Source organism: Podarcis erhardii (genome assembly GCF_964252035.2).
Source record: "Podarcis erhardii genome assembly, chromosome: 8".
In the NCBI taxonomy this organism is placed as follows: domain Eukaryota; kingdom Metazoa; phylum Chordata; class Lepidosauria; order Squamata; family Lacertidae; genus Podarcis; species Podarcis erhardii.
In genome coordinates this window covers 16458791-16702583 of record NC_138499.1, presented here as the reverse complement: position 1 = coordinate 16702583, position 243793 = coordinate 16458791, and the positions used below count along the sequence as shown (strand labels likewise).

The window sequence follows — 243793 nt, the reverse complement described above, 5'->3', positions numbered from 1 at the left end:
AAAAGGAGAGTCAAGACTCCACCCAGCACCAAAAGCAACAGGGGAATACCATAATTAATTCCTGAACTAGCAGGAATATAAACTGATTGCCTTCCCCACTTTCTCTCTCTCTCTCTGCTGCCTTCTCAGCTGGCTTCTCTGCAGAGATTAAATCTAGTCCCAACTCATTTCCTAAGGATTTAAAGTTGGATTTCAGTAGGAGCTGAGAAAAAGACACTCCTCAGGTGTTTTGTTTTGCTTTTTTTGCCTATGATTTCCTGTACTAATCAGTCCAGCTCTTTGTGGGAATCTAATCGTATTGCCTTTTTCTCTGAGTAAAATTTACCTATTACATATTGCTGGCATCCGTCTGTCTCTGGAGACGATGGAGGAATGCGCCTTTGGGGGGTGAAGTCAAACTGTTGGGAAGTTGCAGCACCTACTGTGGCTGTAGAGACCAATGCAGGAGAGACATGTTTTGTTGCAGCTGGTTTGCGAGTCGAAGCAGGTTGTGAGTCTGGTGGAACGTGGATGATCTAAGAGGCGAGACCTCTTGTTCTGAAATTTTCTGTGCAAAAACAAAAGTAACTTCCCCATAATGTCATATCATAAGTAATACTGGTCTTACCAACACCCTTCCTTTAGCAAAGTATTTGTTTTTCATTCTGTTATGAATAAAAAAATTGCTAATGGTTAACTTTGGTCTGTTTCCCATGGAATTCCATGGGACAACAGACAGAGAGCTCAGTCAGTAGAGCACGAGGCGCTTAATCTCAGTGCCATGGGTTCAAGGCCCCACGTTGGGCAGAAGATTCCTGCATTGCGTGGGGTTGGACTAGATGACCCTTGTGGTCCCTTCCAACTCCACAACTCTGTGATTCTGTGAACGACGTCAAAGCGAAGTATTCTGGCAGAACCATGACAACAACACAGAGTTGGTTCCAAAGCTATCTTCAGATACCTTGGTGTCAGGGCTAGGGCAATGTTGGAGACCGCCTCTCCATCCTGACCCTTCCACGGAGGAGGAAGAGGAAGACAGTATAGATTTACAACAGGGAGGGAGGTCACAGCTCAGAGGCAGATGAGGGGGAGAGTTGGGAAATAATGGGAGAGGAGGAGGAGGGGGCAGAAGCAGAGCGGCAGGTGGCTGACATGATGTTATTAGAAAGTATCCCAGATCTTCCATCTCCCAGAACTCAGCAAGCCTTAAAAGTAGGAGCGCAAAGAGATCAGAGACAGAGGGCATGTAGCAGCAGCCATAGAAGTGACGAATGAGGAAGTGGAAGAGACGGGGTGTGTGTGTGTGGAGATTCACTCGGGATAACGCCATTCTCCAAGAGGCTGGGTTCTATAGCCTCTCTCTGTAAATACTGAAATAAATCAGGACAGTAAGAAACCTTTCCTTATCTTTATACTTTCCTGGACAACCAGCCAGGAGCTGATGACAGCACCCTGAAACTTCCTTACCTCCCCACCCTCAAGTAAAAGCACCACAAAATAATGACAATTATGCCAGGGATAAGCATGTATACATTGTACTTGATCAGACCTTTATTTGGATCTCATGGTCATTTTGCAAATGAGGGCTTTTCTGCCCAGACCAAATCTCAGAATGAATTCCACCTTGCCCAAGACCTCGGAGGTAACATGAGCAACAGAAACATACTTTCCAATTGTCATTTTAGAGGACTGGAATGAGAACAGTTGATTGAAACCCAAAGGGCCCAGCTGAGGAGAAGAGTTTGAAGGTCCTTTTGGCTGGTCTGTGCCCCAAGGTGTCACTACGGACAGTCAGGCCAACAATGGTGACTGTGGAATGGAAGCAAGTATGGCAAAGACTTGTGGGTATACCCCTCAAACAGAAACAAAATGGCAGCCGTTATATTGGTTACCCAGTGCTTACCCTCATCTTTGGGTAATGGTAATACCTGAGAACACATTTAGTTTCTAGGCCTATATAACAATACATAACAGCTCACGTATTTTTTCGTTATTGGAAATCATCCTGGAATATATATTTTTTTTAATCACCACAAAACAGAAGAGGAAGCTTATGAGGAAGATGTAACTTCAAACTGTGCTTTTAAGTTCCCCTGGTGTTCCTCAGGAGGTTAATGAGATGGGTCAACAATGGCAGGCACAATTTCCTGAAAAACAGCTTAGCTGACACTGCCACTCAGTTATTGGCTGTGCTTCCTCAAATCACAAGGGCCCATGATGAGACCTAACAGGCCCAGCCAGTGCCCCGCATGGACTGAGAACATGCACCATTGTTGCAACACACAAGGATTTAATGGTAGGTGTCTTCAGCACGCAAGTCAACACGTAAAGAGTTCCTCAAGATACAAAATCGGAAAATCGCTGCAAGGAGATGACAGCTAGAGACCTATGGGTGGTATTCGATTAAATTTGGTCCATTCATTTAAATGGGACTACTCTGTGCAAAACCTAGCTAAATATCACCCGAAGTTCAGTGAGGGGCATGGCAGATGTTGACATGTTGGAAAGGGTCCAGAGAGGAGCTTCACTAAGGGGAAATCTTGCAAAGGATGTTCTCTGCACGTTGAGCCTGCAAATGCCTTTTCTCTCCTTTTTGTAATTATTTCATACAGGATTCAGAAACCAACCCATCTAACCCTGAGGGGAAAGGACGACAGATCAGGGTGGTCAATTAATTAAATTCCTGATGCTGGAGACAAACAATGAAGGAGGCCTTCACACCCTGAGCTTCTAGAGGTGACGGGCTGGTCAGAGTTAGAAACCAAATGCTGGACCAAAGATGGGTCTTTGGGTCTGATCTATCAGGACTCTTCTTCTTCTTCTGTTTTTACAGTAACACTTCATTGAGGGTCTACACATGGATTACCAAGGGAGTCTGATAATGCTCGAAGGCTGTACACGCAACGAACAGCTGCTGGTGGAAGAGGAAAGTGCTGAGAGAGTGCGCAAGGAAACTAGTTAGCTCCCCTCAGCACACACAGAAGTAGGTTCATCACTAGTCAATAATAATCTGAGGCACTGGTTGTAGACATGGTCCCACACAGGAGTTAGTATCAGCGACTGTATTGTATAACACAAAGGGCAACTGATTATTTTTATGGAAGAGCCAAGTTCAACCACATTGTCCCGGGGTGGTAGTCAACTGCCTTTTACTCAGACTAGACTCACTGAACTTAATGGACCCAGCGTTCATTCGTTTCAGTGGGTTGACCATGAGTAAAACTTAGTTGAAGGCCACCCGTGGCCTTCAACTACTTCCGCAAAACACACCTGTCCCTTTTCTAGGGAACTTTCATGTCATGTTTTTACACCTCTAAACCAGCAGCTGCTGTCAAGCTCAGCAGACAGGAACAATGCCACAGCACCAGAAAAGCAGTCGGAATTGGCTTGAAATACCAGAATGTGAACTTTCTGCATGGACATCACAAAGCATTGCAAACCACTCCCCCTCCACAACAATGCAGATGCTTGGGACATGATTTTTATTCAGAAAGACTCTTTCCTCCAGGTAGCAGAACACACTAAATCATATGTGTGGAAAATCGCAAACGAAGAAGCCTAATAACAGAAGTATGGTCAAGCTTCAAGGGCCAGATTGAGAAAACATTGGCAATTTGATACAAGTGCTTGACCAGGACAAAGTGAGATGCTTACTAAATCCATATGGGTTTTGATTTCTTCCTCAAAGCAGGTCAGCCATAGCAATTTAACACAACTGCCGTAAGGCTATGCTGAGATGGCCAGTCTTGATTTAGCAAATGCGTAGATGCTGAGTTTCTTGGGTTCTTTTGTGAAGGCTGCCCAGTCGACAAGTCATTGTTGCATCTGGGCTGCCAATGGCAAGTGATTACAAGTGTAAATCGCAAGTGATCACAAGAAGGAAAAGAGGTGAGGAGTTCAAGATCCATGTGTGCTCATAGAACAGCTGGTTTCTTAAGGTGCAACTTGTAGGATTGACAAGGTTCAACGTATGAATTACATGGAAGTTCATATATATTCAAAGTCACTCGGTAAGTGTAACAGTCTATCAGGTGGGAGAAAGAGAGATCAATTGCAGAGCTCCTATCTCTTGATTTAGGGTCTAGAAGGATCTAGACCTTCGGGTTTCCTATGGATGCTACCATTATCTTTCACTACTGAAAGTTTTGTTTCCAATAGGAAACGTGATGGAAAGCACTTTTATGGATGGAAATTAAGCCGCTCTGCTTTGGCAACGTAGAAAGCGAACGGTGCTGAGCTAAGTTCAGTGCAGATGCAACAGTCTCGAGCCAGCTACAGTTATGTTGAAAGTAAACAGTTTTGCTAGTAAGACAGCCTTTTATAACAGCAAGAGGCTTAAGCTGAAAAAGGGACAGCTCTGATTCAAAACAGAACATAGTTCAATTGATGGCTCCTTGACACTCTATTGAAGAATTCCAAAATATCTGTGGCCTTTGGGATTTTGGCTTACTCTACTGCAAGTGAGTTATCAGGCTAACCCAAGAGAGACCTGAGGACAATATGGCACATATGATGGGAGGAAGGTGTGAAGCCCAGGGACTGAGCTGGTCAAAGGAAGAAAATGTCACTGGACTGACCTGCTCAGGAAGACATTTGCGAAAGCTCTGCTTTACTGAAAGCTTCAGTCCTCCAAAGAGACTTGGAAGTGATTGGTGGTTAATTTTACCATCCTATAAATAACTGCAGTCTTCATTCCTAAACTTGCAACATCATAATCTGCAAAATTTCTCCATGTACCTAAAAACAAAAAGGGTAAGGTAGTCATTTCCCTGTCCCCCAAGTATTCTTACTCTTGACCATCGGCACAAATTGCTTCTAATGGTGAAGACAGACATAACGTTTAAACAGTGGTCTCAAGAACTTCCTCACCTACAAGTCAAGCCCTGGATCAAGCAATTAGTCCTGTTTCCAAAGAGTGTGGGGTTGTTGTTGTTGTTTTTTTTGGGGGGATATATTTTATTATAAAATAGCATATGTAAGTGTATTCATCTCTAGGTTCACTTTTTCCCATTTTTCTCCTGTTAAAAACTGGCGAGCATCCAGTTTCCAGGGAGAAAAAGCGGGTGGTCAGGTGGTGTTCATGGCGTTCCATGCACTAGCCAATCAGTACTCTGTACAGCTGGCTTTTGCTGCAGATGAATGCAGGTTTTTCAGAGGTCACCCTGGAAAACAATGCATATATTTTGAAATAAAAACCCCATAAGGATAAAGAGAAAGGAAAAGATGCTTTCACCCAGTGTGATGAGGATGCTTCGGGAATTGCCTCACTGTTTTTACAATGATACAGCTGTCTTCATCATCAAAAACAAGGGGTTCTTGCAACGAGAGAGCAATCTTTTTTTAATCTGAGATTATTTTCTTCCCCTCTATTATTGAACATGCATCAAAACAACAGAGTCTTACTTGTCATTTTTTTGGGGGGGGTGGTGGTGGTGGGAGGAATTAGTGCAGCAAAGAAATGTACGTGCTCTCATTCTACTACTTCTATAAGTAAAGTGTCAAAATAGCCTAACAACATCCAGACAAGTTACCAGACCAAACTTGCAGGAATCGGTGAAGGATGCAAATCATGAGCTAGACTTAAGGTACAATCCTAGTGAAAGGGAGATCCATGAAACTCATTTTTAACAGATGTGTCCTCAGAAAGTTTCCCACAGCACAACCAAATCCGTGAGAACATGTGTGTGGAGATCACGTATGGAATGCTGATACCACAGGATGGAATTTACCATTCAGCTGCATCACTAACACATACAGGATATGCCGACATTCCTATCAGGGAGCAAGGATAACTGTGAACATTTCCAGTGAGTTCGCAGAGATGGAACGTCCCGCCCAACCCATCCCATAAACATCATGCCGTCTGCATACATAATATAATCCAGTATTGTCATGCTAAAGAACCACCCCTCCCCCCCAAAAAACCTAAAACGGAATCCCCAAACCCAGAACTTTTAGTGAAGGTCAGAGAGTTCCCTGATGGGAACACGGAGTTTATGCACAGTGATGAGTATCAGAAGCAGGTTTTCCAGCATAAAGCGTCCACCGATGACAAGCCGGAGAAAGTCAGCACCGTTATTTCAATCCCCCGAGCAAACGAAGATTCTTCATGTTTTATCCCGCTGTCGAGACGGGTTGGGCTTTGGCTACTCCTCCAGTTCTCGAGAGCGGTCTTCTTTTGGCAGTGCCATCGCTTCATGCCGTATTTCTGTTTGATTTCTCGTGGAGAAAAAAGTTCATTTCGGAATCATCTGGCAGGGCGGCAGCTTCAGAGGCTGGCAACGGTTTACGAAGAGCTCTCTGCCGAGGCTGTTAAAAACAACAACAACAGACAGGCCGTAAGTAGATGCTTAGCTCAAAGACAGGCAATTACAACACATCGCGGCTGAAACAAAAGGTCAAGGCTACATTACACAAATCACACAACTGCTAAAGCAAAGCGTGCCCAGGCATATATTTGCTTTATTTTATATTCCTGCATTTGCATTCCACCTGCCTGGAATCCAAGGCAGGACACACGAGGCAGCCAGGAGGTCTCCCATCAACTCACTCACTGACCAGACCCAGACCTGCTGAGCATCAGCAAACTGGTGCCCTCTCATGAACCTTCAGATAATCACCTGGGACCATTTCCCCCCTGCATCCAACCCTTCCTACTGAGCACAATTCAAAGTGTTGGTGCTGACCTTTAAAGCCCTAAATGGCCTCGGTCCAGTATACCTGAAGGAGCACCTCCACCCCCATTGTTCTGCCCAGATACTGAGGTCCAGTGCCGAGGGCCTTCTGGCGGTTCCCTCACTGCGAGAAGCCAAGTTACAGGGAACCAGGCAGAGGGCCTTCTCGGTGGTGGCACCCGCCCTGTGGAACGCCCTCCCACCAGATGTCAAAGAGAAGAACAACTACCAGACTTTTAGAAGACATCTGAAGGCAGCCCTGTTTATACTTTGTTGAAAGCCAGATGGGCGGGGTATAAATAAATAATAATAATTATTATTATTATTATTACATTGTACCCCAAAGTTAGTTGATGGCCACATTTGGCTGGGGAGGAGCCACAACTCAGTCGTGGAGAATCTGCCTTGCATGCAGAAGGTCAATCGCAGGCATCCGCAGGTGAGACATTTAGCCAGTTCAATGGAAACCATACGACTTAAAAGTCAAAAAGTGCAACCAACTTTGATCAAGTCAAAAGTCAAAGTGCACTTAAGAGTCAAAAAAGTGCACCAGGCAAAAGCAAGCACTTGGAAAAAAACAACCAACCATCTTTGGGAACTCTCACCTGAAGCAATTATTAAAGCCATTATCAGTTGGTGACTCATAAAAGTTTTAATCTGCTAATTAGTGGACCAAATATGCACACTTAGCATTCCAGATGCTGGACTCCAACTCCCACCAGCCCCAGCCAGCCTAGCTGATGGCCAGCAATGATGGGGGTTGTAGTCCAGCGACATTTTGGAGGTCCAGTTTCCCTATTCCTGGGCCATGCAGTGCACATGCATAACTTAGCCACCTCCCTCAGGAACGTCCCACCACCAAAGCAACTGCTTTAGTCATATGCTAAGTATGCATATTTGGTCTACTAATTAGCAGATTAAAACTTACATGAGTCATCAACTGATAATTGCTTCAACAGGGTACTAGCCCAATCTTTTTTCTTTTTAGTTTTTATGAACTCTGCAGCCGGGATGCTTCTTCTCCAAAGAAGATCTGCTCTAGGCCTGTCGCCAGCACAACCTCTGCTTTCAAAGGGATTTGCTGTCCCTGCTGGGTTGGATAAGGATCTGCCTTTCTCCAGCCAGAAGGGAAATCCAGGATTGTTTGTGTGAGAGAATGAGTGTGTGAGAGAGAAGGTCAGTAGCAGAGCTTCTGCTCTGCGTACAGAATTTCCCAAGTTCACCCTCCGGCCACCTCATGAGAAGAGAAGACTCCCTGGAAAAGACCCTGATGTTGGGAAAGATTGAGGGCACAAGGAGAAGGGGACAACAGAGGATGAGATGGTTGGACAGTGTTCTCGAAGCTACAAACATGAGCCTGACCAAACTGTGGGAGGCAGTGGAAGACAGGAGTGCCTGGCGTGCTCTGGTCCATGGGGTCATGAAGAGTCGGACACAACTAAACGACTAAACAACAACAACATTTTGAGCATTTTATAGGTAACTCTGTTTTCTCTGTGGTTCCTTTTCTCGTGAAGTTCAGCCCAACTTTCCCCCCTTGTGTTTATATGGAAGCTTAAAAAGCTCAACTCACAAGTTGTGTACACTTGGATAAGAAGCGAAACTGCGAATTCACAGGATGAATTCTTGCAGGGTTGATCTTTAATGAAGGGCTAACGCTATCACAGCAAAATCTGGTGATAAATCCCTGATCAGGACACAATGGAGCATGGAGTATCCCAGCTCTTAAAGAGACACTGCTCAGGAAAAACTGATTTGGCCAAAGAATATCAAGCACCCCCTTCAGTATCAAGACTTTTCATGTCTTCTGGAAGGAGCTCTGTCTTAGAATAATCTGCAAAATGTGTGTAGAATTTTCAACAAAATATAAGGATCCCAAATGATGAGGAACAAGCAAGTTTAATGCTCATTCAGAGTGCCAATATTCTGAGTATTTGGCTTGTTACGTCTTGACGCTTATTCTTATTTTTACAAAGCTCAGCGAAGAGGCATGCTATCAACAAAGAGGCATGCTATTAATTGGCAGGCATTTTAGATGATGGCCGAAGAGAGGGAAGCTGCCAATTCGTAGTAGGACCTTAAACAGGGACCCTTCACTTTGATCCTGCAAACGTCCCCATGTCCTGCCAAAATAGAGCAAAGCCCCCAACGACTTGTAATTAGACACCTTGCATATAGGTGTTCTACATGTACTCGACTCCTGATAAGATCGCTTATAAATAAAATATACACCCGAAGAGCCATGGCTGGCAGCCAGCAAACAGATGCTCCGCAAGAGAATTACTGTTGGAAGCTAGCGTATTTTTGCCAAGAAGCTACGGATGAGACAGGGCAAAGGCAAGGATGGCTCCGGGTTCCAGTAATTTCCCGTGGGTCACATTAAGGTTAAGGCTGCATTTGATTCTGATTTTCACTGAACAGTGGAATGTCAGGAGGAGTTTACTGCTCTAAGCTTCCTGTATTGAGGTCACATTGCCAGCAAATAGAATTTCCAAGCCTGGCCCCCTGTGTACAAATCCGGACATTGCTGCATGTATTTTTTTATTTATTGCACAACGTTCTAACAAAGCAATCCACTGATAAGTGGCATCAACGGTACACCAGTTCAAAGGTGGTTTTGAACAGCTCAGCTACTTGATGGGAAAAGCAGTATGAAAACAAAACAACAAGAGCCTCTGGTTCATTCTGTCCTCCAGGCCGGATCAAGGATGGAGGGGTTTCGGGGGCAGCAATAATCAGGAACTGCGTAGGCAACGCTTTAAAATTCACACTCATGCACACGTCAAAGTCTCCGCCAAACTAACTGGGGGTTCTATTTTAAAAATCCAAATTCTGCCAACGTATAAATCATGCAAATGGATGAACTTTGCACATGCCTGCTTATTTTCTGTAATTTGATCTGCTCCCATTCGCCATGGAACTGGGCAAAGAGCAATGCCAGGCCTTGCCCCCTGACCTGCGGAGATCTTATCCAGCCTCCCTTCTGGATTCTGAAATTTCTTCAAGCGCTGGCCAGGCACTTTGAAGCATATCTCCACAATAATAAGGGGCCATAAAGCTGCTCTACATTGTTTTAAAAAGAAAGTCGAGGTCCTTAGGAACCTGAAATCGATGGCTAATGTCACATTTGAAGGGCTTTTCTGCACTTCCAAAGGACTGCAGCAACATTTTCACAGCCGGGCCTATAGCCAGGAAGTTTTGTACGGGAAGTGACATGGCTCAGTGTTGGAGCATCTCCTTTGCATGCAGAAGGTCACAGGTTTGATCCTTGTCATCTTTAGGAGGACTGGGAATGTCCTCTGCCTGAAACCCTGGACCAAAGATCTGATCACCTGAAATTATGCCTAACCTGTGGTTTTGCCCTGCGCAGGGTAAGGCCATTTCCCACACAATTTGATACCATTGGTCCATGTTTACTCCTGACAGGTCTCTCCAGTGTCTGGCTATGAGGCTTCTCACTGTTGAGAGTAGATGGGTTTTAAGCTCTGTATAATGTGAGTGGTCATTATGATCTTGGCAGGAGGGATGAAGGGGGGGGGGGTTCACCAGTCCACTGGTTTGAGGTGGATTTTGGGTGCTTCATTTGGCAGTTGTTGTCCTTGCAGGGTTGTCAATTTGTGGTGTGTGGGTTTAGGTGAGGTTTGTAGTGTGTTGTATATTTGGCAGGGCTGTTCTTTGAGCTCCTTTTTTGCCTTTTGTTTTCTGCTTGGCTCCGGAGGCCTCTGGGCCTCCGCTGGGATGTTGGTGGGGTGGTGGGGTTAAGGCCATGGGGGGGGGGGCCTGGGAGCTCTGCGCAACCTCTCTGGTTATTGCATTGGGCACCCACTGTTGTCGTCCGTCCCCCCCGATCATGGCAGTGTTGGCGGCACGGGGACCAGCAAAGCAGCACAGTTGGTGCTGGCAGTCCTCACCATTTTGCCTCGCCGGAAGTCCAGGACACTTTTTTGGGGGGGAATGAGTACGATATCAAATCTTCTTCTTCTTCTTCTTCTTCTTCTTCTTTAAAAAGAGATATCAATATGGATTTTTTTGTTTCTGAGGCCAGATGATCAAAACATACAGCATGCAATTCTGAGATGAAGCATTTTGGGGAGAATGGAAGTCCTGGCAGATGCTCTCAGCAGGTAGCCTTTGGTAAAGCCAATTAGTCAGAGGCTATTGCAGCTGCTCTATGAGACTCAACTGGATTGCAGAAAAAAAAAGGACTAATCCAAAATATATTCCAGTAAACGGCACGCATGCGTCCACAGGTAATTAGAGCAACACCAGACTCAAAATTCTCATCATCCCTGCTTTTAAAACAACAACAACAACAACAACAACAACCAAACAAACCCCACAGCCTTGTTCTAAGAGGTGTGTGTGTGTGTGTGTTTTACAGAGGGACAAACCTTTGGCAGTTTTACACAGATTAGGCAGAAAAGAGTGACAGAAGGAGCTCTGTGTTTCTTTGTGTGTTTGATTATGTTTTTATATATGTTGGAAGCTGCCCAGAGTGGCTGGGGCAACACAGTTAGGTGTGCAGGGTATAAAAATAAAAATAAAAATATAAGATGTCCCTATATTCATCGAAGAAATATTGGAGGGTATGGTATCGGGTAGTGTGGCAGCAGCTCTGCATATTCCTGGCCCTACACAGTTCCCATTAAAAAAGTCTTCCCCCTTTCCTCTAGGAGGAGGAATTCTTCACACACATCCCCACTGCAAGGAATAAGGAAGCCTAGCTTGCTGGGAGGTCTGCAGAGGCATCAAAGCAACTCTGGAGATCAAAGAGTGCAACTTTCAAGTAAACTGTACATTTGAATATGCACTAACATGGTGGTTCATGAACTTTGCTGAAGTCAAGGTTTGCTGCAGAGACGACTTGGTTCCTTCCTTCAGATTCTGGAAGTGGAAAAGATCTCAGGGGTACCTGTCCAAAGGCTCAGCGGCAAACCTCTGAAGTTGCAAGGTACACAACCCCTGTGCCGAAACATTTGTCAGCATTTTTAAAAAGGTGACACTGAGTGACAGTGTCTCTTTGAGAGGCTGAACATTAAATTCAGCTCTCAGTTCATTTGCCTTTTGGTGCTTATGAACCACCAGGAAAGAGGGAGACAGCCTTGCCTTGGTGGTTTATTATATTGATGGCTGGGTCTTCTGGGCGAGGTGTTTTAATTCCTTTGCAGCCTTTGGAAAAATTGCTGACTTTTGCCTCCACGTGCGTTAAAAGTCCTTTTCTGCTCAGCAAACACATTGCAGCAAATAGCATTTTCTGGCACGGAGAACGGGCCGTGCAATCTTTAAGGCAGAACATTACTTTATTACACATGTTAAGGCTTTTACTCCGTTTTAACTTTTATGAGCATGACAAAGAACGGAGAACCGGCGTATAAATGAAGGCTCCTTTTATCCCCAGTCAACTTCACACCATTCACAAAATGTCACTGAGATATTTACTTCCAATGTGCCCAATCCCTTTAAGCTGTTCTGGGACTATTACATTTGAGGGGGGGGGAATTGTGGAGGGAGGACCCCTGTGGTATCCCAATACCACTGACATTTCTTAACATATTAGTGGCTTGCTTGGGGGCATGAGAGCTTTCTGAAGCCAAACGAGACATGATGGAAGAAGCCCCTTTTATTTAAGGCTGGGTTTACCCATTCACACAAATCTTAGAACTGTAGAGTTGGAAGGGACCACAGAGGTCATCGAGTCCAACCCCCTGCAATGCAGGAATCTTTTTGCCAGTGTTCTGTATGTGACCCTTCTCTACCAGTTAACCTGGAAGCTGCAGTTAGTGCAGGATGCTGCAGCACAATTGCTGACAGGAGTGAGGCCTTGTCACCATATAACTCCTGCATGCAGAGATCTGCACGGGCTGCTGATTTTCTACTGGGCTGGCTTCGAGGTGTTGCTATTAGTACAGTGGAACCTCTACTCATGACCACAATTCGTTCCGGAGGCCCGTCCGGAAGCTGAAACGGGTCGCTGGGAGAGGCGCCGTTGTGCGCAGGCAGCAATTGCCCGCTTCTGCGCATGTGCGAACGGTGGCAAACCCACCAGTTACTTCCGGTTTGCCGCGGATGTTGGGCGAAATGGACGCGAGCGGAGGCGGATGTAAGAAGACTGTACAGTGTTACATCAGGTTACATACGCTTCAGGTTACAGACTCCGCTAACCCAGAAATAATACCTCTGGTTAAGAACTTTGCTTCAGGATGAGAACAGAAATTGCACGGCGGCGGTGCGGCAGCAGCGGGAGGCCCCACTAGCTAAAGTGGTGCTTCAGGTTAAGAACAGTTTCAGGTTAAGAACGGACCTCCGGAACGAATTAGGTACGTAACCAGAGGTACCACTGTACAGTGGTACCTTGGAAGTCGAACAAAACCCGTTCTGGAAGTCCGTCCGACTTCCAAAACCTTTGGAAACCAAAGCGCGGCTTTGGATTGGTGTCTGAGATCCAAGGTACGACTGTATTGTTGTGAGTTTGGGGCAGGGCAGCTGCATGCTCGAGCCCTCTTCTAATTCCTGGAATAGCCAGGCTAGCTTCCTGGTGAGCTAATGGCCCTCTAAGTATGGCCCATTAAGGTAACAAAGGAAGTGGCTCTGTGCCAGATGGAAAATGCAGACAGCAAAAAGACGCCATAGCCTCCACTGTCCTTCATTCCAAAGGAAGCATGCCCTGCAGAAGCTGACACGGCTCAGAGATTGGGGTGGCGTGCAACAGTACATAAAGCCCTGAACAACCTGACCAGTTTACCTATGAGATTGCCATACCCCACATGTGCTCACTTGACTGCTTCAGTTGGTGGATTTGACATTACTACATGTGCCACATATTACAGACCCTCCGAGTGTCCCTATTTCCCAGGGACAGTCCTTGATTTAGAGAAGCCGTTCCAGTTTCTAATTTGATCCCAGAATGTCCAGCTTTTCCTTAGGATGTCCCTGTTTTCATTGGAGAAATGCTGGAGGGTATGGAGTTGTGCAACTTGCGAGCCAAGGAGAAAAGTAACACTACAACCTTTAGAAGACATCTGAAGGCAGCCCTGTAAAGGGACCCCTGACCATTAGGTCCAGTTGTGGCTGACTCTGGGGTTGCGGCACTCATCTCGCTTTATTGACCGAGGGAGCCGGCGTACAGTTTCCAGGTCATGGGGCCAGCATGACTAAGCCGCTTCTGGCGAACCAGAGCAGCACACGGAAACGCCGTTTACCTTCCCGCCGGAGCGGTACCTATTTATCTACTTGCACTTTGACGTGCTTTCGAACTGCTAGGTTGGCAGAAGCAGGGACCGAGCAACAGGAGCTTACTCCGTCGCGGGGATTCGAACCGCCGACCTTCTGATCAGCAAGTCCTAGGCTCTGTGGTTTAACGCACAGCGCCACCCGCGTCCCTAGCCCTGTATAGGGAAGGGTTTTTTTTTTAAAAAAAAAAAACCCCACACAGTTTAATTATGTTTTTATATATGTTAGAAGCTGCCCAGCATGGCTGGGGCAACCCAGTAAGATGTGTGGGGTATAAATAGTAAAACTATCATTGTGGAATGGGACATCTCTATTTTTCAGAAGAGAAATGTTGGAAGGGTATGATATTACTCATTCCACCTTTGTAAGAATTTGATCGTTTAGTGTGGCAGCACTTTTGGAACTCGCTGCCTATTGAGATTCAGCAAACGCCTTCCCTGCACTCTTTTTGACACCTGCTAAAAACATTATTGTATAGGCAAGCCTACCAAGATGCTTAAAACGTTGGGTTATTTTTAAATCTGTTTTCTTTAATTTAACTTTTGTAAGTTTTAAAGTTTTTGAATTATGGTACTGGAGGAGACTCTTGAGAGTCCCATGGACTGCAAGAAGATCAAACCTATCCATTCTGAAGGAAATCAGCCCTGAGTGCTCACTGGAAGGACAGATCCTGAAGCTGAGGCTCCAATACTTTGGCCACCTCATGAGAAGAGAAGACTCCCTTGAAAAGACCCTGATACTGGGAAAGATTGAGGGTACAAGGAGAAGGGGACAACAGAGGACGAGATGGTTGGACAGTGTTCTCGAAGCTACAAACATGAGTTTGACCAAACAGCGGGAGGCAGTGGAAGACAGGAGTGCCTGGGGTGCTCTGGTCCATGGGGTCACGAAGAGTCAGACACGACTAAACAACAACAAAGTTTTAAAGTAGGCTTGTACATTTTTCTTTGATTTTATGGCTTTATCCTTTCGTAAACCGCTTTGAGGTTTGTTTGTTTTTAAAAAAAGTCGGTGTGGTTTGGGATACCCCCAGAAGGCAAGGAGTGTCAAATCCTCATTTCCCCAATTATAGAACAGCCCACACCCGTTGCTACAGCCCCACAGCCATCACCCCCTGGGTGATTTCCATCTTACTGGGCTCGTTTCCAGTATCAGAGCTCGGCTACGATTAAATATTTTCAATAAACACACAAGGCGTAACCGGCTGTACGTTTGAAAAAATAATGTATACTATCCATTGTATTGAATTGTAGATTTCAACAGAAGTAGCTCATAAAGTTCAACGAAAAAAGTAGACGACCCAGTGGATCAGTTCATTCTCTAATCAGTTTATGCATAAGGTCCATATATGTGAAAGCGTCTATTCCACTTGTCTGTTCAACAATCCACACGAAAGGTTGTTACAGTTCCACAGAATCCTTTCACAAGAGTCTAAGACAAGGATTTCCAGAATATTAGACTTGATTCGCCATCCTGGGCTTCATCAGTAGTACAAACTCTAGGCATAGCTGTCGACTTTTCCCTTTTCTTGCGAGGAACCCTATTCGGAATAAGGGAATTTCCCTTAAAAAAAGGGAAAAGTTGACAGCTATGACTCTAGGTAATACAAATAAATGCAATATCGCAATCTCACGCATTTTTACAGCAAAAATAATATAAAAACCATCAACAACCTTACATACCTTATATGATATCACAGGACAGTTGATCTTATAGCATAGTAGTAGCTGCTGTAAACAGCACCTTTTACAGAGTAGAGTTATATTGGATAAGCACAATATTGATTCGAGTGAAAGGTGTTGGCAATCAACAGATACAAAATTTCTTTCTTAAAGTGACCCATATGGCACAGCAGAGGTAAAACGGAGATTCCTCCGTTGGGGATCCCTAGCCCCACTTTCAGAGGTGTAAGGCATCAGGCAGCTGCTGGGAGTGGGGCAAGTCTGAGAAGCCGCCCACCGTGTTAAATTTACCACACTCCCCACAAGAAGGGCTTTTTTTAAAAAAAGAAGGAACTTACAGGAACTGAGTTCCGGCACCTCTCAGGTGGGCACCATTGCCATTCTAAGAGAACAAGGTCCATGATGAGTTCCAGCACCACTTCTTCTAGAAAAATAGGACTACCCCCAAGTGATGATGCATTGAGGCATATGGGAAAATTGGACATTAGGGGAAATTGGGTGGCTAGCAGAAACCTGCTGCTAATTGTTGCAGTCTGTTGCCCCACCACTGGACCAACCAAGCTATAACCCTGCTGTCCTCCCATCCCCATCCCCCGGGCATTCCCTGGGAAGTGGAAACAGAGAGATTGTTAAATCAATGCATACTACAGAAATCCCCTCAGATTCTCGCCTTTGCATCGGTTGTGACTGTAAGACTTTGGGTAGGAACTAAGAGCTTCCCAGGTGACTTAGAGAAAACTCTTGGCTGGTTCATGCAACTGTGTAAACTCAGTTTTTTATGGCCCTTCTTATCAGACCAGTAGGTTCCTGGGCCAATTTGTTGACCTGGCCTTAAGCGGTTGCTTATATGCACATGATACCCACATCCGCATGCTCTGCTTTCTTAATCACAGGCTACATGGATTTCCTTTCAAGCAAAGCATCTATATAAGCAGATGTGCTTCCTGAACTACATGCGTACCATAATAGGTGGATGATACTCTTAACTATCAATTTGCCATACCACAGAGAGGAGTGGCCCAGAGGTGTCTGTGGCCAAGCCAGCAATGGCCTCTTGTTGGTTGCTGCCCAACTATGCCAGCCTTCCTCCCTCCCCATCATTTTGCACTGTATTATGGGACATCTGTCTGTCTGTCACATTTTGTGCTGTGTTTCTGAGGTGCAAAAAAACGAAAAACAGCCTGCGCAGGCATTGGCATGCAAACTGCTGCAATGCGATTTGTTCCAACGAAATTTTATCTCGTTATTTTCTGAGGAGCTTTTTTATGTTGCAAAACTTGCTTCACTGTTAACAGAACTTTTTCACAGGAACTTCCCATTATACAAAACTTGCTTCTCCAATAAATAAGGCAGATTTCCCTTATTTAGCTGTTTCACATTCTTTGCTTCTGCAACCCCCCCCCCCACAATTATCAATTTTCCTCATTCATAAACCCAAAGACCCTAGCCTTGTAGCTGACCCAATGAGGTACACTAAAAATGCATGTAGTGCCGTATTTTTCGCTCTATAAGATGAACTTTTCCCCTCCTAAAAAGTAAGGGGAAGGGTCTCCGTTTCTCCTGCCGCTTCGCTGAAGGGGCACTGCGCAGAGAGGGAGAGAATATTTTTTTCTTGTTCTCCCCCTCTAAAACTAGGTGCGTCTTGTGGTCGGGTGCGTCTTATGGAGCGAAAAATACGGTACTCATACATAAAGCATCTGTCTCTGAGGTGTATAACTGTACAAAAATGAGTCACCCAAAGGGGAACTAAAAGTAGGAAATGCAGGGGTGGATATTTTTGCAGCCAGACTACCTCAACATTCATCTCTTGTGATTTTATCTCATCTTATTTATTTAAAATATTTGTAACCTATTTTTCATAACAAGGCACTCCGGGGGCATATACAATAATATGAATGAAAAGCTAGCCAACACAAGCATAAACATTAAAACCGCAAGCAGAGAGCAGCAGTAACAGGAATAATCAAAACCTGGCCAGGCAATCAACCTGCAGTAAAGATCTGATGGGAGAGATGGATTTTCCACGGGTGCCGAAAACTAATCAGCATCAATGCCAATCATATTTCAAGGCGGAGGGCATTTGGGCATCGCTGCAGGATAAGGCCTTTCCCTGGAGGCTGGATGCAGAACAACCCAGAGGGCATCAGCTGCAGAGCTCAGCAGGTTGACAGGGTGGTATGGGAGCAGAAGCTCCATCAAAGGTCCAAGTTGGGAGAACTACCTGAAAATGATTCACAGGTGGTATTTAACTCCTTGCTAAGATGTGTAAGACTGAATCAGGTAACTGTTGGGAGATGCAAAGAGGTGGAGGGAAAGTTCTTTCATATGTGGTGGACTTGTAAAAAGGTTAAAGAGTATTGGGAAATGATCCATAACGAATTGAAAAAAATGTTTAAAAGTACTCCCCCCCCCCAAGCCCAGAGTCCTTTCTGTTGGGGATAATTCAGACTGAAATTCCCCGGTGTCAAAAAAGGTTATTTATGTATGCTACTACTGCAGCCTGTGTTTTGTTAGCCCCAAAATGGAAAACAAGTGAGGTTCCAACCAAAGAAGAATGGCAACTTAAGATGATGGAATATGCACAACTCGCAGACTTAACACATAGAATAAGAGAAGAAGAAGAACATATGTTTAAAGAAGATTGGAAAATGGTTATTGACTATATGGGAAAAAATTGTGTACAGCTGAAAACGATGGCAGCATTAAGATAAATTCAACAGTGTAAACCAGTTTTGATGGATGCAATAATGGAATAATGAATGGTACAGTGGTACCTCGGGTTAAGTACTTAATTCGTTCCGGAGGTCCGTTCTTTACCTGAAACTGTTCTTAACCTGAAGCACCACTTTAGCTAATGGGGCCTCCTGCTGCCGCTGCGCCACCGGAGCATGATGTGTGTTCTCATCCTGAAGCAAAGTTCTTAACCTGAAGCACTATTTCTGGGTTAGCGGAGTCTGTAACCTGAAGCGTATGTAACCTGAAGCGTATGTAACCTGAAGCGTATGTAACCTGAGGTACCACTGTATAGTTTTTGTAAAATATGCAGGGATTTATGATATGTAAAATGAACCATGGAAAGAGAAGAAGGGAAGTCATTGATATCTTAAGGATGTAAACTGAGTATTTTAAATTGTAAAACAGAAAACTTAATAAAATTATATACAAAGGTCCCTAGTTGTTTAGGGCTTGGTATATGAGCTCCAAATGATGGCTCTAGCTGGCACTGTGTGTTGCTTATAGTCCTGAAACAGCTTTTTGCCAAGCGCTGCCCTCAATATGTTTTGGACCACAACTCCCATCAGCCCCTTCTGTAGTTGTAGTCCAAAGCATCTCGAGGGCACCATGTTGGTGAAGGCTGTTCTGTAGCAACACAGGAAAGACTAGACTACCACACCTCTTGTGCTTCACTCCGTTGCTGATGTGTGATCCTGTATAGAAAGCTCATGCCTCAAGGCTCTTTTATGCAGCGTGCCAGAATCATAAGCTATTTCATCTTTTCACATTTTGATTAATGTCAATGGGGATTCTTTGCTAGTTTTCTGGGTGAGAGTGAAGTTGACAAATACTGATGCTTACCCAAGGAACTCGAATCCTGACAGGTCTATATATATTTAAAGCTAACACCAGAAATTCAATCAATAAAGAGAGGAAAGTAGATTTAGGTGTTAGATCTAGTTGCTTGTACTCGTGTAGATTTGTGGGATTATTAGTTCTCGGTTTCTCAACCTTAAAACACGCATATGTTTAACAACATGTGTCTTTTGGAACATGCAGAGTTAATGCTGCAAATGAGCGGAAGAGCAGCTTAATTTTCAGATGATCTGAACATCTGAAGGACCCCCAGGCCTTTCAGGTTCAATACCTGCAAATGAGCGGCAAAACATCACATCTTCAGTTGCACAGCCTTGCAATATCATGCTCCTCTCCATCTTATGGGAAGGGGCATAGCTCAGCAGCAGAACATCTGCCTTGAATACAGAAGTTTCCAGATTCAATCCCCAGCAATAGGGCTGGGCGAGACCCCTCTGAAACCGAGCAAGATACAGCGATTCAGTATAATTCAGTATGTTCCTATGTTATGGCAGACCCTCTGCAGGCGAGGGGTGACATAACTGGGCTCCTGAGCCCCACCCCACAGGGGTGCCGCAGAAAGAATGTAGATGGGTCAAGGGAGCCGTGGACTCAGAAAAGGTTGAAAACCTCTGTCCTGTGCTAGGACTGTGCTGAAAATGTCTCCCTCTCATTTGGCTCAGAAGGTGAGTTAACATAGCTTCCAATTGGGAGGGGGTTCCTTCTCGCAGGAATGAGGAGCTGGTAAATTGGGGTGTGTGTTAATCTGGTTGGAGTCCATGGTAATGGGGCACCACTTTTAATTCTGATTGCTCCTCCCCAGTGGTGTGTGTGTGTGTGTGTGAGAGAGAGAGAGAGAGAGAGAGAGAGAGGAGACAGACAGACAGACAAACAGAGAAATTCCTACCATCTGACCCACATATTACCCCTGTGATAGGAATTTTATGGTCTTAGATATATGGTATTGTTCATAAGTGTACCAACCAAGCACGTACATAGATCAGCACAGGAAGACCAACCTAGAACCATTTTGATTCCTAAACTGAGCCAATGTTTTCTCTGCAAGGTCAAAGTGGGAAATCTCCCATTGTCTCTTTCCTCACAAATCCTGTCTTAAGTGTATGTCTGTGTATGTATAGGTTGTGAGCCTGTGACCTGGCCCAGGAACTAAGTATTTATCACTACAAAAGACTGGCCAGGCTCCCCAGGCAATCCAATCAAGTAACCTGCCAGACAGGAGATAAACAAGGACAGGAGAAAAGCAACATTCAAATTTTCTGTTTTAGACCGCCTTTTTTGTGATGTAGGTATGATGTATTCTGAGAGGTGGTCTTAGGTTACACCCTTTCTGTGATGTATGTATGATGTTTCTGTGGGTGGTCTTGATCTACAGGGTGGCAATTTCAAAAGTCTTTATAAGGCCTTGCACGCCATTTTTCTGGGTCCCTCCTCCTCTCCTGCGGGTGAGGGGAGCACCCTGTTGCAACAGATCAATAAAGATTAAGCTTACTAGCTGCTTTGCTTCTCAATATTCTCTGGTTGGCCTCTGTTATTCTCTCCTACCAATAGGAAACCTATGTAAGGACTCTATATGGGCTCTTGGATACCCCATAAGGGAAAAGGGCAATTTTTGTTTACAACACCCCATTTATGGATTTCATGTACCACCAATACCAGGCCCATTTACATCTGTTCTTGTGATGTATAAGGTGTTTGAAAATCCCCTATTTTTAATCCTAAACATGGGGTGATTTAAATTTACATTTTAACTTGAACTCGGAGTTCCTATTTTTTTGGCTAATCAACTTCCTGTGCAAAATAAATAAATAAATAATCATTCTTATTTATTTATTCCTTCAGCTTGAAGGCCATCCCCCCCTTTAAACCAAGAATTTAGACATATCGTTTGGAAGCGACATTAATGGGTGATGATGAGTGAGGAAGCATTTCCGAAACACTACTAAATAATTCTTTTCCAGGAAAGAAAGACAGAAAAAATACAGTTGTGGGTGGCTCATGCAGTAGAACCTGGCTAATTTATACTAATGACTGGAATGCTCGTTATTAATTATTGAACTCTGAATGAGTAACAGCAAACAAAGCAAGGGAAATGCATCACAAAAGACACTTTGTTCATGTATTTTGACAGCTGCAGTCTGAATTACAATGCAGGATCCACTAATAAGTGTCCTGTAGTCTCCTTTGCAGCAGCGGCAATTGAGCGAGATCAAAGCCATGCTACAATTGATATTCGCTTTTTGCTCAAAGGCAGGTAGGCGAGAATCACTGCTGTGGGAACAAGATGGTCTTATCCAGTTTGGATCCTTGATACACTGCTAAACCACTGGTACCACATCCTTTGAGCCTTGAAATATGACTCCTCAGTGGGCCTTCAATTGGCTAGGAACTCACACCAGATCTACAGGGTTAGGTATCTTTCTTATATTTCATCCATTTCCCTTTGTGAAAGAAGCCAGCATATTTAAAAGAGGGGTGCAGTCATTATTGCTATAGGAAATTAGAAATTACTAAAACAGTAGGATTTGGGTTATTTGGGATGGGAAGGGGAAATATAAGCTGCAGAGGAATTCCTGGGCTAGCCTATGCAAAAGGACCTGGCCAAGCTAGGGAAGCTGTACGCCGGCTCCCTCGGCCAATAAAGCGAGATGAGCGCTGCAACCCCAGAGTCAGCCACGACTGGACCTAATGGTCAGGGGTAGGCAAACTAAGGCACGGGGGCCGGATCCTGCCCAATCGCCTTCTAAATCCAGCCCACAGACGGTTCGGGAATCAGCGTGTTTTTACATGAGTAGAATGTGTCCTTTTATTTAAAATGCATCTCTGGGTTATTTATGGGGCCTGCCTGGTGTTTTTACATGAGTAGAATGTGTGCTTTTATTTAAAGTGCATCTCTGGGTTATTTGTGGGGCATAGGAATTCATTCATTTCCCTCCCAAAAATATATTCCGGCCCCCTACAAGGTCTGAGGGACAATGGACCGGCCCCCTGCTGAAAAAGTTTGCTGACCCCTGGTATAGAGAGCAGAGGAGCACATCCAGACCCAGTGACTTGCCATTAATTCTGGTCGCATCATTTCCCCACCTTCCTGCCTTGTTCTCATTTTATAGTCAACAGCAGCTGGAGTATTTGGTGGCATGTTTATTTCAGTTTGCTTGTGCCTGATGATAATTTTGTTACTAAGCTTGTGATCTTCTCTTTCAATTATTCTCTCTCCTCCCCCTCCTCCATATTCTTTCTGATGGTGAGCCCTGCAGGTGCAGCCTTGTTAATTTCATGTTCGCAAAGTGCCTAGGCATCCGAGGTGCTTTATAAAAACCCTAATGCAAAGCTGGTGCCGCGCCAGTCGGCCTGAAGGGTGCCTGGAGCTCTGCAATCAACGCAGGACAGCTGAGCTGTGTGATCAGCAGAATCGTGTGGTGAAGTTCTTGCTGGACTGGACCTTCCCTAAATCAGTGCCCCCTCTCTCTTTTCATGAAAGAAACCCCTTTCCCCGCAGCATAATGAATGCACCAGAGGGATGGATTAGCAGGCTTTAAAGGTAAAGGTAAAGGGACCCCTGACCATTAGGTCCAGTCGTGGCCGACTCTGGGGTTGTGGTGCTCATCTCGCTTTATTGGCCGAGGGAGCCGGCGTACAGCTTCCAGGTTGTGTGGCCAGCATGACTAAGCCGCTTCTGGCGAACCAGAGCAGCTCACGGAAACACCGTTTACCTTCCTGCCGGAGCGGTACCTATTTATCTACTTGCACTTTGACATGCTTCCGAACTGCTAGGTTGACAGGAGCAGGAACCGAGCAACGGGAGCTCACCCCGTCGCAGGGATTCGAACTGCCAACCTTCTGATCGGCAAGTCCTAGGCTCAGTGGTTTAACCCACAGCGCCACCACTCACATTATACAGAGCTTAAAATACGTGGTTTTTTTTTTTGGTTTTTTTCAAAGAACACTCATGGGACGTCTGTCTCCTCCACTGCAAAAAACCCCAGTCCATTGAAGACAAACATGGTCACAGAATACTAGCTGGCTGGTGGGTAGGTAGGTAGGTAGGTAGGTAGGGAGACAATCATTGGGGAGGAATGTTTTCCTGAAAGAAGGAGCACTCCACTCTGCAACATTTTGTTGCAGACTCAGTGTGTATTAAAGTCAAATCTAAAACTACTTGATTTTGCTTAATGGTAGCTACTGAGTCTTTTATATATTTTATGTGTTTAATGTGTCTGGATTACCAATGTTTTATGGATTTTTCTCCTCTTTTATGATTTTTATTGTGTAAATCATGCCAATAAAGGCCAAATGAGTATATTAAAACATTTCCCCGCATACTCTGTCCATTTTAAAAAATGCTCTTCATTTAGCTGGAAAGCAACATTATTTGTCATTCTTTCTATACTATCTGCATCAGGTAATCTTTTCACCTAATGTTAAATTCCCATATTTACAAATGCTAAAATACTTCCTCAAACTGTTTGGGATGTTTTCGGATTTCTAAATATGAAACCGTTAAGATTTTTTTTTTTTTAATTTCCCAAAAAGATGGAGACTCAAAAGCAGTAAAAAGACTTCTCTCTGAAGGAGGGAAGCGAGGTTTAACATAGGTGACCACTTATCTTCTTTTAGAAACTGGTTTGGACCATGCGTTCTTTATTTAACCCCTCCACTCCCAACTCTGGGCACAAGTACTAACAGAAGTTAGGCCAGTTCATAGCTCTAATCCTCTAATTGCTTTGCCTGAGTAAACCTCAGAGACACAGAAGCCTTTCCCTTTTCTGAGAAGCTCCTCTCTTTTCCTTGGTGCCTCTGCCAAAGCTAAGAAGAAAGGCACGCCTTGCCTCCAAGCAAATGTGGAACCTAACCCTTCCTTCGCATCCCAGAATCGTCTCCGAAAAGCCAAAACGAACAAAGCTCAAAGTGCCATGAGGGGGAGAAAAAGGAAAGGGGGTGGGAAAACAAAGCAAAATTTGGATTAAGTAATTCCTGGAACAGAACCACTTCTAGAATATTAAACACACACACACACAAATATATATATATACACAGGGTGTTGGCTCATTTTACAGCACATACGACCGACACTGGATTGAACATTATGTACCCGAAATCTTAAATAGTTGGCCCTCTCATGATGTTAAGCACTGCAGACTTGCCAGCGCATGCGGTTGCGATCTATTACGCTGTTTTGTGAAACTACAACCTGGAAAAGGAAGGAACGTTTTGGGAAATGTGCTTAGGAACATAGGAAGCTGTGTTATAGGTCAATCAGACCATTGGTCCATCTAGATCAATGTTGTCTACACTGACCATCAGCAACTGTCCAGGATTTCAGAGGAGGGCCATTCCCTGCTAGACACTGCACCTGAGAGCTCCTACATGGCCCTGCCACTGAACCATGGCCCTCTCCCATCGACTAATACTCTCCCCATACTCCTTAGAAACACTAGCATTCTTCCAAAGGGTTATCGGATGCCAGCAGCGTTTGTGCAGAGCGAAAGGGTGCGATTTGTGCGATGCATGTAAATTTGGATTTCTCTGCAGCTCAGGAGAAGGCGGTGAAATCACAGCCAGTCCAGGATGCCTTCCCAGAAGTTCTGAAAATACAATCGCACACAGGTCTGGCCCAAGATGGCTTGTTTGTTGAGATGGGAGCCGCAAATGATGCCCTCTTACCAAATCAAGTTCATAGTTCCAAAATAGGGTGAAATTATTTTGGTGTGTGAGGCAGAAAAATCCCCCAAGTGACTCCCTTTCCCCCTCGTTGGCAGTAAAATGAGACAAGAAAGAAATGAAATAACCAGAAATTTGCTGCCCTTTTAAGACACCCGACATCAGCTCACTTGTCTCATTCTTTCTAATGGTGCTGGCAAATGCAAAAAGGGGTTTTTCATGGCAGCCCAGAGATCTCTGGCATACCACTCCCTGGTGGAAACTGCAATTAATTCAGAATGGGGCAGCTAGACTGGTGACTGCGAGTGGCCGCTGGACCATATAACACCGGTCCTGAGAAATCTGCATTGGATCCTAGCACGTTTCCGAGCACAATTCAAAGTGTTGGTGCTGACCTTGAAAGCCCTAAACGGCCTTGGTCCTGTATACCTGAAGGAGCGTCTCCACCCCCATCATTCAGCCCGGACACCGAGGTCCAGCTCCAAGGGCCTTCTGGCGGTTCCCTCACTGCGAGAAGTGAGGTTACAGGGAACCAGGCAGAGGGCCTTCTCGGTAGTGGTGCCCGCCCTGTGGAAAGCCCTCCCATCAGATGTCAAGGATATAAACAACTATCCTACTTTTAAAAGACATATTGGCTTCTCACAATGATGGAATCGCTAGAAGGCCCTTGAGGTGGAACCTCAGTGTCCGGGTTGAACGATGGGGTGGAGACACTCCTTCAGGTATACTGGGCCGAGGCCGTTTAGGGCTTTCAAGGTCAGCACCAACACTTTGAATTGTGCTCGGAAACATACTGGGAGCCAATGTAGGTCTTTCAGGACCAGTGTTATATGGTCTCGGTGGCTGCTCCCAGTCACCAGTCTAGCTGCTGCATTCTGGATTAGTTGTAGTTTCCGGGTCACCTTCAAAGGTAGCCCCATGTAGAGTGCACTGCAGTAGTCCCAGCGGGAGATAACTAGAGCATGCACCACTCTGGCAAGACAGTCTGCGGGCAGGTAGGGTCTCAGTCTGCATACCAGATGGAGCTGGTAGACAGCTGCCCTGGACACAGAACTGACCTGTGCCTCCATGGACAGCTGTGAGTCCAAAAGGCCTATCTTGTTCAGCATCTTGTGGCCAACCAGATACCCATGGGAAGCCCACAGCACCGTTTTCCCCACTTGTGGTTCCCGGGATACTTCCTCTGACAGTGGAAGTAGAACATTTTATGGGAGCTGGGAAATGAGCATGTGTAGTCCCGAAGTGCAGAGTTTGTGCAATTACAGAAAACAAGAATATATGAAGGTCCTGCCTCCCAGGAAAAGGGTACACACAGTCCAGTATCCTAGTTCACACACTAACCAGATGCCTATTGGTTTATCAAATGCTTTATTTCCTTTAAAAATAATAATAATCCAATACAATTTCAGTAATGGATGAACTTCTGCCCCCACCTCCAGTTTTATTATGCTATGGATCCTGCAAGTCCATCCTGGTTAGAGTATGGATTGCAGCCTATGGGATGCTCACAAGCAGCACACAGAGTATTCTTCGTTCTCAGCCCACTCTTTCTTCATATCCCTGTAGGAAAACCTGGAATTGTGAAGTGCTGGGGCAAGATGGCTATTACAGTGACAAGGAGCTGGGAAGCAAGTGACTGGCTGAATTTGGGAACAAGGATGTTCTCAGCCCCAGTCCCAATCTCATATTCCTTCAGTCAAGAGTGAATTCAATCTCCCACCTGCAGGGAAGCATAAATGGTAAACTGCTAAGCTTAGGGGAAGAAAAAGTTCCATGTTCGAAACATGGTTTTCAAACTGTGGGTCATCTAAAATGTGTGATTTGTTCCAGGGGGAGAGAAAACATTTGCACTGTTCCTGAGAATTAGCTTCCTGTGGTCGCTTTTCTGTGTAGATTTCCAACTGGCATAAGCTTCGCCCAACTTTGTTCCTGACTGCATGCTCCAAAAAGCTGGAATATGTAAATACATGAACTGGGACACGTAAACCCCAAGAACTCCTATTACTGCCGTTCCACCCTCCTTCCCCAACTTCGTTTCACTAGTGGAGTCAGAAGGATTTAAACCAGCCTTTCTCAACCTGTGGGTCCCCAGATGTTGTTGAACTACAACTCCCATCACCCCTAGCTAGCAAGCTCAGAGCTCAGGGATGATGGGAGTTGTAGTCCAACAACATCTGGGGACACACAGGTTGAGAACCACTGAAAACAGAAAGCCTAATTGAACCTTATGTGCTCAGCAACCCTCTGACTGGGCAAGAGCAATGGGAACATCCTGCTAGTCATTTCCATGCTGTCTACCATGGGATACTACTGGTGTGCCAGGAAAGAACTGCTGATGTGGTGTGAAAAATGAAGGAAATCAATTTAAAGACTCTTGGATTCTCAAGCCACCCATCCACAAAGGAGGCTGCCTGTTGAATCTCTTTGGCTACAAAGGGCTGGCTCTGTTTATTTATTGATTGCCTTAATATCCCACCTTCTCCAAGGCATATATCTCCTCCTGTCATGGGCTGGATGCAGCAGAGGACTGGTGCAAGGCACCTGCTGGGGAACCCCCACAGGAAGAAGGCTTAGAGCCTGAGGACTGGTGGTGGAACGACGCTAAGTGGTTAGAGGGAGAAGAGGGAGCAGACTGGAACGTGTGCAGAGGAGGGCAACCAAAATGGTCCAAGGCCTGGAAACGATGCCTTATGAGGAACGGCTAAGGGAGCTGGGCATGTTTAGCCTGGAGAAGAGGAGGTTAAGGGGTGATATGATAGCCATGTTCAAATATATAAAAGGATGTCACATAGAGGAGGGAGAAAGGTTGTTTTCTGCTGCTCCAGAGAAGCGGACACGGAGCAATGGCTCCAAACTACAAGAAAGAAGATTCCACCTAAACATTAGGAAGAACTTCCTGACAGTAAGAGCTGTTCGACAGTGGAATTTGCTGCCAAGGAGTGTGGTGGAGTCTCCTTCTTTGGAGGTATTTAAGCAGAGGCTTGACAACCATATGTCAGGAGTGCTCTGATGGTGTTTCCTGCTTGGCAGGGGGTTGGACTCGATGGCCCTTGTGGTCTCTTCCAACTCTATGATTCTATGATTCTATGGAAGGAGGAGGAGGTGTTGGAAGCTGAAGAGGCAACAGGGTTTAGTGAGCAGGGAGAGGCTGTGGCAGAGAGCAGTCCACACTCAAGAGGCAGAAGAGGAAGGGAGCCAGAATACAAATTTAAGGCAGGATCAATGAGAGACAAGACAACAGAGCCTTAGGCTGCTGGGGAAGGAACCAGGGAGGAGCCTTAGAGAACGGTAGGAAGGTGGAGAGCTTCAATCCTCACAACTGCTTCACTGAAGAAAGACCTACTGGGAAGGCTTGCTGTGGCCCCTAGGACTGAGCTGTTTTTTGTTTCTTGAATAAAGAGTTTATTTCACTGACACTGGGTGCTTCATTGTTTTCTTGCAGACCTACGCTTGACCAGTTCCTGACACCTGCTCCCCATTTTATCCTCACACCAACTGCATAAGGTAGGTTAGGCTGAGAATAAGTGATTGTCTCAAGATCACCCACTGAGCTTCGTGGCTGAGTGGGGATTTGAGCCCTGGTCTCCCAGCACTCTAACCACTACACCACACTGTTTGCACCATGGACTTTCCACCTGCTACCAGCAGCATCCCAAAAGAAGCTCTCCTACAGCGAGGATGGGGAACATGTGGCACTCCAGCTATTGTTGGCCTACAACTCCCATCAGTGCCAGTCAGCATAGCCAGTGGTCAGGAATTCTGGGAGTTGGAGTCCAGCAACACCTGTACTGTCCCAAGTTTCCCACCAGCCCTGCCTGCTATTCAGCCGCGAAGTTCACTGAGCAATCCTGGGCCAACTGCTCTTTATCTTTTTCTAACCTGGTTCACCAGGTTGTGAGAATAAAATGAGAGGGATTATTTATGCCTCCACAAGCTCCTTGCAATTAAAATGTTCTGAAGGACTGCTGACTGCACAGCCCAGCCAGGCTAACAAGAAAAGAAAAGAAAATCTCCAGAGCAACAGGATTTTAGGCAGTGAAATAAAAGTGTGAGATGCACTGTACTCCAGCACTTTGTGTCATCAGACTTGGCATGCAGACCCAAATATGTTAGCAGGCTAGGCGATTAAGTCAGCTTTATAGACATGATGTCAAGTTGAATTTGGCTGCATTTAGAAGTATAGCCTCACACCTGGCACACTCCTTTAACCAGCCAGATTTGAAAGTGGCTGTAAATCCCCAGTACGGCTATGATTTAAGCCTAATGTCTAGTTAGCCTAAATGTTGATGTGACTCTTCCCTTTCATTCCTTATATGCTTTCGACTCAGATCATGGTGAATTCTTGAAGAGGGTGGGTGGCTGTGACAGATGGGACATTCTCCGGAAAAGCTATCCCAATTCTAAAATGTTAGGAGTGTTTCTAAAGAGATTTGCTATAACCCTGAAGTTGTGATCAACTTCCCAGCACAGGTAAGCCATGATAGCCATGTTCAAATATATAAAAGGATGTCACATAGAGGAGGGAGAAAGGTTGTTTTCTGCTGCTCCAGAGAAGCGGACACGGAGCAATGGATCCAAACTACAAGAAAGAAGATTCCACCTAAACATTAGGAAGAACTTCCTGACAGTAAGAGCTGTTTGACAGTGGAATTTGCTGCCAAGGAGTGTGGTGGAGTCTCCTTCTTTGGAGGTCTTTAAGCAGAGGCTTGACAACCATATGTCAGGAGTGCTCTGATGGTGTTTCCTGCTTGGCAGGGGGTTGGACTCGATGGCCCTTGTGGTCTCTTCCAACTCTATGATTCTATGATTCTATGGTAAGCAGTGGTGGCCCCTCTATATGTTGTTGGACTACAACACCCATCAACCCTCTGGGATGTGAAACACATAGCAGTCAAGTACAACATTCCTAGAGTGGACATGCTAGGGAATGCTTTGTACCAGCCAGGAGAAAACTTCCTGTTTCCTCCTGAGCTGGAACAAACTTCCTCTTTATGTGATTAGAGGTGAGAGTGGCCTAACCTGGACAGGGGAGCACACCTCCTTCTCGTGCTCCTCTTCTCCATTTTGTTTTTCTACGTGTGAGCAGAAGTGACTGTCTGTCCGCAGTCACTTAGGACTAACTCCTTATGGGATAGTTCCACATGTATATATACTTTTGTAACCTAAGTCTGCCTTCAGGGATCTAACTGTGAACTGAATGAATGTGAGTAAACTACTTTTATATTGACTTTAATAAGATTGCCGTGTCTATTCTTTTTAAGAGGGACAAGAAGGGATCTTACCAGGAATCTTATATGGAGAGGTTCAGACGAGCCTGCAACAAGCAAACCACTGTGTGTTTAAGGGAGAATGTTTAAACTCTGCTAAGACATAATGCAAGTTAGGAAGAATATCATTAAACAATATATCCTCTCCTGCCTCCCTGAACATTCCCACAAACCCTCGTTGCCATAGGCAGTGGTGGGGGATGATGGGAACTGCAATCCAGCAACACCTGGTTCTCCATCCCTACTATATAGCAGAGGTTTCTCTGAGCTGCCCCCCTGCCCCAAAGAGAGGTTCCTCCTCACAATGCCCCACAGGGGCCTGGGAAGCACACGCTCCCCAGCCAGCCCCAGAGGCACCATTGGCCTGGGGAGCTTGTAGCCAGGGCTCCTGCAACTAACAGCTGTGCAAGCCTTTGGGAGGCAGAGATGCAAGAGGGCATTAGAGGAGGGAGGGAAGGAAAGAAAGAGAGACAGAGACCAGTGTTGCCCATGGTATCCCTGACCATCATTCAAGGCAACCCAGGGTGTCACGTCACACTGGATGAAAACCGCTGCTATATAGTATGCATTTTGGATGGTTCCGTCTTCACCTGGGTCAGACATAGGGCTCATTTGCCCCCCAGGTGATGGCTGTCTGCTGGAACCCCCATCCTCCTCCAGGCGTTGCACGTGCATAAAAATTGGAGATTTTTTCTGCTCCCTAGATAATCACGAGTTTCCCTTCTTAAAACGCTGTAAAAAAAGTGAAATCCTCCAATGATGCAATGCTCTAGTTAAAATTACAAAGCACTAACTCTAAAATTAACTTGCTCTGGGATATCTTAAAATAGTAGATTGCTAGTTCTGAGCTTACGGGTGTTCTCAGTTAGCTGCCGCTGATGAAATATAAAAGTGGTTTATTACACATATAATTATATATAAAATCCCTGCCCAGTACTTTTCCTTCCTAGTTCTACGGTAAGAGTCTAAATGAATCCTGGTTGGCATAGACTACTATCAAAGGGCTATTGCATCATAAAACCTGCACTAAGCAGCAGTATCCCAAAGCCACACAACTCCATTTCCCTCTTCTTGTCTCTCTCCTTCTAGCCCTGACTCTACTTTGCCCTTTTAAAGCAATTTGCTTCCTGCAAGTACCTGCACATTCTTTGCACGCCCTTCAATCACTGATGTCTCCATGTAGAGCTGGGGAAGACTTTGGCCAGAAATCCAGGGAAGCTGCTGCCAGTCAGTGTTGACGATGCTGAGCAAGACTTACGAATGGTCTAATTCAGCGGTTCTCAACCTGTGGGTCCCCTGATGTTGTTGGACTACAACTCCCATCATCCCTGAGCTCTGGCCTTGCTAGCTAGGGGTGATGGGAGTTGTAGTTCAACAACATCTGGGGACCTACAGGTTGAGAAAGGCTGGACTCTAATTGGATATAAGGCAGCCTTCCTATGTATGTTTCCAGTCTATACGTACTTATTTTGGAGTCATCCCCACTGAACTCAACCATTTTACTTGGGCTTTTTACCTTCACTCAAGGGAAGGGGAAATAACCATGCCAATCCCAGGGCTGGCATAATCTCTCTCTCTCCCCCTTCCTATTCCAGAGAAATGTCCGGAGGGCAAGAGGGTTTGGAACCAGCAAACCCTATCTGCCCCAGAGATGCCCCCCAGAACAGTTGCTGCACTGGAAAAGCCCTCTGACTTCTCAGCCTAGATAGCTCAATTGGTTAGAGTATGGTGCTGATGATGCCAAGATTGTAGGTTCAATCCCCGTATGGGATAGCTGCATATTTCTCCATTGGGGGGGGGGGACTGGGCTACCAGACGATCCACTGGGTCTTTTCCAACCCTACTATGACTGTCCCTTTCTTTGAAAGAGGAGAGGAAAACCAGCAGCGTCCAACAGACTGCCTGCCTGCCCTTCCTGGAAGCTTAGGACCACTCCCTTAACCATCTTTTTGCAAGATTTATTAATTGACAGAAAGCATTTTTTCATTTACTGGGCAATTATTATTTTTAATAGGTTATTTTTTTAAAAAATATAAATGTAAGTACTTAGCAACAACTGCAGGAGGAATCCTAGAAGGGGCATTTCCTCCTCTTCCCTATTCTCACAATGGAGAGAATGGCTGTTCTAATTCGGCACCAGCTATGACATGCAATGTACCAGAGGGCGAGGCCTTTGAGTCATGGGGGAGGGAGGGAAAGTTCAAATGTTGCAAAATCAGTAATTTTTAAAGCATTAACTTGCAATTAAAAATACTTCAACAATCAACATGCCTGCAGCATCAGCATGGGAAAGATGTTTCCAGCTACCCAACACTTTCTTTGCAAGGTTTGCAAGTTGCTGCAGGAGAGATTCTATGAGCAATAGGATGGGAGGGCTGTTTCCAGGACCAAGGTGAAACTGTCAAAAGCCCTTGCTATTTTTGCTATTGCCAGGAGATGTGATGCTGTTAATGTGAATGTTGTTGTATTTATAGCACTGAAATGTTCTTTGCATGTTGTTAAAAGTAAAGGGACCCCTGACCATTAGGTCCAGTCATGGCCGACTCTGGGGTTGCAGCGCTCATCTTGCTTTATTGGCCGAGGGAGCCGGCGTACAGTTTCTGGGTCATGGGGCCAGCATGACTAAGCCGCTTCTGTTGAACCAGAGCAGCGCATGGAAACGCCGTTTACCTTCCCGCCGGAACGGTACCTATTTATCTACTTGCACTTTGACGTGCTTTCGAACTGCTAGGTTGGCAGGAGCAGGGACCGAGCAACGGGAGCTCACCCCGTTGCGGGGATTCGAACCGCCAACCTTCTGATCGGCAAGTCCTAGGCTCTGTGGTTTAACCCACAGTGCCACCCGCATTCCTTGCATGTTGTTACATTTGCTATTATGTTATTGGGTGTTGTTGTTTTTTTAATCTTATCTTGAAATTGTTCTTGTGGTGGATGATTTTGAGATGTATTTCAGTTTTCTTTGTTGTAAGCTGCTTTGAGCATGATTATTTTTGTGCAAAAGCAACATACAAATCAAAGTATGAATTATTGTATGATTTTTTGCTAATTGCAAAAACAACGACACACAGATAAGGTAGCTTTTGGAGACAACATAAACTTTTTAATCCCCTCCCATAAATTATTATAACTTTTAAGAATGTTAGGTAAGGTTTCTATAAATATGAATGATTCACTGAGCAATTCTTCTCCTTGGCTTTTATCCTAGAACACCAGGGCCAGCCTACATGTTATTTAAAAAAAGGAAATTAAAACAGAAATAAAGCAAAGGAACAGCAACTAATTTAAAAAAGTAGTAGTTTTAAAAGGCACTTCTGCTAAGGAACAGCAGGCTAATCAGCATCATGACTTTATGGAACGTTTGATAAGATTTGACAGCCATCAAATACATGGCCAATTGATTGGTCAGTTGACAAATATTTGCCCAGTAAATTGAAAGACATGCCCACCATAACACACCATCTAAAATCAAACTTTGCATGCTTCTTTTAGTCATATGCAAGTTTATGCTGCTTTAAGTAATTAAGGCTGCAGTTCTAGACCCACTTACCTATAAGTAAGCCTCATTACCTATAAGTAAGCAGAGACATCACCTTGCCAACAAAGGTCCATATAGTTAAAGCTCTGGTTTTCCCAGTAGTGATGTATGGAAGTGAGAGCTGGACCATAAAGAAGGCTGATCCCTGAAGAATGGATGCTTTTGAATTCTGGTGCTGGAGGAGACTCTTGAGAGTCCCATAGACTGCAAGAAGATCAAACCTATCCATTCTGAAGGAAATCAGCCCTGAGTGCTCACTGGAAGGACAGATCCCGAAGCTGAGGCTCCAATACTTTGGCCCCCTCATGAGAAGAGAAGACTCCCTGGAAAAGACCCTGATGTTGGGAAAGATGGAGGGCACAAGGAGAAGGGGACGACAGAGGACGAGATGGTTGGACAGTGTTCTCGAAGCTACCAGCATGAGTTTGACCAAACTGCGGGAGGCAGTGGAAGACAGGAGTGCCTGGCGTGCTCTGGTCCATGGGGTCACAAAGAGTCGGACACGACTAAACGACTAAACAACAACAGCCTACGCTTGCATCCTAGTGCATGATGTTGTAGAGAGAAGGCAGTTTGAGAGCAATTCCTATATGCAGATGTTGTGGGCAGGGACTGCTGCCTTGCTCAGATGCCTCTGTCTCCCTTGGCTTTGATTTGGGGCTGAGACCAGGTACCTTGGCTTCTTAGCATGTGTTCTTGAACTCTGTAACCCATATAAGCGCACTAAGTGGAAATGCTGTTCCAAATGACAAACGGCTGCACATGAATGATTCACTGCATGGAAGCTGAGAGTTCCCAGGAACTCGTGCAGTGAGTCACGGCCACCAAGTGTCAAGTTCCTTGCCTCGAGGTCCCAGAGTCTGCCTGGTGACTCACCAGTCACCCTTCCTGGTCTGAGGATGTGGCTCTCCCAATGCTCCCAGACTCTAAGGATGGCTCCCTTACAGCTTCTCCTCTCCACAGCCATGCAGGAAAATGTGACTAGGGGTGGGAAAATCTGTCCATTTCAGTTCTTAGAGTTTCCCCTTGTCCTAGTCTTAAATTCAGTTCTCCACATTCCCCCAACAATTCATATTAAGATAAAATAAAAATCCTCATGAAAATTCATTAGCATTTTAGTGCGAATTTCTCCTAATAAACATGTACGGTATTTGTATGCAGTTTTAACTAATATACCCAATTTACCCTGATATAATGGATTTGTGTATGTTATTTTTGGCAATATATTCATTTTGATGCACTCTTATATATGTGTTGTTGTACACGTTGCCTGCATTGCAAAATCCGGAGAAGTGTGAATTTTGAAGGATGGTTGTGCTTCAGTTTGCCTTCAAATGCAAAATGAATCGAAATCCTCCCCTATGGGACTGCAGAATCAGTTGTGGGCCCTTTAAGGAGACCCTACAGCTCTCCTCCAAAGGGAGCAATGGCCCTGTAAGAAGGCAATGAAGGGAACAACATTTTGGGGCCCACCTCAGGTGCCAAAATGCTTTGGGCTGACCCTGTACAATGGTACCTCCGGTTGCGGACGGGGTCCGTTCCAGAGCTCCGGTCGGATCCCAAGGTTTCCGTAACTGGAGGTTCCTGTTCTGCGCATGCGCGCGGAATGATAGAGTGCTTCTGCACATGTGCGCATGGGGTGAAACCCGGAAAAACACTTCCAGGTTTGCCGCATGTGTGTCCCTAAGGATACGTAACCAGAGGTGAACGCAAGAATAGGTACCACTGTACTACAATTTTCTTCCACTACTTGTTCTATTCCGTTGCATACTCCTTCCCAGCTGATGCCCCCCACTCCCTCTTCATTTCTTATACATTAACTGTAAGCTCAATTCCTGCTTGCTCTTCATCTCCCCTCAAGATGCTCGCCTCCTCCACAAAGCTTGCTTTCCCACAGACCAGATCTGCTAACTCAGGGGTAGCCGGTCTCTGAGACTTGGGCGTCCGGGTGAGTTCAGACCTCAAGTGGTCAAGGGGGGTGGTTTCTGCTCAGGCTTTCAGCTGAACATGCGAGGGCACAAACTGTGCAGGGGCTGCGAATGGCATCCCTCCGCTTATTTCATTTCATTTGTCGCCTCGTGTGAAAGCCTCTAGGTGACGATGCACAATAAACCATAAAACAATTAAATTTTCCAATTAAATTCAAAATGCGGTACATAATAGGGCCTTAAAAACAAAACAGAAACCCTTAACGAAAACGATTTCAGCATCTTTGCAAACCTCTAAGAACAGGGACCACCATGCAAGTAATACTAATCACCGCCAGAATTCCAGAGGGACTAAAATAACATGTCTAAAATATTAGAAAAATGGTAAGAAGACAGAGGGAATAAAGTCTTTGCCTGGGGCTTAAAAGACTTCAGAGTAGGTGAAAGGTGAGGGGTGTGTGTGTGTGTGTGTGTGTGTGTGTGTGTGTTTTAAGAGGAGGGGTATCTCCTATCAGCTCCAGCCAGTGTGGTGAATGGTGAAAAACGATGGGAGTTATGGTCCAAAGGATTCAGAAGGCAACAGGTTGAGGAAGACCGATTCACAGGACTGGTTTTCAACTGATGGGAGATGCAGCTGACTGGAGACTGCAGTGAAGCTGCCATATAAATATAGGTTGGAAAACTGAGAAGTGAAACCCCAGCTGGACTAAAGGTGGGTCAGTCCCACCTTTGAAACTGTTAAATACTATTGGTTTAAAGCAAGGATATGGCCTTGTCCGTCCTCATCAACAGAATCAATGGTAAGGGACGATGGCAGCTATAGCCCAGAATTTAAAGCCCTGCATTAAGGAAAGCATCCAGCAAACAGGACACCCCGCACAGAACAGGCTCTCTCTCTCTCTTGGTGCTGCCTCCTGTACTTTGGAGTGAGGGGCACTTAGGAGCAGGCCTTCTGAGGCTTATATGTCTTATATGTGCCCTTGAACTGTTACAACAACAGCCCTTGTTTACCTGGAGGGCGAGAGGTGTGAGCCTGGCCACAACTGCCATTACTGGAACCCAGCAGGTTGGTTGTGAGAGAAGGTAGTCCTCAGGTTCTGAAAGGTCCCCCCTCCCTCCTGCTCCAGGGTGAGATATCACTTTATACTGCAATGCACTCTATGTGGGGCTACCTTTGAAGGTGACCTGGAAACTACAACTACAACTAATCCAGAACGCGGCAGCTAGACTGGTGACTGGGAGCGGCCGCCGAGACCACATAACATTTGTCTTGAAAGACCTACATTGGCTCCCAGTACGTTTCCGAGCACAATTCAAATTGTTGGTGCTGACCTTGAAAGCCCTAAACGGCCTCGGTCCAGTACACCTGAAGGAGCGTCTCCACCCCCATTGTTCAGCCCAGACACTGAGGTCCAGCGCTGAGGGCCTTCTTCCCTCACTGCAAGAAGCCAAGTTACAGGGAACCAGGCAGAGGGCCTTCTCGGCAGTGGCACCCGCCCTGTGGAACGCCTTCCCACCAGATGTCAAAGAGAACAACAACTACCAGACTTTTAGAAGACATCTGAAGGCAGCCCTGTGTAGGGAAGCTTTTAATGTTTAAGAGACCACTGTATTTTAATATTTTGTTGGAAGCTGCCCAGAGTGGCTGGGGAAACCCAGCCAGATGGGCAGGGTATAAATAAACAGTAGGATCCAGCTTTGGCCCACAGACTCCTAGGCTACATTCCCCCATGGAATTCTGGGAATTCTGTTACAGATTCTGAGAGGAGGCCCCCTACTCCTCTGACAGGGCTGTTTAACTATGAACCCCATACTTCTCAACTGCCCTTATTTAATCGGGACACCCTGTTTTGGGGGCCCGTGTTCTGGCTCCTGGGAGATTTCAGCTCTGAAAGACACTCATTATTATTTTTTTGGGGGGTGTTTCATGCTCTCACATGGGTCATGTGACTCATGCAGGAGCAAGGTCCCCAAAAACGTGCACCCCAGTTTTCCTCTGCACCATGTCAGAGGGCACACAATCCCTTTTCACATGGACGTCAGAAATTGTAGTTGTGTAAGGCAAATAACCCTCAGCACCCTTAACAGAATTCAGTTTTCAGAATTATTTGTTTTCATATCATAGCATATCATAGGGTTTAAATGAATGGTGGGAATGTGGGCCCAATTGACCATCACCATGCCAACTCTCAAAGTGGTAGATTATGGATGCAAGAGCCTGTTGGGTATGCGTGTACATGAGGAACCTGCCACCCAGCTCTTCTTTAGGATCGGGCTTTAATTTCAGACTTCAAAGACTCCACCTCGCAATGGAAAAGAGGCCACTGTATAGAAAACACATCTTAGTATTCTGTACAGCTTCTCTCCACTTTTCAAGGGTGGAAGAAACTTTCCCAACAAGTCCTTACCATTATTAGTTATTAGCTGTTTCAATGTCAACTGTTCTTTTCTGCAACACCAATTAATTTGAGGTCCCTTCTCTTACACTTATTCTCAACGGCCTCTACATTTTTTCCAGTGTAATCCTTTATCGCTAAACTAGAAACATACTTAACGCTGTATAATTCAACTCCTTAAAGTGTCACATTGTACGTCCACGGTTGACACGTTTCCTCCTGGCTCCTGTATTCTGTCTCTCGGTGTCACAAGTCCACAGTGAACCGGTATCCAATTTAGCACCAAATTGAGGCCTGATAGTTATTTAATATTGTTCTTAAAAGAGATTTCAGCCGCTGAATCGTTACACATATATACTGAAGAGCTCTGAGCGCTTTCAAACCCTTCTGATAAGTGATCACAAATTCTATGGGCATGCTTATGCAAGGCTGTGTTTATCTTGCAATTCCACAGCACCACATGAAAACACAAATCATCATACAGTCATACCTCGGAAGTTGAACGGAATCTGTTCCAGAAGTCCGTTTGACTTCCAAAACATTCAGAAACCAAAGCGCGGCTTCTTATTGGCTGCGGGAAGCTCCTGCAGCCAATCGGAAGCCGTGGAAGGCCCATTGGACAATTGGCTTCCAAAAATAGTTCGCAAACTGGAAGACTCACTTCTGGGTTTGCAGCGTTCAGGAGCCAAAACATTCAATAACTACCGTATTTTTCGCCCTATAGGACGCACTTTTTCCCCTCCAAAAATGAAGGGGAAATCTGGGTGCGTCCTATGGGGCGAATGCAGGCTTTCGCTGAAGCTTGGAGAGCGAGAGGGGTCAGTGTGCACCCTGAAGCAGAGCGCCCCACCCGCCGGACAGACATCCACAGCGTGTTGGAGCCCTGTGGGAGTTCCCCGCAGGGCTCCCCACGCTGCGGATAGCAGTCTGCCGCCCGGCGCAAGGAGCACCCTGAAGCAGAGCGCCCCGCCTGCCAGACAGACATCGGCCAGCCCCACAAGCTCGGGGGACAGCAAGGAGGTGCAGCGCCGCCATCCCGCTGTTCCTCGACCTGGTTTGGTTTCCCCGACCTGGTTTGGGGGGGGGAAATAAAGGGGAAAAAATCCTTTATTTCTCCCCCAAAAAACTAGGTGCGTCCTACGGGACGGAGCATCCTACGGGACGAAAAATACAGTAAGCTTTTCGAAAAGCAAGGTACAACTGTTTTGGGTTTAGGATTCAGCTGCCTGAAAATTTAAGCTTTCATTTCAGAATTTTTAGAAAGCATTCCCCACTCACCCACAAGACATACTTGAATGTTTGTGGGCCACATCTGCTAAAATTCTGGAAGCAGCAGAGGTGGCTCAAGAGAATTTTCAATGACAGCAGTTGGGATTCAGTGGCATTCCGACAACTAGAATAAAATTGTGTGAACTGATCTTTAAAACCCTGTAGCATGAATTATGCAAATGCTCTATACTGGCATAACATGTACAGGTCACTGAATCCAGGCTTTCTAGATATATATTTTTTAAATCAACTACAGCAAATATGCAAGGCCCTAGATATATGGAATTGTCCATGCTTTGATTGATTTGATTACGCTACTTTCCACCACATCTTAAAAATCCCTAAAGCAGGGATGGGGAGCCTGATGTTATTGGACTCCATCTCCCAAAAGACCCAGCCAGCATGGCCAATGATCAGGGATCATATGAGTTGGAGTCCAACAAACATTTTTTTTGGGGGGGGGTATAGGTTCCCCATATCTGCGCTAAAGTATTTGAGGCATCTTAAGTTTAGGGGGAAATATGGTGGAGGTTGCAGCGCTACGCCCAATTACATGGGTGCAAACCATACTGAACTGAAATAAACTTGTGAAGGAATCACGCTGTTATGGAACCGGCTTATAAAATGATGTACAATTTGAGAAAAGCGGATGGAGATCGTTTGCTTTTTATGTTAGAACTCGGGGTCACCCAACAACAGATTCAGGGCAGTGAAAATAAGGTACGTAGCACAGAATTAATTTATGGTCTCCATTGCCTGAAGATGTGGTGATGGCTGCTCACTTAGATTAGATGGGGATGAGACAAATTCATGGAGGTCTATTAGGCAGTTACTATGTAAATGCACAGGTATCCAACCTAGACCCACCCACCCAGCTCTGCCAAATGTTGTTGAAATGCAGTTCCTGTCAGGGAACTGCCATCAGCTCAGAGGCGAGAGGTGGAAGGGCAGTTGTGTTATAGGGAACCTCCGAAAGTCTTGCGAAGCAGTTCCTCCTCTGGTGAGGAGGAAAGCCCCACTTCCAGTGGGGAGGAGGTGGTGGGACCAGGGGATGCTAGGGAGAGCCTCAACACTGACCCTGAGGAAGCCAGAGAGGAGGGAAGTACCCCTTTGCCAGCGCCCACTCTGTGCAGTAGGTTTCGGCATGGGGAGGGGAGGAGAAGGTTGTGGGTCAAGCGACTGTTATGCTGGGGAAGGTATAAGGACCACCCACCCCCAGATTCTGCTAGCGACTGAGCAGACATGGACTTGTGACGCTCTGCACTGTAAATAGTTTTGCACTAAGAATAAAGCCTGGAAAAGAAATGTCGGAGTCTTGCCTGTTTGCTCTCGAGCAACCACTCCAGCATCTGACAGTTCCCATCAACTCTGTCTATTGGCTGCACTGGGTCAAGTTGATGGGAGTTGGAGTCCAACAACATTTGGAGGGCACTCCGTTCTATACCCCAGGCTATCTCCAGGTCTGGAAGCAGCCTGCTGTTGTATATCAGTAACAAAGCAAAACCTTTGTGGTCTTCCCAGAAGTATCTTGCTAGCCACAGGGGAAAGCAGGATACTGGAGTAGACAGATCAGGGATGGAGACCCTGTGCTCCAGGTATTGCAGGACTCCGACTTGCATCAACCTGAACCAAGCACGGCCAATGTTCAGAGATGATGGGAACTGCAGTCCACTATATTCGAACCACAGAGACCTTTGTTGTGATGTGCTTACCGCATATGTGTCCTACACCTAACAACAGGAGCATTCCCCCATGTGCATAGCTGGGGGCATTTAGTCCTCCAAATAATGGCAATCAATCAATGCCTGCAGTAGGCCAGGCAAGGGTGTGGCTGCCTTGTTCTTCTGTGGCAACACCATTAGGCCCAGCAGGCAGATCTCGTTCATGCCAGCTCCCTCTTGCTCCCCTCTCTTGTTTGCTGTGGCAACTGCTGTGGCAAATGCTCCCCTGCAGTGATTGATGATTGTCTGCATCTTAGCGGGTAAGATTGCATCAGCAGCACTTGGAAAGTAAATGGCACTGTCAGACTCCATTCCAGGGAAGCGGGAGTACTTGGGCCAAGCGCATTAATGAAAGCAGGCAGAAACAGACAAGTACAGAGTACCAGCACAATACCTCACTCACAGCCGTCACTAAGCGCAGCGTGCCCGTACAACGCAGTAAGAGTCATTTCACTGTTAGTGATCGGCTTCCAGCGCTGGCTGTCAACAAGACCGACCATGGGAACTAACTGGAACAAGACATGACTATGGGAAGCCATTGGTTTGAGACCTGAATTCCAATAAGGAACCTGGAAAAGAGGAAACTGAGGGGAGATACATCAGCCATCTTCAAATATCTCAAGGATATGGAAGATGGAGCAAGCCTGTTTTCTCCTGCTCTGAAGGGTGGGACCTGAACCAATAGCTTCAAGTTACAAGTAAGGGGATTCTTACTGAACACCAGGAAGGACTTTCTGATAGTAAGAGCTGTTCGACAGTGGAACCATTCCCGTGCCAAGTGTCGATTCAGAGACGCCATCTGTAGGAAGTGTTCCAGAAGGGGCCACATCGCTAAGGTCTGCCGATCGGCTCCATCTGACACCCCCCCTTCACCGACTCGCAAGTCCAAGTCTTCACTCCAGTCTGCCAAGGAAAGCTGTTTCGCTCTCACCAACTGCCGCTGCCCGTCTGGAACTACGATTGGCCAAACCGACTCACCTACGCAATGCAAGCTGAACGCCACGGTGCTCATTGAAGGAGCTCCATGTGACATGGAGATCGACACCGGGTCTGCCCTGTCCATCGTGTCTTGGAGCACCATCAAAAGACTGGTACCCAGAGTGTCCAAAAGGCAACTCGATTCTCACCACGTACACCTGAGAGACTACGAGGGACACGACATTCCCGTGGTAGGCGTTGGCTGGTTCCGGATCGCCTTCAAGGATTTTTTGGGCCTGCTCCGGTTGGTGGTGGTCGAAGTTCAGCGGCCAAGCCTCCTAGGGCTAGACTGGTTTGATGCCCTCGGCCTGGAAGTCACTGGCATCAACTGCATCTCTAACGCAGAGACTGAGGGTCTGGTCAAAGACTTTGCCGAGGTTTTTGACGGTACCTTGGGGCAATATACAGGTACGCCCATCTCCTTTAGCCTTGAACCACAAGTCACCCCCATCAAGCTAAAGCCACGCCGGGTTCCCTTTGCTCTCAAGGCTAAGGTGGACGAACAACTGGACAAACTGATCACCCAAGGAGTTTTGGAACCGGTTGACCATGCCAAGTGGGAAACCCCCATTGTCACGCCTGTCAAGCCAGACGGGTCAGTGAGAATCTGCGCTGACTACAAGTGCACGATCAACAAGGCACTTCAGCAGCACGCTTATCCGGTTCCTGTTGTCCAACACCTGCTGCATTCCCTGGGTGAGGGTAAGGTCTTCGCTAAACTGGACCTTGCCCAAGTCTATCAACAACTGCCCGTTGATGATGCCACTGCTGAAGCCCAGATGATCGTCACCCACCGAGGGGCATTCCGTTGCCGCCGGTTGCAGTTCGGGGTGAGTGTGGCTCCTGGCATCTTCCAAAGCCTTATGGAGCGTCTCCTGCAAGGGCTTCCGGGCGTGGTATCATATTTTGATGATGTCTTGGTGTCCGCAGACTCACACCAGCAGTTATTTGAGCGCCTCCGTGCCGTGCTGACCAGGTTCCAAGAGGCCGGGCTCAAGGTAAAGAGGGAGAAGTGCCAGATCGCCGTTCCACAGGTAGAGTTCCTGGGCTATCTTATCGACGCCTCCGGCCTTCACCCGACCACATCCAAGATCCACGCTATCCAGCAGGCCCCCATCCCAAAGAACAAGACAGAGTTGCAGGCGTTCCTGGGGCTGCTGAACTTTTATAACATGTTCCTGCCCCACAAAGCCACGGTGGCTGAGCCTCTTCACCGACTCCTCAACACAAAGACGCCTTGGTCCTGGGGTCATCGGGAGACGGCGGCCTTCAAAGCGATCAAGGCTCTCCTTTCATCGGACCGTGTGCTGGTACAGTACAGTGAATCCAGGCCGCTGGTCCTTGCCTGCGACGCCTCACCTTTTGGCATTGGCGCTGTCCTTAGTCACCGTTTTCCAGACGGAACAGAAGCACCGCTCGCCTACTTTTCCAGGACGCTATCTCCGACGGAACGGAGTTACAGCCAGCTCGACAAGGAGGCACTGGCACTTGTGGCTGGAGTGAAGAGGTTCCATGAATACCTCTATGGCAGGACTTTTGACCTCATCACTGACCATAAGCCGCTCCTGGGCCTCCTCGCCAGTGATCGTCCAACTCCACCGGTCCTCTGGCCACCCATGCTGCGATGGACTGTTTTCCTGGCTGCCTACCACTACCGGCTCGTCCATCGCCCGGGGAAATCGATGGGCCATGCCGACGCCCTCAGCCGTTGCCCTCTTCCAGCGTTTGTGGAAGACCCGGCTCCAGCTTCATCGCTGCTCCTGATTGAGGATCTTCCGGCAGCGCCTGTAACGGCTGCCACTGTGGCCTCCGCATCTGCCCAGGATCGCAACATCAGCCGGGTGCTCAACTGGGTGTGGAGGGGGTGGTCACAAGGGCCTTTTGCATCGGAGTCCCAGCCCTTCGCAACCAGATAACATAAACTCTCGGCTCATCGCGGCTGTCTGCTGTGGGGAGACCGCGTCGTGATTCCCCAGGGACTCCGTCAGTGCGTCCTGGAGGCTCTGCACGTTGGCCACCCGGGAATTGTCAAAATGAAGGCGTTGGCTCGGTGTTACGTCTGGTGGCCTAACATGGACGATGCCATCACTGCCTGGGTGTCCGCCTGTCAAGTGTGCCAAGAGTCGAGGCCTGCACCACCGGCAGCTAAGGGACACACCTGGGAGACGCCAAAGACACCCTGGTCGAGGGTGCACATCGATCTGGCTGGCCCCTTTCACGGCCGGACCTTTATGGTAGTGGTGGGCGCCTATTCCAAATGGCTGGAGGTGGCCCTGATGCCCTCCACCACTACCGAGGCCGTCATCCGGGTGCTGCGAGGCCTGTTTGCGACGCATGGGTGTCCTGATGTCCTTGTCTCCGACAACGGACCGCAGTTCACGTCAGGCACTTTTGAGCGGTATCTTTTGGGACTGGGCATCCGCCATGCCCTAACGGCACCCTAACGGAACTCTGGGCTGCTGTTGCTACAATGTTGACAGCCGGCTGCCTATAAAAGCAGGCCGGCTGAGCTGTTTGCAGTTAGTTCTATTCCAGCTTACAAAATAAAGAGCTACTTGGAGAAATCGCTGTGTCGTCTGCTATGTCAACCCACAACTCAACAGTTTCCAACGACGTTGCTCCCGCAACCTGGGACCGGGCTGACTGGCCTTTATCTTCTCTGAGGCCAAGGGCTGTCCCGGCCCACAGGTGACCCACCTCTCCTGGCCTTAAGGCAAACACTCCTTCTGGGAGAACCCAGTTCCCTCCGCCTCTCTGCCCTGAGCCTCTGCAGCTCAGGAGAGGCTGCAGGGTTACAGGACCCAGGGGGAGACTCATCTGTAGGCACTGAGTCCTCAATCACCTCCGGAGCCAGAGTGGATTCATCTGGTGTCTGCTCCTGAGGATCCGGCACAGGTGCAGGCGCTTCAGATTCAAGTCCCTGCCCCGGCTCAGCCAGCCCTGGAGGCGGGGTCTCCTGTGCAGGCTGGGATTCCTCCGGTTCAGCCTCTGAATCAGATTCCCAGGCCATCACAGTTTGCTTCTTTGTAAAGGTAAGGCCATTTCCACCATATTCTAGCTCAGCAGAACACAGATTAATGTGTGGCGATCCCAGTTATTAAAATGCTAGTCTAAATGTTACAGAATACCAACCAGCAAGTCACTGCCTAGTACAGACCCATTCTTATCTAAATCTTCCCCTGTCACCTAATAAAAATGGCAATGGAATTGTTTCATTAAAAATATTAGGTTGTTGCTTTAAAAATGAAATCTTCAACATGACTGAAAACTTGCACAAGCAGGCAGTGGACCCAGAACATGGGAAATTCATCTCCAAACCCCAAGGCTATCCAGAATGGGGTTATTATAAGAACATAATACGAGGCCTGCTGGATCAGGCCGAAGGCCCACCTAGTCCACCATCTTGATCTCACAGTAGACAACCAGCATATGAGTGCAAGAGGGTCCAAAAATGCTGAGGTATCTGTCCAAAAGCAGAAGGATCTAGGGAAGCAACAAACAGGATGGATATGTGTTCAGCCTGTTCTGGAGAGGACTGCACTTTCCATAAAGGATCCTCTGGAGTAAGATTCAAAGTTTTGGGGCAATCCATCTTTGTCACCTGAGACATAAGTGGCTGCTGTGGCTTAGAGATTGGCTTTTACCAACTAAGGTTGGTGTGCTAGCTTCAGCCTTCCCCAAAAAAGCACACTTTGGCACCTGCTTTAATATATTTTCGATGCTAGGCAAAAACCATTTTATCTGGCCAGACCTTTACAATTTCACACAGTATTGTGATTTATAGTGTGATTGCTGGACTTGTTTTCCAACGTCCTGTTCCAAGGATGGGGAACCTTCAGCCCACTGGATGTTGCTGGGCAAGTCTCATCCGTCCATGTCTTTGGCCATGCTGATGGAGCCATGCAAGGACCAAGAGAATAATAGAATCATTGAACTGTAGACCTGGAAGGGGCCCCAAGGATCATCTAGTCCAACCCCCTGCAATGCAGGAATATGCTGTTGTCCTGTATGGGGATCGATTCTATGACCTTGACTTTGTCAGCACTACGCTCTAACCAACTGAACTATCCCCGGTCACAGGTTCTCCATTCCTGCTCTGCTCTATAATGCACCACAGCTTCATTTTTAAAAAATATATATTGATCACTTGATCAAGTGATCTGCTCTCAAGTTCTAACTGCCTTATCTGATGCTTCTTAATTTGCAACTGTACTGTATTTGCGATTTATTTTTATTTTGCACACTGCTCAGAGAACTCTTGTTACTGGAAGGCCGAGGCATGGAATAAATAAGCAAAGGATGGGAAATCTCTTTAAGCTCAAGAGGAAACAGGAAACACCTACTGGAATAGATATTAGCTGGAATTTACACCTCGTGCTGTAAAGACGGAAATATTCAAGTTTGTAACTGGACAGTCAGATGATCAGTTACAGCAACAGAGTTGATAGCAAATTAAAAATAAATGAAAAAAGCCAGACTTTTTCATACATTAAAAAAACCCCCTATTGGTCATTTAGCATGAATAATAGCTTGCATATGGTTGCTAAAAGTAATGGGACAATTGCCAAGCCAAGTGGAACAGGGGGAGAGAAAAGGTAGTAATTGAATAAGAAGAGTCAAGTGAGAAGCAATCTGCATCTTGGTTCGTTCTGAAATATAGCGTCTTCAGCCTACAGAAGAGAAACTCTACACATCATAAATAACAAATGGCAAAGTTTCCTTGGGCTAGCTAAATATCCAGCAGAGTGAATTTTCATTAAAGAGACACAAAAAATAAATGAAACCATCAGTTGTGACACGATCCCCTGAGGGAGAATGTACTTCAATCATAATCATCCATGTTTTATATCTCATTCTCTACTTATATCTTCTCAATAAAGCCAAGGATTCCAAGCTACGCTGGTGCAAACTGTAGCTACAAGTGGTGGGAATTGACTCACCGTCTGCAGAAATGACTGCATGGATCATTTACCTAACCTGCATCATGAAATGAGGCTTATTTACAAGTTTAGCTAACCTTTGGAATGTACTGCAACCCATTGGATAAAACCAAAAAAGGTGCTTCAACGGCTAGTACAGTGGTACCTCGGGTTACATACACTTCAGGTTACATACACTTCAGGTTACAGCCTCCGCTAACCCAGAAATAGTACCTCGGTTTAAGAACTTTGCTTCAGGATGAGAACAGAAATTGTGCTCCGGCAGCACGACAGGAGAAGGCCCCATTAGCTAAAGTGGTCCTTCAGGTTAAGAACAGTTTCAGGTTAAGAACTGACCTCTGGAACGAATCAAGTTCTTAACCTGAGGTACCACTGTAGCTGTGCCTCACCTGTTGTTCTACTTCAGGTGATGTTCCTAGTAGGCAGGTGAGGTATTTGGGATGGGCAAGTCTAGGTGGGACTCAGACTGGCGTTGGTTTAGGATGCTGCTTAAGCAACAATTAACTACAGGCTGAGTCTGGGTGGTTAGCTCCATTCTCCAAGTAGAAGCATAGAATTGTAGAGTTGGAAGGGACCTCAAGGGACATATAGTTCAACCCCCTGCAATGCAGGACTCTTTTGCCCAGCATGGGGCTCAAACCTGCAACCCTGAGGTTAACAGTCTCATGCTGTACCGACTGAGCTCTTATTTTTAAAGGGGCCTTGCTTGTTTCAACAGCTGTAGGCTCCTACTGCTTGGGGGAGATGATGGTTGCAACGGTCGTCTCTGCAAGCAGGAAGTCCAGACACACAGATTTTTCAGTAGGATCACCTTGCCAACAAAGGTCCGTATAGTTAAAGCTATGGTCTTCCCAGTAGTGATGTATGGAAGTGAGAGCTGGACCATAAAGAAGGTTGATCACCAAAGAATTGATGCTTTTGAATTGTGGTGCTGGAGGAGACTCTTGAGAGTCCCATGGACTGCAAGAAGATCCAACCTATCCATTCTTAAGGAAATCAGCCTTGAGCGCTCACTGGAAGGACAGATCCTGAAGCTGAGGGTCCAATACTTTGGCCACCTCATGAGAAGAGAGGACTCCCTGGAAAAGACCCTGATGTTGGGAAAGGTGGAGGGCACAAGGAGAAGGGGACGACAGAGGACGAGATGGTTGGACAGAGTTCTCGAAGCTACCAGCATGGGTTTGACCAAACTGCGGGAGGCAGTGGAAGACAGGAGTGCCTGGCGTGCTCTGGTCCATGGGGTCACGAAGAGTAGGACACGACTAAACAACAACAACACAATATTATTCTCTTAATTTGTTAGGTCAATCCATTAACAAACGTTTAACTAACTAAAAATATACCTGTGATAGAAGAGAATGTCTTTTTCTAAGTCGATGCCTGCTGTTAACACATGGATGCAAGATCTAAAAACAAAGAAAACAACACTCATTGCTTCAGAACATTTAGTTTTACTCAGATGCAAATGCAGCTGATGGACGAATGGACGGAAAACATATACGTTAAGCCGATTCATGATTGCTTTTAACTGGGTGGCTGCCAGGGCTAATTTTCAGTTGTGCATTTAGAATCTGAAGATGTAGTGTTTTGGACTGGTGGGTACCATTGCCTGTGTTTGACAAAGCAACCAGTTTCCCCCCATGTTTCCATTCCTTTCTGCACTTCTTCGAATTTTGCAAAGCAGTTCTACAACCCAACATGCATTTATTAGAGGGACATCTGCAGTCAGATGAATATATTCATAACAATAACATACAAAAAGGGATATTAGGGGGAACCGCTTGCAAAATTGTGTATATTAATCAAAATGGGATACAAAAAATGTGTCTATTAGGATAAGTTTGTACTAAAATGCTGATGAGTTTTCGTTGGGATTCTATTATTATTACTATTATTATTATTATTATTATTATTATTATTATTATTATTATTGCAAACAAATGTAGGGGGTCTGAATTCCAGAATCAGGAACATGAGAAACTAAAAGAACCCAAATTGGCAGATCTGCCTAGCCCTAATAATTCTTTTTAACCTCACCATCACGGTTATAATCTCAAAATACTAAACGGATCTTTGGCTCCTGATTTCAGTACAGCACTTCAACTGTTTCCTCATAGGTACTCCAACATCATTCTGTAGAATTTCATTTCTGTGATGGTGGCTGCAAGTCATGTCTTCTACCCCTCAGGCCCTCCCATGAGTTCACTTCCCAAGTATGGAAGGGTTGGCTTTGGTTACTCACTGTCACGGGCAAGACAAGGTGCAAATGCTCAGTGGCACCTTCCACTGTGCCCTCACGCCATGGGTTGGCAACCTAAATCCCATGGACCCCTGCCGCCCGCTCGGTTGGCTCCTGTGCAGCATGCTAAACTGGCGCAGAGCAGAGCGGGGACCACCTTCTGTGATGCTGGCCGGCTTCCTATTGGTTGCAGGAAGCTCCTGCAGCCAATGGGAAGCTGCGCACGCCTCCTCAGCACCAGAAGGAGCGCCATATATAGTGTTTGCTTTTGTGTGCATGTGCGCGCACACACACTCTGGCCCACCGCGGCGTCTGCAGGACCGTGAACCGGCCCAAGCCACAAAAACTTTGCCGACTCCTGGTCTAGGGCCAAGCATTCTCCAGTAATTTGTTTCCTGCTTGGCAGGGGGTTGGACTCGATGGCCCTTGTGGTCTCTTCCAACTCTATGATTCTATGATTCCTAGAGCTAAGTGACTGGACACTGAATTATAGCTCACACAAGTCAGAAGTGTGATGCGTGTCACTTTAATTTTTCAAGTAGGTGTTTAAGTAGGAAAGGTTTGTTAAGGAGACATATGTTTGTAAGAGAAGGCAGGAAGATGGATTGGACATAATTTTGTTTTACATTTTAAAGTCTGGAATAATTTATATGCTGTATGGATGGATTTTTATTAACCTTTCCTACCTGTGCTAAAAGCTTTAGATGAGACTATTTTAAATATCAAATGTTCCATGCTTTCCATTTTTGTGATTCTATTATGCAAATTCTACTCATCTCTTTACTTTGAAACATCACATAAGCTTCAGCCAGATTCCCCCCCCCCCTTTAAAAGTCTTAAGTAATAATAGAAAATGCAAGCATCTAAGCTTGTGGGAATGAGTTCTGTCCCACTGGATCGCAAGAAGTAAATAAGAGCGAGTAACTCGGTATTTATTTATTTGGGTTTATTTTTAATGTGCATTTATAGGCACATCTGTCTCCAGAGCTTTGCAGACCACCTTGAATCCTACTTGATTCCTCCCCCACCCCCAGCTGTTTCAATTATCCCAGCACTACCTGAAGCACAAAACACCAACTGCAGCATTCAAAAGCAATTAATAAGAACATTCTGGCTCTGTTCATGCATTATTTTCTTGGAGGGAATATGCCACTTAGTAGGACACATGCACTTAAGCCGATCCTTTGTATTGCATGGGGTGGGGTGGGGGGAAGGAATGAAGAAAGCGAACACCCCAAATCTCAGGCCCGGTTTATACGGGATGCAAGCAGTGGAGAAAGTGTTTACCTGCATAAGTGCTCAGTGCACCACTGTCACATTCAAACACTTAAGAATGTAAGACAAGTCTACTGGATCTGGCCATTGGCCTATCTGGTCTCATAACCTGTTCTTTTTTTTTAATATATTTTATTTGAGTTTTTAAACATAAATGCAAAAATAAAGAACAGTATAACAAATATCATAACATCTTTTCATAACATCCTTGGACTCCCTCCCGCCTCCCGCTCCCATTTGCATCATTGTCAATTCTTGCCAGCAATTTATCATCTTGTTTACACTCTTGTGTCAAATTCATTTAAATATAATCTATAAATTCTCCAAAAGGTTTATATTTTTTTCTCAAATTTACTTATCATCTTAATTCTTTCTAATTTAGTGGTGCACAATTATTTATGATCTAGCATCCTTTCTTAACATTCAACCAAATTACAGTGTTTTTTTAAATAAGTCTTGTTCTTGTTGGGGTGATCAGATGCCTAAGGGAAGCCTGCATGCTAGACATAAGCGCAACAGCACTCTGCCCATGTCAGGAATGAGCCAGCTCCAAGTGAAGGTTTGCAGCCAACTGCAGAAAGAAGCCAAGAACAGAGAGGCTTAGATGTTAGGCAGGCAGGGGAGAGCAGACAGCTGAAGACTTCGGCTCTTCCTGACCTTGATGGGCAGGCTGATAAAGCAGTAGCTGAGAGCAGGCTAGAACACAGCCAAAGCTCACAGGAGGCACAATCAGGCACAAACAAATTCAGAGACAGTCTCTCAGAACAGGAAGAGGTTGGAGCTGATCCAGTAAGGGTCATAAGTTCAATATCTTCTGTCAACACCGGAAGGAATCTTCAGAAGGGTCATCTTGAGTAATGATGCCGGAGGCTTTGTTAGAGCCGTCTGGAGCTATCTGTTTGTTTTTGCAATAAATCCTCCTTTTTAATTACCTATGCTTACTATGTTATCAAGCAGGGAACCTGGACTCCTGGCAGCCCACCAGCAGTTTCCAGAGACTGGTATTCAGAGGCATAATGCCTCTGACAGTAGAAGTAGAATATGGCCAGTGTGACTGGTAGCCACTGATAGCCTTGACCACATTGAATTCGTCAAATGCTTTTTTAAAGCTATCTGAGTTGGTGGCTATCACTGCCACCATCACGTTCCATGTGTACCATCCCATATATGTGTAGCATCAGTACACCAATAATTAGCTGCCCAGGTGGAGATGCTATTGGCATGTACATGGAACAGAGCACATGGTGAAATGCATTCATACCCCAGTGGGCAGGAGGGGTAGTGATGAAACTCTTCTTACATGAGTAAGTTTTCTCTGCAGTCCAGGTCCCTTACACACTGGGCATTAGTAAGGCATTAGATTCAGAAAAGAACCCTTCAACACCCTAGATATCTGTTTTAGGTGCCATTCAGTAGCTGATTAATGTGTGTTGTCCCAATGGCAGTAAACTATGTATTCCAATAAAGAAACAGCGTGGAGTTCTGGAGTTTAGAATAACTACATCTGTCTTTCTGGACAGGAATAGTCTTTTTTTTTTTTTTTTTTAAACTGTTTTAAAGAAATGAAAGTATGCATACACTACACTGTATTACGATTAAGTTTTTGATGTATCTCGTTCTGCAAACCACCCCACCTTTCAGGAACACATTGTAAGGTATAGTTTAGTGTTTGCCAGCGGAATGGAACAGATATCCATTCTCTGACCCCGAAATGTACTCTGGAGGTTTGGAGTTGATTTGTGATGAAACAAGGAGATGCAGGAGAAGAGAGGAAAAGGAAGTCCCATCATGCAACTTGGGTGACAATGGACAACACCCATTACTTTTAAAGTGGTTTTAAATCTTTGGTTAACTTCTACCACAACATTGTCCAGTGCAATGAACAGAGTCTTGCTCTTTACCTTTACACACACTCATTCGCCTTGATTTGGCAAAAAAAAAAAAAAGGAGCACAAATTCTAAGCAACTTATTTCCCCCTCATCCTAAAACTTATTATGTTATTTAATGAGACCCAGTGTCATCGTTGTATTATGCAAGGGTTTTCTTTGTGGATTTGCATCAACTAGTAGCGAATTTGCAAACAACCAGTTTAATGATGGAATCCAACTGATCCAAGAATTTCAAAGGGAATTGCTGGCAATTATCAGCTGTGTTCAAAGCATACTTATTTGATCTGCTCATTTTGATTATCAATTAAGAAGATAGTGCCAAGTAGGCAGTCCCTGAGTTTTAATTACTTTGAAATCTGCACAGACTTTTGGCAAATGACTTTTATTCAAGCTTGCACAATATACCTTTTAGCTTTATGATTCATTTAGGTTTGAAACAAAACAAAGCAAGCAAAACCCAATTAAATCATTTAACTTCCAGTGCTTGCTTCGGCAAGGAACACTGACATTTGGTGTCCTATGATCACGGATCTAGGCATATATCCGCTGTGATTAGGGAGCTGCTTATTAACACTGCCTTCCTTCCTTCTTTTTTTTTAGGAAGGTGTTTTCATCTCTCAGAGTTTATAACTTTCCAAGAGACAACATGATTGCGAGGCAGGAAAATGGCTCCAAGCAACTTCCAGAGGAGAGGCAGCATGGCGCAACAGTGCGCGGCTTAGCACGGGAAGGATTAAAATGAAGAGAGAGGATTTAGCTTTAATTATTTTAACTCAAAAATAAGATGATTAATTAGGATCAGAAAACAAACAAAATACCATACGGCCAGGACGATAATTGTTAATGGAGTGGTGAAGGCATTGCCAATTTGGTCTAGTATCTTCATTCTCTCTTCCCCTCACCCTGTTAAAAAAATGTTGAAAGAATAATCCTTATTGCCTTGCCTTGCTTTTTTATGTAAGCAATGCAAGGTAACAACAACAACAACAACAATTTATTTATACCCCACCCATCTGGCTGGGTCCCCCCAGCCACTCTGGGCGGCTTCCGACAAAACACTAAAATACAATAACCTATTAAACATTAAAAGCTTCCCTAAACAGGGCTGCCTTTAGATGTCTTCTAAAAGTTTGGTAGTCATTTTTCTCTTTGACATCTGGTGGGAGGGCGTTCCACAGGGCAGGCGCCACTACTGAGAAGGCCCTCTGCCTGGTTCCCTGTAACTTGGCTTCTCGCAGTGAGGGAACCGCCAGAAGGCCCTCAGCACTGGACCTCAGTGTCCGGGCAGAACAATGGAGGTGGAGACGCTCCATCGAATAAAAAGGTTATCCTTTTTTTGCAACCCCAATGCAAATAACCGAGTAGAATGGCACTGGAGGGAACACTCTGAAAGGAGGCCACAGAAAGAGAGCAGATCAAAGTGAATAAGCATCCTGAGGTGTCACGCCACTGCTTGCCCAAGAGCTTGGAGATAGCTTCCCATGTTCATATTGAGATATCATAGAATCATAGAGTTGGAAGAGACCACAAGGGCCATTGAGTCCAACCCCCTGCCAAGCAGGAAACACCATCAGAGCACTCCTGACATATGGTTGTCAAGCCTCTGCTTAAAGACCTCCAAAGAAGGAGACTCCACCACACTCCTTGGCAGCAAATTCCACTGTCAAACAGCTCTTACTGTCAGGAAGTTCTTCCTAATGTTTAGGTGGAATCTTCTTTCTTGTAGTTTGGATCCATTGCTCCGTGTCCGCTTCTCTGGAGCAGCAGAAAACAACCTTTCTCCCTCCTCTATGTGACATCCTTTTATATATTTGAACATGGCTATCATAGCACCCCTTAACCTCCTCTTCTCCAGGCTAAACATGCCCAGCTCCCTTAGCCCTTCCTCATAAGGCATCGTTTCCAGGCCTTTGACCATTTTGGTTGCCCTCCTCTGGACACGTTCCAGTTTGTCAGTGTCCTTCTTGAACTGTGGTGCCCAGATATGAAGCTACCTTAGAGAATTGGTCCATCTAGCATAGTACAAGGCACTTTTGACTGGCAGCTGCTTTCCACGGTCCCTAGAGGAGGACCTTCCATAACCTGCTATTTGCCCATCAAACTGGAAATGCCTGGAACCTGGAGCTTCTTGCCTGCAAAGATGAGCTATGGTCCTTTTCCTGCTGTGGCACACAGCTAGGAAAGTGTCCTGGGAAGACAGCCACGCAAAACCCATAGCTTGCAGTGCTCTTGTCCCATTGGGATATGTGGTCCAAAGGAGACCAGACTAGGAAAACCAAGATAGGCTGTAGGATTCATAGCGTGGAAAAGACCAGAAGTTCATCTGTTACTGAAATTATTTGTTTTCTTCAAGAAAGGAAAGAACACATCTGAAACAAACTAACTGGACCCATGGACCTGCCTTACAATGGCTAGATCAGCCTTCCTCAACCTGTTCCCCCCTAGATATTGCTTCAGCTCCCATAACCTGCAGCCAGCATGGCCAATGGTCATGGATGATGAGAGCGGTAGGCCAAAAAACCTGGAGGGCATCAGGTTGGAGAAGTTAGACTCAGAGCAGTATCCAGGAATGTTCATTTTTCAGAAATTCTGCTGGGGTGCTATAATTCATGTATACAGCATGTACCACTATAAACACATTGCAATTTACTGCAATAAAAAGAGAGTGTGTGTGTGTACATTTTCTTTTGGTATTCGTGTGTGCATGCTTCGTTGCTTAAGAGGCACAACCAACACAGTGTGGCAGAAAATCCTCAGACCAAGGCATTTGACAGCACAAATACAGGAAAGTGTTTTATTCCAGCTTCACACTTGTTGTTTATCAACATGAAGTTCAGTCTCTGCAACCCGCTGCTTTGGTGATATAGTGCCTATCTGCTCGGTAGCCAGTCAAGGCCAGTCAAGTTATTTTGGCACCTGACCTGAGCCAGGAAAACCAACGAACACCTCTCTCCCTGCTCCCCGGCCATCAAAAGACAACAATAAATCAAATAACTCACCATTAGCCTTATGCTACAAATCAGAGGCATTCACTCCACTCTGTCATATGGGCCCATGCAGGCAAATTGCATCATATGCCCTTCAGCTATTCTTCCTCATTGCATGCCAACCCACAACAACCTCAGCATCAGAGTGGTCAGAGAAAATAATTATAAAGAGGGGCATACAATCCTGAGAAATGCTATGAAGATGGGGGCTGCTGTTCTCCTTAGGGCTGCAATTGTAGACATACTAATTTTGAAGCAAGCTTGCTGCCACAGGTGCGACTGATGGTCCCCAACTTGGATGCTTTCAAAAGAGGATTAGATGGATAGTAAGAGGCTTTCTGTGGCTACTAGCCATGATGGCAACGCTCTGCCTCTAAGGCTGTGGGAGGGATTTTTTTGTTTGTTTGCTTGCTTTTTAAGATAGTTTTATTGACTTCCAATATATAACAATTACAAAGAGAGAGAGAGAGAAAGGGATGCAAAAACAAAATCCCAGCTCGCCCCCTCCCTGCTACAGGACACATCAATCTAGAGAAATTTGCCAAAGTCCAATCTGTGATTTCAGCAGCTGCCAATATTCAGGATCATCAGTAAAGTGTTTTATACAAGGATGCCATGCTTCAACAAAATCATCTACATCACTTGTATTATTTAATGCACGTATCTCTTTGTTAATTTTTCTGATACGGCAATAGACCTTACAGTTTGTTTACAACGAGAGATACACAGATGTTCCAATCCTTTCTAGTTCTGTTCCACTCACTAGTAGGCATGTTGCTGCTAAAAGAAAAGTAATTCGTTCTTTATAACAAAGGTCAGATTGCCCTTCTTTAAAAACAGATAACAATCCCAAACTTGGTGTACATTCCACATGTTGACCCATGATATAGCTTATTTCTGTAAAAACCCTCTATCAGAAGGGTTTTATATGTTCACAAGTCCATGCACTACAGTGGTACCTTGGGTTAAGTACTTAATTCGTTCCGGAGGTCCAGTCTTAACCTGAAACTGTTCTTAACGTGAAGCCCCACTTTAGCTAATGGGGCCTCCCGCTGCTGCCGTGCTGCCGGAGCACGATTTCTGTTCTCATCCTGAAGCCAAGTTCTTAACCCAAGGTACTATTTCTGGGTTAGCAGAGTCTGTAACCTGAAGCGTATGTAACCCGAGGTACCTGTACATGTGAAATCTTGTACCTATACTATTGTAGCTGCTGCTGGAGGGATGTGTTGACTAGATTCAGATCCCACCTTGCTCTGGTACCTGATGAATTGTACTTCAGAAAGTGTATGGGTCGAGGGGTACCCCGTTCCTGACTTGTAGCTTTGAAGTGCTACCTGACCATCAAAAGAAGCTACTAGTGACATCCCTTTTTTATTTTTGCAAGGAGTAGCATTCAGAAACGGAAGCCTCCACCGGCATCTCAAAGTGGCAAAGCCCCAACACAGATTTGCCACCTCTGTGAGAAGCAGGTCATATAGCAGACTACAGAGCCAAGATATTCCCACGTTAAAGCCACTTCACACTCGGAGACGGAAGAAGCTACCATCTCTAACTTGACAAAAAGGCTTTATTGTCTGCCTGAACCACTTAAAAGAATATTGCCTTTTTATCTTGACACTGGGTCCTTGACATTTTATGAAGACTGACAATCCACTCCTTTTGCATCACCATGCAAATGATGTATCGCCAAGGACAGGTAACAGGCAGGATGGGTATCGGAAACAAACATGAAATCTAAACCCTGGAGATCAGCGTCAAGGAAGAGGACAAAAAGGTGTTCTACCTGCATCAAATACAGGAGACAACCTGTGCTGACTGAACTGCACCAAATGCAAGCATTCAACAGCGGTATTTTAGTATGTTCAGTTCTGTTTAGGTAGTGGAATGCTCTTTCTTCAATCACAGCATAGCTCCTTTGATCCCACAGACAGGTTTATGCATTTCATGGGCATTACTGACAATGACAGATAAACACCGCATTAAAACTGCAGCTACAGCACCGAAGGAGGAGGTAAATGTGTTCGAGGCCTACGTAGGGTGTTCAATCTTCAGGCTCTGAAGGACCTCATATTCCTCACTGTTACTTAAAAGTTCAGCCCTTGGAGGAATTTAAGATGGAAGACTTTAAGGTTGAGCAGCGCATCATGACCAGTACAGGGATGCCACTGAAATAGTCTCGCTCCCCAAATTATACGTAACTTCCCAAATGTTCTGATGTCAACAAATGGCGATCGCTGCTGTCTGCTGGCAGCCATTGATTTGGTTTGGGGAAGGGCAGCCTAAGGTCAAGGTGAGATCCTTACCATTCTGATAGACAGCACCTGACTGGCATTTATTTTATTTATTTATTTAATCAAAACACCGATTGACGGTAAAAAACAACAACTCAAAACGGTTTACGAAAGATAAAACGGGGGGGGGGGGAGGAATCGAGAAAAATCTACAACCCTCCTTTAAAACACACAGAAGACGAAATACTTCATCACTGATGAGGGGACAACCTCCTTCTCTGTACCTGAGGGAAGCCGGCTAGTTAGTGGAATTGTGAGAACAGTGGTTTATATGCCTATGGTTTCACCTCATTTTGCCTAATGGTAGGCATGGATTCAGAAGCGAAGAAATATACATGTTGACGGTCTGGATTCAAGGGGAGAGTTGCAAAACAGAGGATACCAGTTTTGGCAGCAGTCCCAGAGTTGTTCTTCATCTATCAAGTAGTTATTGATGAAAGGTCCTGTTTACTTTTGTGTCAATTGCTTTTAAGGTAAGCAGAATCAACACTGCAGAACGTAGTCTAGGGTTTCTGGCAGGGACCAGTGTCCGGTTCAGAACATGAACCCAGCCCTCAGGCCTCAAGTCAAAAGCCACCATTAGCAGTGGCAGAGAAATATGCCCAGGCAGATTGGTGGAGCATTATCTGCCCACAATGTGAACTGTGTGTCTGTTTGGGGTCCTAGATCTGGTCCACAGAGGTATGGAATGAGAAATATAAAACGGCACCAAAATAAAGGTTGAGACACGGGTCAAAGAATAGATTGAACTAATGGAAGTTGTACAGGACAAAGTCAGTGTTGGCTTGAGCCAATATGAGCAAATCTTCCATAAGGCAACATGGAGTGCTAAGAAAAACAACACCTGTGGCTGAGATTACTATTTCTAACCATTCTCCCCTGGTTAAGTCAGCTGTCGCATGCCTGAAAAACAGGTACATGAATGGATTTTGGAAACCATTAGGTCCTCAGTTTCACTGAGTGGGACAGTTTCACTAAGCAGGAATGGAATTCTGTATTCATTAGCCCCGAGTCATGGAAAAACAGTAATAAAAAGGGATACTTAACACGAACATATGAATGTCTCAGAAGAGTAATAGAAAGCCTGGAAAAGGCGTTTCTGGAGCATTTTTCCGGCATCCCAACTTTCTCTACAAACTGATTGTCTGAGTAGTTAAGCATAGGCTGAGATTCTTCAGAGAGAATTCAATCACTGTTTTTGCAACATGCACTGCACATCAGCCAGAGGAGTCTTGGCTTCAGTTGCTGCCAGGTAGAGAATTAGTCTAGACTTGGGAGTAACAGGAACAATTATTTAGTGCTTGCTTTCCTATCTTCTGAACATTCTGAACCATGTCTTATTGCCAGTTCACATGACCAAACCGTGGTGTTGGAACATGCAGGTTGTGTGAATACACGCAAAGTTCACCATATACACATTTACTGCTCAACCTGCTTTCGGCAGATGTGCAGCTCCTGGTCTGAAATTCTGGAGGGCCGTTGCCAGAGCCTCCTATTTGGTTATAAGAACCGGCCTAAATAGGAGATTAACTCTCAAGGGAAAATCACATCTGAAATTGTCAGCCAGGATTAAAACTCGCTTCAGTGCCAAGCAAGAATAGCCAAGCAGGTTGTTTCATTCTTCTTTGTTCATGCTATATGCATGGACTGCTTAGGGGGTGGGATGCAAGAACAGGGCATTTGTTAAGTGGCTGGTGCTTCTCCTCTACAGAGGAGCAGTGTCTGCTATTCTATAACCTGCAAAGGTCATCCGTCAGAGGTGGACTCAAACTGCAGGCCTTCTGGGAGTTGGACCAGAGCATTGCTCTAGTTGCCATGACTGCTGACTGGAAAAGCAATAAATGATTTTTTATCACAAGCTGCTTGTGAGGGACTCTGCCTTGCTTTATCCAGTTCCAACGTGGTTAGTTCCTGGTGTTCCTGTCCCCTACAAAAATCCTTCCAGTGAGCTGACTTTTTGTCTCTGCCGTGGAGTAGCAGCTTCGCCTACAGTACATACACCCTTATGTACTGTGTCAAAATAATGTGTCAAAATAATGATGATGATGATGATGATGATCTGGCTGGGTTTCCCCAGCCACTCTGGACGGTTTCCAACACAATATTAAAACACAGTAACGCATCAAAAATTAAAAGCTTCCTTAAACAGGGCTGCCTTCAGACGTCGTCGAAAAGTCTGGTAGTTGTTTTTCTCTTTGACATCTGGTGGGAGGGCGTTCCACAGGGCGGGTGCCACTACCGAGAAAGCCCTCTGCCTGGTTCCCTGTAACTTGGCTTCTCGTAGTGAGGGAACCGCCAGAAGGCCCTCAGCGCTGGACCTCAGTGTCCGGGTAGAACGATGGGGGTGGAGATGATCCTTCAGATATACTGGACCGAGATATCCTCTGTGGGTCCCTCTGCCTTCTATCTGGCACCAACATGCTCCCTCTGGGCTCAGTCCCTACTGCTGCCTTGAGGCACAAGTGAGTGAGGAGGCAGCAGCAGCAGTTGTTGCTCCTTCTTCTGGTTCCTGCTATCCACTTGCCCTCTCCTATTTCGCCGGAGAGAGAGACAGCAGGCAGCCAATGGCAAGAAGAGTACCAACAGGCCAGGGGGCTCTGGTAGACAGCTGCAACTCCCCTACTAAGACATGAACCACAGCAGGTGCCCGGCAATGCCGACCACTGATGCCAGCCACACTCTCTCGATTTCCTGGGCAACGCTTCTCCACACCCACCTCCACCTGTCTAAGATGCCTTCTGGCAATCTACCTTGGCCTCAATTCTCTGCCTGACAATTTTCTGTTGACCTTCACTCATGTGTCTGACCCTAGAAGCTGGAGATGTTACCTTCTATCCTCCATGACATGGCACTGCAAAAGCAGAGCGCAAGAATCTCACTGGGTTTGGGAACGCCCATTGTTTGTAGCTGAAATAGCCCATCATAAAGAATGCTCACACAAAAGCTGTAACTATTTCTGCAAGTTATGCAGAGAGTTATGCAAGTTATCCAGCCAGTTATTTAAGCCCGAGACCCGAACCCTAAATTAGATTCAGAGATAGTAAATCTGGAGATGCATGTGATGGCTACATAATTTGCTGAGAGACAAACAAGGGCTCGAGCTGTGACTTTCTGTGTCCTCTTGTGTCACCACCCCCAGAACAGACTTTCGACTGTGCAAACATAATTCTTTTGGTGTTAGCTGCCAGGTGAGGGAAAGGAAGCAAGTTCCCAGTACTCTAATACAAGACACAAATTAATACAAGACCTCTCCAGAGGGTTCGATCTGTGCTAGCAATGAAGACAAAGTTCTTCCTACCATACCACCTGCAGAAAATACACACAACTATTTCACAATAGAAGCCAGCTCCAGAAAACAGCCTCACATGTTCTTAAATGGGATTACACAATCTGTAATAGGGGCAGACATTGTGGTGACCTCCATTTGTTATTGGAGCACAACTCCTTTCAATTCCAGCTAGCATGGCCAGTGGTCTGGGATGATGGGAGTTGTAGTCCATCAACATCTGGAGGACACCATGTTGGCTTCCCCTGCTCTATAACAAAAACTAATATCCTGTAATGACAGCTTATATTCAACAGCTGTGATGTTCAAACTGTGTTCCAGAGAAACCCCTTGAAAGTTATCAAAGTCCCTAAGTCAGAAAATCAGGAGTGGCGAATGAGTTTCACCGAAGGACAGCTTATCCATTCATGACTCGACTTTCCCCACAACATGCAGACACAAGAATGTGTTGGGTATGTCCTATGGCACAACTCTCACCTCAAATGGGGCAGTGGTGAGGCCAGACAAACCTAAAATTAACAAGGCATGTGGTAGAACATGTCCCAGAATCCTTTGCAGCATTTCTTCTCTAGACAGAATTCCTTAAGTGGTGAGAGACACGACTCTGTAGAAAACTCTCCACAACATCCATAGCTCAGTTATGAGTGAGCCTGCTGTCTCCTTGAGATCACAGCATACTTGGAAATAAAGAACTGGTTTATACAGAGAGTTAGACAAATGGTCCATCTTGCCTAACACCTGTAACTCTAATGGTGTCAGTGGGTCTCCAAGGCCTCTGGTATAGATCCTTTTTAAAAGAAAATAATGCCCTTTGCCACTGAATGTTGATCTGTTAAAGGTAAAGGTAAAGGGACCCCTGACTATTAGGTCCAGTTGTGACCGACTCTGGGGTTGTGGCGCTCATCTCGCTTTATTGGCCGAGGGAGCCGGCGTATAGCTTCCAGGTCACGTGGCCAGCATGACTAAATTGTTTCTGGCGAACCAGAGCAGCACACAGAAATACTGTTTACCTTCCCGCCAGAGCGGTACCTATTTATCTACTTGCACTTTGACGTGCTTTTGAACTGCTAGGTTGGCAGGAGCAGGGACCGAGCAACGGGAGCTCACCCCGTCGCGGGGATTCGAACTGCCGACCTTCTGATCAGCAAGTCCTAGGCTCTGTGATTTAACCCACAGCGCCACCCATGTCCCTTAAGGACCCTCAAGTGTTATGTTGCTTGCACAGATACTATTGAAGCAAGAGACCTGCACATAGCAAAGGAGTCTGTGCATTACAGACTGGCATCATATGGGCAAAGTGTATGGGTAGCTGAGGAAACTCAAGTTACTTTTGCTAAAAAAAACCACAGGCTTTGCCGACAAAAACATACACCCATTTTCAGCCAGAAAGCTATAAACTCTTGAATTTACATTCCAATTGTCTCCGAGGACCAATTCAAATGTTCAGCGTGGTAGGAAATTGGAGCGAATGACTGGAAAACGAGTCCACCTTGACATGTTCCCCTAACATCTCTCATCACACCAGGAGTGTTCAAACACCATAATCCACACAGGAAACTGATGTCATAAAAATCACTTTGTGAGGATTATGCTGTTTCGGTGTATCTCACAATATTCAGTGTGTCAAGGTGAACTCAAGTTTTCACTAGTTCCTTCCTGATGTGTTAAGCTATCCTGGTTAAGGAACGATGCTATTCCATTCAAGAAGCAGGTGGAAAGCATGGGATCTGTACTTAGAGCATGCGGACATCATTTGCCAGCGCACAATGGACTTCTAGGAAGGAGAGGTACATCCCAGGAGTCAAAAAAATCATGGCCAGGCTTTGTAGCCAACAATTGCTTCTACCAGGTAGTTGGAATGAAGTCAAAATGTGCCTTAGCAGATATATAATATGCCTGTCCCTTTCCAGTGAGCAAGCACAACATGCTCTGCCCATGCTTCATCTGCTCATTGCATTAAGGAGTCTCTCTGGCCTATATGGTCTGAGTCTCTGTACCTCTTTCTCTAGAAATGAAAATATGCCATCTATTTCTAGCAAATGTTTCATATGTTGGGGGCAGGGTGATCTGCCTGAGTGATCTGCTCTTACTAGAACTGGGAGATATGCCAAGCAAAGCAGGGTCCAAATTTTACCATTAAAAAGGAGGGGGGGGGGAATACAAGTGAGGAACACAGATATAAGAATACAGAAATCTTTTTGCCCACCATTGGACTTGAACCCACAACCCTGAGAATAAGAGTCTCGTGCTCTAACAACCAAGCTACTTTTTTTATTCTTTTTTTTCACTAACATGTGCATTCTAATGTGTACTGTCCTCTAGTATATGAATTTGTGTAGAACTACACTGCAAAATTTGGAAAAGTGAAAATTTCTGATAACAGCTGTGCGTCAGGAAATGAGAATTAGGAAATTTGCCTCTAAATGTGAACTGAATAGAATCCTGTCCCCCCCCCCCCCCAATTCTTACTTCTTACAATTATCACACTTTCGTGAATGCCTGAAGGAGGCTTATGCATGTATGTATATATAGATCTTTGCTTGCCTCTTTCCAGACATGGTTTCAAGATGTCCTCCGTCAGCTAGCTGATTAAGATTTGGCTAGGAAGCTCCAGGTGGTTAATTGATAAAATATATATATCTCAAAAGACAATTCCTTTAATTACATGCATCTGACATCTCTATATATATGTTTTATGAGATAATAAATACATTTTCACTAGGTAGCCACCGGAGCCATATGGCAGCACACAAGAGAGCTGAACAAATGAGGTATAATGAGGCTCATTAAAATAAGCAAGATCTACTATTAAAAGGACTTTGGGAACTTGAAAGATAAAGGTTCAGAAGTCTGTGTCATGTAAGATATGCCCCATGTCTCTTTTTCATTCTACTAATGCTATGCCAAAGCTGTTGGTGACCTTGAGCAGTGAGAAAAACAATTCTTAAAACAAACTGGCATCTACAAAAAGCCTTGTATGAATGAACAACTCTAGTCTAGACACTCAACAGAAGGCAGGGCAGGAAAGGAAATGCTAACAGCAATATAGTAGGATGCAGGTCTACATTCTGTCAATTACCGTAGTTGTCTTTAATTCCCTCCAATATGTCAATGAACTAATAGGCATAGGAAGACATCCATGTCTAATTTTAGGGAGCTGCCGACTTCTGAAGATAGACCAGTGATTGATCTAACTTCAAGGAACTGCTGCGTACACTTTCAGAAATCAATGGCTTATGCACATCTTTAGCCAACAACGCTACAAGATGAAGCATCTCCTTTGATCGCAAAGGAGAAGGAGCCAAGATTGTGCCTTCCGGATGTCGTTGGATTCCAACTCCCATCACCACCAGTCAACATGGCCAATGGTGAGGGATGATGGGGGTTGTGGTCCACAGCCTGTGGAGTCCTCCACATTGGCTACCCCTGCAGTAAAGGGATTGCCTCCACCCAGCCAGGCTGGCCCATTGGCTCTCATTGGAAAAGCCTACTGTTCAGGCTAGGACTTTTGCTTTGTCAATAATAACCTTTACAGGGTCTTTTGGGCTGCTTAGCTCTGGCTTGACGGCTGCCTGTGGAACAGCTTTGACACTAACACAAAAACTGTCAACTTTAGTTGCTCTCAGGCCGACAGCTTGCCCAGTTTCATTGCCTGAAGTTTTATAATGTCAATGACTGATATATCCCAGCCAGACGCTTTACAACTGGGCAGAGAACCTTCCTCCTTTTGAAGCACATGGCAAACTCAAATTCACTCTGAAGCTGAAAAAACCTCTAAATTATTTTGCTTTAGTAAAGCCGAGAAGGTTAGCCACATTAAATCTGTTACAGCAGAGCTGCAAACTGTTAGTTTCTGTTTGCCACTGTGCAGCTGCTTAGAGTCACAAGACTCTGTTTACATTCCAGAGACCTTCCAGGCTGTTGGAAGTCTCATGGGAGATGGGAGACGGATGTGACGTTACTGGTTTCCTTTTCCTTTGTCTCAGTTGTTCTCTGCTCTCACAGAGAGAGGATGTATTTTTCTTTGCTGTCTGCGTAGTAAGAAATAAAGCATAGCGATGTAGCCATAAATCTCATCACTTCCGCGTGCTGTTTTGGATTCTCTGCTGAATGGGAAGTGCCTGAGGCCTCATCAAAGGCTTAGGTCATCAATCACGTCAGGGGCGATTCCGAAGGACTCGACTGGAGGAAGATGAGCTTTATCAGCTCGGTCGAACGCAGATCCCTACACAAACAAGGGGCAAACATGTACCATGGAGTAAGCCTCTGTGGTTTAGCAAAGGGCCACAGCTTCTGTTCTGAATGCAGATGGTCTCAGGTTCAGTCCCAGGAGAGAAACCTTGGAGTGACTCTTTCATTCAGTGTGGACAAATACTTATCTAGATGAACCAATGGTCTGACTTGGTATAAACGCAGCTTCCTGTGATTCTAAGGCCTATTTCCTCAGACGTGAGCGAGCTCTACTCCAGAAACGTTTATGCTGTAATGAATCTGCTGGTCTTTAACAAAGCAAACTGAGTCTTGTGGTACCTTCAAAGTCAAATGGATGGGCGATAAAAACAACAACAACCCACACTGGATTCTGTGGAGGCAGTCAATGAGGAAGCTCAAAGCGATTTGGTGGCATGACCAAGGTCATACAGCGCCATTATCCAAACTCATGTTTGCCAGGGGACAGTTAGCTGGGAGTCTCCTCCTCCTCTAGCCTTCTGTGCTTGCTCTGGTGGCTTCCTACTTAAGAAGATTCAACAGAAGGTAAAATGCTCCCACGGTGCCGATTCTTTGAAAAGACTTCTCTCTCTCTCTCTCTCTCTTTTTTGCAAAATAAATAAATAAACTGAAACCCAATGGATGCCTCAGAGCTGCAAACAAATGAGGCATAGAGGATTTTGTTAGATTTAAATGTTTGCGGTTCTGAAAGTCTTCCCAGTGACCTTCTGCTTCTCTCGTGTTACCAGAAGGCTCCTTGAACAGCTATTCTCCTAAGATTTTACAGCTATATCCACTGAAGACCAAACCCTGGGGAAGCAGTGATGGGGAGTATAAATTGGTCGGTCTCGAAGCAGCAGCGCATTAAATGTATGGAACAAAGTGGCATTTATTTTGACACACTCCTTTTCCAAAACTTTGCTCCTCTGGTCTTTCCCAAAACCTCGAAGATTTACCCTTACCCACACTATGTTCACTGCTCGCTGTCACGTTCCACATCCAGCACTTAGCTTCTCCTCTTCACCTGAGGTGCTCTCCACATCCGTATTCTTGACAGTCCAACTCCGCTTGCACTCACATCCACACTCTCTGGGCTGGCCCACACATTTGACAACTCCCACAGGGATTACTGGCAATCTGACAGCCCAGATGTTATGAAATGTTGCCTCTCCTCTGGGGCCACAGCATTCAGTTGCAGCAATTTCTGCTGCCGCCGAAGCTCAAAATGAGATTCCACTATGATGCCAACTCCAGTAGCTAAACACACAACCCTTGCGTAGATCCAGAAGTTAGTATAATATTTCTTAGCCTGCAACTGCATGCACATTTAGAACTAAGCCCCATGGGACAAAACAGAGCTTAATTGTGAGCAGACATCCTTTGGATTGAACTGTTAAGTGCTCTTTATAGGATTGGTATCCAGAAAGAACACAAAGGTCACCCTGTCAGTCATTCCACATCTGTATGGACCCACTGGAGATGGGGAACCTGTGGCCCTCCAGATGTTGTCAATTTCCACCAGCGGTGCCAATAGTCAGGGCTGATGAGAGTTGGATCCCAACTTCTAGAGGACCACAGGTTTGCCATGTCTTCTTGGCTCTCTCATCTTCGCAATCTCTGCTAGGAGGTGACCGTGAACTTCCTGCCTCCTGTTCCGTGATCTCTCACTGAACTCTCAAGTGCTAACGAACCTTGAAAAGTGGAAGCAGAGGCTTCAGAAAGCAACTACCGGGGAAAGAAGACAATATATAAGAGGACTGCGATAATTTAGTTCTGGTCTGCTTCTTTTTCAAATAGACCCTTGCCAACACTTGGCTTCTTCAGAAACTGCAACCTCCGTCCTCCTGAAGGCTAGAAGTGAATATAACTTTGGTCAGGTGCAACTTGACTTTTCCAGCTATTGTACCTAGTCATTCAACTGAACAGCCGTGCAATTTTGAACAGGATCTTCCATGCCAGGAAAGAAATAGCAAGAGAAGCAGAAGACCCACTAGGAACAAAGCATTGGGACCAGGAGTTTGATGCTGGAAAGATTACATCCCTGCACGGTCCTAGCCTCTTGAGTACAGGTTTTGTGTGTGTTGTGTTGTGTGTGTGTGTGTGTGTGTTTAGGAAGACATTTCTTAACTTTAGAGACTAGGTGGAATTTTATTTTATTTGTATACCGCCCTATACCCATAGATCTCAGGGCACTTCACAACATAAAACCACAGTATGAAAAACACGAAATGCATATGGTTGGTTCAGGTAACAGGTCCAGATAGCAGGTCAACTGGTCCGGACCTGAGACCCACCTCAAACACCCAACCTGCAACATGGGACCCACTTCTGCTTTCGATGGGTACTTAATTGTGCTAATAACACACACTGCAAATCCTAAAATGGCAACAAAGCAGAATATCCACAATGTTACTTTGGGCACCACTGCTACCAATGGTGTTTTGTCCCTTCCTAGTGTCACCGTGCCTGAAATAAATCAGCTCCCCAATTAGGAACATTCTGATCAGAATTTTGAAAAACCGTGAATGGACATATTTAACTACTTGCCTATCATATTTAATGCTTGGTGCACAGTTCAGAGGACAAAGAGTTACCCTGTAATAATTCCACCCAGCATTTTCAAAGGTTTAAAAGCAGATGTGTGCATCTTTTTCTTGTCAAGTGCAACAGGTCTATAAGAGCCCTGCCAGTCAGACTCCTGGGCAGACCCATGGCTTCTCAAGAGCCTCCCCTCCCCTAACCCCCCCCCCAGAATGTGAGACTGATACTTAATAGTTGTTTTAGAATGATTAAGTTATGGTTTCTTCAGTAGTGGGTCTCTCACTGCAGTCTCATTGGGACAGGGAAGGAGTGATACTGCTGCTATCTGTATGGTGCTGCATTTCTTTAGATCAGGAATGGTGAAACCCATTCCAGACTGAAGGTAACATTCCCAGCATTCAAGGGGCCATGGCATGGCCCAGTGCAAAAATAGGCAGAGCAATGTGAGCGGCTTCTACCCATGCACAGTAAGTAGGTCACATTCCAGTTGTGAAAACACCAGAGGTTTCCACATCCCTTCAACACGCATTTCTTCACCCAGGGAAGAAGAAGAAGAGTTTGGATTTGATATCCCACTTTATCACTGCCCGAAGGAGTCTCAAAGAGGCTAACAATCTCCTTTTCCCTTCCTCCCCCACAACAAACACTCTGTGAGGTGAGTGCAGCTGAGAGACTTCAGAGAAGTGTGATTAGCCCAAGGTCACCCGGCAGCTGTATGTGGAGGAGCAGGGAAGCGAACCCGGTTCACCAGATTACAAGTCCACCGCTCTTAACCACTACACCACACTGGGAGCCAAAGGCATGATCACAGTTCAAGCACACAGCACTCAAGAAGAGGGTGGCAACCTTCAAATATCTCAAGGGCTGTCACATGGAAGACAGAGCAAGCCAAGGGTTTCGAGATACAAGAAATGAGATTCTGACTAAACATCAGGAAGAGCTTTCTGATGGTAAGAGCTGTTCTAACAGTGGGACATACTCCCTTGGAAGGTGGTGGACTCTCTTTTCTTCCAGGTTTTTAAGTAGTGGTTGGATTGTCATCTGTCATGGATGCTCATCTGAGATTCCTGCATTGCAGGGCGTTGGACTAGATAAACCCCAGGGTCACTTCCAACTCTACGATTCTATGATTCCTGGGGGGCAAAGAGAGAAGGCTGGGGGGGGTCTGTGTTTGCCCCCTGGGCTGAGATTTCCTACCCCTGCCTTAGATGGACGAGCTGGTTGTAAATTATGTGCTTTGCTATCATGGATCTTTTGCAGATGGGACATTTGCTTCATGAGAAAAAGTTGTCTAGGGATTAACTGTGTTACTGCTCTGGTTGGTGGAAGATAAAGGTAAAGGGACCTCTGACCATTAGGTCCAGTCGCAGATGACTCTCGGGTTGTGGCGCTCATCTCGCTTTATTAGCCGAGGGAGCCGGCATACAACTTCCGGGTCATGTGGCCAGCATGACTAAGCCGCTTCTGGCGAACCAGAGAAGCACACGGAAACACCGTTTACCTTCCCGCCAGAGTGGTACCTATTTATCTACTTGCACTTTGAGGTGCTTTCGAACTGCTAGGTTGGCAGGAGCAGGGACCAACCAGGGAGCTCCCTCCGTGGTGGGGATTCGAACCGCCAACCTTCTGATCAGCAAGCCCTAGGCTCTGTGATTTAACCCACAGCGCCACCTGCGTCCTGGTGGAAGATGGCTGAGGCTAAATTGATTACATGGGGAAATGCGAAGGTTGGTTCTTTTTTTGCGAGACGTTGAGGCACAGCTTCTGATTCAGTGATTTTGTAAACCTGCTAGTGATATTTCAACTGACGTGTGGAGTTTTTACTGCATTTTTTGGATGTGATGAGAGAGATTCAGGGTATTTTGCTTCGCTGCTAATATAAGGTGCTTTACAAGGGAATCTCAACTGCATTTTTTTGTATTTGCTTTCCATTTTGAATGCTCTATTCTAAAATAGGGTTCTCCTTTCCAAGAACCCTGTCCACATCCTCAGGTTGCAGAAACTAAACAACATCCACAAAAGTCTGACTAGACAGAGCCCTTCTGACCACCAGAATGGATTCAGTTACAGCTATGGCATCTAGGTTGGAGCAGATGCAAGCAATTTATTTTCCTGAAAAAGTACTATGACAGACAATGCCTGTCTTTACAGCAACATAACCTCCACCCCAATGAAAAATGATATCCTCAGAGTCCTTCTCCCTCTAGCTTTCTACAAAATCTCATTCTTCCATCTCCTTTACCGGCTGCATTTGAAATGTCTGACTGTTTCCCCAGCCAGACAGCTATGGTGTGTCATAGCTAGTAGCCACCAGCCATAAAAAGCCATTTTTAATAATAAAAAAGAGAGGTCTCCTAGCCATTAATGGGCATTGAGGAAACATTTCCAGCTATTAGGTAATCCAAAGACTAGACAAAAGGTCATCCCCTTAATTGATAGCCATTAAACATTATTCAGAGTCCAGGCTAAAAGGATCATTAGTCTGACACAGTATTTGGCATCTTCTTATAACCTTAACTGCATGAGCTGTTGAGTTTAATATAGTGCAGCTATAACAAAGATGATCTAATGGCCAGGAAACTAAAATGACAAGGCTAATACTACTTTAGGCACTACTGAGCAGTTTCCTGAATTGATTGAACTTGTCAGGAATCTGGCAACTGAACCTTACAAGCCTGGAGCCAGGTCAGGTTCATGGAAACAGCAGTAAAAAAATTTAAATGGCAGTAAAACTTTGTTTAAAGAAAGGCCAAGGCAATTTGTATTTACACCTTTCCAGAATGCCCACAGCACCTCCCACCAAATGGCAGAAAGTCAATTACCACAATTATCACGTCTTTGGAAAATCCACTCCCTTATGAGAGCAGAAATGCTTGTCTGAGTTGCAAAGCTGGAGAGGCCCCAGCTGATTGTCAGAGTCAGGCCCTGCAAATCAGCTGTTAGCCCTTCATGGCATGACTCACACTCCAAAGTGTGCACTAAGGCATCTTCTGGCCTGTGCACGATGCTCCATCTATGCCTGGTCGTTAACCAGAAGGCTAGTGGTCTGAGCCCACCCAGGGACGGCAGTGGGCAGGATTCCTGCACTGCAGGGAGTTGGACTACATGACCAGTGGGGTCCCTCCCAACTCTACAGTTCTGTGATTCTATGACTCTAGTCTAGAAGCTCTCCAGATGCAGCTTGAGTACATGTCCCATAGCTTTGTTCTAAGTATATCTGAAGGAGCGTCTCCACCTCCATCGTTCTGCCCGGACACTGAGGTCCAGCGCCGAGGGCCTTCTGGCGGTTCCCTCACTGCGAGAAGCCAAGTTACAGGAACCAGGCAGAGGGCCTTCTCGGTAGTGGCACCCGCCCTGTGGAACACCCTCCCACCAGATGTCAAAGAGAACAACAACAACCAGAATTTTGGACGACATCTGAAGGCAGCCCTGTTTAAGGAAGCTTTTAATTTTTGATGCATTACTGTATTTTAATATTGTGTTGGAAGCCACCCAGAGTGGCTGGGGAAGCCCAGACAGATGGGCGAAGTATAAATAATAAATTATTAATTATTATTATTATTATTATTATTATTATTATTATTATTATTACTACTACTACTACTATTATTATTATTATGGTGGTGGTGGTTTATTGCTTGTAACTGATGTTGGTCAGCCAAAGGCCTGAGGCCTTTAAGCTCAGACTTAAAAGTTTTATGGTTTTATGACAGGAGACACAATCATATTAGTTTAAGTTAAGGAACAGGGGAGCAAGAGGTCGGAATGCAAAACTGGTCTCCATCACTTGTCATGATGATGAGGGCATCACAAAGGCAGAAGACAAGAGACACCTTTTATTCCCAATGCTTATAGGTTTAGTTGCACTAGATTCAGTTGAGGGAAATTATTTATGTGAGTTTCAACTATGGGGCCAGTTTCTCTGCCTACCACTGCTCTGTCTCTCTTTCTGTGCCCTATGCAGCTGCAAACTTCAGGTCACCTATTCCTCCCACCTGCAAGGTATCCTGATGGCAGGAAGAGTGCCCATGAATCCACCTGCCAGAGAACTTAGTGTGGGACCTCCTTGACATCCTCTATGCATCTCTCTCTGGGAAGCTGCACATTCCCCACTGCATGGCCGGGAACGCAGGATCGACTCTGGTTTTGTCCCCCCCCCCCCCCAGAACCAACTGGGACCAGATGCAAAGTAGCAGCTGCAAGGGTGCAGACAGACACAAGAGAGTTTAAGAACAGCAAGTGCTCAGCCTGGGCATTTTTCAGTGTCAGAACCGATAATGCAGCCTTAGCACCCGGAAAGCCACTCAGTTTCACAGCCTTGTTGACACGGCAAATCTTATCCCAACTTAGTATGGAGTAAGCCCTACTGAACACAGTGGGGGTTACTTCTGAGTAAACATGCATAGGATTGCACCGTTGGTAGAGGCAGCAGGAGGGAGCCCTTTAGCTGCTCCTATTGTTAAAAAGCAACGTGACCCTAGTCTACATGCTGCCAGGCTATTGGCTTTCATTGGCTTGGTTTAGACAGAATGATAAGCCAAACCATAAAGGTAAAGGGACCCCTGACCATTAGGTCCAGTCGTGGACGACTCTCAGGTTGTGGCGCTCATCTCACTTTACTGGCTGAGGGAGCCGGCGTACAGCTTCCGGGTCATGTGGCCAGCATCACTAAGCCGCTTCTGGCAAACCAGAGCAGCGCATGGAAACACTGTTTACCTTCCCGCCGGAGTGGTACCTATTTATCTACTTGAACTGCTAGGTTGGCAGGAGCAGGGACCGAGCAATGGGAGCTCACCCTGTCGTGGGGATTTGAACTGCCAACCTTTTGATTGGCAAGCCCAAGGCCAAACCATAGCTTAGTGCAAATGTGTGGGTTCCTCAATAGGAGCCTGCAGCTGCTGCAATCCTTCCCCAGTTCTGCTGCTGCCCTGATGTTCTGCCCCTAAGCTGAGGTTTCTATTAGTATGTTGTTCAAACTCATGTTTGTGGTTTGTCTCACCAAAGATAAACCAAGTGCGGTAACCAACCTTGGTTTGTAGCTCTTGGTTTGCCTTGAGCATGCAAACCAAGAGCCTGGGTTCAGGTGACAGTTTCGGATGCTCATGCATTCACGGAGTTACATGCCAACTCTACCACTGTCAATTTCTCAGCCTTTCTTCTCAAATGGGCTTCTCAGCCCAGCTCCTAGCCTGCACCTGACTCAGACTGACTCTGGCTCCCAATATGGTTACCCGCCACCCCTATCTCCACGAGCGGTGCAAGATTCCAGGGGTTCAGGCGCTTGTGTTTCCTTTTGGACAATGAGGCACACATTCACACTCACACTCCTTATGATATATGGTTTATTTACAGATACACACACACACACAACCTGAAGAGATTACACAGCATTCACATCCCCAAGCGGCCTCCTCTTCCTCCTTTTTGATTCAAAGAACAGCAAAAAGCCATCCTCTGTGCCGCTCTCTTACAGCTAGCCCACATCCTCTTCTGAAAACTCCCCTGTGTTCTTATGCCATCCACCCTGAAATCCCAAAGGCCCTTTTGTCTCTGGCCCTTCAACACACAGCTGGAGGAAGGGCCCCTCCCCTCCTTGTCTGGCAGTCTCTTTTGACAGCTCCCCTGATGGGCTATCACTGGTCTTTCTTTGTGAATGGCTAACACTCAGCTAGCCCTGCCAGTCTGGCCAGGTTCATTAACATAAGCTGAATCCAGGCATTTCCATGTTCGGCACAGTGTAATTAAAACCAGAGGCGTAGCTTGGGGGGTGGTGGTGGGCACTGGGTGCCACACCAAGGGGAGCAGGACTGATGTGGTGGCTTGGATGCCTGCAGGCTCCGGGATGACCAAAAGGGCAATGGGCAGCTTGCGACTGCCCTCTGCCTCCCCTGGCTTGCCCCACCCAATGGGTGGCTCACTGATTAAACCTTGACTAATTCTAAAAAATATGGGTGACTCGCAACACAAGCCCTAGCACCCACAACCTATAACAATACATTTCTGTTGTTGTTGTTGTTTAGCCGTTTAGTCATGTCCGACTCTGCATGACCCCATGGACCAGAGCATGCCAGGCACTCCTGTCTTCCACTGCCTCCCGCAGTTTGGTCAAACTCATGCTGGTAGCCTCGAGAACACTGTCCAACCGTCTCGTCCTCTGTCATCCCCTTCTCCTTGTGCCCTCCATCTTTCCCAACATCAGGGTCTTTTCCAAGGAGTCTTCTCTTCTCTTCTCTTCTCATGAGGTGGCCAAAGTATTGGAGCCTCAGCTTCAGGATCTGCCCTTCCAGTGAGCACTCAGGGCTGATTACCTTAAGAATGGAGAGGTTTGATCTTCTTGCAGTCCATGGGACTCTCAAGAGTCTCCTCCAGCACCATAATTCAAAAGCATCAATTTTTCGATGATCAGCCTTCTTTATGGTCCAGCTCTCACTTCCATACATCACTACTGGGAAAACCATAGCTTTAACTATACGGACCTTTGTTGGCAAGGTGATGCCTCTGCCTTTCAAGATGCTGTCTAGGTTTGTCATTACTCTTCTCCCAAGGAGGAGGAGTCTTTTAATTTCGTGACTGCTGTCACCATCTGCAGTGAACATGGAGCCCAAGAAAGTAAAATCTCTCACTACCTCCATTTCTTCCCCTTCTGTTTGCATTTCTAGTCAATGCTTAAGTTTCCTTCCAAGTCTGGCTTCTCATACCCCATGCACATTCTAATGGTGCCAAATCGAGGAAGCGCTAATCCGTGAACGAAAAAGGTGGGTGGGTGGGAGGGAAAACCCCTTCAGCTCCTATGCATAGGAACATCCACAGACTGGAGTACCTTTCTGCCTTGACGCAGGTGCCTTCTCTGGAAGAGACAAAACCCGCATACTAAACAAATGAAGATACAGTGGTACCTCGGGCTAAGTACTTAATTCGTTCCGGAGGTCCGTTCTTAACCTGAAACTGTTCTTAACCTGAAGCACCACTTTAGCTACCTGACATTCAGAAGACATCTTAAGGCAGCCCTGTTCAGGGAAGTTTTTAATGTGTGATATTTTACTGTATTTTTTGTTTCTATGGAAGCCGCCCAGAGTGGCTGGGGAGGCCCAGCCAGATGGGCAGGGTATAAATAATAAATTATTATTATTAATTATTATTATTATTATAGCTAATTGTGCCTCCTGCTGCTGCCGCGCCACCACAGCGCGATTTCTGTTCTCATCCTGAAGCAAAGTTCTTAACCCGTGGTAATATTTCTGGGTTAGCGGAGTCTGTAACCTGAAGTGTATGTAACCTGAAGCGTATGTAACCCGAGGTACCACTGTATGTTAAAACAAATAGATGGGTAGAGAATGACACCTGTACTTTCAGCGTTGGAAGGACCTCTGGCAAATAAAAACCCCATTCCCCTTGCCAAGTCAAGCTTTTACATGTTGGGTAGCATAAATTATGTGTTGGGTTTGTCTCCAGCTTTGCATAGTGTTAGTCAGCACACTGGGACACAGTTTATTGGTATTAATTGCAAGTTACAATCTCGCTGTCAAGAGCTCCGATTGATTAATAGGAAACAATTGCATGGGACACAAAATAAAGAGCCAAGTCCGATCTTTCGGATCCTGACAGCATGTTCAGCTGTTTATGTTTTTAATCTGTGTTCTTTCCCTACAGCACACAAAGGCCTGAACAGTTAAGAACAGAGCACATTAGATTTGCCCCAAGAGAGGATGTCATTGTTGTTGGCTTTTTTCTACAAAGGAGAAACCCCATCCCACTGCCTTTGCCCTTTTTTGCTGGGAAACTAATTCAGTTATTTATCTTCTAAACACATCTCCCTTAGATCAGATTAAAGTAGCACTGAAAAGTATGTCCAAAGTGAACTTCAACTAACCACTTTTAAACGCTGGGACACAAAGCACATTTATTGCACAAAATTCTAAAGCTCATATCTTCTGAAGCCTCAAGAATCTAATGTACCAAGAATCTAATGTACCATCTAACACACCGATTCCAGATCTACAGAGGCAGAGCAAACTATACCACCTGCAGCCAGGAAATACAATTTTAAATACCACCGCTGCCGCCTCCACAAGAAACTCTCTGCAAAGCCAGAATCCGTATCCTTAGTTGGCAAAGTTTCCAACATGCAGCTGGAGAGAAACACCTTGCTCTGGTGTGCTAACCTTCTACTTGCAGGGAGATTTTTATATTTTAAAAAAATGGCAGGCTGAAGGAGGAGGAGGAAAGAAAGTAAGAAAAGAGGTTGGATGCAGAGGAAAGAAAGAGCCATGTTGTCAGGAACCTAGGACAACGGCTGTGGCAGGGCACTGAAATTGATGCACAGGACTCTTAAGAGAATATCATGGCCAGTACACATGAGAATCATTTTCATATGGTGTATGTAACAGCTACAGTAATTAAAACAACCACACCAGGTGTTGAACCCACTGGGTGCGCTTTGCACAAGCTTGTGGCTTTTAATTCTGTGGGAGACATCTACTAAGGAGAGTGATTCTCTTCCTTTCTGCACCTCCCAGAGCACCCTAAAAAAATCTGTCCAGGATTTGGTCAAGAACTTGAGCAAGATCTCAGAAATAGACGTGGGGCTCTGACCAGCAATTACAAACTCACTAACGTGTTTTTGCTGAGAACCTTTCTGAAATCTGCGGCCACGAGCGCAAAAAAAAAAGTATAGTCATACCTCGGGTTACAGACGCTTCAGGTCGTGCGTTTTCAGGATATGGACGTGCCGAAACACGGAAGTACCGGAACGGGTTACTTCCGGGTTTCGGCACTCCCGCATAAACACTTAATCGCTCTTTGCGCGTGCACAGAAGCGCCGAATCGCAACCTGTGCGTGCGCAGACGCGGCACTGTGGGTTTTGAACGTGCCTCCCGCACAGATCACATTCGCAACCTGAGTGTCCACTGTACATCAAAAGTGCGTCTCTTTCCGATGGCAAGGGCTCTACCTCATTTCCACCTGAGTTTCTCCTGCTCTTTAATATAGGTGAGCATAGTGAAAGTCATTGAAGTGTTTCTTATTTTCAGTGCTCAGATACCTTCCAGCAACAAATAAATTCATTCATTCGTTTTTATTTGTATAATGCTTTCCCACACAAAAAGGTAACATGCTCAAAGTGGCTCACAACAAACTCAATAGCTCAGCTGGTAGAGCACGGGACTCTTAATCTCAGGGCTGTGGGTTTGAGCCCCACGTTGGGCAAAAAAGATTCCTGCATTGCAGGGGGTTGAATTAGATGAACCTCGTGGTCCCTTATAACTCCACGAGTCTGTGAACTTCTATGAACTACGATGAAACAGGGTTGTGTTTCAAACAAACACTGCAAAAGCAATTTCGCAGCAACATAGCAAAACAACAGCAAATACAACAACAGACAGAAAACCCACATTTCAATACTATAAATATAACAAATTACTTAAACAACATGCATCATCCACTGGCGAAAATAGCAAGGGAGCTTCACAGTTTCAAAGCGGCATAGTTTTAACATGAAGAAAATAAAAGTGGGGAGGAAGAAGGGAAATATGGCAGGGGGAAAAATGGTAGTTTGATAGTAGGGAAGTCCTGTGTATATACCTTGCACACAGGAATTTTGCAATGCATCGAGCATCCCTTAGAGATGTGGACCCTGACTAACGATTAAAATCCCCTACTACGCTGACCAATGAAAAGAAACCAAGGTACAACGCCGGATAAAAGAAAAAAGCAACAACAGAACAACTTCTGGAGACATCTGGCTAACGTGTGCGAGAATCAGGCCCCGTTAACTATGAACCCCCCAATTTTGGAATCCCCTCTAAACCTTTTGGGTGTTAACTACAAACCCCAAGTTTGTGTTGGCTATTTGCTAGTAGCGCTGCAGAGAGCTTGCTGGGGAGACCATGCATTAAAAAGGGACTCAAAAATAACTCAAACAAGGTTTTAATAACAAAAACAAAAACTCTTTATACACTAAATACATCAACAACAAACCAGACCCAACCACCAACCCATCGCCCAGGGTAATGGGAGAGCTAGGTGCTGCTCCTTATATACTACACCCAATTGCTGACACAGCTTAATTAACACAACCTAGCAGCACCTGCTATGTTTCACAGCTGTAAGACTGGGTCTCGTTACTTGCCCTGACCCTTAAAGACATACACAACTTGTGAAGCAATAATGAACCTTCACATTTTAAAGTGACCATTCAACAGTTTGATGTCTCAATTACTCAGTTTGTGGGGTGCTACAAAACAAATGCAAAACTTTGGCACAGGTTTGGAGGGGATCCCGATTTTGGGGGTTCATAGTTAATTATCCTTGAGTATCAGGTAGCCGCTGAGTATCAGGTAGTGTTCTCTTCTTGCAGAGAACCATAACAGGAGCAGCTTGCTTTGATCTGGCATTGCTTCTATCATGCAAAATCTTTAGTTGTTAGAGAACAAACACCATTGTGGATTTTTTTAAAAATCCTTGGCAGATATATATATATACGTGTGTGTGTGTGTGTGTGTGTGTGTGTACACACACACACAAAACAAATTGAACTGTTTCATTAGCCAGAAATATCTCAGATAGAGACAGCCATAAAAATAGATTGGTTTTATAGCAACCAGCACAGACAGAGAAAATTACGCTACATAGCGAGGGTTCGCGAGGGCTCTGTGGCAAATCACCTACTTTTTCATCACAGGAAAGGTGAGATTACTCCAAGGCAAATGCTAGGTGGGCTGCCACAAGCAGCAGGAATGACTCACATTATTGCTACCTTGGCTGTGTGCATTGTGTGCTGCTGCACAGCTAATCCCCAACCCTTCATAAGGCAGCCGGCGTATCACACAGAGGGGGTAAAGGAAACAGGAAATAGAAAACAAGGCAGAAGTAAATCCACAGACTAATTGTTTCCCAGCAGAGAAATATCTCTCGAGCGCCGAGGAAAGAATTACCCCCGGGATCTCAGAATATATTTACCTTTATTTATACGGAAGGAAAGATATACAAGGGTTCCAATCAGATGGGGATGAATCACAACACCCTCCACCAGCCTTTCTTGTGACTGGGCATTACCGGAGATGAGAAAGACTTATGAATGTGCCCCTTTCTTGCTGTTGTTGATTCCGTACACATTGCAGTCAACCCGTAACTGCAAGGGGGAGAAAAGCAGCCCCCTAAGGGCGTAAGCCGACCACCTAGAGGTGCTTCTCTGAAGGGGGCACCCTTCCACTGCAGAAAAGAAGCTCCCCCCCTCCCAATGCTGCCTTGGGTTCATTTCCTGTATGAATTATTGACATAGTGAACTCACCTCAAGGGGATCCTGTCACATACCTTAATCACTCCCTTTCGCAGTGATCTCCATACCATCCAACATTCCTTGGATGAAAATAAGGACATTTCTTGCTCCCCTCCAACTGACCCTCTTCGGACCCCCACCCCATTTTTTGGTCCCGCGCTCACAGAAGAAGGGCAAGTTCCAACAAGAACAACAATGGGACACAGCACACATGCCCTCCAGTGTCCTGAGAAAACCCCTTAATCCTGATTTTCTTTTATTCTTTGGTTGTCAGGCTTTGGGGAAGTGGCTTCCTCCCCCGTGGCAGTAAATAATAAGATCAAACAAAAGGAACGTTAGATTCTTTAATAATCACAGTGATAGACAAAAGATTGTGTCTTGCTAGAAATGGCGGTGCTTCCAATTAAGGCTCACCCCTCTCCGTCCCTATTAATCAACGCCACTCCTACATCTTGTAATCTGAGTTTGTACCCTCTGTGCTTTTTGTTCTGAGACTTTCTGAGCTCTTCTTGACCTTGGGGAGGGCGGTGGAGGAATGCTGTCCAAGGACTGTGAATCTGTTAACCCTCTCTCTCTCCCAGTGTTTCTTCTTCTAGCAGTCCCCCATCCAGTATTTCCCAACTTCTGCCTTCTGAACTATGCCCCTCTGCAAACCACTGTTACAAATCTATGCTGTTCTCTTGTTCCTGGGAAGACTTAGGATCAGGGGGAGGGGGTCGCTCCCACCATTCCTCCTCAGTGCAGCCCTCCTCACACGGTCCTTGACATTGGTAGATTTACAAAAGGAAAAACACACATTTTACAAAGGGACAAAATTAGATGTGGATGCACGAAGCATTTTTTAAATATACAGTGGTACCTCTGGTTGTGAACGGGATCCATTCTGGAGGCCTGTTCACAACATGAATAGAACGCAACCCACAGCGGCGCGTCTGCGCACGCACGGATCGCCATTCGCCGCTTCTGTGCATGATGGCATTTTGTGCATCTGTGCATGCGGCGAAACCCGGAAGTAACCTTTTCCAGTACTTCTAGGTCACTGTGGGACGCAACCTGAAAAAACGTATCATGAAGCAAACGTAACATGAGGTATGACTGTATAAAAAAGCAAGACTCCTTGTGCTCCACTCCACTGTGCAACACCTTTCCTCCCGCTCAGCTCTCCGCCTGCCCCTCAGAGCAGCCGCATCATGCGGAGCTGGGCTTTCCTAGCAGCAGCCTCTTCTCCTCTTTGCCTGCTCTCCAGCAGCCCCTGCAAGCTGCCCAGCAGAGGCCATGGGGAAGCAATGGGGTGCTCCCTTGCCACTGTCACTCACAACAAGCACCAGCTCACCCTTCTCCCTGATCTCAACAGGAGCAGCACTGGCAGGGGAAATAGGAACATTCCGGGATCAAATCAGAAACCATTCCACTTGGAGAGCATGCAACTCTGGTGGTGAGTGCTGATGGCATTGTAGTAGAATCATAGAATCATAGAATCATAGAGTTGAAAGAGACCACAAGGGCCATCGAGTCCAACCCCCTGCCAAGCAGGAAACACCATCAGAGCACTCCTGACATATGGTTGTCAAGCCTCTGCTTAAAGACCTCCAGAGAAGGAGACTCCACCACACTCCTTGGCAGCAAATTCCACTGTTGAACAGCTCTTACTGTCAGGAAGTTCTTCCTAATGTTTAGGTGGAATCTTCTTTCTTGTAGTTTGGAACAATTGCTCCGTGTCCACTTCTCTGGAGCAGCAGAAAACAACCTTTCTCCCTCCTCTATGTGACATCCTTTTATATATTTGAACATGGCTATCATATCACCCCTTAACCTCCTCTTCTCCAGGCTAAACATGCCCAGCTCCCTTAGTCGTTCCTCATAAGGCATCGTTTCCAGGCCTTTGACCATTTTGGTTGCCCTCCTCTGGACACGTTCCAGTTTGTCAGTGTCCTTCTTGAACTGTGGTGCCCAGAATTGGACACAGTACTCCAGGTGAGGTCTGACCAGAGCAGAATACAGTGGCACTATTACTTCCCTTGATCTAGATGTTATACTCCTATTGATGCAGCCCAGAATTGCATTGGCTTTTTTAGCTGCCGCGTCACACTGTTGGCTCATGTCAAGTTTGTGGTCAACCAAGACTCCTAGATCCTTTTCACATGTACTGCTCTCAAGCCAGGTGTCACCCATCTTGTATTTGTGCCTCTCATTTTTTTTGCCCAAGTGCAATACTTTACATTTCTCCCTGTTAAAATTCATCTTGTTTGTTTTGGCCCAGTTCTCTAATCTGTCAAGGTCGTTTTGAAGTGTGATCCTGTCCTCTGGGGTGTTAGCCACCCCTCCCAGTTTGGTGTCATCTGCAAATTTGATCAGGATGCCCCTGAGTCCATCACCCAAGTCGTTGATAAAGATGTTGAATAAGACCAGGCCCAAGACAGAACCCTGTGGCACCCCACTAGTCACTCTTCTCCAGGATGAAGAGGAACCATTGATGAGCACCCTTTGGGTTCGGTCAGTCAGCCAGCTACAAATCCACTGAGTGGTAGCATAGTCAAGACCGCATTTTACCAGCTTCTTTACAAGAATATCATGGGGCACCTTGTCAAATGCCTTGCTGAAATCAAGGTAGGCTACATCCACTGCGTTCCCTTCATCTACCAGGCTTGTAATTCTGTCAAAAAACGAGATCAGGTTCGTCTGACATGACTTATTTTTCAGAAATCCATGCTGACTATTGGTGATCACAGCATTCCTTTCTAGGTGCTCACAGTTTGCTTAATGATCTGCTCCAGAATCTTCCCTGGTATTGATGTCAGACTGACTGGGCGGTAATTATTTGGGTCCTCTCTTTTCCCCTTTTTGAAAATAGGGACAACATTTGCCCTCCTCCAGTCTGCTGGGACTTCGCCTGTTCTCCAGGAATTCTCAAAGACAGCCTCCCAGAGGTACCATTGTAAAAACGGTGCAAGGGGCCACGTTAATATATTTATATTTTAGGAATTGTTGCTGGGTGAGGAGGAAGAAGAAGAAAACCTAGTTTTGTGTATGATTCTGTATGTCTGGTTCCAGGTTTGATTCTATGACTTTTTTGGAGGATTTTGTAGTAATGTACATGAGCTACCTTAGATGAGTTTAGTTCTTCAGGGCTCGATAAATTGCATCCTAGGGTACACTAAAGAGATTTGCTAAAGCACTCTCAGAACCACAATCTTATCGTCTCTGAGAAATCCTGGAGAACTGGTGAGGTCCCACAGGACAGGAGGCCGACAAATGTTGTCCCAATCTTCAAAGGGGAGGGAGAGGAAGATCTGGAAAACTGCAGATTGATTAGTCTGATTCTGATACCAAGGAAGATAATAGAACGTATCCGCCAGGAATTAATTTGTAAGTATCTCAAAAACAATGTGGTGATTAGCAGGAGCAAGCATTGGTTTGTTAAGAATAAAGCCTGCCAGACTAACCGTATCTTTCTCTCTCTCTCTTTTATCAAGTTACTGGTTTAGTGGATTGCAGGAATAATTTATCTTGAGTTGAGCAAAACGTTTGATAAAATTATCCATTGAATTTTGTTTGGGAAATGGTTAACTGTGTCTTAGATTATACAGTGGTGCCCCACAAGACGAACGCCTCGCAAGACGGAAAACCCGCTAGACGAAAGGGTTTTCCATTTTGGAGGTGCTTTGCTAAACGAATTTCTCTATGGGGTTGCTTTGCAAGACAAAAAAATCTTGCGAGTTCCCGCGGTTTCCCCCCGCTCCCCCCCTTCCTAAGCCGCTAAGCCGCTTATCAGCTGTTCCGCTGAAAAGCCGCTTAACAGCTGATCGCTAAAAGCCGCTAGACCGCTAATAGCGCTAATCCGCTAAGCTGTCAATGGGATTGCTTCGCAAGACGAAAAAACCGCTAGACGAAGAGAATCGCGGAACGGATTCTTTTCGTCTTGCGAGGCACCACTGTAATGTGTTCAAGAGTGTTCAAAGCTGGTTGGAAACCCGAGCTCAAAAGCTTCTCATTAAACCAGAGTGGGGCATTCTGAACGGAGTGCTCAGGTCTCATCACCAGAACTCTGTTTTGCTGCAAAGTGCTGCAAAAGTGTTGACAAACTTTGCCACCGCTTTGGAATGAATCAGACTGTGTGGGGTTTTGGGGTGATATCTATGACCCTTTGTTTGAGTATTAATTACTCAGTTTGGGGGAGTGCCACAAAACACAGAGTTTTCGCTGCACAAAGACTTAATGAAGCTAATCCCCAGGTAGGTTACAACAATTTAAAATTAAATATTAAAAAAACAGTTAAATTACAGCAACAGGTTCTGAGAACAAATATCTCAGGCGTCAAAGGCCATGGAAAAAACCTAGATCTTCAGAATGTGGTGGAAACTGTATCATCAACTTGCCAGATGCACCTCTGAGGGGAAGGAATTCTGCAAGCTAGAAACTGCCATAGAGAATGACCTCTCTTCAAGGCAACCACCATCCCAAACTTCTGAGGTTTCCTTCTGCTGATCTTAATACCCAAGAAGTTCTCCAGGGAAGGAGGCAGTCTCTCAAATATTTGGGGTCTGAATCGAGCCTGTAAAACTAGCTGGCAACCATTAGGGGAGCTTCTTGATAATGAGAGCAGTTCAACAGTAGAAAAAATAATCAGGTAGGTGGCGGACTCTCCCACGCTGAAGGACTTTGAGCAGAGGTTGAAAAGCTATCAGCTGAGGAGGCTCAACTTACAGCTGTATTGAGCAGGGGGTATCATACTCTACAGCTCATGGTGTGACCTTGAGCCGGTCACCATCCCTTAGCCCTAACCTGCCTCACAGAGTTGTCATGGGGCTAAAATGGGGAGGAGGAGGACCATGTACACCACCTTGAGATCCTTGGAAGATAAAGGTGGTATAGGAATGTAACAAATAATAAAACATTCTGCTGGAGAAAACCAGGACGAGTGTCATCTGGTGCTCCTGTGTGAGACAGGTGGCTCTTGTGAGAATGTAGCATTGAAAGACATGGCTAACTCACACGAGATTGTGGCACCACTGCAAGCTCCAGTGGTGGCTGCAAGCTCAACCTCCTCCCCAAGCTCAGTGGTGGCAGTGCTGGAGAAACGGGACATTCTGGGATCCAATCAGAAGCCAGTACGGCTTCTGTAATTCCGGGGTGCCCAGGGAAAATCGGGACAATTGCAGGGTATGGGATATGGGCTAAGTGACTCAACAGGTCCCCTCCAACTCCTATTATTCTAGGAGAGCACGGCTATAATGTGCTCATACTGAAGAACTGGCAATATTAACCAAGTGTGACATTTCATAGCATCACTGATGGCATTTAAGGAATGATACATGAAATCAACAGAGGTGACAGGGAAGAGAGAGATACCAAAGTTCTTAGAGATACATTTTGCAGTTATGTTTGTAATGGATTGTGCAATCAGAATATTACAGAAGAAAATTGTATTTATTTGTGTGTTGTTTTTAAAAAACTGTTCATCATGAAGTTATTTTTTGATTCAGTGAGAAATCAGCTCTGGCTCTTTCGCCCCAAAGCTGACAAGTCTGAGGTATTATCAGAAGGATTACAGCGAAACGTTAGGAAGAGAAGCCATTCCCTCGAGGCTGGCTGTCCCTTTTTGTGAATTCCTCCAAATTCTACCCGAAGCTGCACATTACCACATTGGCTTGATTTCTCCCCTGTCTCGGTCGCATTCACTGCACTAAAATAATAATAATATTTTTTTTAAAGAAACTGCTGTAAACCAATTTTCAACTAAACATTACAAAAACAAAGCCTGTGCCAGTATCGGTAAACGAATCATAAAAATTAATTGTCTTGCAATGAGAGGAAAGGACTCTGTTAAGGAACCGAGTGGGGCTCCAAGCCGTGAGGACTCTGCGTGCCCTAAAGCACCACGGAAAACATTATTACTCCAGAAGCTGTGAAGGCTGGCTTGTGAGGGGAAACGTTCACATTATCACATTCATAATTCATTAAGAGACTATTACAAATGCTCCCCCCAACCCCCCCCCCCGAAGAAGAACTAAACAGCAACATCAAACCACTGCCTGCCAAATGATGCTTGCCTTACGAATGCAACAAACTGTGCCAAGTGCTAAATTTGTTCACCCTGATCCCGCTCAAGCAGAGACAGGGAAGCTTCGTCCCTCCAGATGTTACTGGACCACAGCTCCCAGCAAGCCCCAGCAAGCATGGGCAATGGCCAGGGATGCTGGGAGTTGTAGTTCAGCCACATCCGGAGGACCAAAGGTTTCCCACCCGGAACTAAATAGACACATAATTCAGCTTTGGGTGCCATTTGTCCGCATTGAGAGCCAGCGTGGTGTAGTGGTTAAGAGTGGTGGACTCGTAATCTGGTGAACTGGGTTCGCATCTCCGCTCCTCCACATGCAGCTGCTGGGTGACCTTGGACCAGTCACACTTCTCTGAAGTCTCTCAATCTCACTCAGCTCACAGAGTGTTTGTTGTGGGGGAGGAAGGGAAAGGAGATTATTAGCTGCTTTGAGAATCCTTAGGGTAGTGATAAAGCAGGATATCAAATCCAAATCCAAACTCTTATTCAGTGAAATGCGCATGTGAACGTGTGTCTGCATCCTGGTGCAACAAGCTGTGTACTTGTTGTGTGTAAACATCCCTGAGGGATAGCTCAAGTTGGTAGAGTATGAGACACTTAATCTCGGGGTTGTGGGTTCGAGCCCCACGTTGAGCAAAAGATTCCTGCACTGTACAGAGTTGGACTAGATGATCCTCAGGCTCCCTTCAAACTCTACTATTTTATGATATTTTAAAAGGAGGACTGGAGTTGGATCAAGGTGATCAGATTCAAAGAAAAAATCCATGGGCTGGGAGGGAGGGGGGGAAGGAAGGGATGCACAAACGGATTTCAGGAATTTGGCTAGACAGGTAAGTTTCATTCCAATCCCAAGCCCAAATGTGCCCAAACAGTACACCTAGGGCAGGCAAACATTAGCTTGCTACATTCGTGCTTACATTTTTTGGACACTTAAACAAGAGTAATGGGTTGGATTCAGTGATAGAGGAAGAGAACTCTGCTCGCCCAACAACTCTTTCCTGCTTCCCTCACAGCCCCCCCAAATTCACTCCCAAGGGCCAAGGGTATTTCTTACATTAACGGTGGCAAAAAAAAAAAAAGGCCATCTCATAAAAGAAGTCAAAATTTCTGAGCACTCGAGGATCTTGATAAAGTAGGATCCTTGATCACATAAGATACAATCAACTGCAAGTAAAAGCTCCCTGCAATTATTCCCTGCTCGACCCATGGAAGGTCAGTGACACAGCAGACAAGGGGGCAGGGATTGCACAAAGACCCCTGTGTCCAGCCCGCAGATACGACAGTTGCATGCTCAGGCAAGCCCAAGGTAGATTTGTAATCAGGTTGAAATGGACTCTTAATGGCTAACTAGCGAAGAAGTGAGCCAAAACAAATTCCCCGGCAGTTGAGCCAAACACAGAACTTCCTTCACGTCAGAGGGGATATGGGCGAGATGGCACATGCCCTGCTCATCACACATATTGCAGATCCCTCCTAGTCAAAGGGAAGGCCAAGCAGCCTCTTTCAGCTCACTGGAAGGTCCCAAATGCTGAGCTCTGCCCTGTGCATTTATCCTACAAAGAAAATTGTGTGTGTGTGTGTGTGTGTGTGTGTGTGTGTGTAGCTCTTGTCCTGTGGACTTAAATGGGAGAGAATGTCATTCTGGTCAACAATGTGCATCCTGAAATTTTATGTATTTCCTTTACTGGCCAAAGGAAGATATAAGACTTCCTGCTTAAAGAAACGAACAATAAACAAGACGTGCTTCTCAGAATGGGTGTTCTAGAACGGCGCTTGTGCCTATTACAGCCACAGAATATCCTTCCAACCTTGGAACAATAAACACCCGTTTGCATGATCCTGGCTCAGCTCTTAAGCTGTCAGCTGGATGTGACCACACACCAGGAAGCAAATCTTTTTGTTTCTTCTTCTTCTTCTTCTCCCTGCCTAGCCTTTATGCCTTTTAAAAAACAAAACAGCAACATGCCGCCACTGCATTTCCTGTGCTTTGTAGGTAAACATGGACAACTGCCTAACTGATTTGTAACAAAGCTTGTGGCACAGACTGGGTGAGACGAGGCTGCTAAAATTAGTGCCTTGGGGTGGTCAGAGTCACGGGAAATGGGACGCAAAACCTAAGTAGGCCAAACCGATGTTTCTTCCACTATGCTATGCTCTCTTATGAAAAGAATGAGGAACACATCTGGTTTGAGTTCCAAGGGAAGATGCTGTTCTCTGGAGATGTGTCTATGTGTCGGTTTGTCTGTCTGTCTGTCTGAGACTGGCTGGAAAATGTCAGGCCCTAAGGCTCTGACCTGGGTGTATAGTATACTTTGGATCTCTGCATTATGAGGGTGAAATGGCGAGGGCATGCAGCTGGTTTCCAGTACAGGTCAAATCATATTAAAAAAAGGAGAAAGAGGATTTTAAATGCTGAGCCAAAGTGGTTTTCCTTTCTCCCTGACCCAATGCAATTTTCCAGGTCATGAAAGGGGGAAGACTGGGGCTCTATAGAATGATTCCATGCCATGATGTAGAGAAACCAAAATGGCAGGCATGAGCCAGGAGAAGGAATGGTGATATTTTCTTCCCACCTCCAAAATTCACCCCTACCTTCAAAAATCAGGTAAACCACTTTCATCCCACCTCCTTTCCCATGAAACAGCTGCTATTTCTAAATTTAAAAAATTAAGAACTTTCAGACTAACTCTAATTTTAATACCTCCTGTCCCAAATGACCAGGGTTTATATGATTTAAATTTTACCCCTTTCAAAATCTTGGAAGACAGCTCAAGCCCATTGGGTCAGTTTCACAGCTGGGTTGAAATGGATAGTCTTATTACAATGAGTTACAAGGAATAAAACAGTGGCATGGTTGTGATATAGCTGTGATTTGCCAGGAACTTTTAAGGAATTAAAAATGGGTTAAACGTTCTGACTGGTTTGAGATGGACAATTGTCATCATCAACAACAACAAAAAGACCAGAGGAAATTGAAAGAGGTTAGGAGAGCAAAACAAAACTTAAGTGTTCTGCTTGTTTCGACCAATCATGTCTGTGCTCGGAGTGAGGTTTGTAAAGTTATTATTTCAATGGACCATTCATAATTTAATTTCAAATACTGGCTGAGCTGCGTGCTTGGGTTGAGGGAGAGAGATCAGGTGTGGTCGAGGGATGCAGATTAGTATGTCAAGGACAAACACCACCATCTAGTGGTATGTTTGGTACCACAAGGGGCAACGTCAGTCTAAACCTTCCATTCACCTACTACAGTGGTACCTCGGGTTAAGAACTTAAATTCATTCTGGAGGTCCGTTCTTAACCTGAAACGGTTCTTACCCTGAGGTACCACTTTAGCTAATGGGGCCTCCTGCTACTGCTGCGCCGCCGGAGCACGGAGTTCTTAACCCAAGGTACTATTTCTGGGTTAGCAGAGTCTGTAACCTGAAGCGTCTGTAACCTGAGATACCACTGTACTAGAAAGGCCATTGGCATCAATAGTAGGTTTAGGGGACCCTTTAAATATTCCTTAGTCATGGGCTCCAGCTGCAGAAGTATCTAAAATAAAGCCCATGTTGTGTCAAACATATTGTACAAGGTGAAGCACAGTTTAATGTATTTCACCATTACACCATGCTGCCACAATGATCTCAACTATTGATCTTGATTGACTCAACCGTTGGTTTCAGTTACCTGCTGCATCTTCAGAGTAGCTTCCTTTGATGCCTTGTGTGGTGAAACTGTGACTTTCTGATGTTGCTAGACTACAACTCCCATGATTCCTGACCATTGCCCCTGCTGGCTGGGGCTAATGGAAGTTGGAGTCCAAAAACATCTATCTGGACAGTTACAGGTTAGATACTTCTGCCTTCTGTCTTCACCCATGGAACATTTAGGTATCATCACATGCCCCATACCAACAAATGTTGCTGTCTGTTCTTCAGGCCTAGGAATTGATTTTTCCAACGTTATTCTGTAAAGGGCCATGTAAACTGAGTAATAACAACAACAAGAAGAAGTCTATGAATGGATAATGGTTAAACAGGTAATAAACATTATGTGTTCTGGGTCCAAGAGAATGCTAACCTTCTGCAAGAATACTCACTACATTTACCCAGAGGGTAGTTCAGCTTGTAATTACGTATTCTGGCTTGAACATCAAAAGCAAATGTTTCGACAGCCATTCACAAATAAACCAAATGGCAAACCTGCTACCTGATCGAGTTGATGCAAATGTAGCCTCCCAAAGAGGAGATGAAAAGACAATGGCCAACTGCTGAATTTGATTTGGAAGGAATTTCTTGGTGACTGGCATTTTGGAGCTCCTTCTAAGAACTAACTGTGTTGTTTGGACACTCATAAATTTCACCCAAAAGCTATGGTTATTAAGACCCACCAAGAACAATGGGGCTTTAGTAAATCAAGACTAACTTAAGGCCAACTGATTTAAAAGGGAGTTGCAGGTATGAGCCTGCTCTGGAACAGGGCCATACTTACACACTCCAAGAAGCATCTGGCTCAGTCAGTGGCATAGCACAGGGGCAATTGCCCCAGGCGCAAAATTGTTAGGGGCACAAAATATCAACACCCGGTCAGCGGGTTTGACTGAAAACGGCTTCTCCATGTGAACCATGAAGTGACCTCTTCAGACGATGGAATGACTCTTCTTATATCTGTGGCTGTGATCTCCTGAGTGACGTGGACATTGTCAAGCAGTTGAATGTGCATGCGTACTTCGTCCATTTTGCTTCCATCCATCCACCATTCTACACGGCCCCGGGCACTGGCAACCCATGCTATGCAAATAGGTTCAGGTGTGGGGAAGCTTTGGCCCTAAATGTAGTCCCCCAAGCCTCTCCAGAGGCCACATTCCATTGCCATCCACACCCTCTCCAGGCTCTGCTTAACACCTCCCATATGTGTTTTTGCCTGACTGGAATGTGCCCTTGAACTCTGATCATGGTTCTTGCTTCCCTGGGAGGAGGCTAGAATAAGTGTAGAAATGAGTCCACTGTATAAAGGTAGAAGTTACACCTGCTGCCCTGCCCATTTTTGTCTCTGGCACCACCCAACATTGCCTTGTGGTGCTGGAAGGTTGCCGAGAATGGAATGTGGTACCCTAGATCCTGAGTCAGGATACCTTTTGTGTAAAACGCCCCTATCTCTAACTAGCTTTTTCTTGAAACTTTCCAGGGCAGAAGATTCTACATCTGTGCAGTCTGTGCATTTAGTATGTAAGCCTGGAAGCCCCTATTAAGACATCACTCTGGATACAAAATAAATCCATTTTGCTGCAAACTTAAGAGAAAACCATTGATTGCTGAAACCTGACTCTCCTGCTCCTCCCGCCCCCCCATGTGTCTGAATAATCAAATAGCACAATGCATTTTTGCAGATTTTGCCCTGGAAGGATGACAAATGTTTAAAAAATGGCTCAAAGGACTCTCACACATAGACAGGCTATGCCAATGAAACATCAGAGTGAAATCTGACCACAGCATTCTTCAAAGGAACAATTTTCCACGTATGCAGCCGCGAGACTATAAACATTACCGGATTGTCCATAAAATCTATTTGGAAGAATTGAAGTGCTAGGAAGCTGACAATAGCTCCATCCTGCCAGACACCTAGGGTATATTCCTTCCTTCCTTCCTTCCTTCCTTCCTTCCTTCCTTCCTTCCTCCTTTCCTTTCCTTTCCTTTCCTTTCCTTTCCTTTCCTTTCCTTTCCTTTCCTTTCCTTAATGTTTATTGGTTTTTCATGCATCCTCCATTAAGTCCACCAGTATATTTCCCATTTGCATTGATTGTTTTAGCCAACCCTCCTCTGTTCTTTATCAGAAAATCAAGGATTGCACCCTGACCATCTTTTGCGCCCTTTTCAGGAAACACTGACTGCCCTCCCCCCTTTTCTTCTGCCAGTGTTTCTAATGGAGCTTGAAATTAACATGGCTTTCTGTTTAGCTTCTAATTTGTGCACCAACAGCATTGATGTTGTCAGTGGAGAGCTGCACAGAACGCTTGTTTACTACCAGCAGCAGGAGGACAGAAAAGCATATGGTGTTAGATGTTTTTCACATGCATGCAAGTTATTAGATACGTCATCACTCAAATCAGCCTGCACTCCATGGCTCACACTCCAATGTGTGAACAGCCTTCATTGATACATACTGTGCTTGAGAGAAGAAGAGAAGAAGAGTTTGGATTTGATATCCCGCTTTATCACTACCCGAAGGAGTCTCAAAGCGGCTAACATTCTCCTTTCCCTTCCTCCCCCACAACAAACACTCTGTGAGGTGAGTGGGGCTGAGATACTTCAGAGAAGTGTGACTGGCCCAAGGTCACCCAGCAGCTGCATGTGGAGGAGCGGGGAAGCGAACCCAGTTCACCAGATTACAAGTCCACCGCTCTTAACCACTACACCACACTGTCAAGGGATAAGAAACTTGCATGGCTTGGCTCCTTTCTGTGAATGATCTCAGATCCCATAAGCACCTAGAATCACAGAATCATAAAAATGTAGAGTTGGAAGGGACCCTGAAGGTCATCCAGTCCAACCCCCTGCAATGCAGGAATCTCAGCTAAAGCATCCCTGACAGATGGCCACCCAACCTCTGCTTAAAAACCTCCACAGAAGGAAAGTCCACAACTTCCCAAGGGGGACCATTCCACTGTCAAACAGCTTTTAGCTTCTTTCTTATGCTGAGTCGGAATCTCCTGTCTTGATTGCACTATTGCACCTATGTGCGAATGGTGGGATTGGCTGAATAGATTTGTAAACTGTGTGAGCAGCTGGGGGACGGGACGGGGGGACAAATAGTCATTTCTTCCCATTGGAGGGAGAATAACAATAACAATAATAACTTATTATTTGTACCCCCGCCCATCTGGCTGGGTTTCCCCAGCCACTCTGGGCACCTTCCAACAAACTAAAATACATCAAAATGTCACACATTAAAAACTTCCCTGAAAAGAGCTGCCTTCAGATGTTTTCTAAATGTTTATCTCTTTGACATCTGATGGGAGGGCGTTCCACAGGGTGGGCGCCACTACCGAGAAGGCCCTCTGCCTGGTTCCCTGCAGCTTTGCTTCTCGCAGTGAGGGAACCACCAGAAGGCCCTCGGAACTGGACCTCAGCGTCCAGGCAGAATGATGGGGATGGAGACGCTCCTTCAGGTATACTGGACCTAGGCCGTTTAGGACCCCTTGGTCCATTCTAATGAGGATTCTGTGAATGGTAAACTCGAATTTCCATTTTAACTGAAGGTTCAGGAAATGCAGTATAGCTGACAAAATGCAGTACGATCCCAAACTCTGCTAGCCTCTACCTGAGGCACTGTGTTGAAAAGGATAGTTGATCAACCATTAATTGTTCTGATGAGAACTTCCTGGGTAACAAACAACATTGCATTGCCACTGTGGTGCAGCTATTTGACCGGAGGATGCTCACTAATGTGTTTATCAGGCGTCATTGATCAACCTGCTGAGCTGGCTGTTCTATGCCTACAAGTATAATTGACCTCTGGCATTCCCTTGCAGCCTCCCTTTCTCAGTAACCTAGGAACTTAGCTTGTCTTTGAGGAATTATGGTGCCTCAAGAGGCCCACTATAAGGATTATCTAACTGCACCTAGAATTATGTACACTTTCTACTAGCCTCCCCTCCCATCAAATTCAGCACCCAATCCCAATTCAGCATCAATAAAACTTGAATTTTGCATGCTGCGTAACTTACAAAAATTTGCAGCATATCTGAATTTGCACTGTGTTTCTGGCCATATTTGTTCATTTGCTCATCAATCATGGCATGGGGTGAAGAGCTACCCAGGACAATGAAGCCCCGTATCCCCAAGCCTGGAAATCATTTTGAGACATCATCCGGCTTTAGGAATTTCAGCAGGCATTGCCCCAACACTTCCAAGCATATGTTTTCAGCTATAAAGGTGAGAGACTTACCTTTTCAAAAGCAAAACTTGGGCGGAATCCAAAGAACTGTTAGTTGAAGAAAACTAGACGCTAGCACTGTTCCACAAATGAGCTTGGAAAGAAATTCACACAATGCTAAAACGTAGACGTTCTTTTGCCCTGCTCACGTAAGGGGTGTGTGCAACTAGATAGAGATTTTTTGGCTTTTTGTACTGCAAGGTGCGGGACGTGGGTGGCTCTGTGGGTTAAACCACAGAGCCTAGGGTTTCCCGATCAGAAGGCCGGTGGTTCGAATCCCCGCAACAGGTTGAGCTCCCGTTGCTTGGTCCCTGCTCCTGCTAACCTAGCAGTTCGAAAGCACCTCAAAGTACAAGTAGATAAATAGGTACCACTCTGGCGGGAAGGTAAACGGCATTTCCGTGCACTGCTCTGGTTTGCCAGAAGTGGCTTAGTCATGCTGGCCACATGACCTGGAAGGTGTACGCCGGCTCCCTCGGCCAGTAAAGCAAGATGAGCGCCGCAACCCCAGAGACGGCCACGAATGGTCCTAATGGTCAGGGGTCCCTTTACCTTTACTGCAAGGTGCAAAACAGCTCTTGCAAAAGCCGGAGGCACTTTCTGCACCTAGAAAGGCCCCTTTGAACCCACCGCAATCACAGGAAGCTCAACTCTTCGTCTACTGCCATATCTGGTGCCTTTCCTGCACTCCCATGGAATAGCAGGACACATAAACCTCACATTCAAATAATTTGTTGGCTATAGCAGGCACTTGGCTATAACCTTGCATTTGATTGACAAAGGAACTCTGAGGTGTTAAGATGCAGCTGGCAGTGAGAAGGGTGCGTGGGTTTTCGTCTGCTTGCCACTCCTCAGTTTGCTGCCCGAGGCAACCCAGGATCCTGCAGGCCCCTTAAAGCAGAGCTTTCTAAACTGTGTGTTGTGACACATTAGTGTGTTGGCTGCAGTGCGTAGGTGTATCCCGCGAACAACATGAGGAGTTTGCAAAGCTCTGCCTTAAAGGGTCAGGGCACTGGCAAAAAATTCCTCCAGCAAAGCGGCTTGACAACAAAACCCTGTTGCTGACCAGGGAACTAGATGCTTCAGCCATCTTGGCAATCTAGTACATGTTTAGAGACCCCCAACTATGTTTCTGTAAGGCTGACACATAGAATACAGAATCATAGGGACCCCAAGGGTCATCTAGTCCAACCCCCTGCAATGCAGGAATCTCAGCTAATGCATCCATGACAGATGGCCATCCAATCTCTGCTTAAAAACCTCCAAGGAAGGAGTGTTTGCAAGCCCCAGAGGGAGTCCGTCCCACTGTCAAACAGCTCTTACTGTCAGAAAGTTCTTCCTGAAGCTTTGTCGGAATCTCCTTTCCTGTAACTTGAAGCCATTGGTTCGGGTCCTATCTGGAGCAGGAGAAAACAAGCTTGCTCTGTCTTCCGTATAACAGCCCTTAAGATATTTGAAGGTGGCTATCCTAGCTCTTCTCAGTCTCCTCTTTTCCAGACTGCACTCAACTCCCTCAACCATTCCTTACAAGGCTTGGTTTTCAGGCCCCTGATCCTCTTGGTTGCCCTCCTCTGCACACTTTCCAGCTTGTCAACATTCTTCTTAAATTGTGGTGCCAGAACTGGACACAGTATTCCAGGTGCCATCTGATGAAGACAGAATAGAATGGGAGTATGAAGTCCCTTTTTCGGGGCACGATACTTATGTTGATGCAGCCCACAATAGCATGAGGGACTGGTGCATGTCTTTCTCTGCACAAATCCCACACCTGTGGTTACTGTCCCCTATGCTCATGCTGGCAGTGTGCACATTGGCTAATTAAATGTAGCTACACTGTGGAAACGAGATGGCAGCCTTTCCCTTTCATGATGTTTTCCCACTTTAGACAAGCTGCCCACCCACCGGTGGTGCAATAAGCAAGCAAGTATTTACCAGGGCAGAGATCAGGCCGCGAGAGCCTCGCAAGAGAGAAAGCGGCGACGGCGCCATACTCTGAGCGATTCCGATCGCAGCAATTGTCTTTCTGACTCATGCATTTGTCTGTTTTCATTTCAATTTCTGTCAAAGACTAAGGTCCTGAAATTTTAATGCTGCATAATTATATATTCTGCAAATTAAAGTAGCATGGCATGCCAACTGGGAACAGCATGTTTCACACTTCATTATGTCTGCTGCAACTCAGCTAGTGTTAAGGGCTGATTCCTCACCACCCCCATCTATATTTTTTGTTTACAGTGGGGTGTGAGCACCTCAACTGGCTCTCAGCGTTGGAGGAGTCTGTGGGGCAGGGCAACTGCGCACCCTGCCACCCTCCCCAGCAGAGGATCAGGCGAAAGGCACTCCACCACAAAGCCAACACTCATCTGGGAGTCATTTAAGGCACCCTGCTGAGTGGCAGCTTTGGGAAGCCTCACTCTGGCAGGGGGCACAGGTAGCAGCTGTCGCAAATGGTGGCCGGGGCTGCTGTAGTCGCTTCCATTTGCTTACCACCTGGTGGGACTCGTTTTCTATTGCAGAACAGCTTGTTTTCTTTCTGTCTGTCTGCTCCGATATAAAGAGTTCCAATAGAAATCTGTTGCACTGTGAAGACACACCTCCTGCCCTGCAAGAAATATCCCTAACTAAAGCTCCACTGACAATTGCCGGTTGAGCTTATTCTATATCCAAGGAAGTGAAGTGGCTGATCAGCAGGTGTCCAAATCTAAACCTTGGCTTGAAGCAAGTTTTGGGTAAATTTCTGGGGATGTCACTATACAGTGATAATAGTATTTGAATTTACATATTTTGGTGTTTCTAACTTTAAATGGTGACAGCAGCCACAAAATTAAAAGACGCCTGCTTCTTGGGAGAAAAGCAATGACAAACCTTGTTTTAAGATGCTGTCCTAAAGGATAGCTATGGTTAAAAGATCTTGACAGTCAGTTTGCAGTCTTGACACCCAGGACCAAAGAGCCGCCCTACTTCCCAGACACTATGTCAACCGTTGTTTGGTCATAGTTATGCTTAGGGAAGCTCAAATCTCCAAATCATTTGTTTCGCAGTTTGGGGAAGGCTCACTGTAGCGTTCCATCTCATTGCATTTAATCCCTCTCTAATAGCTAGCATCTATTGCTGTCCAATAGATGCTCCGCACAGGAGCATGCTAGGCAGAGACCCAGGAAAACAACTCCAGCCACAGCATGAATGCTGCAGAGGTTTCCCCAAGACCCATGTAATGCATACACCTTTAAACACCATCTCCAGATAATAAGGTCAATAAAATCCAATCTAATACAGATGCAATGTTTAAAACATTAGTACAAGCAGCTCTGCACTGCTCTAATAGCTTTTAGCTTGGCGTGTCTCACAACATTAGGGAACCTGAACCCTCCCAGCAGCCTTGTGACAGTAGGGATCATCTATCATTGCAGCAAGCGGGGTGCAGGGAGAGCTTAAGCTATTTCCCAGATTCATAGCTATCCAAGCAATCTGCCAGAATCATTGATACAAGGTTAACTATACAATAATTCTTCTGTATAGGTACTTGACTTGAAAACACACTTTTCCTCTCTTGGAAACTTTGCTGTCACCCTCCTTTGATGCCAACAAGATGCATTATGGTGTCATACTTGGCTCCTGTTGGGTGCAAGGCAAGAATGGAGGAGGAGACAGGGAGAGGCAGTCCACTGTCAACCAGAACAGAGCCTCCAAGTTTCTCAGACCAAGTTAGTAAATCTGACCTGGAAGAGCCAAGGGTGTCAATATGGCTGGTCTATCTCGATTCCTTCCTTTGACCAGTGGGGCTGTTACTGCATTTAGCTCTGACATCCCTGAAGGAACCGTTGGCTCTTGAGATGTTGTCAGACTCCAACTCCCAGAAGTTCTGACCGAAGGCCAGGGGTGATGGGACCTGAAGTCCAACAACATCTAGAGGACACCAGCTTTATATCTCAAGTCCTGAGAGATGACGAACTTCAAGAGGACTATAAGTCTGCCCATTTTAAATATTAATTTTAAGAAACAAGTTTCTTCACCAGATACTCTCAAAGTTATCAATACTTCTTACACTGCACACCATTGTCCTTATTTGGTAACTCCATCCAGTCAACCAAAAGCTACACTGCTATGTAAAACGGTGACAGAGAAGGAGAGCTCTGAGTGGAAGCAGCTGCCTGTTTACTTAGCAAAAGCTCAGTAAAAAGCATGTGCTAATTTGATATTCATTGCCGGGGAAAAAATCCCAGAGAACATTGTTCCAGTTACGTAGGGTGCAGACATTAAGAAAATGTGCATTTCATGCAAGTCAAATTACATGCTTGCTACAAGATTCCATTTATGATGGAACTGTGGAGCTTAATTTGTCTCATGCAGGGAAAGAAAGGTCAAAGTGGTTTTATTTGTCCTGCTCTCCCCAACCGAGAAGGAAACTTTCCCATTAATTTAATAACATGTGCCTTCCCATTAAGGAAACTTTCCCATTAATTTAATAACATGTGCCTTCTCGAGAATCTCACCTTGGGAGCAAGTTTGCTTTAAGATGGGGGTAGACAAATTACAATAAACTAAGAACACTCAGGGCAGATTTGAGAATGAAGAATTGAACAGCACCCACTTCCACCAGCAAAGAATCTCTTCAGCTTCCTATTTCCACCTTATTTTCAGTGGATTTAATGGTTTAAATCTTTGTGGACTCACTGGTCCAAATCTGCAGGCTTGAGCAAGTAACACTCTTATGAGTATAGCTCAGCTTCAAATGCTTCCAAGCACATGTGAGGGAGGACCTGCTGGAACCAATGTGTGGCCCCCCCAGGTGGTAAATCGTTGAACTGCAGGTTGCAGCCTTCTCCGTGAAGAACCTTCTGGATAACTCCGCCCAACTGGCTGACCATGGGAGTCCTTCTAGGCAGGAAGGACTTGGTGTGCACTGCTGCATTCCTGCTTTCTTTGGGCGGGGCTTCTAGCTTGCTCCTCCACTCTCCTGGTTTCCTCCTACGTTCATTTAAGCATTTGAGGATTCTTATTTCAGAGAGGAAAAAATCAGTAAGAGGGGACATAAAATATTAATAGAAATGGAGGCTCAAGAAGATCAATTAAGAAAGGTGTGGGAAAAGGATATAACAGGGCAAATAGTCACAGCTGGGGGAAATTATGGGATAAATGTCCGTTGAAAATGATGTCTATAAGAATAAAAGAAAATTATTATAAATTGGTTCGGAGATGGTATTTAACACCAATCGGATTAAATCAAATAAACAAGGAATATTCGGTGTTATGTTGGAGGGGATGCCAGGAAACAGGGAATTATGTTCACATGTGGTGGTGGTGTAAATATGTACCTTTTTTTTTTTTGGCAAAGGGTGTTTAAGGAGATAATGGAAATCACTGGGTTAAAGCTGACTGAAAGTCCAGAGGTAGCACTATTATTAATTTACGATGGGGTGGAAGGTTCACAGGCTATGAAGGACTTGCTCACAAATTTACTGACAGCTGCACAAATTGTTATAGCTAGGAAGTGGAAGCAGCAAGCTGAATATAAAATGGTATAAAGTGGTGTGGGATATATCTATTAATGATAAATTAACATGTGTCAGTAAGGTAAGACGGGGAACATGCAGGAGAAATGGTTTTGAGGAGATATGGAGGGTGTTTGTAGAATTTGTACTCTTAAAATGGAAAAGGGTCAAAACATCACAGAAGTGTTGAAATTTTGAGAGGTTGGATAGTTACAATGGAATGGTCTCAGTGCTGGGGTGAACATTTTTATTCTTATTTATTTATGACTATTATTTTGTCAAAATATTTATGATTATTACTTTGTTAAAGAAAAAAAAGATGACAGCAAAAAAAAAAGAAAGAAGAAGAGCTATTACAGTGGTACCTCAGGTTACATATGCTTCAGGTTACATACTCCGCTAACCCAGAAATAGTGCTTCAGGTTAAGAACTTTGCTTCAGGATGAGAACAGAAATTGTGCTCCGGCGGCGCGGCAGCAGCAGGAGGCCCCCATTAGTTAAAGTGCGGCTTCAGGTTAAGAACAGTTTCAGGTTAAGTATGGACCTCCAGAACGAATTAAATACTTAACCCGAGGTACCACTGTACAGTGGTGCCTCGCAAGACGAAATTAATTCGTTCCGCAAGTCTTTTCGTCTTGCGAGTTTTTCGTCTTACGAAGCACGGTTTCCCATAGGAATGCATTGAAAATCAATCAATGTGTTTCTATGGAAACCGCCTTCAGACCAGGTCTGGGGACAGTCTGTCCCCCGACCTCTTCTGAAGGCCAGCGGGGGGCAAAAGTCTTTGCTTCCCCCCCCCGCCTGCCTTCCCGGGACAGCGGAGACTTCTCCGCTGTCCCGGGCTATCTTAAAATGCTGGCGGGCGGCAGCGAAGGCTTCGCCCGCCAGCATTTTAAAAACCCCGGGACAGCGGAGGACTTCTCCGCTGTCCCGGGAAGGCAGGCAGACTTCTCCGCTGTCCGGGGCGATCTTAAAATGCTGGCGGGCGGGTCCAGGACCTCTTCTGAAGGCGGGTGGGGGGCAAAAGTCTTTGCTCCCCCCCCGCCTGCCTTCAAAAGCCGTCCAGGACAGCGGAGAAACGCGCTGCGAAGCAAGCCCATAGGGAAATTCGTTTTGCGAAGCGCCTCCAAAACAGAAAACCCTTTCGTCAAGCGGGTTTTTCGTCTTGCGAGGCGTTCGTCTTGCGGGGCACCACTGTATTGGGTGAATTACGGCAGCAGCATAAAACCATGGCTTATTCATCAAAAAAGAAAAAGGAAAAAAGAGGGGACATGATAGAGCAGCGTGTGGAGAAGGTGGACAAAGAAATTTCCCCCTCCCTTTCTCAAAATACTAGCGCTCGGAGCAATCTGATGAGTAGCAAAACAATCACCCCCAAATCATCCATTTATTTATTTACTTAATATATATCCCTACCCTTACTCCCAATGGAGCCCAGGGTGGCAAACAACAAGAGATAAAATAATGGAACACCTTAAGATCAATTACAATATAGGTGCAGACTAGGAAAGAGCTAAACTTAAAAGGCTTCTTGGAAGAGGAAGGCCTTCAGTAGGTGCCAAAAAGACAAGAGAGGCAGCACCTATTTAATCTTCAAGGGGTGGGAATTCCAAAGGATAGATGCTACGGTACTAAAGGCCCAATTCCTACACCATGTGGCATGGACCACCTAATAGGATGGCATCTGCAGGAGACCCTCACCTGCAGAACACAGTGATCAACTGGCTATTGTAAGAGCTAAGACCATCTTTCAGGTATCCTGGTCCCAAGCTGTGTTGGGCTTTAGTAACAGGCTGACCGCCGAAGAATTGATGCTTTTGAATTATGGTGCTGGAGGAGACTCTTGAGAGTCCCATGGGCTGCAAGAAGATCAAACCTATCCATTCTGAAGGAAATCAGCCCTGAGTGCTCACTGGAAGGACAGATCATGAAGCTGAGGCTCCGATACTTTGGCCACCTCATGAGAAGAGAAGACTCCCTGGAAAAGACCCTGATGTTGGGAAAGATGGAGGGCACAAGGAGAAGGGGACGACGGAGGACGAGATGGTTGGACAGTGTTCTCGAAGCTACCAGCATGAGTTTGACCAAACTGCGGGAGGCAGTGGAAGACAGGAGTGCCTGGCGTGCTCTGGTCCATGGGGTCACGAAGAGTCGGGCATGACTAAACGACTGAACAACAACTCCATCAAGCCTAGGGGGACTTACTGGTTAGATTTGCTCAGGAGCGGTTAGGGTAAAAATTGAGGGAGGGCTATTCTGCATTACTGAATTCAGAACATTTTTAGCTCTGTCTGCTGTCAATGTGTGGCCTCTTACAGGTGACCCCTGAGGGAACGCTGGTCCTCAGAAGAAAGATAGATAGCCCTCTCTCAAAAGGATTATCATCTGGCCAATCCAGAGTCTTAATCCTTTCTGCCAACTGCATACCCGTTTCTAGGATTGGCAGACAGCTTAGGAATGTAGCAAGTTGACATAAGCCAGGGCTAGCTATTGGTCCCTCTGGCCCAGAAACGCCTAGTCTGATTGGTAATGTTCCTCAGGGTCTCAGCCAGAAGGTTCCTGCCCCCCAATCGCTTGCTACCTGACCCTTGTCAACTGGAGATGTAATGGACTTCCTCTAGGACAGCCTTTCTCAACCTGTGGGTCCTCAGATGTTGTTGAACTACAACTCCCATCACCCCTAGCTAGCAGAGCCAGAGCTCAGGGATGATGGGAGTTGTAGTCCAACAACATCTGGGGACCCACAGGTGGAGAACCGCTGCTCTAGGACATGCAAAGCAAATGATGTTCTCTGCCACTCAGCTAAGCAAATGAAGGGTTTGGAGTTCTATAAATCCTGGGCCTACCTATGGGACAATTATGCCAACAGAGCAGTACCTGTTTTGCTACACTTCAGGCTTCAACTTCACTGACCTCAAGCTTGAGGGACCCCAAACTGGAGGGCACACTCCAGGCCCTTGGCTCTGGTCCAGCCAGACACAGCCTCAAGGATGTCCCCAATGCCCACCTCTGACGATGACAATGAAGCAGCACATCCCTTAACTCCAGCAAAAAAAAGGGGAAGAGCGCAGGAAGGTTTGCAGGCCTGGCCCATCAAAACAAATAACTGCGTTCATGGACAGCTTCGATCGACCGTCAGCTGATGGAACGTGCTGTACAATGAGACGTCTGCTATTAATGCGGTGTGGCTCTCTGGCTGTAGGGAAGCACGAGGATACAGCTGCTGAAGACTGATGTGAAATTAAAGAGGGAATGAAATGTGTGATCTTATTTAATCACACCTGGTGCTTCAATTTTTCAATAACAGCACCCTGCTAGACTGTGTCAAATCACTTTTGCAAAGGGGGGGTGGGGTTGCGGGAATTGATGGCAAAATGAATTAACTGTTTCGCTGTCCTCAACATTGATGGCGAACAAATGCAAAGCAACAGCTTGGTGCAGAAAGGACTGCTTCTGACTTGCGCTAGGCTAGCCATGCCTTGCAACATTTCAAAGATCTGACTGCTGTGCAGTGGCGTAGCGTGGGGGGTGCAGGGGGGGCCGGCCGCACCGGGCGCAACATCTGGGGTTAGGGCAAATCCACAGGTTAGGGGGCGCAAATCCACAGGTTAGGGGGCGCAAATTACTTGCCTTGCCCCGGGTGCTGACAACCCACGCTACGCCACTGCTGCTGTGAAGGGCTTGTTCTCATAACGGAGAGCCGCAGGTTATTGCCCACAGGGAGGGCATCACTGCCGAGAAAGTCCTCTGCCGGGTTCCCTGTAACTACTATTATTAGTTCTGTGTTACTTATGGTTCTGGGAGAACCATAATTGGGAGAAAAGGCTTGCTTAAAAAGAAGATGTAGATCTGATTACAACCCATGCTTAGGAAGTTGTCACAAAGACTGGCCCATTTTCCCCAATACCCATGGGGCAGCAGTTTGCAAAAATGCAGAGATGAAGGAAGGAAAACATGCCACAATACTGATGATGATAGTAAGTTGCGTTCAGCCATGTCCTACTCACTGTCGATCCACTGAAATTCATTGGCTTCAGTAAGTAATGTCCATTAGCTTCAATAGGTCACTTTGAGTAGGACTAGTCTTAAAAATATAGGGAAGACCTACTGAATTTGATGGACACAAGTTACACCATGTCCATTGATTTCAATGAGTCTACTCTGAGTAGATCATTCAATACAGCCTGTGTTGTGACTTGGTGGTTTTTCGTTTTGTTTTTACAGACATTGTGTTTTTACTTCTTAGGTGTTTGGGTTTATATTAAATGCCAAATATAATTTGTTTCTGGAGGCCTCGTGCTGTGCAATTACCCATGTCTCATTGGTAAGGCAGGCACTGTATCTCAAACGGTCTGCCCCACATACTAATAAATCACTTTATGTAACAGACAGCAAGGTGCTTTCTCTAACGGGGGAAAATGGTAATTGTGGTGAAATGATTCATGTATGGTTTTTTTCTCCAGAGAAAGAGGAGGAGGGAAATGTATGGTTTTCAGCTCTTATGTGTGGTACGGTTTAAGAAGCTGTAAGGTAATTAAATTAACGTTAACTCATCTTTGTATAAAAGAAACAGAAAGGAAAGCCGAAGACTGAGGGGAGGGAGAAACCTGATAGGGTCTGTACTTTCCCCCCTCACCATCATAATGGCAATAGAACACAAAACCAGCAGAAACAATTTTTCTTCTCTTAAGAGACTCTGGGACTTGAACAGAAAACCTCACAGACTGTTGCTGGGACCAAAGGAGCCAAAGGGAGTATTTGTGCTCCGTTATAAGATCCTTCTTCAAATACGAAAGGGAATAGAGATTTGCAAGGACCAGGATACACAAAGCCTCTGAATTAGCAAGGAAACTAGCAACCTTTGCTTTGAGGTTTTGGATTAGGGCTCCGCTGCCTCACCCTCTGCACTGATTATTCTGGCCTGATCATTGCTGCTCTGCAATGCCTCCCTCTCAAATATTAACAGCACCTCAGCTCAGCTAGATCAAGCAATCTGGAGTCCAGGATGACCACAGATAACTTGTATTGGAGGTCCTTCTTCCATCCAAGCAACATGTCAAGGGAAACTGCTGCTCTGGAGAAGTCCTGTTGCCCCTCCGGTGTGGTGTAGTGGTTAAGAGCGGTAGACTCGTAATCTGGTGAACCGGGTTCGCGTCTCCGCTCCTCCACATGCAGTTGCTGGGTGACCTTGGGCTAGTCACACTTCTCTGAAGTCTCTCAGCCCCACTCACCTCACAGAGTGTTTGTTGTGGGGGAGGAAGGGAAAGGAGATTGTTAGCTGCTTTGAGACTCCTTTGGGTAGTGATAAAGCGGGATATCAAATGCAAACTCTTCTTATTCTTCTCAGCTATGCACCTGCCTCCTACGCTTGTCATCAGCATGACATTGACTTGGGATCTCACTGTGATTTTTTTTTGGGGGGGGGTCTCACTGCTGTTGGATTGTTTGAATGATGTTTAATAGTGCACTTCTGAATTTTTATACTACAGTATTTTATTTTTACTGTAAAGAACTTCAGGAATTTGCCTGAGAAGCGGCTTAAGAATGACTAAACCAAACAAAAACGTGACGCTTCATACATATGAGCAATTTCCACACTTAACAGCTGGTCACTGCTACGCAGGCAAGGCAATTAGATAATAAGGCTTCGCCACGCAAGGCATACGAAGGGGAAAGGGGAAGGAATTGGGTATGTTTAATCAAAAGGAAAGAAACAGAAGAGAAAGAACTGCATTCAGAAACCGGAAAGGTCACCATACGGAAGATGATGTGATTTGAAGGTCACATTTGCATGCTGCACTTTACATCAGTCCAATAACTGCAGCTAATCCCAAGCGCTGCCTAGCGCAACTGTGGAGCTGCATCGAAATTTGGAAAAAAAATTCTTGCGACTTTCGTGTCTTGCCTACGTTGCAAGCAGAATTGCCGTCTGGCCAACTTTTTCTAGTCCAACCTGCAAAACCATGTTTAGTCAGGGCCAAGCAAGATACCGTATTTTTTGCTCCATAAGACACACTTTTCCCCTCTTAAAGTAAGGGGAAATGTGTGTGCGTCTTATGGAGTGAATGCAGGCGGAGGCAGGCGGGAAAAGCCCCCAAGAACATTTACTATTCTATGAAAATGGTTTAGAGGTTATGGATGAAGCGGTGTATAACACCTGTCAAACAAACAAGCAAGCAACGATACTGGATCAATTTCTCAGAAATCTATGCAGACAACCCACCTGTGGATGCTCAGAAGACTCTGGAGCTAGCTATGGAACATCATCAGAAAAGAGATATTTTACCCCTTTCGCAAACCTACCATTTCACGGCTTTGTAATTTTAAACAGTTCCCAACACTTCACGGCCACTAGCCTTTTATTGGTTGCAGCATGTAAAGATCTTGTTTTGACTCCAGTTGCTGTGCTACTTACTACCTGGAGTCCACTTGCACTGAATTTTGGCTTTTCTGCCTGTCGGAGGCGTACGATGGGTCAAAAACATGTAATTATGCATTTTTTTGGGGGGGGTTGTTTTCCAAAACGAAATTGGCCTACTCTAAACTGCGGTATCATTTCTTCTTCGGACGTCCTTTGTATTTTTCAGGAGAAAGATAGGGTCAGAGTTTCTCCACAAGGAAACCTGGACACTAATGAAATATAATGATGCTATAAAAAGAGCCTTGAGATGGGGACAGGCCATATAGCTCAGTGGAACAGCACAGGTTTTTCAGACAGAAGGCCAAAGGCTCGATCCCTGGCAACTCTTCATAAACCGCTTTGAGGTATTTTCGAACCATCTAGCAGTGTTAAAAATTTAAATAAATAACACCCAGTATTGGAAGTGAGCCAGGCGGCTGGGGGGAGGCAGTGACTGCTCAAAAGCAGCAGAACACCCTTAGGCAAAGCTCAGATTTGCTTCCCTCCACACTTGCTTTACTTGAAAACAAGGAAGTAATAATAATAATGTTGCAAAAGCCAGATGAAGTGCAATTGCAGCTAACAAATAAAACTGATCAGTGAGAAAAGCAAATAATTATGATGGTGGTGATTATGATGTTCGAGTCCAGGAAAGCTTGGGTAAACATAGGTTCTTAAGAGGTGTTCAAAAGTAAATTTTGTATAATAATAATAATAATAATAATAATAATAATAATAATAATAATAATAATAATAAATTATCTATACCCCGCCCATCTGACTGGGTTTCCCCAGCCACTCTGGGCGGCTTCCAAAAGAATATTAAAAACAGAATAAAACATCAGACACTAAAAACTTCCCTAAACAGGGCTGCCTTCAGATGTCTTCTAGTTGTTTATTTATTTATTTGACATCTGATGGGAGGGCGTTCCACAGGTTGGGTGCCACTACCGAGAAGGCCCTCTCCCTGGTTCCCTGTAACCTCACTTCTCACAGGGAGGGAACTGCCAGAAGGCCCTCAGAGCTGGACCTGGACCTCAGTGTCCGGGCTGAACGATGGGAGTGAAGAGTTGTAGTTTCTGGGTCACCTTCAAAGGTAGCCCTACAGAGAGCGTAATACACGTGGCTGCTCTGACACATTTCAAGTTAGCTCAAAAGTGATATTCTTGGATGCAGATCGCCCTTCTCTGTCCTAGGATCGGGAAAATAAATATCTCCCATGCTGTACACGCTCATGCAAGGACACTATTCATATGAGCAGTTCTTTTTGCGTGCGGGAGAGCAGGTGCAAAAACATCTGCACCAGTTCTTAAGAATAAGACACCCACTTTTTTGGGGGGGGGGGAATAACATGATGTTGCTTCCTGCTTGGAAAAGCACTTTCTATATATGTAATGTATATATATATATATATAGATATAGATATATATATATGATGATATGCCAGTTATTGCAGGATAATTATAGGTAAAGGTTAAAAAAAAGCCCAATCGATTTTAGCAAGAGCAATAACCCCCAGATTGGTCACTGCTTATTCTCTAGGGAGCTCAGACTTACCCTAACTCTCACTTGACGTAAACAGTAAATTAAAGATATGATTAAAAAATTAAATGGTTCCTGCAGAAAGCATCAATGGCAAGTGCTTATTAACTTACATATTACAGTGTGCTGGCATGGGAACCTCAAACCAGCTGCTGAACAGGCTTTCTAAAGAGATAATATCTGGGTTTCAGTAGACAGACCCTCAGGTTTAATTACTGTTTGGGTTTAAAACTTTGAGTTTTCCCTGAAGCTTTATGTAGAATACCTGACTTTCGATGCAGTAATTGATGGTGTGATGCCCGAGCACACATTTGTTGATGTCAAGAATTCGCTTTCGCTTTCCTGAATAGTTGCGTCAATATTCGTTTTAGTAACTTGTGGCCAATAGGCTGGGGGAGGCTGGCATTAGCATTCAAAAATGCGACCGCCCAACCTGTAGCCTATTCCAGTACCTTATTTTGCTTCATGTTTGCACCAAGCTTATCTACAGTCTGAACTGGGCTGCAACCTCAGATGACCTCTCTGCATGAAACCAAGCAGTCGGTGTAGTCTTAATTCAGTGCTATTTTTCCAGAAAAAGAGGTGCTGCAACTCACCACAAAGCCTCCCTTGTTCTCTTATAATGGCAATGGCACCCACCTGAGAGGTGCTGGAACTCAGTTCCGATGAGTTCCCGCTGGGGAGGGGGGAGCCCTGGTCTTATTCATAAAGGATATTTATAATTTTAATAATCGTAGGCAAGCCCTTATTTTTACAAAGGATGGGGGGAATCCGTACACTATCAGAAAAACAAAAACAAAGGATTGCTGAAAATTTGGCCCCATTTGGCAATCCCATCCAAGGCCAACATGGTAGAAAGTACACTGAACATACCTGCCCACGTACTGGTCAGTCTTAGCCACTATTATTAATGATGACAAAAAGCTGCTGCAGAACACAAACCTTGAGTAGTAGTGACAATTCAATAGAGAGGAGGAATAGGTAAAGGTAAAGGGACCCCTGACCATTAGGTCCAGTCGCGGACGACTCTGGGGTTGCAGCACTCATCTCGCTTTATTGGCCAAGGGAGCCGGCGTACAGCTTCCGGGTCATGTGGCCAGAATGACTAAGCCGCTTCTGGCGAACCAGAGCAGCGCACGGAAACGCCGTTTACCTTCCCGCTGGAGCGGTACCTATTTATCTACTTGCACTTTGAGGTGCTTTCGAACTGCTAGGTTGGCAGGAGCAGGGAATGAGCAATGGGAGCTCACCCCGTCATGGGGATTCAAACCGCCAACTTTCTGATCAGCAAGTCCTAGGCTCTGTGATTTAAGCTACAGCGCCACCCGCGTCCCTTGAGAGGGGGAATACCAGCAGACAATGAAGAAAACTCGAGGAATACTAAAGGCAGATGGTAGCAAAAATTACAATAGCAGGTAAGGAGAAAGGAAAGGAAAAAGGAAATCAATGTGGAAGAGACCTACTGCGAAAGAATGAATATTTCAGCAGCAGCAGGAGCTCGTTATCTTAATTGGGTGGGGGTACAGGGCTGCAATCCTAAATCTCTTTTCTAAAGAGTCCCTGGGATTCGGCCTCTGACTAAACAGGTATAGCAGGCTTGGGGAACCTGTGACCCACAGGACGTGGCTTGACTCCAACTCCCATCAACCCCAGCCAGCATGGGCAATGGCCAGGGATGGTGGGAACTGTTGTTCAAGCAACAGCAGGAAGGTACAGCATAATAATAATATTATAATAATTTATTATTTATACCCTGCCCATCTGGCTGAGTTTCCACAGCACCTCTGGGCGGCTTCCAATCGAATGTTAAAACAATACAACATTAAATATTAAAAACTTCCCTAAACAGGGCTGCCTTCAGATGTCTTTTAAAGATAGGATAGCTGCTTATTTCCTTCACATCTGAAGGGAGGGCGTTCCACAGGGCAGGTGCCACTACCGAGAAGGCCCTCTGTCTGGTTCCCTGTAACCTCACTTCTCGCAATGAGGGAACCGCCAGAAGGCCCTCGGCGCTGGATCTCAGTGTCCGGGCTGAATGATGGGGGTGGACACGTTCCTTCAGGTATACAGGACCAAGGCCGTTTAGGGCTTTAAAGGTCGGCACCAACACTTTGAATGGTGCTTGGAAATGTACTGGGAGCCAATGCAGATCTCTCAGGACCGATGTTATGTGGTCCCGGCGGCCACTCCCAGTCACCAGTCTAGCTGCCTCATTCTGGATCAATTGAAGTTTCTGGGTCACCTTCAAAGGTAGCCCCACGTATAGAGCATTGCAGTAGTCCAAGCGGGAGATAACCAGATCATGCACCACTCTGGCAATAATAATAATAATAATAATAATAATAATAATAATAATAATAATAATTTATTATTTATACCCCGCCCATCTGGCTGGGCCTCCCCAGCCACTCTGGGTGGCTTTCAAAAGAATATTAAAATACTATGATACATCAAACATTAAAAGCATCCCTAAACAGGGCTGCCTTCAGATGTCTTCTAAAAGTCTGGTAGTTGTTGTTCTCTTTGACATCTGGTGGGAGGGCATTCCACAGGGAGGGCGCCACTACCGAGAAGGCCCTCTGCCTGGTTCCCTGTAACTTGGCTTCTCGCAGTGAGGGAACCGCCAGAAGGCCCTCGGTGCTGGACCTCAGTGTCCGGGTAGAACGATGGGGGTGGAGACGCTCCTTCAGGTATACTGGACCGAGGCCGTTTAGGGCTTTAAAGGTCAGCACTGGCAAGACAGTCCGCAGGCAGGTAGGGTCTCAGCCTGCATACCAGCCGCCCTGGACACAGAATTACCGTATTTTTCGCCCTATAGGACGCACTCCAAAAATGAAGGGGAAATGTGTGTGCGTCCTATGGGGCGAATGCAGCGCGCCTTCCCGCTATCCCCCAACCTGGTTTGGAGGCTGGCGGCGGAGAGAAGCCCCATGCCTGGGGGGGAAATACATTTTTCCCCCTTTATTCCCCCCCCCAAAAAAAATTAGGTGTGTCCTATGGGCCGGTGCGTCCTATAGGGCAAAAAATACGGTAACCTGCAACTCCATGGACAGCTGTGAGTCCAAAATGACTCCCAGGCTGTGCAACTGGTCTTTAAGGGGCACAGTTACCCCATTCAGGACCAGGGAGTGCCCCACACCCGCCCGCCCCCTGTCCCCCCAAAACAGTACTTCTGTCTTGCCAGGATTCAACCTCAATCCGTTAGCTGCCATCCATCCTCCAACCGCCTCCAGGCACTCACATAGGACCTTCACCGCCTTCACTGGTTCTGATTTAAAAGAGAGGTAGAGCTTAATCCCTGATCACACACGATTCCTTGCTCACATTGCATAGGTGGGTTAACTGATGCCCCTGCCTATTCTAAAAGTGATGATGGCAACATTTAAGCTCAGAATCCCTACGCCACAGATTGATTTAATCGAGGCATAGCAGAAGTAAGGAAAAAGCTACATTAAGGCAAGTCCACAGTATAAAAACGGCATCGCCACACAGCTTGGCTCTATGAATTAAGTTCACGTTGATGCCTGGGGCAAAGAAGCAGGTGCAAGTAATTGCACACAAGCTTTCAATATAAGTAAGGATCTAAATCACTAAATTTCTACTGTTGCTCGTTAAGGCGAGATGCAAAGGAAATAAAAGTGTTGTTGCTCTCATTGTTTTCTTAAAAAGGTTTTCTGGTGCAGGATATGTGCAATTTGTCAGCTGAAAGGAAAACCCAGGCATATACTGAAGACCACAGCCGTGGGTCCTACTGCAGAGAGGGGTGCAGTTTTCTTCCACTTCTTACATGCAAAAGTGGCTGCTAAAGTCCAGCCACTATCCAAACGTAGACAGCCTAGTCCACGAATCCACATGGGCATTTTTCCCCATCTCCTGGTCTGTGAATGTTTGGTGCCTGGATTCCCCTGTGAAGAGCTAGGGGAGGGGGCACAGCCAAGACCGTCCCCCACTGATCATGTATCTGGTGGGGGGAGCGAGGGAGGCATCTCCACCCCCAATGTGCGTAGCAACCAGTGTCACATTTACGTATAAGCTAAAAAAGCTATAGCTTAGGGCACCACTCTCTTGGGGCCCCCAAAAAATATAAAGGGGGAAAAATCTGGATGCACATTTCCAAAATATAACATAAAAAACAAAAAAACAAAAAACAAAACCTACATACAGTAACAGTGTTTTGTGATGTGTAGGCTTCTATGATGTAAGTAATGGGCCCCACCTGCTCCCTAAAATATCACTTAATAATTATTTCACTATTAATATGCTTCTTCTTAATTGTATTTCATTATTAATATTTTTTGTTGTTTAGTCGTTTAGTGAAGTCCGACTCTTCGTGACCCCATGGACCAGAGCACGCCAGGCACTCCTGTCTTCCACTGCCTCCCACAGTTTGGTCAAACTCATGCTGGTAGCTTCGAGAACACTGTCCAGCCATCTCGTCTTCTGTCGTCCCCTTCTCCTTGTGCCCTCCATCTTTCCCAGCATCAGGGTCTTTTCCAGGAAGTCTTCTCTTCTCATGAGGTGGCCAAAGTATTGGAGCCTCAGCTTCAAGATCTGTCCTTCCAGTGAGCACTCAGGGCTGATTTCCTTCAGAATGGATAGGTTTGATCTTCTTGCAGTCCATGGGACTCTCAAGAGTCTCTATTAATATACTTCTTCTTAATTATATTTCACTATTAATATACTTCTTCTTAATTGTATTTCACTATTAATATACTTCTTAATTGTATTTCAGTTCAACAATTACTTTGATAAAAGTAAGTACCTCGGGTTAAGTACTTAATTCATTCCAGAGGTCTGTTCTTAACCTGAAACTGTTCTTAACCTGATGCACCACTTTAACTAATGGGGCCTCCTGCTGCCGCCACGCCGCCAGAGCACGACTTTTGTTCTCATCCTGAAGCAAAGTTCTTAACCTGAAGCACTATTTCAGGGTTAGTGGAGCCTGTAACCTGAAGCGTATTTAACCTGAAGCGTATGTAACCTGAGGTACCACTGTACATATTTTGTTATGTGCAAATGGCTTTAGATACCTATTAGGTCCGTAAATTACCGTACCATATAGCATATATTCAACACAGAAAACAGCGACAATTTGTTGTTGACAAAGGACAGCTGGAGATATAAAGGGCCCCATTAGAAGAAGAAGAAGAAGAGGAGTTTGGATTTGATATCCCGCCTTTCACTCCCTTTAAGGAGTCTCAAAGCGGCTAACATTCTCCTTTCCCTTCCTCCCCCACAACAAACACTCTGTGAAGTGAGTGGGGCTGAGAGACTTCAGAGAAGTGTGACTGGCCCAAGGTCACCCAGCAGCTGCATGTGGAGGAGCGGAGACGCGAACCCGGTTCCCCAGATTACGAGACTACCGCTCTTAACCACTACACCACACTGGTGTACCTTCAGTAGCTTAGGGCCTCATCAAACCTAAATCCAGCCATGGTAGCAACCATGGCCTGCAGTGCTTTTGACTGAGGTGTGAAGGAGCTCGACACATGTCTTGGTGTTCACCGGGGGGCGGGGCTGGCCAGAACAGCCCCCTTCGTGCATTCTTCCATGCATGTGCGCAGTCTGAGCCCTACACCTGACCATCTAGAGTAGCTCATCGGTAGCTCACACCAAGTTAGCAGCCCCTCTTTTAACCGTGATTAGCAGAAACATCAGTGAAAAGGCAACGCTTCATTGTGGGTAACGCTTCATTGTGGGTAATACGGATAACGGAAGGGACGGGGGACAATTTGAATGCAGGAGGGGAAAGTTTTCTATGTTTTTAGTGGTTTTTATTTTTATCCAGAGGGACGCGGGTGGTGCTGTGGGTTAAAGCACAGAGCCTAGGACTTGCCAATCAGAAGGTCGGCGATTCGAATCCCCATGACGGGGTGAGCTCCCGTTGCTCGGTCCCAGCTCCTGCCAACCGAGCAGTTCAAAAGCATGTCAAAGTGCAAGTAGATCAATAGGTACCACTCCGGCGGGAAGGTAAACGGCGTTTCTGTGTGCTGCTCTGGTTCGCCAGAAGCGGCTTAGTCATACTGGCCACATGATCCGGAAGCTGTACGCCGGCTCCCTCGGCCAATAAAGCGAGATGAGCGCTGCAACCCCAGAGTTGGTCACAACTGGACCTCATGGTCAGGGGTCCCTTTACCTTTAAACAATTTTTTAAAAGAAAAAAAAAAATCTCTGTTTTTAACTGTAAGCCTCCTTGATGTCAGGGGGGGAAAGCGGAGTATAAATAAATAAATATACAACAACAACAATTTATGTAGGCATTAATTGCAAGCAACTTTGGGAGCCAATCTTGGCTGTAAATCTGTGGGGAGATATATCTATATATCTAAATATCTATATCTATATATCTATATATCTATATATCTATATCTATATCTATATCTATATCTATCTATCTATCTATCTATCTATCTATCTATATATATATATATTCACAAATAAATAACCAATCAGCCAACACACATATACCTATTTTGCCAGGTTTGCAGACGCTGGGAGCTCTTTCCAGGGAGTTTCTCCTGTGAGAGAACATTAAAATGTGTAATGTGGCCCCAGTTTTGAAGATGGGAGTGCCTGCCAGATTTCTCTCCAACCCCATTAAAAAGAAAACCGCAAACGCAACGCCAACCAAGCCTCAGCATTACAGGTTTTATCCCACGGCCATATAAACTGGATTTCTGCCAAGTACACAGATGAATCCAATTTAAGCATCTAGCACTGTATGTACAATCCCATATGGTGGGGAGACAGCACATAAAGAGCTGTCATTTAATCTCTCTCGTGCTACAAGAGCCAAGCGACACAAGAAGAAAATCAACAACTCATAAGCTCTTAGGGGAGGGGGACAAAAGGAAAGGAAAGGGATGCATTCCTCCCCCCAACCTAAAAGAAAGCAAAACCCTGTACTGAAGGGTATACTTGACCAGACCTTAAAAAGGACAGGATTACTGGCTTCAGAAAGGTATTAAGCAAAATCAGGGAGGCATTGCTTTCTTGTACATTACATGCTGGCTCTGGGGCAAAAATAAAAGTTCACGAGCCTTATTTCCCAATTAATCTTCCCTTCACATCTAAGAGATAGTCACACAAGCTGAGGTGGCAGACTCTGGTGAGAGGTTTTCCAGCTGTACCAGTTCAAACTGCAAGTAGCAACGGCGGCGTAGTTTCCCTTGATTTAAACACACACACACACACAACTTGCATGGGGGCAACGTAAGAAGTGCCCTCCCCCTTATACATCTACCTTATACGTGGCTCATGTACCTCAGTGTTGCTTCCTCTGAATGGAAGGGGCTCTTTCAGGTATCAGGCAGGCAGTGACATAGCGTGGGTTGCCAGTGCCCGGGGCCACAGGGAAGGTTGGGAGAGAAGGGAAACAACCGGAGTACGCATGCACATTCAACTGCCCACTGGTGTCCGAGTCACCCAGGAGATGGCAGCCACAGAGACGAGAAGAAGTGTCGCTCTGTTCTCTGGAGAGGTCACTTCCTGGTTTGCATGGAGAAGCCGTTTTCAACAGAGCCCAGCAACTGAAGCGCGAAGCTGTGTTGGGGCAGCAACAGGTGTTGGAATTTTGCACCGCTAACCATTTTGCGCCCTGGGCAACCACCCCTTGGCCCCCATGCTACACCACTGCAGGCAGGAGTCTCTCCCAGACATACCTGGAGATGTCAGATATTGAACCTGTGACCATTTACCCATGAAACACGAACTTCACAGCACTTCCCTCATCCTGGATATTACTGAAGAGCACTAGCGAAGTAAAAGGTTAAGGGACCCCTGACCATTAGGTCCAGTCGTGACCGACTCTGGGGTTGCGGCGCTCATCTCGCTCCATTGGCTGAGGGAGCCGGTGTACAGCTTCCGGGTCATGTGGCCAGCATGACTAAGCCACTTCTGGCGAACCAGAGCAGCGCACGGAAACGCCATTTACCTTCCCGCCGGAGCGGTACCTATTGATCTACTTGCACTTTGATGTGCTTTCGAACTGCTAGGTTGGCAGGAGCAGGGACCGAGCAACAGGAGCTCATCCCGTCATGGGGATTCAAACCGCCAACCTTCTGATCGACAATTCCTAGGCTCTGTGATTTAACCCACAGCGCCACCCGCGTCCCACTAGCGAAGTAGGAAAGAACAAGAGCTGCCTTGTGGAGACCCACTGGCCCATCTAGCTCAGCGCTATCTACTGTGGATGGCAGTGGCTCTCCAAGATTTCATACAGGGGTCTTTGCCAGCCCAACCTGGATGTGACTGGCGATTAAATCTGGGGCCCTTCTACATGCCAAGATTGTGCTCTAGCACTTGAGATGCAGCCCTGCCTGGAGGGCTGCAGCACCCGCTGGGTTTGACAAATCCCTCTCCTTCACGTGCTAGTTTACTTGCAAGGAGTACAGTGGTACCTCGGGTTAAATTTACGGCATGTAATGCCTTAAGAGAAAATATTATGAAAATGATTTATAGGTGGTACATGACCCCAGTCAAGCTTGCGAAGATTTACCATCTGCCCAATAATAAATGCTGGAAATGTAATGAGACTGAAGGTACCTTCTTTCACCTTTGGTGGACCTGCCCAAAGATTAAAGCCTTTTGGGAAATGATCTATAATGAAATTAAGAAGGTACTTAAATGTACTTTCCATAAGAAACCAGAGGCATTTCTTTGGGGCATGGTCGGCCAATTGGTGTCAAAGAAGGACAAGACTTTTTTTATGTACGCTACTACAGCAGCAAGGATTCTTTTAGCAAAGTATTGGAAGACACAAGAATTACCTACACTGGAAGAATGGCAGACGAAAGTGATTGACTTTATGGGACTGGCAGAAATGACTGGCAGAATCCGTGACCAAGAGAAAGAGACGGTGGAGGAAGACTGGAAGAAATTTAAAGCTTATCTTAAGAACTGTTTTAAAATTGATGAGTGCTAAAATGTCAAGGGAAAGGAAGATGCAGAATTACAGCTGAAACTGTTTGATGAATTAAGATGAAACTGAGAAAGAAAATAAGTTACAATTTAATTGGAGTAAAGGGTTGCTGAAAAACTGTTAAATAAGGATGCAGAAAGGGTGAGGTATGGGGAAGTCCGAGAAAGAAGGCTCATGAAACTGAGGATATGAAATTATACTTGTTTGTATGTTTTTGTTTGTTGATGTTTGTTTGTTATTCTGTTTTAAAATTGGAAAATTAATAAAAAAAATTATTAAAAAAAAAAGAACTTAATTTGTTCTGGAGGTCCGTTCTTAACCAGAAACTGTTCTTAACCTGAGGTACCACTTTAGCTAATGGGGCCTCCCGCTGCCGCTACACAATTTCTGTTCTCATCCTGAAGCAAAGTTCTTAACCCAAGGTACTATTTCTGGGTTAGCGGAGTCTGTAACCTTGAAGCGTCTGTAACCTGAAGCATCTGTAACCCGAGGTACCACTGTACTTTACAGAAGTGAGCATTCGATAATGTCGCACCCACCCACAGCCCCTGCAGTATTTATTGATGCAGTTCAGAATCCCACCACCTCGCTCTGCTTAATTTATTGAAGGATTCCTGCGGAGCCTCGCACTCCCAGGACTGAGGCGGCAATCTGATCTCACAACCCTCCGCAGCTTTGTAAAGTGCCACTGGAGGTTCGGCAACAATTTGCACTGAGCGGGTTCATAAAAATCTAATGAGCTGCCTCCTATGGTTCTCTCACCGGAGGAAAAAGCAGCCGTGTCCTTAGTCCTTCAGAAATGTAGTTACAAGTGGTTAATATTCTCTTAAAGGAGTTTCAAACCTTCTTCTGCTTCAAAAAAAGGGGGGGATTGTGCCATTTACACCTAGCTGTTTCACAATGAGTTTTATTCCCCAAATGTAGGCAACGGAGGACAGAATATTGGTATTTTAATGGAGGATGAGCTATTCAGCAGAAAGTTCACGAAAGTTTGCCCGGCCCTTTTCAGTGATAGAACGGCTGTTAATGAAGGATTTCAACGATGACTTCTGCAACTTTCTCTCTCTTTTAAATGTGTTATCTCTATATGGCAGTTCTGGGCAATGCTCCATATGAGAAACGTCTCGAGTTTTGTTGTTGCTGTTTAAACACACACTCAGACTGACTTTGCATATGTGAGCCCAGAGAAAAGAAGGAAGCGAGAGAATATGTTCCTACACTTAGGAAGTTGGTCCCAATATTAAAGTGGTTCTCAAGGGAGGGATTTTGGAGGTAGAAGGAGAGAAACACTTCCAGGGTTATTTTTAAATCCCTCCTTATAGAGAACAGACATACACACACCCCTCATTTTGTTATTTTCTTGAATTTCTCAAGCCCTCTGTATAAAACTAAGGAACTGTTAGTTACTGAAGCTGTGGAGGGTGTGTGTGTGTGTGTGTGTGTGTGTGTGTGTGTGTGTAGGGAGAATATTTTAAGGGATAAACAGTTATGCAAAAGCATTTTCCCACTTCTTCTTTTTTGCCACTGTTTTATTTCAGGAAGATAATTGGATGCAAGTTAAAGTTGCCAGCTCCCCTGAAATTTCCTCAGAGAGGAAGAGAGAAAGATAATGCAGGAAAATATAGGCAGCAAGTTAATGAAAGGATGCACACACCCACGTGCACACACACCCTGGCTCTCCTGAGCATTCCCCAAGTCACCCCAGGGTACCATGGCCTCACTGGTTGAAAACCAAGGCATTATCCAGATAACTTGGAATGTGGGGAAGGGATATACTGCATTTTTTGCTCTATAATCCGTACCTAGTTTTTAGAGGAGGGAAAAAAATATTCTGAATCTTTTATTTCTGTAGAGCCTCTTTTCAAAAGCTTGATTTTGCAAGCGAACAGGAGAAGCATTTTAACAGTCTTGGATTAGTGCTTGGATTTCATTCTCTCACAGAAAGCCCCAAGGAAAAAAATGGGATCATCTGGCCGTTTGGAGAGACAGAGGCACATGGTTTGGGCAGTGATGGAATCCAAGACTAACTGAAGAGGGACAACAAGAATAATGTTCTCCTGTCTGTTTGTCAAGTTGCTCAGGCGGCTAAACAAGGGCTATCACACAACAACCTCACAACAACCCAGTGAGGTTAAGGTGGCCCTCTCTGCGCAGCGCCTCTCCAGCGAGGCGGGAGGAGAAACGGAGCCCCTTCCATTTCTCCTCCCGCTTGGCTGAAGGGGCACAGCGCAGAGAGGGAGAGCTTTGCAGCGCCATTCGCTCCATAAGACGCACACACATTTCCCTTTACTTTTTAGGAGGAAAAAAGTTTGTCTTATGGAACGCAAAATACGGTAGCTCTGTAGGAGACCATGTGCTTTGTATGCAGGTTCAATTCCTGGCACCTCTGAGTAGGAGTCAGAGCGTTTCCTGCCTGAAACCCTGAAGAGCCACTGCCAGAAAGTTTAGACGATGCAGAGCAAGATTGACTAAGGGTCTGATTCAGTATAAGGCAGCTTCCTATGATTCTACAAACCTAATATATATCACAGAGCAAGAAAAAACCTGCCTCCATTATGGGCTGGCTAGTTCCAGCCACTCAGCCCCATACCTTTGCCTCAGTGTGGGAGCTGTTGCCCAGCGACTACCAGCAAGGGAAGACTTGTCTGCTTCATGGGCTGAGAGTCTCAGGCTCTGCGGCATAGAGGTCAGAGGCTGATGACCGACACCAGAGAAGATCAAGGTCAAGGGCAGGAAATTCGACCTGTGTGGTTCAGATACCAACGGGACAACTTGTTGTTTCCTGATACCGCAACTGAACATGATTTTTCACGTAACGAGGCCACTTTTGAGAGCCTATCGGACCATAAAGCGGGATATTATTATCCTAAATGAATGAGCAAGCATTCTAATTTGGGTACAAATAAGGGACTGGAACTCTGAAGATAGGCCCTGGAGACCAAACTCCAAAACTGCACCCACACAGCTGAATGTACAAGGTGCACAACCCCCCACAGTTGCCCTCCCCACATACAATTCAAAAGGATTTCGCACCATTCCCTGCATATTCCCCACATACCCTAGTTTAACATTCTTTCATGGCAGAGCTCCTCTTTCATCTGACCAACTTCACGGTCTCTCTTTCTCCATGGCCAACACGGCCCTCCTAGCCTTTCTATCTGGCCCTTGGGATTCTCCCTAGGCCAGATCTTAGGACTAGAGAAAGAGACAGAAGCAGGGGGGAAGTATGCTAAAGAGAAGGAGAAAACCCCAGCTCTTTAAGACCACAGGGATTCCTATTGTCTGGCGTCAAAACAACTCATCTGCCAATCACAGCACTGACTACGCTCATTGGATAAAAGCATGGAAAGGTGGGAGAAGCCAGTGTGACTCATCTCATAGAAATCACAAATAGGGTACCTGCACATTTTGTTTCATAACTTTATTTCTAGGAAATCTAGAAACGTACTTTAAGAAAGAAATCTGAGTCTGGGGCTGCTACTGGCTGTGCGCCCAATACATCAGTACTTCCTGTACCCACCTCTTGTCAGCCTTGCTCCCAATTTTTCATCATCAACAGAATACCTTACCTGATAACCGAAGCGCTATTGGCACCAACCACATCACTCAATCCCTAGTCACATCCTCTGCAACTCTTAAAAATCAAGCCAGCCCAAGCTATATGTTGCTATGTCCATGTGGAGCTGCCACGAACATGCTCCAAAAAGGTTTGTTTGTATTTTCTGTGTTTTCCTTCTCTACTCTCATTCTGCAGAAGTCTCAGGTTATGTCCTTTTAAAAATTAATGTTGCTCCATTCAAATAAAAGTGCATTGCTAATGGCTTTTATGCTTCATCTGACAGAACACCCTTCATTTGTTCATTTACACGCCGGCAGTCAACAGTGTTATGAAACACCTTTTATTGCCGAGATGTGTGAAGATGTACAGCATCTTGTGGAAGGCAAAGATTTGTTGTTCTTTTTTTTTAATTTGACATGATCATAAAGCACAGAACCCAGACTGGCCTTTTTATTATGGATCCAGCAATAATTAATAATTTCAACAATATCGGCTTCTCCTTCAGATCAATAGTGAGGAATTTTTCCCGTCAGACTTTGCATTGATGTAACTGAAATTGATTTACTATGAATACATATATTGACAGGTTTTTAACTGTGACCTTCAGGGTAATATATTACTGTGGGCTTGGAAGTTAAAAAGTGCCTTCATTTATACAGAAAAGAGTTCCCACAGAGAGAGGGAGAGAGAAAGAAAGAAACCCACTTCTCTGAAGTTTAATCTTTAATAAAACAGCTGTAAAATATTTACACTCATACCTAAGAACAGAAATGGATCTGAAAATTTGCCCTTTTGGTTAAAACCTTCTCAATGAAATTTCATTCAAAACGCATATTATTTCTGCATTTGGTGCTTTGCCAGTGTATGAGTATTTTGATGTAGACAGAGAGGTGTTAGTCCAGGTAAAACCAGCAAGGTCGTAGCATGGTGTTAAGCCACATGCTTTTGCATCCAGAACATAGCTGTCAACTTTTCCCTTTTCTTGCAAGGGATTCTATTCAGAATAAGGGAATTTCCCTTTTAAAAAGGGAAAGTTGACAGCTATGATCCAGAAGGCTTCCTGGTTAAATCCTGAGCACCTGCCGTTAAAAGAACGTCATGGGCTGCAAAGGGTCTCTGCTTGATCATTACCAATTGGAGCAGAAAGTACCAGGTTATTTCATTGATTTTTTTTTCATTTAGCTGCCCTTCAGTAGAACTCTCTCAGTGCATTAAAATAATACAATGAATGCAGAAAAATCACTTAAACCAAGAAAGCTGATGAAGGGGTGGGAGAAGCAAAAAAACATTTAACAGTGCAGTAAATGTGCATGTCACCAACACGGCACCTGGTGAGCTTTCTTGGGGAAAGTGGGTTGCAGCAACTGAGACGAAGACCCTCTTCTGAATCAGTTGTGTAGTGTTTGAGGGACTAATTATCTGAATAAGCAACAGCCGATTCCTATGTGCTAGTTCTTCAGAGCATTTTGAAATTTCATCTCTTCATTCCATTTTCCCCCCATTGGGTCTGAGCCAGAGACTTGCATTTCACAAAGCTCCTGGCCTGTCTCCAGACTTCAGAAGTGTCAAGGCTAACACACTTGCAGCATATACAGTCATGAATGCATGAAGCATGAAAGAGGGGATAAGGAACTCCCAATGGACAGGGATATGAGGAAGGCAAACACCAAGGAGCTGCAAGGCGCAGCAGCTCCCATCACATGATGCTGTGGAAGGTAGACCAAGACTCATAACAAAAGAAGAATCCTCCTGCGTCAGCCCGCACCCATGCATGAATCATGCGCACACACATGGACAACCATGTTCTGGCTTTTCCCCCGAATGAGGAATGTTGTTGTTGTTTAGTCGTTTAGTCGTGTTCGACTCTTCGTGACCCCATGGACCAGAGCACGCCAGGCACTCCTGCCTTCCACTGCTTCCCGCAGTTTGGCCAAACTCATGCTGGTAGCTTCGAGAACACTATCCAACCATCTTGTCCTCTGTTGTCCCCTTCTCCTTGTGCCCTCCATCTTTCCCAACATCAGGGTCTTTTCCAGGGAGTCTTCTCTTCTCATGAGGTGGTCAAAGTATTGGAGCCTCAGCTTCACAATCTGTCCTTCCAGTGAGCACTCAGGGCTGATTTCCTTCAGAATGGATAGGTTTGATCTTCTTGCAGTCCATGGGACTCTCAAGAGTCTCCTCCAGCACCATAATTCAAAAGCATCAATTCTTCGGCGATCAGCCTTCTTTATGGTCCAGCTCTCACTTAGGAACATCCAACTCTCTGCCCTCTGAACTTTGCATTGGTAAGTCAGTGACAAATCACACTTTCAACTTGATGGGACTTTTTCAAATATTAAGGAGGAGCGCGTTGTGGTCTATGCAGTGAAATCGCAGGGGAAGCAGACCCTAGAAACAGCGGTTCGCAACCTATGGGTCCCCATATGTTGTTGGACTATAACTCCCATCATCCCTGAGCTCTGGCCTTGCTAGCTAGGGGTGATGGCAGTTGTAGTTCAACGACATCTGGGGGCCCACAAGTTGAAAAAGGCTGCTCTAGGAGGACTGAAAATGGTGTGGCTGAGATGACAGAGGCCCCAAGGTGGGAAGAGGAGACCTAGGGAAGAGGAATGACCAGTGAGAAGAACCAGCTACATCTCTCATGTTGGTCTGTTACCATAGCAATGACGGCGGTCAGTTGCGGGGTGGGCGGCAAGCGCACCATCGGTGGTGGAGGGGTCATCATAGAAGGGAGAGACAGCAGGCATGGCATGGCAGCTGAGCACACACAGCAGTGCAGGAGTTGCCCACTAAGGGTGGAATTCCACTGGCAGAGCAGAGCGCAGCAGAATCCAATTCTCATGTTCCCTACAGTATGGTGGCGGTCTAAACCACTGAGCCTCTTGGGCTTGCCGATCGGAAGGTCAGCGGTTCGAATCCCCACGATGGAGTGAGCTCCCATTGCTCTGTCTCAGCTCCTGCCAACCTAGTAGTTCGAAAGCATACCAGTGCAAGTAGATAAATAGGTACCACTGCGGTGGGAAGGTAAATGGCGTTTCCATGCACTCTGGTTTCCATCACGGTGTCCGGTTACACCAGAAGCGGTTTAGTCATGTTGGCCGCATGACCTGGAAAGCTGTCTGTGGACAAACGCCGGCTCCCTCGGCCTGAAAGAGAGATGAGCACTGCAACCCCATAGTCGCCTTTGACTGGACTTAATCGTCCAGGGGTCCTTTACCTCTACCGGTGGTGGTGATGGGAGAGGCACAGTGTGTTGCCTTCTTTCCTCCCAACCACATACAGTGGTACCTCGGGTTAAGAACTTAATTCGTTCTGGAGGTCCATTCTTACTACTTTAGCTAATGGGGCCTACCGCTGCCGCCGCACCACTGTCATGCAATTTCTGTTCTCATCCCGAAGCAAAGTTTCTGGGTTAGCGGAGTCTGTAACCTGAAGCGTCTGTAACCCGAGGTACCACTCTAAGGTCTTGAAGAAAGAGAGATTGTGGCAATGGAGAGTAGGATAGTCCCGACCTAACAACCAGAGGGCTTGGAAAAAGTGAGATAGTGGTACAACCTCAAGTTATGGACATGATACTAGGGTCTTGATGATTTCATGTGATGGTAGGTTCTTAAATAACTGGGTATAGAAAGCACATCCGTCACGATGATGAGAAATGTATCAGCTAATGTCTGAATGTAAGATTATGGAGGGTAGTAATGACAAAAGGTCTTGGTGGCCCATCTAAAAGGAATATTGGGCCTGGGCAGACAGAGGTTGCCATGGTGATGTGGTGTGTGAGGTGACAGGACAGAAAGAGCCTTTTTTAAAAAAGCAAGGTATGATGGGAAGAAGGGAGAAAAGAAACGACAAAGGGATGCCTTTAACTTGAGTGCTCCACTACTGTGGGGAACAAGTCCCTCTTGAGACAACCAGGCTGTAAGATCTGGACTCCCTCCATCTTAATTCAGGTGGAAGTATGAGAATAAATTATAGTTCTTAAAGCTGTGACAGTCTCTATAGCATCTTGATTCTCCAAAGCAGCAAAGACCTGGGGTAAGCACTCTGGAATCTTGCTACCATTCGGCAGAGAGTGGGGGTGGCAACCAACTTTTGTAACAATACATACAGTGGTGCCCCGCAAGACGAACGCCTCGCAAGACGGAAAACCCGCTAGACGAAAGGGTTTTCCGTTTTGGAGGCGCTTCGCAAGACGAATTTCCCTATGGGCTTGCTTCGCAAGACGACAGCCCATAGGGAAATCTCCGGGACAGCGGGGAAGCGCAGCTCGTCTTCCCCGCTGTCCTCGGACCTCCTCCGAAGCCTGGCGGCGGGGCGGGGACACCTCCTCCTGCCGCTGGGCTTCGGAAGGATGCCCCGATGCCGGGCGGCGAGGCGGGAACGCCTCCCCCCGCCGCCCGGCATCGGAACGATGTCCCGAAGCCGAGCGGCGGGGCGGGAAAGTCTCCCCCCCGCCGCCCGGCATCGGAACGATGTCCCGAAGCCGAGCGGCGGGGCGGGAAAGTCTCCCCCCCGCCGCCCGGCATCGGAACGATGTCCCGAAGCCGAGCGGTGGGGCGGGAAAGTCTCCCCCCCGCCGCCCGGCATCGGAACGATGTCCCGATGCCGGGCGGCGGGGCAGGAACGCCTCCTCCCGCCGCCCGGCTTCGGGGCATCGTCCCGATGCTGGGCGGCGGGGCGAGAAAGCCTCCCCCCGCCGCCTGGCATCGGAACGATGTCCCGAAGCCGGGCGGCGGGGCGGGAAAGTCTCCCCCCGCCGCCCGGCATCGGAACGATGTCCCGAAGCCGGGCGGCGGGGCGGGAACGCCTCCCCCCGCCGCCCGGCTTCGGGGCATCGTCCCGATGCCGGGCGGCGGGGCAGGAACGCCTCCCCCCGCCGCCCGGCTTCGGGGCATCGTCCCGATGCCGGGCGGCGGGGCAGGAACGCCTCCTCCCGCCGCCCGGCTTCGGGGCATCGTCCCGATGCTGGGCGGCGGGGCGGGAAAGCCTCCCCCCGCCGCCTGGCATCGGAACGATGTCCCGAAGCCGGGCGGCGGGGCGGGAAAGTCTCCCCCCGCCGACCGGCATCGGAACGATGTCCCGAAGCCGGGCGGCGGGGCCGCGAAGCCTGTCCTGGACCTCTTCTGAAAGCAGGCGGGGGCAAAAGTCTTTGTCCCCCCTGCTTGCCTTCCCAGGGGCTTTTAAATCGCCCGGACAGCGGAGAAGTCGCTGTCCTGGGCGATTTTAAAATGCCGCCCGCCAGAAGAGGTCGGGGGAAGGCGGTTTCCATAGGAACGCATTAATTGATTTTCAATGCATTCCTATGGAAAACCGTGCATCGCAAGACGAAAAACTCGCAAGACGAAGAGACTTGCGGAACGAATTAATTTCGTCTTGCGAGGCACCACTGTATAATGAATTAAGCTAGCTTGACATATAGCGGCTACAAGAGCAAGGATGACAAAATAGAGAGGAAATCGAAAGCTGTTCGTTGATGTCTTTAGCCAACTATTAAACCATTCATCACTTGCATATTAATTATTATTATTATTTTCATAATTATTATTGCTGTTTTGCCCTGCCTTTCTAATACACAAACATTACTTACAATGAAGCTGCAGGCATGATCTAGCAATGCTTTAAAGCTCTTTAAACTGCTTAGCTTCTGATGGAACTTACCAAATGTTCTGTTAATGCAACCTGCCTTTTGTTTCATCTTGGCAATTGCATTATCAAGCGAATAAACTCAACACAGCAAGCGCCACTCAGAGCCGCCTTAAGAGGATACAAGGAAGGAATGCATGAAAAATACGCAACCCAAATATTCCCCGGCTCTGAGCAATAGCAACAGACCCCACAACAAGGCGAGCTCTGTTTCCACAACGCACACCAGCCCACACATGAAGCTGATGTGCCTGAGCTAAGGGACACACCAGCCAATCTAGCCCAGAGCTCCGCTAGCAATGAATATCCAAAAATAGTTTCATGTGATCGTTGGGGTGATGCACAAAACAGGCTTCTTCCTCCTATGAATCAGGATTAGGGAAGTAGGATAATGATTCCTTCACCACCACACACCGCCCCCCTTCTCCAACAGCTCTTCCAGAGAGACAATCTGCAGATATTTTTCTCAAAATAGACCAACAAACTCTCAGAATTTCTTGCAGACAAGCTCAGAGAGGTGAGGCGGTCAGGCCTGCGCCCTTCCAAGCGTGGCGAGGAGGTGGAGGTCAGGAACTAGCATTAATTTCTCCTGAAGAAAAGTGGCCTAGTCATGGAATAATAATAATAATAATAATAATAATAATAATAATAATAATACCCCACCCATCTGGCTGGGCTTCCCCAGCCACTCTGGGCTGCTTCCAACAAAATATTAAAATACAGTAATGCATCAAACATTAAAAGCTTCCCTAAACAGGGCTGCCTACAGATGTCTTCTAAAAGTCTGGTAGTTGTTGTTCTCTTTGACACCTGGTGGGAGGGCATTCCACAGGGCGGGTGCCACTACCAAGAAGGCCCTCTGCCTGGTTCCCTCTAACTTGGCTTCTTGCAGTGAGGGGACCACTAGAAGGCCCTCGGAGCTGGACCTTAGTGTCTGGGTAGAATGATGGGGGTGGAGACGCTCCTTCAGATATACTGGACCCAGGCCGTTTAGGGCTTTAAAGGTCAGCACCAAAACTTTGAATTGTGCTCAGAATTCCCAGTACTGGGAGCCAATGTAGGTCTTTCAGGACCGGTGTTATATGGTCTCAGTGGCCGCTCCCAGTCACCAGTCTAGCTGCCACATTCTGGATTAGTTGTAGTTTCCAGGGTCACCTTCAAAGGTGGCCCCACATAGAACCTTTGCTTACAGGAATTAATCCACGCAAAACTAACAGAACGAAGTCCCAATGTGGCTCAGGGATTTTTGTGGGCAGGAAGAAGAAGAAGAAGAAGAAGAAGAAGAAGAAGACCCAAAGGAAGCAATCAGTAAGGCCAGAATGAGATTTAGCAAATGAAGGGATGTGGGTTACCTCCAGGAAGGCTGTTAGGTACATCCTGATGTGGACCCCCCACAAAACTGGGACCTACAACTTCCATCATCCCTCACCATTGGCCATACTTGTTGGGGCAAATGGGAGCTGTGGTTCAAAACATCTAGGGGTCACCAGGAAGATTTTGTCTGAGGAAAGAGTAAGAATATTTCAATGTACACATTGGCAATGGCAGCCTCCTAAGTGTGCGAGCTACTCTTGATACTGCTTCAACAGGATGCCAAATATGGTCATCCAATCTACAAATGGGATACAGTGGTACCTCTAGATGCGAACAGGATCCATTCCGGAGCCCCGTTCGCATCTAGAAGCAAACGTAACCAGTCTGCGTGGATCACATTTCGGCGCTTCTGCGCATTATGTCATTTTGAGCGTCTGTGCATGTGCAAGCAGCAAAACCCGGAAGTAACGCGCTCCGTTACTTCTGGATTGCCGCAGAGCGCAACTCGAACGTGCTCACCCCGAAGCACATTCAACCTGAGGTATGACTGTACTATGTTCTGCAAAAACTTTGTGTGTGCGCGTGCACAGTAAAACAGAGTTTTAATAATAATAATAATAATAATAATAATAATAATAATACAGAATATGGTTGCTTCCTCCCCCGCTTCCTGTATACCATACAGAGAACGGAATGCAACAAGCTTGAGTGTTTAAGAGCGACACCTCAAATCCCTTTGGAATGACACATGGATGTCTTTCAGCGACCAACTTCAGAGGAGCGACACCACAAATTAAATTGACTTGGACAGTTAAGAGTAAGAGCACTGGAGGGGCCTCCCCCTGACAGGCCTACCATACCTCTTAGTCAAGCAATCCTCTGGGGTGCTCACCCCCAGGGTTATATCCAGAACTACTGGCAGCACTACCGTGAACTACTGACCCCAATCTAAGTCTTGTGAGTGATTCATAGCCTTGGCTGGCATAGCATTAACTTCTCTGAGCAGGCTTACATTAAGAATTGGATCCCCGAGGGCCAGCTACCTGAAAGGGATTCTCATAATTTGTCAGAGTGAGTTTCCATCAATGAATCCACCAACCATTTAAGGTCCGTTTTTCTTCTTTTCTCCATTAAAATGCTCCCTCCTTCCGCCCACAACCTGCCACTTCATCCTTGGTTGTTGATAGGAAAAAGAGAGGGTGTACTGCCTGGCAAAACATACTTAAGATTGGCCTTGCAGACAACAACAACAGAAGGAGAAGACGACCTCACGTATGCTGTGTTATAGGGTGGCGCTGTGGATTAAACCACAGAGCCTAGGACTTGCCAATCAGAAGGTCGGTGGTTCGAATCCCTGTGACAGGGTGAGCTCCCATTGTTTGGTCCCAGCTCCTGCCAACCTAGCAGTTTGAAAGCACATCAAAGTGCAAGTAGATAAATAGGTACCGCTCTGGCGGGAAGGTAAATGGCGTTTCCGTGCGCTGCTCTGGTTCACCAGAAGCAGCTTAGTCATGCTGGCCACATGACCCGGAAGCTGCACGCTGGCTCCCTCGGCCAATAAAGCGAGATGAGCGCCGCAACCCCAGAGTCGGCCACGACTGGACCTAATGGTCAGGGGTCCCTTTACCTTTACCTTTACCCTAGAGTCTGGAAAGCTATGAATGAATATCCAGAAGACACTGTTACTTGCTACATATGTTTTGCTTAACCTGGTATGGCATATATGGACTGAAATTTGGAACGTGCCATTTTCACTAAGATACTGGTTTTCATGCACACTAACGTATGCATTTGTTTGGTGAGAGAACTGGATGGCGAAATTTGGAGAAGTGTGAATTTCAAAGGATGGCTGCGTTTCGGTTCGAAAAGTGCAAATCTGAGATTTGCCTTTAAATGCAGCCTGAATCTGATTTGCCTTTAAATGCAGCCTGAATCTAATTTGCATCCTGCATGAGAGTTTTGAGGTAACCCAGGAGTTTTGAGGCACTGCGATGTGGATTCTGCCGTCTTCCAGGCAGAAAGGGGAACAGTCTCGAGAATGGGCAAAGTCAGCAGTCGAGACAACATGGGTAATACAAAGCCAATATGTTCCAGCAAGTAGGAGGAGGTGTAAAGTCTTAGTCCAGTTGAGACGCAGGAGGAGAGAGACTGGGAGACATATGGCAGCATTTGTGCCTCCTATAGCAGCTGTCATCGCTTCCCCATTTGAAAAACTGAAAGTTGAAAATAATGGACTACAAACAGCATGTGTTCCATAGACATTTCTTTTTTAAACCTGCTGATAACGATATGTAATAGCCATTCAATAATGGCAGAACCTGATTATATCTCTAGCCGGTACATAGCATGCTTTAGGTCCCAGTTGCCTGAATAATCCTCACTGAAAAGGGGAACCAGAAATGTCAGGCAACATGTTCAGTGTCCAAAGTGCATGCTTCTGTCTTTACCAGCTGCTGTGGTACCGAAATGCTACATGGGCACAAACTTCCAAGTTCCTTCAGCCCTGTGACTAGAGCATTTTCTTTGTGACATGTTTGGCGAGCCTCAGTTAGTGTAGAATAATTTACGGTGGGATCAGATGAAGATGGTGATGATGTATTATTTATGCCCTGCCCATCTGCCTGGGTTTCACCAGCTACTCTGGGCAGCTCCCAACAGAATACAGTGGTACCTCTAGTTATGAACTTAATTCGTTGTGGAGGTCCATTCTTAACCTGAAACTGTTCTTAACTAGAGGCGTGCTTTTGCTAATGGGGCATCTTGCTGCCCCTGCGATGCCGGCACACGATTTCCGTTCTCATCCTGGGGCAAAGTTCTCAACTCGAGGTAACTCTTCCAGGTTAGCGGAGTTTGTAACCTGAAGCGTTTGAAACCTGAGGCATTTGTAACTCGAGGTATCACTGTATTAAAAGCACAATATTAAAAACTTCCGGAACAGGGCTGCCTTCAGATGTCTTCTAAAAGTCAGATAGTTGTTTATTTCCTTGACATCTGATGGGAGGACATTCCATAGGGCGGGCACCACTACCGAGATGGCCCTCTGCCTGGTACCCTGTAACCTCACTTCTCGCAGTGAGGGAACCGCCAGAAGACCCTTGGAGCTGGACCTGTGTCCAGGCTGAACAATGGGGGTGGAGACGCTCCTTCAGGTATACAGGGCCGAGGCCGTTTAGGGCTTTAAAGGTGCTGACCAACACTATGAATTGTGCTCGGAAATGTACTGGGAGCTAATGTAGGTCTTTCAAGACCGGTGTTATATGGTCTCGGCGGCCACTCCCAGTCACCAGTCTAGCTGTCGCATTCTGGATTAGTTGTAGTTTCCGGGTCACCTTCAAAGGTAGCCCCACGTAGAGCTCATTGAAGTAGTCCAAGCTGCTACACTTCACTCCAAACAGCCATTAGAAACAGCAGACCCCGAGTTCTCCTTCCTCTCTTACACACGCAAAGACCCAGAATAGTTAGACATATCACGGGAGAAGAGGGCAGAACTCAGCATCGCACTTAACACAGCACTGTTGCTGAAACCATCATTGCATGGTACATTTCCTGGGTTCTGCCAGTGGCAGCCAATGGTACAGAAATCAGGTGGGGAAAACAAGCAATACTGATGAACACAAGCAGGTGTACCCTCCCAGTAAGGCCAATGTGCTTTCAGACATTGGTGGCGGGATTAGCAACACAGCTACTAGCATGCTGATGGACAATGGGTGTGGGTCGTGCTTTGAAAACGGGAAGAAAGGAATTGCTCTTATCAGAACGGACAGGCAACTCCTAATATGCATGTTGATCTATTCTTGTTTACCTTTCGGTGGTCCCTCTGGCCCCATGACGCCTCTCCATGCAACAGTTTGTGCAGGAGAACATCAAAGCAATCTCAAGTATGCTCTCATGCAACCGTTTCCCTCCTGTGGTCCTTTGCGTTTCCTACCTTGCGTGAGCAGCTGGAGGTTTCGGACTTCCTCGCGCACCTTGAGCTGTAGGACCTGCTGAAGAATGTGCTGCCGCAAGCTCTCCTGAGCAATCCCCATCCGCTCCAGCTTTTTGTCTGTCAGCCTGAGCAGCGCACGGCCTGTATCCAAAAAAAGAAGAGAGAGATTACCCAAGGATTTCCATTTAATGAATAAAAATTCTACATGCTGTAAATGTCCTTATTCTAGCAGATAAAACCCGCCTGCCTTGCTAATATCCCTCCCCTGTGAAACAATCTGATTCACAACAGGGCAGGCGCTGGGGTGGGAAAAAAAGGTGCGTGTTGGCTCAGCAAGTTAATTAGCTTCCACTTTGGAGATCTGGGTTCAGAGCCGGACTAGTACAGTCACCAGAAATGGGGTGGTGGGGAGGGGAAGCTTGCCTTAAATCCAATGCATACACTGGTAGAAGACTTGCTAGCCTATGGAGGTAAAAGGGGAGCCACAGGGAAATGACTGCAGTTTAAGGGTGGAGGAGTACATGCTTTGAATGCAGAAGGTCTCAGGTTCCATCCCCGGCCTCTCCAGCTAAAGGAGGGGCGAGGAACCTGTGACCCGAAGCCCAATTTCTTGCGGTAGGAGGGAGTCCAGAGGGGGAGAATGGGGGAATAAAAGTGGGGTCGGGGAAGGCTAAAATGGATCGAGTGAGGAAGAGGAAGGAGGGAACACCTGTACAAGTGGATAGGGTCATATTTCAGGCCAGAGTGACCTATACCCCGTCCCCAGAGAAGCGGGCACCAGAAAGGGAGGTGGAGGGAGAAGGGAGAAGGAGACACACACAGAGAAAAGGCAGGTGAGAGACAATTGGGGATGGCCCCCATCACATTTGGATCTGGCCCCCACCCACCTCACCTATGGCACCAAGTGTAGGATGAGTAGTTTATATTTCTGACTACAGTCTGAGACTCCTTAGGGTAGTGATAAAGAGGGATATCAAATCCAAACTCTTCTTCTTCTCCAGCTTGCTAATATCCTTCTTAAATTGTGCTGCCCAGAACTGGACACAGTACTTCAGGTGTGATTTCACCAAAGCAGAACAGATAAGTACTATTACTTCTCTTGACATGGACGTTATACCGTATTTTTCGCTCCATTGGGTGCAGTTTTTCCCCTCCAAAAATTGAGGGGAAATGTGTGTGCATCCTATGGAGCGAATGCAGGCTTGTGCCATAGCCACGCTCAACCCCTCCGGCAGGGAGAGGCTGCACGGGGCTATTGCTTCTTTAGCTCCACGCAGCCTCTCTCAGCAGGGAGAGATTGTGCGGGGCTAAAGAGGAAGCCAAAACAGCCAGCGTGATCCATCCCGCTCGCTGCCTTGGCTTGTGCCATAGCTGCACACAACCCCTCCGGCAGGGAAAGGTTGTGCGCAGCTTGTACGCTGCTCTTTGGGGCTGGGGGGGGGGGGAGATTTTTTTAATTGATTTCGCCGTCTAAAAACTAGGTGCGCCCTATGGTCTGGTGCGCCCTATGGTGCAAAAAATACGGTACTTATGTTGATGCAGCCCGGAATAGCATTTGCTTTTTTTTGCTGCTGCATCGCACTGTTGACTCACGTTAAGCTTGTGGCCCACAAGCTTAAGCAATTTACTGTCCTGATGGAAAATGTATTAGTCCTTTACAAGCCTTGGGTATAAATGACTGCCAAGTTTGTGGTTGTTGGACTTCAGTTTGTAAAAGCCCCAGCCAGTACAGCGATGGTGAGTGCTGTCGTCTTAACAACATCCTCATTCCGCCATTAGATAGTTACATCCTTGGAGCTGTGGCTCCACCATAATGATGAATGCAATGCTAAACCCTACCCAAGCATGTAATGGGCTAACTATTCATTTTAAACCCATTATTCTTTTGCGGGGGGTGGGCAAGGTTGCAGGGAAGCCATCTGACACTGTCAAGAAAATTCTGGGTGGAGAAGGGGAAGAGTTAACATGAAATTGTACATCATGATTACTGGAAGCGGTTCAGTAAGTAATTTACTGTTCTGATGGGAAATGTATCGATCCTTTACAAGTCTTGGGTATAAAAGACTGTTAAGACAGTCCTGTTTTTCAGATGAACCTATTCAGGAGGACCTGAGGATTTTAATACGAGGAAATAGTCAGAACTTGAATTCCCAACTGAAGTATAAATTCAGACACAAATCATATTAGGCCGTTTTGCAAATGCACTGCCGAACGGGAGACAACCGTTTTTAGTGCTCTCAGGAAGGACGGAGCAGACCCGCAAAGCAAATTAAGCACAAATCTAAAACTTTAGCAAGCAGACCCATAAATCTGCATTACTTGCTCTGTGCAGATTCACAAATGTTATTTCCCGGATGCTCTCTAACTCTTCCCTAAATACATCCACACACATATGCTATTTGTGTCTCAACAAGCCTTCAAAAAGCTTTATCCCAGTCCTGGATCCGAATTGATTTTATGCATGTGTTGCTGTTTAAAACTGTTTTTATATTCATAGTTTTTCAAAATGGTTTTCTTAATAGGGCACCATTGTTTTTAACTGTTTTTATACAGGCGACGACCGATTTGAGCGGGGGTTACGCTCCTGAACCCCCCCCCCCCCGCATGTCAACAAAACACACATAAGCCCACTCTGCCCTGATACGCCCCGTTCCATCCCCTTTTCTGGCCACTTCCAGGTCGTTGCGATGCGCACATGCACAGCCAAGCATCCATTGGACACACATAAATCGGTCCCTGCCTGTACATGAAACTCATGTAATTGTTTTATATGTGTTATTACGTAAATATCGTCGAGATGCCTCGCAGGAAAGCAATTCGTAAATGAAATAAACAATGCAATATAATATAATCTGGTATGTAATGTGTTAAAGATCATTCTCAAGTGCTTTTCTATACTCTTCCCCCAGCCTTCCCCTTTCCTGGCCGATCCTTCCTTCAAGTTTCACACACAGCTTGATTGAACAGCGCTAGTGCATTTATGGGATGCTCGTCAAATAAAGAGCCTGCAAAACCTCTTCTGTTTGAAATGGCTGGAGTGGAGCTGTCAGCATATTAGATTGTATCTGGCAGCAGCTGGATACACTGTCCATGTTAATGTGATGTTACGCAGAAAGCTAGACACCAGTGCAACAGATAACCCCATTTATCTCATCGAATCATAGAATTGTAGAGTTGGAAGGGACTAGGACCCTCGTACCTATGGGACCGCCTCTCCCGGTATGCCCCGCGGAGGACCTTAAGGTCCATAAATAGCAACACCCTAGAGGTCCCGGGCCCTAAGGAAGTCAGATTATCCTCAACCAGAGCCAGGGCCTTTTCAACACTGGCCCCAGCCTGGTGGAATGCACCGTCTCATGAGACCAGGGCCCTGCAGGATCTGATTTCTTTCCTCAGGGCCTGTAAGACAGAGTTGTTCCGCCTGGCCTTTGGCTTGGAGCCAGTTTGATTCCCTCCCCCTCTTCTTTTTTCCTTTCTCCTCCTGTGATGGAACTCCTATTTGGGGACTTCCCTGGCTTTTTTCTGGCCCATGTAGGACCAGCCTGGATAGTTAGCCTTGGTGAAGACTTGACCCAAAAAAGTTTTGATTTGAGTTTCCATTGAAATGAGGCTGTATTTTAATGTTTTAATGTTGTATTTTAATCTTGTTTTTAAGTTGTATTTCAATCAATTTGTTGTTATATCGGGTGTCAGCCACCCTGAGCCCAGTCTTGGCTGGGGAGGGTGGGGTATGAATAAAATTTATTGTTATTATTATTATCATCATCATCATCATCATCTAGTCCAACCCCCTGCAATGCAAAAAATCTCAACTAAAGCATCCACAACAGGCGGCCATCCAACCTCTGCTTATAAACCTCCAGTGAAGGGGAAGTAGAGGAATCATCTAGGACAGTGATTCTCAACCTTGGGTCCCCAGATGTTTTTGGCCTACAACTCCCTAGCTCACAGGACCAGTGGTCAGGGATGATGGGAGTTGTAGTCCCAAAAATATCTGGGGACCCAAGGTTGAGAAAGGCTGATCTAGGAACTTGCATACCTCCCAGTATTGTTGGGTCTCAACTCAGTCTGAGACGTCCTGGTATGTTGTTGTTGTTTAGTTGTTTAGTCGTGTCCGACTCTTCGTGACCCCATGGACCAGAGCACGCCAGGCACTCCTGTCTTCCACTGCCTTCCGCAGTTTGGTCAAACGCATGCTGGTAGCTTCGAGAACACTGTCCAACCATCTCGTCCTCTGTCGTCCCCTTCTCCTTGTGCCCTCCATCTTTCCCAACATCAGGGTCTTTTCCAGGGAGTCTTCTCTTCTCATGAGGTGGCCAAAGTAGTGGAGCCTCAGCTTCAGGATCTGTCCTTCCAGTGAGCACTCAGGGCTGATTTCCTTCAGAATGGATAGGTTTGATCTTCTTGCAGTCCAAGAGTCTCTCAAGAGTCTCCTCCAGCACCAGAATTCAAAAGCATCCATTCTTTGGTGACCAGCCTTCTTTATGGTCCAGCTCTCACTTCTGTACATCACTACCAGGAAAACCATAGCTTTAACTATACGGTCCTGGGCAGTATATAAATTCAATGAATGAACGAACTCTCCATCAATGCCAGCCAGCATGGTCAAGGATGAGGGACAACAGAGAGTTCTAGTCTAGCACATCTAGAAGGCTACAGCTTCCATCAGTCCTGTTTTCGTTAAAAAAAAATCTATTGTCCAAACTCGTATCCTAGTAAGGCATCTGTAATTTTCAATTACTGTGATACTGACCATCTATCTGACGTTTAGAAGACATCTGAAGGAAGCCCTGTTTAGGGAAGTTTTTAATGTCTGATGTTTTAATGTATTTTTAATCTTTTGTTGGAAGCCGCCAAGAGTTGGAAGCCGCCAGATGGGTGGGATATAAATATATCATCATCATCATCATCATCCTAAATCACAGAAATATCTATAACCTGGAGGAATGGGCAATCAGCACCACCCTGCTCCCCTGGGACCTATGCAGTTGCATGAGGCAGGAGCAACAGATTGCTGAGCCACTCCAAAAGAGGTGTGCCACCCCCCCCCCCAGGAGAAAAGCATCTGATGTTATCTGGTCCAGATTGCTAGGTATCTCTGGTGTATATGGGAAGTGGCTGTTTTAACACAACCCTCGAATGAAGCGGCAATTATAGCATCCAAGGCCTGGGGCAGTATCTGCCAATCTGGTGCTCTCCAGAGATTTTGGACCCCAACTTCCATCAGACCCAGCCTATCAATTTTCAGTGTACCTTGGGAAAGGATTTTTATTCAAGTCACATTGGCCAACAAGTCCACTTTCATTCATTGATTTTCACTGTCGTTTGTTCTTAAGTTGGTTGGTTCTGTTTTGCCTCTGTCTGCCATATAAACTTTGTCCCACTTGCTCGAGTCTTCCGCTCTGCCCATTAGCCATGCTGGCACCCTCTTGGCCCTGGTGGTACATTTCTAACTGAGCTTTGATTGTTAGCCAAGCCTTCTAGAGACACCTGACCATCTTCATTTCCCCTATCAAGTTCCTTTTAACCAGTCTCCTCAAATGTTACTGTGTTGTACTTTCCTGGAATTTCCCTGTCCTTTCTGTAGAATTTGCACCCAGAGATAACAGTGCCCCTGCTGGTTCTCTCCATTCCACTAGGTTTCTAATTTCCTAATTTCTAATTTTCCATTAGATTTATGCTCTCTTCAAAGGCCAAGTACTCCAGCTTGCCCATCTTGACTTGGAGACCTCCAGCACTGGCATACAGATGCCTAAATAAGATCTCTCCAAATGTCTCTGGCATGTGTGTTTTACGGTACAACACTCTGTGGATTTCTTAAAATTATTATTTCGGTACAACACTTTGGCCTCTTTGCATTGCTATTTTCTGCTCCATCCCATTTTAGCTATCATCGCTTAGGGATGCTTTTATCCTGAACCAGATGCTCCTCAGTTTCCCCCTGAAATTAGCTTTCATGCGACTCTGGCACCCTTTTTTAAAAAATAAAAAATAAATCTCAATACTCTGGTTCCATCCTGGTTCAAGTGAAGCCAATGCCTTTTTGTACAGAGCCAACCTGTCCCAAAATGTGCCTTTGCATTTATCACACATCCTGCCTCTCTTGCAAAGTGCTGTGAATGGAATGGGCAGCTTTTCAGAGAATGGTACCTTGAAGCTCCTGGCTTTCAACATCCTACTTAGCAACCTACATTTTGCTTCCAAGACCGCACGATGATATTTCCTCACATCACTGGTGCTAAAATGCACCACTCCTCAGCACCATCTACCAGTCTAGCTAGATGACGCATGACTATCAAGTCACCTGGTGGTCTGCACCCTCATTACAAAGCCAGGTATCTATGTCCCTAATGATCAAATTATCCACTACAAGGAAGCTTCTGTCCTACAGAGGAGTATCCTCAACCCAAAAGGGCATTTGTTTGTTCCCCGAGGAACGGGTTTCTTCTAATGGATGCTTTCCATCTTCCTCAGAGTGACGACCTCCTTCCTCAAGACTCTCAGTAACAGTGACAGTGGAAAAGTTGTTAGGCTGAGAGTGGGACACAATTATTGCATCCCCAAATGTGTCCGACTCTCTCAGGTTCTCCGCAACTGCTAACTTAGCCTCAAGGGAACAAACCTGTTCCTTGTTCGCCAGGAGCTCGTTCCACCAAGAACACGCAGGTGTCAGCAAGCACACAGTTGTGTATGTGACATTCTGGATAGTCGCCACACACCGCTGCTGCCTTTCCACTCATGCACCTGTTATTGTTGCTTATTGTAGCAATTTACTTTGGAGTTTGGGGTTGTTTGCATCAGAAGAAGGCAGCGTCGTCTGGCATGGCCCCTTCCCCCCCACTGCTGAATTCACATAGCTGCCTAACCTCACTTGTTACCACGACACTTTGTTACTGGGATTGAAGTGCTTCCATCAGCTGGAATTCTCACTCTCATTTGCAGAATTTAATGTTCAAGAAGCGGTGTGGCCAGCAGGACAAATGCCCAGGGTCCCACATGGCAGAATGACCACGAGGGCACCAAAACAGGGCTGGAGGACTACATTTTGAAATCTGTATAGAAATACCCACTGTCATCTAAAGAATATGATTCTACACTTCTGTTTTACAGATAGGTAAAAAGGTAAAGGACCCCTGGACGGTGATGTCCAGTCAGAGGCGACTATGGGGTTGCGGCGCTCATCTTGCTTCAGGCTGAGGGAGCCGGTGTTTGTCCACAGACAGCTTCTCAGGTCATGTGGCCAGCATGACTAGACTGCTTCTGGCATGACAGAAACCAGAACGCATGGAAATGCCGTTTACCTTTCCGACACAGCGGTACCTAATTATCTACTTGCACTGGTGTGCTTTCGAGCTGCTAGGTTGGCAGGAGCTGGGACTGAGCAACGGGAGCTCACCCTGTCGTGGGGATTTGAACCGCCGACCTTCCAATCGGCAAGCGCAAGAGGCTCAGTGATTTAGACCACCCGCCTCCCATTATACAGATAAGACCCCCGAGGAACAATGGGTCAGCGTGTTTGGCTGTTAACCAGAAGGTTGGTGGTCTGAGCCCACCCAGGGACAGCAGTGGGCGGGATTCCTGCATTGCAGGGGGTTGGATTAGATTGACACTTGGGGTCCCTTCCAACTCTGCAGTTCTAGGAGATGTGAGAGAGTGGAGTTAAGACCATTGCGTCCAGAATCTAAAATAACCTGGCTGCAGCACTGTCAGGCAGCAGAACTTCAGAAAGCAATTTCTCCACAGGTCCTGCGTTTTCTTTTTTTAATTTACTAAACAGAATTAAAAATACTAAATTGAGGTTGCCTGTTAATATTCATGAGGTTAAATAATTGATAGTAATAGAAATGGAAAATTAAAAGCAGCATTACTATAGGTTAAGAAGAAATGAAATCCGCTCCGCAGAGGAACAGCCCCCACTGCATATGATCCCATCAAATTTACTCCCTTCATATTCTCAAGCGCAGGTGACTTGGAAAGCCACACTGCCATTATCTTAACAGCGGGGTTCATTGATGGCTCCTCAGACAGGACCGCCATCCCCATTTAGAACTATCAACCACACTGCGGGCCTATTGTGAGTCAACAAGCAAGAAAAACTTCCACATGGTAGTTAAATGTAAGTAAGCTAACTCATCTGTTCATACTTCATTTGCATAAATATGGAAGATGCCAGGCCGCAGCTGGTAAATAGGACTTCAATCAGCATGTGAATTTTATTAAAAAATATAAACGGCTTATTAAGTTTTCACAATTGTAATTACGAAGCCTTCTGCAAAGTTTCGACTCTGCATCAACAAAACAGCTTCCTGTCCCAGTCTCTATTCACAAACACACATTAATCTACCCTAAGGCAGTTAGGTATTCTTAGGGGTGTTCAGAGATATTCTTAATTGCACATTGTTAATCCCGTATTATGTATAAACAATTTAAGGCAGCCTGTCAATGGTAATGAAATTAGAAAAATAATTAAATGGGCTTTTTTTGTGTGTGTATGGTGAACTTGCCAAATGGTTTGTGAAATTTGAAAGGAAGAAAAAAGAGAGGCAAGCCACAAATATGCAAAAACCCAATAATAATACGATGCAGAAGGTGGTTTATCCCAATGTGTTCCGAGCCAGAAATACTCTATTTTGGTACATACAATAAAACTGAAACACCAAAAGTGACATCTTTTTTATAAAAACCAATAATTTATGGTATCTTAATTTGCTAAAACTTGTCATTAACGGAATGCAATAAGGGTACCTTTTAACACTCTGCAGGATCAAACAAATCTATAACCATCATGATTTAAACACTTCATGGTCTCTCTGAGGAACCACTAGAGCATCTGAGCTCCCCAACCTGGTGCAAGGCTTTCGCTTCAGATTCAAAATGCTGTGATCCCCGCATTGCAGGGGCTTGGACTAGATGACCCTTGGGGTCCCTTCCAACTGTACAATTCTATGATTCGTGAGTCTATGACACACACCACAGGGTTAAATTCAGTTGCCTCCCCGAGGCACAAGCCTTGGATCGAGGATTTGGGCTGCACAGAAACCCTTCTCTTGGCCTCACTGATGTGGTCCAAAGGAAAGCAGAGCAATATGTTTGGCACCAGCTTAGCTGCAGAAGTTGCCGGAAGGAGGCGTACAAGGCGCCATCCAACTGTCCTTAAGGACTCCATTTGTGTAGGATTTTCTCCTGAGCCTTTTCTTCTTCTGAAGATACCCCACAAGGCAGCAGAGGTTTAGAATCAGTGTTTTCCTCCTCCTGGAAGGGCTACCTTCCCAAGCTGATGAGCCCCCATCTGCCCAAGAGCTTGGGGAAGACAGTGGTACCTCAGGTTAAGAACCTGACCATAAGACGCACCTCACCTAGTTTTTAGAGGGCACATGCAAGGGGAAAAATAATATTTAAAGGGAGCGCTGAGCAAAGCCTGTATGCATCCCAGGCTCTGCTCAGCACTCCATTTCACGAGCCGCGTGGAGTGTGTGTGTGGCTCTTGGGGGCTTTTCCCCGAGGAGGGAGAAGGGCAGCCCATCTCCCTCCTCGGGGAAAAGCCCCCAAGTGCCGCACACACGCTCCGCACGGCTCTTTAAAGTGGCCGCGGCTCTTGGGGGCTTTTCCGGAAGGTGGGGGAAGGGACTGAGGGGCTAAGCCAGAAGCTAGAACAGCAAGAGGGACCGCTGCGTAGCGATCCCTCTTGCTGTTCTAGCTTCTGGCTTAGCAGCGCAGCCTGCATTCGCTCCATAAGACACACACACATTTCCCGTTACTTTTTAGGAGGGAAAAAGTGCTAATGGGGCCTCCCACTGCCGCCACACCGCAGCCGCACGACTTCTGTTCTCATCCTGAAGCAAAGTTCTTAACCCGAGGTACTATTTCTGGGTTAGCAGAGTCTATAACCTGAAGCGTCTGTAACCCGAGGTACCACTGTAACATCAAAACTAACCGAATGTCCCTGTGATCTACAATTGTTGTTGTTTAGTCATTTAGTCGTGTCCGACTCTTCGTGACCCCACGGACCAGAGCACGCCAGGCACTCCTGTCTTCCACTGCCTCCTGCAGTTTGGTCAAACTCATGCTGGTAGCTTCGAGAACACTGTCCAACCATCTCGTCCTCTGGTGGTCTACAATAGGAGTCTACAATTGGCAGCCTGGGAGCCAAATCCATCCCTCTCCGAGAACCACCTGCTCATTACCAACCGAGGAGAATGTGATCATTTGGAGAGGAGGGCATATCAGACTGAGCAGAGTTCACCTGGGAGATGGAACTTTGGCTCACTGCCCTTCATCTCTTCTCCTACCTCCTCCTCAGTAGGGTCCTTAACGTCCTTAACTAGAACCAGTCGCTGGTCAGGAGGTCTACAAAATATGTGTCTTTTCTAAGGACACATATTCAAAATCACTTAGCACTGACTAATTGCTCATTAGCACCATTTTATCCAGCCTTTGGGGACATACAGTTCATGAATTATCAGCTTCCTCCACGCTCTTTTTCATTCAAGTCTGTGTGTGAAGTTAAGTGAGGATCCTGCTCTGTGCTAATGACTATAAGCACTGGAATTAGGGTGGGGCAGTTATTTTACTCCAGACTAGAAAAGGCTGCTTAGAAACAACTAACTAGAGTAGGCAAACTAAGGCCCAGGGGCTGGATCCGGCCCAATCGCCTTCTAAATCCGGCCTGCGGACAGTCCGGGAATCAGCATGTGTTTACATGAGTAGAATGTGTGCTTTTATTTAAATGCATCTCTGGATTATTTTGGGGGCATAGGGATTCGTTCACCCCCCCCCCCAAATATAGTCTGGGCCCCCCCACAAGGTCTGAGGGGTTTCTGGGGGTTTTCTTGTCATTATTCTGTCTCTCACAACTACAATAAACCTACCATTAAAATTATGGACTGGTCAATTCTTCATCAGAGGGCAAACGGGCAAATTTAGCAGGGGATCAAATACTCCCCCCCCCCCCCCCGCTCACTGTATATAAAAGTCAGATTGAGAGGGCTAAAACTGGGAGTTGCTCTTCTGTTCTAATTGGGCTTTTTCCTCGGAACCCCAGTGCTGCTGCTGCTGCTATTGTTTATTTACATGAATATAGCCGAGGCCCAACACTGAGTTCTAGTACAAAGCACAAATGGATCTTTTGTTCGTTTTACCATGTAATGAAAGCAGCCAATAAAGATTTCAAAGAAAGATGGCGGCCCCATTGATTTTCAGAATCCTCCTTCAGGGTCAGATGGAAAACCAGCCTTAAAGGGGGATCTTGAAAACAGGGGTCTCTTTTTATGCTGTCTCAAGCCAGCCATTATGCCTCCCAAAGAAGTCAGTGGATGTTTTTCAAAACAAAAAAACAGCAGCTCCAAATATATGATCACTGTTGATGTGTCACAACAACTTGGCATCGAGTAGAAAGGTAGAAGAATGTGCCTACTGGTCAAATCACCATCTGAGGTGAAATCTTGGAATTCTCAAACATTGCAGTCTTGCTGCGTAAACACCTGCTTAAGAACATTTACGATTTTAATTAAGTTATTTTAAGGAGTGTTTGTACACTTTGTACCAGACACAGGTCGACAGTCATCGCACCTCTCTTCTTAATGCACATTAATCAGTCTCATCCTTCTGGTATCAACTCATGATCTCTCACTTTCTTGTTGAGTTTTCTTCTTCTTCCTTTCTTTAATGAAAATTCAGGCATTTCATTGTAATGGAACCAGCGATTCTTAAATGGGGACATCCAAGAGAGAGATCTATTAATCAGGGAGTAAATAGGGGAGTACTGGGGTTAAGGCAGCCTCATTTCTTCTCTTGAAATAATTTATGACAACCAGTGGAGGAAAATGGTTGCGTACTGGTTATCCCATGTATAAAATATCCCATGGGAATTAAAAATTAGGATACAGCAAAGAGGAAGGGACCTGCTGGATGAGGCCAGTGGCCCACCTAGTCTGATGTTCCCCTGGACAAATTTCTGAAGAATGCAATATGTGACAACTTTTTTTCTTAGCGGGAAATTGGTTTGAAGAGAAATGCTTTTGCCCAGCTCCTAAAGGTGTATAATGAAGGCCCCAGAGCATTCCAAAAACAGGGGGCCACTGCAGAAAAGGCCCGTTGTCGTGTTGCCACACCCCGGACCTCTGGTGAAGGAGGCACACGAAAAAGGCCTCAGATGATGATTACAGAGATAGCAACTAAGATCAAGGAGAATCAAACTCTCAAATAAATGCCAATCAAGCTGAACCGAAAAATCTACACACTTTTTGGTTTACGGACAGGCACTGATGAGCTTCCAGAAACTGCCAACTCATAAGAACCCTTCGCACGTTACTTGCATGACGAGGGCAAAGGTGGTGGCAGACACTGTGGCGTCATGCGTTTATAATAATATAATATAATAATAATTTATTATTTATACCCCACCCATCTGGCTGGGTTTCCCCAGCCACTCTGGGCGGTTTCCCAGAAAGTATTAAAATACAGTAGTCTGTTAAACATTAAAAGCTTTCCTAAAGAGGGCTGCCTTCAGATACCTTCTAAAAGTCTGGTAGTTGTTTTTCTCTTTGACATCTGGCGGGAGGGCGTTCCACAGGGCAGGTGCTACTACTGAGAAGGCCCTCTGCATGGTTCCCTGTAACTTGGCTTCTCGCAGTGAGGGAACCGCCAGAAGGCCCTTGGCGCTGGACCTCAGTGTCCGGGCAGAACAATGGGGGTGTTTTAGCTCCGCCCTGATGCCACATCCACTGTTTGCACTGTTGCCATGATCATCTTCACTTCTACACTTCATACAGATGTTTTGTGCCCCATGCAGAACTTGGGGACAGGGTTAAATGTGCAGCTCCACATCCCCTAACACTACACCGATGAGCAATGCATGAAGAGGGCTATATTTCACATGGGAACTGGGAATCGTAAATGCATCCACTTCTGGAGCGCAATTTTTATGTCCTACTTTGTGCCCTTTGGGAAACACATTCGTTTACAGTGTTTGTGTGTTTGTTTGTTTGTTTGTTTGTTTGTTTGTTTGTTTCTGGGCCCACACTGCTGGGCAGTAGCCACTGAAGGCAGTTTGAACACTAAAAGTTTACTGAATATCAATTTAAGGCTTTAAATGTTAAAATCATCTCAGAAATGAACCAGGAGCCAGTGCCAGTGGTACAGTTGTGGTGTTATGGAAGCTGATTCCCTCACCCCTATCAAAACTCCAGCAGCCAAATTCTAGACCAGCTAGCAAATCCAAGCTACTTTTAAAGTCAGCCCCAAGTAGAGAACATTGCAGTAGTCAAGTCTGGACATGACCAGGGCAGAGATGGTTGCGAACTTGGCAAACTGTAGTGAATTAAAAGGTTGAGCCATACAGTACATTAACTCAAACCCCTTAGCATCCTTTAATATTACTTTCAACTGCTAAGACTTGGTTCTACAGGAAGAATGAAAATGCAATGAACAGAAAGGGATGGATTATTAACCTCAACTTTATTGCTTAGTCAATTCTTCAACCCGTATAGCAACATGGGGTAGTTTTCGATCACTACAAACATCTTCCTAGAGAGGAAAATTGCATTGGCAGAATTTAATTTACCTCCAGCGAAACTTCAGATACCCGATGAATTTGATCCAATCTAAGATCAACAGCTATAGATGCTTTGCGTACTCAAACTCATAGAGAAACACTGTTGGGTTTCACTAAATACAAAATAAAGCACCGCTTTAGCAACTAACTATTTCATGGCAGAAAATACAAAGGTAAGGGTGCTGTCGCTTTGCTATTGGGGTTTAGGAGTGTTTGACCAGTAAACTCAGCCTCCAGCTAGGAATTGCTCCCTCTGAGCACTGCCCTGCTCAAATCGTAAGCAGACTGATTTGAGCCCTCCTCAGCTTCCAAGTTTGCTCTGTGGGTCCTGCTCCCAGCAGCATTCAGGAAAGGAAGAAGGAAGAGACTGCTGGCAGGAGCATTTTGGACTAGGATCTTGGAGACCAGGGTTCATAGAATTGTAGAGTTGCAATCCAGGAGTCTTTCACCCAACCTTGGGCTTGGACCAACAACCCTGAGACCAAGACCCATGCTCTACCAACTGAGCGATAGGGTTGTTGTCAAGATAACAAAAGGAAGGTAGAAATCGCGTATGACACTTTGAGCTCCTTGGAGGAAACATGGGATACAAATGGAATGAATGAGTGAGCATTCCATGCCTTGCTCTGCTTCTACCATCTCTGAACCTGCATTTCTTCTGTATCCCACCCAGTCTATTAGCCTGTTCCCTACTTAGTGCTTGAATTAGGAGGCTGGAGGCAGGGGGGAAGAGGGTCCCTAAATTAAAGGGTTGTCACCCCTTAATGAAAGCTCCCATCCTATCAAATCATAGCCTCCATGGCAGGGGTCAGCAAACTTACTGCGCCTCGGGCCGGTGTCTCCAGCGCCGATTGCGTGGTGGGCCAGAGGAGCGTGTGCCCATACGTGTGCGCACATGGTCTTTCTGGCACATTTCTGGGTCAGAGGAGCACCGGAAATAGCTTGTGCACATGTGCACGGGCAGCCTCCGACCCAGATGTGCACCGGAAATAACGCTTGCACATGCGCACAAGCTATTTCCGGTTCTCCTCTGACCCGGAAGTGGGCAGCCTAGCAGCGCAGTGCCGGTAAGAGTGGGTGGCGGCAGCAGAGGTCGTCGAGATAAACGAGTCCCTCGGGCCTTATCCGGCCTGCGGGCCTTGTTTGGAGACCCCTGCTCTATGGTGTTCTAAACACAGTAGCTGAGATGGCTGGGCATTCCCAGTAATCTGAGCATCGCTTGCCCATAGAGTGGTCCGCTTACACTGTTCCCACCCTGGCTTTCCCCTATAGAACCTGCCTGCAGGTGGAATGACTGTGGGATGGTGCCCTTCTACATTTCTCCCCCCTCTTTTATTCTGCATGTCATTTTATTGTCCAGTTTCCCTTGGCCTAAGTCCCTGATTCCTGATGTCCATTTGACTTTAGAGACGGCTGCTGCTGTCTCGCCAGTGTCTCAGCCTGACTGAGCTGGTGCGCCACTAAACAACAACCATGCTGGGATCTGCCCACGCCGACATTGCTGGATCAGCCTTCCTGTTGCCCTGAGCCCTGGAGCAGATACAAGAAATCGCTGTGTTTATCCAGCCCTGGCAGCCTTGCCACCCACACCCTGGTACCTCTAGCAACTGTTAGGGAATTAATTGCATTTTACTGTCCTGTTTAAAGAACGATGCTATCAGCATCATCTCGTTCCTCTCCCATGCAAGAGGCCTTAACTATAGGTTTGAACAGATAAGCCAGCTCAGATTGGAAAGTTCTGCATAACCCTTCTGAGAAATTTCCAAGGTATAAAATGCTATTTGTGCACTAGAGAGCTTTTCTTTCTTTCTTTCTGTTAAAGAAAAGGAAAAGAAAAAAAAAGGGCAATTTAACTGTAGTTTACTGCATTTTGCTTTTTGCTAGATGGGTGATTGTACTGTTCCAGCACACTGCCTAACAATTTCTGCAAGTCAGCAGTAGAAAAGCGAGCAGTAATAAGTAATAGAAGTTGCTTAGCAGAGACATTACATAATGCATACGCAAATATTTTTCTCCAGAGAGAGGCAGTTTTGTCCTAGATGGGATATATGGAGCTTACGTAGGTGCTATAAGGAGCACATAGAACCACTGAATTGTAGAGTCAGAAAGGACCCTGAGGGTCATCTAGACCAACCCGCTGAAATGCAGGAATCTCAGCTAAAGCATCCATGACAGATGGCCATCCAACCTCAACTTGAAAGCCATTAACGAAGGAGAGCCCACAAATTCCTGAGGAAGTCCGTTATTGCTTGGGAAACACCTAAGTGTGGGGAAAACAAAAGCACATACACTTCTTTGTGCTTTAAATATTGCATTACACAAATGTTTTCATTGGAATACTTGTAAAATATTATAGGCAATACATATTATAGGCCAATGAAAATATGTATTCTTATACAGCTTCGCTTCTCTGGGAGTATTTCAGGACTTGCTTTTTGTTTTGTTGGATTTCTCTTATCAGGTATAGATTGGTAGTTGTCAGGGGCATATCAGTTATAGTGCCTGAGCAGTTGCTGGTTGCGGATTTTTGGATGTCAGGAGAGGTAAAGCGTGAGCAAGACAGACGGAAACTGAATCCTGTCTCTTCCTTGAAGATTTCATGAGGGGGGAAATAAAACTTCTCCACACCCCACACCCCTGAACTCCCCTACAGCTGTGCTGTTTTCACATCTAAAGATACCCTTTCCAAAAGGTAGAACTTTAAGTCAGAAAAGGTAGGCAGTTGATGGGGGGGGGAGGTGAAGTTGTTTGGGCTGTTCTTGTTTGTTGTTGTTTAGTCGTTTAGTCGTGTCCGACTCTTCGTGACCCCATGGACCAGAGCACGCCAGGCACTTCTGTCTTCCACTGCTTCTCGCAGTTTGGTCAGTTCTTGTTTATTTTATCATTTTTAGTTTTTTAAAAATTATAGAGTTCTTAGCATCCTAAAAATTATTAAGTGATATACAAAAGATAGTTGCTTTTTGGTTCCTGTTTTGCAACGTGTGTATGTTGATGAGGTAACTTTTTAAGGAAATCTCTAAACCTGAGTGCCCAAATGGGGAACTGGTGAGCCTTCACATGTGGTTGGACTCCAGGTCACATCAACCACAGCCAGAATGGGCAAAGGCCTTGCCGTTGTCAGCATCTGTCTGTCTCGAGAGACAATGGAGTGAGCCTCCAGGGGTGAAGGGTGCTTTTCCGAACCCTAACTGGAGATTGAACCTGGGAGCTCCTGCATGCAACTGAGTTAAAGTCCTTCTAAATAATAATAATAATAATAATAATAATAATAATAATAATAATAATTTATTATTCATACCCTGCCCTTCTGGCTGGGTCTCCGCAGCCACTCTGGGCAGCTCCCAACAGAATATTAAAAACACAATAAAACATCAAACATTAAAAACTTCCCTAAACCGGGCTGCCTTCAGGTGTCTTCTAAAAGTCAGATACAGTGGTACCTTGGGTGAAGAACTTAATTCGTTCTGGAGGTCCGTTCTTAACCTGAAACTGTTCTTAACCTGAGGTACCACTTTAGCTAATGGGGCCTCCTGCTGCCGCCGCGCCGCTGCCGCACAATTTCTGTTCTCACCCTGAAGCAAAGTTCGTAACCCGAGGTACTATTTCTGGGTTAGCGGAGTCTGTAACCTGAAGCATCTGTAACCTGAAGCGTCTGTAACCTGAGGTACCACTGTAGTTGTTTATTTCCTTGACATCTGGCGGGAGGGCGTTCCACAAGGCGGGCGCCACTAGCGAGATGGCCCTCTGCCTGGTTCCCCGTAACCTCGCTTCTCACAGTGAGGGAACCGCCAGAAGACCCTCGGAGCTGGACCTCCAATATAGGAACATAGGAAGCTGTCTTCTATTGGTTTACAAAGCAACTGGAGGAGGAATAGTGGACAGAGGGTGAAGGAAGAGCTGTGAGTGGAGAGGGCCCCTCTTCCCATCCTCTGGACCCCCTGGGAAACTCAGCAAACCTGTTGCACCCAAAACTGGGTATGCAGAGTGCAACTGAGCAGGACACAGCTATGGGCAGGACCTACTGCCTTCAGCCTGACCATAAAATTCAAGTCTGGAGTAAAAGACTAGGGCAGGGTTTCCCAAACTTGGGTCTCCAGTTGTTTTTAAACTACAGTTCCCATCATTCCTGACCACTGGTCCTGCTAGCTAGGGATGATGGGAGTTGGAGTCCAACAACAGCTGGAGACCCAAGTTTGAGGAACCCTGGACGAGGGTGATGACTGCCTTTTCCAGGAACTCTTCTCCTTGTGAGACTTTTGTGGGTGAGCTGAGAGTTTGTTTGGATGCTGGGGGAGAGCCCAGAGGCTGAGAGGAAGGAAAATGAATTGCTATTGATTTATATATATTAGTAACTTTGTATGAATGTAGGGTTTTTATATGCAACTGTGTGCACTGCTTAGATATATTTTTAATATATTACGTGGTATAGAAATTAAATAATCAAAAATCAATGCTTAGCTCTTCTGCCCCAGCAGAACTTAAAAACTGGGAAGTGTGCTCATCCTATATGTTTATATGTTCTTGTTAAAACTCCGAGAAATCACACCTTTCGTCAAGCAGCTTTTAGCCCTCCTGACGGCAGGAAAGCTTGAAAAGAGTTATGGCAAAATATTCCAGTGTGTTGCACTCCATGCTGAATATATTGCCCTTGATGTGTTCTTTTCTTTTCCAAATGAGCGGCTGCATTTGCAGAGCCTGCCTTTCAGCTAGCAAGGCAAAGGATTCATTTAACTGCATGGTGGGGTTTCTGCTTTCGCAAGATCATAGCGAATTCCCCATCTGCAATACTTCCTCTCTTGTTACATTTTCAACGAGCTGTTTATAAGCTACAACTTTCCCACAACAAAGAGGGGATAATTGATGATTAACCGAGAAAACAGCCTGCCTTCTCCAACTGGAATCTGTTTTCCTTTTTCCTTTTTTTTGCGCACAATAAAAATGGCCAATTTTTAAATCAGCCAGAGAATTGGGTGAATGCATGTTTTAAATATGCATATATAAATATTAGGGGTGGGGTGGGGCAGCCTGAGTAACAGGGAGGGCAAGTTTAACTTTTTCACTCCCTGCCAGAAACTTTTAGAACCAGAGCAGTGTTTTCTAATCAAATAAATTACAAGTTAAGAATAAATTTGGGGTGTTGGGAGAGGGGTAGAGGCGGGAACTGGAAGTGACCAAAAATCTGAGCACGCACGCTTAACTACAATAGCAAATGTAATAAAACGTGTCTCTTGGTTGGAACACAAAACGTTGTTTTTATAGTTGTGCTGTTAAAAAAAAGCATCTGCTGTATCAAATTATAGCTCTCCTGAATAATTTCAATCCATTCTCACAGGCAGGATCCCATTACAGTCACACAAAAATTGAAAACGGTGTAGTAATTTGTGCGCAAGCTCCCCCTTGAGGAATGGAAAGTTACTGCAGGTCTTCAAAAGCATCCTTCTGGGAAGCCCATTGCGACTGAGGCGCAGGGGAAACAAACCTGTAATCAATAGGTAGGCAAAATAAGGCCCAAGGGCTGGATCCGGCCCAATCGCCTTCTAAGTCCGGCACACGGATGGTCCAGGAATCAGCATGTTTTTACATGAGTAGAATGTGTGTTTTTAATTAAAACGCTTCTCTGGGTTATTTGTGAGGCATAGGAACTCATTCATTATTATTTTTTCAAAATATAGTCCGGCCCCCCACAAGGTCTGAGGGACAGTGGATCGGCCCCCTGCTGAAAAAGTCTACTGACCCCTGCTTTTATTCCTTCTCTCCTACTTAGTCCATATATAAAATTGGTGCACCGACTTCACTGAGAAAGTGGCCATTGAGAAGTTTTGAAGCAAATGTGGAAGAAGTGGCTCGGGTTCCAAGATGTGTATTCGCAGTCATTTTAAGACAAATCTTCATCGTTTGCCCTTCCCAGAATGTTGCTATAGAGTTCTCTGCAGCGTAGACATTTCGAACATTCATTTAAATAAGCATTTCCAGAGGGTTTCTCTTAATGCGCAGATTACCATGGAATTCGTAGAAGACCGTAATGAAGGAGTGGAGAAACATGTGGCCCTCTAGGTGTTGTTGTTGTTGTTGTTGTTTAGTCGTTTAGTCGTGTCCAACTCTTCGTGACCCCCTGGACCAGAGCACGCCAGGCACTCCTGTCTTCCTCTGCCTCCCACAGTTTGATCAAACTCATGCTGGTAGCTTCAAGAACACTGTCCAAGCTTCTCGTCCTCTGTCGTCCCCTTCTCCTTGTGCCCTCCATCTTTCCCAACATCAGGGTCTTTTCCAAGGAGTCTTCTCTTCTCATGAGGTGGCCAAAGTATTGGAGCCTCAGCTTCAGGATCTGCCCTTCCAGTGAGCACTCAGGGCTGATTTCCTTCCTCTAGGTGTTGCCAGACTCTAACTTCCATCAGCGGCAGCTGGCAGGGTAGTTGGTCAGGGAAGATGTCAGCTTTGTAGTCCAGCAACACCAGGGGAGTGACAAGTATCCCACTCCTGATTTAGGGTCTTCTACGAATTGGGACACAGACACCAAAAAGGACTACCATCTTCCACATGAGCCTGTCCTATTGGTAAGATCATCCCTCACAAGAACATAAGTAGAGCCCTGCTGAATCAGCCCAATCAAAATGTTTATTCGGCTTTACGCCCGTCGTGCAACGCAACACAACAAAACAAATCAAATAAAACAGCGGACTCGTACAAGCCACAAATAGTATAACACAGTTCACAACTCACAAGGACAAATATTAGCCGTTCATAAGAAAAGTTTAAGATTAAGATTAAAATTTAAAAAAAAAAAATTCTTATAGCTATCAATAATCAGCTAACATTCCGTTCCGTCTCTTGTACGAGAGGACGGCTGTTAGGAATTTAGCAACCTGTAGGGTAATATAAGGATCCACATCTTGAAGAACCCAGGCAAGCTGTAGGTCTACTGGTTTGTCAGCCATAGGCTGGATTATAGAGTTTAGTATACTAGCACGGGCTGAACTGTACAAAGGGCAGATAAACATAACATGATGTAGAGATTCCGATGTTTTCATTTCACAAGCACACATTGAAGGGACTTGGCCCTTAGTGAATCTGTGTCTCAGCATGTTTGTTGGAAAGACATTGAACCTAGCTCTAATGAAGGCATATCGGTGAGACGCGGCCATAAGCGATGTTAAGTAGGACGGAGCGTGGTAGATAGGGGTTATGCCGAAATTTAACGGCGAGCAGGCTCCACCACCAGCTACGAAATTTTGGTATAGCTCCGCATCATCCAGACTGAATCAGCCCAATGGCCCATCTAGTCCAGCATCATTTTCTCACAGTGGCTGACCAGATGCCCGCGGGGCAAGAAGGATCCAAACACAAGAGTACTCCACCCTCCTGTGGTTTCCAGGAACTGGTATTCAGAAGCTTTGCTGGCCCCAGCTGTGGAGCAGCCGGATCTCTGATCTCTGATGGTGGAGATACCTGGAGAATGTGGAAAAGGCTTTTCAGCAGTGCTGTGTCCCCCAGAAAGCAGTGCCAGGTGACGAATTTAATTACTTTTAGGCACCAGACAAAGGCCTGCTTATTTATTGGTAAAGTTAAAGGGACCCCAGACCATTAGGTCCAGTCATGGCCGACTCTGGGGTTGCGGCGCTCATCTCGCTTTATTGGCCAAGGGAGCCGGTGTACAGCTTCTGGGTCATGTGGCCAGCATGACTAAGCTGCTTCTGGTGAACCAGAGGAGCACACGGAAACGCTGTTTACCTTCCCTCCGGAGCGGTACCTATTTATCTACTTGCACTTGGACATGCTTTCAAACTGCTAGGTTGGCAGGAGCAGGGACTGAGCAACGGAAACTCACCCCGTCACGGGGATTCGAACCGCTGACCTTCTGATCGGCAAGTCCTAGGCTCTGTGGTTTAACCCACAGCGCCACCTGTGTCCAGCTTATTTATTGAGGCATTTTTAAATGGCTAAGTGACATTTGCTGCTATCTTGCTACTGTTAGCAATTCATTATTATTATTATTTTACCTGTTGCGCTGGTTTTTAATTCACTCGTTAAAAATGCTTTTAAAAATATCACACAAGGGTTTTTGCTTTTGCAAATTAAGACTGTTGCATGGCTTTAAAATTATCAGTCTAAAAATTTGTAAGCTGGTATTGCTACCTCCCTCTACAACAGATGAACCGTAAGAACTCATGACATGGAAACTGCGGATTGGGGTGGGGCGGGGGTGGGATAAGCGCTGTCTGGCATATTTTTCAAAAGGACATGTTAATCCTACACAGATTATCCAGTTACAGATAGGTAGCCGTGTTGGTCTGCCATAGTCAAAACAAAAAAATTCCTTCCAGTAGCACCTTAAAGACCAACTAAGTCAGTTCTTGGTATGAGCTTTCGTGTGCATGCACACTTCTTCAGATACACTGAAACAGAAGTTTCCAGAAAGGTCTGGAAACTTCTGTTTCAGTGTATCTGAAGAAGTGTGCATGCACACGAAAGCTCATACCAAGAACTGACTTAGTTGGTCTTTAAGGTGCTACTGGAAGGAATTTTTTTGTTTTGACAGATTATCCAGTTAGGTTTTGCTCCTGATTTGTAACAATAGAGTGGGCATATAGCCGATTTAACACCAGCTTCCCCATGAGTTTACAAAATTATTCGCTTTGGAGATTTGGGGGGTTTTTTTAAAAAAAAAAAATCCCACAAATTTTGGAGAAGACGTGCCTAAATAACAGGGCTCCTGCTCTCAGGTAGATGGTGAAAGAGTTAGAATTACCTGCCCAGAGAGCAGCTGACATGCATCTGCTTGAGTTGTTAAGAACAGAGAAAAGTGCTGTATTCTAGGTCAGGCAATTTGTTCATCTAATGCAGTGTTGTCTACTCTGACTGGCAGAGTCTCAGGCAGAGGTAATTCATTCTTTGGCTACTTGGCCCTGTTAACTGGAAATGAGGGGACTAAGCCTTGGGCCTTTTGCATTCAAGCAGGGCTCTACCACTAAACTGCATTTTCTCCTACTGTTCTGGGTGTGTCCTGTTTGGGAGCAGGCAGCATCCAGAGATGCAGAAGACAGAATACCCTAAAGCGCTACAATTCTGCATGATTAAATGATCCAGCCCTGATGCAAGAGAAATTGATGAACTATGCAGAACTGGCTAAACTGACATACAAACTGTGAGATAAGGACAACTGTGACTTCAAAGAAGAGTGGGAACTTTTTACAAATTACAGTGGTACCTTGGGTTACATACGCTTCAGGTTACATACGCTTCAGGTTACAGACTCTGCTAACCCAGAAATAGTCCCTCGGGTTAAGAACTTTGCTTCAGGATGAGAACAAAAATCTTGCTCCAGCAGCACGGCAGCAGCAGGAGGCCCCATTAGCTAAAGTCATGCTTCAGGTTAAGAACAGTTTCAGGTTAAGAACAGACCTCTGGAACGAATTAAGTACTTAACCTGAGGTACCACTGTATCTAAAAAGACAACAAAATGAACTGGACTCCTTGGCAGGTTTTGAATAAACATACACAAATCTACTGATGGTTAATATGATAGATAGATAATATAAGAATTTATACAATTTTACAGTATGCAGAGAACAGTATGTGTTGAGAAATCAGAAAGAGGAGCTGAGGGAAGTCTTGGTGGGGAGGGTTTGTTGGGGAGGTGGGGGGGAAAGGGGGAAATAATGAAAATAATGTTTTGATATTTTGTTATGGGTTTAAATTGTTAATAAAAAAATAAAAAATAAATAGGAAGGCCACTTTCACTCCCCCCCCCCAAATGACCCAGTCCTATTCAACGAGCAGAAGCAGTTAAGATTTCCCAGTGAAAGCTGGAGAACCATGCAAAAATGCAATGGGTAACCTCACTTGCGGGTGGACACAGCAGGAGTCTATCCTCATTTTATATCTCATGGTACCTCAGCTGCTTCGTTGTGACACATCGTTTAGGAATGTACTCGCCTAGCAATCGCCTCTACCTTGCCAGCCACACCCCCCCCCCCCCGAGAAGTGAGCCTGGTGGAGGATGAATGCTACCCTGCCCCAGAGATCTTAAAAGGGGCAGAAGCTACATAAAGTTGTAGGTTGGCAAGGGACTACGAGGGTCATTAAACCCAATCCCTTGCAAATGCAGGAATCTGGGCTGAATAGTGGAGAGGCTCCTTCAGGTAGGCTTTCACTTGACAAGAATATTAAATTCTTTTTACTTCCTGCAATATCGCTGCGCAATACTTTTGCACAACTTGAAATAACTCAAGAGGGCAAAAAAATAAAATTAGCAAAAAGAGGTTAAGCACAAGTTTCATTTCAGTGTTGCTTTTATATTGGTTTCCCCCTTGAGTACCTGCAAAGTCTGATAGCGGGGTCAGCAAACTTTTTCAGCAGGGGGCCGGTCTACCGTCCCTCAGACCTTGTGGTGGGCCAGATTATATTTTGAAAAAAAATAATGAATGAATTCCTATGCCCCACAAATAACCCAGAGATTAATTTTAAATAAAAGCACACATTCGACTCATGTAAAAACACCAGGCAGGCCCCACAAATAACCCAGAGATGCATTTTAAATAAAAGAGCACATTCTACTCATGTAAAAACACGGTGATTCCCGAACCGTCCACGGGCCGGATTTAGAAGGTGACTGGGCCAGATCTGGCCCCCGGCCCTTAGGTTGCCTACGCACGGTCTGATAGCAACACCAGGGCCACGGGCAGATCTAAATAATCCAAGTGTGGCTTAAACTCAGAGCAGCTAATTTACAGTTCAGAACCGTGATCTGGATTCCCAAGTAATTCTTTTTCTGCCACTGACCCCACACCAATTTGTGCCATGGTGGCAAACAGCAAAGAAAACTTGCTGTGTTTCTGGGGTGGTCAAAAATCAGCACCCAGGGAAATGACTGGCAGAATCCGAGACCAGGGAGAAGAGTCGGTAGAAGAAGATTGGAAGAAATTTAAAGACTATCTACAGAAATATTGTAAAATTAAGGAATGTTAGAAGGATGTTGGAATGAAGTTATGTGGTTTTAGCAGTAATGTTATAAAGGAGTATTTAAAGATGGATTATTAACAGGTGAGAATGTAAAGTTATAATATATTAAGATAAATTATTAAGATAAAAGCAAAAATGGAAAGGATTTGCTGAAATAACTAATTGAACTAGAATACAAAAAAGGGAGGTGTGAGGAGGTCAGGGAAACAAGTAAATGAAAGTCAAGATATGGAAAGGTTGATTTGTTCTTAATTGTTTTTACTTTTTTTGTATTTTGTATTTTTTGTTTCTTTTTCTTTTCTTTTTTTATTCTTGTAACTTTTTTGAAACTTTAATAAATATTATTATTAAAAAAAAAAAAAAACCAGCACCCAGTTGGGGGTGCATATGGAGTCCTCCCTGGTTATTAGATGGATCGTTTGATGAGCAGAGAGGGGGAGATAAGCTGAACTGATCAGCTGGCATGGGGGGGGCTGTGCCCCCCTTGGTGTGCCCTGTGTGTGGAGCATGCAACACACTTCTGGCACGCCCTCAGGCCTGGTGCTGGAGAGGATGGGTGGCTGGGAGGGGAGCAAGACAGAATTTCCCCCTCTGGCTCTAATTTTAATCTGAGCTGAATTTAGATTCTCCATGTCTCCCTCTTCTTTGAAGAGAGAGCAATGAGCTCTCAAAGCTCATATCCTGACCTCCAGACACGTCAGGCTTGGTTGGTAGCATCTGTAGAGAAAGGCAGTGTTCTTCCACTGGGCTCCTCATATGAAGCTATGCTTCTTGTATTCTGAAGTCTTATTGGAGCAGAATCGGTTTGTTTCATTTATGCCCTTTCAGCCTTAAGCCAGGCCCCTAAGGTGGGCATGTGTCAAAAAAGATATAGATTAAAAACCACAATCCTTTATCACAGCAAGGCTCGCTCACTGTATATTTTCTGCGGATTGCTCCTTCGGATAACATAGCTGGCAACGCTGCCGATTCCCTCCTGGCCTCCCCACCGCTCAGCACCGGGCGAAAAAATGAAGCACAAGTTTTATCGGAGGTCGCCCCCTCGCAAAACAAGAGCAATCGAAACAAGCAATACACACTCAAGTGAAATAGGTCTTTATATTTCATACTTTACCAGTTATGTCATGCTGTTTGAATGACTCACTGTAGATTTGATACTGATTAGGGCAGTGTTTCTTCAGCCACTTGCACACATCTTGCTGGGTCCACAGCGCCACCGGCTTGGTCAGTTTCACAATATTAGACTGGAAAGGCAGAACAAGGAAAAAGGCCATTTAGAGCAGACGTCTTGTCCCGCTTGGGACATTTATTCTGTGCCTCGCCTTGTACCAAGACACCAGCACTCCAGAGCAGTCAACCTGGTGCCTTACGATACGATGATATGATACAATATGATAATCTTTATTGTCATTGTCCCATACAGAACAACGAAATTGAAAAAATCTACACCAGACATTCAAAACCAACAAGCCTGCTATCCCAGCTATCCCAGCCTGGTTAGCCCCCTAAAAACTCTGGTACCCCATAATTAAATACAATATACTCCCACAGAGACTACCTTACACTGCGTTTCAAACCAAAATTGCATTTGGATAAAAACTGTTTCTCAGGCGGCTAGTCCTAGTCTTTATAACCCTGTACCTTCTTCCAGAAGGCACAAGCTGAAAGAGATCATTTCTGATGTGCATACTATCCTGCGCTATCTCTGCAGCTTTCTTATGACACCTGGAAGCACAGATTTGATCCAAGGTGGGAAGATGTTTCAAGATATTTTGGACTAAGACTTCCATCCACCCCAGCCAGCATTCCAGAACATCTGGAGGGCACCAGGTTGGCTAAGGTTGCTCCAGACTCTGTGCAGTCGCAGACATTCCTCTTTTCACGGAGCAGTCAACAAAAGAAGGGATCTCGCCCTGGCACTTTTCCATATAGCTGGCAATTAATAAATCAGCTCTTACAAGTACAGGTATCAGAGACATCTCAAGAGTTTAATGGCAGGTGGGAAAAAATTACCAGAGGTCATTTAGGTAACAAACGTCCTCGGTCCAGTATACCTGAAGTATACCAGTATACCAGTCTCCACCCCCATCGTTCTGCCTGGACACTGAGGTCTAGTGCCGAGGGCCTTCTGGCGGTTCCCTCACTGCGAGAAGCCAAGTTACAGGGAACCAGGCAGAGGGCCTTCTCGGTAGTGGCACCCGCCCTGTGGAACACCCTCCCACCAGATGTGAAAGAGAAGAACAACTACCAGACTTTTAGAAGACATTTGAAGGCAGCCCTGTTTAGGGAAGCTTTTACTGTTTAACAGACTACTGTATTTTAATACTTCGTTGGAAGCCGCCCAGAGTGGCTGGGGAGGCCCAGCCAGATGGGCGGGGTATAAATAATAAATTATTATTATAGCAAGCGGGATAATCAATGAACATGCCATCCCATCTCAATTAATGCTCTTTAAGATGAAAAGAAATTGTGATGTATGTCCTCACCCCACTTGTTGGTCCTCCAATGGATCGTGAAAATGCAGCCTATATTATTATAGAATCATATATACATAGTATCATAGAACTGTAGAGATCGAAGGGACCCCAACCATTGAGTCCAACGCTCTGCAATGCAGGAATCTCAACCATGACAGCTTAAAAATCTCCAAGAAAGGAGAGTCTACCATCTCCTGAGGGAGACTGTTCCACAGTAGAACAGCTCTTGTCACTCTGATACCAAGAAAGGTCTGAGAAAGATGTCTTGATATTAGGGCAGCCATTGGTGCTTTGACTTTCCAAATGAGGCAAGAAATAACAACGGATCTGCAGTGTTGGTGTTGACCTTTAAAACCCTAAACGGCCTCGGCCCAGTATACCTGAAGGAGTTTCTCCACCCCCATCATTCAGCCCGGATGCTGAGGTCCAGCGCTGAGGGCCTTCCGGTGGTTCCCTCACTGCAAGAAGTGAAGCTACAGGGAACCAAGCAGAATGCAGAATTCAGACCCAGGACAGCATTCACCAACCTGACACCATCCAGATGTTATTGGACTAGAATTCCTTTCATCACTGACTAGTGACCATGCTGGTTGGGGCTGATGGGAGTTTTGGTGTAACTTCTGGAGGGCACCAGGTTGGATGAACTCCTAAACGGCTTGTCTCCCCCTCAACTGTTTTATTTTGTTCCTCAGAGTACATTACAAAAGCAAGAAAATGAAATTCGCATACACGTAAGATATACAGTGGTACTTTGGGTTACAGACCCTTCAGGTTACAGGCGCTTCAAATTACAGACTCCGCTAACCCAGAAATAGTACCTCGGGTTAAGAACTTTGCTTCAGGATGAGAACAGAAATCGCACGGAGGCAGCAGGAGGCCCCATTAGCTAAAGTGGTACCTCAGGTTAAGAACAGTTTCAGGTTAAGAATGGACCTCCGGAACGAATTAAGTTCTTAACCCGAGGTACCACTGTACAGGCAAGAGGAAGAGAAAGCATAATTACGAAAAAAGCTAACATAATTTTCTCAATTTATGGAAAGTACTTTAGCTGCAACTGATTTTCACTCATTTCCTTTCTCGTTTTGCAGGAAAATTGTCTGGGAGATACGGGTTTGTGTTTACACTTTATAACTTCAACTGAGTGTTGTCAAATCATCATCTTACAATCAGTCTCTTTTGTATGTCTTACTTTGTTTTTCAATATATATTCCATCCTTCAGTATTTCATCTCCTAGTGTGGCTAACCAAATAGCATTAAACAAAAATGACAAAACCGATCAAAACCGATCAAATTAAAACATGTTGAAAACAGCAGCACAAAAGCAATTCACAAGATATTTTGGAAGGCCTGGGAAAGGAGATATTTGCCTGGCATTGAAGAGACGTGAGGTTATGCATCTGGCAAGCTTCCTTGGGGAAAGGTTTCCAAGAAACGAGGCGAAAAAATCAAGAAGGCTGTCTCTCTGGATGCCATCTGACTAACCTCGGAAGACAAGGACTCCCAGAAGGACCTCAAAAGATTATCTCAGTTTCGTTTGTGTGGGAGAAGGCAGCTCTTCACATCCCCAGATCTTCTCCTACTACTTCTAACACTACAACTAAAGGGCTACAGGCAACTCCTGTTTATGCGATTCTATTTGCGCACAACCGCACACGTGTGTGTTGCCGGGTATCCAGAAGTGGTACCCAGGAATGGAAGCCCCTGGTCAACTGAGCCCCACCACCCCTGCAGGAGCTGGAGGGGTGTTGGAGCAGGCCCAGCTGATGTGCATGAGGCAGGAGCTGATAATGCAGGTCAGCTGTGCACAGGTGAGCTGCAAGTGAGCTGCTGGCCAGCTCTGTGGAGGCTCCTTTTATTGACACAATATGCAAACCCAGGCAGATACATTTTGGGCTGTGACCTTTGCACACCTTCCAGACCCGAGATCGTGGGGTGGTACAAAGCTATTTTGGCACCTGTTTCCAGCGCGTCATTTTCCCCTTGCACAATGTATGACAAAAGAGACAAAGGTCTCAGAGACAAAGGTCACAGACAGGACATGGCAGACTATTGAGACTGCAAAAGGTTAGACAGAAGGCAAGATGTTCAGACAGCTGTGGCCTTATCTGTGAGGGGGAGTGTGCCCCGTACCCCAAGGTCACGTGTGCAGGCAGCTGAGGCCGCCTGCGGGCGGGGAGTGTGCTCCGCAGCCAGTGATCATTCCTACACATGGGGAAGGAGCAAAGCTCTGCAAGTCAACCCAGCTCCGCTGTCACTCTGCCTCTCATGAGCTGGAAGGACAGCATAGCTCTGTTGACCAGCCTGGCTGACACACGCGAAGAAGCATAGTGGAATTTCTTTCCTGCGCACATCAGCTGCACAGATTCTGCCGCCCCTCCAGCTCACGTGAGCTTGGTTGAGGAGGACTCTCCAGGGTGCTCCCCATTTTACACAATTTCACATATGCACACAGAAGCCTGGAATGGAACCCCCCACATAAATGGGAGTAGTCATCTGCACTAACCCTGATTCTGCTTCCCATGTCGGACGCAGTATGCTTCTGAAAAACAGTCTCTGGAAAATGCAGGAAGGAGAATGCTGTTCCACTCAGGTCTTGATTTCCAGCTTCCCATAGTAGGCAATTGGCGGGGGGCACTGTGAGAGAAAGATATTCGACTAGATGGGCCTCTGGTCTGATCCAGAAGTGCCATCCTTATATTCTTGGGTCACCGGGTCATATATGGCTTTGCAGGTAATCCTTAGCACTTTGGAAAATTAAGCAGCAGCCAGTGCAGTTGTTTTAAACCTTTTTATTATTATTATTATTTAATGAAAAGTGATTTAAAACAGAAGAGTGGCCAGACAAACAATAAGGGAGCCCTGGCAAAGTACTGACAATGTATTCATGAGCACACTTGCTTGGCAGGCCTAGATTATTGTATTCTGTAGATTAAATGCCAATGAGCGCTCCTGCTGCAAGAATGTAATTATCACCGTTGAGGACAGCATGGGCTCCTCCCATTTGCTGGACCTCCAAAAACCTACAGCAGGGCGATGCATCCAGCAGCTAAAGGAACAATCTTCTCATTTTTAAACTGAGCACAGGAACACGGGCAGGGCACAAACTGGGGGCTCAGCACGCTATTTCAGAAACTGTCTCTTCGCAGAACGGAACCGCATCTTCCTGTGGATCGGCGACAAATAATATATGCTTACTGTCACGTCAAACAGTAGGAAGTGGGCAGTAACAATACATCCCTGAGGTTTGTGAAAAGCAGAGGAATTCAATCAGATAGAAAGCCAAATTTTGGAATTCTATAATCAGTGTCAATCTGATTATTTTTTTGCAGCATGTACAATAGCAGCAAGGCATGAAGATGCCTGCTGGAACAGACCAACAGCGCCAGTGCTGTATCCTGCTTCCCACAGCAGTCAAGATGAGAGCATAAGGGAATTTCTGTTGGACATACAGTACAGTACTGCGTTCCTACACTGGGCTATGGGAAACCCACAAACAGGACAGGATTTCAACAGCAATTTTCCAATGGGAACTAATTTATAACCATTGTAACCTGCAGCCATTGTAACCAGAATTGAATTATGGTGCTGGAGGAGACTCTTGTGAGTCCCATGGACTGCAAGAAGAATAAACCTATCCATTCTGAAGGAAATCAGCCCTGAGTGCTCACTGGAAGGACAGATCCTGAAGCTGAGGCTCCAATACTTTGTCCACCTCATGAGAAGAGAAGACTCACTGGAAAAGACCCTGATGTTGGGAAAGATGGAGGGCACAAGGAGAAGGGGACGACAGAGGACAAGATGGTGGGATAGTGTTCTTGAAGCTACCAGCATGAGTTTGACCAAACTGTGGGAGACAGTGGAAGACAGGAGTGCCTGGCGTGCTCTGGTCCATGGGGTCACGAAGAGTTGGGCACGACTAAACGACTAAACAACAACAACAACAACCAGCAGCCACTGTGAGAGCCTTATTCTCCATGACTTTGTCTAATCTGCTTTCTTGTGGAAGCAATCTTATTTAACAATGTGTTTGTGTGAAAAAATACGCCATTTTCTCTGTCCTGCCTATCCCACGACTCAGGTGGATCTGGGTTCTAGTCTTATGGTGTGGGACTGCAACTCCCCGACATTCTTGACTATTTGCCACACTTCTTCTGAGGGCCACCCCTACTTTTCACAGAGCATTTGCTAGCATAAAGAACATGCCCCTGTACCTGCACAGGACTCAACCTGGGTCCCCTTGCCTTGCTGAAATTAGGCTCAGATTAAAAGCTCAATTGTAGCCAACATTATTTATGCATTTGTTTCTTTGAAAAACACTTGTTAAGTGCAAAAAAATTTCTAATAATCTCTACACGTTATGCACTAAAAGGTAAAAGGTAAAGTACCCCTGGACAGTTAAGTCCAGTCAAAAGCGACTATGGGGTGCGGCACTCATCTCGCTTTTCAGGCTGAGGGAGCCGGCATTTGTCTGCAGTCAGTTTTCCAGGTCATGTGGCCAGCGCGCACAGAAACACCATTTACCTTCCTGCCACAGCGGTACCTATTTATCTACTTGCACTGGTGTGCTTTCGAACTGCTAGGTTGGCAGGAGCTGGGATAGAGCAACGGGAGCTCACTCCGTCGCAGGGATTCGAACTTCCGACCTTCTGATCGGCAAGCCCAAGAAGCTCAATGGTTTAGACTACAGTGCCACCTGCATCCCTGCATGCACTATGTACAGTATTAAAACAATATCCATCAAAACAACAAGCTGTGGCATGTGCTTAGTTGTGGTTAGAGAAGGGAAGGCCTAGAAAAAAATCAGCAAAAATGGGGAAAAAACAGGGTTCCCCCCTTTTTTTTAAATGAAAAAAATGGCTTTGGGTGGAAAAACCAGAAAAAAACCTCTCTCCCTGCCCCCAATCCCCCCCCCCAGGCCTTCTCATCTCTAGTTGTGGTGCACATCTGTGGTGTCCATGACAGTTTTTCCATTTTGCAAATGTGCCCAAGGCCTCTCAAACTCCTGGAGTTGGCACTGCTGTTAGTTTGTGTGGGCTGGCAGCACAAAGGGGTGTTCTCATCTCACAGAGCTTGTGGTTGACCGGTGTTCCAATATAACCACCACCCTAAGAGGGAAATCACCATTGCCGTAAGTCCAGGAGTCCAGTAGCATACGTAAACTGACCTCCCCACCCTGCCATATTAAGACATCAAATGCAAGAGAATCAAGCTCAGGGGCTATTAATGTTTTAAAACACAACCCATTAGCAACCTCTTACAAGAAGAGAGGGCTGAAACGCCGTATCTTAAGCGTAAATATGTTTCTAGTGCTAAATTACTGCCAAAGTGTCAAGACTATGTCTAAGCAGCCACTTATGGGACTGAAGGACTCTTTAAACCCCTGTCTAGGGAAAGGTTTATGCTGCTCAGCGCTCCTCCTCCTCAAGGACTTGTGTCCTCTTCTTCTTCTTCCTCTCTTTTTTAAAAAGAAACATCGATTCACTCCCTCTTAGGGGAATCTTGTCTGCTTAAGTTAAAAATAGCTGCCATTTTAAAAGCACCTGCATGTCTGTTTTTTAAGTAGGCAGGAAACAGAGAAAATGGCCTGTTTAAGATCCCAGGCCTAAAGTGCATTTTACGTTAGATGAAGACAAGGGATTGGCAGCAGGTGCTTAATCCCCATTCCCCCCCCCCCGTCCCCCAACTTAAAAGGAGCACCAGCTCCTGTACAGCCAAACAGGCCATGCAGTAAATAGAGAGCCAAGGTATCAACAGATCCAAGAAGATACCCAACCAGCAGCTGCCTCTGGAGACCCCTTGGTTGTCGCTGTTTCAACTCTGCACTAGGAAAGGTGTCAGTCATGGCGATACTTGTTTATTGATAAACAGAAGTTTTATCAATAAGCACTTAGAGCAAAAATCTCTAAGTGGTTTAAATAAAATCACTATGAATGCGAACAACACTAAATAAAATGTTGCAAAAGCCAAACGAAGTGCAACTGCAGCTCACGAATAAAACTGCAGCTCACGAATAAAATAAAACGGCAGCTCACGAATAAAACTGATCAGTGAACAAAGCAAATAATAATGATGGTGATGATGATGATGATGTCGGAGTCCAGGAAAGCTTGGGAAAACATATAGGTTCTCAAAAAGTAAATGTTGTCTTATTATTATTATTATTAATTATATTATTATTATTACCCCAGCCACTCTGGGTGGCTCCCAAAAGAATATTATTAATAATAAAGTGATAAAATATAAAGCATATCAATATCAGCAGTGTGGTGTAGTGGTTAAGAGCGGTAGACTCGTAATCTGGTGGACCGGGTTCGCTTCCCCGCTCCTCCACATGCAGCTGCTGGGTGACCTTGGGCCAGTCACACTTCTTTGAAGTCTCTCAGCCCCACTCACCTCACAGAGTGTTTGTTGTGGGGGAGGAAGGGAAAGGAGAATGTTAGCCACTTTGAGACTCCTTAAAGGTAGTGATAAAGCGGGATATCAAATCCAAACATTAAAAACTTCCCAAAACAGGGTTGCCTTCAGATGTCTCCTAAAAGTCAGATAGTTGTTTATTTCCTTGACATCGGATGAAAGGGTGTCCCACAGGGTGGGCGCCACCACCGAGAAGGCCCTCTGCCTGGTTCCCTGTAACCTCACTTCTCACAGTGAGGGAACTTCCCGAAGACCCTTGGAGCTGCAGAGGTTAAGAACTTTGCTTCAGGATGAGAACAGAAATCGTGCTCCGGCGGCATGGCAGCAGCGGGAGGCCCCATTAGCTAAAGTGGTGCTTCAGGTTAAGAACAGTTTCAGGTTAAGAACGGACCTCCGGAACGAATTAAGTACTTAACCTGAGGTACCACTGTACCTGTAGTTGGAAGCCTTTCCTTGTTACAAACGAAACTTCAGAAAGGGAAAAACTTGCACGGAAAAATGAAGCACTGGAAAAATTTCCAGGTGTGGACACTACACTTTGCTAGTTAGCTCAGCTGTCTTGACCTGCTATCATTCAGCTCCCTTTGTTCCTAAGCAAGGATCTAATGAACAACAGGCAACAGGAAGCTTGAGCATAAAGGGTGGGTTTGGGAGGGACCCAATAGAACTTGGAATGGTGTGCTTGCATTGAAATCCAGGGGCACCCAGAACATGGCAGGCAGAGGGGTGGGTGGAAAGAAATATCCAACAGGGAAAGAAAACTGGTTTAACCCCCAGTTTATTTCAATAAATAACCATTGTCTTTGTAAGATACAACTCATCAAAATGCACAGTAAAAAATGAATCAGTACAATAGCATGTGCCACTGATTTCTGATAATGCCGCTTGAATGGAGGATGCAGAAACTAGTCTCCTGTACAAAAGTAAAAATTTGCATTATTTGCTCCACCCACTTTGGCCTTTGGCACTGCCCTCCATTGTCACATGGCTCTTCCCAGAAGTAAATGTTGTCCTCAGGCTGAAACATGTCCCCCACTCCTTTAACAGATATTTTATAGTACCTGAAGGCTTCTAAAACTATGTAGACAATCACTGAAAGTGTATGACAAACTTCTTATAAAAGAAAGGATAAGGAAGGGGGAATTTACTTGCAAAGGAACTGCATAAAAGTATTTCTGATTCTGAAAAGCTCCCTCCCACAAAGGATAAATGCCGTCCCATCTATGAGACTCCACACACCCTGCTTTTTGCAGGGGCAAGGTTGCAGGACAGAAGTCACAAAATACCACGTTTATTTGGGGGCTAGCCTACAAAGCGACACACCACATTGAATGCAGATTTACTATTTATGAAAAGCCACTGTAAGCACCAGTCCTTTCGCTTCAGAATTAATATTATTATTTTTAAAGACGGAATCGAAACAACTTCCCAAATCAATTTCTTTTGGTATTCAGTTTGTTTTCAGAACTGCAGCAGCAAGGACTTCCTGTGGACTCTGCTAACGATAAAACTGACCACTCCGAAGGCAAAACAAGAAAAGGGGTGGTTGGGTGGGAATTAAACCAGCAGATTTAATATGTGACATTTAATTTCATGCTCTGTTTGTTCCATTGTGCAAAGCAAAGAGTAGTTCTATCACGGGCTCGAAAATAATAATAATAATAAAAAATCAAAATGATAGGCGGTGCATTATTTGACTGCATACTTCAGGGATGGCGACATTAGCACTCAAGTCCCGCAGAAGCCCTTAATAACCAGGGAAAGTTTAAACAGTGACTTTACAAGGTATCTCGGCTGCTTTACAAGTGCTGCCTACAAAGCTTGCATTTCCAAGGTCAATGTATTCACCGGCACTTCCACATCTTTATTTACTGTCATTTTCCCTCTTTACCCAAGATGTCTGTACTTCAGAATGGCAAAGATTTCTCGAAGCAGAATGCGGGGACGGCAAACACTGGTGTGTTTTACATTCTGCAAGTCTGTTTTCTCAAAGAGGTTTGTCAACAGACAAATCCGAGTAACCAACAAGGCAAATCTGGAGCCGGGGCGTGTGCACAGATTGCAAATCGACAAGAGCGCCAGGCAGCCCATTCTAAAAAGGGAGTTCAGGCAGCCTTAGAGAGAGAAAGTAAAGCGCAGCCTGGCTTTTTCCAGCTTGCAGGTAAGGGCCTAGAAACCCCTCGCGATAAACAAACAAGCAAGCAAAAGGCATCCCTTCGCACTTGCATCTTGCCCTTCATCGAATGCATTGTGACTTGCAGTTTATTTTTACAGATCATAGTTTAGCAATTATTTATTGTAATTGTTAAGAGTGAATTTCTGTTTCATTATTATTTGATGATGTTTCAAAAGTTAATTTTAATGAGCGCTATTACATTCTGCTAGATTGCTGGACGTTATTTGATATAGGCGGTTCCATTTCAAAGTTATGTTTTATTATGGCTTTCCGTTTCGGATCAGATTATTACAAGGTGTGTGTTCTTTGCTGTATATTTTGTTGCTGCAAACCGCCTTCTGCATAGTAATACAGAAAGGTGGTGTACAAATAAAAAGTGAAACGAATGAGATTCCCAATGTTGTCCTCACAACAATTTTGCAAGGTAGGTTATGACTGGCGCGATATCACCACATGGCTCAGCAGGGACTTGCAGGGAATGTAGTCAACAGTTGGTTGTCGTAAATGTGTTTTGCTGAGCACAACATCTCAGTCCCAGAATGCTGGAAGTTATTTAAGACTTGAAGGAACGTCTCCACCCCCATCGTTCTGCCCAGACGCTGAGGTCCAGCTCCGAGGGCCTTCTGGCGGTTCCCTCACTGCGAGAAGCAAAGCTACAGGGAACCAGGCAGAGGGCCTTCTCGGTAGTGGCGGCCGCCCTGTGGAATGCCCTCCCATCAGATGTCAAAGAGATAAACAACTACCTGACATTTAGAAGACATCTGAAGGGAAGTTTTTAATGTGTGACATTTTGATGCATTTTTAATCTTTGTTGGAACCCACCCAGAGTGGCTGGGAAAACCCAGCCAGATGGGCGGGGTACAAATAATAAATTATTATTGATATTGGAATATTGCTAAAATGACATTTAATGAAAATCAGTCAGGAAGGAAGTCACCTAAAATGGAATGAATTTGGATTTTTAACTGTAAGAAATTTTGAGTGTATGTTTGTTTGTTTTTTATATATGTTTGTTATTTGTTTGTTATTTTGTGTTGTGTTGAAAATGGAAAATTAATAAAAACCATTTGAAAAAATAATAAATTATTATTATTATTATTATTATTATTATTATTATTGACAACAAAGAGAGAGAGAGAGAGAGAAAAGCTCCCTATACTTTCAGCATCAAAGTACATGCTTGGCATATAACCTTCTCCTCTTAGGTACAAATTCAGGAAACATATGGCACCTATTCACAGAAAGAAAAGCAGCGCTGTTGGTATCAAACAGGGAAGGGACATAAAGCTCAGGTGATTACATAGATCTGTGTGCATGGTACCACACACCTGGATTCATTCTTACCAATCTTAAGATGCAATCTGTTGCTGCAGACCAGGTGCTAGGAGTCTTTTACCTTAGAGTTTAATTAAATGCTTCTAATGATTGCTAGACCAGCTTTGCCTTGACAATTTATAAAATCCTACGGGAAAGGGGCAAAAGTCTGGGGATTCAGTAAATACTGGGAGGCATCAGGATACGAGGTACACACTTTTGCCAGAGTTCCTGATGCAATCCAAGTGACTTGGAAGTTAAGTGTCAAGGAAAGTATTTTTTAAAAAATCAATTTGCAATATATATTATTGATATATATTTATTTATGCTTTGTGTTGTTTATTCATTTATTTATTTTTTAAAAACCTGTATATCACTTTTCCACGGTGACAGAAAATGCATGACAGGACAACAGTTTAAAAGCAATCAACCTAAAACACAAGAACATAACACGAGGAGCAGAGGAAAAAGAAGCAACTATCTAACTTTTAGAAGACATGTGAAGGCAGCCCTATTTAGGGGAGTTTTTAATGTCTGATGTTCTATTGTGCTTTTAATATTCTGTTGGGAGCCGCCCAGAGTGGCTGGGGAAACCCAGCCAGATAGGCAGGGTATAAATAATATTTTTAAAAATTTATTATTATTATTATTATTATTATTATTATTATTATTATTATTACCAGAAACCTCAGAGAACCAGGCCAAAGACTTCTGCCAGGCCAAAGACTTTCTCAAATCTCTCTCTCTCTCTCTCTCTCTCTCTCTCTCTCTCTCTTTATCTATTTGCAGGATCAAGCCTCCAGATATCGTTGGATTGCATCAGTCCCTGTATCGACAATGGTCATGAATGAAGAAATGTGCAGCCCATTAACATTTGAAGGGCAACAGGTTTCCTGTTATTGCCTTAAAGCTAACAATCGGCACTTTGAACTAAGCCAAGATGAAGTTTGCATATGAGAGGATTCGAATGCTCTCAGGACCATGCATACCAACCCAAATACCACCTCTTAACATGACCACAGCATACTATGATGGAAATTCATAAGGTTTAAGGCAATCTCCCATCTTCTGGGAACCTATCAAAACCCTACGTTTTCCAAGAGGTGACAAGTCTCAGATCCCAGAAGTGTAGGATGGACTCGGAATAAGGGTCCCTTATTTCCTCTATGGCAAAACAACAGTCCAACGGCAGTAGCTATGATTTCTCCCAAATGAATGTGAGAATGAATGGGAAGTGCAGGAAAGCTGTTATAAATAACTCTGTGCTTTGAAAAGAAAAAGAAACCGGGGGGGGGGGGGGGCGGAATTCACCAGGGTAAATCAAACCGAGCTGAATTCTTTTACGTGTGTAAATTATGCAAATGTGCGTGTTTGCTTATTTTGCATAATATATTCTGCCAGAGGCAATGAACTAGTCATGGCACTGAAGCCTCACCCGGGACCATCAAAAAGCCTAAAGTTCTCATCTGGATTTAGAGATTCCACCAGGCACTGTTTTAAAATGTTCTTTACAACAATAAATTGGGGTGGGGAAAAAATTTGGGCTGAGGACTTCATGACATCAGTGGAAGGTGGTTGGAACAGCATTTCAGTAGCAGATGAGACCAGAACCACAAACAAAACCACACATCGTTAACACAGAGACACACACAATGACTATCTCTCACTCACGCACACAACCACACACCTATTTACCATGGAAACAGAGGCACGCATTAAATTCTAAGCAACCCCACACATTCCACTGACTATATTTTCTATAGACTTGTTTTTACACAAAATGTGTAAAGTTATTTGTTTTTTTAAACTCCCCAATGCCCTCTATCAGTCCTGACACTGTGAAAGATAAAAAAAAAATGTCACAGCAGAAGAGAGCAAATAACATTGATATGCAATTTGATGGCACACTCTGGCTTCTGCCTCTAAGAAACCTCAAACTTCAAAATGCAGTTTTTGCAAGGAACACAAGTATGCCTCTCTGCTGAGCCACTGCCCTCCTCTGCTTTCATCTTCTTGCAGAGGAAGGAGATGCCATCACACATTTTGCACAACATCAAAGCCATTGTCCCTCTCAGCTGGGGTGACTGGAAAGCAGTCTTTCCCAGCACACACAAGAGTGCCCCGTATGTCAATACAGTCTATTTTTCCACAGTGAGAGTGCCAGCATTGGCTAGAGTGTCAGACTTGGCAGGAACCCAGATTCAAATCCCAACTCTACCATGAAGTTCACTAGGTGGCACTGGGCCAGCTACCATCTCTCTGCCTAGCCTTCCTCACATAGCTGTTGTGGGGATTGAATGAGAGCAGAGAGAGAGTGGAAGCACAAACCCTACATGCTGCTGTGAGCTCCCTGAAGAGTGGGATCAACAGGTAACAAACTATCAAACACGCTCTCTCAAAATATGCTCCAGTCTGTGACCAAGATCCTAGAGGATGAGCGCAGTGTAAGATACAGGACATCTTCAGGCAAAATGTACATTCCAGAACCTGTAGAGCAGCCTTTCTCAACCTGTGGGTCCCCGGATGTTGTTGGACTACAACTCCCATCACCCCTAGCTAGCAAGGCCAGAGCTCAGGGATGATGGGAGTTGTAGTCCAACAACCATCTGGGGACCCACAGATTGAGAACCGCTGCTGTAGCGCAAGCACTGCTGGACATATGGTAATCAGGACCATGGACAGTTCATTTAGCAGCAAAGTACTCATTCCATCAATGTTTCAGGGCCACCTAGATGTTCACTCAATAACGGGCTTGCAAACCTGGGGCTCTCCAGATGTTTCCTGACCAATGATTAAGGATGATGGAAGTTGGAGTCCAACAACAGCTGCAGAGTCGCAAGTTTGTCATATCTGGGTCAACATATAGCATGAAGCTATCTCGTTTCCCTTAAATCATTACAGATGTGGAAAAGCCCAATTTTTATTGGGAATGCAGCACGTGGGGAGGGGAGGCTTATTTATTCACCCCCCCATGATAGAAATAGAGATATCACACACAGAGAGAGACCAGGCTGTACCCACCACCCCTGGCATGCTAGGAGCTTTTTCTAAGATTTCTAGTTGTACATGGGAGGGGGGGGGGTGTGAGAGCAATCAGGGTGGTGAAGACATAAGTTCCCCAGTAAGAATCAGACTCCCCCATACCTGCAATTATTTGAGGACAAACAAGGCATGTCGCTGCAAGTTTACAAATCTAAGTAAATGTCTAGTTTGGCCTGTAGCTCTAAGGTCCAAACTACATGTTAATAATAATAATATTTTTATTATTTATACTGCACCCATCTGGCTGGGTTTCCCCAGCAACCCCACAGGGACAGCTTTACATGGCAACTGCAGCAGCTGGAGATCTGGATCAGAACTTCCCTTCCAAAGCTAGCTGCAGCCATTATGTGTGTGTGTGTGTGTGTGTGTGTGTGTGCGAGAGAGAGAGAGAGAGAGAGAGAGAGAGAATGAATTCTGTTGGGACCATGACAAGAGAGGGAAGGGTTTCTTGCTCTCACAATCTGGATTCGATCCCCCATCGCCCTGTTAGTTGATTTAAACCATGGGTAGGCAAACTAAGGCCTGGGGGCCGGATCCGGCCCAATCACCTTCTCAATCCGGCCCGCGGATGGTCAGGGAACCAGAGTGTTTTTACATGAGTCGAATGTGTCCTTTTATTTAAAATGCATCTCTGGGTTATTTGTGGGGCACAGGAATTCATTTATTTATTTATTTTTCAAAATACAGTCCGGCCCCCCACAAGGCCTGAGGGACAGTGGACCGGTCCCCTGCTGAAAAAGTTTGCTGAACCCTGACTTAGGGCCATTTAGTCCAGGAGAATAGTGGGAGATTGAGTATAGTGGTACCTCAGGTTAAGAACTTAATTCGTTCTGGAGGTCCGTTCTGTTTTTACATGAGTAGAATGTGCCCTTTTATTTAAAATGCATCTCTGGGTTACTTGTGGGGCCTGCCTGGTGTTTTTACATGAGTAGAATGTGTGCTTTTATTTAAAATTCATCTCTGGGTTATTTGTGGGGCACAGGAATTCATTCATTATTTTCCCCCCAAAATATAGTCCGGGCCCCCACAAGGTCGGAGGGACAGTGGACCGGCCCCTGCTGAAAAAGTTTGCTGACCCCAGATTTAAACTCTTACCTTAGCCCTAGCTCAGGGATAGTCAATGTGGGATCCTTCAGGTGTTGTCGGACTACAACTCCCATCAGTCCCAGCCAACGTGGCCAAGGACCAGGGATGATGGGCTTCGTTGCAGCACCAACTGGAAAGCATCAGGTTGGATACCCCTGTCCTGACTGTCAAGTTCAAACTCTGTTTCAAGGATCAAGTCCATTGCTGAGCCTCTGCAAGACTCTCTGGCTCCTCTTAGTTCAACTCTCTGGCTCCTCTTTGTCCATGCTATAGTTTGTCCATACTATAGTTTGGCTTTGTCCATACTATAGTTTGGCTTGAAGATCGGGACTTCCGGGTTGGCGCCATCGCCGAATGGCGGACTCCCTCCGAGTTCCGGAGGGAGTCTGCTCGGCAGGGGCTGGGTCCTACCGCACCGGCGATGCGGGGACCCTTAAAAACCACGGCCAGAGGAGGCCGTGGACATGGAGACTCGGCTGGCACCGTTAGCGCCCTCCCGACTCGTGAAGGAGCCTTTTTAAAGGCTCCGGATCGGGTGCCGGGGAGAAGCGTGGTGCTTGAGTTCTCTGCTATCCCTGCCGAGCGCAGCCGCATGCCATCCGGCGGAGAGCGCTGACTTCTTCTATTGAAAATTTGGATCTAAAAGAAGAACCCGTGAGTAATTGGAATATGGACTAAAAAAAGGGGACAAATTTTTAAAATTTGGAGCGAACGGGGGAGGTGGAAAAAAGGAAGTCAGCCCCCCCCTAAATTGTAGAAGAGCCAAAACAAAGGAATGGATAACTAAGATCGAGAGTAACCTTATTTCACCGAATTAGCAACTTCGCGAGGGAAATTTATAAGATTGAGCCGGAGGAGAAAAGTGGAATTTGTATTAAAAAGCAACACCCCCCCCCCGGAATCCCTGGAGCGATTCGTGAAAATGCCTGGAGAAGAGTAACGGAGGTTTTGACAGGTTTTGACAGCCGTCAAGGAGCTGTCAAAACGGAAGAATGTAACAGAGACTTGGTTATGGACTTTGCCGGTTACATTTGATATAAGTTGAGTATAAATTGTTTCAAATTGTTCAAATAAGGATAAACAAGCTATTTGGACTGGTGGATAGGCTTTGGAAGGGAACTTTGTTATGGGAATCCATCTAGAGGAGCTGAGGGATATTGCATGTGTTTTTGACAGGAAACTTGTGCAGTTGAATAGAACTTTTAATCTCCTGGGAAACTGCAGAAATGGAACATTATTTTGTCTACAGAGGTCTACACACTATAGGAAACAATGGAACTATCTGTTGGAAAATGAAAGGATCATGATGTAATGTTTTGTTCCTGAACAACAAGCCTCTGCAGGGATATTAGAAACTTTTGGAGAAAGAACATTTCTGTGGGAGAACAGAGAAACAAAAAGGAGGAGAATGGCCGACAAGAATAAGGAAACAACAAGAACTGGACAGAAATGGGAAAGGGGATATTTGGGATATCCAGATTTGACAAGCTTATGGAATTAAAATTGGAGTTTCTACTCCTGGATATAAAAATCTGGATAGAAGAAATGGACCCTCTTCTCGATAGACTTTTTTTAGGATTGGACATTCGTAATTAAATGATTGGACATTCGCAATTAATAAGACTGGCAAAGAATCAGAGGGATGTGGGTTTAATGTAATGTGGGAACTCCAGGAAGATATTAGAGATGGAGGGCTAGGAGGAACGTAACAGGGAAAAAGGGGAGGGAAAGTTGGAATCCAAAGGTTGTAAAATTATTATTTAATTCTATGTTGTTGTTTTTTATCTGTATTAAAGGGGGAAACTCGTGGAAGGGAATAGATCGATCTTAGGGGGATGGGAATTACGCTAAACTGGGTAATGGAGGATGATTGCAATTTGGGGATAAGAATTTGTTGAACCTAATTGTTTATTTGGAAGATTTGGAATACAGGAGGGGGTGGGGAGGGGAAGTCCTAGTTATTGGAAAAAGTTTATAAATTGGATTTAATTTGTTTTAATTTGGAAAACTTTAATAAAAATTATTTTTAAAAAAATATATATATAGTTTGGCTTGAAGATCAAGGCCTGGGTCATGACTTCTATACAGAAGCTGGTTTTTTAAAGGATACTGGATTCAGTATCCAGTGCTAGGCTATTCGCTTTTTCACTGCTTGCACAGAATATGCACAAAGCCCCTTTTGGAGAAAATTGCTACGGTTGCTTTCTTGAATCAGAGGTGCTGTTGTTGCTGCTGTACTGTTAAAAGGAAACTGGAGAGAGAATGGGCATGCTGGATTCTGAAGGACACAAAATTTGATTTTCTACATCAGTATATTGACAATAAGAGCAAAAAGGAAATTAATCAACCACTTTTGCACTTGCTTTCGTTGATCACCGGGAGTCCTCAGACTCTCTTTTGAGATAAGCAAATCTAGATGGCAAAGCTTGTCATGTAATTCTTTCCTCGCTTAATTGGATTACTTCAGATTCAATTCTGCAAATCAATGGCCAAGATGCAAGCGCTGCAGACAGAACGACAACAACCTGCTATTCCACTTGGAGCTCAGTTTGGCGGCTGCTTTCTCCACACGCTTCAAAAATGCACATGCTCTAAGAAATGTCTGAAATAACTTAGACACTGCAGAAAATGGGGCGTAGATTAATAGCCAAATATCACAAAAAGGGCTTTGAAGATGCATTTGTTAAAAGAGCACTGCACACACAGATGTTTAAGTCTTACAGAGGCTCACCAATTAAGACCAAAATTAATCTCATTACTGCTTCTCTCACACACTCACACACAGTCCTTTACTGAGATTTGGCTAGCAAAACACATGCAATTTTGCTAGCCAACTGCAAAAACTGGAGAATCAAGGATTACTGCTTCAAACAAGGGGTTCTTTTTCATGGAAAATTCACTACACACACAATTTTGTTAGTATGAAATGAAACAAGTACAGACAAAGAACAAACCAAATAATGAATAACTTATTTATCAAGCAAGTAAAAAATATAGCCTTTCTCTTAGAAACCTAACCCCCATAATGCTAGGGAACGTCAACAGCTTTAAAGGGGATTAGACAAATTCATGAAAGGTAGATTCATCAGCAGGTCTGAAGTTCCAGGTTGAGAGGACACATCCCACTGCATTCCAGTTGCTGGGTACAACAACAGGAGAGGACTCCAGACCTTATGCCGTGCCTGTGACCTTCTGATAAGTATCTGATTGGCAGCTGGGGGCAACAGGATCCTAGTCTAGTTGGGCACCTGAAGTAATTCAGCAGAGCTCTTGTAATGCTTCCAAGTTTACATGTTGGCAGTCAAAGGTATCTACAGTCTTCTGAGGGACAGTAGACTTGAGTTTTCATTGCTTTCTAATCATTTAGCAATCAACATCCACGATAGACAATCCTGAATATACTCGATAGAACATCTTCACAGGTTCCAAATGTTTCTTTTAATCAGGCATTTGTTCCTGAAATACTTACCGGGGGGTGGGGGAATTTGCACCCTTCTTTAGCTAGGCCTTCAAATGTCTTATCGACCTTGCCGCCCACGTGACAGCTGAATCCGCATTCAAGGCCTGTTGGGCTAGCGCGCTCTCTGCTATTACCTTTCTATAAACTTCCTACTGTTAACGAGCACGGTTTAAGCCCCATGAGTCTGTGGTGTCTGGTAAGGGAAATGTGTGTCCTGGTGACATGCCTGCTCTACTTCTAAGCCTCAGTATAACTCAAAGCTACTTACACATGGGAATGGTTTGTACCTTTCGTGGGCACCTGGGTAGGCAGAAATGAAAAAGGTGCCTGCTATTACGTCAGGTGGAGCCTGTGTGCTCAGAGCACTTGCCCTTTGGAGGGATGCAATTAACATGCTGCAAGGCTCTGCAGCGTTACCCAGTGTGCACCACAAGCAGTGCTTTACTTCCCCCCAAGGAGTAAATGGCAGCTATTAATATATAGCATAGCAAAAGGTACATATGAGCACACCCAAAGTTATGTGGGTAGGAGCTGAGCAGAGGCCTTTCTTATCAGTGCTGCCTTAGTTATTATAATGCCTCCCCAAGCAGGTTTGGTTGGCACCAATCTATCGTTTTTCATTTAGCCAGGATTTTAAATGGGCGATAGCTGGCTGATGTGTTTCTTGTCAGCTGTGCCTGCCTTTATTACAATTGTTTAAAAGGCGGTTTTCTCTTGCTCCATCCTTCTAATTTTCCCATCATGTTTTATTGCATATTTTTGTGAACGGCTTTGGATATAAAGAAATCTCTTAAACAAACCAACTGGATGATAACAAACATCATGCAAGCAAACATTTGATCCTACAATGAGACTTCTTGGTACAGCAAACTAAATATGACATAATAGGCATCACTGAAACCTGGTGGGATGTAATAATGGAGGGATACAATCTATTTCAGAGAAACAGACCAGACAAGAAAGGAGGAGGAGTGGCGTTATATGTCAGGGATGTGTATACCTGTGAAGAGATCCAAGATCTGGGCCAAAAGAAAAAAGATAAATTTTAACAGGGAAAATGTAAAGTATTGCACTTGGGCAAAAAAAATGAGAGGCACAAATACAAGAGGGGTGACACCTGGCTTGAGAGCAGTACATGTGAAAAGGATCTAGGAGTCTTGGTTGACCACAAACTTGACATGAGCCAACAGTGTGACGCGGCAGCTAAAAAAGCCAATGCAATTCTGGGCTGCATCAATAGGAGTATAGCATCTAGATCAAGGGAAGTAATAGTGCCACTGTATTCTGCTCTGGTCAGACCTCACCTGGAGTACTGTGTCCAGTTCTGGGCACCACAGTTCAAGAAGGACACGGACAAACTGGAACGTGTCCAGAGGAGGGCAACCAAAATGGTCAAAGGCCTGGAAACGATGCCTTATGAGGAACGGCTAAGGGAGCTGGGCTTGTTTAGCCTGGAGAAGAGGAGGTTAAGGGGTGATATGATAGCCATGTTCAAATATATAAAAGGATGTCACATAGAGGAGGGAGAAAGGTTGTTTTCTGCTGCTCCAGAGAAGCGGACACGGAGCAATGGATCCAAACTACAAGAAAAAAGATTCCACCTGAACATCAGGAAGAACTTCCTGACAGTAAGAGCTGTTCGACAGTGGAATTTGCTGCCAAGGAGTGTGGTGGAGTCTCCTTCTTTGGAGGTCTTTAAGCAGAGGCTTGACAACCATATGTCAGGAGTGCTCTGATGGTGTTTCCTGCTTGGCAGGGAGTTGGACTCGATGGCCCTTGTGGTCTCTTCCAACTCTATGATTCTATGATTCTCCTCTTCTTTTCCCCGCTGCAGCCCCCTGCCCCCAAATCTGCTTCAAAGCATGCCCCCAACTTTCCAGGGCAGATTTTGGGGGCACATGGGGCAACAGAAAAATGGAAAGTCTTCTTATATAAGCAGCTGGTGGGAAAACACAATTGGATCCCACTGCCATGAATGTAGCCCAAGATTGAGTGGGGGCTGATGACCAGTGAACAAGGCAGTGGTACCAGTTTTTAATTAAAAAAAAGATTCATCTGATCAACCATACAAAACATTCACACATGCTCTGCAGAGATGCTCTTAACTAGAAGACCAGGCTTGTAATCCAGTGTTTGGAGCAGGGCAATGACGGACTGTTCCTTGGGATGTTGCAGGAGTTTTCACCCAAAACAGTCTTACACCCAAAACTCTTACAACTTTCCTGCCTCTAGTTGTTCAGTCCTCCAGACCTCTTTCTCCAATTACTCTGTCAGAAGTTGCATGACAGGCAAGCTGATATCATGATTACCGGGCTCTCCAGACCTGACTATGCAGCCTCGGCCAATTCATGCCTTGTTAATTCATAACACCCAAGGAAGGTAGCTCACCTCTTGGTTTCTCAAAGGCAATGTCCTGTTTATCTGAGATAACTCTGCTCCTACTGCTGAAAGCTATTGATGGCTACTGATGGCGATCATCCATTCAAACATTCAGTTGTTCATTCAGCTTATGATTGATCACATTAAAAATGGTAATTTGTAATATACTTGAGTATATTCACAGCATCTTCAGAGGCCACTTCTCCAAAATAATATCTAATTATGATGCCACCAGCCACCTAGTCTCTCTCTTCCACTAGAAGTCACCAGAAATTGAGACTCAAGCCATAGCTCTGCCCTGGATTCTTCTTTTGGGCCACATGGGGATGGGATGGGATGTTGGGAGCAGGAAAAGATGGACAGGCAGATGTCCTAGCAAGGCCCCCTACAGCCAAATTACCCAAAGAATCCAGGGCTTCACAGTTCTTTTCATTCTAGAGATAACATTGGCTTGAACCAAGCGGTGCTTGATTAACAGCCCGATAGGGGAAGATGGCGACGGAGGTAGCAGCCTAATTAGAGCCTCCGATTTCAATTAAGCGTTTTTATCAGTTTTTATCAGTTTTTGCCCCTTCAAGACCTTAAAACTGCACCTTAAGGACCTTAAAGACTCTTGGCTGTCTATCTTGTCGCCTCGTTTTAACCGGTCTATTCTTTTATTGTTCTTTTATTGTTTTATTGTTCTTTTATTGTTTTACCGTCGCACTGTTTATTGATACAGCTACACCGACTCACTGTTTATGATACGGCTACTTCGACTCACAACCTTGGGGCTCCCGGACGACGGACTGGCTTGAAATACAGCCAAAGAAGCAGAGGAAACCGCTGAACTCCTTTGACTCTAACTACAATAAGATAAGTACAAGAACTCCCCCATGAATACCCTCCCACCCCAAGCTAAGGCTTAAGGAGGGAAAGGTAGGGAGGCTCCCTGAGCCAACAGCCTGGACACGGGATTTCCAAACTATCCAAACTTTACCTCTACCCTTATTTCTACAATAAAAGTTCCAATAAGGGAAGCTTTCAACTCAGGGAATGGTGTTCACAAGACAGAGATACAAAGAGCTGGGAATCCCCCTCACCAAAGTGGCTGAACCCCCTACAAAAGGAAGACAGGTGAAAATCTCACACTATTTTAAACCAAAAACAGATAAAATAAGTAATGATGAGAAACATCACCCCCACGAATGGTCCATAGACCGCACTAGGTACGAGGAGCTCAAGGAAATAGATGAAGAAGGGGAGGGAGTCAATCTGGCAACGGAAATAAAACAAGTTACCATAGAAAATGAAACCTTTGTGAACCATCCGGGACTGGAGCAGGAGCAGGAACAAGAGTCACAAGAGGAAAACTCAGTAATTAAGACAAAAGAGCCCTCCCAAAGACCTAGGCCAGAGGGGAAGATGGGGTTTCACACTGTGACGAAGGAGGACCTGGAGGACACAAGAGCCCAACATCTGGACCTGGAATGCCTCCCCTACATACTTACAGGGCTATATAATGATCTGTTAAATGAACAGAAGTTGCAGATAGGCAGAGAACTGGGTCACATCAAAGACTTCTTCTCAGAATGCCTGGGCCTACTTACCACCTTAACTGAAATAACTAGGAGAATAGATAACGTGCATACGCATAAAGTTCTCTCTAGTACACCAAACGATAACAGCATTAAGGAAAATAAAACCCAACATGACGAGGAAAAAAGGAAAACATCTAGGATAAAATCAAACCAGAAAGGAAACTTATTTGACCCTAAGAAACCCCTCTTAAAGGGGAAGTGTCCCAGGAATAAAGAGAAGAAGCCCAAGAACGTAAAAATGGGAAGGAAGACAAAGCTCCCATCCCGAACAAAGAAAACGAACTTCACAAGACTATTTAACCTATTAGAGAATTCAAACGCAACGAGCCCAGCTAACCCAGTTCTGCCACCCCTTGACAAAAGCCGAAGCCCAAGCTCAAATAAAAACCTCCATAAGGCTGAGCTTTTCAATTCAACTGAGGAACTCCATAAGGCTGGGCTCCACAATTCAACAGAGCAAGTAGCCCTCCCGAATGGAACCGCGGGAAATCCAACAAAAAATCTGATCTCTAAGCAAGAAACTCCTCCTAAAACAAAATACTCTTGCAGAAATCTAATTCTAAATAAACAAAAACTTATCATCCTACCCGTTTACACGCACAAAGATCTCCTGTCCCCAGCACAACAGAGAATCTATATTCTCAAGAAAACTGAACTAGCCGTCAGAGGGTTCGTCCCAGCAGAAAACATCATTAATGTTAAATTTCTGCCATCAGACAAGGACCTAAACAGAGTTGTGGTAACATTCAGAGACTGGCACACAACCAAACTAGTTTCAGACAATAAGGACAAACTGCAAAGGGTTGGATTGCAGGTGGCTCGCCTATTCGAAGACTCCGGTACTCCCACTCCTCTCATCGAAACAATCAAGACTGAAAAGATGAAAATAAAGCCGACAAAGTCTATGATGGACAAGAACTGTAAGATGCTTCAATTAGAGGCAGATAAAGCCCCAAACCAGCTGGTTAAAAGACCAAAAGCCCTATCTCCAAACCACGTCCCAGATGAAAGCTCCAGTATAGCGAATGAAAACCGCTTCATAGCAACTATTGAACAAATAAATAAAGCTCAGGATGTGCTAATTGAAAGACTAGCATCCATAAGGAAATCTATTACCCTTCTAGTCACACCTGCCACCAGGGAATTTAACTTTGCAACTTATTCCACAAAACCTTTATCCAATAGTGAGTGGATACAAAGACTATTCCTATCGCCAGAGGAACTGGGACCTATGGAACCATCTATAACAAAGAAAACAATAACACATCAAGCTGAAATAGCGGTTCCACCAGGCAAGAACGGTTCAATCTTTGTGGACAACCTAGGAACCCTAGACACTATTCACACGGATGACTGAAGTAAGGCCACGGGGGAAGGACGCCCCTCCAGGTCAATAAAATATGACCAAGTACACACGGTGCCAAATTGTCCTATTACACACCCCAAAAGGGACATAATGAATGACAAATCTCAATCTGGCCACAAACATAGGTTTGATTGTCCCTTGAGATGCCTGCCAATCAAAAAACACAAGCTGGCCACCTGTTCGTGGAACACCGCAGGGTGGGGAGTTAAAAGTAAAGATCCCACTCTAATGGACTTCCTCACTAAATTTGACATCCTGTTCATCCAGGAAACCTGGTCGATCGACGAGCTCTACCTGGATAATTACCATTCGTGTACAAAAAGAGCAACACCCAGCCAAAGAGGGGGCAGACCCAAAGGAGGCTTAGCCTTACTCTTCTCAACGCAGATACAAGCTAATATTACCCAATTACCCTCCAATGATGAATGGTCTGTAGCAGCAGTCTTAGACTTTGGACAAACCAAACTGCTATGCATAAACTTATACTTACCCACACATCGACGGCAGGCTCAAGTAGAACAACTATGGAAAGAAGTGGAAGCCCACGTGGTGCAATGGAGGAGACAACATCCGTCAGCCACGATATTACTAGCTGGTGACTTAAACGCAAGAGTAGGCCCCAACGACAATGCCCTATATACACATTTTCACCAATGGCCTCCAGAAACGGAAACTATCCCACCCCTAATGATAAGATCAAACCCTCGACAAGACATGCAACATTGGAAGCTTACACCTAGCACAGATGGCCTACAGACAGAACCTACATATACTGAACGGGGCTATACAAGGAGATTACCCTGGTCAATATACCTATTGGTCAGGACACAAATTGTCAGCGATAGACTACTGCATTGTTTCCCAGGATTTGATCCCTAGGATATCAAAATTCACTATTGCAGCAAGACCTGAAAGTGACCACCTACCTTTATCCCTCGTGTGTGATCTACCCTTTGATCTGCCCAAACCACAATACAGGTATCAACCAGATTTAACTCCTGGAACAGGCCTCAAGAAAATCAAATGGAATGGACAAGTGAGTGAGCAGATATCTAACTGGCACAAATCTGAGGAGAGCTACCGTCTCTCAAAATCAATCATGGAAGGGTGCCTAGATATAGAGGAGAGCACCCCGAACATGATGACAACATATGAAATGCTTATACAAAAATTTCAAGAGTTTGTTGTAAAATCGAATTCCAAGTCTCCCTACCATAGGAAAACCTCTAGGGAGTGGTTCGATCATGAGTGCATAGCCTCCAGGAAATCATTGATCCATTCCTTTATATGTCATAAGGATAATCCCACAGAGGATAACAGACAAAAGATGCTTGAAGCCAAAAGGAGTTACAAAAAACTCCTGACACAAAAGAAAAGGTACGCAATGAAGTTATTATGGCAGCAACTGATAGAGGCCTCCAATTCCAATAACCCATCATTATTCTGGAGAATCGTTGCTGTACAACCGGATAGGGGCCTATCACAACTATCCTGCTGCATATCAATGAAAGCCTGGGAAACACACTTCCATAATCTCTACGAGGAATTTAGCGATGAGTCCTGTGCATTAGACATACCGGAAGACCAGATACAGCCATGGCCAGCAGTCTCAACAACAGAGACTCATCTGCTGATTGACCAACTAAAGAACGGGAAAGCTCCTGGAATTGACTGTATACCAGCGGAACTTTTTAAAACCAATGCGTCCTGGTGGGCCCCCTTGCTAGCCTCTCTGTTCACATATATAAATAGAACCGCACAGATTCCATACGACTGGGGGATTTCCATCATTATTCCCATTTACAAAAAAGGCTCGAGGGATGATCCCTCCAACTATAGACCTATAAGCCTCCTGAACATAATAAGTAAATTATATGCTAAACACCTCAGCGAGAAACTGTGCGAATGGATAGAAAGAGCGAAGATTCTTGACGATGCACAGGCAGGATTTAGACAGGGGAGATCCACAATAGATCACTGCCTCATCTTACAGCACCTAGCGGAGAAATACACGTTGCATCATAATCACCACCTATTCGCAGCATTTGTTGATTTTAAAGCAGCCTTTGACTCCATCTCAAGAACCCGACTCTGGGACAAACTCAACAAATCATCTATAGACCGACGTCTGCTGCTACTAATATTCAAACTGTACAACAACACACGACTACGCATAAGATGTAGCCAAGAAGGTCAACTCTCTAATTTTATTAGAACAACAAAGGGAGTTAAACAAGGATGCATCTTGGCCCCCTATTTGTTCAACATCTATATAAACTCCCTAATAGACCACCTACAAGGAGCAGATATACACGCCCCAAAATTAGCAGACAAAAAACTGCCTATCCTACTCTATGCAGACGATGCGGTTATTCTGTCCCAGACTCAGAAGGGCCTCAAAAGAGCCCTTAACAGCTTATCACAATACTGTAGAGATGAGAAACTAGCAGTGAACTACCAAAAAACAAAAATCATGCTTTTCTCTAACAAAAGAAAAATATACAAATGGAAATTAGACAATCAGGAGATTGAACAAGTGACATGCTTTAAATATCTAGGAGTTATATTCCAAGCATCTAGGAAGAAGACTGCCCACATAAATTACAGCTCCTCCACAGCACAAAAAAGTACAACAGCAATTTTAAGATACCATCGTACAACGGGAGGAAATTTCATCCCTGCTACAATCAAACTATTCGCTGCAAAACCAATAGCACAAATACTATACGGCGCTCCACTCGTCTCCCTCTCTAATCTAGAACCATACGAAAGGATACAATCAGGTTTCCTTAGATCACTCCTGCAAACACCTAAATGCGTCCCTAACGTCGCCCTACGACTAGAAGCGGGCTTATAGAGCATCAAAGCCAAAGTATGGATAAGAACCTTATGCACTTGGCTAAGACTTAACAACTCGCCGGTTGGACTACTTTCCCTGATGCTTCTTGACAAATTCCAATCTAGTTGGTTGAAGGGCACTCTCAGGAAATTGGCCACATATGGTCTCTCCCCAGAATATTTATTAAGTTTAGAAAGGGGAAGGGCCAAGAACATAATCAAAGAAAGACTCAAGGACATTGAAGCCCAAAATGACTTTAATCAACTTCCGATAACTTACAAACTCCTATTCAATTCCCAAAGGCCCCATCTAGCAAACTATCTCAAAGTTCTACACAACGCTAAACACCGATGGGCATTTTCCAGGGCCCGCTTTAACGCTCTACCTTCAGCTCTCCTAGAGGGAAGATACAACAAAATACCGATTGAACAAAGATTATGCCCCTGTAACAGCAACGAAATCGAAACCATCGGGCATGTCATCTTATACTGCCCATTTTATCGAGACTCAAGAAGAGAGCTGATCGAGCCGATTCTGAGGAAAATACCTCATAGTACAGGCGACACCTATATCAGACACCTCTTAGCCGACAAAGAACCCGAAACCACCAGGCCTGTGGCAAAGTACTGTTACATTGCAACAAAAATAAGACGAGCAATGATGTCAGCAACGGAGTCCAAATTGTAAACACCGAAGGAACGATAATAAACAGTAGTGACATTTGAACTGAATTTTTAAAACCTTAAAAGCCGAAACCTGGTTATAAATATAAGCACCAATTCTGTGAATTGGCCATATCTCCACTGCTATTTGTAGCACAATACTACTTATAATGTCATTTTTATAAATTGCTTTCTGGTCATTGACCGTATTAAAGATATTTGATTTGATTTGAACCAAGCAGTGGCAGCAACGTGGCTTGTTGAAATGAATTCAATGAAGAGATTGCATAAATTTCAATAGCCAAGTATTTACACACAAATATCAGACAACTGGAAAGTAAAATGCAAATATGTCTTCTATTCTGGGGCTTTAAATTATGGCTGACAGTGAGTGGCACTCTTTATTTAGAAAGGGCACAAGTTCAAATAGGAGTAAAATAATCCCAGAATAGCAGTCTAAAGGCCATCAATTGGAGCAACAGCACCGCGGTTAGCTCCATAGTAGAAGTATCCAACCTATTCAGATCTCCTGTGTCTAAAGACAAAATTCTCAGAATGAAAAATGTAAGAATGTTAGAACAGCCTGCTGGACCACACCAAAGGCCCATCTAGTCCAGCATCTTCACAGCGGCCAACTGGATGCTTGTTGATAGGTCATAAGCATGATCTGAGTGCAACAGCACTCTTCCTTCCTACAGTTTCCAGCAAATGGTACTCAGAAGCAAACCGCCTCCAACAGTAGAGGTAGAAAATATCATTCAGGTGCCAATACTCTCATAGGTGTGGCAGGGAACTCTCATCAGGCCCTGTCAGCATGGCCAATAGTTAGTGATGGAGATGTAGTTCAACAACATCTGGAATGCCGTCCCTGAAATAATATTTATGGTTTGAGCTCAGTTCCCTCTAAAAATCTGCAAAGGCACCAAACTATGCTGTTCATTGACTTTAGATAAAAGATAAAATCTGCTGCAATGCTTTATGCCTGGTGAAAGGATTGTTCCCTCATCATTTTTAGCATTAGCATTAATAAGTCAATCAATTCAGCAGTAGCTTAGCACAGAAATCAAGACACATGAAAAGACAATGGGATACTCTGGAATCTGAAAAGAAGAGAATCAGAATTAAGGTGACAGCTCTGCAATTCAGGGATAATAGATACATTTTGAGGCGGGGAGAAATAAATACAAGGCATTTCATACCGTCAGCTTAAATGCACTTTGCGCTCATTAGTACAAATTCCTGTTGCAAGAATAGAACATCACTATTTTCAAGCATTGGAGATTGAATATTAAGCGACAAGTCCACTTGCCTCTTAAAAGTAGTTCACATTTGTAGTTCGCATACTCAAATGCTGCCAATCACTCAACTCATGTGAATAATGAATACAGACATCTAAACATTGTTTTAGTATTTTTCAGTATTCAAACTCAATTGAAAAAGCATTAGACACCCAACTGTCAAATATCATGATTTCCACAAAGCTTAGCCTTGCTTTTTTTTTTTCTTGGTTTGACTAAGATGGTTCTTGAATTATTTTTTATTTGCATGCTTTTTTCTAAGAGCTGCTTCGCCCCTTAGGTTTCTTTGAAGGACACCCGAGATGTTTTGCCTGAAAACGTGACATGTGAACATGCCAAAAATGCATTTGTAAACAAATGGATCATTTAAGCAGACTTCTTCTGGAGCCTTATCTGGCTCAGGTCCTAGTCCAACACTCTAACCATTACGTCACACTCGTTGGTTCAGAACATAATTGCAAAACTTTTAAAGGTAAAGGGACCCCTGACTGTTAAGTCCAGCCGCGGACGGGGTTGCGGCACTCATCTCGCTTTACTGACCGAGGGAACCGGTGTTTTATCCGCAGACATGTGGCCAGCAAGACTGAGCCGCTTCTGGCGAACCAGAGCAGCGCACAGAAACACCATTTACCTTCCCGCTGGAGTGGTACCTATTTATCTACTTGCACTTTGACGTGCTTTCAAACTGTTCGGTTGGCAGGGACCGAGCAATGGGAGATCACCCTGTCGTGGGGATTCGAAATGCAAAGCTTGACCAAACCTATCCATTCTGAAGGAAATCAGCCCTGAGCGCTCACTGGAAGGACAGATCCTGAAGCTGAGGCTCCAATACTTTGGCCCCCTCATGAGAAGAGAAGACTCCCTGGAAAAGACCCTGATGTTGGGAAAGATAGAGGGCACAAGGAGAAGGGGACGACAGAGGACGAGACGGTTGGACAGTGTTCTCGAAGCTACGAACATGAGTTTGACCAAACTGAAGGAGGCAGTGGAAGACAGGAGTGCCTGGCGTGCTCTGGTCCATGGGGTCACAAAGAGTCGGACACAACTAAACAACTAAACAACAACAACAACCACCAAAATGAAACATTATGTTGCAGGGATGGGGAACCTAGTGCCCTTTTAACTGTTGCTGGACTACAACTCCCATCATCCTTGACCACTGGCTATGCTGTTTAGGGCTGACAGGAGATGGAGTCCAGCAACAGCTGGTAGGCCACAGATTCTTTGAATTCTGCTCAAAAATGCACTGGAAGCCAATGAAGATCCTTGAGGACCGGTGTTATGTGGTCTCGGCGGCCACTCCCAGTCTAGCTGCCGCATTCTGGATAAGTTGTAGTTTCCGAGTCACATTCAAAAGTAGCCCCACGTAGAGCACATTGCAGTTGTTCAAGCGGGAGATAACCAGAGCATGCACCACTCTGACAAGACAGTCCGCGGGCAGCTTGGGTCTCAGCTGACGTACCAGGTGGCACTGTCCCTCCCTTATTCCTGATATTTATTCCCCTCTTGTTCCTTCATTCACCCCTTCTTCCCTTCTTCCCATTTTGTGGTTGCCTCAGGTGCCAAAACATCTTGGGGCAGCTCTGATCACGGGACAGGATTTTTCACAGCCTGGGTGTTGCCAGAGAGAAAACCCTTTTTCAAGTTCCCCGTTAGAAATCGTTGTAATATATCCTTTGCAAATTAAGCAGCCCCGGAAAGTATGAGACGAGGGCTAAACAAATGGTTCCCATTTGCAAAGCGATGAGGAGTGTCTCCCTCCTTCTCACCCACCCTGCCTCTTCCCTCCATTTTCTTTTTTATTTCCAGTTTTTGAAATCCTCGCGTGAGCTGTCTTGTGAGCCACTAATCTATTTTGCATTAGACATTTCCTGAGAAATAACTGGAAAGATTAATGAAGTTATTGTTGTAAACACAGCTTGGGAATCTTCATGAATGTATCTGCAGCACAAGTAGCGAGGCGTTGAACACCTTGCTTTAACCACTAGATTGCTTCTCTGATACATTTTAATTTTTTTTATCTATTTCAGTTTCTTTTCATCAGGAACTAGGGTGCTTTTCCCCCCTTCCCCCCAAAAAACACATTTCTACCATTTCCACTATCAGAGCAATTGTGCCATTAAATACCTGGGGGCTGGTCTGCAAACCCTCTGCAAAGCTGCACATTGCTTTTTGCAAAAAGAAAGAAAGAAGAAAGAAATACTTGAGTTGCTCCAGAAATCACAATGGTGCAATAAAACATCAAAAGAATAATGTTCAAGTAGCAGTTTTAGATGTGCTCCTTCCACTTGCATAAAGCATTATGTGTTTCATTTCCATTTCTTTCGAATACAAGGAAGGAAGAAGTTATCAGATTAGAACGTCACCTATGAACGAAACTAATCAAAACATCACTTAAGCAAGCAGATAAACAAAGACTAATTATATACAAACAAATTACACATATCCTATGGTCCCAGTAATTAACTAAAGCATAAAAAAAAAAACACCACCCAGAATTGTATGTTACAATCCTGGAAAAAATTGATAAAATGCAAAAAATTCATGACATTTATATCTTTCCCTCCCGTAACTGTTATAAAGCTGGTTAGTTTTGCTATGCTTGGCCCACATTTGGTCTAACTGAACTTTTACAGGACAGTCCCATACATGTCTAAGCATAAATTAAGTCCTATTGAATTCAATAGGTGTCAAGAGCGGGAGTACTGAGTAGGTCGGCAATAATTTACATAATTTCAGTGAAGTTAACTCTATATTCAAGGAAACACAGTCGGATCAGGAGTCCAGGCATAGTGAGCACAGCAATTCATGCCAGTAGATCTTGCCCCTCTGAGGCAGTTATGTGGACTACCCCACAGTTCCCTAAGTCTTCTCCTCCCCCAGGTCCTTCTCAAGCAATCTGAGACAACGTTGCCATGGCTGTCTTTGCTTTGCCCTCTTCATACCTCTTCTGATTCTGGGAGACTAGGGGAGAGGGGAGCTGTTCACAGAAGGAGGCTTCTTTAGCAGCCTGCCTCCTCTCTGCCTCTTGGCCCTCCTCCTATCCAGCCTCCTCTTCTGCCTCTGATTCTGGACTGCTCTCTGCCACAGCCTCTTCCTGCTCACTAAACCCTGTTACCTCCTCCTCCTAATCTATTCCCTCTTTTTTCCCCTCTGCACCCTCATCGCTATCCCACCACCACTCCCTGGGCTCTGAGCCTTCTTCCCTTAGCGGTTCCCCAACTGGTGCCTGCCACTTTTGTGACCAGAATGTGAGCGTGAAAAACAGGTGCAGGAGGAGGGAGAGACAGGTCAGGCTGGTGGAGCATCAAGGGCTTCCACAACTCCTCCTACTGCCCCCACCTCTCCTGCTCCACTGTCTCTCAGGACCAGAAGAGGAGTGAAGTGGGAGGAGCAGAAGGTAACACACAGACACACTCCTGCTTGCTCACAGCTCAGGTGGGGAAGATACATAAGCTGAGATCGGGGGTCGGGCCTCTCTGCCTCACCTAGGAGTAGATGAGAGAAGTAGGACTAATGGACATGTCTTTCCCTAACTTTTAAGGTTTGTTGTTGTTGTTGTTTAGTCGTTTAGTCGTGTCCGACTCTTTGTGACCCCATGGACCAGAGCACGCCAGGCACTCCTGTCTTCCACTGCCTCCCGCAGTTTGGTCAAACTCATGCTGGTAGCTTCGAGAACAGTCTCCAGCCATCTCGTCCTCTGTCATCCTCTTCTCCTTGTGCCCTCCATCTTTCCCAGCATCAGGGTCTTTTCCAGGGAGTCTTCTCTTCTCATGAGGTGGCCAAAGTATTGGAGCCTCAGCTTCAGGATCTGTCCTTCCAGTGAGCACTCAGGGCTGATTTCCTTCAGAATGGATAGGTTTGGATCTTCTTGCAGTCCATGGGACTCTCAAGAGTCTCCTCCAGCACCATAATTCAAAAGCATCAATTCTTCGGCGATCAGCCTTCTTTATGGACCAGCTCTCACTTCCATACATCACTACTGGGAAAACCATAGCTTTAACTATACGGACCTTTGTTGGCAAGGTGATGTCTCTGCTTTTTAAGATGCTGTCTAGGTTTGTCATTGCTTTTCTCCCAAGAAGCAGGCATCTTTTAATTTTGTGGCTGCTGTCACCATCTGCAGTGACCATGGAGCCCAAGAAGGTAAAATCTCTCAATGCCTCCATTTCTTCCCCTGTGGCAGGCACTAGTACTTTTAAGGGTACTTTTGACAATAAAGAGTTGGTTCCTCCCTCTCCATCTGCTCCTGCCTTATGCATTGCCCCCACAAATTTATTTATTTACTGAATTTATATCCCACTTTTCAACTCCAAGGAGCTCAAGGTGGAGTGCATGGTTTCCCCCCTTCCTTATCCCCTCAACAACACTGTGACGTATCTGAAGAAGTGTGCATGCACACTGTGTATCTGAAGAAGTGTGCATGCACACGAAAGCTCATACCAAGAACTGACTTAGTTGGTCTTTAAGGTGCTACTGGAAGGAATTTTTTTTACTGTGACGTAGGTTAGGCTGAGAAACAGCAACTGGCCCAGTGAGCTTCATGGTTGTATGGGGAGTTGAACCTTGGTCTCACAGATCCTAGGTTGGCACTCTAACCCAGGCTTCCTCAAACTCGGCCCTCCAGATGTTTTGAGACTACAATTCCCATCATCCCTGACCAATGGTCCTGCTAGCTAGCTAGGGATCATGGGAGTTGTAGGCCCAAAACATCTGGAGGGCCGAGTGTGAGGAAGCTTGCTCTAACCGCTAGACCACACTGGCTCTCATAATCTGCCTGATTATGAGTCCTCGCTGCCGCGCCAGCTTTCAAGATCCCTGCTCCTTGGGTGTGCACATATATTAATAATAATAATAATTTTTTTTTATTTATACCCCGCCCTTCCTGGTTCAAAAAAACGGACTCATTGTGTGCTCCCCTCTCCCTACTCAATGGCAGAGATGACGGTGGCATTAAGCTGCCCTAAAAACACGACTGATGCGTCACTACAGAAGATAATGCAGTAGCAGCCCGCCATCTGTGCCTTGCCACCCAACGCAATCATACAAATAATGCTAATTATCTGGGCGGAACAGTCCAAGCTAGGAGCCAGAGGGCAGCTGCTAAAACCGTCAGCGCAACTTTTTCTGCGAGTAGCACCATTGCCGCCCCTGATCCAAATCGCCCTCCGTCTGAAGCCCGCTCCTATCAAACAGTCACAACGCTGCAATTTAGACAAATTGAAAGCACGGTGACAAACTGCTATTAGGAGCTGCCGATTACACGCTGAGCGTCAAAAGGGAAAAGTGGAGTGTTCCAAATGGGGACGCTAATACAAAGAGCTAATTGCTGTTGCTTCAAAAAAGAAGAGAGAAATAAATAAAACAAAGCCACCAGAAAATGGGTCACAAGGGAGGCGGGCTGCCTTGAAACGGACTGATGTTTGTGGCAGCATCAGAATTCCACACCACATCAAGCTCAAAAGTTGCTGGAACCTTTGGAGGATTTTGAAGTGGCAGCTGTACACAGAGAGTCAGTACCTATTATTTGGATTCCCTACTGAATACTTTGAGTAAGAGGAGCTGCTGAAAGACTTTAACCAGAGTGGCGTGAAGGCGGCCTGTTTGCAGATCGATCCACTAAGGCAATCTCCAGCACCTTGAGCAGCTCAGACCTCATTTTAACAAGAACAGGTTTCCAGCTCTCATGAGGCTAGATTTTTGTTGTCGTGGTTTTTTTTTCAAAAAGCTGGTTTTGATTAGAAAATGCAACACAAACACACACACATAGCATGGAGAGCCACCATCTCACAGCGCTTATCCCATGCCCCTATTGTTCTTTTACCATACACTGAATGGGAAAAAAATATTGTGAAAAGAAAGACGAGGAACGAAAAGGAGAAGGAAGGATTGTTTGACATAATGGCTGGGCAAAATGGTGTCCACGATGGTGTTGGACAAAATTGTCCAACACCATCCTGATCTTACGGCTTAACTCTGCTACTGATCGGATGACATATTCTCATACAGTGGTACCTCGGGTTAAGAACTTAATTCGTTCTGGAGGTCCGTTCTTAACCTGAAACTGTTCTTAACCTGAGGTACCACTTTAGCTAATGGGGCCTCCTGCTGCCGCCACACCGCCATCGTGTGATTTCTGTTCTCATCCTGAAGCAAAGTTCTTAACCCGAGGTACTATTTCTGGGTTAGCAGAGTCTGTAACCTGAAGCGTCTGTAACCTGAAGCATCTGTAACCCGAGGTATCACTGTATTCACTGTCCTTGTGCAGAATTCCCATTGGGTGTTAGGAATGCAGTCTTAATACTGCTTGTGTCTGTGTATGAGAGAGAAAGATGTATCCATAGCAGTGAAAAGAGGAGAAATGACCGCCGGGAGGAGTGCAGAGAGAGTAAATGCTATGGTACATCTGCAGCAGGACAACCAAACACCTTCATCTGCCCCAGCTGCAACAAAAGAAGTCTCTTCTGCATCAGTCTCCATAGCCACAGTAGTCGCTGCAACCTTCCAACCCAAAGTCTCACACCCAAAGTCACTCTCTTCCTTTGTTTCCTGAAACAGATGGGTTCCAACCACCATATATATCTATGCCACGAACACATTAGAAGACGTGGCTGAGGGGACTTAGGATGGAAGCTTATAATTCTGTTAAAGGACACTCAAAAGAAGCAGGACGTCAAATGCTCACGCTCTTCACTGAGAAGACAGGAAGATCTAGCTCAGATCCAACTTGAACAGCGCACACCACTAGACACGTGGATCAGTTAATGTCCTCCTGGGAAGACCATACATCTTTTTCTCCATCAAAAGATGCACCCAGCAAGTTAAGTAAAGCCCAGAATAACAATTTCTTTCATTCATTCATTCATTCATTCATTCATTCATATACCACAAATATGTCAGAATGGCTTCTAAGAGGCTTACAACTATACAGTAAGGATACTGATCCAGATACACATCTGCATACGCACCAATGGTGCATCTGTTTTGGTGTGTGGGATGTTCCCTTCCTGGACCAAGGCGAAGTCATCAGTTCAGCATCCTAAGCCCTTAAGGCTGTGAATTTGGGCATGAAACCAGACAGGCAATGTTGGGGACGGGGATTTCAGAATGAAGATACTGGTCAGCAGGGAAGGTTTAGGGGCCAACTTTAGTTACCTGCCCTTCCCCATGAATAGCAGAAACAGGATCTACACATGTTGCAAAATTTGGAGAGACAAAAATTGGTGCAGAAGATTCATTGCCCTGCTTTCAGGTTTTTTTTATCAAGAAAATACATTGAACCAGATCCTGCCCTTAGCAATACTTCCAGGTCAAAAAGAACAAATTATCTGGTGCCACCAGGACACTGCAAACAGAGAGAGAGATAGTGGGCTAAATCTGGTCCATATGCGTGAGGAATCCCAATCTGGGCTACAGGCTTTTATTCATTTGTTCAATGGCTGTATACTCTTGCCTTTTAGAAAAACCTTTCTTGCAACGTACCTCACAACAACATGTAAACACGATATAAAACAGCATAATTAAAAAGCAAACTCCCCGAAAAACACATAATCTACTAACAACAGCAACCAGCAATTTATCACTGAAGCTATGGTCAGTCCAGGAAAACCATAAAAATCACAAAACAGAGCAGCAGCAGCAGCAGCAGCAAACAGCAGCCCTTAAAAATTATGGGAAGCTTATCAAATCCTCATGCAAATATGTGGGTGTTTCATTGCCTTGGACTTGCTATTCTACCTGAGAAATGAACCAGGGTATTCAGTCAGCTAGCACAGTGATTAATTTGGCCCCACCATAATGGACATACAATTCCCTGCCTTTGTGTTAGCTCCATTAGTCATTTCCTTAATGTTATTCGATGTCTTCTTTTTTGGTAACTAATTATATGGCAGGGGAGACATTAGAAAGGCCTCAAAACACGTAACAAACAACATTACAGACAGTTTTCTTTCTTCTCTTAAATGCGCAGGATGCACATTTGAGCGGCTTGTCAACAAAGAGAACTTCAGATCTCAACTACTATTTTTTTAAAAAGTTTTTTTTCCTACTTTTTTGTTGAGTACTGGAAGTCTGTCCCTGGCTCAGATATTATAATAGTAATGCACTTGCTTTTTAAAGGGGAAATGTAATTCTATCTCTCATGGTCAACGCGAAAGAAACTCAATAACGCCACAATTCACTCTACAATGATGGAGGGGGGGGGGACTCTTTGGGATTAAGAGGAAGAATCTAACTTCCACACAGAATTTTTACTACTGAAATGACCATAAGCATGTCATCAAACATCAGGAACAACTGTATATACTTGGGAATGACTCTCTATTGGGGGTATACTGTACTGTTTTTATCATAAGACTTTAAATAAAGAGAGACCCCCAGTTAAAGGAACTAGGTTTCAGTGATGGAAAATCTGAAGGAGAAAGGGGATATGCAATCTATTCTCTGTAGCGGATCATGTGAAAACCTACTGGTCTGGAAGATGCACCCTAATTGTGAAAAACCCATTTGAATTAGCCTATTGATTGCTCATTTGTTAGCCGGCCAGCATCAAATATGTTCTGAGACTGGCTGTGTCCCAGCAGGACTGATCTCACTCTGGATCATTCCGATAAAAAGAGGGAAAGGTTCCGTTGCAGTTGCTTTGCTTTCTATGGACATTAACTCTCTGCACCTCCAAAAGCAAACTTAAACCAAAGAAAGGAAAAGAAATACAGTACAGCTTTCAGCACCTTCAGGAACATAGTAAGCTGCTATTTGCACCAGGTGAAATTGTCTATCTAGGCGACCATTGACTGGCATGATCCAATTCTCCAAAGTCTTAGATGTTTTTTGCACCACCTGCCAGCTGATCTTTTTAGCTGGAGATGACGAGGTTTGAACCCGGGACCTTCTGCACACAAAGCCAATGTTCTGCCACTGAGCAGTGGTGCATCTCTAAGCACCTTTTCCTGGACAGCTTGGCTATCCAAGATCCTTTTTGCTAGTAAAAGATTCCATCAACGTTGTCTCCGAAAAATTTTACACATCGCTTGGAAAGACAGGCGAATTAATGCCAGTGTACTGGAAGAAGCAAAGATCACCAGTGTTGAAGCAATGATTCTTCAACATCAACTTTGCTGGACTGGTCATATTGTGCAGATGCCTGATGATCGTCTTCCAAAGCAACTACTCTATTCCGAACTTAAAAATGGAAAGCATAATGCTGGTGGTCAGAAGAGGTTTAAAGACTCTCTCAAGGCAAATTTTAAAAAATGTAGTATAAACACCGACAACTGGGAAACACTGGCCTGTGAGCGCTCCAATTGGAGAACAGCCTTTACCAAAGGTGTCATGGGCTTTGAAGACACTCAAACTCAGGACAAAAGGGAGAAACGTGCTAAGAGGAAGGCACGCTTGGCAAATCTACACCGTGATCAACTCCTGCCTGGAAACCTATGTCCTGACTGTGGAAGGATGTGTGGATCCAGAATTGGCCTCCACAGTCACTTATGGACTCATTGTTAAAACTGTGTTTATGGAAGACAAATTTACTCAGCTACAAGTGATCGCCAAAGAAAGAAAAAAGAAGAGATTTAACTTGAAACATTCTGCATAGAGGTACCACTTAGTACAGACCCTCCTTCTGAATATAAATGTGTGATTTTGCTATGCCTACCTTAGATGATTCTGGCTCCCCGTGCTGTCTCTTGGGCGTTCCTTTGGACTCGAGCAACTTGGAAGAGCTCTCCTTCTTATGGGAAGAAGAGTCCACTCTCTCACCTTCAAGTTGCAGGTTAATTCCTTCCGTGTGGACGGAGAGATCGATACCATTTGGATTTAGACTGCAATGGATAGCTGGAAGAAGGAATTGCAATGAGTCTGGAGTGTAGGAAAGGACAACATGAAAGGTTTTCAACCACTCTAGCATCACATGAGGAAACGAAAGCCAGGGCATGCATCTTTTTAATCTATGAGATGTAGGCTATTGATTTATTTCATAAAAAGAATACACTACTCAACTGTAGAAGAACTCTCAAAGAGGTTCACAAAAAGATAAAATAATACAAGCATCAAAATAAAAGTTTACAGCAAAGATTTGAAACATACAGGAAGTTAAAAACAACAATAGATTACAACAGATCAAAACTCATCACAGCTTTCTAAGCATGTGGGTAGGCTTGTCCTAAACAAGAAATGCTTTATAGCAGGCACCCAAAAAATACAGTGAAGGCAACTGCTTGATATCAATAGGCAGGAGTCCCAAAGTTTAGGAGCTGACACACAAAACAACTGAGTTCTTACAAATGTGGAGCAGGTATCATATGTGGCCAATTCCACTGATCGAAGCAGACAAGTGGGCACATAAGGGGTAAACTGATCTCAAGTTGTTAAGGGCTTTGTATACTAATAGCGGGATGCAGGTGGTGCTGTGGGTTAAACCACAGAGCCTAGGACTTGCCAATCGGAAGGTCAGCGGTTCGAATCCCTGAGATGGGGTGATATCCCGTTGCTCAGTCCCTCCTCCTGCCAACCTAGCAGTTCGAAAGAACGTCAAAGTGCAAGTAGATAAATAGGCACTGCTCTGGCGGGAAGGCAAATGGCGTTTCTGTGTGCTGCTCTGGTACGCCAGAAGCGGCTTAGTCATGCTGGCCACATGACCTGGAAGCTGTACGCCGGCTCCCTCGGCCAATAAAGCGAGATGAGCGCCACAACCCGAGTTGGTCATGACTGGACCTAATGGTCAGGGGTCCCTTTACCTTTACCTTATACTAATAGCAATACAGTGGTACCTTGGTTCTCAAACGCCTTGGTACTCAAACAACTCGGAACCCAAACACTGCAAACCCGGAAGTAAGTGTTTTGGTTTGCGAACTTTTTTTGGAAGCCGAACATGCTCCGTTTTGAGTGCCATACTTCCATTTTGAGTGTTACACTGAGGTCTGCCTGTTTTTGCTATTTATTTTGCGTTTTTGTTTTTGCGGCTTCTTTGTTTTGTTTTTGTGACTGTATGGAACCCAGTTCAGCTACTGATTGATTGATGGATGGATTGTGTGACAGCAGTACATTGTTTACTGCTTTCATTTTATGGATCAATGGTCTCATTAGATAGTAAAATTGATGTTAAATTGCTGTTTTAGGGGTTGTTTTTAAAAGCCTGGAATGGATTAATCCATTTTGCATTACTTTCTATGGGAAAGCACACCTTGGTTTTGGAACACTTTGGTTTTGAAACCAGCTTCCGGAATGGGTTGTTTGAGAACCAAGGTGCCACTGTATCTTGAACTTGGCCCAAGAGCAGATCAGCAACCACTGCAGATCTCCGAACACAGGAGTTGTATGTTAACAAGACGATGCAACTTGTTGCGAGGGAGAAAAAGGCGGGTCACACTTTGCACTGAACACAAGCTGACTCTACACACGTACACCTATTGAGTACAGTGGTACCTCGGGTTAAGTACTTAATTCGTTCTGGAGGTCCATTCTTAACCTGAAACTGTTCTTAACCTGAAGCACCACTTTAGCTAATGGGGCTTCCTGCTGCTGCCGTGTTGCCGTTGTGCGATTTCTGTTCTCAACCTGAAGCAAAGTTCTTAACCCGAGGTACTATTTCTGGGTTAGCGGAGTCTGTAACCTGAAGCGTCTGAAACCTGAAGCGTCTGTAATCCGAGGTACCACTGTCGACCATGCAGTCTAATGTTACACACGAATGGCTGTACAGGTGTCCTGTTCAACTAGTTGTATTGCACAGATTGTACACTAGTTGAATATGACATGTGAGACCCCTAAAGCATTTGCTGTTGCTCTGCCTTAACCCTGTTTCTTCATCCTTTAGACATTTACAGGATTTACAGCATGTATTGCGAACGCATGTATTTCTTGACATAAGCCAATTAGATGTGGTGTCATTAGACGACGACGGATCCAGCAGGAGGATTTCTTCTGTACAATCTGAGTAATGTTATTCATAGTCTACAAATTGAAAAGTTATGATACATCTAACTTCTTTATTCAGGGTAACAAGGGGGAAGAAAAGCTTACATAGCAATGGCACTCTATAGCAGAATGGATTAACCAGGAAAGAGCTCTTTTAAAGCCTGCAAAGAGTCAAATGAGCTGCACTCTCAGCCTGCACTTTCGTAGGATTATTCTATTAACCAAATTTATTTATCCAGTTCCGTACACTAAGCCTTTTTTCAAATGACAGTTCTCGGTTTCTTAAACAATTACATGGTGGGGGGCGGGGCGGAGAACAGCTTCTGCCCCGAGTTAAAATTGATTGGAATTCAAATCAGTCCACATTATCCAATGCAACATTTGTGAGACGTATTCTAAAGACTCCTATAAATGACTAAAGGATGAAAAACCTTGAGAGAAATCTTTGAAAAATATATTAAAAAAGACCTCACCCACATTCCAGCCTGGCAAAAGAATTTGAGGAGGGGTGGAGCAGGGGTGGAGGAAGGGGGGTGGAGGTTGGCCGCCCCGAATGTCACCACTGAGGGGGGGGGTGACAAAATGGCGGGCGGCACTCTCCATGGGGCCTGCAGCACGCTCGAGCCACGCGTCTCTCCTGGGATTGATGCGGTGGCTTGGGCGCCGGCAGGCTCCAGGCTGCCCCAAACGGTCCATCCGCTGTCTCCCCCTCAGCTGCAGGGTGGCTGAGTGGGAGGAGTCAGGCAGACTCCTTGGAGGCCCCACGGGGCATCCTGCCCCAGCTCGCCCCACCCCTGGGCGCAAGGCACACATGCCACCCCAGGCGCCCGATCAGCTTGCTCCGCCGCTGAGGTGGAGGAGAGTCGGTGAAGGATCTGACCTTGGAAGAGAGAGGATGTATTATTATTATGAATAATAATAATAATAATAATAATAATAATAATAATAATAATAATAATTATTTATTATTTATACCCCGCCTATCTGGTTGGGTTTCCCCAGCCACTCTGGGCGGCTTCCAACAGAACACTAAAATACACTAAAATACAATAACCTTTTAACATTAAAAGGTTCCCTAAACAGGGTCGCCTTCAGTTGTCTTTTAAAAGTAAAATACAGTGGTACCTCGGATTAACAACTTAATTCGTTCTGGAGGTCTGTTCTTAACCTGAAACTGTTCTTAACCTGAAGCACCACTTTAGCTAATGGGGCCTCCTGCTGCCGCTGTGCTGCCGCCACATGATTTCTGTTCTCATCCTGAAGCAAAGTTCTTAACCTGAGGTACTATTTCTGGGTTAGCGGAGTCTGTAACCTGAAGCGTATGTAACCCGAGGTACCACTGTAGTTGTTTATTGCCTTGACATCTGCTGGGATGGCATTCCACAGGGTGGGCGCCACTACTGAGAAGGCCCTCTGCCTGGTTCCCTGTAACCTCACTTCTCGCAGCGAGGGAACCGCCAGAAGGCCCTCGGCGCTGGACCTCAGTGTCTGGGCTGGATGATAGGGGATGGAGACGCTCCTTCAGGTATACAGGACCGAGGCTGTTTAGGGATTTAAAGGTCAGCACCAACACATTGAATTGTGCTCGGAAACATACTGGGTCGGTAGAGTCCCAAGGACTAAGCAGAGAGGCCTGAGGAATGCAATTGCCCCCGTGGGCCTGAGGTTTTCCCACCCGCTACGTGCACACTCACAAAAAAAAGATTAAAAGGATATCCCCTCAAGGAGTCCCTGCATTGCAAAACAGAAGCAATGTTTTAGCACAGACAGGCACCAGAGCGCAGGGGCAGCCTCCCTAGATTGTAGGGGGTATTTTGGAACATGGCCACTGCTGCTTCCTTCCTATCATTCCAAGCGCATACAGTGATAGCTCGGGTTACATATGCTTCAGGTTACAGACGCTTCAGGTTACAGACTCCTCTAACCCAGAAATAGTACCTCGGGTTAAGAACTTTGCTTCAGGATGAGAACAGAAATCATGCTCCGGCGGCATGGCGGCAGCAGGAGGCCCCATTAGCTAAAGTGGTACCTCAGGTTAAGAACAGTTTCAGGTTAAGAACGGACCTTCGGAACGAATTAAGTACTTAACCCAAGATACCACTGTATACTTGTTTTGTTTTGTTTTTTATTTTGTTTTCTTGTTTTACAGAAGTATGTGTAATGTCTCTCGTATTTTTTCCATTTAACATTTTTACAAATCAGTTTCATTTGTTGAGACATTAGGAAGAAAAGGGGTGGAGGGGGGAAGATGGGTGGGGTCAGGTGGCGATGTTTCTATTTTGCTTAATGTATGTAGGGTTTGGTGTCAGCGTTGCTCGTGCCAGTTCTCTGCTGTTCACTTGTGTTCCTTTGGTGGTGAGAGAAGTTGGGGTTGGCCTAGGGTGTGGTTGTTTGTTTGTGATTGGCTGTGGTGATCTTTGTTTTCGTGTGTGAGTGGGGCAGGTGGGTGTTTTGGATCAGGTTAGCCATACTGATTTATATGCTGTTGGTGGATTGTTGTCATTGTCTTGTTGGGCTGTGTATGTGATAAAGGGGAGCCATACCGGGGTAAAGGCGTCTTCTTTTGTTTGTCCCCGTGTCAGTTTCAGTTTATTGGTTAATTTTTCTAGTAGGGCTGTTTCCCATACTATTTGGTACAATTGGTCCATGCTTACTCCTGACAGGTCTCTCCAGTGTCTGGTTATGGTATTTCTGGCTGCTGAAAGTAGGTGGGTTATGAGTGCTTTGTGGTGTAAATGGGCATTGTTGTCTTGGAAGATGTTTAGTAGGGCCAATTCTGGGGTGATGTCTAATACTTGCTTAGTTATTTTACATATTTCTCGTATGGCTGTTGTCCAGAATAGTTGGATTTTATGTGCCTGGCTGTCGTTACTCTCCTCCAAACGAAGCCTCCCAATATGTGGAATTGGATTAATATTCTTTTATAGCAGATAGCCAGCCTTAAGCCACGTGCGGCTGCCCCTGCCTGAGAGAAAAGCCTACGAAGGCATTCTCGGCAGGCCTCTGGGGTGCGCGCTGTGACCTCGGAGGACAACCAAAAATAGAGATTTCCAAACCAAGCTAATTGGTCAGTCAAGCAGGGGGCAGATGGATCTGCAACAGCCTCAGGTGACATTAAACTCCTGCATTTCCAAAAGTCACTAGCCAAGCAATTCGCAATTTCCCCAGAGGGACGAAGGTTATACAGTAATTTAAATCGAGCTGGGGTGTTTGTCACATCCCTAATAAAAGAAGAATTGATACAAATGATCCTTCCAGTTATATCCTAGATATATAATTGAAAGTCTGGGAGGGTTGGGGGGGACTATTCAGTGGAAAACTACTCAGGTTTTAAATCAATGTTAGCCAGATTTGGGGCCGCCTGATCCAAAGTGGAGCTGAAATACTTGCATTTAAGCGGATTAGTCCTATTGAAATCAATAGGGCTAAATCAACCCTAATCCAAATAATTCAATTTAAAACTATTGTAGAGCAAACTGTATGTGTGTCCAATATTTTTGAAGAATTCTTCCCCCGCTTTCTTCTGCTAGCACTGGAAAAATGAAGATGCAACAGACTCCATCTTCCCCCATAATCTCTCTGCCTACAAGCGTGAGAAGAATTCTGTGTCCCCTTTTCTTGCTTGTCCCCCAGAGCCAAGAACCCCCTAGATCAGACGATCAGCAACTGGAAGCCTAAGAGCCAAATCTGCTCTTACCCCACTTGCCAACTCAGAGGCAAGACGGAACATGAGGAAAGAGTGGTCACTGTAGCCATCCCATTTTCTGCCCAGTATACTTTGGGATGCGGGTGGCGCTGTGGGTTAAACCAGAGAGCCTAGGACTTGCCGATCAGAAGGTTGGCGGCTCCAATCCCCGCGACGGGGTGAGCTCCCGTTGCTCGGTCCCAGCTCCTGCCAACCTAGCAGTTCAAAAGCATGTCAAAGTGCAAGTAGATAAACAGGCCAATCAATGTCAAAGGACACCAGACATTCGCAGTCATAGAGTCGGTTTGGCCACCCCTCATTCTACATCCTGCGGGATATAGGAGAGTTTGGACTTAATCTGAATTATTGGAGGTAACGGAGAGAGGAAGTGGCTGGGTTTTACCATAAGAAGAGCTCTGTTGGATCAAGTCCATGCATTCCAGCACCATGGTCTCACAGGGGCCAAACTACAGAAAGCCAGCAAGCAGATCCTGAACATGGCAGCACCTTTTCCAGCTGTGATTCCCAGCAAATGGTATTCAAGGACATACTGCCTCCAATAGGCAGGGAGAACAATGCCCACCGATTTCCGTGCATCTACTCTGAGTAAAACTTGGCTGGATACAACCCAATGCGCTGGGTTAAATGACAGAATGTGGGAAACTACTGAACCAGGCAACCATGATTGGTTTCCTTGTGTTTGTCCACACTGGTACTGTGCCCCACTTTTTTTGGTAGGGACGCGGGTGGCGCTGTGTTCTAAACCACTGAGCCTCTTGGGCTTGCTGATCAGAAGGTCGGCGGTTCGAATCTCCACGACGGAGTGAGCTCCTGTTGCTCTGTCCCAGCTCCTGCCAACCTAGCAGTTCGAAAGCACGTCAAAGTGCAAGTAGATAAATACGGTAGGTACCACTCCGGCGGGGAGGTAAACGGTGTTTACGTGCGCTCTGGTTTCCGTCACGGTGACCCGTTGCACCAGAAGTGGTTTAGTCGTGCTGGCCACATGACCTGGAAAGATGTCTGTGGACAAACTCCGGCTCCCTCGGCCTGAAAGTGAGATGAGTGCCACAACCCCATAGTCACCTTTGACTGGACTTAACCGTCCAGGGTTCCTTTACCTTTCCCTTACTCATAAAACCCCAAAACGGTGTACACAAGATCCCATCCAAACTCTGACCAGACACAGACAAGCTTAGTTTCAGCTAAGGACTAGGGAACCTAGGTCCCTCTCCACATGTTGCTGGATTTCCAACTCCCACCAGCCCCAGACAGCATGGCAATGGTCAAGGATGATAGGAACTGTCGTTCAACAACATCAATAGGGCCACAGGTTCCCCAACTCTGAACCAGGTGGTGGCCTCAGGTGCCTTCAGACCATGCACTGTACAGGTGTCCTATCTATTTGCCCCCCAATCACTTTGTCTTGCCTGTGCTGTGCTGTGCCTCTCGCCCTGTCCTAGCCACTGTGATCCATGCGATGGTCACCTCCTGGCTTGACTATTGTAACTCACTCTACGTGGGGCTGCCCTTGAGCCTGACCCAGAAACTCCAGCAGGTGCAGAATGCCGTGGCAAGACTCCTTATAGGGTTCTCACTGTGGGATCACATTCACCCAGTGCTATACCAGCTGCACTGGCTCTCGGTGGAGTGCAGGATCAGGTTTAAGGTGCTGGTTTTAACCTTTAAAGCCCTATACGGCCTAGGACCCTCGTACCTACGGGACAGCCTCTCCTGGTATGTCCCACAGAGGACCTTACGGTCTTTAAATAAAAACATCTTGGAGCCCGGGCCACAGGGAGGTTAGACTGGCCTCGACCAGAGCTAGGGCTTTTTCAGCCGTGGCCCTGATCTCGTGGGACGCTCTGTCACAAGAGACTAGGGCCCTGTGGGATTTGACATCTTTCTGCAGGGCCTGCAAGATGGAGCTGTTCCACCAGGCCTTTGGCCAAGGCACAGTCTAACTCCCTTTTTCCTTCTGTAATCTTCATAGAACTCTAATCCGATGGTTGCCATTAATTTGATTCTGAATTGATTCTAGAATGTATTTTAATTAATTGACTGTGCGATTTTATGTACACTGTGCTATTTTTACCTGTTTTTTACCTGTTGTTTGGCCGGGGAGGGCGGGATACAAAATTATTATTATTATTATTATTATTATTATTACTACTACTACTACTACTACTACTTGCAGTTTTATCTCCTGCAAGCTCTGCCATTGTAGTTGAGCTTCATTCCACTGAGACTGGTATCTCCAAGACCCTGAACTTCCTGCCTGCAATAATTCAGAACTGACAAGATGATAACAAAACTCCATGGAGTTACTTTCACTAGATACCCTACAGATCATTTTATTATTTATTATTATTCCAAACTGCCCTATATCTAGTTTAGATCCACAGGCAGGTATACAAATACTGTTTCACAGTTTCCTTGAGAACGTGCTTATCCAAATTTGTTTATCACCGCAAACCTTCCGCTATGCAGCAGAGAAAATATAATTGCAAACATTTTAACAAAGATTTCTTTAAAAAAAGCTTTCTGCTATTGGTTCTGACCTATTTCTTTCACTTTGACTGGAAGGAAGGAAGCAGTTAAAGGAACACTGTTGAAACTCCAAGCTCTATAAATAGAGTTTCCTTGGCAGCTGTCTCAATGGGCTCATATTTAAAGACGGCCTGTATACTTCTTCTTAACCGCCTCCCAAATTATCCTTGTTAGAATGTAAAATAAGAAACGCAAACACCTTACACCACACTAAGTCAAGACAATGTTGCTCTTATAACCATGAGAGATTGACAGCCTTGACCTCTTACTGTGCTGGCAGCAATCAGTATATCATCCCCATATTGTTCAAGTACAGTACATATTGTGAAATCCAGAGTTTCCCAACCTGTTAACACTTAGGGCACCAGGTTTTTCTGCTTCCTTAAAGTTAGAGGCACAGTTCACCTGACAAACACACTGTAAGTAGCCTCCTTGCAGCTGCAAGATAGCCCAGCTAAAACTGCTCTCAGCATCCCGCTCGCCTCTTCATCCAGGAATGTTGATGCTCCTGGAAGGTCTCTCCTCCTCCCAGAGGGGAGGGGTTGTGAGCGGGAGCAGCTTCCCACAGCGGCAGGGAGGCGTACTCGGCTCCCTGCTCCTGATTGCTTCTGCTGCCGCGGCCAAGCCTTCCAGCCGACCAATAGGGCCAGCTGGTGAATGGGGCTAACCGCATTTAAACAGCTGCGGCAGCACTCAGTTCGCAGTCAGGTTCCTGCTTTCATCGGATCTCCTGCCCTCCCTCCCTTTTAGGTCAGCTTCCTTTGCATATTGACCTTGCTATGGACTTTGGTTAGTTGCCTTGGTTGCCCAAGGGGCCTGGTAGGACATTTTTATCCATTTGGCAAATTGGCACCAGCCTCTTGGTTTCTTCGCCTACCTTGTAGCAATTTGTCACAACTTTCTGGTATTGGCGGTTAGGCATTGGAATATGTGTGCTGTGTTGGAGGATTGGGTATGAGCCATCATCTACCCCTCCTCTTTTGGGTATCCCGTTAAAGGAATCCGGCGGTCGTGGATCCTGTCCAATGCCCTGCTGGTGGCTAGGGCCATGTTATTGTTAGGATATTTCCGTTCCACCTTAAAAGGGAGCAGGATGTTTGTGTCACAGCCTGCGTATTTCCTGTTCACAGGATGTTTCTGTTGTGTCTATGCTTTCGTTTTCTCTCTGTGCCTGAGACATTGAAGCAGGCAGTCATGTTTTCTTTGTTTTGACCAACGCTGAATAAAGTTCTAAATAATGCTCTCCTGCGTGCATCTTTCACTGTGCATTATCTGCTGATAGAGTGTGCATCAGCTCTGGAATGTGGCAAGCTATTTCTGGAGCTCCTGTCGCTAACTGATTGATACTGCATTTCTACGGGAGGTCGATGGACGAATGGAAACGACGTGGGGTCATGATGGACTCTGTCTCCCTGGCAGTATCCCAACAGTTATGACCCCTGGTGACGTCATGGGGGAGCTTCCAGTTGTATTTGCATCAACAAGCTCCTCCCATTGGTTGTTAACCCTGATATGACTCCCTGCTGAGCGGGGTGGAGTCATGTATTCGTGTTTCATCCAATGCCTAAGCCAATACTACTCACATGCTGTAACCAATAAAAGTTGTGGCCTAATTTTGCCCATTAACCTAAAATAATGTGTCTTGGTATCTTATTTATAATCCTATGCAGGTGGCGGGTCCTTGACTCACAAGTCCTCCTTCTCCCAGTGCATATGAACTCTCCTATGAGCAGCACTGAAGAATCCTGGTGCATTGGCGAACCTGTGGCCCTACAGGTGCTGGGGAACTACAACTCCCATCAGCCATGGCCAACAGTTAGGCATTACGGGACCTGGAATCCAAAAATTCCTCTATTAAGGCCACAGGTTCCCCAGCCCCACACTTCAGTCTTCTGGGTTTAATGCAGGGAAGTGGTAGCAGAGGTGGATTTAGCCCAGCTTCTGGAAGGAGGCGGTAGGACTCTAGGATGTTGCCAGAGCCTCATATCAGAGCCAGTGTGGTGTAGTGCTTAAGAGCGGTAGTCTCGTAATCTGGGGAACCGGGTTCGCGTCTCCGCTCCTCCACCTGCAGCTGCTGGGTGACCTTGGGCCAGTCACACTTTGAAGTCTCTCAGCCCCACTCACCTCACAGAGTGTTTGTTGTGGGGGAGGAAGGGAAAGGGGAATGTTAGCCGCTTTGAGACTCCTTAAAGGGAGTGAAAGGCGGGATATCAAATCCAAACTCCTCTTCTTCTTCTTCTTCTTCTTCTTCTTCTTCTTCCCAAAGCCTTGCATCTCCCTTACCCAGCTTTGGGAAGGCACAGTGAGTGCTGGAGGTGGTGTCCAATGTTGGCTTTGCACAGGGTGCCATATTACCAAGGTCCACCCCTGTTGGTAGCAAGGGAAAATAGAAGTTTGGCTAGGAATACTTGGGGACCCCTGTGCATGGGACGATCTTGCTCCCAAAGGCATAGAACATTCAACGGTCCCAGTTTGGTGGCTTGATCTTAAGAGACATGCTTCCACACTTCTCAGTTTGAGAAGTACTACATGCCTGGCGGAAATGACTGGCAGAATCCGAGACCAGGGAGAAGAGTCGGTGGAATAAGACCGGAAAAAGTTTAAAGATTATTTACTGAAATATTGTAAAATTAATGAATGTTAGAAAAATGTTGGAATGATGTTATATGGCTTTAGTAGAAATGTTATAAGGAATTAAGGATAAATAGATTAATAGAGTATTAAAGGAAAAATAAGGTTAGAATGTGTTAAGATAATTATAGGATTGAAAACAGAGGAAGATGGAAAGGAATTGCTGAAAAAATTAATAGAAGTGGAGTACAAAAAGGGAGGTGTGAGGAGGTCGCGGAAATAAGTGAATGAAAGATAAGATATTGAAATTATTTGATGTGTTTTAAATTGTGTTTGTTTTGTTTTGTTAGTTTAGTATTGTATTGTTTTTCTTTTTTGTAGTGTTTAAATTGTTGGGAAAAGTAATAAATATTATTTTTTTTTAAAAAAAGAGAAGTACTACATGTCTAGAAGGTACATTTTATCATATGTGGTGGGATTGCAAAAAGGTAAAAGCTTATTGGGAAATGATATATAATGAGTTGAAGAAAATGTTGAAAATAACTTTTGCAAAAAACAACAACCAGAAGCCTTTCTACTAGGTATCTTAGGCCAAAGTATACCAAAAGAAAGAGGACTCTATTTATGTATGCCACTATGGCTGCGAGAATATTGACTGCACAAAACTGGAAGACTGGAGAAACGCCAACTAAAGAACAATGGCAAGAGAAGTTGATGAACTATGCAGAACTGGCAAAAATGACAAACAATGAGAAAAAGACAACAGTGACTTTGAAAAAGAATGGGAATCATTTCTATTATATTTGCAAAAACACAGAAAGTCTATAGACTTGATGGCAGGATTTAAATAAGCATTCACATCATTAGTATTAGAAAATGTGTAGAAGATAGAGAAATAATATGGTGTACTTATTTTCATCTTTATGTTTTTAGATTAGATGTTATTGTATAAATATGTTATTAGCACTTTTTCTTTTAGGAGGTAGCAAAGTGGGTGAAAGGAGAAACAAACTAGAAGCGGAAGTTTGGGGAGGTTTAGGAGGGGAGGGAGGGAGGAATGAATACCGTAGATTCTGGCGTATTAGACAACTGGGCGTATTAGACGGGGGTCGTCTTATAAGCCCAGTCTTATACTCTGGGCAGCAGCAGTGGGCGGGCTCCGTGCTGGAAGAAAGCCGCCCTGCGCGGAGCAGAGCCCGCCGCCACCGCCTCCAAAGCAGCAGTGGGTGGGCTCCACACCAGGAGAAAGCCATACCTGGCGTATAAGACGACCCCGAACTTTTTAACCTCTTTTCCGGGCTTAAAAAGTCGTCTTATACACCGGAATCTACAGTAGTAAATGTTATGGATATGAGATGTATGTAATGAATGAAAAAGAAAACTGAATAAATTTTTTAGAAGAGAGCAAGAGAAGTACTATATGCCTCAAACGTTCTGCTTCCCAACTGCAAGGCCTTCTTTCAGTCTTCCCCACCCTAGTGCCCTCCAGATGTGTTAAGCTACAACTCCTTGGTTATTGGCTATGCTTCCTAGGGCTGATGGGATCTGGAGTCAAAAACAGCTGGAGGGCACCAGGCTTTGGAAGTTTGCCCAGCTTGAATGCCAAGGGTGGTTCTTTTTCATGAAGCTTGAAATATTTCCTGTTGCTATTTGGAGCAGACAGTTTAAGAAACCAGAATGCACAGTTCAAGAATACACACAACAAGGTGCAGCCCCTGGATTAAACTCGCTCTTCCTTGAGCAGAAAGAATGGGGAAGTAGCCAAAGAAAACAGAGAACAGAGAAGCTAAAATGCAAATATTTCTATGCCCACAATCACAAATTCCCTGTCTTGTCCACAAAGGTGTGTTTGTGCCTGAATGGACTGCAGATTAACTGGTCGTTTAAATGTGTGAATCCAACCCCACTAGTCAACAATTTCTTATCAGCTCAACCAACAATAATTTCCTAAAGAATTCAACAACAAAGCATCAAGTATTGGCCCAATTAAGACAATCAATAAACCAGCCAAGATATTTACAAGCATTTGGGCATGCACTCAGCCTGTTAGTCCTCCTGTCACACAAGCTGAAAACAAACCAATATGTCTTTCAGTTTCATTAGCCATTGTTTCCCACTCTAGCCAAACTAGAAAAAAATGCTGTCACTGACACCAACCTCAGAGCAAGTCATGATATTAAGCCAGCTTCAAGCCATGGGTCACCATCCTGGCTTGTTCTTAAGATGGAAACAATCTTTTCCCAGCTTGAAATGGTGATTGCCATATGTCTGAATTTTCTCACTGCGGTCAGCAGCAGTGTCCAGGTGGAAATCGGGAAAATGTCCAGGAAAATCTGGATGTATGGCAGCCTATATTGGCAGTGCCATTTTTTGGCCGTTTCCCCATAAAAATAGCTGAACATTTTCACTGTTTGAAATATGCTAAACCTAGATTAAGGCTTCCTTTTCACTCATGGGAAGAGAGGTGCCAAACTGCTAAGAGCACGGACAATCCAAGGCACATTCATCTCCATTTAAAAAGAATATACTTATTTGTCCCATTGAACTAAATTGGCCTTAGTTCTAAACAGGCATGCAGGAGATACACATACATGTGGATTAGCCCCATGCTTCAATTGAAAATGTAATTTACTGCCATGTACAAGTTAAGATTTTTCTTTTCACAAGGCCTTTTGGTTGACTTAAGTTTATTTCTCTTGTTTTAGTTTACTCCTTTTTAAAGCTGTGTGATTTGCTGGTTGTTTTCTTTTTTTAAAAAAAGTACTGTTCTTAACTTGGAATTGAGTTCTATCTCGACGGTCTCATGTGTAACTGAGAGGTAAGATAAAAAAATTAAACAAATAAATCCCAGTCTACAGAAATTAGAGCAGGCAAACTCGACTCTCCAGATGTTTTGGGACTACAATTCCCATCATCCCTGACCACTGGTCCTGTTAGCTAGGGATCATGGGAGTTGTTGTCCCAAAACATCTGGAGGGCCGAGTTTGCCTATGCCTGAATTGGAGTATTTATTGTCTCATTGGAATGAGTCCAGGACAGTGTAATCCTGTTTATGTAATCCCATTTATGTTTACTCAGAGTAAATCCCATTGCATTCAGTAAGGCTTACTCCCAGGTAAGTACGCAGTCCTAACTAGGTTTGAAATAAAAACTGCACTTTCTTTTTTTCCCTATGACAATTCCCACAGCAGAAGAGATAAGCCACTCCTTTGAAGTTAAAAGCGCCCGGTCTCTTCAGCAGTGGAAATATGCCTATCCCATCAGATATGTCCCTTCTTTGGAACCATACCAATGGGACCACCAAAGTGGTGGAACAAGCTCACTGGAGGTGTATCCAATTTGGTTTTATAGAGAGAGAAAAGACATAAAGCCTACCATTTTAGACTGGCTTTTAAAAAGCATTTATTTTCCAGAAACAACTTAGAACTAGTTCACTTTTTTTTTACACATTCATATGTTTTCATACTATCTTTTGCAGAATATTGTTCTTGTCTTTTTTCTTTTTCTTTTTTTGCCCACCTTCAATTTTTATTCTATGCCATATGTTCACAGGCTGGGATTCTACAGTTTAGCATGTCCAAAGGGCCTTTAGGCTTGTATTTTTCAAACAGTGCCCCTTGTTGCTTTTGAAACCGAGGAGACTTTGAAAATAAGATTGCCAAGATTTACAAAACCTCACGGGTATGGGTAAACCATTTGGGGTACCTGAAGTATTTGTTTGAGTCTCGGTGACACATTTTTAAAATGTTTTAAACTGATTGTATCATTTTGCACTTTTATCTTGTTTTATATTGTTTGTATTGTGTGTATAAATAATTTTTTAAAAATTTAAATGTGATAACAATTTTTAAAGAGTTTGCCACTATTGGCATAAGAAAGATAGGCTCCTCATTTTCTGTTCCTTCCAGAGAAGAGAGCTATGCTAAAAGTTGAGTCTCCAAAATTTCATTTAATATTTCAGGATTAGTGGCAGGGGGAGGGATAAAGAGAACTGACAGAAACAGAGAGAAAAAAGAATGAAGGTGATTTCTACAGAAAATGATGAAGGTGGCAGAAAAGGGAAGAATTAAAATAACCTGATAACTATTCTAAAATTAATATTAATGATTATCATTGTTTTGTTTCAGTCCATATATTACCAGTGTATTGGTTGTTTGTTCATTTCTGGGCCAATTCAGAATTGTGTTTAAAGCCCTAAACAGCTTAGGCCCACAAGTATCAGGGAGATCTGCTTGAGGGCTAAAATTCAGCAGAGGGGACCCTCTTTTGTTGTTCCTTCACCCTCAGAAGCTCAGGGATGATGGTGGTGACCCAACAGAGGGCATTATCCGGGGCATCCCCTAAGCTATGGGATTCCTCCCCACAAAGGCACCTTCAGTTTACAGCATGGGTGGGCAAACTAAGGCCCAGGAGCCAGATCCGGCCCAATCGCCTTATAAATTCAGCCCACGGATGGTCCGGGAATCAGCGTGTTTTTACATGAGTAAAATGTGTCCTTTTATTTAAAATGCATCTCTGGGTTATTTGTGGGGCCTGTCTGGTATTTTTACATCTCTGGGTTATTTGTGGGGCATAGGAATTCATTCTCCACACAAAAAAATATAGTCCGGCCGCCCACAAGGTCTGAGGGACAGTGGACCGGCCCCCTGCTGAGAAAGTTTGCTGACCGCGGTTTACAGCTTTGGTTATACTCTGAAGATCCAACTCTTCACCCTTGCATTTGATGCTGGAGATATACCGTGAGATACGATCAATCATTTTATTTATATGTTGCCTTTCCAAAGTTAAAACTATGCTCAAAGTGTATATAAAAATGTATATAAATGTATATAATGTATATAAAAAATATACATTATATATACATTGTATATAAAAAACCCCATAACATAAAAGCAGTTGTAAATAATAAAGAAAACTTCAAAAATTACACAACCAAATTGAACAACTTCCACACGAATCCAAAATAAAGATACAAAAAATGAGTATCAACAGCAACTGTACCCCCCTCCAACAAAAAACCCCCAACAACGCCCCAACCCGAGGTGCATAAATAAGCTGTTAGCATGCATGTTTGCATGCATATTTGAAAGCACCTCAAAATGTGCATTCCATGCAAAACAACATGGTGCTGAATAGACGGGGTCCTTATTCAGAGGTGCATTTACGTCCATAGTTTGCCATCCTAAGTAATGTATGCGTACAAGATGCAGATCTCCTACATGGGATCAGGGCAACTGAATGCAGATGTTGCTGAACATCCCAGAACTCCCACCAGCCCCAGTAAGGATGGCTAGCGGACAGGCATAATGGGGATATGCAGGTCCACAACATATGGCAGAGTCAGTGTTTCCCCATGATGGACAACTGCTTTGAGCAACTTTTCAGAAAATATCATAAGCTGACGATGGTATACTTAAGATACCTTGTGTGAACTGTTCCTGTATTTTAGATTGTTGTGACCTGCCCTGCAACCTCATGGTGAAGGCAGGTATTATTATTATTATTATTATTATTATTATTAAGGAGGCCCCAATTCACACAGGGCACCTACAAGGCCCACTGGCAGTAATGCAGAATTCACCCAACACCCTAGAATAATATTTCTGTGAAGTATAAGTAATGGCGGGCAAGTTGTCTTCCTGTCTGCTTGTTCACCATCATAGGGTTTTTTCACAGAACAGGGGTGCCAACATGAATATAATTTGGGGGCAGGTAAGCCCCCTCCCACATAATCAATCACAATATGTGGCACTTGCACACAACATTTGAATGGCAATGCCCATCAACTTTTGGGCGGGCAGCCCCCTCAAATGTTTTACTGGGGGAGCCAAAGGGACCTTGGCCCCTAGGAGTTGGTTCCCATGTCACCAAACAACCACCAATAATTTTTGAGACCCCCCATGGCCCTCGTTTGAAAAACCATGGCTCGAACCTACTTCACAGGTTTCAAACCCTCTTCCTGAAAACTCCCTTCTGTGTTTGACATTACAGAAAGGAGTTGTCTAACTTCCAAGGCCCCGTGAACAAATTGCTGTTTAGGTGCAGCTCATCTGATGCAGCTGTGCGGAAATCCTGGGCCTTTTCTGATCCCTAAAACCAAACGGGCCCTCTGCGCATGTTCAACGGCGCTATTTAACTGCCGCATATCCCCAAATCAGCTGCAAAACCTGAACCTTAGCGTCTTTTTAAGGCTCAAGAGCTTACACAGAGCCCAACTTTGTGAAGCTGGGTAATGGGAATATGATTTGTAAGAGTCCTTGAAGATGTTGAAAAGCGCCACACTTGTCATGTATTTTTTTTCTAAGGACATCAGAAAACCATTAGTGTGAGGGCAGAGGGGCAGCTACAAAGATACAGGGCTTCAACTAATGCAATTAATTTATTATTATTATATTATTATGGGGGGAGCATGCAGCAGGACAGAGGGGGTTTTCTATCAGAAACTACCTTTTTTACAGCAAGGCTGCTGTTTCTGACAGAACCCCCCCCATCCTGTGCTGCATGCTCCCCCAAAATAATAATAATAATAATAATAATAATAATAATAATAATAATAATAATAATAGCTTTCAGAGAGGGGGCGGGCAAGGATGGGGGAAGGGAAGCAGCGGTGCGTCTCCGACCAGGTGGGTTGCTTCCACTGGCAACCCTTCCTGGCATGCATGAGAAGGGGCAGCGGCGGCGTTGACCCTTTTTTCGGGCACATGATGACCCACCCCCTTCCGCTTGCAAAAAGCGCCCATTCCTGTGCCCAGCCCATCGCGAGCGTTTTGCAAAGGTGGGCTCCTTCCCCCGCCCCTCTCCACCTGAAGGATGCCTTCCCACCCCCGCTTCCTAGCCCAGCTCCTGGGGCTTCGCCTTCTCCAGGTGAGCGCCAAGGAAAAGAAATGGAGGTGGGTGCAAGGAAGGCGGTGCATCAGGAAGCAGGAGCGGCCGCCCCTGGCTTTGCAAAAGACTGCAGCCCTTACCTTCCACAGCCATTCTCTCAGAGCTTGCTTAGGGCATGCATAGTTCGCCTGCCAAGGGATGCTCCTTCTTCTTCTCCTTCTCCTCCCCTCTTCCCCACCCCTTCTTCCTCCCTTTCTCTTTTCTTCCCCCTCCACTGTTTTCTCTTTTTTTCCTCGTCTGCAACCAAAAGAACAACCTGCAGCAAGAAAGGGTTAGCCCCGTTCCCGGTGCAGGCTGGGAAATGTAGTCTTTTCCCCGCAGGTCGGGCGAGGCCACAAGACTCTCCATCTGCTCGCTGCAAAGGCGGCTTTGCTGCGCATGCAATGCCCAGGGCGCGCGAAGCGAAGAGGGAGCTCCGGGTTTGGAAGGGTCCCGCGACTGCAGCCTATGCCTCCGGGGCTCTGAAAGCTTTTGGGGGGGGCAGAAAACTACAAATCCCAGCACGCCGCGCGCTGCGAGGTTTTTCAGGGCGACCTGGCGTGGGGCTGTTTGATTGAGGACTTCCTCGTCAAATTGGAGGAGGAGGAGACAGGTAGAGAGGAGGCAAAGCGTGTCGGGCGCAGGAGGGGAAAGGCGGCTAACTAGGGCAAGAAATCTCGCCAGGCTGGAGGAGCATCTGTCGCTTCTGTGTGGCTGCACTGCAGCTGCTAGAATGCAAAAGGATTCCCAAAAACCCAACACAGACGCAGGACTCTGTTAGTTTCAGCAAATATCATTGGGAGAGGGAATTGTTATTGTTAACAAGAATGTCTCCTGGTGTATGGAGACAGACAGACAGGTCGTTTATCCACAGCCGGAGGAGGAAGGAGCGCAGAGGGCAGAAACGCTATGGTGCACCTGTACCTGCAAAACCGGACACCTTCACCTGCCCCACCTGCAATAAAACATGTCTCCCATATCTACAGCCCCAGCAGGCACTGTAACTCTCCAACAGTCTGACATCACCTTCCACTGTCTCCCAAGACAGATGGATGCCAATAATAATAATAATAATAATAATAATAATAATAGTACAGTGGTACCTCGGGTTACATACGCTTCAGGTTACAGACGCTTCAGGTTACAGACGCTTCAGGTTACAGACTCCGCTAACCCAGAAATAGTACCTCGGGTTAAGAACTTTGCTTCAGGATGAGAACAGAAATCGTGCTCCGGCGGCGTGGCAGCAGCAGGAGGCCCCATTAGCTAAAGTGGTGCTTCGGGTTAAGAACAGATTCAGGTTAAGAACGGACCTCCGGAACAAATTAAGTACTTAACCCGAGGTACCACTGTACAGACTCCGCTAACCCAGAAATAGTACCTCGGGTTAAGAACTTTGCTTCAGGATGAGAACAGAAATTGTGCAGTGGTGGCGCGGCGGCAGCGGGAGGCCCCATTAGCTAAAGTGGTGCTTCAGGTTAAGTACAGTTTCAGGTTAAGAACGGACCTCCAGAACGAATTAAGTTCTTAACCCGAGGTACCACTGTAATAATAGTAATAATAATAATAATAATAATAATAATAATAATTTGTATACCGCCCTATACCCACAAGTCTCAGGGCAGATCACAACATAAAAACCCAGTATAAAAACACAAAATATATTTTAAAAATGAAATAATATTAAACATATATTATGTGTTGTTTTACTCTAGCCTTCTGCTAAATTAAATGAATCCCCTTTGTTGCCTCTCAAATATCAAGCTATGTAGAATGTTGTGTTCTTTGCAACAGAGGCTTTTAATTTATTGTGCAGCACTAAATGAGTGAATGGATAACGTGTTGAGTCAAAACAGCCTTCCCCTTTCACATGCAGCCACCCACCTCTCAAAGTAGCCCTGCAGAATTCTAACCAGGAAAATGTAGAAATCTTCTAGTGTGTATTTTATAAGACTGTCAGAATTATTTGTTTTTATTTATTTGCTTTTTACACTGCTTTTCGCTAGACGTCTCAAAGTGGCTTGCAGAGGGTGGGAAAAGAAAAAACAACAACACTTGTGTGGCTGCTTTTCTCCATCTGCAAGCCAAATGTTCCATTTTTAATAATACATGCTTAATTTCTGGCTACCGCTCTTTAAATATAAAAATATAAAAATCTGCCATTGACTTGCAGACCTGCCAAAGCCATGTCAGGAGGTGGAAGCGGCTCAGAACAAGAGAGACATCTAGCAAGGAAGGCTTAGCTGTGTAGAGTCTGGCCCACAAACATAGCGGCGGCTGATGCTGACAGACTGGGAGGGCAGAAAGCAGGGAGGCCAACAGTAGATGACGCCAGAGGCGTCAGAGTAGTGGCAGAGCCAACTACTTCAGGCTTTGTTCCCATCCTACGCCTCCCTGCTGAGTTCTACAAGGGCAACTCTGAGACCAGAGCTGGCCCAGCCATTAGGCAGTGTGAGATCACTGCCTCAGACGGCAGAACAGCCCCCTCCAAAAAAATAATGGCACTCCCAAGAGTATGCTGCCTCTGCCAGTGGCCCCGACTTTGGGCAAAATCACATCCATTTGGGCTGAGATCTCACCCCAAATCAGCATAGTCTTGCCAGAAATCAGTGCTGATAGAGAAGGAGGAAATTGACTGGCACTGCCACACCCTGGAGTGGTTTCAAGTAGGAAGGCAGGCAGGTGGGGGTTGACTGGGGTTGGGGAATGAGCTCCTCATTCACCCTGACCAACCCTCCTCCACTGCTGCAGGTCTTTCTGTTGTCCAGTTGTGCCACAAACTCCCATTGTCTGTGCCACTAAAGGCTAAGATTAGCCAGCCATGTATAAAAGCAACCTTTATCCACCATCTGTTTGGGCTACAACTCCCACAATCCCTAACCACCAGCCATGTTGGGGCATTTGTCTTAGGGATGCAGGTTTAGTCTCTCTGGGATCTGATGTGGGGTAAATACTGCCTGGCAGTAGTGTTTTTTATTGGCCTCTAAAGTAAAAAGGACGCGGGTGGCGCTGTGGGTTAAACCACAGAGCCTAGGCCTCGCCGATCAGAAGGTCGGCGGTTCGAATCCCCACGACGGAGTGAGCTCCCATTGCTCGGTCCCTGTTCCTGCCAACCTAGCAGTTCGAAAGCACATCAAAGTGCAAGTACATAAATAGGTACCGCTCTGGCGGGAAGGTAAACAGCGTTTCCGTGCGCTGCTCTGGTTCGCCAGAAGTGGCTTAGTCATGCTGGCCACATGACCCGGAAGCTGTATGCCGGCTCCTTTGGCCAATAAAGCAAGATGAGCGCCACAACCCCAGAGTCGGCCACGACTGGACCTAAAGGTAAGGGGTCCCTTTACCTTTACCTTTACCTTTAAAGTAAAAAGGTAAAGGACCCCTGGATGGTTAAGACCAGTCGAATTTGACTATGAGGTGCAGCGCTCATCTCTGTTTTTAGGCCAAGGGAGCCAGCATTTGTCCACAGACAACTTTCCGGGTTATGTGGTCATGACCAAACCTGCTTTGTCGCACAAAGGAGTGTGATGAGTGCCAGAGCGCATGGAAGCACACAGAAGCACCGCAGCAGTATCTATGTATCTACTTGTGCTGAAATGCTTTCAGACTGCTAGGGTGGCCTCTACAAATGCTCTGCTCCTATACTTGTAAATAGAGCAAATATTCCAGTCTCCAGTGCCCTCTCACCCAAAGGAAACCAATCCCTGGCCTCACTGTTCTTGGAACCTCTTGCCCCTCAGGGAAATGGGGAACGCACAACAATACCATCGTGCCAAAGTGCTTCTGAGAAACAATGCAGAAATCTGATATAAAAACCATGCCTTTGTTTGCATGTATCCTGGAAAGGACAGAGAAAAGGTGCAATCCACATTTTCTTTCTAGCGGCTTCCTACTGGCTTCATTTCTGCAATTATGATCTCATCACCCACTGCTTGGAAGTAAACAGGGTTGTTGAACTTGCCTACTGCCCTTTGTAATGCAGATGCTTCTGACAGATTGCAAATCCCCTAGGGCAGGAAACAAGTTTTTTCCATGTGCTCTTTAAACCACTAGGTGCACCTGCAATCTATTAGCAATATTAATTGCAGTGGGCCAGAGAGGTTCCCATTCTACAATCTCATCAAAACATAGAAATAATAAAAACCTTGGGCACTTGTTCAAGCACAGCTCCTGTACATTCCATTGTAACCAAACGGGCAGAAATATTGGGGATGATTTCTTCTATGGTGCTTTCGTTACCCACATACAAACTGAGTTTAGCAGAAGGGAAACGTCACTAAGTATTGCTGCTGTCATAATGCCTAAAGGGAATTGGTTTAATGGCACTGGTCACCATGTTGCAATCGTGCCCCGAAAGAAGCCAAAGGCATTGTGCAGTTCAGCTGACCTCACTTCGTTGCATCAGTTCTGAGCAGGAGGAAGAAGAAGAAGAAGAAGAAGAAGAAGAAGAAGAAGAAGAAGAAGAAGAGGAGGAGGAGGAGGAGTAGTTTGGATAACATTCTCCTTTCCCTTCCTCCCCCACAACAAAAACTCTGTGAGGTGAGTGAGGCTGAGAGACTTCAGAGAAGTGTGACTGGCCCAAGGTCACCCAGCAGCTGCATGTGGAGGAGTGGGGAAGCGAACCCGGTTCACCAGATTACGAGTCTACCACTCTTAACCACACCACCACACTGGCTCTGGCAAGAGCCCATAGCCTTTTCCAACTCCCCACCACGCACCAGCAGTGAGGTTTCTTTCCATGGCATCACAGCAGCTTAACTAAGGAGACATCAATTCCTGCCGTGCAGCATATTTCCACCAGTCACTTGTTGGTACAGCATCTTTCTTATTCACCTTGCTTTCCAAAGGGACATCTGCTTCCTTTGCAAGCAAGACTGGAGTTAACACGAAATATACCTAAAACTCCTTCCCCCGATTGTGTCAATCGTTTTACTTGCTTTTATTTGGAAGTCTTCTTTGAAAGTTATGCTCTGTTTATACCCTGTAATTCTGTTTTTATTCATGTGTGGCTGTTTAAAAACCAGCTAAATAAAGTGAATTAATTCTGCTTAACATTTGCATTCCGGTGGCTTTCTAGAGCATCTGTTACCCTACTGTCTCGAAAATTCCTGGGATCCCCAAAGCTATTATACATTTTCCCCATCAGGGCTCAACAACTGTATTTAAGATTTGGTAATTAGTCTCCAGCGTCATATGTGTTCAAAACTTCACAGTTCATTTCCCAGCGTGTGCAAGGCAGAGAGAAGATTGGACATTCCCTGATACAATTGAAATTTTGCATCTAATTTACGCTTCCTCCAACAGGCAGAGCGATACATATGCTGTCCCACATTTAGCTTAGTTTTCCGGGCATGCAGATCTAAAAATTGCATTGGGAATACGCAGTTGCAACTCTCATAATGAGAACTGAACTTTCGGAGTAGAAATAATTTTAATTATATTTGCCCTTTCCTCCAGAGGATCATATTGTCCTGTTTTGTTGTTTTTCTTTTTCTTTTTCTAAAAAACAAATCCCATTTATTTTATACCATGCAGTTGGAAGAAAAGTTTGCTAGCTTGCTAAACCCCGCATTATTGTTCTTTAAACACCCAATAACCTACACAGAACCACCCTAATGCTGCATAGGAACGTGACGACCCACAGATACCTTTTGTGATGTTTGGTTTAATGTTGTGCCTTCTGCATTTATTTTCATACATTCTTCATCAATTAATGGAGGCGGGAAGCTTGTATTCAAAAATTCAAGCCAGTAGGGTGTATTAGTTAGGGGGCTGGACTAAGACCTGGGAGAACAGGGGGGGTCAGATCCCTACACAGCCATGAAGGTCACTGGGAAAGAAGAAGGGCTGACCATTTTGCAAAACCAAGAAGCATGGGTAGGCAAACGAAGGCCCAGGGACTGGATCCAGCCCAATCGCCTTCTCAATTCGGCCCAGGAATCAGCGTGTTTTTACATGAGTAGAATGTGTCCTTTTCTTTAAAATGCATCTCTGGGATATTTGTGGGGCCTGCCTGGTGTTTTTACATGAGTAGAATGTGTGCTTTTATTGATAATGCATCTCTGGGTTATTTGTGGGGCACAGGAATTTGTTCATTCCCCCCCCCAAAAAAAACCAGTCTGCCCCCCCCAAGGTCTGAGGGACAGTGGACCGGCCCCCTGCTGAAAAAGTTTGCTGACCCCTGCCAAGGAGTGTGTAAAAGAAAGCATCATGACCCCAACTATAGGTGATTGTGAGGTACTCTAGCAGCGTAAGAGAGTGCATATGTTCATGCTTTAATAAAATCAGAACAACCATATTAAAGCTCACCCAGAAGTCGCTATTTCAGGTACGGAGCTCATCATCGTTGATCCTCCTAATGTGGATTCTGTGCTCTTCCTTGCCCAGAGCCCTTAATTAATCAGGCTCTTGAAGCACCTGAGGACAAATTACATTCTGACCGAACAGAAGATCTGTTCAAGGACATAAAAGGCCCATTCACTGAAGCAATTTCCCCCTATAACGGTTAATGGGGAGGTGGAAAGGAAAGGATCTTGAAATATAAATGGATTGTCATTTTACCTTAATTAAGAAAAAATGAAAAATAATTGTGTATTCTATTTCTACTCAGGTCACCTTGTCGGGAGTTTAATGTACAATTAAAGGGAGGTCAGTCGATTTTAAGAATACTGATTTCATGGTCCCAAAGTTAAGCCATCTGCGATTGCGAGGCCCTGATATAATTTCAGCAAGCCTTTTTAATTCTCTCTTTCTTCATTTGTCTATGACTTTCCCTCTCTGGTTTGCATCTTTAAACTGCCGCTCTTCCCCCCCCCTCTCTTGTTCCACTTCTTTAGTTATTTATCCTTTCCCTTTTTTAATCTACTTTTGCTCCTACACCAGGACAGCTTGTTCCTATAATATTTCATTATCTGGATAGTGTTCAGAAAATGAGCGCAGCACATCGTTGGACAAAAAAGCACTGAAATACCTCAAAGTTAGGAGCTCTTCCTAACTTGGGGTTGTGTGTGTTGATGCTAGAACACACAGTTTGCATGCAAATAGTCCCAGATTCAGTCTGCAGCGGGACTGGAAAAGACCTTGGCAGAAACCCCGATTAACTGTGGCCAGTCTGTAGTCAGGATGTGCAAAGCAGTCAATGGGCATGCCTATCACCTGATTCTACAGCAAGGATGAGCAACCTGTGGCCTTGAACTTAATTTTTTTTTAACGTTGGCTCATTTCCAAAACTCTCTGCAAGTAGTCAGTTCAGACTGCTACTCAAAACCCCCTGTCCTTCTCCCAGCAGCCTCCAGGGTGGGGTGGAAGAGGGGGGGGGGAGAGAGAGAAAGAAGGAGCCACAGAAAGAGAGATAAAGAGAGAGAAGGGGCAGCTCTGCACGATACCTACTGTAGCTTCAGCTCCAGTAGGTTGTGTTGGTTGGCTTCTCTTTCTCCGGAGACAATGGAAAGGTGAGCCTTTGGGAATGAAGGCTAGACTGGTGACTGGGAATGGCCGCCGAGACCACATAACACTAGTCCTGAAATACCTACATTGGTTCCCAGTACGTTTCCAAGCACAATTCAGAGTGTTGGTGCTGACCTTGAAAGCTCTAAACGACCTCAGCCCAGTACAGTCATACCTCGGGTTACAGATACTTCATGTTGCGTTTTTTCAGGTTACGGACCGCCAAAACCCAGCATAGCCTGGCATAGCCGAATCTGATTGCCTATGTAGCTGTATGACTATGTACAAAGTGATCTCGTTCCTTGCAGGATCCCCATTGGGTGGGGCCACCCATGTAACTAATCCAGGAAGGAATAAGGAGAAGCAAGCAGGGAAATCAATGGTGCTGAATATGGGTTATTTCCAAAAAAAAACAAAAAAAAACCCCTGAATATTCACACAATATTAGTGGATTTCAGGGTGGGAGAATCTACCTGGCTTTGGTTTGTATGCCAAAATCCAAAGGAAGGAATATTTACTGCAGCTCTCGTTTTCTGCTTTGAAAAAGACAGCTTTAAGTATCCCGTACAGCTCTCAGTATACTGGGAAATACTTGCTTCCTGAAAGAAAAGGCAAAAGAAAAGAAAAGAAAGTTAATGTACTGCCCTTATAAGAACTGGACCCATGTGCACGGTGATAGAATTTCCATCTGCCAGACCCCACAGGCTACAAGAGACAAGATGTTGCTTCCAGAGGAGGCGGTAGCTCCTGCGAAAGAACATTATGGAAATAGTTGGCAGGCTGTGCGTAAGCCAGAGAGAATGACATTCCTAATGGAATTGGGGGGAAATTAGCACACAGCGCCAGTCTGGATTTGATTGGTTGCGCTACGCAAGGCAAAGAGGCTCTGCAAAGGACACAGTGCTCATTTTGATTTCTGTTTAACCAGTTCTCAGAGGGCGATTGCAAAGTTCGGGGTATACTTTCCGGACCAGTGGTTCTCAAACCTTCCCCCCCCCCCCCGCTTGAAAATGGTTGGGGGTCTTTGAGGACCACTTACTTTCAACCCCCCCCCCCTTGTGAGCCAAAACCAAACCCCTTGTGAGCCAAACCCCCCTCGTGATCAAAACCAACATTGTATTATGGAAATCGCAAGCCCTAGGCTAGATCTTTAGAATGGCCACTTTAACTAATAAATGCTCACGGGGAAATTAGTGCACCGCACTGTTGGAATACAGGCGACTCTCAACTTAGGCAAGGGTTATGTTCCAGGCATGAGGCCAAAATTGCATATAGTCAAAACACATTGGGTTCAGTGGTGTGTGAGATTTCCTGGATGCTAACAACCTTTCCACCCCCTTTATATTTTATTTTATTTTATGCCAAGTGTGTAAAGCTGGGTGCAAGTTAAATGTGAGCAAGATCCTTAGGCTACAGCTTGTTGGCTTGTTTGATAAATCCGGTCCAATCCTGCCTCTGATCTCCAGTATCCAAAGGTGGGGTAACTTCAACAGAGAAAGATGGAAAAGCCCAATGGGCTTTCCCAGGCTAGAGAATGAATTATCAAATTTCTATTCAGAATAGGGTGGGGAAGAAATCAAGCTGCCCAAAAAGTCTTATACAGTGGTACCTCGGGTTAAGTAGTTAATTCGTTCCAGAGGTCCGAACTTAACCTGAAACTGTTCTTAACCTGAAGCACCACATTAGCTAATGGGGCCTCCTGCTGCTGCCGCACCACCACACGATTTCTGTTCTCATCCTGAAGCAAAGTTCTTAACCTGAGGTACTATTTCTGGGTTAGCAGAGTCTGTAACCTGAAGCGTCTGTAACCTGAAATGTATGTTACCCGAGGTACCACTGTACTATTCAGGCATGTGTCTTGTGACATTGGATTTCAGTGGTGTAATCAGTTTCTTCAGTACCAGTAGTTGGTGCATAAACTTGGATGACTGTGATGTTAAAAGGTCTGTCTTGGGTTGGTATCGAATGATAGAATGATCTCGATACGAATCCAAGGCAGAGCTTTTAACATCACAGTAATCCAAGTTTATGCACCAACTACTGGTGCTGAAGAAACTGAAATTGACTAATTCTATGAAGACTTACAAGACCTTATAGAAGTGACACCAAAGTTTGAAGTTATAACATGTGAGGATAAACAATTAAGGGTAAACTAAGAGGGTATGAATTTGCTGAACAAATTTTTAAATGGAATACAAAAAAGGGAGGTGTGAGGAAGTCATGAAAATAAGTAAATGAGTGGTATGATATTAGAAAGAGGGATTTTTATCTTTTCTTTTTTCCTTTCATGTTTAATTTTGGGTTTTTGTATTTTTATTTTTTTTGTATTTTTATTTTACTGTTTTGTAACCTTTTTCTTGTTAAAAATTCAATAAATATTATTAAAAAATAATAATAGAAGTGACACCAAAGAAGGATGTTCTTCTCATTATAGGGGATTGGAATGCTAAAGTAGGGAATCAAGAGATAAAAGGAACAACTGGCAAGTTTGGCCTTGGAGATCAAAACGAAGCAGGGCAAAGGCTAATAGAGTTCTGTCAAGAGAACAAGCTGGTCATCACAAACACTCTTTTCCAACAACACAAAAGATGATTCTACACATGGACATCACCAGAAGGGCAGCATCGAAATCAGATTGATTATATTCTCTGCAGCCAAAGATGGAGAAGCTCTATACAGTCAGCAAAAACAAGACCTGGAGCTGATTGTGGCTCAGATCATCAGCTTCCTATAGAAAAATTGAAGCTTAAACTGAAGAAAGTAGGAAAAACCACTGTGTCAGGGAACTGCCATCGGAGCCAGAGGGAGAGGGAGGGCTCCAGAGGGATTCCGGAGAGCGTCCTGGGAGGGAGAGAAGCAGCCCATCTTCTGGGGAAGGGAATCAGCGTAGCACCAGTGGAGAAGGGGGGCAGATGGGGGAATCGGCGAGGTGGCTCCATGACTCCTCGCCAGAGACCAGCGGGGAGTGCACGGGTCCTCCGCTGCCCACACCCTCCCTGCGCAGAAGGCTTCCGCGCAGGGAGAGTAGGCGGAGACTAGGCATCAAAGAACTTCTTTGCTGGAAGAAGTTCAAGAAACGCCCACTGACGGATTCTGCCAGCGATTGAGACAGCCACGGGTGTCTCAAGGGTTCACTCAGGCAACCCAGCCAGGTGTGGCGCCGATTTACGCACGAGCAACCCCTAGAACCATTATAGCAATCCGTCAGTCCCTCACGTTGCTTGTGCGCAGCCCCGAGAGGCAGCACGATGAGCCAAACAGGGACAGCCGGAGAGATGGAGCAACCAGCTGCAGTGCGGAGTCTGGTCGAGAGGAACCGAGACTTGGAGCAGCATGTAGCTATCCTGACGGCGCGGCTGGACGAAAGACGGACTCAGGATGCACAGGTCAGACCCACCCCCATTGCAAGGAAGGTACTGGGGCTGGTACACAAGTTTGGTGGTAAGCCCCAGGACTACAATGCTTTCCGAACGGAAGTGCAGTACGCTTTGGAACTGCAGAAAGATGACTTTGCTGATGACGGGGAGAGGGTGGTTTACATTGTGGGGCATCTGCAGGATGGGGTGCGCGAATGGATCAGGCCCCTAATGGCGACGCAAAATGATGCCTTGAAGGACCTTAAGAAATTCTTCCAGGGGATGGACGCGATGTTCTCCAGTGAAGTGGAGCAAAGTGTGACTCGGCAGGAACTGATGGGGTGCAAGCAGGGGGGCCAGTCTGTCAGAAACTACTGGTTGTGTTTTGCGATGTTAGTCCACCGGCTCGGGTGGGATCTGGACTCTGAACCGATACAAATGTTGTTTGAGGAGGGTCTGTCCCCCGAAGTGAAAGACGAGTTGTCCCGAGCGCCCCGGCCACGGTCGATGGATGAGCTCAAAAAGGCTGTGCTGGCGATCGGCGTACGCCAGGAAGTGCGGGCTCAGGAGAAGCGGGAAATGAGAGGGGAACGTTGCCATGACTACCGCATTCCTGAGATACCGAAGGAGCCTTCCCAGGCGGCGGAGCCAATGGAAATTGATGGCGCGCGCGCGAGGTTTCAAACTCCGGTGAAGGTCGTAAAAGGGAGGGAAAGGAGTGGGAAACTACCAAGAAGTGTTTCCTCTGTCAATGACCAGGACATTTTGCTAAGGTCTGCCCTCAATGAAAAGCCTGGCAAGGGATGGTGGGGGCTGCTGGCCATGACGAGAAGGGGGAGGAAGGGCAGGTGCAGGGAAACGACAACGCCTGGCTGCCAATTAGCAGGGGCAGCAGCCAGGCCAGCAACCAATAGAAGTGCCCCAGCCTGACCCCCCCCCCAAGGCAGCTATAGCCATAGAAGTGGTGCTAGAACCCCGTCAAAGTTAAGGGACTGCTGGATTCAGGCAGCTCGTGTAATTTCTTCAGCAGAGACTTCGCTCTGGAGCACCAACTCCACCTGTTGCCTCTAAATTTTCCCTTGCAGGTGACCACCATCGATGGCAGGGAACTTCTGGGGGGGGGGAGTGACACACCAGACCCCGCCAATGCGAATGAGGGTTTCCAGGCACACGAAGACCATTGCCTTTCACGTGGCCACACTGGCAGGACCCCCAATAATACTGGGGATGAGCTGGCTGGCACTGCATGATCCAGTAGTGTCATGGCATCAGCGGTCAGTCACCTCTGGGTCAGCTTACTGCTTAGGACACTGTCTGGGAGGGGAGGACCCAAGAATGATGGTGGCCAGGGTGGCTGGGCTGGCCGTGGAACAAAAAGGGGAGGTGCCACCACAATATGCTGACCTGAAGGAGGTCTTCAGCGAGAGGGAGGCAGATAGACTACCCCCACACAGGCCCTTTGACTGCCAAATCAACTTACTCCCAGGGGCCCAGTTGCCGGTGGGTAAGCTGTATGCCATGTCCGACCTGGAGATACAGGAGTTGCGGCAGTTTATTGACAAGAACCTGAAGAGGGGGTTCATAAGGGAATCAAAGGCGGTGGGGGGCAGTCCAGTGTTCTTTGTGGACAAAAAAGAGACCAATCAGCCCAGATTAGTCGTGGATTACAGGGCCTTAAACCTGGTGTCAGAACCCGTGACCTTCCCAATGCCCAGGATTGACGACATTTTAACACGGGTGAGGCAGGGGAAGAATTTTACCAAGCTGGACCTCAGGGGAGCATACAATTTGATTAGGATAAGGGAGGGGGACGAATGGAAAACTACCATGTTACCCCCCTGGGGGTTTTTGAGTACTTAGTCATGCCATTTGGATTACAATCGGGGTCCGCCTGCTTTCAAGCATTCATGCACCACGTGTTGGGGCCCCTGCTGTACAAGAATTGTGCAGCCTTTTTGGATGACGTCTTAATCTATTCGGACAATGAGAAGCAACACGTCAGGGACATCAGGGAAGTGCTACAGAGACTGCAGAAGGATCAGTTGTGGGTCAAGCTGGAAAAATGCCAATTTCACGCAAGAGAAGTCAAGTTTCTGGGGTACAAGTTGTCAGACAAGGGCCTAGCTATGGACCCAGGCAAGGTGAAGGCAGTGCTGGAATGGAAAGCCCCCAAAACCCGGAAGGATGTGCAGAGGTTCTTAGGGTTCAGCAACTTCTACAGGAAGTTCATAAAGAACTTCACTCACTTGACAGTGCCCATCACAGATTGTCTCAGTAGCTGAACTATTAAAAATTTTAAAATATGATGCTGTTAAGGTGCTATACTCAATATGCCAGCAAGTATGGAAAACTCAGCAATGGCCTCAGGATTGGAGAAGATCAGTCTACATCCCAATCCCAAAGAAGGGCAGTGCCAAAGAATGCTCCAACTACCACACAATTGCACTCATTTCACACACTAGCATGGTTATGCTTAAAATTCTACAAGGCAGGCTTAAGCAGTATGTGGACTGAGAACTTCCAGAAGTGCAAACTGGATTTCGAAGGGGTAGAGGAACCAGAGACCAAATTGCAAACATGCACTGGATTATGGAGAAAGCTAGAGAGTTCAAGAAAATCATCTACTTCTGCTTCATTTACTATGCAAAAGCCTTTGACTGCGTTGACCACAGCAAACTATGGCAAGTTCTTAAAGAAATGGGAGTGCCTGATCACCTCATCTGTCTCCTGAGAAATCTCTGTGTGGGACAAGAAGCTACAATTAGAACTGGATATGGAACAACTGATTGATTCAAAATTGGGAAAGGAGTACAAGAAGGCTGTATATCGTCTCCCTGCTTATTTAACTTATATGCAGAATTCATCATGCAAAAGGCTGGGCTGGATGAATCCCATAAAGAAGGCTGATTGTCGAAAAATTGATGCTTTTGAATTATGGTGCTGGAGGAGACTCTTGAGAGTCCCATGGACTGCAAGAAGATCAAACCTATCCATTCTTAAGGAAATCAGCCCTGAGTGCTCACTGGAAGGACAGATCCTGAAGCTGAGGCTCCAATACTTTGGCCACCTCACGAGAGGAGAAGACTCCCTGGAAAAGACCCTGATGTTGGGAAAGATGGAGGGCACAAGGAGAAGGGGACAACAGAGGACGAGAAGGTTGGATAGTGTTCTCGAAGCTACCAGCATGAGTTTGACCAAGCTGCGGGAGGCAGTTGAAGACAGGAGTGCCTGGCGTGCTCTGGTCCAGGGGGTCACGAAGAGTCGGACATGACTAAATGACTGAACAACAACAAAGAATAAATGGGTACCAAACAGCAAAATGCTTCCCTGGTTTTTATTTACTTCCTATAGTCTGAGTCTTGTTGGCCAGGATTGGTCAATGAGAGCAATGTTCCAAAATTTCTCTTACCAATGGTCGATGGCTAATCTGTTCACCTCCTTCCATGTACAGTGGTACCTTGGGTTAAGAACTTAATTCGTTCCAGAGGTCCGTTCTTAACCTGAAACTGTTCTTAACCTGAAGCACCACTTTAGCTAATGGGGCCTCCCGCTGCTGCCGCGCCACCGGAGCACGATTTCTGTTCTCATCCTGAAGCAAAGTTCTTAAACTGAGGTACTATTTCTGGGTTAGCGGAGTCTGTAACCAGAAGCGTGTGTAACCTGAAGCATCTGTAACCTGAGCTACCACTGCAATTAAAAGTCTCACAGCAATTTATCAACTCTTCAAAAAGGCAGAGCTTCATTCTCGTCCATAAAAATGGAAAACAAAAGAAGTTCAGATACCCTTTTTGCAGTAATATTTACAATTAAACTGGGTTCACTCAACAGAGAGACCCAAGTGGCTTCTGCCACTGGGTAGAGGTACCACAATGTGTCTCAGGAGTCATATCCCCACCAACATTGTTGTGAATCCTGTCCTGTAATCCTAAAAAGGCATACTTGAATTCCTAAATTGGGGGTTATTTTCTTAGTTCTATATTTTGCACTGGTCCCTTTGGGTTGTCTCCAGGGCTAGTCCTACTCAGAGTAAGCCTACTGAAATGAATGAGCATGACTAACTTGGGCCTATCGATTTCACTGGGTCTGTTATTAACTGGTGACAACCCTATTCATTTATACTGGCAAGCAGTATTTATAGCTGATATAACTACTCTTCCAGGATGACAATAGCATTTATACTTGATGTCATTTTTATTTGCCTTTCCTACAGTTCATCTTACTTGCCAGGGGAATTATTCTATTGTCGACCTTACAGATAGCTTTTGAAAGACTCAGCTGGCTCGGCTTTTAGGTGCTTGAGCAATTTCCGTAACAAATACTCCACCATTGCTGATGAAAAGCTTGCTGCCGGTTTTCTCTTGCTTAGGTCTTTGAATCATAAAAATTAGTGACCTTGATATTAGCTTACAGCTTTGCAAAGGTAACGACGATGCTTACCAACGCACTAACAGCAATAAAGCAATAATAATGCTGGCAAGCTGCAGTAATCCTGTAGATTTAAAGGTATCCATTATGTTCTCAACAGCAATTCAATAGTGCCTATCACAACCCTAGTCTTTTAATGGTGGATAGTTTGCATGCCAACACTGAGACACAATGGGACTGTGAAATATTTAACTGATGAGAGTGTATTTGTGCTACATTCTCAAAGGGCAGTTTTCGTGCCAGCAGTGACACACTTCTCTCCTGTGTTTTCAGGATCCAACTTATTCCTGTGAATGTAACTGTTTTTAATACTGAATTTTAAATTGTTGAATGTAACGTTTCCGAGCACAATTCAAAGTGCTGGTGCTGACCTTGAAAGCCCTAAACGGCCTCGGTCCTGTATACCTGGAGGAGTGTCTCCACCCCCATCGTTCAGCCCGGACACTGAGGTCCAGCACCGAGGGCCTTCTGGCGGTTCCCTCATGGCGAGAAGTGAGGTTACAGGGAACCAGACAGAGGGCCTTCTCGGTAGTGGCGCCTGCCCTGTGGAACGCCCTCCCGCCAGATGTCAAGGAAATAAGCAGCTATCTTCTTTTTAAAAGACATCTGCAGGCAGCCCTGTTTAGGGAAGTTTTTAATATTTAATGCTGTATTGTTTTTAACTCTTGATTGGAAGCCTCCCAGAGTGGCTGGGGAAACTCAGCCAGATGGGCGGGGTATAAATAAATTATTATTATTATTATTATTATTATTATTATTATTATTATTATTACCCACTCTGGGACCTGCTGTTGAAGATAAGGTAATAAATTTATAACACAACAACTACAAAATGGTGATACTGCCCACACGCTGACCATGTACTCAGGAGTAGTCAAATGCTGCTCAGATTGGTTCATCCATAGCTATAGAGTCACTTATCTGCTATGACATTTGCATTCAGGCAGCAGCTGAAAGCCTTACTTGTTTCCACAAAGCAGAATTGGCTTTACTAGCAGAACTCATTGCAGGCGGCTCTATTATTCACTTATTAAATTTATTCATTAAATTTTAGGGGGGGGGAAGGTTATGTGAAACTTGTAACAAGTCTAAAATACAAAAATACCAAAACCGAGGTCTCTTTGACCTTTTTCAGACCCAGGGCCCACTTTTAACCTAAATATGCATTTGGAGACCCATTTCTTAATCTTTCGCCATATATTTGCAGGGTGGCAACACTCCTGTTGTACCCTACTTTGGATCACACTGAGGCCCAACAGTGAGCCCCGACCCACCATTTAAAAACCAGTGCCATAAGCTAATGATAAATTGATCGTAATTCTTAAAGCATTTATCAATAGAGAACAAGGGAAATGCCGTCATGTGTTGCAGTTTCTGGTTTTGTTTCGAGTGTGGGGTGTTTATGATCACAGGCACAGGTCAAATCTGTATCCAGGGCAGCTGTTTACCAGCTCCATCTGGTACGTAGGCTGAGACCCTATCTGCCTGCAGACTGTCTCGCCAGAGTGGTACATGCTCTGGTTATCTCCCGCTTGGACTACTGCAATGCGCTCTACGTGGGGCTACCTTTGAAGGTGACCCGGAAACTACAACTAATCCAGAATGCAGCAGCTAGACTGGTGACTGGGAGCGGCCGCCGAGACCATATAACACCGGTCTTGAAAGACCTACATTGGCTCCCAGTACGTTTCCGAGCACAATTCAAAGTGTTGGTGCTGACCTTTAAAGCCCTAAATGGCCTTGGTCCAGTATATCTGAAGGAGCGTCTCCTCCCCCATCGTTCTGCCCGGACACTGAGGTCCAGCTCCGAGGGCCTTCTGGCGGTTCCCTCACTGCGAGAGGCTAAGTTACAGGGAACCAGGCAGAGGGCCTTCTCGGTAGTGGCGCCCGCCCTGTGGAATGCCCTCCCATCAGATGTCAAAGCGATAAACAACTACCTGACATTCAGAAGACATCTGAAGGCAGCCCTGTTCAGGGAAGTTTTTAATATGTGACATTTTAGTGTATTTTCATCTCTGTTGGAAGCCGCCCAGAGTGGCTGGGGAAACCCAGCCAGATGGGCGGGGTACAAATAATAAATTATTATTATTATTATTATTACTGTGAGCATCCTTGGACTCTTGTGAGACTGAAAGATGGGTGAAAGAATGGAGAAATAAACAATACTGCAATACTCTACAACTGAAGTTAGGTAGTTCCTTTCAAAGTGTGGTGTAGTGGTTAAGAGCAGTAGACTCATAATCTGGTGAACCGGGTTTGCTTCCCCACTCCTCCACATGCACCTGCTGGGTGACCTTGAGCCAGTCACACTTCTCTGAAGTCTCTCAGCCTCACTCACCTCACAGAGTGTTTGTTGTGGGGGAGGAAGGGAAAAGGAGATTGTTAGCCGCTTTGAGACTCCTTCGGATAGTGATAAAGCGGGATATCTTCTTCTTCTTCTTCCAAACACAGCTTGTGCTACAGGTAGTCAAGTTTTGGGCAGCCTGGTGGCGTGCATGTATATTACGAATGGTCCTTTAGTTCTTGAAGACCCCCGAAAGCCCATCAGAAGAAGGCAGCTTACAGATGTCATGGCTGGAGACCATGCCTGAAGTTCTTCCAGGACTAAAGTAAACGGGTGACTTTGTAGCAAGGATTTGAAACAAACAAACAAACACACACTACAGTCGGACAAGGGTACTGACAGAGCCTGAAGACGTTCATTCTTCGAGTGATCTATGTCTGAACATTTCCAGGCGATTCACTCAAGCCTGCCCATTTCGAGAGCATCAGACAAAGCCGGCGTGCATTCTCCTGTCAAGCACACTCTCCGGGCTGATGTGTAATAGCCACTTGTTCCACCAAGGTTACTTCAAAGGTGTCTGCTTTGATTTCAAATTGAGCTCATCTCCCTTCAAGCTAGAGACGGGGAAATCAATAGGCTTCTCGCGCTGAATATCGCAGGGCAAGTGAGTGGCGTAAACACTCCGCTCGCTCTGGCAGCATGCTCTTGTATGGTTAGGCTCTTATGCTGCCAGACAGATGACACCTGTCTTTATCCTAGAGCCTGGCACACCCAGGGACATCTGCTGCCCTTAGGAGCTGTCCAACGGCTACACAGCCCTGCTCTATGTATGAGGGATGCTTATGAAATACACCTCCAACTGAATTTCTCTCCATATTCCAGGGTTCCAAATTTGCTGTTGGTCTTCTTTGCAGCAGTGTCCTGCCCTCCAATTTCCTGTAAGTTTTCTACCCCTGTGGAATAAACTTCCATTTTCTGTGCCTTGGAATTTCTTGATCGTTTAAGTAGGGAGCTTCCTTTATTGTTGTGAAGTAGTTATGGTTGGTCCCATTCCCCCCCCCCCAATAAACATTTCTTCAGAACTCTGCAGGTGGCTGAATCTCCAAGTTGGAAAGAAAAGGCCCATGGAAGGAGTTACTTAGGAGTCCAGCTGCTGTGCCCCTGACATTGGTGTGCTCACTGATTTTGTTTTTAAGAGATGTCCTTCCTTCAACCTTTCTGCGATGATCTCTCTCCCAGTAAAATGGCTCCACAATGAGTAGCGGTCAGGTGGACAGTAGGCAGCTCCCCCATCTTCCAGTGCCTAGCCAAGGACATTACGGAGTTTTTTGGGAGCCGCAAACTTTGGAAGGTTGCAGAGTACTGACTGCTAGAAAGACGATTTGTAGCATGAATAAGAAAGGACTCACAAAACACCACATTAAAAGTAAGGTATGCAATTTGTTCATATGTAGCATTTCGACGCAAAATAAGAATAGATAAATATGAAGAAATCTGGAACGAATATTTAAGCAATAAGATGGATAGTGGTGGAAGTAGGGGAGGAGAGAGAGGTGGGAAATATTGTTTAAAAAAGGTGTAGTCATAGGTATATCAGTGTATTCAAATCTGAATTGTTAAATTGTGTTATTATTGTTAATATGGTTTTTGTTGTATGTGTCTTTTGCGGCTGATGTTTGTATTGAAAAAATGATTAAATAAATTATAAAAAGTAAGGTAAGCATGACAAAATCCCCACTGCTCACCCCTGAGAATATCACTCAAATGTTCTCTCTACCCATAATAATTTTTGAATTTTCTTTTCTCATCAACTGATGCAGAATAGTCAAGGGGATGGCGGAAACATGGGATACAGTTTGGGCACTGTACTACTTTTCAGAGATATCCCAGCCCTTTAGGAAAGAAATACGCTTTTCTTCCATTTTGATTTCTCCACTTAAAAAAAGAAAGAAAGAAAGAGTGCCAAGAAACCACATCTGGTTTTCCACATGTGCAGATTCAGATATTGCAAGTGTTTGTCAAGGCCATTATTTCCCCCTTCACCTCCTCTTATTTTATTTAAACGACTGAGAAAAAAAGAACGAAACTACTATTGTATTGTAACCATAATTACATAGAAAAATGCAAAGGTATTAAAGAGAGCATAGATATCAACTATATAAAAGAAAAATATGCAAGAATGAGATGAATACATCACAGGAGAGCATAAAGTATTTTGGGTGTAAAGGTATGGTATTCTGTATAGTATTCTGTTATCGGGGGGATTAAAAAAAAACCAGAAGTTTTTTTTTAAAGTTTTAAAATTCAAAATTAAAAGAAGACATATTATCCAAAAACATACCATCCTTGTTCCCCCCCCCATTTTCCCTCCCTCCCCCCTCCCACACAAAACCCACCCGCTCCCGCCCCCCGACTTCCCTCAGTTCCAGTCTTTGGTTTCTCTGAGACTGCTGTTTTCTGCATGTTACAAAGTTGTATAAATCCCCAAACTATTTAGCTGATTATTATCAATAAAAAGTTTGTGAATGTTTATTCAAAACCTGCCAAAGAGTCCAGTTCACTTTGTTGCATCTTCAGATACTTTATAAAGGGTTCCCATTCATCCTTAAAGTCACAGTTATCCTTGTCCTGTAGCTTATATGTCAGTTTTGCCAGTTCTGCATAGTCCATCAATTTTTCTTCCCATGATTCTTTAGTTGGGGTTTCTTCAGTCTTCCATCCTTGTGCTACCAGAACTCTCACGGCCGTTGTCACATACATGAATATTTTTTCAGCTTTTTTGGCAGGTCTTTCCCTACAACCCCCAACAAAAATGCCTCGGGTTTTTTAACAAATGTTAAATGGAACATTTTCTTCAATTCATTGTATATCATTTCCCAATTTTTTAAAATTACATTACAATCCCACCACATATGATAAAATGTCCCATCCTTTTCCTTACACTTCCAGCATATATTTGAACTAGTTTTGTACATTTTCCCTAACTGCACTGGTGTTGTGTACCATCTGTACATCATCTACATGTAATTCTCCTTCAACAGGGAACAATCTTTAAATTTTAAATCAGTTTTCCATAATTTCCCCCAATCTTCCATCATAATGTTGTGACCTACATCTTGTGCCCATTTAATCATAACTGATTTTACCTCTGAATCTTTCGTCTCCCATTCTAATGTTATTCCAGAAGTTAATTTAGAAAGGTCCATCTTTCTACAGCTGGAGGTAGCAATGTTTCTGAATGACAGTTGCTGGAAACCACAGAGAATGGGGGGAGAGAGTGCTCAAATCCTGCATCTGGTTGGCCACCGTGAAAACAGAATGCTAGATTAGAGGGGCTATTGGCTTGATCCAGCCGGTTCCTCTTACATTCTGATATATCTGTCTTCTTGTTGTTTGTTTGATGTTCATCTCCATTTTTTTGGACTTTGCAAAAGGTCACTGCCCTGATGAGGTTTGCTGCAATTTCCCTCCTCCCATTCATTCCTATCTCTCCTCTCAGTGACCCCTCTCTGTTTTACTGATGCACACAAGGCACTTGTGCACCTTGACTGAGCACAGTGCAAAAAGGAATATTTATGTGCTTTCCTGAAAGTGTACTCATCTGTTTGCAAATGACATAGTTCATGGATGATTATTTGTGTGCATTAGGAAGTCAGGGGTGGGGTAGTGAGTGGGGGAATAGCACAGTAAACTCAAGCAAAAGAGATGCTGAAGAAAGCTGTGCTTAAATTAATATTATAAATTTTCCATGTTAAATTGGAAGGTAGGGATGCGGGTGGTGCTTTGGGTTGAACCACAGAGCCTAGGACTTGCCGATCAGAAGGTTGCCGGTTCGAATCCCCGCGACGGGGTGAGCTCCCGTTGTTCGGTCCCTGCTCCTGCCCACCTAGCAGTTCGAAAGCACATCAAAGTGCAAGTAGATAAATAGGTACCGCTCCAGCGGGAAGGTAAACAGTGTTTCCGTGCGCTGCTCTGGTTCGCCAGAAGCGGCTTAGTCATGCTGGCCACATGACCCGGAAGCTGTATGCTGGCTCCCTCGGCCAATAAAGCGAGATGAGCACCGCAACCCCAGAGTCGGCCATGACCGGACCTAATGGTCAGGGGTCCCTTTACCTTTTTTAGGTGATGCAAAACACTGGGCCCATGTAACAAGTGTGGAATTGAACCAAGGATACTGGCTAATCTGTTGCATGTATGGACACCCCCTCAACCACTGTATAGATATTTGGGGGAGCTCTGAGTTCAAACCAGGCATCTATCTATCATGTCTATTTTGACTGTCTGGTGCCATTTAAAACGTAATGCATCTTGAACACATCAAGATCAGGGATGTGGAACCCGTGCCCTTCCAAATATTGCTGGACTCCAACCCCCATCTCACCTAATCACTGGCTATGCTGTGACAGGGAATGGTGGGAGTTGGGATCTCCCAACATCTGGAAGGTCGCAGCTTCCTCATCCCCATGCTTAAATGGGTGGCATAAAGTTACCAGCAAGTTATTGCAATTTATAGAGTTACTAGTTATTTATACCAAAGATTTTGCCATGAGTGTTTCAGCTTGTAGGACCGAGGCACTGCCATTTAGGTTTTGTGCTATTACCAGGATTTTTTATTTTTGAGCAAGCCTTTGAAGGAACCATGATGTCTTTAGCATTCCTGACCGAACATTATACTGTATTTTGTTTCCGCAGCACTACGTTTGTTTTCTGCTAGTGTTTGCTCATGTCTAATCAAGCAAGAAGTTAACCTTGAATGCAAACACCAACACACACACACACACACACACACACACACACAAATCTATAAACTAAAAGCTAGAACTAATCTGATTCCCACCCACCCCTTGAAGGTCATGGGATTTAAACAGAATGGAACAATACCACTGGCAAAATAACATTATATATTGTTATAGACAGTGTTTTTTTTCTTAAAAAAATGTTTAGGGGTACTCTCATTTTCCTACTCATATTGAAATACTGCCCCTCAGTGAGGTCAAACTTAGATTCAAAAAAAGTTTAGGGGTATGTGTACCCTTGTCTCCCCCCAGAAAAAAGTACTGGTTATAGATATAGGGAGGGATCCCCGTAAACCCTAGAAGTTAATAAATGCTAGGAATTTATGTTCTTTGTGATATGAAGGGAGAATATAAGCTGTGAGGGAATTCCTGGGCTGCCTTATGAAAACTGGTCTGGCTGGTTGATGGAAGAACAAAGCTATTGGCATTGCAATAGAGAGCCATTGAGGGTCGTCAACAACTCCTTGTCCCAGGTGTGACCAGAGACTGGAGATTTGGAAGGTTGTCAGGGTAACTGCTCTGGGGGAGGGCAAGGGGCTTCTGGGAATAAGAAAGACGAAGAAAGCCATCTTGGCGAGGGTGATGGAAGAATTGCTTGCCATGCTCTGGGCCATGCTGTAAGTTCTGGACCCCCTCCATGCAGATGGAAGGTGTAAATAGACAAATAAATCCTATTTCAGCAGTTGGTAGGATGGCCAACAAAACATTTGGCACATCTTTGTTGGGCTTCCTCTTGTGGCATAGGACACCGGAAGCAACCTTATACTGCGCCAGATCATTGGTCTACCGAGCTCACTATTATCTATACCAGGCACGTCCAACAGGTAGATCATGATCGTCCAACAGGTAGATCACTGGACGTCTGTGGTAGATCACTGGCTCCCCCCAAAGAAGCTCAACAAGTTTTGCTCCCCTCAAAAAAGCTCAACAATTTTGCCCTGTACACCTAAAAATTGGGCCTTCCTCTTCCTAAAAAGCTCAACAACTTCGACCTGAACCCCTAAAAAATGGCCCTTCCCCCTTCCTTAAAAAAACTCAACAACTTTGACCTGAACCCCGCAAAAGGGGGTTGATCACTGCCAGTCTATGTGAGTAGATCACAGTCCCTTGGGAGTTGGCCACCCCTGATCTATACCAACCAGCGGCAGTTGGCCAAGGTTTTAACATGGAAAAATCTCCCAGCCCCTACCTGGAGATGTGATCATTTTACAACAGTCTTACTGAATCAAAGTCAACAAAACCAAAGGACTACAACTCCCAGTTCTGGAGGTAGCTTTGCCATTGTAATCATAACCATTTCCACATAATAATGGCAGGCATATCTAGGAAGTGGGGCGGAATCTTATAATGATAACCATTATTATATTAATGCAAACCCTAGGGACTGGTCTTGTCTTTTTCATGGTGTATTTGTGAAGCTGATAAAAGTTCCACCACCCTCCAGCAAATGGGTCTTTGTGTTTTGTTGCCCTTGCTTGTCATAACCTGTGTGTTAGCTTCTCAGTGAGGGCTATACCCCACACTCTTGCATGCCACGATTTTAAAGTAGCTCCTTGAAGCCATTTCAAGTACAGTGGTACCTCGGGATGCGAACGGGATCCGTTCCAGAGCCCTGTTCGCATCCAGAATAGAATGAAAGATGTGTTTGCGCATCTGTGGGTCACGTTTTGACACTTCTGCACATGTGCGTGACGTCATTTTGAGTGTTGTGCATGCGTGAGTGGCGAAACCTGGAAGTAACACGCTCCGTTACTTCCGGGTTGCCACGGAACACAACCCAAAAGCGCTCAACCTGAAGCACATTCAAACCCGAGGTATGACTGTAGTTGGTGATGATCATGTGTGCTGCCACCAAAAGAAATCCGATTAATGATTTTTGTCAGTCAAGTCCTGGTTTTCATTTATAAATAAGTTCAATGGCGCCAGCTCTTTCAGTCATTCCTTGCCAGACTTGGTTTCCAGACCCTGCACTTTCCATTTGCATATAGGGTTATAGGAACAAATTTTGCTTACTGGTTAAGTAATAATGGACTGAGTGTGCAACAGGCTATGCTAACTTCATGTCAAACATTTGCTGTGTGCTTGGTGTTCAGCAGAAGGATTTTATTATCTATGTCAGTGGAGTGTCTGCTCTTAATGATACTAAACTTTTTGACTTCAGTATTTTTGAAGCAGTAAATCCCACAGGTTAATTATCTGTTTTCCCTGACGCAGGACAGCATTAATTTTTGAAATATTCTAAGGAAGAAGCTGTCTTTCAAAGGCTTTGCCAGAGGTGGTTGACCTGCAGCGTAAGAGGTGGCTTGCAAAGCAATTTTATTTCTTTTTGGAGCACACTGTAAAATTCAGGCTATGCATAGTTTAGCACTGGTGAACTGATGGATTTATTTTATCGTATGAGTCACTTCACTTTGGTGTGCACTCAACCCACATATCAGCCTCACTTGTGGATGTGTTGGCGGCACTTGATATTAATGATCATATACGTGTGTGTTTGTTACTATATAATAAAATTGTAAGGATGTTGTCATGCAATGTGGTCAGGTGTAATGGGAGAGAAGAGGGTTTTGGGGGGAGAGATATAAATGGAGCGTGAGGTATAAAGAGAGTGAGAAAGGGGTTTGGCCAGGTGGGATGGGGAAGAGGGATTGGCAAAGGGATGGGAGTTTGGCAGGGGGTTACAGGTAGGTAGGGTTGTTGAGCAATGCAAGCAGGGGCAGGCCTCACCAAAACCTATAATATTTTTGAGCAGGGGTGAGGAACTAGATCTGGCCAGTGGGCCAAGTTTGATAGGTCAGCAGAGCTGCCCACCTGCCAGGGACCCAGCAACACAATGACACCAGGTGACCTTTTTTTGCCCATGCAAATCTTGCAAAGCACTCTGCAAGATAGCAGTCGGAAAAGTGCTCCACAAGTCAGCACTTTGCCAGCAGCTTAGCAAGACTTCTTACCTGGTCTTGAAATGCCACTTCTAAAAGTTTCATAAGCCAATCAATCAATACGGTAAGTCCCCCACTCCCACCCCAGGTATGTATCTAAATATTTTAATGAATAGAATTGGAATTTGCCTGCGGACCAACACATCTGCATGCCTGAGTGGGATAGCCAAATGCCTCCATCTTTTCACTAAGATGGCAGCATTTGGCTATAAGTCACTAAGCCCATGATAATCAGAACAAGACTGCAAATCTCTGGAAGACCAGCTCCTTTTATGCACACCTGGGAAGCTCAGAGCCTACTTCCTGCCTACTCAGCAGAACTCTTTCAAGGCAGAGAAAAGAGGTCTATTAGGAACAGAAGCTCTGTCCCCTCACTCTCAAGCACTGCCTCTCCCTTCTCTCTTGCACAAGACACCCATGAAACATGCTCCAAGCATGTAGCTTTAGAATCCAAATCCATCACTGAAAATGTGAAGAAACTGTAAGTGAAGGGATTCCCCACCCCCACCCCCACCCCCACCAATGGGATCCCATTGTGTTTTACTTACCCATTTTAAGAAATGCTAAGTGATGTGTGAATGAGACGGAATGGGTGGTGGTGCAACAGAGCAACTCCCAAGAATTGAAGCATGCATTTTCTGTTCTGTAGTCCCTTACAAAGCTATTGTACTACCAACCTTACTCTATGCTTTGTGAAACATGGACCACTTATAAGCACCATCCACAACTCCTTGAAAGATTCCATCAACGGTGTCTCCGAAAATTTTTACACATCACTTGGGAAGACAGATGAACAAATGCCCGTGTACTGGAGGAAGCAAAGATCACCAGTGTTAAAACAATGATTCTTCAACATCAGCTTGGTTGAACTGGTCATGTTTTTCGGATGCCTAAGAATAATAATAATAACAATAATAATAATAATTTATACCCCGCCCACCTGGCTGGGTTTCCCCAGCCACTCTGGGCAGCTTCCAAGAGAATATTAAAATACAACAATCTATTATCTGAAGAAGTGTGCATGCACACGAAAGCTCATACCAAGAACTAACTTAGTTGGTCTTTAAGGTGCTACTGGAAGGAATTTTTTATTTTCTTTTGACTATGGCAGACCAACACGGCTACCTATCTGTAACTGGAACAATCTATTAAACATTAAAAGCTTCCCTAAACAGAGCTGCCTTCAGATGTCTTCTAAAAGTCTGGTAGTTTTTTCTCTCTTTGACATCTGGTGGGAGGGCGTTCCACAGGGCAGGTGCCACTACCAAGAAGGCCCTCTGCCTGTTTCCCTGCAACTTGGCTTCTCGCAGGGAGGAAACAGCCAGAAACATTGGGAAACATTGGCCTGCAAGTGCTCCAGTTGGAGAACAGCCTTTACCAAAGGCGTTATGGGCTTTGAAGACACTTGAATTCAGGACAAAAGGGAGAAACATGATAAGTTTAGATTATCTAGTTTAGATAATCTAGTTTAGATGTATTCAAGTCTCCAGGGCCAGATGAACTGCATCCAAGAGTATTAAAAGAACTGGCAGATGTGATCTCAGAACCACTGGCAGTCATCTTTGAGAATTCCTGGAGAACAGGCGAAGTCCCGGCAGACTGGAGGAGGGCAAATGTTGTCCCTATTTTCAAAAAAGGGAAAAGAGAGGACCCAAATAATTACCGCCCAGTCAGTCTGACATCAATACCAGGGAAGATTCTGGAGCAGATCATTAAGCAAACAGTCTGTGAGCACCTAGAAAGGAATGCTGTGATACCAATAGTCAGCATGGATTTCTGAAAAATAAGTCATGTCAGACTAACCTGATCTCGTTTTTTGACAGAATTACAAGCCTGGTAGATGAAGGGAACGCAGTGGATGTAGCCTACCTTGATTTCAGCAAGGCATTTGACAAGGTGCCCCATGTGAAAAGGATCTAGGAGTCTTGGTTGACCACAAACTTGACATGAGCCAACAGTGTGACGCGGCAGCTAAAAAAGCCAATGCAATTCTGGGCCGCATTAATAGGAGTATAGCATCTAGATCAAGGGAAGTAATAGTGCCACTGTATTCTGCTCTGGTCAGACCTCACCTGGAGTACTGTGTCCAGTTCTGGGCACCACAGTTCAAGAAGGACACTGACAAACTGGAACGTGTCCACAGGAGGGCAACCAAAATGGTCAAAGGCCTGGAAACGATGCCTTATGAGGAACGGCTAAGGGAGCTGGGCATGTTTAGCCTGGAGAAGAGGAGGTTAAGGGGTGATATGATAGCCATGTTCAAATATATAAAAGGATGTCACATAGAGGAGGGAGAAAGGTTGTTTTCTGCTGCTCCAGAGAAGCAGACACGGAGCAATGGTTCCAAACTACAAGAAAAAAGATTCCTCCTAAACATTAGGAGGAACTTCCTGACAGTGAGAGCTGTTCGACAGTGGAATTTGCTGCCAAGGAGTGTGGTGGAGTCTCCTTCTTTGGAGGTCTTTAAGCAGAGGCTTGACAACCATATGTCAGGAGTGCTCTGATGGTGTTTCCTGCTTGGCAGGGGGTTGGACTCAATGGCCCTTGTGGTCTCTTCCAACTCTATGATTCTATGATTCTAAGAGGAAGGTACATTTGTCAAACCCTTACCATGATCAACTCCCACCCGGAAAGCTATGTCCCCACTGTGGAAGGACGTGTGGATCCAGAATTGGCTTCCACAGTCACTTATGGAATCACTGTTAAAACTGTGTTCATGGAAGACAATCTTACTCAGCTACAAGTGATTGCCAAAGAAGAAGACAAGTGATACCTAAAGCTCTCAACCTGAGATGCTCATTTAACCTGTCCTCCTGGTGGGGCCACTTCTCAGTTCAGTTGTTGAACTATTAAAGAAAACCAAGTAGACTAATTTAGACTCGAGCAGCCAGGAGCGTCTTTTAAGTTTAAAATAATAATAAAAAAATTAAAAGCTGGCTGTCCGCTCGTTTCATGCAATGCAAGCACCTACATGGTATGTGGCAGAAATAAATTGAAATTGTGTGACAGATTGCTATTCAAAGCTAAAATTAAATAATCTGCCAACATGGAAGGGGAGAAAAAAATGCTTGGATAAATTTTTATTAAAATCTGCCTGCGAGCCATCAGACGTGGGGGCCTTTCCTGATTACATTTTTAGACTGGCCATCTGGACTTCCCCAGGAGATGCTTTCTGAGAATATTTTGAGAGAATATGCTATGTGTCTCTTCTCTTCTCTTTCCAGCCCATGCTCATCAAATCTGGAAGGTGCAGGAAAGGAATGAGAGGTCAGGCAGTGGAGATGTGCTTTCGGGGGACCTGAAGGGGGAGAGGCTATTAAAACCTTGCTACTGGGCAAGAGGGAGAAATTTAATGAACCCTCAACTTCTAACAGCATTCAGCCCCATCCCTAGTAAACGGTTTCAAAACAGAGACCACCTCTTTCCTGTCGCTCATTTTTAAGAGTCATATATGAGTACTGAATTGGGGCAGATCTACACTATGTGTACATTTAAAGCACATTCAATGCACATTTAAAGCATGTGACCTCCCACAAAGATTCCTGGGAGCTGTAGTTTGTTACGGCTGCTGGAAATGGTAGCTCTGTGAAGGGGAAACTGCAGTTCCCATGACTCTTTGGGGATTTGTGTTGTTGTTAAAGTTGTCTGTTGCTGCTTCAGTTTTCTGCCCACTGCTTACAGATCATTTTAATAAATTAAACGGTATAGAAATTAATCATAATCCTCACCACCCTCATCAAAATCAGGTGCATTAAATAGGCTTTAAATGCATAGTATGGCTCTGCACATGGTCACCTCTGTAAACAAATGCTTCCTTAATTTTAAACAGCAGCAGAAAGAAAAACTTTATTATTCACACCCCACCCATCTGGCTGGGTTTCCCCAGCCACTCTGGGCAGCTTCCAACAAAATATTTTAAAATACGATAAAATATCAAACATTAAAAACTACCCTAAACAGGACTGCCTTCAGATGTCTTCTAAAAGCCAGATACAGCGGTACCTTAGGTTACAGACGCTTCAGGTTACAGACGCTTCAGGTCACACACTCTGCTAACCCAGAAATAGTACCTTGAGTTAAGAACTTTGCTTCAGAATGAAATTACGCGGCGGCAGCAGCGGGAGGCCCCCATTAGCTAAAGTGGTACCTCAGGTTAAGAACAGCTTCAGGTTAAGAACGGACCTCCAGAACGAATTAAGTTCTTAACCCGAGGTACCACTGTAGTTGTTTATTTCCTTGACATCTGATGGGAGAGTGTTCCACAGGGAGGGCGCCACTACCGAGAAGGCCCTCTGCCTGGTTCCCTGTAACCTCACTTCTCTCAGTGAGGGAACTGCCAGAAGGCCCTCGGCGCTGGACCTCAGTGTCCAGGCAGAACAATGGGGGTGGAGACACTCCTTCAGGTACACTTGGCCGAAAACGTACCGGGAGCCAATGTAGGACTTTCAGGAATAGTGTTATGCGGTCTCGGCGGCCACTCCCAGTCACTAGTCTAGCTTCAGCATTCTGGATTAGTTGTACGTAGTTTCCAGGAGATAACTAGAGCTTGCACCACTCTGGCGAGATAGTCCGTGGGCAGGCAGGGTCTCAGCCTATGTATCTTGGAGGGTTGTTTGTGAGGATAAAGTGGGGAACTTCCAGCCCCCTTTTGCTGTTCCTCCATATGGTTTTTTGACTTTAAACCAGGCTTGGACTGGACAACCGTTTAAAAAGATAAGCTACCTCTTATGTACTGATCTGAATCCTCGAACAATAGGATCCAGAATGCAGCAGTCTGATTGGTCCACAGGAGGCACCCAATCCAGCTCCAGGTGGAAGTGAATCAGTGACCTGATTGGCCTGCAGGAGCAGCCAATCAGGCTTCTGGAGGAGGTGAATCCACAACCTGATTGGACTACAGGAGCAGCCCAGAATTATCCAATCACCTGGGGCCCACTGTGTAAATAATGTATATATAGCTAGATGTTTTGGGGAAAGTTTCATTCATTGCTACTATGAGCTGAATAAAGAGCATGAAATTCACACTTGACTCCAAGTATATTTCACTACTCCACCCCCTTCTATGATGTAGGCTCCATTGTTGTGGTTGAGATGTGCAAACTGATAATTTTCTTAGGCAGTGTCTGAACTTCTCGGCTGCTTTGTGAAAAGGGGAAATAACAGCATTGTTGGAGCAGTGTGTTCTCTACTGGACATGGGCCCCTGGAGAACTGCCCCTCAAAACTGCCACCCTCTGGGCGCATTTATATTCTTTGAAACAACTAACTCTACTTGCAGCCCTGCAGTCCTTCAATACTGGGCTCTTGTATTGGGATATGTAAATCATGAATGCAATGCAGCAGAAAGTGACTTTTGCTAGGAGATTAATGTTCTGGATGAGATGCAGCAGTCAGAAGTTCATTACCGATGAAAAAGTGATCGAAAGTATTAGGAGGAATAAAGAAGATGGCCTGCTAATTTATGGATCAGCACGCCTGTTCACGGATTTATTGGCAATATAGACTGTCAAGCTTGGGAGTCTCTTTAAATTTTAACGTTTAATTACCAATATGTGCTCCTGTTCTGGCTGTCAACCAATTAAAAGGTTTTTCATAGATCGACACTGGCTTTTTAAAGCGATTGCTCAATCCATTCCATTTGCATACACTTGGATGTTGATAAAGCTCAGCACAGATAGTTTTGCAAAATTCCTGCAAGAAGGCGAGGGTGGGGGAGTGCATTTCACGAAAAAGGTTTGCTCGCTGTGAAATACTTTCCAATGATAATTCAAGGAGCGGGGAAGCTCTCTTATTCTTAGCTATGCAACAATTTGGATTTGCAATGCCAACAGTGCAAATCTTTCTCATGCCTACTCAGGTCCTACTGGTCACACTCCCGCTACAGCTCTGCACCCTGCCCAAGGGTTTTTGCCCAGCTAGAATGTGTCTTTGAACTCTGATAGTGCTTCTTTTTTGCCTGGATAGAGGATGCAGAGACATGTGTGTAGAAACCTCTTGACTTTTTGTGTGGACGGAATCTATCCCACTGTGCAAGGAGTCACACAAGCTGCTCTACCCAAATTTATGTTAGGGGCTGGAGTGAGGAGGAACCTTCCCAAGAACAGGAGGACAGCATAGAATTACAACAGCCATAGTTCAGAGGCTGCAGAGGGGAGGAGCTGGGAAATATCGTAAGAGGAACAGCAGGAAACAGCAGCACCAGGGGAGAGACAGCTGACAGACTCAGTGTCTTTGGAAAACATTCCTGACCACACCCCTCCCAGGACAAGGCGGGCATTGAGAGTAGTAGAACAGAAAGCTCAGAGGCAGAAAGCTCAGATCAGCCAATAGAGGGGTGATGTATATGTTAGCAAACCAGACCTCCGAAGCTGCATTATGTGATGGCCTGGGACTCGGGCTCGGACTCGGAGTCAGAGGAGACTCAGTCTGCACCAGATCCTTTGCCTCAGGCAGCAGCTGAACCTAGTCTGGGGCCTGATTCTGAAGAGCCCCAGTCTGCACAGGTTCCCCTGCAACAAGCACCAGCTGGGCCGAGTCAGGGGCCTGAGCCTGCCCTGGCTCCAGATGTGGGGAGTACCTTGTTGCCTTCAGCTGGGCAATCACTTACAGCTGCTCCACTACCAGTTGGGTCAGGGGAGGCTGAGGTGGCCTCTGGGTCTAGTAATCCATCAACATCTCCTGAGCTGTAGAGACTGAGGTCTGAGAGAAGGAGAGACCTGAGTACTTGCAGGAGGAGTGCTCGCGT

The 243793-nt window shown here is 45.3% G+C and overlaps 1 protein-coding gene across 3 annotated transcripts; it reads right to left on the bottom strand.

Annotated features, from left to right (window-relative positions):
- Positions 1-1508: 1508 nt before the first annotated feature.
- Positions 1509-212064, bottom strand: SAMD12 (sterile alpha motif domain containing 12). 3 transcript variants are annotated; one of them, XM_081874858.1, is made up of 6 exons: positions 211908-212056; positions 193879-194057; positions 155244-155373; positions 129619-129759; positions 48192-48254; positions 1509-6288 (listed from the first exon to the last, which is right to left on the bottom strand). In XM_081874858.1, exons 1-5 carry the CDS (start codon positions 211918-211920, stop codon positions 48235-48237), a joined length of 483 nt encoding a protein of 160 aa, XP_081730984.1. In that variant the 5' UTR covers positions 211921-212056; the 3' UTR covers positions 1509-6288; positions 48192-48234. The 3 variants fall into 3 exon arrangements, with proteins under 3 accessions (XP_081730984.1, XP_081730985.1, XP_081730983.1); XM_081874859.1 differs by lacking the exon at positions 48192-48254 and having other exon boundaries at positions 155274-155373; positions 211908-212064; XM_081874857.1 differs by lacking the exon at positions 48192-48254 and having other exon boundaries at positions 211908-212058.
- Between the last annotated feature and the right edge of the window lie 31729 nt (positions 212065-243793).

Bases quoted from the DNA above. Each gene is read 5' to 3' on its own strand.
- SAMD12 (XM_081874857.1), bottom strand. The intron at 129,760-155,243 runs GTAAAGTATGAA...TTTTGGATACAG, and splicing joins CAAACAGCATGACATAACTG to GCCGTGCGCTGCTCAGGCTG. The intron at 6,289-129,618 runs GTAGGAAACGCA...TGTTTTTAACAG, and splicing joins CCTCCAGCTGCTCACGCAAG to CCTCGGCAGAGAGCTCTTCG.